This window comes from Bufo bufo, chromosome 9 (genome assembly GCF_905171765.1).
Source record: "Bufo bufo chromosome 9, aBufBuf1.1, whole genome shotgun sequence".
Classification (NCBI taxonomy): Eukaryota; Metazoa; Chordata; class Amphibia; order Anura; family Bufonidae; genus Bufo; species Bufo bufo.
In genome coordinates, this window is record NC_053397.1 from 181,113,763 (window position 1) to 181,380,460 (window position 266,698).

The 266,698-nt window shown below is 44.1% G+C and overlaps 2 protein-coding genes and 1 long non-coding RNA gene across 4 annotated transcripts; 1 reads left to right on the top strand and 2 right to left on the bottom strand.

Moving 5' to 3' along the window:
* Positions 1-132,180: 132,180 nt before the first annotated feature.
* Positions 132,181-224,101, bottom strand: PTPDC1 (protein tyrosine phosphatase domain containing 1). The gene is made up of 10 exons (XM_040407420.1): positions 223,989-224,101; positions 167,461-167,550; positions 162,046-162,217; positions 158,273-158,353; positions 150,070-150,188; positions 148,027-148,164; positions 141,253-142,472; positions 139,426-139,611; positions 137,552-137,662; positions 132,181-133,362 (listed from the first exon to the last, which is right to left on the bottom strand). Exons 2-10 carry the CDS (start codon positions 167,540-167,542, stop codon positions 133,276-133,278), a joined length of 2,196 nt encoding a protein of 731 aa, XP_040263354.1. The 5' UTR covers positions 167,543-167,550; positions 223,989-224,101; the 3' UTR covers positions 132,181-133,275.
* Positions 192,943-224,113, bottom strand: BOD1 (biorientation of chromosomes in cell division 1). 2 transcript variants are annotated; one of them, XM_040407421.1, is made up of 3 exons: positions 223,989-224,113; positions 198,814-198,906; positions 192,943-194,016 (listed from the first exon to the last, which is right to left on the bottom strand). In XM_040407421.1, the coding sequence occupies exon 3, from the start codon at positions 193,979-193,981 to the stop codon at positions 193,475-193,477; it is 507 nt and encodes a 168-aa protein (XP_040263355.1). In that variant the 5' UTR covers positions 193,982-194,016; positions 198,814-198,906; positions 223,989-224,113; the 3' UTR covers positions 192,943-193,474. The 2 variants fall into 2 exon arrangements, with proteins under 2 accessions (XP_040263355.1, XP_040263357.1); XM_040407423.1 differs by lacking the exon at positions 198,814-198,906.
* Positions 220,856-241,426, top strand: LOC120978959. The gene is made up of 4 exons (XR_005774215.1): positions 220,856-220,985; positions 227,754-227,758; positions 237,068-237,072; positions 241,416-241,426. It is a non-coding gene; the product is annotated as an uncharacterized LOC120978959 (long non-coding RNA).
* Positions 241,427-266,698: the final 25,272 nt, after the last annotated feature.

A 266,698-nucleotide genomic window follows, 5' to 3' on the forward strand; every position in this document is an offset into this window, starting at 1 on the left:
ATTCTTTATCAATGGAAACCTCAAGGCCACTGGATATGCGAAATTGCTACATGATGATGTGTTTCCCTCTTTATGCACTGAAGCTGGCACGCTCCCTGAGTTTTTCCAGCAAGATGGTGCACCACCACATTATGGGTGTCAGGTCCGAGCATTCCTAGATGAACAGTTTCCTGGAAAGTGGATTGGTCGTCGTGGGCCAGTTGAATGGCCCCCAAGGTCTCCCGATCTGACCCCCTTAGACTTTTATCTTTGGGGTCATCTGAAGGCAATTGTCTATGCTGTGAAGATACGAGATGTGCAGCACCTGAAACTACGGATACTGGAAGCCTGTGCTAGCATTTCTCCTGCGGTGTTGCTATCAGTGTGTGAAGAGTGGGAGAAGAGGGTTGCATTGACAATCCAACACAATGGGCAGCACATTGAACACATTTTATAAGTGGTCAGAAACTTGTAAATAACTCATGAAAGAATAAAGTTACGTTAAAACCAAGCACACCATTGTTTTTCTTGTGAAATTCCCAATAAGTTTGATGGGTCACATGACCCTCTTCCTATTGAAAAAACAAAAGTTGGATTCAAAATGGCCAGCTTTAAAATGGCCGACATGGTCACCACCTATCTTGAAAAGTTTCCCCCCTCACATATACTAATGTGCCACAAACAGGAAGTTAATATCACCAACCATTCCCATTTTATTAAGGTGTATCCATATAAATGGCCCACCCTGTAGATTCAATGATAGCAAAACACAGTTCCAACTGTATACAGTGCAATTCTTTTCAGATAACGATGTATGGATTTAGGCAAGGATGGGAGTTACAGCCCTCTTCCCTCTCTATCTGTCTTAAGTTTCTTCCTGCAGACTCTATGATGGGTTATCATACTCTTTCAATGGTGGTTATAATGTCCACTGATAGATACAGTTTTTCTTTTAGATACGACTGGCCAGCTTGTGTCCAGGTATAAAGGGTATATTAACAGTGTTCCTCACTGCAGTAAAGTCTTAACATCTTTTGGCAGCAGGTTACCTCACTGGCTATGCAGACTCTAGGTTCTTTAGTTTTCTCCTTTGTCTTACTTTTTCTCTCCTTCTGTAGATCATGCAGAGATCAGTGAGTCTCTGTAGCTTTTTGGGCCTAAGAAGAGGGAGCACAAGTCATAACTTCTTCTCTCTTCCTAACTTTCCCTATCACTAACTAGAGCTAAGGTTGGAGCCAGTCCACACATAACCTCCTACAAGTGCTGAGCCAGGATTGTCAACCCCGACATCCACACGTGGTTATACTGAGTGCAATACATAGTGTGGCATAACATTACATTACATAACATAAAGAAATGAACAATTTGCAGATACCACCTTGCTCTGGGGTACTGCACACTTTGCTCTGCAGAGAGTTCAAGCCCTTTTGACAATTCTTGGGCATTTCCATCATTAGAAGATACAACACTTGCACTAGAGTGCAAATTCTTCAAAGCTTTCTACAAACAGAGGTCCTTTTTAAAAAAAAAAAAAATGAATGGGGATCCCAGCTACACGTTCCGACATGTAATGTAATGTTAAAAAGGTTTTCCTGCTTATTAAAATAAGTTCTTCAGAGCCAGCAATTGTGATAAAATAATAATAGAATGTATACACACCTATTCATCCCCTGCTGCGTCCAGCTCTGCTGCGTTGATACTCCCTGCCAAGTTATGTTTGCCTGCAGCAATGATGTTCCTCAACTCTGCCAATCGCTGGCACTAGAGGTCTTATACCTTAACATGTCAAGGCCAGTGTTTGGCTGCAGTGGTGTCCAGTGTATCGAGCAGGTCATCGCTGCAGCCAAGAAGAAGTCATCATGGCTGCGGTGCTAGAAGAGGCAGGGGATGAAGGGATGGGGTTATTTGGTTAAAAAAAACTGTAATACTGTATTAGGAATTCAGAGTTCATAAAGGAGACCTTCCCGTCAGTGGCATAACGAGAAATGACTGGGTCCAACAGCAAATTTTGACTGGGTCCAACAGCAATTTTGGCCTTCCCCAGCAACGCCTTCGCAACACCCTCCTCCTGTGCAACCATACTCCTGTGACTAGTCAAGATGGCTCTCTCAGACCAGGCCCGGCAGCTGCTCCATACGTTTCCAACACCTATATACTGTATATACTGTGACTGTATATAATGTCAGTGTATAATACTGTTGAGGAGACCCTGACAATAAAATCTTTTAGCTCTCCTCCTGGGTGGGCACTTCTGAGTTCGGGCCTCGTAGGAGCCACATCCCCTGCTTCCACTATAGCTACGCCCATGCCTCCTGTATAAGATCCATAGAATAGGGGGAGGGGGGCTACAAAAAACATTTCTCACTCTGGAGGATCCAGCAAGTCCATACATTACACACACAGCCCACTGATTTCAATGTGCATTGTATGATGTGTTATATCTCCTGTAGTGGTGCTGTAGGGAATTGGACACTGGGTGCCAGGATCTGTGATTTGTCACAGCTGAGTGCTGCTAATCTCAATAGTGGGACAGCTTGAAGACTATTGGACGTGTTTTTTTATTACTGTGTTTTACTTATTTTTGGATAAATCTTTTTTTTTTAACTGGTCTTTATTAAAGGATTTGTCCAGCTTTTTTCTAAATAATGAAATAATGACGTATCCTCAGGCCAGGCCGTCCCTAGCTGAGATGCGGGGGTCTGGCACCGCACCCGAGCAGATCAGCAGGTTGATGTAGCACTGTCGCCATAAGTCAGTGCTGGAGCTACAGAGCAGCATCAACATTGTAATAGACAATCTCATCATGACTTCAATGGGGGCAGCACCAAAGTAACAAGCTCCCTCCACTACAATGTTGACAGTGGACTGAATACTGAGGATAGGCCATCACTTACCAAAGGCCTGACAACACCTTAAAAAAATTGCAATAGTTTGTCTTCTAGATTTTCATTTTTAGTCTATCTGTATATTGCTGTTCTTCTTCTCAGTGAATCCATCAGAGAGCTGCTCTGACAGCTGGATCTATAGCCCTTTTCCTTACTTTCCTAACAGCTCATAAACACTCATTTAAGCTGAATTCTTATCAAACTGATAGGAATATGGCTTAAATGAGTGCTTGTCAGTTGTCAGGGAACTAGAATTAAGAGCTACAGGTCAATCCCGAAAAAGTGTAGAAGATAAATTGTTAAATTTTTTTTTTTATAAAGACCAATTGAAAAATATACAGTACAGACCAAAAGTTTGGACACACCTTCTCATTCAAAGAGTTTTCTTTATTTTCATGACTATGAAAACTGTAGATTCACACTGAAGGCATCGAAACTATGAATTAACACATGTGGAATTATATTCATAACAAACAAGTGTGAAACAACTGAAAATATGTCATATTCTAGGTTCTTCAAAGTAGCCACCTTTTGCTTTGATTACTGCTTTGCACACTCTTGGCATTCTCTTGATGAGCTTCAAGAGGTAGTCCCCATGAAATGGTTTTCACTTCACAGGTGTGCCCTGTCAGGTTTAATAAGTGGGATTTCTTGCCTTATAAATGGGGTTGGGACCATCAGTGGCGTTGAGGAGAAGTCAGGTGGATACACAGCTGATAGTCCTACTGAATAGACTGTTAGAATTTGTATTATGGCAAGAAAAAAGCAGCTAAGTAAAGAAAAACGAGTGGCCATCATTACTTTAAGAAATGAAGGTCAGTCAGTCAGCCGAAAAATTGGGAAAACTTTGAAAGTAAGGGCTATTTGACCATGAAGGAGAGTGATGGGGTGCTGCGTCAGATGACCTGGCCTCCACAGTCACCGGACCTGAACCCAATCAAGATGGTTTGGGGTGAGCTGGACCGCAGAGTGAAGGCGAAAGGGCCAACAAGTGCTAAGCATCTCTGGGAACTCCTTCAAGACTGTTGGAGGACCATTTCAGGGTACTTCCTCTTGAAGCTCATCAAGAGAATGCCAAGAGTGTGCAAAGCAGTAATCAAAGCAAAATGTGGCTACTTTGAAGAACCTAGAATATGACATATTTTCAGTTGTTTCACACTTGTTTGTTATGTATATAATTCCACATGTGTTAATTCATAGTTTTGATGCCTTCATAGTCATGAAAATAAAGAAAACTCTTTGAATGAGAAGGTGTATCCAAACTTTTGGTCTGTACTGTATATTTGGGCCAAAGCAAGTAGAATGCAATAATAGAAAAAGGTCATAGCCTTTAAGGTTGGCGGACAGTTTAAACAAGAAGAGAATATCCAAAGCGGACAACCTCTTTAGGTAGAATATTTTTTAGAAAAATAGACCTTATTTTAATGATTTTTTTTTGCCCTGTATCTGCTCATAATGGCTGCGGGTTCTTGAACTATTACAATAAATACCTGAGTGTAAATGTGCAAAACAAGTTCCTTTAGATGAAATGTTTGAAGAGTTCAATACCTGCAGAGTAACCATACATTTCATCTTCATCGTTTACCTTGACATTACGTTGCAGTCAATTTGATCCCATCATGCAAGACAACAATGCATTGACTTCCTATAAACCTGACCTGGATTTCACTCGCCCCCAGACAGGAAGAGTGAGCAGTCCCTATATAGATTCCTGCAGATAATGCTCTAGACTTTACAAACATGTCAAATGCGGAGGGAGTAGGAACTAACCTGCTCAAGAACGTGTCTCGATGTCTACGTCTTCTAATTTGGTAACGAAAGTCATGTGTTGAGTGAAGAAAATTCATGAAAATTATGTAACATGTTAAAAGGATCGTCCTGGCCATTTAACCACTTAGACACCACAATCTAAGAGGTTCCTTAAGTTATCGCACTGTCAGTCTCTTTTATAAAGGATGCCCAGGGTCTGAGTAATGGTCACACATGACAATTTAGCATTCCTTCCCGGCAAGCGGCTGCTCGTGAGTGGAGGAGATATTTACATGCAACGATCTCCTCCACAGTATGGAGAGGAAAGAGTGCTAATGCCATCGCTCATCCCCACACTGAATCATAGTTTGCCAAATAGCAAAGTGCCTTTTAGACAGCACAACCTGCTGCCGGCAAACGACGATTTTGGTGCCCTCACAAATGATCATATTACATGATGAATGAGCATTTCGCCTGTTCATCAGTTAATCAGCGACACCTTTCCACCGCCAGATAATCGCTAACGAGCGTTCCTATCAGTGCTTTTTAGCGATTATCTGACCGATTCTTGGCCTGTGTAAAGTGGCCTTAAGACAATACCTGCAAGGTAGCACTTAAAGGGAACTTTTCACAGTAAACCTGGTGTCTGAGCTGTAGGCAGCATGTTATAGTGCAGGAGGAGCTGAGTAGATTGATACATAGCAATATGGGAGGATTCTGTAAAACTTGCATTTCATTCATTTAAAGGGGTTCTCCTGGAATTAAGAAAATGAAAACACTTAAATATGATTTTATAATAAATATATTCCCAAATACCTTTCATTATTTATAACTATTTATAACTAGCAGAAGGACCCGGCTTCGCACGGGTATATTTAAACTATTTCATTTAATGTTTGTGTGTGTCGTTAAAAGATATCGACAGTATCCTCCATAACAGTGACCTCTACAGCACCCCTCCCCTTTAACAGTGAACTCCACAGTCACCCACCTCTTAACAATGATCCCCCCCACAGTGCCCCACCACTTTAAAATGGGATCTCCACAGCAGCCCATCCCCTTAACTTTGACCTTCACAGCAGCCCACCCCTTTAACAGTGAGTTTACAGCACCCCACTCCCTTCACAGTGACCTCCTCAGGGGCCGGCCCCCTTAACAGTGACCTCCACAGTACTGCGCTGCCTTAACAGTGACCTCACAGTACCCTGCTGCCTTAACAGTGACCTCCACAGCAGTTGCCCCTTTAATAGTGGCCTCTGCTCCCTTAGCAGTGACCTCCACAGTGTCTGCCCCTTTAACAGTGACCCCCACAGCGGCCTGCCCCCTTAACAGTAACATCCACAGTGAACGCCTCTTTAACAGTGACCTCCACAGTGCCCGCCCCTTTAACAGTGACCTCCACAGCACCCTGCCCCTTAATGCTAGGCCTACACGACGACATGTGTCGCGCATCAATGTCGCGCAACACAAGTAGCAGTGTAGTTGCTGTGTCGTGCGACTTATTGTCGTCGTGTAGCCCTAGCTTAAAGTTGACCTACAGCCGTGAAGAAAAATGGCTGGGTTATTATGGAAACCTAGAATAAAACTGTGTGTATGTGGAGACTAAGAGCCTGCGAGCTTCTATTGGCTAATAAGGCACATGTGACCGTGTGTATGGCAGTTGGGATATGAAGAGAAAGACTTGCAGGCTTGTATTGGCTAATGCAGGTCATTTTTGGGGAATATCTTAGGAACAGTACACCCTAGAGAGCTGATACCCCCACAAGATTTCTTTCCAGGTAGCAAGGGATGTGTACACCAAGTTTCGTTGAAATCGATGGTTGCGTTTTTGAGTGATAGCGGAACATACACACATATACACTCACCTAAAGAATTATTAGGAACACCATACTAATACGGTGTTGGACCCCCTTTTGCCTTCAGAACTGCCTTAATTCTACGTGGCATTGATTCAACAAGGTGCTGATAGCATTCTTAGAAATGTTGGCCATTGATAGGATAGCATCTTACAGTTGATGGAGATTTGAGGGATGCACATCCAGGGCACAAAGCTCCCATTCCACCACATCCCAAAGATGCTCTATTGGGTTGAGATCTGGTGACTGTGGGGGCCATTTTAGTACAGTGAACTCATTGTCATGTTCAAGAAACCAATTTGAAATGATTCGAGCTTTGTGACATGGTGCATTATCCTGCTGGAAGTAGCCATCAGAGGATAGATACATGTTCTCATTCTGTTTACGCCAAATTCGGACTCTACCATTTGAATGTCTCAACAGAAATCGAGACTCATCAGACCAGGCAACATTTTTCCAGTCTTCAACAGTCCAATTTTGGTGAGCTCGTGCAAATTGTAGCCTCTTTTTCCTATTTGTAGTGGAGATGAGTGGTACCCGGTGGGGTCTTCTGCTGTTGTAGCCCATCCGCCTCAAGGTTGTGGGTGTTGTGGCTTCACAAATGATTTGCTGCATACCTCGGTTGTAACGAGTGGTTATTTCAGTCAACGTTGCTCTTCTATCAGCTTGAATCAGTCGGCCCATTCTCCTCTGACCTCTGCCATCCACAAGGCATTTTTCCCCACAGGACTGCCGCATACTGGATGTTTTTCCCTTTTCACACCGTTCTTTGTAAACCCTAGAAATGGTTGTGCGTGAAAATCCCAGTAACTGAGAAGATTGTGAAATACTCAGACCGGCCCGTCTGGCACCAACAACCATGCCACGCTCAAAATTGCTTAAATCACCTTTCTTTCCCATTCTAACATTCAGTTTGGAGCTCAGGAGATTGTCTTGACCAGGACCACCCCCCTAAATGCATTGAAGCAACTGCCATGTGATTGGTTGACTAGATAATTGCATTAATGAGAAATAGAACAGGTGTTCCTAATAATTCTTTAGGTGAGTGTATACACACATATATACGTCCTTTTTTATATATATAGATAGATGGTTTTGTGTGTACTAATAGGACGGCGGCCATTTTATTTCTCCTAATGATTGCTCACTAGGCAAAACAATTCATTATATCTAATTAAAGGTATTCATGAATATGTTTATCATAAAGTAATCGTTAAGTATTTAAATTTTCTTAATTCCCAGGGAACCCCTTTAAGTTTCTTCTCATTCTGGGCTTTGGAGTCAATGAGGCGGTCCTATCAGTGATTGGCAGCCGTTCCTGGATGACTGAGCATTCAGAAATGGCTGTCAGCCACTGAAAGGACCTCCTCCTTCACTCCAAAGCAGTACTTTTTATAAATTCCCTATATTTTAGTTACAGCATGAGCCAAGTGCTAAAGTCCTTCAAGTGCTGTGCACATGCAGTGAAGTCCTTGATATTCATGCTGACTGACAGCCTTCTCCCAGTGTGTTCTTCAGATAGGACAGCTTAAACCCAGTGTCAAGTTCCCTTTAATATGAAATTCTGGGCAAATTTTCATCACTTATAAAATGGAGTTACTATAGTCATGTATCATATTATTCTTTCACTGTGACCCTTCAAATGCAAGCTTCAAATGTGCTCCTTACACTATAGGTTCCTAGTACCACAGGCAATAATAAGTAAAGTTGCAGGTTACTGGGCTGTACAGGAGGAGTTGCCAAAAAGCACCCCCCCCCCCCCTTCTGTGACAATTCCTGCTCTGTCCTCACCCTGCATGCATTCTGCACATTATACTGGTGTGCAAATAAGCTCTCTTTCCAAAAAGACAAGAGTCTGATACCACCAGATGTAAGCTAGCTGTCCTATAAGTCAATGTTTGACCTTTTATACAGGCCTTGATACATAATTTAGGATTACAGCTAAGCCAGTACCTCATCTGCAGACAGCTGTTTCAGGGTGATTGAACCTCATCAGGGTAGAGCTGAGAGAATTTGCTTAACTGGGCGAGAGGCCTAGTTCAGGATTCAGGTAATGCTAAAAGCTGCATGATTCTTTACAGATAATTTCTCCTGGTCCAAATGCAAGAGGAATCAGCTAAAATGGAGCAGAGTTCTCAATGGTACTGTATTGTATTATGCAGAAAAGCTCTCAATATTAACAGTACTATGTGAAGAGTGCAGTTCTGGGGTTAGAAGGGCTGAAGGACCTAGCTGTGACATAATCACAGATCGTTTACCCACTAAGAGTATGGGGAGAACTACAGGTGAGATGCTCTCTTTCCAACTCTAAAGTCACTGTTCCTGTCTTGTCGTGCCAGTCTGTAAGGAGCGAGAAAATTGAAATGGGGACAATTTTGCTGCCACTGGGGGAGGGGTAAGTAGTGGAACAATGTTGCTTCCAGTGGGGGAGGGGTCATTGGGGGGACAATACTGCTGTCATTGAGTAAGGAGTGGTCAGGAAACAATGCTGCTTTAGGGAACGAGGTATTTAGTGCTGTATTGTGTTATTCATTTGTGCTGCTGGGAGGTATTTTATGCTGCACTGGTATTTATTTGGCACTGTTGGGAAGGTATTATGTGCAGCAGTGTGGTACCTGATGCTGCTAAGGACACATTTTGTGCTTTATCATGTTTACATTGGGGAATTACTAAGTAAAAAACATTTTTTGCATTGTGCATTGCACACCACAATTTGTACGAACTATCATATAAGGGGCCTGGTGGGGTTTGTGTGCCAGGACTGCTTGGTAATCCCAGTCCAGCCCTGATAAGGTGTGTGAACAGGTCCTTACTTGGAGTCCAAAATAGCAATAGTGAAGGCAAGCACCCGAAGATAAGACAAGGTGCAGTGATGCAATATCTCGGCAGGAACGGGCTTTGGCTACTTTCACACTAGCGTTTTGGCTTTCCGTTTCTGAGATCCGTTCAGGGCTCTCAAAATCGGTCCAAAACGGATCAGTTATGCCCTAATGCATTCTGAATGGAAAAGGATCAGCTCAGAATGCATCAGTTTTCCTCCATTCAGTCACCATTCTGCTCTGGAGGCGGACACCAAAACGCTCCGTTTTCTCTGACACATCTGATAAAATAGAAAACAGATCTGTCCCCCATTGACTTTCAATGGTGTTCAAGACAGAACCGTCATGGCTATTGAAGACATAATACAACCGGATCCATTTATGACGGATGCATGCAGTTGTATTATGGTAACGGAGCTTTTTGCAGATCCATGACGGATCCGCAAAAAATGCTAATGTGAAAGGAGCCTTTATCAAGCACATAAATTTGGCTATACCAGTCAAAACATTGCATCACCAGACCTTGCATTACATTGGATGTTTCTACAGTATTTTAAATTTTCAGCTAACACTTTGGGGAACTGGACCAAGCCTATTAAACCAAACAAAGGAAATCCAGCAGCAGGTCCATAAAATATTCACATTAAAAGCATAACAAATAGTACATCATGGCCTACGCGTTATGACAGACCTATGCTATCCTTAGTCATGGCATAAAACAAAAACTGACATATACTGGTTTAAAAGGGGGCAAAAGATAAGACCATCTCCATTTTTTGGTTACACCCAACTGGGAGTTAACCCATTCTGGTGGCATAGCCTGTTAGCCATTCAGGTAAAATAGTCTATTAGATTATACTGAAACAAAAACAATCTATGCACATAGAATAATTATTAAGTATCTAATATAACTAACACAAATAACTAATAATTATTTTATATTATTAAAGGGGTTGTCCCACGAAAAATATTCTACAGTTTTCAAACCAGCAGCTGGATCTGAATACTTGTGTAACTGCATGTAATTAAACATTTTGCATAGCCATTGAGTTATTAAATAAAATGTATCTGTATAGTGCCACCTGCTATTTGCTTTTTTTCTTATTTCTTTGTCCTGCTCACTGAGATGGCCGCACATGCTCAGTTTCATCCTTCAACTGCCTCCTGAGTTGTGATAGGCAGAGCATGGACACGCCTCCTGAGCTGTGATAGGGAGAGCATGGACACGCCCCCTTACCTGCAGCAGAAAAGACATTCCCCTTGAACTGTCAGCATAATATTAATCTAGCGGAGCAATGAATGGGGAGATCTCTGGATCCATGTAAAGTACAGGGCTGGTTCTAGCTTTGGTAGAAAGAAATTGTCATGTGCTATATGATGTTCAATTGTCAACTTTTACATTAGTCATGGGATAACTCCTTTAAGTATATAATATAAATAACACATAAATAAAATATTATAATATAATCATTATAAGCATTACTAATGTATATATAATTTCATACTAATAAAAATACAACGTATCAGGGAGCAAATTCAGTTCACTTGGGGAATGTTTTATTGTTTTATGCCATGACCAAGGATAGCATGCGTCTGGATGTTATGCTTTTAATGTGATCTAATAAAGGTGAAGATTTTATGGATGTGCTGCCGGATATTCTATGTTTGGTATGCTGCATCTGTAGCTGAAGTGACCTCCTGTGCACCGTCCCATACGTGTGGTCAGATACATTGAACCTACAGACTCGTTGAGCCGGACTGGCTTCCCTTTTTTAACTTACTTGCTACCAAGACTATTATATTTATTTTATTTTATGCACTTACATATTATTTATGCACTTATATATTATTATACAAGACTTGCATCCATCTTTATTGTCTACTTTGAAGTGCTGTCCATTATTGTGTTGAATTTCTAAGCCTGTTCGAATCCCACCTCTCTACCATGGTTCTCCTTTTCTAAGGCCTATAGAAAACAGAAATAGAATAAAAAGAATAAGCTGTACAATTTAGTTTTCCAAAAATATCCGTCACTATTTCGGCTTGGCGCATAAAAGTTATTTTTGGCGTTTGTGTCTATAAATAACTGGACGAAAATTGCAGACTACAGAGGCAGCAAGAATACAAAAGTACAATCAGCAGAACGTGACTCTATATTTACAAGCAAACCAATCCCTGTAAATGCCGATGTACAAATTGCTTTTGAGGGCACAAAACTGGCTAATTCCAGGAACAAATTCCACATTTTATGAGTTCGAGGGATGGAGTGATTGGTGCCACACTGTATGGGCACCAGGGTAACATACCAAAGACAAGACATAATTCCCATTTTCTGATGACTACAAGGTCGCTCAACATATTTGCTTGCTTGCAATATTCCAATAGGCCTTTTGATGACCTGCTCCGCCTTTTAATTTCAAAGGCATAATTTTAGGTTATCCAGCTGGCAGGCCTCCTAGCTGTTTTAACATAATCTCTAAAGTATATAGCATGGTAGAGGTTAGTGTGAATTTCAATATGTATTTTGCAGCGCTGTGAAATGGCATATGAGAGACATCTATAAAGTACCCTTAAATTAAAATCTGAAGGAACGTAAGGAAAGCCTGACATGGTATGTAACAGAAACGCTAACCTCAAAATCAAAATGATGCATTGATAGTTGCAAACCAACCAACCCTATTTTCACAATTATTATTGCGACCATTACGATTCATGGGTGGATTTTTAACTGTATATTTAGAAAAAGAGTTTTTTTTTCGCGCATTTTTATTTCCCATAAAGATTTTACAGGTTCTTCTAAAAAAATTAGCATATTGTGATAAAGTTCATTATTTTCTGTAATGTACTGCTAAACATTAGACTTTCATATATTTTAGATTCATTACACACAACCGAAGTAGTTCAAGCCTTTTCTTGTTTTAATATTGATGATTTTGGCATACAGCTCATGAAAACCCAAAATGCCTACCTCAAAAAATTAGCATATCATGAAAAGGTTCTCTAAACGAGCTATTAACCTAATCATCTGAATCAACTAATTAACTCTAAACACCTGAAAAAGATTCCTGAGGCTTTTAAAAACTCCCAGCTTGGTTCATTACTCAAAATCGCAATCATGAGTAAGACTGCCGACCTGACTGCTGTCCAGAAGGCCATCATTGACACCCTCAAGCAAGAGGGTAAGACACAGAAAGAAATTTGTATATGGGAAAAATGCCTGAAAAATACACCATACCTAGACCATACTGTATATTGACAAAAACCTACTAATTCAAACCAAAAAATCCCATACAAAAGACACTTTGGGAAGGTTTATTAAAAGTAGTGTGAAGGAAAACTGGCTTAGGCTAGTTCCACCCCTATGGTAAATCTATTCGACAGGCTGTTCCAGTAGAGCAACGGCTTACAGGAGTTAACCGTATTCGGCTTTGCCAGATAGGGCCGTGCACCACCGGAGCCTATTGGTGGGGGTTCGGCTGCTTTCCAATATGAGTGTCGGGTTTCGGGCAGATAAAAACTGGTGAGTAACCGAAACTCGGCGCTCATGCCGGAAGGCGTCTGGATCCCCACTGGATCCCATTGTAGTCAATAGGGTCTGGCCTTAGTTGCCCATAGCAATCAATCAGATTACATTCTACCTTTCATTTTTTAGAGTTCCTTTGGAAAATGAAAGGTGGAATCTTATTGTTTGCAATGGGCAACTGAGCCAGTTTTCCTTTACATCACTTTTGAAAAATCTCCCTCTTTGTCTATGTTACATTTAATAATTTACCATAGACTTCAAGGTAACATGAAAAATGCAGCACAGTAGAAATGTGGAAAAAAAATAAAATAAAGTATGAAACACGTATATTTAGGGACAGATTGTCTACTGGTAATACAATACAATACAATAAATAAAGCAATAATGAGCTAATGTGAATCATTTTTAAGCAAGTCAGACTCATTTTCAATCCAATGTAATCAGTGTCGGACTGGGGTGCCGACGGCCCACCAGTACAAATCATTCTAGGGGCCCACTCTACAGCTACATGCAAAAACTACCTGCCCATATAGCGGCAAGCAGCAATAAGACACTCAAGATGATTGATTAAAGAGGTCCGTGCAGCAACGTCAAGAAGGTGGTTCCCTGGGAAAAGAGAATACTGGCTGGCCTGCCTTTGTATCTAGAAGTCATCCTATGCCACCTGATGCATCTATCATAATAAATTGGGTAGTCTGTTTAATAATCTACCCAGTATTATTATGGATATAGGCTAGCTGGGGTACCAAGGGGCCACCGAGGATTCACATGTTCCAGCCTGAATGTAATATATTTCCATGGTCAGATGATGGACTGAATTATATAAATGGAACACTTGCAAACACATGAAATCATGTTCGTCACCCCCTAACCATGCCCACTACTCCTCTACCTTGCTTTTTAAAAGAGCAAACCAAGCTTCATTGCTCCATTATTATAGATATCACAGTTTGCAGCCAGGAGCAGCGGGAGTAGCATGTCCAATATTCACAACGGTAGGTGTGCTAGATTACATTAGCCACATGTAGTCTCAACTGTAGGTAGGAAGGTGGAAAAACACAAATGCAAGTCTAAATCACAAGTGCAGATCTAAAACTGTCCATACATTTTAGGTACTGTAATTGCCAAATGCTTGTTGAGATTCAATGTGCCTGACCCTTCTTTCCCCTGACATCTATAGTCAGTGTTGAGTAGGGACATGCCATACAAATTAGTTGGTCAGCTAGTCCTGCCAAAATGGGATGCATTCGGCCATCATTTATCTAATCCTTAAGGTGGCATTACAACTTAGACTAATGACGGCCGAAAGCGCCCCATTTCAGCAGGACCGGCTGAACAAATTTTTATGGCATGTCTCTACTTTCCACAGACATTGGCACTGATACTATCTGCCCCACTGGTCCTAGAGAACAAGAAACTTCAAAAGCAAGAGTTTTTACTGGGGCAACTGGGAGAAACCTAGAAACAGTCCGTGATGGGCAGTAAGGAGGGTTGGACTGGCTCACCAGAGCACCAGCTTATACTCTGTGGGACCCAGACTCTTACACAGTAATGATCCCTGAGATCCAGCAAAAGATAACCTTAGGTGGCACAGATGTTGGAACCAATCAGTTGCCATTAGGCTTTATTTTTTATGGGTTCATATATAAATAACTTATTGGATCTATTTGATGATACATGTGCATCTAGAGATAACAACAAAGATTATGATGCTCATCTTCCTTATATATGAAGGGTAGGCCATTACAGTCCTATTTTCTAGTGGGCCCTAGGGATCTCAGTCTGACATTGATAGGGTGGTCCAGGTCTATAATAAAAAATCCAGTGGGAACATGAGAAGAAAGACAGCCATATCACAGAAGCCATTTACGTTAAAGGGGTTCTCTGGGATTTTCATATTATCCTGGGATAGGTCATCAACATCTGATCAGTGTGGGTCCGACTCCTGGCCATGGTGCTCCTAGACCATGTGATGCCACGTTCCATTGGTTATAAGGCCTAGGCACAGCTCAGTCCCATTCAAGTCAATAGGGCTGAGCTGCAATACCAATCACAGCTTTTATTGAATGGATGGTACTGTACTTGGTAAGCTGTGAGAAAGGCCCACCAGAGCTCCGGTGAGCACAGTGGCTTCATCAAGCAGCTAATCGGCGGGGTTGCTGGGAGTCGGACCCCTACTGATCTCATATTGATGACCTATCCCTGGTATAGGAAAATCCTGAAGAGCCCCTTTAACTGTGAGAAAACCATGGCTCACTATCTACTAAAATGTTTGCTTGATTGTGACAATTCTTTACACAGGTCAGTTTTACATCAGCGTAATACAGCCGCAAAACAGAAATATAGGGATCTATGAAGCTGTAATTTTGGGCTGGGCCAGGATTAGCACCCATCTGTGTAACCGGCCTTGAGGTAAGTATTTGTGTTTCATTTTTGTATATGGCCAGATAGACCTCTGAATAAATCTTAACTAGTTGAGAAACACAATAGTGTAGTTCCACACGCAGATGGCCAGCTGCCAGGAATTCTTCACAAGTGGTGGGCATGACAGAGCATTCTTGGCTTTCTCTCTGGTGCCAGCTGTATACACTACAATTGTATCAACCATGTTGGTCAAATGAAATGTATCCAAACCTCTAAAATGAGATTTCTTTTTCCAGCTACTGAATGTTCCAGATAAAAGGGGTAAGAAGTCTTTATGCAAAACCTGTGGGTTGGTAACTTCACAAATCTTAATGAAGCGTGCAATGTTTTCATAACAACTGGTCAAATTATCCCGTGTTCCTGGGTGATTGAAGGCAGAGAAGTTTTGTTTCGGACTTGGCTCTGTTAGAGCTCATCACTCACTGCTCCAGCTTCTTCTAAAGGATGAGATCTCACTCACCGGGCAGTATCCTGTTCAAATATATGCTGTTCTTAACGTGGGGGAGGTACCTCAATCATGGATTGTATTCGCCATGACCGCAGCATGACGCACCACCTTGCCATGCTCTTATTTTAAGTTTATACAGGGGCGTACACAGAAATCATATGACCATAGCAAAACTTAGTATGGGCCCCCTCCAAAAAGTGGATTTTTGAATAAAGAAGTAACACTTTGTAGCACACGGAAAACGTACCCCCAATGACACTGTAGATGCCAAAACTGTCTGCCTGCAGCGACCACTTGGGGGAGCTCAGTGAATAAGACTTTATGAAGCTACCATGGAACCCAATGCAAGCTGGAAAAATCTCAGTGCACTGAGCACCCCCTTGTGGCGACTGCAGGAAAATGTTCTAGCTCTACATTGGGAAAACAGGAGGAGTTCATCGCTGCAAGCTCCATAGCAGTGGCGTGGTCCGCTTCCATGGTGTGCAAATAAAATAATGCTCAGAACCCAATCAACATAAATGTATCCATCAATGCATTAGCTCCTACTAGTAGATTCTGGACCCCAGGAAAACACTTAAAGCCTGTAGATATATTGTATCTCTCTCGCTACTTGCTCAGGATCATTTACAGTTTGCATTGTTACCTTGGAAGGGCAGTTATCAGAGCTAATCCACCCTTCAAGGCTTTTCCTCAGGATAATGATTGTTTCAATGATTCATCTGTGAAGTTCCAGCCCTTCCTTATTCACACAAAATATCCCACTCCCTGCTATATTTCTAGGTCAGACTCGTGCCACACATGTGACTTCCTTCTGGCTTTCGGACAAGATGATGAAGGTCAGGGATCAAGCTTCCATCTCCTGGGCTGGGATTGCTGCTGGTGGGTCACTTCATCCACAAGTTTTGGGATGTTATCAGGAATCTGGTTGCATCTTCTGTCCCTACTGGGTGTGCTCACTATCAGTTCTCAGGCGGTGTCCTTGTTACAAAGTAGCAAAACGTTTTGTGGTCAGTTGGAACCTGTTATCAGTAACACATCCTGTCATGTTATCGGTCACATTAATTACTAAGAAATGCTCCATAAGCATTAATGAACTTGTCGAGGACTGCAACCCCTAAGGAAATGCGAATCACAGATGCTGAAGAAATCCTTGAGGATTTTGGCACGGATTGCACAGGCTGTCTATGGATGAATACAATGCATACTTTCTCTTATGCTTTCGCTTTACATGTGTAAACATGGAATAAAAAATATTTACACATACATTTATATACAGAATCTGTCAACAGTGTGTCGACAGACACGCCCCTGACAGCTTTGCTGAGCTTGTGAAGTTCAGTGGTCATGTGATGGTCTATGCACTGGGAGAGCACTTTTCAAAACATTTTGTACATATGAGATACCTGCACAGGTCCTCATGTAAAGCCTAACCTTACCAAAATATAAGTTAGGCCGGGTTCACATCACCGTTTTTTTTTCCATTCTTCTGATCCGTCAGAAAGGGAAAATATGGATCCTTTGGGGCACATTTATTAAGACGGGTGTTTGAGACGCCGGTCTTAATAAGCCCTTTAGCTGGCGGTGGATAGCCGAAGTTATATAGAGGCGCCGGCCTCTACATAAGTTCGGAGCAACCAGTGCCAATACTAAATGCAAGACAGCTTCCTTGCTGTCTTACATTTAGGCCATTTTCTACACCTAAACCAGGCGTAAAAAATGATGAATGCTGGGGGCTGTGGCTCGTTCATGTTTGGTGGCTTGATGAGAGCTGCCGGCGCCAGACAGTAAGGCGCACTATCATTAGTTATAACTTAGTACGTTAGTTATGGCCTCGTTTTTGTTAGTATTTAATGACCCCTTGAAGCATCCCTACCACTGTGGCCTCATTTGATGCTTTGCATTAGGTATGATTACCAGGCTATACATGTGCAGTCTGAATTAATACACATTCGTACAGTAGGGCTCTTATTGGAACCTGTGGCAGCCTCAACCTCTCTAAGGTCTTTAACTTGTCCTTCTGAGTTAATGTACCTGCAAGTGGGCTTCTGATTGTCATTATAGGTTGTGATAGATCTCGGTTCCCTAGAACTACATATACTTTATATATATATGAAAGAGGTTGAACCATCTCACACATTGGTGGTATATCGCTACGGACCCGCACCTATCCCTAAAACCGAGCCCGCAAAGTGACTTGAAAAAATAATATGAAGAAAACCATCCACCCATATGAAATATTACATTGAATATTCATGTAGGTTGTTATATAGTTAGGGTCCATTCACATGACTGTATCTGTTTTGCGGTTTGCGAATTGCGGTCCATGTGCATCCCGCACTTTTTGCAGGCCCTATTGTAACAATGCCTATTCTTGTCCGCAAAATGAGAAGACAAGAATAGAACTTGTTCTATTTTGTGGGGGCGCAGACTGCACACAGGACTTTTTGATCCAGTCTTTTTGATGGAATCTGCAACAGAGGCACCAAACGGAGCCTCCAACTCACATGAGAACTAGCCTTTAAAGGGGTTGTCCGGATTCAGAGGTGAACCCGGACATAAGAAAGAAAACGGAGAAAATCCAGCTCACCTATCTGGTTTGTGTATAGTCCCGGCTCCAGGGCCCTGGGGGAGTGTTCCCGTAACAGGCAGAGAAAAATGAAGAAAGGATCCCGGAGACAAATAGATTCCTCTTTCAGCTCTTCTTTTTTATTTTGAACAGTAGACAGACATAACCATCGTATACACGGCAGGATGACGCGTTTCGGGTGAGTACCCTTAGTCGTAACAAATTGCTAAATGTGGCCCCTCAATATATAGGAGTAGAAATCACCCCTCCTCAAGTGGGAGGAACTGATTTCAAGCAACATCCGTTGCGCCACACCTAGACACACTTTTTTTTCAATTTGTATCAATCAGTTTGTGATTGTTAGAACACTTGTGCAGACCTTCCTCTAGCATCTCAGGCTCACATTAACCCATGGTTGCATTCAGTACAAGTCGCACAGTGTGAGTACTTCATTATATAGAAAACATAAAATATATATAAAAGATTTTAGTACTAACATTGACATAAAAAAAACAACAAACCAGGTACAGATACAATGGCTTTTGGTATATAACATATTTAGATTTTTTCCTGATAGTGGCATTCACAGAGCAAATTTGTTTGGATGTATAAAAAATACACATATACAAATATATATTATTATGTATATATATTATTACACATCAATGAAATAAGAAATTGTCCACACTCAATATCAGACAGGAAATTCCAGAACAACATTATGATAGATGAAACATGTCACAAAATTGTTTCAATCCTGCACATGATCGCTGGAAAATTAATATTTGAAACAAATCAATAAATGAAAGATGGAAGCGCTGTATTATATCGGTGCTTATAGAGCCGGTGACGTGCAGAGATGTGCAAATCCTCCCATAGATATAAGACATCACATAAACATGCCATAATTATGATGGTATAAATCATATTAATATCCCTAAATCCAGTGAGAAGAACATCAAACGGCATATGTCAGCCTAAACATAAGTATAGCTTATATAAAGTGCCGGGTAGTAACACATGTCATAAAATATTCTGCTATGTACACCCAGCACCTTATTGATATATATAAATGAGTTCTTTCTTGAGGTTGAGACCCCCTGGAACTCTAGTACCCAACCTAAAGATCCAGTAGGCCTCACGTAAAAGGATTTTCTTGCGATAATCCCCACCTCTTTTAGGAGCTAATACTCGTTCAATGGCAAACGCCTGAAAAGATGAAACTTGGCGGCCATGAACATGTATAAAATGTTTGGCCACGTTGGAAATGTTAAGAATATTTGGGTTACTGATGTAGTTGAGATGTTCCAGTACTCTGTTTTTAAATTTACGGACAGTGCTGCCCACATACATAAGGTCGCATTTGGTGCATCGGACAACATAGATGACACCTTCTGTGTTACAATTAATGTACATGTGGATAGGAAAATTATGCATATGGTCAGCACTGTCAAATGTTTTGGTAAGCAGGACATATGCGCAGGTCCTGCAACGAGCACTACCACATTTCGTAAATCCCTTAAACAAAAGCCAACTAGGCTTAGATTGTGGCCCACTGCCGCTGGCAGCGTAAAGAGATGGGGACAGCGAGCTGGACAGGGTAGGAGCTCTTCTAGATACAACTCTGCAACCTGACCTAAGTGCTTCATGAAGAATGGTATCATCAAACAGAATAGGTAAGCACTTCTTAATTGCAGAGCTGATTAAACTGAATTCATTGCTGTATGTTAGAGAGAGAGTGGGAACATTGTCCAGGTCACTGTCTATCCGAGTCTTCACGCCACCATCAGAAGCTGGCACGTTTGATTTATGTTTGGATTTCCCAAAAAGTATTTCTCTTCTTTCTTTTTGAAGAGCTATCTCCCGTCCTCTGTTGATCATCCACATAGGGTAATTTCTATCTCTCAGCCTCTTTGCCACCCTGTCACATTCCTCCTCTAATCTTTCCACTTCACTACAATTCCTGACAGTGCGGATGAACTCTCCCACGGGGATTGCTCTGACGGTATGTATTGGATGGTGACTTTTGGCATTAAGTATAGTATTGCCCGCCACCTCTTTCCTGTAAGTCATGGTATGCACTATTTCTCCAACAACCCCGTGGAGTGTTAGATCTAAGAAATTGATGTGGGATTTATGTGCCAAACAGGTGAAACCTAAGTTGTAGTTGTTATCATTCATGTATGCCTGGAGGTCTGGGACGGCAGACACACCGCCCGCCCATACCATGAGCACGTCATCGATGTATCTGCCGTACCAGACCAAGCCAGGCACAAATGGGTTCTCTAGGTTATAGATGTATCTCTCCTCCCAATATGACATAGTCAGATTGGCTAGGGATGGAGAAAATTTGGCACCCATCGAAACTCCACGGGTTTGGAGATAGTAGACACCATCAAATGAAAAGTAATTGTGAGTCAGCAAAAATGCTGTGATCTCACACACAAAATCAATATAGTTAGTATTTAATCCTGTGTAACGATGTAGATGATATTCCATTGCCATCAGAGCAACCCCGTGGGGAATAGACGGGTAGAGGGAAATCACATCTGCTGTAATCCAGATATAACTGCTTTCCCACCTGAAATCGTACATGGCTCTTAAGACATCACCGGTATCTTTCAGATACCCCGGTGTACGTCTAACGAGAGGCTGGAGAAGATGGTCCAGCCAGCTCCCCAGGCGCTCAGTCAGCGAACCTATGCCAGCCACTATGGGGCGTAGGGGGGGGGGGGGTGGACGCCTTTATGGACTTTGGGCAAAGCATGAATGATGGGTGTGACAGGGGCATCCACGCACAAATACCTATATTCTCCATCCCCAAATATACCCTTGTCCTTACCCTTCATAATCAACGATAGGTAAGCAAGCATATACTCTTTTAGTGGGTCATGTGATAATTTGGTGTACGTGGATGTATCTGCCAACATATCCCGTACCTGTTTGCCATATATGTCCTTGTCCATGATGACCACCGCCCCCCCTTTGTCCGCCATTTTAATGACCAGGGAATCACACTCCTGTAATTCCTGGAGTGCTCGTGCCTGAGAAGCATTAAGATTATTAGAATTCTTGTGTTTTTTACTATCTGTCTCTATGCTTCTAAGCTCCTTCTCCAGAACCTCCTGGAAGACATCCATACCACCTGTACGGGATATGACAGGGTAAAAATTACTATTTTTAGTATGAAATCTTCCAGGGGGTCTGGGAAGTTCCTTGATTCCCTGTTCCTCCTGAAGCCCCACCAAAGAGCATATAGCTACCTGTTCTTTGAATAGCAGATTCTTAAATGAATTTTCTTCATGATCAGGTGTCTCATTTGGTGGGGGATCAGGGGGAGAAGGAATGTCATGGAAATGTCGTCTCACTGTGATGTTACGTACAAATTTATTGATGTCAAGCAGGGTAGAAAACATGTCAAAATGGTTAGTGGGAGCAAAATTTAGCCCAAGGGAAAGTACACATCTCTGCTCGTCACTCAGCTCAACACTAGACAAATTAAGAACACTTAACTGGTTCATTTCTGTTTCGTTTGTTGTCGAGTGGACCTTGGACGCTGCCGACCGGTGTCTCCGTCCACCCCTTGCTCTATGTTTTTTGAGACCGCAACAGTATCTCTTTTATTTCTTTCTATTTTAGTTTTTTTTATAATAGCATATAGTGCTATCAGTCTCATTTTGTGAGCAGGGATGTGCGGAGACCTCAGAACTGGACATATCCCTATATTCTCCCAGACAGCACTCCTGATATGAGCATCGGAACATTTCATGTTCCGATGCTCTCCTTTACCCTGTGCTGAATCGTGCAGGGCAAAGGCTTTTTTTGGAGATCCGGTGATGTACCGGGCTCGCAATAGGTAAGCTAGGCGGAGGCTTACACCCAGCAGTGAGCCCGGTGACATCACCAGCACTAATGGGCGGGCTTTAGCACTGACTTAGCCTGTAAAATGGCTAGGGCAGTGCTAAAGCCCGCCCGTCAGAGCCCGTGACGTCACCGGCAACACTGCTAGGTGGAAGCCTCTGCCTAGCAGTGTGAAGATATAAACAAACAAGCCCTTGCCTTACATGATCAAGCTCAGGGCAAGGGAGAGCACCGGACCCCGGAGGGGTAAAAACTGGGGTATGTGTGGGTTCAGCTCTGAACCCGGACAAGCCCTTAAATTAGGTTGAAACAAGACACGGGTCCATCAATTTCAAATTTTCTAAATAACATGTGATAAACCTTTTTGACGGAAGTGTCACCTCCATTGCCGTTAAAAATGTCATAGTGGTGCATGAACTCAGCTTTGTAGAGTTCATACAGAGGACATTTATCACATCCTACAAGCACATACCTAGCTACTTTGAATTGTATTTTTCTACATAATTTATCAGATCTAGTAAACTGTCACCATTGTGGGAGTGCAGAAGTGGCCTCTTCCTGCAACTCCTGTAAGAAATATGGAAGGCCCTTCATAAGTTGTGTGTCTCTTAATTGCTGCTGGGTGGAGTAGCTGCACAGTTCATTAATTCAACACATTGATGTGTTAGGAATAATGATGTAGGGAGAAAACGGGGGCTTATTCAGGGAGGTGGAACAGTTGAACTGCAAAGCGCCTATGGAGACAAAGGAGGAGACAATGAACTGGAATTGGGGACCCTGCATATGCTGAGCAATGGTTAAGCATGAATTAAAAATGCAAATTTCACAGCACAGGTTCAATAGATGACACCAAGGTCCTCTTCAAATACCAGGCCACAGGCTCGGCACTGTTCAGGCAACTCCTTGAGGTCTTAATGCAGTCCTTGGTAGCATCAAACTGGAATTCAGTGATAAAAAGAATGGTCCCTTTCATGGCAAGCACTTGGCAGGTTTGAGGCTTGTTCTTACTCAAGTCTCGTACACTGACAATATTTGTTTTATAGGGAGAGTGCGGTGCTGAAGGGAAGAGTCACTTGCTTCAAATAAAATCCCTTTTATGTTTGCAGAATCCTGTTAAAACACACTGTTCATTGAAGTACAAAGAAAATAATCTTGGCGAGCCGAGCGAAGCAGCCATCTATACAAGCGCGGTGCCTTTACTTCAGTGACCATGCTTTAAAAAGCTCTCTTATGCGGACGCCGATTGGGTCCTTTCCTTTGGCGTCTTTTATCGTGAAATTGAATAATCAAATATTTCCAAATAATGGGCGGAAAAGCGAATCAACACAAGTGTCTAACTGTAGCTGAGAAATGTGAGAGACTGTATCACCTTGCTTTACACTAATTAAAAATATTTACAGCTCTGTGCAAGTGTGGGGAAAAATGGCGCAACGTAGGAATGCTTTCAAAACTAGAAGTGTTCAAGGCTAGGACAAATAGGGGGCAATTGTTTTATCATTGCATTTTAGTCATTTTGGGCTCTTTATTAAAAATGGTTCAGACGTTTTTGAGATATAAAGGGTTAAAAATCTGCAAAATCTATTTTATATCACTTATAAACACTCATTTTAGCTAAACTCATCAAACTGATAAGAATATGGTTTACATGAGTGTTTATGAGGTCAAGAGGTGAGAGATAAGGGTTATTTGTAATTTTTATTGATGTCATTTCGGCATGTGTATGACTTTTTGATCCCTTATTTTTGGGAGGTGAAGCAATGAAAAAATGGTGAATTGGCTTTTTAGATTTTTTATCCATTGTATGGGATAAATATTTTTATATTTTAATAGTACGGGGGTTTATGGATGCGGAGATGCCTATGATGTTTATTTTTTTATTTCATTTTGGGGAAAGAGGTTAATTAGAATTTTTAGATTTGTTGAAACTTTTTAAATATTTTTAAAAACTTTTTTATTTTATTTTTTTGCTTTTTTAAGTCACCCTATAATTAGATTTAAATTAAATGTCTGCGATCAATGTTATTGCCGATCACAGACATTAGCCCTACTGTATAAAAAAACAGAAACCTGGTGGAACCCGCTTTGCTCGTGAGCAGGCACCATATTTAAAGTGAGAAGCACTGGGTTTGGTCACAATCGCTCCCAGGTCGGCACTTCATCTTGCTGGTGTGCTGATATCAACATCCTGTTGAGGGGTGCACATGACCCCTGCCGGCAATCTCTGCCTCATGACAAATGGTCACGCAAGGGGAGCAGGCCTTGATTGGCTGCAGCAGTCATGTTTCCCCTTTTCACATCAACAGCATGTTAATATTAGCTCACCAGGCAGATGAAGATCCGGCCGGGGAGCGAATGAGACCAGCAGCAGGGACCAGGTAAGTATGATCACCACCACGGGTCGGCCTCTCTGTGATTTCTGATATAAGTTTGCATAACCCCTTTAAAGGAACACAAAACCTAGCACTGAATAAAAAATAAAAAAAAGATATAAAGCAAGAACCTTTTTATGGGTTACATCTGTAATACATGACAATTTTTCCCCTCACATTAAAGGGAATGTGTCATCAGAAAATGACCTATTATTTAAATCACATTTTTATGTTGACCATATTTTTTAATAATTTTTTTATGATGCCAATATGTATATTTAAACAAAAAACATAAATTCCTGCAGTTTTTACACTGGCCACTAGGCTTATCATAGTCGACATAGTAAAGATCACTCTCAGTTACCTGCTTATATGTCATTCTAATCCTGCCTGTAATGATATTACCTCTGTGTATGGATAAGACAGGATCTACAATTCACAATAGAAGGTTGTCACAGCTTATCTAGTCTTTCCTTGTACAATGACCTCTACAGAGGTCACAGAGCATGCCTAGAAAATGCTCCCACAGAAGTCAATGTGGTCCCCTACAGAACATTGTGTCTGTGTAGCTCAGGCAAGATGGCCGCCCCCATAATTCAGAAAATAGAAGAAATAAATCTTTAATCAGACTATAAAAACATTATAAATAAGGATATGTGCCGCTATTTGGTTTTATTGGGCAGATAACATTTTGGTGACATATTTCCTTTAAGGCACAAAATTTTCTTACGAAACAGGAGGCATACAGAGGTATAGTATGGGAACATAGATTTCTTTGAGTGACATGTTATGGCTTTGTTCAACTTGGTGGACATATAATACGCCTATAGATATGGGTTCCATGGCTCTGGAGGATATGATATACAGGGTGGGCCATTTATATGGATACACCTTAATAAAATGGGAATGGTTGGTGATATTAACTTCCTGTTTGTGGCACATTAGTATATGTGAGGGGGGAAACTTTTCAAGATGGGTGGTGACCATGGTGGCCATTTTGAAGTCGGCCATTTTGAATCCAACTTTTGTTTTTTCAATAGGAAGAGGGTCATGTGACACATCAAACTTATTGGGAATTTCACAAGAAAAACAATGGTGTGCTTGGTTTGAACGTAACTTTATTCTTTCATGAGTTATTTACAAGTTTCTGACCACTTATAAAATGTGTTCAATGTGCTGCCCATTGTGTTGGATTGTCAATGCAACCCTCTTCTCCCACTCTTCACACACTGATAGCAACACCGCAGGAGAAATGCTAGCACAGGCTTCCAGTATCCGTAGTTTCAGGTGCTGCACATCTCGTATCTTCACAGCATAGACAATTGCCTTCAGATGATACGAGATGTGCAGCACCTGAAACTACGGATACTGGAAGCCTGTGCTAGCATTTATCCTGCGGTGTTGCTATCAGTGTATGAAGAGTGGGAGAAGAGGGTTGCATTGACAATCCAACACAATGGGCAGCACATTGAACACATTTTGTAAGTGGTCAGAAACTTGTAAATAACTCATGAAAGAATAAAGTTACGTTAAAAACTAAGCACACCATTGTTTTTCTTGTGAAATTCCCAATAAGTTTGATGTGTCACATGACCCTCTTCCTATTAAAAAAACAAAAGTTGCTTGGTGAGCTGAGAGAAGCTCACAGCACTACTGGTGCTTGGTATCACAGCTCAGCTCTATTCACTTCAATGGGGCTATGCGGCTCCTAGGCCATGTGACTGATGAGCGTGACATCACATAGCCTAGGGAAAGCTGAGAGACGGCTGTGGCACTACTGCACGTGCTGGTGTCTTCTCAAACAGCTGATCGGCGGGCATTTCGGGTGTCTGATCACCCCCGATCAGATACTGATAAACTATCCAGTAAAAAGATCTCGGAAAACCCTGTTAAGACTGCAACGTGTCAGACCACATTATAGGTCACTATACAGTTTGCTCGGTTGCTTTATTGGTTGATTTTACACATTGCAGCCTAAGGGTTGCCTATTTATTCAGTACCATGTGTGATTAAAACACAAAAAGCCAGGCAGCATTACACTGCGCAGACAGCTCTGTGTGGTCCACTTTGCTAATCCGGGTAAGGAACAAGTACAGAACTTTCTCATCTGCTTGAGTCTCGGTCTTGTCACGACTTGTTCCATGTGTAGATAGGCTGTCATGAGAGGGATCGTTTTGTTGACCGAGTATTTACTATTTCCAGTGCTCCACTTTACAATGTGCTCAAGCTTAAGATGTGCTCTTTACATGCAGGGAGAAGTTTGACACAGTAGCTAATACCTAAATGGCATGTTACACAACAGGCTTATGAGTTTTTGGGAATGTCATGTCACTCACCTCTTCCAATAATGAATATTACAAAATTTATTATTCAACTGTGTACACTCAGCCATTCACCTGCTTCCCCCGACGCTAATGCCTGTGACCTGAAGTCCTTTTTATTTAAAGCAACCTTTAAATGGTCTTTGGCCAAAGGTAAACTGGAGCATCGAATGCCCTTTGATATTTTTCTTACACTATCCTTTACTTGTGCAAAGGTTTTTTATCTGCAGAAGGATTTACTGTAATACAGTTTAGGCTACTTTCACACTTCCATATATCAAGGGGAGAAACAGAACTGGATCGCACATCCACAATGCTATGCTTAGATCTACTTTCACCCTTGCGGTTTCCCTTTCCGCTATTGAGATCCGTCATTTTGTCCCCATTCATTGTCAATGGGGACAAAACTGAACTGAACGAACTGATCCATTCCCCATTGACTTTCAATGGAGTTCATGACGGATCCGTCTTGGCTATATAAGACATAATACAACCTGATCCGTTCATAATAGGCAGGCAGTTGTATTATCAAAACGGAAGCGTTTTTGCTGATCCATGACGGATCCAGCAAAAACGCTGGTGTGAAAGTATCCTTATCCAGCACTGTGAAATGGTTCCTTAGTTCTACTAAAGACATGGCAGACCTCCTGTCTATCTTCAAGAGGTTGTATGAGAAGAACAGGTCTGCTTTGTTTTGCCAAAATGGCTCCACTCCTGTCTATGGGCAGTTTCCAAGTATTGTATCTTAACCCCAATCAACTGGATGATATTGAGCTGTAATATCAGACGTAGCCTAGGGTGAAGAAGAGAGAAAAAAAAATTACAAAGTTGTAATGCATCTGAAGCAGACTACAATGAGATGCAGAACCTAAAGAATCCCCTGGCCTTTATTGTTAATACACTGAACGTGGGTGTAGACTTTGCAGCAGGAGGATTCTTTGCAGTCCTCCGATCGTTGATGGTGGTGCTCTAGAAACAGAAACATGGTCAGAAGCAGAGCCCAGGAGATTACACCTAAGATGACTACACAGAAGATAACCAGGAACATAGTCAGAAACAGGTCGAGGTCAGCTGAAAGTATCAGTAAAAATAAAGCAAGTGAAGACTATTTTCTTTTCTTTATCCAGTTGCTTTGACTTATTTTTACTGATATACCATGACTTGGATGAATGAGAACCTTCACACATAGAGTATTATTATAGGTACTAGCAATGCAGAAAATAAGCCTAGGTCAGGATCAGAGTTAATAATAAGTGTAATAGCACTAATGAGAAGAGCTAGGGAAAGAATGTACCTTACTCACTGAGCGATGCCCAGAAATAGAGATCCAACCCTGATGTCACCCAGAGGTGATGGCATCTGAGAATACCTGATGTGGAAGACCAAGATCCAGGAAAATTCAATGGAGTGGAGAGCAGGAGTGCCCAACATACAAGCCATGACCACCAGCAGAGACTGCATGTATCCACATATTCACTGATATGATCGGTCAAAGTTCTTACTGAAGCAAAACACATAAGGGTCACTACACACATGAATTTAGCAAAAGCGTTTTTTTTACCCCTAAAAACACAAGAATAACTACTTGCATTTTTTGTTGTCATTTCCAAACAATTCCACACCGGTTATCTGGAGTAAAAAAAAGTTGCAAACCTAGTGTTTATGAACCTTGTGTTTACTATTGTGCCTACATCGAGGTGCAAGTGGTGTTTGTACAACACCCTTCTTTTAGGCTACTTTCACACTAGCGTTCGGGTGTCCGCTCGTGCGCTCCGTTTGAAGGGGCTCACGAGCGGCCCCGAACGCATCCGTCTGGCCCCAATGCATTCTCAGTGGAGGCGGATCCACTGAGAATGCATCCGCCTGCCAGCGTTCAGCCTCCGCTCCGCTCAGTGAGCGGACACCTGAACGCTGCTTGCAGCGTTCGGGTGTCCGCCTGGCCGTGCGGAGGCAAGCGGATCCGTCAAGACTTACAATGTAAGTCAATGGGGACGGATCCGCTTGAAGATGACACAATATGGCTCAATCTTCAAGCGGATCCGTTCCCCATTGATTTTCAATGGAAAGTCTGAACGGATCCGCTCAGACAACTTTCACACTTAGAAAATTTTCTAAGTTTTAATGCAGACGCATCCGTTCTGAACGGATGCGAACGTCTGCATTATCGGAGCGGATCCGTCTGATGAAACATCAGACGGATCTGCTCCGAACGCTAGTGTGAAAGTAGCCTTACTCCAGTTTTCTGGCAAGTGATTTATAAATTAGGCAGTTACACCATTCTCTATTGAATGAAATGAAATTTTGGGAAAGTACAGTGACTCTTTGATGTGATTGAGCTGAGAATGACAAAGTATAAATTGTTGGTGATGCTTGGTTAATGATCATACGACCAAGGTGGTGCACCCTTTGCTTTGGGTTCTGCAGCAGGGTGTAAGTAAAGGCAGGATGACATTAATACTATGTGGAATCTCCTCTTGCTGTGATCCCCTGCGATATCTTCTTGTGGTATCTCATCCCAAGCTCTTTCAACTTGGACCCGTAGTTCAGCCAAGGTGGTTGTTGGCTGTTGTGCATGGGAGATCTGTCCAGTCCCAGACATTCTCGATCATGGAGAGATCTGGGGATTGAGCTGTAGTGTACAGTCGTGGCCAAAAGTTTTGAGAATGACACAAATATTCGTTTTCACAAAGTTTGCTGCTAAACTGCTTTTAGATCTTTGTTTCAGTTGTTTCTGTGATGTAGTGAAATATAATTACACACACTTCATACGTTTCAAAGGCTTTTATCGACAATTACATGACATTTATGCAAAGAGTCAGTATTTGCAGTGTTGGCACTTCTTTTTCAGGACCTCTGCAATTCGACTGGGCATGCTCTCAATCACCTTCTGGGCCAATTCCTGACTGATAGCAACCCATTCTTTCATAATCACTTCTTGGAGTTTGTCAGAATTAGTGGGTTTTTGTTTGTCCACCCGCCTCTTGAGGATTGACCACAAGTTCTCAATGGGATTAAGATCTGGGGAGTTTCCAGGCCATGGACCCAAAATGTCAACGTTTTAGTCCCCGAGCCACTTAGTTATCACTTTTGCCTTATGGCACGGTGCTCCATCGTGCTGGAAAATGCATTGTTCTTCACCAAACTGTTGTTGGATTGTTAGAAGAAGTTGCTGTTAGAGGGTGTTTTGGTACCATTCTTTATTCATGGCTGTGTTTTTGGGCAAAATTGTGAGTGAGCCCACTCCCTTGGATGAGAAGCAACCCCACACATGAATGGTCTCAGGATGCTTTACTGTTGGCATGACACAGGACTAATGGTAGCGCTCACCTTTTCTTCTCCGGACAAGCCTTTTTCCAGATGCCCCAAACAATCGGAAAGAGGCTTCATCTGAGAATATGACTTTGCCCCAGTCCTCAGCAGTCCATTCACCATACTTTCTGCAGAAGATCAATCTGTCCCTGATGTTTTTTTTTGGAGAGAAGTGGCTTCTTTGCTGCCCTTCTTGACACCAGGCCATCTTCCAAAAGTCTTCGCCTCACTGTGCATGCAGATGCGCTAACACCTGCCTGATGCCATTCCTGAGCAAGCTCTGCACTGGTGGCACTCCGATCCCGCAGCTGAATCCTCTTTAGGAGACGATCCTGGCGCTTGCTGGACTTTCTTGGACGCCCTGAAGCCTTCTTAACAAGAATTGAACCTCTTTCCTTGAAGTTCTTCATGATCCTATAAATTGTTGATTGAGGTGCAATCTTAGTAGCCACAATATCCTTGCCTGTGAAGCCATTTTTATGCAACGCAATGATGGCTGCACGCGTTTCTTTGCAGGTCACCATGGTTAACAATGGAAGAACAATGATTTCAAGCATCACCCTCCTTTTAACATGTCAAGTCTGCCATTTTAACCCAATCAGCCTTACATAATGATCTCCAGCCTTGTGCTCATCAACATTCTCACCTGAGTTAACAAGACGATTACTGAAATGATCTCAGCAGGTCCTTTAATGACAGCAATGAAATGCAGTGGAAAGGTTTTTTTGGGATTAAGTTAATTTTCATGGCAAAGAAGGACTATGCAATTCATCCGATCACTCTTCATAACATTCTGGAGTATATGCAAATTGCTATTATAAAAACTTAAGCAGCAACTTTTCCAATTTCCAATATTTATGTAATTCTCAAAACTTTTGGCCACGACTGTATATTGAAAAATCTAAATGGGACAAGCAGGAGATGTCATTTAACTCAATATATATTTTAATATAACACTGAATGTAAGAGCTCATGTATATAGTAATACTGTGTGCAAAGACCCTGTAATGTGGGGGACAGAGTCCATACAGGTCTGTATTATAGACCCATAGGCATTCTGTGTGCAGAGACCCTGTAATGTGGGGTACCGAGTCCATACCGGTCTGTACTATAGACCCATAGGCACTCTGTGTGCCGTTGCAGCACCATATTCTCCCACAGGTTCCGGCGCGCACATGTGAGGACACGAGGAGAAAGAGCTCAGAGACTTCAAGCCAAATACCCGGGGTTTCGGCTGCAAAATGGGGAATATCATCCCCCAGAACATCACCCGTAGGTGTGCGGATACTCAAGGAGAAATTCATAGTGCTCCGCAGCTCCCTGCTACCCGAGTCTCCTCTCCCACAGTGAAAAAGCAGCAACCAACTGAGAGGCAAGATGGCCGACAAGAGGCAGAGGTTCACACGTTCATCGTCTCAACCTCCTCCGCTACCAGTAGACATTGAGTCTCAGAGCACAGAGACGGACGCTCCTTCGCAGCTACAGGGGCTAGCAATCCCGTGCAAAGAACTGGCAATAGCAGTGGCCAACCTTTTAGCGCCAGATATAAAAGCCACTTTGGAGGCAACAGTCTCCTCCTCCAGGAGCTGGAACAAAGAGTTGGTCTCATAAAGATGAACTAAAGAGGGCACAGACGCAGGTCCAGGAGGTGCTCAGGACGAACCAAGCGCTAAGGGACAAAGTGGAAGACATGGAGGTCTGCAAAAAAGAATTATTTTTTAAGAGCTGTTTTGGTTATTCCACGTAATCTCTATGTTTTTTGGTACGCTGAATCCGAAAATGACCTCCATTTTGTCATAAGACATCACGTTTCCTGACAATTTAGGTAACTATGTTAAATAAGGAAATACCTTAAAATAAATGGAAATAGACTTATAAAATTAAAGTTTTATTACAATTTTTTCATGAAAATCCTTTTTTAAACTGAAATGAGCTCACCTACACACACTAAACTCGATTCTTCTTCCCTGTTAAGCTCCTCTTGGTGCATTTATGCTTGTGAGTAGCATCTGGAATGTCTCTCTGAAGCATCCAACAGTAGTCTGCCATCATTGTAATGCTCCATTTTCCCTGGTATCTCCTTTCCATCTCTTTAATGTCTTGGTGGAATCATTCACCTTGTTCCTTACTCACAGCTCCCAAATATTTAGGAAAGTAGTCAAGGTGGGACTGGAGGAAATGCACTTTCAAATTCATTAGGCAACCTAAAGCTTGAAATGCTTTCATCATTCGTCCGACGATCTTTTTGTAGTGAGGATCTTTGTTATTAACTAAAAATTTCTGTACGACTTCTTTAAATGCAATCCACCCTTCTTTTTGAGGATCCGTCATGGTATTGACAAACTCTTGATCAAATATAAGCCTTCTAATGTCTGGTCCGACGAACACACCTTCCTTCAATTTTGCCTCTGACAGGCTTGGAAACTTGGTGACCAAGTATTTGAAGCATTCTCCATCTCTTGGAAGTGATTTTTACGAATTGCTTCATCAATCCCAGGTTTATGTGGAGAGGTGGTAGAAGAACTTGATGGGAAGATACCAAAGTTTCTCGGAGGACATTTTTTTCACGGACTGTTAGCACCCTCAGCTGCCAACTCTTCTTGGTCCAGTGATTTTTTCGGTCTCGACTGTCCCATAGACACAGAAAACAAGGGTATTTGGTATACCCAGCTTGTTGCCCGAGCAGCATGCACAAGACCTTCAAGTCCCCACACACTTGCCAACCATGGTCTTCATATTTAAGTTTATGAAGAACCATCTCCAAGTTCTAGTAGGTTTCCTTCAAGTTTACGGAATGACCTACAGGTATGGAAGCGTAAAAACCACCGTTGTGGAGTAAAACTGCTTTGAGACTTCTTTTTGAATAATCTATAAAAAGACGCCATTGCTCTGAATAATATTGGATTTTAAATTGACCCATCAGACCTTCAACATCGATGCAATAAACCAACTTGTTTTCCTGAGCGAAGTAAGGAACGAACTCCTTTTCATGATGTCTGAACCATGAAGATAACACTCCTGGCAACAATAAATTCCTGCTTTTCAGCCTTGATCCGAGTAACTCAGCGGCATCTTTGGGAACGTTCAAGTCTGTTACCAAATCGTTCATCTCCTCCTGAGAAAACAATTTTGGTCTTGTATCATCTTCAAAGTCAGAACTTGATTCGTCATCTGGTTCAGGTATGACTTCACCTTCATTGGAGCTAGGTATCTCTTCCAAGGTAGCAGGGGGCTTGGGTACTGGTATTTCTGTACCATGGGAGATGAGACGAATTGCTGAGTGAAGATTGGGGTATGAAATGGAATGCTTCCATTTGGAATTAAACCCTTTCACATCGCATGAACAAAAGTAACAGTCGTCACTATGGTTCTTTTGCTCTCGCCATACCATAGGAATCCCATAACGGAAAGATTTTTTTTTACCCATGAACCAGTTTCCGAGGTCCGCAACACACCGTTTGCACACTTTATGAGGCGCCCAAACTTTATCTTGATCTCCAATTTTTAGTCCAAAGTATGCAAAGTATACTTTTTTCACAAAGTCTGTAATATTCTGCTGTTGCTTCAACACTGTATATTCACCACAGATGAAACAGAAACGGTCTGGCGAATTAATACACTTTCGCGGAGCCATAACATAACGGTTGAAGAATGACGAGCTAACACGAACTGTGATGAAAAAGTGTAAACAGCCTAGAACCAAGAACCTGATGATGATTCGTGCACAAGTGTGGACTGCAGGAGAGAGCAGCTCTGTGTCTGTACACGAGACGTCACAGTGCTGGCCACGTTCCCCTGCACTGACCGGAGCTGCTGCTATCTGCCCTGTGTCTCCCTCCCACTGGATTCTTCAAGAAAGATTAACCCCTTCTACCATTAGAAGCACAGACTCAGGGCTGAGGCTTACACATACAGCATGCTGCTGAGAATCCCAGTAGTCAGACATGTCACTCAGAGCAGCACTTGTATTCATCCCCTTTGCAGGGGGGGGGGGGGAGGGGCAGAGATTGTTTACCTGCAAATAACAACAAAGGGCCAAGAAGAGAACTAGGGAAATGAGGAAATAGAATTGTTTTTCCCTAAAACTTGCTTAACTTATTTATATATTGCTGACCATCAGATTTACAGCGCTATATTTTTTTTTACATAACTCGGACAACCCCTTTAACCCCTTAAGGACTTAGGACGTACCGGTACGGCATGGTTCCCGAATCCTTAAGGACCCATGACGTACCGGTACGTCATGGCTTTAATTTGCTATTCCGGCGCCGCGGGGGTTAATCGGAACGGGATTTCGGCTGAAATCATTCAGCCGGCATCCCGTAACAATGCAGGGGGGGGGTCATTTGACCCCCCCATATCGACGATCGCAGAAAACCGCAGGTCAATTCAGACCTGCGGTTTTCTGCGTTTCCGGTCCATTCGGGTGTCCTGTGACCCGATGAACCGGAAAAAGACTGCGATCGGTGGCGTAATTATACACCACCTATCGCAGTCCGAGGATTTGGAGAGGCGGTGCTGGCCCTGGTGCTGAACGCCGCTGTCCAGGGTGCTGATTGGTGCAGGGGAGAGAGGCGCGAGATTCAAACTTCCTGCGCTCCTCTCTCCCCTCCTCTTCCTGTCCAGCACCCTGACCGTGCAGCACCGTCCAGCGTCCAGCTCCTGAGTCCCCCTAATCGTAATCCATCACCCTCCTGCACCCATCACCACCCAGGTAGGTTAGGGTCAGTGAGGGAGAGGCACCGTTAGGAAGGGAAAGAAGGGAAAAGTTAGGAAAAAAATAAACTTTTACTAAACTTTCTTTTCTTTCTTTCTGATCCTTCTATCAGACCCCAGACCCCCCCCTGCCACTTTTTCAGTAACCCACTGGTGAATCTGATGGTGGAGCAGACGAATCTGTATGCCCAACAGTTCGTCGCTCAAAACCCAGGCTCATTTTTGGCTAGACCCGGTGGCTGGACGCCGGTCAGTGCAGCCGAGATGAGGACATTTTGGGGCCTCGTGCTGCATATGGGTCTAGTCCAAAAACCCAGTGTCAGACAATACTGGAGTGGGGACGTCCTATACCAGACCCCACTGTACAGTATGGTTATGACACGTCCCCGGTTTGAGGCCATCCGGAAATGTCTGCATTATTCCGATAATGCAGCATGTCCACCCCGAGGTGATCCTGCCTATGACCGGCTGTATAAGATACGGCCGGTCATCGATCACTTTGGGGCCACATTTCAGCAGGCCTACGTACCTGGAAGGGAGGTCGCGGTTGACGAGTCTCTCGTTGCGTTCAAGGGGAGACTCAGTTTCCGCCAATATATTCCCACAAAGCGGGCGAGGTACAAGCTATACAAAATTTGTGAGAGTACCTCAGGGTACACTTACAAATTTCATGTGTACGAGGGGCGAGATTCCCGGATTCAAGCCCCAGAATGTCCCCCCACTCTGGGTGTTACCGGGAAACTCGTGTGAGACCTTATGTACCCACTGCTGGATAACGGTTACCACTTGTACGTGGACAACTTTTATACCAGCATTCCCTTGTTCAGGTCCCTTGCCGCCAGATCCACGTTCGCTTGTGGGACCGTGCGGAAAAATCAACGCGGCCTCCCTGCCCACCCCCTCCAGGTACCTATCCCCAGGGGTGAGACCCGTGCACTTACCAGTGGAAACCTGTTGCTGGTCAGATATAAGGACAAGAGGGATGTCCTTATGCTGTCCACAATCCACGGTAACAGCACCACCCCAGTCCCTGTGCGAGGTACCGCGGCAACGGTCCTCAAGCCCGATTGTATCGTCGACTACAATCGGTATATGGGAGGAGTTGATCTCTCTGATCAAGTCCTCAAGCCATATAATGCCATGCGCAAAACCCGGGCATGGTACAAAAAAGTTGCGGTCTACTTGGTACAGGTTGCCATGTACAACTCTTTTGTACTATCCCGAAGCGCTGGCAGCACAGGGACATTCCTCCAATTCTATGAGGCAGTCCTCAAAGACCTGATCTTTTCGGACCGGGAAAGAGCAGGCCGGAGTACCTCGGGAATTGGAGGCGCCCGGATCGTCCCTGGCCAACACTTTCCAGGTGTGGTCCCCCATACTGGAAAGAAGGGACGAACCCAAAAAAGATGCAGAGTGTGTCACAAGAGGGGGATACGGAAGGACACCACCACTCAATGTGACACGTGCCCCGATCATCCGGGCCTCTGCATTATCAATTGCTTCAGGGAGTATCACACTTCCATGGAGTACTAAATTTTTATAATCCCCAACAGTCCACTAGAGAACATAAAAAACTATGGCTCTCAGACTTTGGAGACACGGAAACAATTTTTTTTCCCCAAAAAAATATTAGTTTTAGAGCAGGCATCCTCAAACTGCGGCCCTCCAGATGTTGTAAAACTATAACTCCCAGCATGCCCAGACAACCTACAGCCATCAGCAGGGCATGGTGGGAATTGTAGTTTTACAACATCTGGAGGGCCGCAGTTTTTAGGATGCCTGCTTAGTGTCTCCAAAGTCTGAGAGCCATACATATTGGGCATCGTCGCGTGCGTAAAAGTCGTCGCTATAAAAATAACTTTTGACCAAACGCCTCGGATGAACGGTGTTAAAAATATAAAATAAAAACGGTGCCAAAACACCCATTTTTGGGCAAAATTTCCATTTGAATCCTTTTTGCCGGTAATAAAGCAAGGGTTAACAGCCAAACAAAACTCAATATTTATGGCCCTGATTCTGTAGTTTGCAGAAACACCCCATATGTGGTCGTAAATGGCTATATAGCCGCACGGCAGGGCATAGAACGAAGGGAACTCCATACGGTTTCTGGAAGGCAGATTTTGATGGACAGTTTTTTTTTTGACACGATGTCCCATTAGAAGCCCCCCCTGATGTAGCCTAGACTAGAAACTCCAAAAAAGTGACCCCATCTAAGAAACTACACCCCTCAAGGTATTCAAAAGTTACTTTACAAACTATGTTAACCCTTTAGGTGTTCCACAAAACTAAATAGCGAATGTAGAAACAATTTTTAAATTTTTTTTTTTGTTACATTGCCTCAAAAAAGAGTAATGAAGAGCAACCAAAAATCATATTTACCCCTAAAATAGTCCCAAAACAACAACCACCTGATCCCGTAGTTTCCTAGATGGGGTCACTTTTATGGAGTTTCTACTCTAGGGGTGCATCAGGGGGCTTGAAAGGGTACATGATGTAAATAAACCAGTCCAGCAAAATCTGCCTTCCAAAAACCATATGACGTTCCCCTTCTTCTATGTCCTGCCGTTTAGCCAAATAGTAGTTTACGACCACATATGGGGTGTTTCTGCAAACTACAGAATCAGGGCAACCCATTTTAAGTTTTGTTTGGCAGTTAACCCTTGTTTTACTCCTGGAATAAATTGATTATATTTGAAAAATTTCCAAAAAATAGAAATTTCTAAATTGTTTCTCCATCTGTCAATAACTCTTGTGGAGCACCTAAAGGGTTAACAAGGTTTGTAAACCCAGTTTTGAATACCTTGAGGGGTGTACTTTCTTAGATGGAGTCACTTTTTTGAAATTTCTATTCTAGGGGTGCAACAGGGGGCTTCAAATGGGACATGGTATAAACAAAACCAGTCCTGCAAAATCTGCCTTCCAAAACCCATATGGTGTTCCCCTCCTTCTATGTGCTCCCGTTTGGCCAAACAGTAGTTTACGACCACATATGGGGTGTTTTTGCAAACTACAGAATCAGGGCAACCCATTTTGAGTTTTGTTTGGCAGTTAACCCCTGTTTTACTCCTGGAAAAAATTGATTATATTGGAAAATTTTCCAAAAAATTGAAATTTCTAAATTGTTTCTCCATCTGCCAATAACTCTTGTGGAGCACCTAAAGGGTTAACAAAGTTTGTAAACCCAGTTTTGAATACCTTGAGGGGTGTACTTTCTTAGATGGAGTCACTTTTTTGAAATTTCTATTCTAGGGGTGCAACAGGGGGCTTCAAATGGGACATGGTATAAACAAAACCAGTCCTGCAAAATCTGCCTTCCAAAACCCATATGGTGTTCCCCTCCTTCTATGTGCTCCCGTTTGGCCAAACAGTAGTTTACGACCACATATGGGGTGTTTTTGCAAACTACAGAATCAGGGCAACCCATTTTGAGTTTTGTTTGGCAGTTAACCCCTGTTTTACTCCTGGAAAAAATTGATTATATTGGAAAATTTTCCAAAAAATTGAAATTTCTAAATTGTTTCTCCATCTGCCAATAACTCTTGTGGAGCACCTAAAGGGTTAACAAAGTTTGTAAACCCAGTTTTGAATACCTTGAGGGGTGTACTTTCTTAGATGGAGTCACTTTTTTGAAATTTCTATTCTAGGGGTGCAACAGGGGGCTTCAAATGGGACATGGTATAAACAAAACCAGTCCTGCAAAATCTGCCTTCCAAAACCCATATGGTGTTCCCCTCCTTCTATGTGCTCCCGTTTGGCCAAACAGTAGTTTACGACCACATATGGGGTGTTTTTGCAAACTACAGAATCAGGGCAACCCATTTTGAGTTTTGTTTGGCAGTTAACCCCTGTTTTACTCCTGGAAAAAATTGATTATATTGGAAAATTTTCCAAAAAATTGAAATTTCTAAATTGTTTCTCCATCTGCCAATAACTCTTGTGGAGCACCTAAAGGGTTAACAAAGTTTGTAAACCCAGTTTTGAATACCTTGAGGGGTGTACTTTCTTAGATGGAGTCACTTTTTTGAAATTTCTATTCTAGGGGTGCAACAGGGGGCTTCAAATGGGACATGGTATAAACAAAACCAGTCCTGCAAAATCTGCCTTCCAAAACCCATATGGTGTTCCCCTTCTTCTATGTGCTCCAGTTCGGCCAAACAGTAGTTTACGACCACATATGGGGTGTTTCTGCAAACTACAGAATCGGGGCAACCCATTTTGAGTTTTGTTTGGCAGTTAACCCTTGTTTTACTCCTGGAAAAAATTTATTATATTGGAAAATTTTCCAAAAAATTGAAATTTCAAAATTGTTTCTCCATCTGCCATTAACTCTTGTGGAAGACCTAAAGGGTTAATAAAGTTTGAAAAAACAGTTTTGAATACCTTGAGGGGTGTAGTTTCTAGAATGGGGTCATTTTTGGAGGTTTCTATTATCTAAGCCTCACAATATGACTTCAAACCTGAACTGGTCCATAAAAAGTGGGATTTTGAAGATTTCTGAAAATTTCAAAATTTGCTTCTAAACTTCTAAGCCTTGTAACATCCCCAAAAAATAAAATATCATTCCCAAAATGCTGCAAACATGAAGTAGACATATGGGGAATGTAAAGTCATCACAATTTTTGGGGGTATTACTATGTATTACAGAGGTAGAGAAACTGAAACTTTGAAATTTGCTAATTTTTCAAAAATTTTCGGTAAAAATTGTATTTTTTTATGCAAAAAAATTAACTTTTTTGACCCAATTTTAGCAGTGTCATGAAGTACAATATGTGACGAAAAAACAATCTCAGAACGGCCTGGGTAAGTCAAAGCGTTTTAAAGTTATGAGCACTTAAAGTGACACTGGTCAGATTTGCAAAAAATGGCCAAGTCCTTAAGGTGAAATAGGGCCGAGTCCTTAAGGGGTTAAGTTTTTTTGGGCATTTTATATCTTAAATGCACTTATGTGAATTAATTTATAGTAATTTGGACTTTAAATTTGGTTAAAAACCCATAATATAAAAAAAATACTCAAAATTTTTTTCAAAAATTATTAATTTGAAGACAATTTAGCATTTTGGGGCAAATCATGACGTCTAGGCGTTTTTTCTGTATTTTATTTGTTTTCAGCACACCAAAATACATGGAAATTAGATGAAAATATTCAAACAACTTTTTAGTCGCAGACCTGTGAAATCGTTCGAGGAGGAACAGTCTTAGGATTGTGAGTCTCCCAGAATCAATATTACCAAGCCGGCTCACCCATTGTGTGCAGTGGAGCTGCCCCAGGCCCTAGGAATCCAAAGCCCTCTTACGGTTGAAAGAGCACACCGGGTGGGCCCTATAAGGGACTTACATGAGGAGGGGGCCACGCAGAGACCGAGGCCTACGATTGTAAAATACTTCAACTATGCGGAGAAAGAGTCCCTTTTCATCAGATACAGGTGGGCAACCCAACCGCTAAAGGTGAGGGGCCACAAGATCTTACTTTTTGGTGATTATTTAGCGGAGGTGGCCAGGAAAAGATTAGCTTTCTCCTCTATATGCACACAGCTGGTACAGAAAAAGTTAAGTTTGCATTGATATACCCTGCTGTCCTGCGCGTCATAGACACGTACCTATCTCTGGGGGATGCCAGACAGGATCCCCACAGAAGGCCCTCAGGGCTATATACCCTCAAATCCTTTTTGGGCTCTACAGGCCTAACAGATGTCTGGAGGTTCTATAACCCAACTGAAAGGGAATACACACATTATTCCCATGCTCAGCAGTCTTGGTCAAGGCTGGACTATGTCTTGACCTCAACACAACTCATGCGGAGAACAGACTTGGCAGAGATAACGGATTTGGTCATATCAGACCATGCTCCTGTGGTCATATACATAGCCGAGAATACACCTATTGGAACTGATTATATATGGCGTCTTCCAAGTTATTTGGCAACCAACGAGGAGTTCAAGGACAGACTGAAGGGGTAGTGGTGTTAATTTTCTGATAACAATATAGAACATAAAGAAGAACATATATTATTTTGGGAGACAGCAAAGGCAGTATTAAGAGGGAACATAATCTCATACACGCTGGCAAAGAAAAAAAGATACAGGCTCACTATAATCAGGCTACTGACACAGTACGAGCCGCATACACAACCTTCTTAGCGGATCCAACAGACTCAAATAAAACTAAATGGGTGACTGCAAAGCACAATTATGGTTATTATTTGGAACAGAAAACAAGAATGTTTTTGGATCAGAAGTCAGCAGATCTGTTTAAATTCAGCAACAAGGCAGGCAAAATGTTAGCTAATCTAACAAAAGCTCAAAGGTTGTTTTCCCAGAATAATGGCATACTAAATGAGTCGGGGGGGGGAATTAAAAGACCCGAAAAGCATTACAGACTGCTTTGGGCGGTACCATGCTAGGTTGTACCAACAGGATCAGTATGATATTACTAGAGCTGGGAAACTCCTGGCTCAGGTATGTTTGCCGCAGGCCTCGAAGGAAATGTTGAGTCATCTTAATGCCCAAATTACAGTGGAGGAGGTGGAGAAAACCATCAAATCACTACATAATGGGAAGGCGCTGTGACCGGATGGATACCCGGCTTAATTCTTCAAAGCACTATATGGAGAAGTGGCTCCGACCCCAGTGTCCCTATTCAATTCCTGCCTACAAGGTGGGGAAATAATGCCCTCTGGAAATATGGCCCACATAAAGGTCATCCCAAAACCAGGACGTAAATATCCTGTCTAAACTGATGGCGAATAGGCTCGCGGATTTTATGCCAGAGCTTATAGGACCACACCAGGTAGGATTCATGAAGGGGAGAGCAGCAGTGACAAATATAAGGACAGTTCTAGCGGTCCAAGACTATAATGTTCACAACCAAAATAGAGGATGCCACTCAGCTTTCCTGTCAGTAGATGTGGAAAAAGCTTTCGACAATGTAAACTGGGAGTGGCTTGGACGGGCTCTTGATGCATTTGGCGTCCGAGGCCCGTTCAGGTCCTTTCTGAATAGCTTGTATAGAAGACCCCAGGCAAGAGAATGTGCCCCAGGCTTTCTGTCTGAACCTTTTCACCTCCAAAAAGGAACCAGACAGGGTTGTCCACTTTCTCCCCTTCTTTTTAACATTGCTCTGGAACCCCTGGCATGTTTCCTGACCCAATCAGCTATTTTTCAAGGAATCCAAGTAGGACAGAGGGAAGTAAAACTTACCTGTTTTGCAGACAACCTTTTGCTGTTCTTGAACTCCCCAGACAAATGCCTAGGAAAAGTCCTGGAGACCTTCCTTCATTTTGGGGAAGTCATGGGATATAGAATCAATGTAAATAAGAGCCAACTCCTATATCTCCAAGGCCCAGCAACTGGTCCACCACATTCCCACCAGGTAGAGGTGATGTCACACCACCTGACATATATGGGCATCAGGATAGGTAAACAACCCTCCTCCCTGTACACGTTAAACTATCTACCACTAATTAAGAAAATAGAACAGGAGCTAGAGAGATGGTCAAATTTACCACTTTCCTTTTTTGGCAGAGCGCATCTCTTAAAAATGGTCAGCTTTGCCAGGTTGCTTTATCCCATGCAAACAATACCCCTTCTAATAAGACACACAGATATTAATAGATTACAAATGGCCTTTACCTCCTTCCTATGGAAGAAGAAGAGACCTAGAATAGCTTATGAAAAACTTTGCCTACTGAGGTGGGAGGGAGGGATACAGTTACCCAACATTAGGAGATACAACTTAGCAGCACTTATCAGACATGCCAGAGACTGGGTTTGTGGTACATCATATTTCTCGAATACACCTTTGGAGAGAGACTTGCTGGCCCCTTGAGACCTTATGGCTCTTTTACATACAAAAATCAAGGATGCACCACCCGTGGTCAAGAATTATACCGTAGTAAAAGATACAACTGCGACATGGAGGGCGGTTAGGAAACTTTACGGGTTACCCATGTACCTCACGCCATATATACCCCTGTGGTACCTCCCAGCCTTCCCGTCTGGGAGACAATCTAAGATGTTTAGGAGGTGGAGAGAAAAAGGTATCAACACTAGTGATGGACGAACATCTGCTGGGACGGTTCGCGAATGCAATCAAATGTTCGCGAACCGCAAGTTCGCGGCGGGTCCCATTCATTTTAATGGCAGGCGAACCTGAAAAACCTTCAGCTCATATTTGCAGCCAACAAATAATTACTAGAAGTGCACAAATAGTCCCACAACATGGACAGTGACATACCAGATGTATTATTCAAATTTGCGATCTCCATAAAAAAAAAATTCAATGCGAAATATCGGCAATATAATTTTCGCATACACGCATGTGCAAATGCACTATACAGTACCCAAATGCACTATAAAGAAAGTATATTGGTATATAACACCCCACTTCAATCAGTTTTTTTTTTTGGGGGGGGGACTGGTATATCACACCAGTTGAAATTATTTGTTCCAATAACGCTTGTCCCTCTATATACCTGCAGTATCGCAGCAGAACCGCACACAACAAATGCACTATAATATACTTTCTAACATAGAAAGTATATTATAACATTGTACAAGGAAGGCAATCCATTAGAATATACATGAAGATAAAACGTAACCTTTAATAATTTTACTATGAGGATCCAGTCACACGTCCGTAAGTGTTTTGAGAATCCGCAAAACACGGACACCAGCAGTGTGCATTCTGCAATTTGTGGACCGCACATCGCCGGCACTATAATAGAAAATGCCTAATCTTGTCTGCAATTGCGGACAAGAATAGGACATGTTCTATTTTTTTCCGGAAACGGAAGCACACATGCGGAAGTGCGGATCCGCAGATGCGGATGCGGACAGCACATTCCAGCCCCATTGAAAAAGAATTGTGGTAAAATTGCGGAACGGATGCGGACCCATTTTGCGGACGTGTGAATGGAAAAGATATCCCTCAAAATGAAAATAAATTAAATTATTAAAGTTAAGCAAAAAGCATAGATGTGGTCGGTAATAACAAGTGCTCGGCGGCACCAAATCAGAAACCATATGTCCTACCACAATCCGGGGGGTTCCAGTGCACATCCATGAATCCAGGAGGAAAGCAAAAAAAACATCTATACCTGGGCTAGATGATGATGTGGTATTGAAGGACAGGGTGGGCAAAGAACTGTCCCTGATATTGCCCTACAGGGGGGTGCAATTCTGGCCCTGATAGCCTAACCACAGACCACCCGCCCTGATAAGAGCGACCCCATCCGGAACCTTACTCTATATAAAAATGGCCCTAGTAAGCCCCTAGCCCCCTGACTTCCAGGTGATCACTATATAGATCTATGTGTTTTTGACTCATTATAAAAGTATATTATAAGTATATCGCACCCCTCTGTGTATCACACCTATCGATAGCACACCTATACTAGTGCTTAAAATGACTTTTGTGGCCCTATTAGCTAAAACAAAACACTGAATGTAAAATGGCGGCCAGATCAGGTTTATTTATGAGGTAGAGGGTATGTCCATGTGCTGAAATGTCTCAATTGGCTGTCCTGTACCACCTGATGGATGTGTCATGGGTCAAAGTTCTTCACAATGTAAAAGAATATGGCGGGCGCGAATTTCTCCATATGTTCGCATGTTAGGCCATCTCTAATCAACAAGGCCACATTCGACCTTTCATACAGGGATGCCCCAGAACATTACCTTCGGTGGTGCCCAAAGTGTCAACTACCGAAAGTAAACCTGCTACACGGATTATGGGAATGCCCTAAACTTAACTCAATTGTGGAGGGAAGTTATTGAGTATATCAAGAAGGTGTGGGACATAGAGGTGCAACTTACCCCACAGCAATGTATTTTTCATTATATTCCAACAGACCCAAATGGCGACTCCTCAAATGTGACAGGTATAAAGGGCATACATCTTTTATTGTTAACTGTTAAGAAGAATATACTGAGGCATTGGTTATATCCCACCTCTCCAACCTTCAAGGAGGTGATTGGTACCATGAAATATCTCTTATACATGGACAGATTAGACACAGAAAAACATAAGGAAAAGGCGACCAAAAGTTTTTTCCAGAAGTGGAGGAGATTCATGATGTATTCTCTGACAGGGGAAGAATTAAAGGAATTGATGGTACCGTTTCGAGACACCACGTGGTATCTTGAGGAAAAGGCTAGGGGCACCTTGGGAAGACTAATCCCGAGCGGGGAAAGGAGCTAATTATAGAAAGATAGAGAATGTATGGAGGACTGAAGGATCTGGGTTCACCCATAAAGCAGATTATGTTTTGGGTTTGGTTGGGGTAAAAATTGGGAACAGAGGGTAATTGACACTTATATTGAATTATTGCAGATGGTTTTCACCGAATACTGTGATAAGAAAGATGTTGATACCATTGTATTCTCAATGACCATGTCAATTCATTGCTCTTTATTTGTCAACTTGTATACCTCTGCTTTTCCCTTAATAAAATATGTTTAAAAAAAAAAAAAACTATGTAGTACAGCATTCTACAATCTATTTTCCAACAGATCTATGTAGAATATATGAGAAAAAAGGCCCCCATGTGTCTGGAAAATCCGAGATACACATACCGTAGGTACAATATAGGCCCATAGAATGAATAAATTGATGGGTATGAGCCCTAGCAAAAAAATAAAAATCTGTGTAATATGGTAACATCCCACATTAAAAAACAGCTGGCAGCAAGTGTTAACATCTCCATTAGTGATAACATGACAATACATACTGTAAGTGATCGTTACACCTTTACCATTTTTGCCCATAACCAGTCATTAGAGAAGTAATAAGATGACTCCACTGGATTCCTAGTACCTATTTGGTCCAATTTAATTTCTGTAATTTTAAGGACATTTATGTCGTGTTAAGTCCTTTAGCCTGGGTTCACAAATGCAGTTTTTTATTACATTTTTTGAGCCAAACACAGAAGTGGATCCAAAAAGGCAGCATACAGAATGGACTTGACCTTCTCCTCTCTTTTGGATCCGTTCCTGGCATACAGTACCTGATGACAGCCCATATGAATGTGTACATTTTAGGCCAGGTTCACTCCCGTCAAAAATAACTGATCTCTGATGGAAGTAACACAAACTGATCTAAATAACGGATGTGTTTTTTTTTTTATTGGGGTAGGCGGGGGGGGGGGGGGTTCTGTTCTTCTGACGAATTCAGAAGAATGGAAAGCTAAACCTTGATGTGAACCTGAGCTTACCAGTTAGTTTAGTCTGTGATGATATCAGAATACATGTACACAGAGTGACACCTGCAGGCTACACATTTTTTAGGAATGAAAAAAACTAAGCTAATTTTACAATAAATACCATAAAAAAAAATTCTTAATAAGGGTGAAGTTATCAGTTCCCTCTACAACACGGATGAGGCGGCTCACAGCTCGTATATAAAGATGTTGTAAACTCCTTGGAATTCATAAAATGTGTCAAGGCTGATTTGTAAACTACGCGCCGAAAACTACATCATGGGGATAGAAATAGAGACTGTGGTGAATCTATTTAAGAACAAAATGCCGTTTCAGTGAACTGAAGGACGGCGAGTATAATGTGAGGCAAATGTGAGTGGGTGAGCGTGAGGAACTTCATATAACTCTTTTCATTCCCAAGCAGAAGGAACTAAGAGCACATACTGTATGAAGTAAATTAATACGGGACATTTTCTGAACATTCGATGTAATGATGTATTCTCTGTGACCATTCTACGTCGGGGTCATAATAAGCCAAGCAAATCACCATCTTATCTACTGTGTACGGGCACCTCAAAGGGGTTTGTTCCCAAACTTATTACCATTTGATCTGTGGGGTCCAAGCACTGGGAGATATCCAAGGTTACTGGCGCTTTTTTTTCATAATCAGCATGCATGGGCGTCCAAAAACACCAGGAAAAACAGCTGCAGATAACATAAAAAATAAATAACAAAACACCATTAAAAACACTGGAAATGCACCCAGTAGAGCCATTCGTTCTTTATGAGACTACATATAGCAGAGCGCTGTACTCGGATATCTCCAGCAGTCCCATAGAGAACGAATCAAGTGATGAGGCACATGCTCAACCTGCCGCTCCCTCAGGACAGGTGGGTGCTCCATTAGGACAGGTGGGTGCTCCATTCTCGTTATCGACCTGTGGATAGGGAATAACATAATAGTTGGCACAAGCCCTTTAAAAAGGTTGTCCACTCCTTTAGAGGGAGGGTTTCAGGCTCCTAAGCAGAGAGTGATGGCCTATCCTGAAGATAGGTCATAATTAGCAAAGAAGAAGACAACAAAGAGTTCTCTAGTTTTAAGTAAAGTTTAATAACTACATTGCAGACATTTCTAAAACTTTCTCATCTGTGTTTTAGTTCAATACTTTTGGGAACTCTGCTTGCTGTCACTGAAGGGATACATGTTTATTTAGGATTAAGAGGCTCAAAACTTGTACAAATTAAATAGGTGCTCTGGGCTTGCACACTTTGGACAATAACTTTTTGTTTGAAAGGTCTCTTGACCATATAAACTGTTCACTGGGTGTAGACTAGCAAAACCATCAGAAATCAGTTGTAATTTGGGTGACTAAGGCTACTTTCTAACCTGCGCTAACGCTATCTAGGAGGCTGTTTCGGCAGAGGAACAGCCTGCCGGAGTCCACAATATCCAGCCTAGCCGGGTAGGGCCGTGCACCTCCGGAGGCCATAGACAAAAAAGGGATCCAAAGGGCGGCCGGTATAAGCGCCAGCTTTCGGCTGGACAAAAAATGTGTGCCCCGTCAATCCTATAATAGTCAAAGGGGTATGGTGGCGCACAGCCCTATCTGGCTAGGCTGGAGATGGTGAACTCCAGCAGGCTGTTCCTCTGCCAAAACAGCCTGCTGAATAGCTTTAGCGCAGGTGTGAAACTAGCCTAATCTGGAAGCAAGTGTTCAATTCTCAAAAATGTATGGTTTGCTTTTTTGTTTATTCCCACACTTGCAAAACCTCTTCAAGGACCTAGCCATTTTTGTTCTTAAGAATAGGACACTTTTTTTATGGAGGCATTCAAGAACATATTCGTTTTTGTTTTTTTCAACGTCTACACGAGTTTTCTTGTGACAAATAGTATTTTCTATATGTACAATTTTGGGGATGGTATAGGTTAGCTTTTTTTATCTCCGTAAATTAAAAGGGGTTGTCTCACTTCAGTATTTGGCATGTATCATGTAGAGAAGGTTAATACAAGGCACTTACTGATGTATTGTGATTGTCCATATTGCTTCCTTTGCTGGCTGGATTCATTTTTCCATCACATTATACACTGCTTGTTTCCATGGTTACAGACCACCCTGCAATCCAGCAGTGGTGGCCGCGCTTGCACACTATAGGAAAAAGCACCAGCCTATGTGAGGTACCATGGTCCCGGCCACCAGAGAGACTGACGCTTTTTCCTATAGTGTGGAAGCACTATAGTGCTGGATTGCAGGGTGGTCTGTAACCATAGAAGTGTATAATATGTTGGAAAAATGAATCCAGCCAGCAAAGGAAGCAATGTGGACAATAACAATACATTAGTAAGTGGCTTGTATTAACTTTCTCTACATGATAAATGCCCCTTACTGATGTGAGACAACCCCTTTCATTCTGAAACTTTTCCCTGTTTGAAGCTGACGATAGTTCACTATGTTCCCAGGTATATACAGTAATATATTTTTGTCTGATATAGGGGCCTCTGTTTCTTCACATGCAGCAGTCACCTCCACTTTACAGGAACGAGTTTTCATTACTGCAATTGCCCATCCCCATAGAGAATCATTGGGGCACATTTATCAACCATAAAATTAGACCGGCGTATTTCATTCGGCTCTTTCTTTTGCCGAGTATTTATTAAAAGACACACTGCTGTCGATTAATTAAACTAGGGGTATTGTTATTAGTCTGACCTCTAGTGGTTGTTTTTTCAGTAACACAGGTTCATATTCATGTAGACTGGTCTAATTTATTTGCATAAAAAAGTCGCATTTTTGCAGAGAAAAGTCGCATGTCTCCAGGAAAGTGCGACTTCTAATGCAAAAAAAAACCATCACCACTGAAAACAGACTCAGAAAAGTACACCAGCCTTGGAGTGGTGTGGAAATTAGACTGTTTTTGCGTCAAATTCAGATGTAAAAAAAAGGGCAGCTACATAAATAGGTAGGAAAAAAGAAAAATTCAGAATTAAGCCTCATTCACACGTCGGTCGGATGCACGCTCTATTTTGTCCGTGTTCACGGATCCATCATGCCCATTATAGTCTATGGGTCCGTGAAAACCACGGATGCAACATGGATGCCATCTGTGTTTCACGGATCATTAGGAAGAGATGCTCTGAAAATAATTTTTCAGCTGTTAAGTGTCAGTGAAACACGGATGGCACACGGACAGCAAAAAACAGACACATGGATCCATAACAGACATGGACACGGACGTGTGAATGAGGCTTTAGTCTAAAAGAACAAAATAGGTGAACAAGGCTCAAAAGCCTCCAAAACAGGCACAATTTTAGCAGTAAATGTGACAAAAAAAATAAGACTGTCTAAAAAGCATTTTTTAGACTAAATACAGGCACGTACACTTTAGTAAATGTGCTTCATTGTTTCTGCCCAGCAGATCCTTGTTTATACAGCACCATCTGCTGCCCAGAAACAATGCTTTTGGTGACTGCATCGATACAAGCATTCATCAGGTGACTGGCAGAACCGTTTACACAGGGCAATTATGGGAATGCTCCTTTCCGAGAACTGTGTGTGTGTAAAGCACCCCATCCAGCAGTACCTATGAATATGTCTATATTTACTGTACCTCCTTCCTGCTGATTGGTTCCGGCTCCATGGCTCCTGTACTGTCTTCACTGCACTTCTGGTCCCTGCCTCTCAACTTCTGCACAAATGGGATCAAGTGCGCTGCTGCAGCCAATGACTGTGTCCCCAAGCAGCATGGCGGTCATGTGCCACTTTGGGGACATGTCACCACTGAGGCCAGTCATTGGCTGCAGCGGCGCAGGTTAACCCATTCATGCAGGAGTTGACAAGTGGGGACAAGAAGTCCACTGAAGAGAGCCCAGGGGCCGGAATGTAGCAGGGGGGGGGGGGGGGGCAGATAAGTACAGAGCGCTTCACAGGTACACTCGATTGGTGGAGGAATGAAAAAGAATAAAAATCCTGGGCAACCCCTTTAAACGGCATCTGTCAGCAGTTTTGTACCTAGGACACTGGCTGACCTGTAATATGTGCACTTGGTAGCTGAAGGCACCCGTGTTGGTCCCATGTTCATATGTGCCTGCAATGCTGAGAAAAATCATGTTTTAATATATGCAAATGAGCCTCTAGGAGCAACAGGGGCGTTACTCTTAAAGGGAACCTGTCACCTTCCAAAACCATCCCAAGCCGCCAGCAGTACCTGCGTGTAGCCAGCAGTGTGTTTCTGATGATGCTATTCTTCCTGAAGGCAGATGCAGCAAAAGTACTGAAAACGTTGCGCTTCTCCACACATGCTTGAAGTCACGGGGGCAGCGGTTCTCCACACATGCTTGAAGTCACGGGGGCAGCGGTTCTCCACACATGCTTGAAATAATTTTCAAAGCATCTCTTCCTAATGATCCGTGGAACATGGATGGAACACTGATGACATACGTTTTGCATTTTTTCAAGGATCCATATGGGCACGACGGATACGTGAACGTGGACAAAATAGAGCATGCATCCGTGCTATAAACACGGACCGTGCTAAAATACTGATGTGTGAATACACATATTAAAAATAATGGGGACATGTGCTGTCCGTGGAGAACCCGTACGGCTCATGTACATGGAGCACTGATGCGTGAATGAGGCTTTACACAGAAAGGCTCTGCTTTCTCTGCAAATGCCGCACCCTCTCCACTTTGATTGACAGGACCAAGCAGTGTAAATGTGATCCCGCCTGTCCCTGGCAATCAAAGTGGAGAGAACACAGCAGTTGCAGAGAGAGCAGAGCCTCTAGGAGTAACAGCAACGCCCCCGTTGCTCCTTAAGGCTCATTTGCATATATTAAAGCTTCATTTTCATTCTCAGCAATGCGGACACATATGAACATGGGACCAACACACAGCTGCCAAGCGCACATGTAACAGGTCAGCCGGTGTCATAGGTACAAACCTGCTGACAGATGCCCTAGGGAACCTATGACTAGATTTTTTCGGAGCCCCTGAAGTTTCAATAAGAGCAGAACTTTGCATAACAGCTTTGCTTCTTATCTCATGGCTACAGTGGTAGTGCCCACACAAGACCATTATGAGGAATATGAGTTACAGCTCTCAACGTAGGTTGGGAAGGGTTAAAAAATAAAATAAAACAGGGGACCTTCCAGTCTATGACGGGTTCCATTTGATGCACACTATAGAATCCCCTTTACCAGAAACATGAGGGGAATTGAGCCGTACAGGGAGTCACAAAATTTGAAGGTCCCACGAATATCAGGAATGTGTAGCATTCGGTGTTGTCCAGGAAATCCAAACAAGGACGACTGGGCCGCATATCTGAGCGTAATTATGGACGGTTATTGTCATCCATGAACACGTAAATGATTCAGCCTCATTGTTTGTACAAAAAAAAAAGCCAAGTTACAAACCCAACAGCGAGTTCCAATATTCGCCGGAGATGTTCAGAGGGTAATGAGGTAGAAAGTGTTTGTCTAATGGCAGGGAGCATTTCAACACTTCCTAAGCCATAGGCATGTTAGCGGTAACACGATGACTTATAAAGTGTTGAAATACTGAAAAAATGTTACAGTGGAGGTCCCGGCTATAGACACAAGGGAAGCTGTCACCTGCTGTTGGGTTCATGAAAAATGCACAGTATTAAGAGGTACAATCGCTGCTAAAAAGCGTTTGAGTATTAGACAAACACGGTAATGCACCTATCGGAGAATCCTGATTGATGGCATTTCATCACTCCAGAGCTGTCCGCTCCACCCACTTTCATGAAGATAAATGTAGGGATTGTTATCTCTGGCCAGATCTTGTCTATTTATCTTCCATAGTCCCTGTGTAAGCCTATTAACCTAGTAATACTTCCGGGGATAAAAAACGGATTAGAGAGACTCGATATGCTTTCGCACTGGATTTTGATATAACCTAGCAAAGAATGGGGGGATATCACAGAAATATGAGAGGCAGCGTCCTATGGCTAGGATAGGCCATGACTTATAGATTGGTGGGGGGTCCAACCCCTGGGACCTTCCATTCTGCAATGCTTCCCTGCTATACCGCCCCCTGCTGTACACAGAACTCAGCGCCATTCATTAGGCCCTTCGTTTTCAGAGAGATCAGACTGGCATATGCTAGCAATATAACATTATCAGATGAAATAAAAAATGAATCAATGTTAAAGAGGTATTCCAGCTTGACCCTGTTACATAAATAAAATTGGGGTTGGAGAGGGCAAAACTAAGGGTCCATTCACACGTCCGTGAATGTGTGCGCACCCGTTCTGCAGACCCATTCATTCTCTAAGGGGCAGGAATGGATGGGGACAGCACACAGTGTGCTCTCCGCATCCGCATTTCCGGAGCATGGCTCCAATCTTCCGGTCCGCGGCACCGGATAAAAATAGAACATGTCCTATTCTTGTCCGCAATTGCGGACAAGAATAGGCAGTTCTATGGGGGTGTCGGCCGGGTGTATTGCAGATCCGCAACACACTATGGACGTGTGAATGGACCCTAACAGTGAGCAGCTGCAGTCCAGCCCCCACTCCTGTCCATTTCCTCTTCTCAGGCTCAACACACCTGAGACGGCTTGGCTCGCACGCTCAATCGCTAGATATTACAGATGAGCATGTTACATCCGAAGTCACTTTGTTCCAAACTTCGGACTAATACAGTAAGGAAATCCGTCTCCGTACAGTATTTAAATGTATGTGCTCCAATGACTCGAAGACAGTTATTCGCGAAGTTGCGCCTGACTTTCACTGAGTTTTATCTTGTAAATTTTTCAAAGTTAATTTTTTTTTGCGTATATAACATAACTTTATTCTCTGGGTCAGTACAATTACAGCGATACCAAATACATACGTTTTTTTAATGTTTTAACTTTTTCTTTTTAAAAGGTTTTTGCATCCGAAGACCGATAACTTTTTAATTTTTTCTTCTACGGAGTTGTGTGGCGGCTTAAATTTTGCAGGATGACTTGTAGTTTTCATGGGTATCATATTGGGGGACATAACACTTCTTGATCACTTTATGTTCCTTTTTTGTGGCAAATAAGCAAAAAGCAATTCCAGCATATTTTATTTATTTTTTACGGCGTTCACCGTGCGAGATACATTTCATGATAATTGCATAGTATGGGTCGTTACGGACGTGGCGATATGAAATATGTGGCGATTTTTTTTTTTGCAATTTTTCCCATTGAAAATCATTACATTGGGTTTAATGTAAACTGCATAACTCCATGTGTAATGAGCTCCCCCTTGTGGCATACAGAGATAGAGTGAATTTATGTATGTGTTTACTACATTCACACACAAAGGCTGTGTTCTCACTGCAAAAAATATGCTTCGCATTGATTTAAATGGCAAAAAAGCAATCACGTGCGCATGGTCATGTTTTTTTTTAAGGCCTGGGTTACACTGCGACTTTTTCAGCTTGACAGATTGGTTTTAACTATTGAATGACAGCTGCAGTCCACGAGATTGCATTCAACTGAATGCCTTCATTTGGACTGCAGCTGTACATTTAGCAGAACAGAACGGCCGGGCCATAATAGAACAGTCTTATATTTGTCCGCAATGCGAACAATAATAGGACAGGTTTTATTTTTTTGCGGAACAGACAAGCGGACATATGGACACGGAAAGCACAGTCATTTCAGGTTTTTTGTGACCCCATTGAAGTGAATGGTTCCGCATACGGGCCGCAAAAAAAAATGGACATGGACAAAAAATATCCGTATCACGGATGCAGACCTATTCGGATCAACGGGACCACAATCCACAAGATATGGAGCAGTGGCATGGAGCGCTTCTGTGGGACTTTGGTCCATGCCTCCACACTGCGGTGCGGAATGAATGTTGTGGATCCACAAGCGGCGGGCATACGTTTATGTGCATGAGCCCTTAGAAGCAGGTTACTTCTTTCAAGCATATTTTAGCTGCATTCCCTTTGATTCTCATTCACAAAAAAATCCACAGCAGAAATTGACCTGTGGTGCAAATTTCACCATTTGCAATGTAGAGTAAAGGCTGAGTCACATCTGCAGCATGTCTGCAATGAGATATGCAGCAGAAAATGCACCATTTATGTTTTGCTGAAGTGGAGTACTTAGCCTTCCTATGTTGAGAAACATTGCTGTAGGAGGGAAAAGGAAGGGCCAAGGACGAACTACACAGACTGGGAGGTTAGGCTACTTTCATATCTGCAGTTTTGCTGGATCCGTCATGGATCAGAAAAAACGCTTCCGTCATAATAATACAACTGTCATGGTTTGAATCTCTCTGTGACAATGGCCACACCCATCTGCCTCCCAGCCAAGCTCTTGAACTAATCCCTGCTTACCTCATTTGCATAGCCAATCAGAGGGGATTTTACAATTTACCAATTGAAAGAGGTGTTCCAACTGTCAATATACACTGCTCAAAAAAATAAAGGGAACACTTAAACAACACAATGTAACTCCAAGTCAATCACACATCTGTGAAATCAAACTGTCCACTTAGGAAGCAACACTGAGTGACAATCAATTTCACATGCTGTTGTGCAAATGGGATAGACAACAGGTGGAAATTATAGGCAATTAGCAAGACACCCCCAATAAAGGAGTGGTTCTGCAGGTGGTGACCACAGACCACTTCTCCGTTCCTATGCTTCCTGGCTGATGTTTTGGTCACTTTTGAATGCTGACGGTGCTTTCACTCTAGTGGTAGCATGAGACGGAGTCTACAACCCACACAAGTGGCTCAGGTAGTGCAGCTTATCCAGGATGGCACATCAATGCGAGCTGTGGCAAGAAGGTTTGCTGTGTCTGTCAGCGTAGTGTCCAGAGCATGGAGGCGCTACCAGGACACAGGCCAGTACATCAGGAGACGTGGAGGAGGCCGTAGGAGGGCAACAACCCAGCAGCAGGACCGCTACCTTCGCCTTTGTGCAGGGAGGAACAGGAGGAGCACTGCCAGAGCCCTGCAAAATGACCTCCAGCAGGCCACAAATGTGCATGTGTCTGCTCAAACGGTCAGAAACAGACTCCATGAGGGTGATATGAGGGCCCGACGTCCACAGGTGGGGGTTGTGCTTACAGCCCAATACCGTGCAGGATGTTTGGCATTTGCCAGAGAACACCAAGATTGGCAAATTCGCTACTGGCGCCCTGTGCTCTTCACAGATGAAAGCAGGTTCACACTGAGCACATGTGACAGACGTGACAGAGTCTTGAGACGCCGTGGAGAACGTTCTGCTGCCTGCAACATCCTCCAGCATGACCGGTTTGGCATTGGGTCAGTAATGGTGTGGGGTGGCATTTCTTTGGAGGGCCGCACAGCCCTCCATGTGCTCGCCAGAGGTAGCCTGACTGCCATTAGGTACCGAGATGAGATCCTCAGACCCCTTGTGAGACCATATGCTGGTGCGGTTGGCCCTGGGTTCCTCCTAATGCAAGACAATGCTAGACCTCATGTGGCTGGAGTGTGTCAGCAGTTCCTGCAAGACGAAGGCATTGATGCTATGGACTGGCCCACCCGTTCCCCAGACCTGAATCCAATTGAGCACATCTGGGACATCATGTCTCGCTCTATCCACCAACGTCACGTTGCACCACTGACTGTCCAGGAGTTGGCAGATGCTTTAGTCCAGGTCTGGGAGGAGATCCCTCAGGAGACCGTCCGCCACCTCATCAGGAGCATGCACAGGCGTTGTAGGGAGGTCATACAGGCACGTGGAGGCCACACACACTACTGAGCCTCATTTTGACTTGTTTTAAGGACATTGCATCAAAGTTGGATCAGCCTGTAGTGTGTTTTTCCACTTTAATTTTGAGTGTGACTCCAAATCCAGACCTCCATGGGTTGAAAAATTTGATTTCCATTTTTTTATTTTTGTATGATTTTGTTGTCAGCACATTCAACTATGTAAAGAACAAAGTATTTCAGAAGAATATTTAATTAACTCAGATCTAGGATGTGTTATTTTTGTGTTCCCTTTATTTTTTTGAGCAGTGTATATATACACTCACCTAAAGAATTATTAGGAACACCATACTAATATGGTGTTGGACCCCCTTTTGCCTTCAGAACTGCCTTAATTCTACGTGGCATTGATTCCACAAGGTGCTGATAGCATTCTTTAGAAATGTTGGCCCATATTGATAGGATAGCATCTTGCAGTTGATGGAGATTTGAGGGATGCACATCCAGGGCACGAAGCTCCCGTTCCACCATATCCCAAAGATGCTCTATTGGGTTGAGATCTGGTGACTGTGGGGGCCATTTTAGTACAGTGTACTCATTGTCATGTTCAAGAAACCAATTTGAAATGATTCGAGCTTTGTGACATGGTGCATTATCCTGCTGGAAGTAGCCATCAGAGGATGGATACATGTTCTCATTCTGTTTACGCCAAATTCGGACTCTACCATTTGAATGTCTCAACAGAAATCGAGACTCATCAGACCAGGCAACATTTTTCCAGTCTTCAACAGTCCAATTTTGGTGAGCTCATGCAAATTGTAGCCTCTTTTTCCTATTTGTAATGGAGATGAGTGGTACCTGGTGGGGTCTTTTGCTGTTGTAGCCCATCCGCCTCAAGGTTGTGCGTGTTGCGGCTTCACAAATGCGTTGCTGCATACCTCGGTTGTAACGAGTGGTTATTTCAGTCAACGTTGCTCTTCTATCAGCTTGAATCAGTCGACCCATTCTCCTCTGACCTCTAGCATCCACAAGGCATTTTCGCCCACAGGACTGCCGCATACTGGATGTTTTTCCCTTTTCACACCATTCTTTGTAAACCCTAGAAATGGTTGTGCGTGAAAATCCCAGTAACTGAGCAGATTGTGAAATACTCAGACCAGCCCGTCTGGCACCAACAACCATGCCACGCTCAAAATTGCTTAAATCACCTTTCTTTCCCATTCTGACATTCAGTTTGGAGTTCAGGAGATTGTCTTGACCAGGACCACACCCATAAATGCATTGAAGCAACTGCCATGTGATTGGTTGACTAGATAATTGCATTAATGAGAAATAGAACAGGTGTTCCTAATAATTCTTTAGGTGAGTGTATGTGATGCATTCAATAAAGAATTTTGTTAGTTTGAACTCACATACAGCCTGACTGGTGTTAGTTCTGTGAGAATTAAAACGACACGAGCGGTCGTTTGAGAACGGATCATCAACGGCGGAATCAGCAGATATTGTGGTCACATCAGGGAGTGCCGTGAGAGCAAAATAGAGCGAGCAGGGGCTCGTTACAACAACCATCTGCATCCATTGCTTTACAGCAGCCACATGGTCCACGGACACAGTGGTGAGGACAGGACCTCATTGACTTCTATAGGAGAGTTTTCTAGGCATGTTCTGTAAGCTGTGAAGAGGTCAGGAGCAGTGATGGTCAGTTCGCAGTGTTCGCCAGCGAACACATGCGGGCTGCTATCTTGATTCACCCGTCCGTCGATGCACAGGTAAGCCCTTACCTGTGCCGGGAGCCGGTCTGAAATCAAATGCGGTCACCGGGAGCAGGCAGTTCCGAGAACAGCCCAATGAAGGCCCCCGGCGGCTGTTCTCGGAACTGCCTGCTCCCGGTGACCGCATTTGATTTCAGACCGGCTCCCGGCACAGGTAAGGGATTACCTGTGCATCGCCAGACGGGTGAGTCAAGATGGCAGCCCGCATGTGTTCGCTGGCGAACACTGCGAACTGACCATCACTGGTCAGGAGGGACCAGATAAGCTGTGATATCACCAATTGTGAGTGAGGCAGGATTAGAATGACAGATAAGCAGGTAACTGTGGTAAAGTGATCTGTAAAGACCAAGAAGTGGCGCTTATTATTAGGTTTAGTGTTCAGTGCGAAAACTGCAGGATTTTATGATTTTTGCTAATATATCATAACAAAAATTATTAAAAATAACCACCAAAAATTCTTTAGAAATATGGTAAACATAAAAACGTGATTTAACCCCTTAAGGACCCGTGACGTACATGTACTTCATGGTGATCGGACGAATGCAGGAGCTGCGCCCGCCCGATCAGCGGCAGGGGTCCAGCAGTCACTGATAGCCGGACCCCTGCTGCATGCGCCAGCATCGGTGAAATCACCAATGTCGGCACATTAACCCTTGATGTGCTGCTGTGACGGGGACCCGATGGCATGAAAGGCAGCCCAAAGCGTCATGGATTTGGGCCGGATGAGATGCGGGTGCGTTGCAGGAAAATGCATGATTTTTGGCATGTTTGGTACCCAAACCCGAACTTCTTCACAGAAGTTCGGGTTTGGGTTAGGTGTTGTGTAGATTGTATTATTTTCCCTTATAACATGGTTATAAGAGAAAATAATAGCATTCTTAATACAGAATGCTTAGTAAAATAGTGATGGAGGGGTTAAAAAATATATATATATATAAATTTAACTCGCCTTAATCCACTTGTTCGCGCAGCTCGGCTTCTCTTCTTTCTTCAGGACCTGGGTAAAGGACCTTTGATGACATCACTGCGCTCATCACATTGTCCATTACATGATCCATCACCATGGTGATGGATCATGTGACGGACCATGTGATGAGAGCAGTGACGTCACCACAGGTCCTTTTCCTCCTGCACAGCAAAGAAGAAGAAAGAAGAGAAGCCGGGCTGCGCGAACAAGTGGATTAAGGTGAGTTAAATTATTATAATTTTTTTTCAAACCCCTCCAGCCCTATTTTACTAAGCATTCTGTATTAAGAATGCTATTATTTTCCCTTATAACCATGTTATAAGGGAAAATAATAATGATCGGGTCCCCATCCCGATCATCTCCTAGCAACCATGCGTGAGAATCGCAACGCATTCGCACTTGCTTGCGATTTTCACGCAGCCCCATTCACTTCTATGGGGCCTGCGTGCGTGAAAAATGCACTAAATAAAGCATGCTGCGATGTTCATGCAACGCACAAGTGATGCGTGAAAATCACCGCTCATGTGCACAGCCCCATAGAAATGAATGGGTCCGGACTCAGTGCGGGTGCAATGCGTTCACCTGACGCATTGCACCCGCGCGGAAATCTCGCCCGTGTAAAAGAGGCCTTAGGCCTCGGGGCTGCCTTCCTGGGGAGAGCCTGTTGAGATCCAGCCCCCTGGATCTCACAGGCAGGAAGCTGTATGTGTAATACACACTGTATTACACTTACAGCCAATGTATTGTAAAGGGGATCAGACCCCCAAAAGTTGAAGTCCCAAAGTGGGACAAAAAATAAAGTGAAAAAAAAAGTTGAAAAAATAAAGTTTCCCCCAAAAAAATTAAAAGTTTCAAGTAAAAAAAAATAAAAACTTCATTTTCCCCAAATCACATTACCTAACCCCTCAGATGAACACCGTCAAAAAAAAAACCAAAAAAAACTGCTAAATAAACAATTTTTTTGTCACTTTACAAAACTAAAAGTACAACACCAAGCGATCAAAAAAGCGTATACCCGCCAAAATAGTACTAATCTAACCATCACCCCATCCCGCAAAAAATGAGCCCCTACCTAAGACAATCGCCCAAAAAATAAAAAAACTATGGCTCAGAATATGGAGACACTAAAACATTGTTTATTTTGGTCTTAAAAATGCTGTCATTGTGTAAAACTTACATAAATAAAAAAAAAGTAGACATATTAGGTATCACCGAGTCCGTAATAACCTGTTCTATAAAAATATCACATGACCTAACCCCTCAGGTGAATACCGTATTAAAATTAAAAAATTTAAATTTTTTGTCACCTTACATCACAAAAAGTGTAATAGCAAGCAATCAAAGTCATACGCACCCCAAATTAGTGCAAATCAAACCGTCATCTCATCCCACAAAAATCATACCCTACCTAAGATAATCGCCCAAAAACTGAAAAAACTATGGCTCTAAGACTATAGAGACACTAAAACATGTTTTTTTTTTTGTTTCAAAAATGAAATCATTGTGTAAAACTAAAAAAATTACATAAATTTAAAAAAAGTTGACATATTAGGTATCGCCGCGTCCGTAATAAGGCTCTACAAAAATATCACATGACCTAACCCATCAGATGAATACCGTAAAAAAAAAAAAAGGTGTAAAAAAAAATAAGGAATTTTTGGTCACCTTACATCACAAAAAGTGTAATAGCAAGCGATCAAAAAGTCATATGCAAACTATAATAGTACCAATCAAATTGTCATCTCATCCCGAAAAAAATTAGCCCCTACACAAGACAGTCGCCCAAAAAATAAAAACTGCGGCTTTCAGAATGTGGGACACTAAAAAATCTTTTTTTTTAAAAAATGCTTTGTAATGTAAAACTAAAACAAACCACCAAAAAAAGTTGTCATATTTGGCAGTCGCGTCCGTAACAACCTGCTCTATAAAAATATCACATGATCTAACCTGTCAGATGAATGTTGTAAATAACAAAAAAACGGTGCCAAAACAGCTATTTTGTCACGGCGGACAGGATATAAGATACACAGAAAACTAAACAAACAATATTTCTAGGCGAGAAGCTGGGGATAAGGTCACCTCCTAGCAAATCCCTAACCGCTCTCCCTATTCTGCTTTGCCCACATTCAGACCCTGAAGGTGGGAATAATGTGTCCTCGTGCCTGGGCTGAGAATACCCTAGAATCCCTGAGATGGTGAAAGGGGAAAAAGGGGCAGCCTGCTCCCTCAGAACCAGGAGGGGACAGACGACACTCAAACAGCCTAGACAGCAAACCAAAGAAATAAGAAACCAACTTACGGTATCTTATCTGAGCAGGAAAAGCCAATCCTTCACTCCTTGCTTCCACAGCCTGACAGAAGCTATAACCCGCACGGAACACTGGGAGGGGACTAATTTAAACCAACTACCCCACCCAGTGCACCTGAAGGGAGGCGGATCTAGCACGACTCCAAAACAAAACAAATGACTAGACACGTGCTGCTAATCTGGCAGATCTCCGTACATAGTCTGAGCAGGGCATGACATATTTCTTGTTACCTTGCCTCACAAAAAGTGTAATATAGAGCAACCAAAAATCATACGTACCCTAAAATAGTACCAACAAAACTGCCACCTTATCCCGTAGTTTCCAAAATGGGGTCACTTTTTTGGAGTTTCTACTCTAGGGGCTTCAACTCGGACATGGTGTCAAAAAATCAGTCCAGCAAAATCTGAATTCCAAAAACCGTATGGCGTTCCTTTCCTTCTGCGCAATGCCGTGGGCCCGTACAGCAGTTTAAGACCACATATGGGGTGTTTCTGTAAACTACAGAATCAGGGCCATAAATATTGAGTTTTGTTTGTTAACCCTTGCTTTGTAACTGGAAAAAAATGATTCAAATAGAAAATCTGCCAAAAAAGTGAAATTTTATCTCTATTTTCCATAAATTCTTGTGAAACACCTAAAGGATTAACAAAGTTTGTAAAATCTGTTTTGAATACCTTGAGGGGTGTAGTTTGTAAAATGGGGTTATTTTTGGGTGGTTTCTATCATGTAAGCCTCACAAAGTGAATTCAGACCTGAACTGGTCCTTAAAAAGTGGGTTTTAGAAATTTTCTGAAAAATTTCAAGATTTGCTTCTAAACTTCTAAGCCTCCTAACGTCCCCAAAAAATAAAATGGCATTCACAAAATGATCCAAACATGAAGTAGACATATGGGGAATGTAAAGTAATAACTATTTTTGGAGGTATTACTATCTATTATAAAAGTAGAGAAATAAAAATTTGGAAATTTGCTAATTTTTCAAAATTTTGGGTAAATTTTTCCTTTTTTTAAAAATAAATGTTTTTGATTAAATTTTACCACTGTCATGAAGTACAATATGTGACGAGAAAACAATCTCAGAATTGCCTGGATAAGTAAAAGCGTTTTAAAAGTTATCACCACATAAAGCAGGGGTGCACAACCTGCGGCCCGGGGTCCACATGCAGCCCCCAGAGCCAAAATTTGCGGCCCCCGTCCTCCTGGACAGAAACACAGCTGATCGTAAAATCAGCTGTGTTTCTGCTCGCAGCGCCGCGCGATGGATCATTACAGCTCCTGCCCCTGCACTGTAGCAGGAGCAGGACGGGTCGTCGGCTGTCAGTGACAGCGGGGAAGCCGAGGAGAAGGCAGAAGCAGTTATCAGCGCTTCTGCCTTCTCCTCACACAGGTGAGCGCTATGTAGGGTGGACCCGGCTTGGGGGCAGAGGAGCACAGAGCTGCAGGGTTAGGTGACCTAATCAGCTCTGCCTGTGTACAATGCCCCCACCGCAGGCTGGTTTCCCCTGTAACTGGGGCTCCTTTGGACGCCCCAGTTACAGTGGAAATAGTGCAAAAAAAAGTCTGTGTCCCCAAAGGTCTTTCAGTGACCTCTTGGGGACAAATTATGTGGAAAAAAGATATTAAATAAGTAAAAAAATTATTTTAAAAAATATAATAAATCACAAATAAAATAAAAAAATAAAAAAAATATGATGTGGCAAAAAAATAGAAAATTATTAAAAAAAATACAAATAAAAAGGTAAAAAATAAAAGGAAAAGAGTGTTCACTGCCCCCTAACAGTCTTTTTATGATCCCTTGTCATTATGTGGCAAAAATATATAAAAAAAAATTTTTTAAAAATAAATACAAATAAAAAAAAAAAATGCAAAATAGTAGAGTGTTCATTGTCCCCCAATAGTCTTTTTATGACCTCTTGGGGGAGATATTATGTGGCAAAAATATATTTAAATAATAAGTAATAAACCAATTATAAAAAAAAAAAGAATACAATAAAATATTATTAAAATACAAATAAAAGTAATAAATAAAAAGGAAAGTGTCAGTGTCCCCCAAAAGTCTTTTTATGACCTCTTGGGGGATATTATTTGTAGCAGAAATATATTTAAAAAAAAGTTAAAAAAGATAAAAAATAGTAAAATACATAAAAGAAAAAACAACCACACAAACCTAAACCTTTGCCATTATCGCCCCATTCATGTGAAACCGTTCGAACCACCAGGTGCACAAAAAAAGTGTCTTTTCAGGGCTGGTTATTAAAGTGTTAACCAATAAGCGCTTTCCCCACTAGTAAGAGAAAGTGCTTACTGGTTATTGCAGGGCGCCTGTAACTGGCAGGAGGCGGTAATAACCCGGGAGCACGGCCTCTGCAGTGAGGGAAATCCCTATCCCTGATTTATGAACAAGTTCCTGCAGCGTGGCTCCTGAACCAGAAGATGCGTACTTACCTGCTTTATGCCGCCCTGCCCCTGCTGCCTCCATCTTCCGGTTCCTGCTTTTTTACACCTGTCCGTGCATGACCATGGTTACATACACCGCTCCAGTCAATGACTGGCTGCAGCAGTGACACGCTACTTGTGGCCACATCACCGCTGAAGCCAGTGAATGGCTGCAGAGGTACATGTGACCATGGCCATGCACTGACAGGTGTAATCATCGCCGGGAGCAGGTAAGTATAACTCTTCGGTTTCAAGGGCCATGCTGCAAGAACTTGTTAAAAATTCATTTTTACTGGGAAATCCCTTTAACCCCTTAAGGACTTGGCCATTTTTTTGCAAATCGGACCAGTGTCACTTAAAGTGCTGATAACTTGAAAACGCTTTGACTTATCCAGGCCATTCTGAGATTGTTTTTTTTGTCACATATTGTACTTCATGACACTGGTAAAATTAAGTCAAAAAAATTAATTTTTATTTATAAAAAAAATACCAAATTTACCAAAAATTTGTAAAAAATACCAAATTTCCAAGTTTCAATTTCTCTACTTCTATAATAAATAGTAATACCTCAAAAAAATTGTTATTACTTTACATTCCCCATATGTCTACTTCATGTTTGGATCATTTTGGGAATATTTTATTTTTTGTGGATGTTACAAGGATTAGAAGTTTAGAAGCAAATCTTGAAATTTTTCAGAAATTTTCAAAAACCCAATTTTTAGGGACCAGTTCAGGTTTGAAGTCACTTTGCAAGGCTTACATAATAGAAACCACCCAAAAATGATCCCATTCTATAAACTACACCCCTCAAGGTATTCAAAACTGATTTTACAAACTTTGTTAACCCTTTAGGTGTTCCACAAGAATTAATGGGAAATAGAGATACAATTTCAAAATTTCACTTTTTTGGCAGATTTACCATTTTAATAATTATTTTACGGTTACAAAGCAAGGGTTAACAGCCAAACAAAACTCAATATTTATGGCCCTGGTTCTGTAGTTTACAGAAACACCCCATATGTGGTCGTAAACAGCTGTACGGGCACACGGCAGGGTGCAGAAGGAAAGGAATGCCATACGGTTTTTGGAAGGCAGATTTTGCTGGACTGTTTTTTTTGACACCATGTCCCATTTGAAGCCCCCGATGCACCCCTAGAGTAGAAACTCCAAAAAAGTGGCCCCATTTTAGAAACTACGGGATAGGGTGGCAGTATTGGTACTAGTTTAGGGTACATATGATTTTTGGTTGCTCTATATTACACTTTTTGTGAGGCAAGATAACAAGAAATAGCTGTTTTGGCACAGTTTTTATTTTTTGTTATTTACAACATTCATCTGACAGGTTAGATCATGTGATATTTTTATAGACCAGGTTGTCACGGATGCGGCGATACCTAATATGTATACTTTTTTTTTATTTATGTAAGTTTTACACAATGATTTCATTTTTGAAGCAAAAAAAAATCATGTTTTAGTGTTTCCATAGTGTGAGAGACATAATTTTTTCAGTTTTTGGGCGATTACCTTGGGTAGAGTATGATTTTTGCGGGATGAGATGACGGTTTTATTGGCAGTATTTTGGGGTGCGTGTGACTTTTTGATCGCTTGCTATTACACTTTTTGTGATGTAAGGTGACAAAAAATGGTTTATTTAGCAGTTTTTATTTTACATTTTTTACGGTGTTCATCTGAGGGGTTAGGTCATGTGATATTTTTATAGAGCCGGTCGATACGAACGCGGCGATACCAAATATGTATACTTTATTTATTTATGTAAGTTTTACACAATAACAGCTTTTTTCAATCAAAAAAAATGATGTTTTAGTGTGTCCATATTCTGAGCTATAGTTTTTTTATTTTTTGGGAGATTGTCTCAGGTAGGGGCTCATTTTTTGCGGGATGAGGTGACGGTAAGATTGGTACTATTTTGGTGGGCAAACACCTTTTTGATCGCTTGCTGTTGTACTTTTTGTGACAAAAAAAATGGTTTATTTAGCACAGTTTTTATTTTTTACGGTGTTCATCTGAGGAGTTAGGTCATGTGATATGTTTATAGAGCCGGTCGATACGGACGTGGCAATACCCAATATGTATACTTTTTTTTCCCCTATTTTTTTAAACTTTATTTGGGGAAAATGAAGTTTTTGTTTATTTTTACTTGAAACTTAAATTTTTTGGGGTGGAAAACTTAATTTTTAAAACTTTTTTTTTCACTTTATTTTTTGTCCCACTTTGGGACTTGAACTTTGGGGGGGGGGGGGAATATTCCTTTACACTGCATTCCAATACTTCTGTATTGGAATTTATTGGCTGTATGAGTAATACTGTGTGTATTACTCATACAGCTTCCGGGGCCTGTGAGATCCAGGGGGCTGGATCTCACAGGCTCTTCACCGGAAGGCAGCGCGCTGCCTTCCATGCCATCGGGTCCCCCCTACAGCCGCATGGGGACCCGATGGCACCGCCCGATCGCCGCTGCAACCGCAGGTAAAGCTGCAAACCGCAGGTCTGAATTGAGGGGGATCCCTGGGCGCCGCTCTACACGTCTGTATAGTCAGTTTAGGGGTTTTATTCTGGTGAAAGGTCCTCTTTAAGGACTCTGGAAACATGCCGTACCGGTACGCCATGCGTCCCTAAGGGGTTAAAGGATAACTGCCATATTTTTTTTAGCATTGGATTGTGGTGATTAATATCACCTTGGTGGCCCTATTTCAACTTTTCACTGTGTATTCGATTACCCCTTAATTCCACATTTTTGTTCCCTTATCCTTTAAGCCAGGGTGGATTAGCCATGGATCTCACAGGAAAATTTCCCAGGGGGCCGTCTGGGCCCTCCACACAGCCAGCCAGTGAGAGATTTTGGGGATGTATTTTGTGCTCATGGGGGTAGTATTGTGTGATGAACTGTGGGGTGGTATAATGTGCCACAATATGGTATTGCTGGCCCGGACCTCCGTCAATTTGTACCAGACTACAAAACGGGGCCACTGTTAGTTTTTTCCAGGACCAGCAGCGAGATATTAAGGTCAATTACTGGAAACACGTCTTCATAGGGACACTCACTCATGATAACTGGTGGTATAGTCGTGCCGCACATCTCTCTGTGTGATCAGGGATGTGCTACTGATAGTCAATGTAACTAAATGAAGGAGGAATGACTGGGGAGGAATGATCGCTATCACAGTCACTTTACATCGGCCTGTGTACATTGCGGCCCCTTGAAATAGAGCAATGTGACAATGCGGCCCTTAGACCAAAAAAGGTTGTGCACCCCTGACATAAAGTGACACGTCAGATTTGCAAAAAAATGGCCTGGTTCTTAAGGTGAAAAATAGCGGGGTCCTGAAGGGGTAAAATAGGTCATTTTGTAATGACACATATTACCTTTAAAATAATTTAAAAAAAACCACCTTAAAAGTCGCCCTTATCTTTATGGCGCTGTTCCAGTACTCTTTTCCGGGGACATATCTGGATATGGTAGACCGCTGAGGATAGTATTAGGCTGCAGTAATCACATGCCATATCCCAGCACATCACCACTGCTGTTCATAAACAGCATCAAGAATACTGGACTAGCGCCACAGAAAAAGGGATGAATATAAGGGCTTGTTCACACGACCGTTGCCCCTCCCTGCCCGTGCTGTGGACCGCAGATTGCGGTCCACAATGCACGGGCACTGGCCGTGGGGCTGCCACATGCAGATCGCGACCCCATTCACTTGAATGGGGTCCACGATCCATCCATTCCGCAAAAAGATAGAGCAAGTTCTAACTTTTTGCGGTGCGGAGGCACGTAAACGGAACCCATGGAAGCACTCTGTATTGCTTCCGTTCCGCATCTCCGGACCCAGCGAATGGGTCCTCCTCTGTGATGCGGAATGCACGCAGCCGGTGCGCCGTGTATTGCGGACCAGCCGTATACGGGCTGCAATACGGCAACGGTCGTGTGAACAAGCCCTAAGGCTGTGTTCACATCACATTTTTTGTCCCACGTTTAACACCTATACATGAAGTATACCTGTACATTCAAAAGATGCCTCTGACGGATGCCATACAGTGGCCTCAGTCACCATAGGGTTCCAATGATAATTTTTTAAAAATGTGTTTTTTTTGGCTTGGGATGGAAAAGCACAGTGTACTATGCTTCTACATTGTTTTTACCCAAAGTGTATGTTAAACATAGGACATAAACGTGATGTGAAAGGACCCTTACTTATATATGCATATATATATATATATATATATATATTTATTAATTATTTCAGACAACCCCTTTAGAAGTCCAAGGCTTGGCGGCCCCAAGATGAATACTGTTACTACTTCTCTAGGTCTCTAGTTTTATATCACGTCTCCTTTTAGCCTTATAATGCTATAAAAGTGCCTTTTTAGTTCACCTTTTTCCTCTCTTTTGAAATTACTCAAACTGGTTGGACAACATTTTACACTTACCACCTACCTTCTCTTCGGCAGTCCCATAGGGATGAATGGAGCAGTAAAGAGTGTGCTCAATCACCGCTCCGTTCGTCTCCAACAATCAGATTCCCCTCTTCTGCATGTAAGGGATACATTGGGTGCCTTCACATGCTGCAGATTATGCTGCAGAACATTTTCTGTGACTGAAAAATTTGCTGTTCATCTCAACTGAGCTTGCAGCAATTCATACGCTTTCCACCATAACAACCCCATTCAAATGAATGAAACCGATTTTCAGAAAATTTTCTGCAACAAAATCTGCTGCATGTGAAGGCACCCAAAAGGATCTATAAACTATTTTCTTAGCATTGCCTCTATGCAAAGGGAGCAGCAGCACACCCCAAATAGTGTAAGAAAACTCTGTCTTATTGCCCCATGTTGCAATGCTTCAGTAGCTGTGCAAGACTTCAGAAAAACGGTTTTGGTTTGTGCCCAGGTTATAGCCATGCCCGCCTCTCTTGTTGCCGCTATACAATGTTTGATTACAGAACATTTACAACAAAAGTCCTACTAGTGATTAGGCAGCAATGGCGCCCGATAATTACCAAATGTTCTGCATTATTGTAACCCACTGAAAGAAAGACAAAATTTGAGACTATCACCTATTCCGACATTTCCCACTCTGTTTTCTCTGCCAAGCCTTCTGGAATTCCACATTCGATGCAAACCTGTGCTGAAATGTTTCTGGATTATCAGATGCAAAATTAGGTTTCCTGGGACATTTACATTGATGGCCTATCTTCATGACAGGTACTCAATATGAGATTGGCGGGGGTCCGACTCCCAGCACTCCCGCCGATCAGCTGTTTGAAGAGGCCACGGCACTGCTCTTTCTAGGCCAGTGACATCACGTTCATCGGTAATATGGCCTAGGCGCAGCTCCGTCCCATTCAAGCGAATGGGGCTGAGCTGTGATACCAAGCACCCATCATCCAATGGATGGCACTGCGCTCGGTAGGCTGCAGCACTTACTGGACCTCCGCTCACAGCTGGGAGTCAGACCCCAGCCAATCTGATATTGATGACTTATCCTAATAGGCCATCTATATGAAAATCCCAGAAAAACCCTCTAAGAAACTTTCAAAGTGCTTCCAAAAGCTAGATTTTATGAACAACATTAGTCCGATAGGTGAGGGTCGCAGCAGTGGGAGAAAACGGGGAACAGATCCCCGAAAGTTGTGGAAGGCACACTGCGCATGCACAGCCGTCCTGCATTCCTTTCTAAGGGGCCGCCGAAAATAGCCGCGCCAGCTGGCTTGGCTACTTCCGTCAGCCCCATAGAAATAAATGGGAGCGCATGCACGGTGCGCTCCCATTCAGTACTATAGGGAGAGCCCTTGGTGGGAAACCCAGGGTCCTCTAGCCACCACCTTCCCCGCTCCGTCCTCGGTGCAGATCCCACCTATATCCTAACTATGCGCCCCCATTGTCTCAGATGGGAATACCCCTTTAAATGCTGACTTGATTAAAGAGGACCTTGTTAGTGTCGTTTTCACCAGTACAGAGCTCAGAAACCTCCGCTCATCTGCTCAGTCCTCGGTCACGGCTAGAAAGAAACTGGAATTTACCGATTCCATCAAGTTTACCACACAAGGTAAAAGTTTTTATTTTTAATGTGAACTCTGCATAAATCACAGAAAACAGATCTCATTTACATCAGGTTCCTTTTATTCTAGAATATTTACACACGATTTCCTATAGGACACTACAGATATGTTAACGATAGAAAACCAACTCAGAATTGATTACTACATATAGCTAATACCTCATACACCACCGCGTAGATGAAACGCATATCCTGACGCCTTACTAAACCCTAAGAAAGGCAGCGGGTTGTATAGTTGTCTCCTCCTGGGCAAAATCCCTGCCCTAAAACTATGCAACCTACTACCTCTTCCTAGAAGTCCATTGCGCTCCAGGCCAGGATGCTGCTAAAGCTGAAGAATAGACATGGCGAAATCATACATAAAAAGTTACATCAACAGCCCCTAACACTTCAATAAGATAATAAAAGTTGAAGGTGCATTTTAGTAACAGGAGTCCAACGTACTTTTTCTATCGTGCATTAAAAACCATTACCATGACTGTGCAGCAGAGGGCGCAAGATGACAGCAGATTCATAAAACAGAGGCGGCGGCAGCAGCGCACTCTTCCAGCAGCTCCAGCTTCATCTGGATGCAAGACTGCTCCTCAAGGAAGGAAGTAGATTGTATAGTTATCTCCTAAACAAGGTCAAAATCACAACCTCACAACTATACAATCTACTACCTCACCCCGATAGAGCAACGTGTGGGGTGAGAGCGCTGAAAGCCATTAAGCAATTGAATAGCAATGAACAATTTTTTACATAAAGGATGGCGACGTGAGGAAGGTGATCAGCAGCAATGTAGTCGTAGTTCTGCCGCTTTGGGAAAGACAGTAGATTGTATAGTTATCTCCCATTGGTGGGTGTGACCCTAAAACTAAACAACCTACTACCTCATCTCACAGTGCAGGAGTCTTCACAATCATCGCTTCCATAGAACTTCTGCGGCTGCGGAGAGTCCTGCTATTACCTATAGTGACTACTGAATTTAAGATTTAAAGGACAGGTCAGGGTATAAACAGTAAAATCTGCACTAAATGGGTAGGCAAACCCCATAAAATGGTTACAAACAGCTAATAATCATATAAAATAATAAATAAAATAAAAAGAGTAACACTGACCTTACCAATCCCGCGCTGCTCTCGTGTTACACTTGTCTCGTTGCCCACACAATCTCAGTTCACCAAGTGCCAGTCAGGATGTGGCGAGTCGACCCCACTGAAGTCACCAATATGACCAGTGATTGGCACATGTTGAATTGACATGATATTGCCGGCAGGAGGGTCACATGGAGATTGGTATGATGAGCATCGTCCCTTATTTTACAAGATATTTGATAAACACATTAACACAGTTTTTAAGAGGCAGAAGAAAAAAAGACATACGTCCATCCAGCTCAGCCTAACATTCTGCAATGTTGATCCAGAGGAAGGGGAAAAAAAAAAACAAAAAAAAAAAACAAAAAAAAAAAACACACCATTAGGTAGAAGGCAAAGGGGTTTTCAAGTTTGCATCAACATCCTTTGAAATAATAATTTACGAAGGTCACTGTAATTATGTAATGCATTTATTTTACCTTTATTCTTCCCATCTCCCATTCTGGGCTGTGGTCACATGACCATGTCCATGCAGCTCTTACATGCTGTGATGTTATGTCCGTGGGTGGGGCAGTGATAGGGGAGTGTCTATGTAACTAACTGGGTGGGAGGAGCTATAAACCTGCTGGGCATTGTCAGGGGCAGGGCTGGAGCCATGAGAGAAAGAAGTGCATCATGGGTTTGGTTGGGGTCATGCCTTCAGCAGCAGCTATCTGTTAAGTGTAAATTTACTGTAAATTCAAGTTCCTTTAGCTCCAGCTGGTGGCCGTTTGTGCAAATAGTTTCTAGCTAACCAGCATTTATTTCTGTATGTCCCATGTGAGCCACTGTATCTCATTACCCATGACCCTGGTGACCTCATTAACTTGGCTCATAGCAGCCATCTTTTCCAAGAACTAGTGAAGCACAAGCAGCACATCTGTAATCATCCTCACCAGACTTAAAGTGGCATTGCTGGTATGTTTCAGGCACATTTATAGTATATGCCATGCTGTATGTAACCTGCATTTCGTGCACTGTAATGTGTTATAGCATGCTGCCACATGCTCATTCACTAGAAGAAGCACATTTTCTTTCTGTTCTCAGTTTCACCCTCTCCTTGCAATAAAAGTTGAAATGGATGTTTCTCTGGAGACAATGAGTTGCTAGGAGGGAGTTTAGCTCCCCGTCACCTTATACCCCACTCACACATAAGGAAGACGGAACAGCTGGATACATATTTAATACTTAGACATACAAGGCACCGTGACCTCCAAATCGCCAAGCAAGTTGGCTAGCAACTCAGACCATGTGCATTCTGTATTTTGCGGAGCGGAACAGCTGGCCCCTAATAGAACAGTACTATCTTTGTTCGTAATGTGGACAATAATAGGACACGTTCTATTTTTGTGCGAAACGGAAATTCGGACATACGGAAACGTAATGCACACGGAATAACTTCCGTTTTTTTTTTTTGTGGACCCATTGGAATAAATGGTTCTGTCATACAGTCCGCAAAAAAAAAAAATGGAACGGACACAGAAAGAAAATACAATTGTGTATGAGCCCTAAATATGGAGGCGGCCGCAGTTAGCAAAAGACAATCAGACATTTATTGCTTATTGCGTACAGATGGGAATATCCATTTAAATCTTCAGTAGCTTTGTAAATATTTGCTTAAAGGGAACCTGTCACCGGGATTTTGTGTATAGAGCTGAGGACATGGGTTGCTAGATGGCCGCTTGCACATCCGCAATATCCAGTCCCCATAGCTCTGTGTGCTTTTATTGTGTAAACAAAACGATTTGATACATATGCAAATTAACCTGAGATGAGTCCTGTCCCTGACTCCTCTCACGTACAGGACTCATCTCAGGTTAATTTGCATATGTATCAAATCGTCTTTTTTATACACAATAAAAGCACACAGAGCTATGGGGACTGAGTATTGCGGATGTGCTAGCGGCCATCTAGCAACCCATGTCCTCAGCTCTATGCACAAAATCCCGGTGACAGGTTCCCTTTAACTTGTAGCAATTTCCACTTATATTCAACATCTAAAGTTAAAGTGTAAATGTCATTTTTTTTATTTCCTAGTTTATTAGAGCTAGGCATGAATACCTGAATTAGTCTGTCAAAATATCTGTAATTACCTTATAATAACCTGTCCCTTTCCACTGCTCCCTTAAAAGACCGTTACTACGGCTCGTCTGTCTCCAGCTCATTGTAAACAGAAGACAGAGGCTTCAGAGTAAGGCATGTCTCTCAGTAATCCAATATGATTGGCTGACAGGAGATTGCTGGATAAAGCAAGAGTGTATGTGAATGAGGGAAGGGAGTTTTGGCCTCAGAGAACTGGCAAAGGAGCCATCTTGAGAAGATCCTCATATTGTAGGGTTCAAAACAGCCGTAACTAAGGGAAAAGCTCAAGGAAAACAGTGGTATGTGAAGAAACTAAATATCGCTTTATGCATAATGCTGCTGCAGCAGTAACATATGCAAAAAAAAAATATTTAAATTCTGCTGGTTACTGGTCACCAGGGAGCAGAGTATGGTGGGAACTCAATTGTTAGATCACATGTCTGACAGCAGTGGAGCTAAAGTAACATCATATCCTGAAAGCATGATAGTTATTGGTCTAGACTACTGAATATTGGCACCAGGAGAAAAAGTACTTTCAGAAATAAGGCAGCAAAAATTGCAATTTCAGAGTTTAAAACTATGGGGGCAATTTATAATCAATAGGGACGCTCACCAGATCTCATATGTACTATACACTGGAGCACTGCCTAAGCTCTACCATAAAGCTCAAAAACAATGTATCAATACAAAAAGAGTCTGGCTCACAGTATTGGTATATATTTAATAAATGCAATAAAATTATCTAAAAGTTAATACAATATAGACAATCATAAAAAAAAAATCAGAGTATATGGTCACGGTCCTTTAAAACATTTTGCGTGCGGAGCTCACGCACGCAACATTAAATTAATGATCTGTATCTCCTTTTTAGATGTTGTTCCACTCTTGATATATTATTGCCCTTTGTGCCACTATGTGTGCGTGGCCGCCTTTTTAAAATGTTTCAAAGGGACCGTGACCATATACTCATTTTATGATTTTACTATACGAGATTGTCTATATTGTATTAACTTTTAGATCATTTTATTGCATTTATTAAATATATACCAATACTGTGAGCCAGACTCTTTTTTTGTATGGGGGAATTTAACATGAGGGGAATATTTGAAGTCAGTTTTGCTTGAGTCTGTGTTGTAGCTTATACCACATTTATCAAATGTCACATGTTTGATAAATTTGTTCAGTCCTTAAAGAGGCTGTCTTTTTTAATATTGATGACCCGCCGATCAGCTGTTTTGAGAAGGCACTGGCGCACACCAAGCACAGTGCTGTACATTGCATTGCAGATGTGTTTGGTATCACGCTCAGCCCCATTCACTTTCCGTGAAAGCAGTGAAGATGGCTGATCACTGCTATCTCCAGCACTCCCATTAATGAATGAATGGAGCAGCAGGGAAGACGGCCGCTCTATCAGATTTGGGGGGGGAAGGGGGGGGGGAGGCGGTGACCCCGTTCTTGGCGGGCAACTAAGAGATATTACTGCATGGGGGCATCAAGGAGACATTATAATGCATGGGGGCAACAAGAAAACACGAGTACATGTTTTGAGTGTTTTTTTTTCTAAATGGTCATTTATCGCGATAAATTTCTTAATATCGTTATCGTGGGAATATCTTTGATATCGCCAACCCTACCTCTATCCCCTTCACTTCAATTAGAAGGAGCAGAGGGAGTGTAACTTCTTACTCCCTTCGAAGTGAATATCACGGGGGACTCGCCGCTGCGATGTTGACAGTGAGCAGGTAAACAGTGAAGAGTATACACCACTCACATGAGCGCCGCCGCCGCCTCTTCAAACAGCTGATTGGCGGGGGAAATCGAACCCCGCAGATCGGATATTAATAACCTATGCTGAAGATATCAATATAGGAAACCCTTTTAATAACAACAATAATATAAGTAATATCTTAGACAAGGCCCAAAAAAAAAAAAAAGATATTGCTTCAGGATACTGATTCCTCAGGATGGCGCATCAATATCAGATCGGTAGGGGGTCCCAGCATCCCCGCCAACCAGCTCTTTAAGGGGCCCCTAGATCTCATGTGAGCGCAGAGTCCTCTCCAACGTTTGCCTGCACGCCATCTCACTTGTGCAGGGTAATTACAATTCCTGGTCTCATTCTTGAAGTTACCCTGCACCGCTGCTATATTCTAGAGGGCGTGAAGGTAAATATCGAAAAGGACGCAGTACTGCAGCCCTTTCATACAGCTGATCAGAGGGGGTGCCAGAAGTCAGACCCCCGGCGATCTGATATTGATGACCTATCCCAAACTACTAAAATCCTGACAATACACAGTCTGTTTAAAGGGGTCCACTCACTTGAGCAAATGGCATTTATCATGTAGAGAAAGTTATTACAAGGCACTTACTAATGTATTGTGATTGTCCATATTGCTTCCTTTGTTGGCTGGATTCATTTTTCTATCACATTATACACTGCTCATATGCAGGCGTTATGACCACGCCAAAATCCAGCAGTGGTGGCCGTGCTCGCACACTATAGGAAAAGCACCATCCTCTCTGGTGGCCGGGAGCATGCATAGGCACCCTTGTCTAGCGCTTCCTGTCCCAGTCACCTCCTATCTGCACTGCAGCGGTGGCCATAACTATTGTATACCAGAATCCAGCCAGCAATATGGACAATCACAATACATTAGTAGGTGCCTTGTATTAACTTTGTCTACATGATAAATGCCACTTACTGAAGTGAGAACCTCTTTAACACCAAAAAGAAACCAACATACCATATTTTTCGCCCCATAAGACGCACTTTCCCCCCTGCGTCTTATGGGGCGAATGCTGACATTTTAACATCGCAGTCTGAGATGTACGGATTGTACGAGCGAGCAGGGGAGGGACTGGGAGGAGGAGCTGGGGGCCGACAATAGCGGCAGGGCGGTGCAGTCACTGTACTATAGCCCCGCCCCTCCAGTGCTGCACAAATATAAAATGTCTTATTCAATTAAAAGTTATTACACATTCCCCCCAACTCCTAATAGTACCGTACATCATAATAGCTTCTGTACAATGCCGGCAGGCAGGCCGGGCGGGCGGCAGCGTAACTCCCTGATGTCACGTGCCTGCGCCGCCTACTTTATGAATGAAGCAGGCGGTGCAGGCAAGTGACGTCAGAGTGACGCTCCGCCCACCCTGCATTGTACAGAAGGTATTAGGATGTACGGTACGATTAGGAGTGAGGGGGCATGTGTAATAACTTTTAATTGAATAAAGCATTTTATATTTGTATACTGGGGTGGGCGGCGGGAATCTGTGGATAACATCCGTGGATGGCACAGTTAAGGGGTGGGGGTCTGTGGATGGCACTGTTATGGGCTGGGGGGGGGGGGGGGGGTGTCTGTGGATGGCACTGTTATGGGCTGGGGGGGGGGGTCCTGTGGATGGCACTGTTATGGGCTGGGGGGGGGGGGTCTGTGGATGGCACATATATAACACTGCCAGCCACAGATCCCCGTAACAGTGTCCATCATCCACAGATCCCACCGTAACAGTGTCCATCATCCACAGATCCCCCGAAACAGTGTCCGTCATCCACAGATCCCCCCATAACAGTGTCCGTCATCCACAGATCCCCAGTAATAGTGCCATCCACAGACCACCATTAGTTCCAAACCCACCAAAAGGACACCTTTTGGTTAAAAATATTTTTTTTCTTATTTTCCTCCCCAAAAACCTAGGTGCGTCTTATGGGCCGGTGCGTCTTATAGGGCGAAAAATACGGTAACAATTGGTACATGAGAGTCCCAGCATTGTGGAGACACTCCAATAATACTGTAGAGCTAGCTATAAAAGTACATACACTTACTGGCGCTGGGCAACTAACAAAAATACAGACTATTAAGGTAAAATAAAAATATATATATATGAAAAGTAAAACAATACTTGCCACACTGGGTACATGTGTAAGCATCACTGTAATAGAGGTTGATCCTAGAACGAGAGACAAAAAATAAATAAAAAAAATAAATATAATATAATATAATTATATATATATAATATATTATATTAAACTAATAAAACACAATGGCTGCAAATATATTACGAAGAGCGACAAAATAAAGTAACTGCTTACAGCACGATTTCATTGTTGTGCTCTATGTAACGCACTGGAGTTGTCTCCAAACAAAGCCCAAGGATGGCTACATCAGGCACATCCACTGAATGTTAATGCCTGGTAGGCACCCACCCTGTGATGTAAACCATTAGAAAAGAGGAAACCCACATTCAATAATTAAAAAAAACAAAAAAACACACACCGCACAATATCAAATGATGCTAGTGCTGCAATACCTGCCTGCGACTTGGACAGAAATGGTCCACTGACAATACATTAATACAGAATCGGTCATTTCATACTCTGCCAGCGCTTGGCATATATCCCAGACAGCCTTTCACTGGCTTCTATGCCAGTCAAAACCTAATCTAATGCATTATTATTATTTTTTAAGTATTCTAGCACACAGATGGGTACAAGCAGTTGGTCCAAAATGCCAGAAACACAGATAAAACCGAAGGAAAAATATATTCAATATAAAAATGGCACGGCGACAAAAACTGAAGCCGCTTAAAGGCGCTGGCACAAGACCTTCGAAGATCAGCCTCCGGTCGCTGCAAGGAGGCGAAAAAACAAAACAAAATGAAAGCACAATCCGAGAGAGCTTTTGGCTTTTTTTTCTGTCGCAGGCGATACCCAGCAGCCGATTGGTAGGGATCTCTTTGCAAACATAAGGCTTACCCTCCGGAGAGCGCTGGTGGAACCTGCCCGATGATGCTGGATCACTGACGTAATCAACGTCACTGGCTGAGCAAAGCAGAGGAAGCACCACAGGCAGGACAATCTGTCACAGTATAGCTAGGATTTCTTTTACACCGTCTCTTATGTGACACGAGAATGTGTTTTACGCAGCCTGGTAATGAGGGGTCTGTAAAAAGCAGAAAAAAAACAAAACCCACTATCACATTGAGTCGTGTTATTGCATAAGCTGTATACTACACCGCTTATTGTTCACCCAGCAGTGACGTTTTATATTTTCTCTTTAGGATTTTAAAGGGAGTCTGTCATCACAGTTTCACCTTTTTAACCCTTCCCATAGCTTTCTAGCAGCATTACAGTTGATAAAAACGTTACCTTTATAAGCAATCGTGGACTTATAAAACTGTCAAAAATCATCTTAGTAGGATATGCAAATGAGGGCTCGCCAGTGCCCAGGGGCGGCGTCAACCTCGTAGGTGCCCAGGCAGCTCTGCCTTATCGTCGCTTCCCCCGCCCATCCTTTCCCTCTGCCCGCTCATCTTCTTCTCTCGCCGAGATCCCGCGCTGAGTCCGTCGGCCGGCGCATGCACACTGTGATGTCCATTCCTGGTACGGCATCACAGTAATTAATGCACATGGGCACTGCGAGGTTGACGCCGCCCCTGGGCACTTGCGAGCCCTCATTTGCATATCCTACTAAGATGATTTTTGCCAGTTTTATAAGTCCACGATTGCTTATAAAGGTAACGTTTTTATCAACTGTTAGGCCTCTTTCACACGGGCGTTGCGGGAAAATGTGCGGGTGCGTTGCGGGAACACCTGCGATTTTTCCGCACGAGTGCAAAACATTGTAATGCGTTTTGCACTCGCGTGAGAAAAATCGCGCATGTTTGGTACCCAAACCCGAACTTCTTCACAGAAGTTCGGGCTTGGGATCGGTGTTCTGTAGATTGTATTATTTCCCCTTATAACATGGTTATAAGGGAAAATAATAGCATTCTGAATACAGAATGCATAGTAAAACAGCGCTGGAGGGGTTAAAAAATTTTTAAAAATAATTTAACTCACCTTAATCCACTTGTTCGCGATGCCGGCATCTCCTTCTGTCTTCATCTGATCTCTGTGCAGCAACAGGACCTTTGATGACGTCACTCCGGTCATCACATGGTACGTTTACCATGGTGATGGATCATGTGATGACCAGAGTGACGTCACCAAAGGTCCTGTTGCTGCACAGAGATCAGATGAAGCCAAAAGGAGATGCCGGGCTACGCGAACAAGTGGATTAAGGTGAGTTAAATATTTTTTTTGGTTTTTTTTTAACCCCTCCAGCGCTATTTTACTATGCATTCTGTATTCAGAATGCTATTATTTCCCCTTATAACCATGTTATAAGGGAAAATAATAATGATCGGGTCTCCATCCCGATAGTCTCCTAGCAACCGTGCGTGAAAATCGCACCGCATCCGCACTTGCTTGCGGATGCTTGCGATTTTCACGCAACCCCATTCACTTCTATGGGGCCTGCGTTACGTGAAAAACGCACAAAGAGGAGCATGCTGCGATTTTCACGCAACGCAAAAGTGATGCGTGAAAAACACCGCTCGTGTGCACAGCCCCATAGAAATGAATGGGTCGGTATTCAGTGCGGGTGCAATGCGTTCACCTCCCGCATCGCATCCGCGCGGAATACTCGCTCGTGTGAAAGGGGCCTAATGCTGATAGAAAGCTTTGGGAAGGGTTAAAAAGGTGAAACTGTGATGACAGACTCCCTTTAAAAGGTTAAATCTACACAACACAATTCAAGTCAGTCACTGGCACAAAGCAGAAGGGGTGAGCTGTTTGGCCCCTTTCACACGGGCGAGATTTCCGCGCGGGTGCAATGCATCAGGTGAACGCATTGCACCCGCACTGAATCCGGACCCATTCATTTCTATGGGGCTGTGCACATGAGCGGTGATTCTTACGTATCACTTGTGCGTTGCGTGAAAATCGCAGCATGCTCTTCCTTGTGCGTTTTCCACGCAACGCAGGCCCCATAGAAGTGAATGGGGCTGCGTGAAAATCGCAAGCATCCGCAAGCAAGTTTGGATGTGGTGCGATTTTCACGCACGGTTGCTAGGAGACGATCGTGATGGGGACCCGATCTTTATCATTTTCCCTTATAACATGGTTATAAGGGAAAATAATAGCATTCTTAATACAGAATGCATAGTACAATAGGGCTGGAGGGGTTAAAAAAAAGATAATATAACTCGCCTTAATCCACTTGTTCGCGCAGCCCGGCTTCTCTTCTGTCTTCTTCTTTGCTGTGCACAGGAAAAGGACCTGTGATGACGTCACTGCGGTCATCGCATGGTCCATCACATGATCCATCACCATGGTGATGGACCATGTGATGAGCGGGGTGACGTCATCAAAGTTCCTATTCCTCAAAGAAGACAGAAGAGAAGCCGGGCTGCGCGAGCAAGTGGATTAAGGTGAGTTAAAAAAAATTTTTTAACCCCTCCAGCCCTATTGTACTATGCATTCTGTATTAAGAATGCTATTATTTTCCCTTATAACCATGTTATAAGGGGAAATAATACAATCTACACAACACCTAACCCAAACCCGAACTTCTGTGAAGAAGTCCGGGTACCAAACATGGCAATTTTTCTCACGCGCGTGCAAAACGCACTACGATGTTTTGCATTGCTCTGAAAAATCGCACATTTTCCCGCAACGCACCCGCATCTTATCCGGGCCAAAAACATGACGCCTGCGTGAAAGAGGCCTATGACGATTCACTCCACCCCCGATCAGGCCAGTCATATTAGGCCCCTTTCACACGAGCGTGACGGATTGGCTCCGGATGTGTTCAGTGAAACTCGCACCATTTTGCAAGCCAGTTCAGTCAGTTTTGTCTGCGATTGCGTTCAGTTTTTTCCGCGCGTGTGCAATGCGTTTTGATACGTTTTTCACGCTTGTGATAAAAAAAAAAAACGGAAGGTTTACAAACATCTTTTAGCAACCATCCGTGAAAAAAGCATTGCATCTGCACTTGCTTCCGTTTTTCACTGAAGCCCCATTCACTTTTATGGGGCCAGGGCTGCATGAAAAACGCAGGATATAGAACATGCTGCGTTTTTCACGCAACGCAAAACTGATGTGTGAAAAAAAAAAAAAACGCTCATGTACACACACACACATTGAAATGAATGGGTCAGGACTCATTTCACATCACGCATCGCACCTGCGCGGAAAACTCGCTCGTGTGAAAGGGGCCTTACACCCCATCGGGGAATCCTCTTTGCCTGCTACGGGGAAAGGGTGCGATTTGATTTTTATTTTTTTTTTATATTTTACTTTTTTTTTATTTTTATATATTTCTTTTACTTTATTTTTATCTTCTACAGGGGACTTGAACTTGCGATAGTTAGATTGCTTCAACGGCTTACCATTGCAGTCTATGGTAAAATCTCTGTGTTCTCATTAAGCCCTGGGCAGGACTTAATAGCAACTATGGCAGGCCTGAAAGCCTTCGGAAGGCCCCTGGCTGCAATAGTAACCGAATGTCTCTGATGATCTCATCACGGGGTTACAACGTCCGGTCCTCTTAGATGCTGTTGTCACAACTTCCGAGGGGGTTAAGGCCTTATTTACAATACTGTGTGAATTTCATTTGAACATTGTGCACAGCTCGTTTTTGCTACAATATGGTAGTCAGCAGCAGTGTATAACCAGCTAAGATCCTGGCACCTGACAGGACAGATTTGGTGCAAAAAAATTTAAAAAATTGACCTACTGCAAGTAGAGATGTTAAAATCTAAGAGTTTATACAGAAAGTATAAGTGGAAATTGTATAACTTTTCATTTGGCACTTAACATTTATTGGCTCAAACCACAATTTCACTTCAAAAACGACATACGATAACAGCATTGTAATGATGTCAAAGTAAATTGTATAGAAATAGTAATAAAGGGTAATTTACTGCGCAATGACAGCTCTGCAGAGCAATCAGGAAGACAGCACAGAGTTGTGGGACCTTCAATATGGGCACAATTACTTTGAAAAAATTTCTTTTTTTTATCTGCTTCCTAAATGCAAAATGAATCAGTCATAACTATTATTAAAGTCGTAACTCCCATAAGACATGAATGAAAGCTATGCGGTTTCAGTAACTTGTAGCTCCGCTTTTTCCATAACCCCGGCTACCTCATACGACGGATATTCTAATCTCAATCATAAACGGCACTAGAAATTTAACTCCCCAATATAAATTATCAAAAAATATACACTCACCTAAAAGAATTATTAGGAACACCATACTAATACGGTGTTGGACCCCCTTTTGCCTTCAGAACTGCCTTAATTCTACGTGGCATTGATTCAACAAGGTGCTGATAGCATTCTTTAGAAATGTTGGCCCATATTGATAGGATAGCATCTAGCAGTTGATGGAGATTTGAGGGATGCACATCCAGGGCACCAAGCTCCCGTTCCACCACATCCCAAAGATGCTCTATTGGGTTGAGATCTGGTGACTGTGGGGGCCATTTTAGTACAGTGAACTCATTGTCATGTTCAAGAAACCAATTTGAAATAATTCGAGCTTTGTGACATGGTGCATTATCCTGCTGGAAGTAGCCATCAGAGGATGGGTACATGGTGGTCATGAAGGGATGGACATGGTCAGAAACAATGCTCAGGTAGCCCGTGGCATTTAAACGATGCCCAATTGGCACTAAGGGGTCTAAAGTGTGCCTAGAAAACATCCCCCACACCATTACACCACCACCACCCCCAGCCTGCACAGTGGTAACAAGGCATCATGGATACATGTTCTCATTCTGTTTACGCCAAATTCGGACTCTACCATTTGAATGTCTCAACAGAAATCGAGACTCATCAGACCAGGCAACATTTTTCCAGTCTTCAACAGTCCAATTTTGGTGAGCTCGTGCAAATTGTAGCCTCTTTTTCCTATTTGTAGTGGAGATGAGTGGTACCCGGTGGGGTCTTCTGCTGTTGTAGCCCATCCGCCTCAAGGTTGTGCGTGTTGTGGCTTCACAAATGCTTTGCTGCATACCTCGGTTGTAACGAGTGGTTATTTCAGTCAACGTTGCTCTTCTATCAGCTTGAATCAGTCGGCCCATTCTCCTCTGACCTCTGCCATCCACAAGGCATTTTTGCCCACAGGACTGCCGCATACTGGATGTTTTTCCCTTTTCACACCATTCTTTGTAAACCCTAGAAACGGTTGTGCGTGAAAATCCCAGTAACTGAGCAGATTGTGAAATACTCAGACCGGCCCATCTGGCACCAACAACCATGCCACGCTCAAAATTGCTTAAATCACCTTTCTTTCCCATTCTGACATTCAGTTTGGAGTTCAGGAGATTGTCTTGACCAGGACCACACCCCTAAATGCATTGAAGCAACTGCCATGTGATTGGTTGACTAGATAATTGCATTAATGAGAAATAAAACAGGTGTTCCTAATAATTCTTTAGGTGAGTGTATATGACTGCTTTACTCTGCTTGTTTGGTTGCTTCTAGAGATGAGTGAAGCAAGCTTCGGATGTTACATCTGAAGTCGCTTTGTTCATAACTTCGGATTAATACTGTACGGAGATCTGTCTCTGTACAGTATTAGAATGTATGGGCTCCGATGAGCCGAAGTTAGTTATTCATGAAGTCGCGCGTAACTTTGTTGAATAACTTCGGTAAATGATAAACACTTTAAAACTTGGAACCAAACTCTGCTTGGTTCAGACTGGTACCTCGTTTACCTTGTTCTCCACTTTAAAAATAATTTACCGAAGTTATTCAACAACTTCGTGAATAACTGACTTCAGCTCATCGGAGCCCATACATTCTAATACTGTAGGGAGACTGATCCCCGTACAGTATTAATCCGAAGTTTTGAATGAAGCAACTTTGGATGCAGCATGTAAAGCTCGCTTCGCTCATCGCTAGTTGCTTCATTCATTTCTAGGCTGTAGAATCCATTTATTTCAATATGGGATGGGTCTGAGTAGAAGTCCTGAATTACTAAAGACATTTACTTTCTCCCTGCTGATGTCAGCTGCAGGAAAAAAGAAAAGAAAAGAAAAAAAAAAGGACAGATAGAAGTAAAATAATTGAACGTCTAAGCATGTATGTACATAATGAAGTCCTGTGATTACAACAATATCAGCACTTATTCTCTCTCAAAGCTGTGTGTGACCATAGGAGTGCACAAACAAGAAAGAAGGGGAGAGTGAAAGTGTCATGTGAGTTACCAAACTTGTAGAAACAGGGGCTGCAGCTCCACTGTATCTGTAACAGGGCAGATGATCATAATGATTTGTTATTGGTGAAATATGAAGGAGAGGCCCGCAGTACAAACCACCTACAGTATCTTTAAAGGAAATGGCTTCACAAAGGAATTGTACATAAGAATCTACAAGTAGTGCTGAGGTCTCCACCCAAAGTCTCTCCAGGTGTTGCAAACCTAGAACTCCCAACATGACCTTACAGAACATAATTTGTAGTAAAACCTTTGTTGCAAATTTACAGCATAATCTTCAGCAAAATCCAGGTTTTAGATTGCAAATGCCACCCTTTGCACTTAAAATTCTGCAACATGTCAATTTATGGTGTGGATTTTAAAGGCTATGTACACCTCTGGGGGAAATTCTTATTTAATTATTGCATTGTACTGATTTTGAGCTAAAAAATCTTTTTTTTTTTTTTTTATTGGTCTTTATTACAAATATGGAGCCCTTTTTTCCATACAGAGCTGAGATGCTCTAACAGAGGAATCTGAATTTTCTCTTTGCTTGTCAGCTAGCTAATCTGACAGGCTCCTTATCTCTGTTCTCTGACATTATAAACACTCATTACAGGTGTATAGTAAGGGTAGTTTTGAAGTACTGATTAGTTCTGTCCCTCTAATTGTTCCCTTTTATTATAACCATTCTGTGTAACGATGTGTCTTGTAAATGTAGTACCCATCCCCCATTGTGCTGATAACACCACAGCTCCTGCTCCATACGGTATCAGAACGAAGTTTTATGCAAAACGACTTCGGATGTTTCATCCGAAAGTCGATTCGCTCATCCCTAATGGCTATATCTCAGAACAGGTCACTGCCTGCTAGCTGGCTCTCCCGGCAGCTATTAATAATTCAGTCTGCTGAATGATAAATCAGAACAAGAGTCAGCTAGTGGTTTCTGAGATCATCAGACACTTTCCTGTATCACATCAGTGATTGGGTTAAGTCTGGGAGCAGCTTCCAGGCACAGCCTTGCCTAATCAGTTCCATGAGGACAATTGCTTCTCACATAACACTTCCCTCCTATAACAAGAGAACAATACCTGCAGAGCTTCTCTCGCCTTGTAAGGAGGCTGCTTCTAACGACTTTCGCAGGTTCTTCTAAGGAATTCTATTTCTCTGGAGTAGACAACCTTCAAGAAAAAAAAAAAAAAAGCTTATAAAATATTTACTAGTACACATTGCAGAAACACAGTACATTCAATGGTAATATATATTTTTTTTATTGAATTAGAGGTGTAACTGTTATCCCTTTAAAGACTGGCCTATTTTGGGCCTTAAGGGACAGGTTTTTTAGGTCTAACTTTCTGCCTATGTAGCTGTCTTACCTGTTTAAGGACAAATTATTTTTCGACGTTATCGTCGACCGCATAGTCCCCGGTGCCTGCTGTTTAAAACAGTAGACACCCGGAGGCTAGGGCGCCTGCTACAATCGTGAGCAGGCATCATTTTTAAATGCCCAACCGCCAACATAAATTTACGTGGGGCGGTTGGGAAGGGGTTAAAGCATTTTTATTGTGCAAACACAGTAAAACAAAGATATAAATTTGGCATCACCATAATCATGCTGACCAGTTACTGCCAGAAGGGATCTGGCCCTTAGAAGGGGATTACACTTGCCGTCTTGAGGCTGCATACATTGGCGGCCCAGGAACTGGCCACATGAAGCGCCTCTTCTGATAATCCCCCTGACAACAACGTCACAGCTTTTACGAGGTTTCTGGTCGGGGTGATGGAAAGGGATGTCACTTCTGCATCCCAGGACATGGAAATTGCTGTAGTCAGGTCCAGAATGATACCTTTACCTGGCGAATGCGCCAACAGTGTTGGTTCAGGGTTTTGGAGATGAGCCCCTGGCCATGGACCAGACATCAGCGGAAGCAGGATTTTTAGATTTGAAATAGTTTCCAAGCAGGCAATCCATGAAAGGTTCTCCTATAACTGTAAAGTCTTTCTTCCTGTTTAGCAACATCTAAATTAGGCCTCATGCAGACGGCCGTGCTCCGTGGTAACACAACTCCCACAATGCCCTGCTGTAGACTAGGGTTGTTGCGGGTATCGAAATTTCGATACCCAATCGATACTTTTGTCCCGGTATCGATACGATACCGGGATTTCCGTTTTTTCGATACTGGGCTGCGCTTCTGCGCAGTCTAGTATCTCTGAACATGAGCGCGCTGCTATCGGCGCGCTCATGTTCTCTCTCAGCAGCACGGGGAGAAGGAAGCTGTCCTCCCTCCCCCTGTGCTGCTGCCGCTGCCACCAATGAGAAGAGAGGGGCGGAGGAGGGGCGGCAATGAGAAGAGAGGGGCGGAGGAGGGGCGGCAATGAGAAGAGAGGGGGTGGAGGAGGGGCGGCAATGAGAAGAGAGGGGGTGGAGGAGGGGCGGGCGCACTGCGCCACCAATGATAGGATTACTATCGGAGCGATGGGAGGAGACATCAGCTTCACTAGTGGGCGTTCCTTTTCCCTGCGCTGCGATTGGACAGCGCTACAGCCAGGGAGAAGGAACGCCCACTAGTGAAGCTGATGTCTCCTCCCATCGCTCCGATAGTAATCAGCAGCATGTGGAGCAGGAGAGGAGACAGTAATGGGGCACTGCGGGCGAACGGAGCGGCGCCCAGGACTAAATGGTGAGTGCTGAGACATCGCTGGGCGCCGCTCTGTGTGGCCTAATAGTGAAAGTCTGGACTCATATACAGTAGTCAGTCTTTAACACATACAGGAGGCGGGTACCGGCAGCAGAATCGCATTGCCGGCACCCTGCCCCTGACAGGGAGCTGCGATCAGCGGCAGTTAACTGCCGCTGATCTGCTAGTACCCGCCTCCTGTATAAAGGGGTAAAATCATTGGTGGTGCAGTGTGCCCCCCCCCCCCTCAATCCCCCCATCCCATTAAAATCATTGGTGGCACAGTGCGCCGGCCCCTCTCAACCCTCCAGTATTAAAATCATTGGTGGCAGTGGCCACAGGGACCTCTCCACTCCCCCTCATTGGTGGTGCAGTGGCAGCTTCTGATCGGAGCCCCAGCTGTGTAAGCCTGGGGCTCCGATCGGTTACCATGGCAGCCAGGACTGGTTGCCATGGTAACATCCCTGATGCTGTGTGCACAAAGCACAGAGCAGCAGGGACAGTGTGGAGTCCTATTCACCCTGATAGAGATCTATCAGGGTGAATAGGAAAAGGGATGAAAGATCCCAGGTTCTAGCCCCTAAGGGGGGAAATAGTTATTAAATAAAAAGTGAAAAAAAAAAAAACACTAAAATATGAAGTATAAATCACCCCCCTTTTCCCAATTTCACATATAAAATATATAAATAAACATATTACATCGCCACGTCAGAAAAGTCCAAACTATTAAAATATAAAAAAAAAATCTAGGTGGTGAATGCCGGAACAGAAAAAATAAAATAAAAACTGCGCGATTCGCCATTTTTAAAAATGAGGAATGCACGTGGCTTTTTTTGTTTATTTTTTTCGCGTGGTATCGAATGGTATCGAGTATCGCAATACTTTTTCATGGTATCGAAACCGAATCAAAAATTTGGTATCGCAACAACTCTACTGTAGACTAATAGCTGTAGGCTGTTCGGGCATGCTGGGAGTTGTAGTTTTGCAACAGCTGGAGGGCCGCAGTATGAGGATGCCTGGGTTAACTGAAAGAGGCTTTTTAGGTACAGACCAGGAGAAGTCATGCGATTACAGCAGCCATGGTTCTGATCTAAGCAATGTGGCGGTGAGGTGAGTGCAAGGAGAACCAGCAGGTTCATAGAGGCAATGAATATAGTGCAACCCCACAGACAATGTTCACTTCCTGTTAGTGAATTGGGTAGGAGAGGAGGAACGAAGATTTTTGAAAAGGGAGGGCTTAAAGGAACTGCACATGACAATTTAAGAGCTCTGCGAGGTGTTTTATGTTTATACTACAGGTACATTAGTTATTTTTTTTCACAAGTGCTCTGGTTAATCAACTATAATAGAAAAGGTCTTTCCCAAATTCACACCATAATCGCAATTGCAGATGGTATAGACACCGAGCCCTCAACAGATCCAAGCCAGAATGCTCAGCAGAGCTAAAATGTGAACAGGCCCCATGATCGTGCAACAGCAAGAAGGAGAAGTTGTAGAACGATGGAAATCGCAGGATCGATAGACATGTTGGTGATATAAAAAATGATGAAAAAATGGATTTGAAATATTCAAAACATCTCGATTTGTTCAGTATCGAGTAGGAGTGCCACGTGCAGACATACAAGCACGTGCACACAGTGGCAGGTCATCACTGGGGTTATTAATGGTTGTCTGAGGAATGTTCTGCCACTCTCCATGCATTTGAGCAAGCAAATCATCAAGATCTGCTGCTGGCAACTACAGACTAATGACGTTGCAGATGTGCTTGATGGGAGACAAGTTCAGAGACGCTGCAGGCCATGGTGGCACATATAGGCCCCGCAAGCTGCTCATAGTAGCACTGCTGAAAAACGCCTCCTAGGATGTGTTAGAGAAATGGCCGAACTACTGGTTCCACGACCAAATCAACGAAATGCCGAGCTGTTAGTGTACCTGAAATAAAGACTGGAGGGGTCCTGCTACCGTACATTATGCCACCCCACAATCCTGGGAGAAGGATCAGTGTGACATTCCTCTGCAAAGTTCTCTCTGTGGGTTTGTCCACATGCTCTCCAGACCAATATCAGACTACCACTGGGTCCAAGACAAAAGTGTGACTCATCACTAAGGCTGGGTTCACACTTGAGCGTTTTACAGCGCGTTCAAACGCGCTGTAAAACGCTCAACACATGAAAACCAATGCTTCCCTATGGCCCTGGTTCTCACTTGAGCGTTTTACAGCGCGTTTGAACGCGCTGAAAAACGCCCTACGCTCAAACAAGTTCTTGAGCTTCTTTGGGGCGTTTTGATGCGCCTTTGTGGCCATAGGACACTGCAGTCAATCACACAAACGCGCGTCAAACGCGCGTTTACTATTGCAAAAAACGTGCATAAAAACGCGCGTTAAACGCGCATATCAAATACGCTCAGGTCTGAACCCAGCCTAAGAGTATAGATCTGTATGTCCAGACTCCATTGCTGCCTGGTGGTGCACCATGATAGTGGTGGCATGAGGTCAATGTAGCACCTGTAGCTGGACATCTGGCTCTGAGCACAACGTCGCCCTCTAATGGCTGTGTAGACACTGCCCGTCCATTCAAATCCACTTCTGCCTTTGCCAAAAACAATCCTGCTGGCAGATCTGCCTCAAAACCTCGTCCAAAAAACAGTTTGGCCAAACCCTTCTTGTCACACTTCCATGCTGCTAGTTCCCTTGAATCTGGCTCCCAGTGCTGTCTACCAGCTTCCTGCATTCTACCAGTAACACCTCCACACGGCAAGCTTCCTCGGGACACCTGCACACTGCCAGCTTCCTACTGCCCGACTCCTCGGGACACCTGCACACTGCCAGCTTCCTACTGCCCGACTCCTCGGGACACCTGCACACTGCCAGCTTCCTCGTGACACCTGAGTCCACACTGCCAGCTTCCTCATGCCCGACTCCTCGTGACACCTCCACGCTGCTAGCTTCCTCGTGCCCGACTCCTCGTGACATCTCCACACTGCCAGCTTCCTCATGCCCGACTCCTCGTGACACCTCCACGCTGCTAGCTTCCTCGTGCCCGACTCCCGGCAACACCTCCACGCGGCAAGCTTCCTCGGGACACCTGCACACTGCCAGCTTCCTACTGCCCGACTCCTCGGGACACCTGCACACTGCCAGCTTCCTCGTGACACCTGAGTCCACACTGCCAGCTTCCTCATGCCCGACTCCTCGTGACACCTCCACGCTGCTAGCTTCCTCGTGCCCGACTCCTCGTGACACCTCCACACTGCCAGCTTCCTACTGCCCGACTCCTCGTGACATCTCCACACTGCCAGCTTCCTCATGCCCGACTCCTCGTGACACCTCCACGCTGCTAGCTTCCTCGTGCCCGACTCCCGGCAACACCTCCACGCTGCTAGCTTCCTACTGCCCAACTCCTCGTGACACCTCCACACTGCCAGCTTCCTCGTGCCCGACTCCTGGCTACACCTCCACACTGCCAGCTTCCTCGTGCCCGACTCCTGGCTACACCTCCACACTGCCAGCTTCCTCGTGCCCGACTCCTCGTGACACCTGCACACTGCCAGCTTCCTCATGCCCGACTCCTCGTGACACCTCCACACTGCCAGCTTCCTCGTGCCTGACTCCTCGTGACACCTCCACACTGCCAGCTTCCTCGTGCCCGACTCCTCGTGACACCTCCACACTGCCAGCTTCCTCGAGCCCGACTCCTGGCTACACCTCCACACTGCCAGCTTCCTCATGCCCGACTCCTCGTGACACCTCCACACTGCCAGCTTCCTCGTGCCCGACTCCTGGCTACACCTCCACACTGCCAGCTTCCTCGTGCCTGACTCCTCGTGACACCTCCACACTGCCAGCTTCCTCATGCCCGACTCCTCGTGACACCTCCACACTGCCAGCTTCCTCGTGCCCGACTCCTGGCTACACCTCCACACTGCCAGCTTCCTCGTGCCCGACTCCTCGTGACACCTGCACACTGCCAGCTTCCTCGTGCCACCTGCACACTGCCAGCTTCCTCGTGCCCGACTCCTCGGGACACCTCCACACTGCCAGCTTCCTTGTGCCCGACTCCTCGGGACACCTCCACACTGCCAGCTTCCTTGTGCCCGACTCCTCGGGACACCTCCACACTGCCAGCTTCCTCGTGCCCAACTCCTCGTGACATCTCCAGTGCCAGCTTCCTCGTGCCCGACTCCTCGGGACACCTCCACACTGCCAGCTTCCTCGTGCCCGACTCCTCGGGACACCTCCACAGTGCCAGCTTCCTCCACCCTGCATCTCAGTCACACCCTCACACTGCCCCCTTCCTCCAGCTAAGTTGCCAGTCTTACCCACAGTGCCAGTCACACCTCCCCTGCCCAGTCCATGTTACCTGCCACACGTCCTTCTCGATTCCCTCCACAGGTCTGGCTCCCTGTCACACCTCCTTCACCATCCCAGTTCCCTGCACTGTGCTTCCCAGTCACACCTCCTCCGTCACAACCCACAAGGTCTCCCGGTCTGACAAGCTTGCTTAAGCCGGAAGTGACGTCCGGTCATACGTCAGTTTAACATTTTTTTCCCCTGCCAATTAAAGAGCGCGGCGCCTGAGCATTAGCCAATTAGATCGTGACCATGGGGTTTGGGTGCCGTGCAGGAAGTCAAGCTTGGATGCGAGTCCCGCGCTGCGGTCACGTGGTCGTTTCTTTGCATTTTTTTTTTTTTTTTTTTTAAACCCTGTCAGTGCTGGAGCAAAGAGAACTAGATTTCTCCCGCGCGTCCCGCCCAGCCTCAGCCTCCTAGAATGTGCTCTGTGAGAGCTGGCCTGAGGTGTGCCTGGCTGTGCACCTTGTACATGGCCCACAGTGTGCGAAACTCCAAAAGGGAGAGTTAAGAAACACTATGAAAGAAAAAATTGCCTTTGTTTCCCATAGCGACTAATCACAGCACAGGTTTCATTTTGGATTTCAGACTTGGAAAATGAAAGCTGTGTTTTGATTGGTTGCTAGGAGCATGAAACTGTTTTCGGCCACAGACCAGCCAAGAAATGCAACACAGCGTCCGAAAAAAAAGTTCGGGAAATGGGTTTTTACAGTAGAAATTGATTAATGAAGTTATTATGCGAAGTCTCGAGGGACTCATCGGAGCCAATACATTCTAATACTGTACTGAGCGCTCGCTCCGTACAGTATTGATACGAAGTTTTATGCGAATCGACTTCGGATGTTCCATCCGAAGTCGATTCGCTCATCCCTAGTACTGATAGATTCTGGACCAACCACATGTGGTGCAGCTGAGATAAGCGCCCTGACGGGGCCCGACATGAAGTACAGTGACAGCGCCGTTATATGTGAGTGAAGACTAGGACATTACTGGGGGCAGTGAGGGACAATACTGGGACAGTGGAAGGACATTACTGGGGGCAGTGGGGGGACATTACTGGGACAGTGGAAGGACATTACTGGAGGCAGTGGGGGACATTACTGGGACAGTGGAAGGACATTACTGGGGGCAGTGGGGGGACATTACTGGGACAGTGGAAGGACATTACTGGAGGCAGTGGGGGACATTACTGGGACAGTGGAAGGACATTACTGGGGGCAGTGGGGGACATTACTGGGACAGTGGAAGGACATTACTGGGGGCAGTGGGGGACATTACTGGGACAGTGGAAGGACATTACTGGAGGCAGTGGGGGACATTACTGGGACAGTGGAAGGACATTACTGGGGGCAGTGGGGGGACATTACTGGGGGCAGTGGAAGGACATTACTGGGGGCAGTGGGGGACATTCCTGGGACAGTGGAAGGACATTACTGGGGGCAATGGGGGACATTACTGGGACAGTGGAAGGACATTACTGGAGGCAGTGGGGGACATTACTAGGGGGCAGTGGGGGACAGTGGAAGGACATTACTGGGGGCAGTGGGGGACATTACTGAGACAGTGGAAGGACATTACTGGGGGCAGGGGGGACATTACTGGGGGCAGTGGAAGGACATTACTGGGGGCAGTGGGGGGACATTACTGGGGGCAGTGGAAGGACATTACTGGGGGCAGTGGAAGGACATTACTGGGGGCAGTGGAAGTACATTACTGGGGGCAGTGGAAGTACATTACTGGGGGCAGTGGAAGGACATTACTGGGGGCAGTGGGGGACATTACTGGGACAGTGGAAGGACATTACTGGGGGCAGTGGGGGACATTACTGGGACAGTGGAAGGACATTACTGGGGGCAGTGGAGGACATTACTGGGACTGTGGAAGGACATTACTGGAGGCAGTGGGGGACATTACTAGGGGCAGTGGGGGACAGTGGAAGGACATTACTGGGGGCAGTGGGGGACCTTACTGGGACAGTGGAAGGACATTACTGGGGGCAGGGGGGACATTACTGGGGGCAGTGGAAGGACATTACTGGGGGCAGTGGGGGGACATTACTGGGGGCAGTGGAAGGACATTACTGGGGGCAGTGGAAGGACATTACTGGGGGCAGTGGAAGTACATTACTGGGGGCAGTGGGGGACATTACTGGGGGCAGTGGGGGACATTACTGGGACAGTGGAAGGACATTACTGGGGGCAGTGGGGGACATTACTGGGACAGTGGAAGGACATTACTGGGACTGTGGAAGGACATTACTGGGGGCAGTGGGGGACATTACTGGGGGCAGTGGGGGACATTACTGAGACAGTGGAAGGACATTACTGGGGGCAGTGGGGGACATTACTGGGACAGTGGGGGACAGGACACTTCTGGGGGCAGTATAGGGATATTACTAGGATATGATTATTATTATAAAAACCAGGGGTGTAACGATCACCGGGGGGGGGGGGGGGGGGGGGGGGGGGTTTCTACGAAGTTCGTCCTGGGGCCTATAAAATTCATGCTACGCCACTGTCTGCGCGCCATTTAGATTGTAGCAGTGGTGCAGTGTAATTACAGCTGTTCGTTCCATGCACTTCAATGGGAGAGGAAGCTGTAATTACACTGCACATCTGCTACAAGCTAGATGGTGTGCAGGTAAATATTGAAGAGGGTGCAGCACATGCAGGAGGGCCGCAGCCTGGGGATCGGACCCCCACCAATCAGATAACGATGACCTATCCCGAGGATAGGTCATTAATATCCGACACCGCACAACCCCTCTAAAAACACTCAAATGTCATCAAAAACGGTGTGAAACCAACCTGAGGTTTCCTCAACATACCGTATATATTTATTTTGGAATTTTTTGAGTGTTTTTTTTTTTGCATTTTGTGGGGTTTTGCTGCAAGCCATGCAATTGCATTTTTTGAAAATGGAAAGTGTGTACTTCCCTCTGATGCCGCTTCTTCCGTAGAGGTGGATCTCAATAAATTATCATGAAAAAGTATATTTCTTTCAGTAATTCTTTTCAAAAAGTGAAACTCCTATATTATATTATATTCCACACACAGTGATCTATTTCAAGCATCTATTTCTTTTAATGGCTTACAGCTAATAAAAAAAAAAAAAAGTCAGTATCTCAGAAAATTAGAATATTATATAAAACCAATTAAAAAAAGATTTTCAATGCAGAAATGTTGTCCTACTGAAAAGCATGTCCAGTATATGAGCTCAATACTTGGTCGGGGCTCCTTTTGCATGAATTACTGCATCAGTGCAGCGTGGCCTGGAGGAGATCAGCCTGTGACTGCTGAGGTGCTTCGATAACATTCACCTTGTCTGCGTTGTTCGGTCTGATGTCTCTTAACTTCTTCTTGACAATATTCCACAGATTCTCTATGGGGTTCAGGTCAGACGAGTTTGCTGACCAATCAAGCACAGTGATACCGTGGTTATTAGACCAGATATTGGTACTTTTGGAAGTGAGGCCAGCTGCAGTTCTGCTGGAAAATGAAATCAACATCTCCATAAGGCCTTTTTCACACGACCGTATGGCTTTTTAAGTGTTTTGCGGCCCGTTTTTCATGGATCCGTTGTTTCGTTTTTTGTTTCCGTTTCTGTACCGTTTTTCCGTATGGCGTATACAGTAATTACATGGAAAAAATTGGGCTGGGCATAAAATTTTCACTACATGGTTCCGCAAGAAACGGAACGGATACGGATGCATTTTTTTTTTTTGCGGACCCATTGACTTAAATGGAGCCACGGAACGTGATTTGCTGGCAATAATAGCACATGTTCTATCTTTCAACGGAAATACGGAAACGGAATGCATACGAAGTACATTTCTTTTTTTTTTGCGGAACCATTGAAATGAATGGTTCCGTATACGGAACGCCCAAACGGGCCGTAAACTGGAAAAAAAAAAACGTTGTGTGCAGGAGGCCTAAAGCTTAAACGCAGAGGGAAGCATGGTGCTCTAAAATTTCCTGCTTGACGGCTGCACTGACTTTGGACTTGATATAACCCAGTGGACCAACACCAGCAGATGACATGGCTCCCCAAACCATCACCGACTGTGTGCCTCTACACTCCTCCTCCAGACTCTGGGACCTTGATTTTCAAATGAAATGGAAAATTTACTTTCATCTGAGAATAGAACTTTGAACCACTGAGCAACAGTCCAGTCCTTGTTCTCCGTAGTCCAGGTAAGAAGCTTCTGACGTTGTCTCTGGGTCATGAGTGGCTTGACACGAGGAATGTGACATTTGCAGCCCTTGTCCTGGATACATCTGTGTGTGGTGGCTCTTGAAGCACTGACTCCAGCTGCAATCAATTCCTCGAATCTCCCACAAAATTCTTGAATGGCCTTTTCCTGACAATCCTCTCAAGGCTGCAGTTTTGCAGCCCTGTGGCTTGGGCACCTTATTCTACCACACTTTTACGTTCCACATTTTTCATTAATACTCTTGGATACAGCACTCTGTGAACAGCCAGCTTCTTTAGCAATGGCCTTTTGTGGCTTATCCCCCTTGTGGAGGGGGTCATTGACTTCTGGACAACTGTCAAGTCAGCAGTCTTCCCCATGATTATGCAGGATGTCAAGGAGCAGCAATCAAGCATAATAAGCACCAATTAGGCAGATTTAAAAGGACTGTGATACTCAGCTCCTTCTAGACATTTACTGGTGTGTTTACAAACATGGTGAAGTCAAGAGAATGGTCCAGGAAGACAAGAGAAGAGGTGATTTCTCTTCACAGGAAGGGCAATGGCTATAAAAAGATTGCAAAGATGTTAAACATACCAAGAGACACCATAGGAAGCATCATTCGCAAATTCAAGGCAAAGGGCACTGTTGAAACGCTACCTGGTCGTGGCAGAAAGAAGATGCTGACTTCTACTGCTGTGCGCTACCTGAAGCGCAAAGTGGAGAAAAGTCCCTGTGTGACTGCTGAGGAACTAAAAAAAAGATTTGTCAGATGTGGGTACTGAAGTTTCAGCTCAGACAATAAGGCGCACACTGCGTAATGAAGGCCTCCATGCCAGAACTCCCAGGCGCACCCCCTTGCTGTCTCCAAAGAATAAGAAGAGTCGACTGCAGTATGCCAAAAGTCATGTGGACAAACCACAAAAGTTTTGGGATAGTGTTCTGTGGACTGATGAAACAAAATTAGAACTGTTTGGGCCCATGGATCAACGCTATGTTTGGAGGAGGAAGAACAAGGCCTATGAAGAAAAGAACACCTTGCCTACTGTGAAGCATGGCGGGGGGTCAATCATGCTTTGGGGCTGTTTTGCTTCTACAGGTACAGGGAAGCTTCAGCGTGTGCAAGGTACCATGAATTCTCTTCAGTACCAGGAGATATTGGATGAAATGTGATGCAGTCCGTCACAAACCTGAGGCTTGGGAGACGTTGGACCTTTCAACAGGACAATGATCCCAAGCATGCCTCCAAGTCCACTAGAGCATGGTTGCAGATTAAAGGCTGGAACATTTTGAAGTGGCCATCGCAGTCACCAGACTTAAATCCGATTGAGAACCTATGGTGGGACTTAAAGAAAGCAGTTGCAGCGCGCAAGCCTAAGAATGTGACTTAACTGGAGGCTTTTGCCCATGAAGAATGGGCGAAGATACCCGTAGATCGCTGCAAGACACTTGTGTCAAGCTATGCTTCACGTTTAAAAGCTGTTATAACTGGAAAAGGATGTTCTACTAAGTACTAAGATTGAATGTCACTTGGGGGTTGAATAAAACTGATAATGATGTGAGCACAGAAAAGACATTTGTGGTTATTTCATTATAAATGTTATGTTATACTTGTCTGACTTACAAGTGCCTCTTCGATTTCATTGTAAACAAGATGACTGAAATGATCAAAATCAATGTCAAACTGGCCAAAACACTCAATTTCAGTGGGGGTTGAATAATTTTGAACACAACTGTATTATAGTTATACAGGGGCCATAATATATAATCATTATACAAGGGGGCCATTATATATTATAATTATACAGAGGGGCCATAATATATAATCATTATACAAGGGGGCCATTATATATTATACAGGGGTCCATTATATATTATAGTTATACAGAGGGGCCATTATATATAATAATTATACAAGGGGCCATTATATATTATAATTATACAGAGAGGCTATTAATAATGGGCCCTCTGTATAATTCTAATATATAATGCCCCCCCTGTATAATTATTATACACTCACCTAAAGAATTATTAGGAACACCATACTAATACGGTGTTGGACCCCCTTTTGCCTTCAGAACTGCCTTAATTCTACGTGGCATTGATTCAACAAGGTGCTGATAGCATTCTTTAGAAATGTTGGCCCATATTGATAGGATAGCATCTTGCAGTTGATGGAGATTTGAGGGATGCACATCCAGGGCACGAAGCTCCCGTTCCACCACATCCCAAAGATGCTCTATTGGGTTGAGATCTGGTGACTGTGGGGGCCATTTTAGTACAGTGAACTCATTGTCATGTTCAAGAAACCAATTTGAAATTATTCGAGCTTTGTGACATGGTGCATTATCCTGCTGGAAGTAGCCATCAGAGGATGGATACATGTTCTCATTCTGTTTACGCCAAATTCGGACTCTACCATTTGAATGTCTCAACAGAATTCGAGACTCATCAGACCAGGCAACATTTTTCCATTCTTCAACAGTCCAATTTTGGTGAGCTCGTGCAAATTGTAGCCTCTTTTTCCTATTTGTAGTGGAGATGAGTGGTACCCGGTGGGGTCTTCTGCTGTTGTAGCCCATCCGCCTCAAGGTTGTGCGTGTTGTGGCTTCACAAATGCTTTGCTGCATACCTCGGTTGTAACGAGTGGTTATTTCAGTCAACGTTGCTCTTCTATCAGCTTGAATCAGTCGGCCCATTCTCCTCTGACCTCTAGCATCCACAAGGCATTTCTGCCCACAGGACTGCCGCATACTGGATGTTTTTCCCTTTTCACACCATTCTTTGTAAACCCTAGAAATGGTTGTGCGTGAAAATCCCAGTAACTGAGCAGATTGTGAAATACTCAGACCGGCCCGTCTGGCACCAACAACCATGCCACGCTCAAAATTGCTTAAATCACCTTTCTTTCCCATTCTGACATTCAGTTTGGAGTTCAGGAGATTGTCTTGACCAGGACCACCCCCCTAAATGCATTGAAGCAACTGCCATGTGATTGGTTGACTAGATAATTGCATTAATGAGAAATAGAACAGGTGTTTCTAATAATTCTTTAGGTGAGTGTATATTATGGCCCCCCTGTATAATTATTATATATTATGGCCCCACTGTATAACTATAAATTATAGTTATACAGTGGGGCCATAATATATAATAATTATACAGGGGGGCCATTATATATTAGAATTATATAGAGAGCCTATTATTAATAGCCTCTATGTATAATAATATATATTATAATATATAATGGCCCCCTTGTATAATTATTATATATTATGGCCTCACTGTATAACTATAATATATCATGGCCCCTCTGTATATTATAAAACGGTGCCCATTCTTTCTAAATATACTGGCCTCCTTTGTATCTCTTCTGCCCACCTCCATAGTGCCCCCAGTATGGCCCCCAGTACTTACATAAGAAAAAATAATAATAATACTCACCTCTCTTCATCACCTCTTGTAGTCTTTGCTTCTTATCAGGAACACATCACACTGCCCTCCTGCGCCGCGTCATCGCGTCATCTCGCGAGACCCGGCGCAGGAGGTCTCGGTGATATATAATCGCGATCTCCTGGACTTCTGCACCGCTCTTCTGCTTCTTAAAGCTTCAGGCCAGGCGGAACGGAAGGGATGGGAGCCACAGGCTTCCATCACCCTCATTTTACTGCCTTCTGCCTGGCGCCCCCTACAATTTGGCGCCCGGGGCAACGGCCTCCCTGGCCCCCCCTACGCTACGCCCCTGGTTTTCATTAGCTGTAAGCCATAATCATCAACATTACAGAAATAAACACTTGAAGCAGATCACTGTGTGTGTAATGAATCTATATAATATATAAGTTTCACTTTTTGAATAGAATAACTGAAATAAATTAACTTTTCAATGACATTCTAATTTAGGGCTCATGCACACGACCGTATGTATTTTGCGGTCCACAAAAAACGGATCCGCAAAAAATACGGATGACGTCCGTGTGCATTCCGTATTTTGCGGAAAATAAAAGGACATGTTCTATTTTTTTGCGGAACAGAAATACAGACATACGGAAATGGAATGCCCACAGAGTACCTTCCGTTTTTTTTTGAGGAGCCATTGAAATGAATGGCTCCACATACGGTCCGAAAAAAAATCCGAACGGACGCGGAAAGAAAATACATTTGTGTGCATGAGCCCTTTTGAGATGCATCTCAAAAAAAGCCACTATATAAAAAAAAAAAAAAAAAAATGTAATAACATCAAAAAAGGCCACAGCACACTTTGGGGTTCATTTCCGACAGGCGCTATGCCAAAAGCTCTGTTTTGTGACTGTTTAAATGCCAGTGCAACAAAAAATTGTTGCATGGGCGTTTTTGCGCACTTGGGAGTGACGGGGCTTGACACATTTACCATCTTTTACTCCTGGAAACAGCCAGGGGCTGGAGTCGTTTTTTACTCCAGGAGTATGGACTGTCGGCGGTGCACCTAATTTAGGACGAGGCCTGAGCTTTGTCATAAATTGCGCACTTTCTCCGCCACTGAAAAGGGGAAACAAACTATGGCACTTCTAGCTTTGGCTAAAAAACCTGTAGGAAAATCTGCCTCAAAACCTCTTCCAAAAATCTCGGTGTGACCCTAGCCTTGGGATTCGGGCCAGTTTCACACGAGCACACGGTCTGTGTGACAGCCCCACTTGCCGAGATTGACCTCTAATTATCTGACCTGACCACTGCATCATAGTAATTTCTGAGACTGTGAGGGTCCATTCACACGTCCGTAATTTGGGTCCGCATTCGTTCCGCAATCTGCGGACCCATTCACTTTCAATGGGGCTGGAACGGATGTGAATCCGCATTTTCGGGATCCGCAATTCCGTTCCTGAAAAAATAGAACATGTCCTATTCTTGTCCGCAATTGCGGACCAGAAAAGGCATTTTCTATTAGTGTCTGTGATGTGCGGTCCGCACATTGCAGGTGTCCATGTTTTGCGAATCTGCAAAACACTTACGGACGTGTGAATGGACCCTAAGTTTTAGCCCAACCGCAGGTCTAATGCCCCATACTCAGAGCATCATGTGAGTATAGGACAGTAAACCTTTGATTGGACTGGTACTCACAACCTCATAGCTTACTGTGATAGTGTGAGCACATTTGTGCCTTTTTTTTAACCCCTTCACGCATTATTACGTATAGGTACGTCATTGCGTGCCAGGGGATGTATGGAGCGGGCCTCAGCAGTGAGCCCGCTCCATACACGCGATCTGCCGGCATGATACAGCCAGCATCCGGCCGCACTGACAGAAAGCGACGATCGCGCCGCCCCTGCCGTTTAACCCCACAGATGCCGTTTAACCCCACAGGTGCCACGATCAAGGCTGATCGCGGCACCTGTGAAGGGAAACGGCTCCATCTTCCTTCCGATCGGAGCCCCCGCAGTGAAATCGCGGGGCTCCGATCGGTTGCCATGGCAGCCTGGACGCTGCTGAAGCGATCCAGGCCTGCCATGGCTTTCTCCATACTGAGCTATGCCCGAGGCATGGTGCTGAATGGAGTGTGTAAAAATCCTATTCACCGTAATAGATCACTACTACTATAGGAGAGGGGATCAAAAGATTCCATGTACGAGGCCCCTATGGGGGCTAATTGTTGTAAAAAAATAAGTTAAATAAGGTTAAAAAACAAAACAAAAAAAAACACCAATATAATAAAAGTTTGAATCACCCCCTTTCCCAATTTAACATATAAAAATACATAAACAATAAAAAAAATAAACATATTGGGCATCGCCGTGTCCGAAAATGTCTGAACTTATAAAATATTTTTTTATAAACGCAGTAACAGAAAAAAAATGAAAAACACAAGATTTGCCATTTTTTTGTCATTTTGTTCCCCAAAATTTTTTATAACAGTGATCAAAACATTGTATATACTACAAAAATGGCATCAATGAAAACTACAGTTCGTTACGCGAAAAACAAGCCCTTATAAAGCTCTGTACACTGCAATATAAAAAAGGTTATGGCTGTCAGAATATAGCGATGCAAAGAAAATTTTGATTTTTCTAAAGGTTATCATTTTTTTTTAAGTAGTAAAACAAAAAAAAAACTGTTCAAGTTTGGTATCACCGCATTCGTATTGAGCTGCAGAATAAGAACGTCAGGTCATTTTTAGTGCATAGTGAACGCTGTGATGTCAAAACCCCAAAAACCTTGGTGGAATTCATTTTTAGTTTTTCAATTTTGACACACAAATAATTTTTTTCCTTTTTTCTTATACAAGACATGGTGAATTAAATGGTGGCATTAAAAATGCATCTTGTCCTGCAAAAAATAAGCCTTCATATAGCTATGTCAACGGAAAAATAAAAAAGTTATGGCTTTTGGAACATGACGGAGGAAAAATCAAAAATGTAAAAAGGAAAATAGGCCTGGTCTTGAAGGGGTTAATGCGCATACTAGAAATGAATGGGTGCCATGTGGTATCCACAGAAAAATGCAGATTGGACGTGGATGCAAAACACAGTGATGTGCATGAGCGCTTAGGCCAGACACAGACGAGCGAGCTCAATGCGAGAAACTGACTGCGTGTGGCAGTGTGAGTTCCTATTCGGAATTCTACTACTCTGAAAGGATTTATTACAATGATTTATAATGCTGTGTGACTCTGGAAGACCTGGAATAATGCTGTCAGTGTAGCAGATTCCAGGACTCTCAGGGTCACACAGCATTATAAATCATTGTAATGCTGTGTGATCCTGCCAGAGGGCCAGAGTTCGGAACAGCAACTCACACTGCCACACACAGCGAGTTTCTCACATTGAACTCGCTCGTCTGTGTCTGGCCTTAGGCCTAGTTCACACGAACGTATGGCTTTTATAGTTTTTTGCGGTCCGTTTTTCACGGATCAGTTGTTCCGTTTTTTTATTTCCGTTGTGTTTCCGTTTCCTTTCCGTTCCGTTATTTCCGAATGCCACATACAGTATACAGTTGCATACATTACATAGAAAAAATTGGGCTGGCCATAACATTTTCAATAGATGGTTCCGCAAAAACGGAACGGATACGGAAGACATACGGATGCATTTCCGTATGTGTTCCGTTTTTTTTTGCGGACCCATTGACTTGAATGGAGCCACGAAACGTGATTTGCGGGCGATAATAGGACATGTTCTATCTTTCAACGGAACGGAAAAAACGGAAATACGGAAACGGAATGCTTACGGAACACATTCAGTTTTTAATGCGGAACCATTGAAATGAATGGTTCCGTATACGGACCGTATACGGAACACAAAAAAACGGCTTACGGAACACATTCCGCTTTTAATGCGGAACCATTGAAATGAATGGTTCCAAATACGGACTGTATACGGAACACAAAAAAACGGCCCGTACACTCGCAAAAAAAAAAAACGATCGTGGGAACTAGGCCTTAGGCTTCTAACTTCTAGTATGTATCAATCCTTGAGCAGGCCCTATGAGATATAATTGCTGCGTTCAGTCTTGATGGAGTATGTAGACTAGATAATAGTAACATCAATAGGATCTCATCATGCAGCATTTATCCCTCCATAATGTGTGAATGGTCTACAAGTCCTAGACATCAGTGAAATGTTTTTTTTAACTTTATGTGTGATTACAGTCATGGAGCTATTTGGATAGTTTACGATTCATGCCATGTTTATGTAAGTGGTGGATTTTCATCTCTTTTCATTATTTTTTGCCTTTTCACGTTTCAGGACATCAAGAAGCTCTTGAAGATGCCATATAGTAGTGATCCTTTTACATGGGCAGATTTCTGGCCCGTAAGGAGCGGCGATCTACAATACAGCAAGTCAATCAGTGGCTGCTTACACAGGACCTTTTAGACTAGTTTCACATCTGCAGCAGGGAACTCCTGCAGGCTGCTCCAGTAGAAAACAGCCTGCCAGACCCCATTGACTTTAATGGGGGCCAGCAGAGATCTGGCCGCTACCCGGCAAATATGCTGTGAATCGGCTGGACAAAAACCTCTGCTCACAGCTTTTTTCTGTCCGGTCGATTCCCGGCATTGTCAGCCAGACCTGCCTGCCAGAACACCCGACCACAGGTGTGAAAGAAGCCTTACACGGGCAAATAATTACGGGAACGAACAGCTGCATAAATGATCATTCACTACTTACGATCATTCGTTCCCTGTATTGTTGGCAGCACATCTCCTGTCCGGACAAACGATAATTTGTGTGCATAAAAGAGTGTATCAGCCAAGCTGATTGGAAAGGAATGTTCACATTTGCGATCGTTCTCCCAATTATCTGCCAGTGTAAAGGTCCTTTTAGGGCTCATGGACATGGCCGTTGCCCAGCTGTTGCACGCATTGGGGACCGCAATTTGTGGTCCCCAATGCACGGACGCCATCCTTGCGGTTTTTGCAGACAGATCCAGACTCATTCAACTTGAATGGGTCTGTGATCCGTCCGCACTGCAAACAAATAGAACATGTTATATTTTTTTGCAGTGCGGAGGCACGGAGAGAAACCCCACAGAAGCACTCCAAAATGGCAGAGGCCCGTATATAGTAGACCCGCGGTGCATGAGCCCTTACATGTATAGATGATCGGGCAGATTATTGGAAATGATGCTCCCGTTAACTGCTTGATCATCAGTGGAGATGAGAGCTGCATTTACAGCAATCACTAGTCTCCATAGAAATGCATTGTTCCTGGGCAGCAGATCATTGTTTTGACAGCACTGTTCGGCAGTACAACACCATCAAGCTTTTGCTCGTTGCTCATCCCCCAAAAATCTGCCAGATCATCGGTCAGTGTAAAAGAACCTTAAAAGTAGGGCTCTCCACTTCCAGGCACGCTTCATGAAGAGATCTCAGGCAATGGAGGATTGTGATTTGCTCTTCTTTTATACATTTTTTTTTTTTTCTCTTTGCATATTAAATGGATTTTCAATTTGATAAAAATAGTTCTCACTCCTAATGTAATGACGAGTAATTCATCTTTTTACTATACTTTGTGTGTTAATTCCCAGCCTTTCTGAAGGGGAGGTCCAGCAAATGAAAATGATTTTTTAAAAGCAGCTTCAAATGGCTTACTAAAATAAAAATGGCATACTCACTTCACTGATCCTCCACCGCTCCCATTCTGACGCCACCCAGTCCCTTTCTACTTCCTGTTGCAGCGATGATGTCCTTACACGGGTGACATGTGACTGTTGGAGCCAATCACTAAAATTAATTTTTCTTATTTGTGACGGGTCCTTCACCGATCCTTATTTTCAATTTATGGCAGCCCGCAATTAGATATTTTCTCCAGTAGAGGGCACCAATGTACTATTTATATACAACTGAGCCTTAACCCCTTAAGGACCCTGCCTTAAGGACCAGGCCATTTTTAGCAAATCTGAAATGTGTCGCTTTATGTGGTAATAACTTTAAAACGCTTTTACTTTACTTTCCAGGCTATTCTGAGATTGTTTTCTCGTCACATATTGTACTTCATAACAGTGGTAAAATTGAGTCAAATAATTTTTTTTAAAATAAAAAATACCAAATTTACCAAAAATTTTGAAAAATTAGCAAATTTCCAAATTTTTGTTTCTCTACTTTTATAATAGATAGTAATACCTCCAAAAATAGTTATTACTTTACATTCCCCATATGTCTTCTTCATGTTTGGATCATTTTGAAAATTATAAAAAAAAAAAAAAATGGGGACGTTAGAAGGCTTAGGCCTCTTTCACATGGGCGAGATTTCCGCACGGGTGCAATGCATGAGGTGAACGCATTGTACACGCACTGAATCCGGACCCATTCACTTCAATAGGGCTGTGCACATGAGCAGTGATTTTCACGCATCACTTGTGTGTTGCGTGAAAATCGCAGCATGCTCTATATTGTGCGTTTTCCACGCAACGCAGGCCCCATAGAAGTGAATGGGGCTGCGTGAAAATCGCAAGCATCCGCAAGCAAGTGCGGATGCGGTGCGATTGTCACGCACAGTTGCTAGGAGACGACCGGGATGGAAACCCGATCATTATTATTTTCCCTTATAACATGGTTATAAGGGAAAATAATAGCATTCTTAATACAGAATGCATAGTACAATAGGGCTGGAGGGGTCAAAAAAAATAAAATAAAATTTAACTCACCTTAATCCACTTGTTCGCGCAGCCCGGCTTCTGTTCTGTCTTCATCTTTGCTGTGCACAGGAAAAGGACCTGTGGTGACGTCACTGCGCTCATCACATGGTCCGTCACATGATCCATCACCATGGTAAAAGATCATGTGATGGACCATGTGATGAGCGCAGTGACGTCATCAAAGGTCCTATTCCTCAAAGAAGAAGACAGAAGAGAAGGCGGGCTGCGCGAACAAGTGGATTAAAGTGAGTTACTTTTTTTTTTATTATTTTTTAACCCCTCCAGCCCTATTGTACTATGCATTCTGTATTAAGAATGCTATTATTTTCCCTTATAACCATGTTATAAGGGAAAATAATACAATCTACACTACAACTAACCCAAACCTGAACTTCTGTGAAGAAGTTCGGGTTTGGGTACCAAACATGCCGATTTTTCTCACGCACGTGCAAAACGCATTACAATGTTTTGCACTCGCGTGGAAAAATCGCGCATGTTCCCGCGACGCACCCGCATCTTTTTCCGCAACGCCCGTGTGAAACCAGCCTTAGAAGTTTAGAAGCAAATCTTAAAATTTTTAAGAACATTTCCAAACCCCAATTTTTTCAGGACCAGTTCAGTTATGAAGTCACTTTCTGGAGCTTACATATTAGAAACCACCCATAAATTACCCCATTTTAGAAACTACACCCCTCAAGGTATTCAAAGCTGATTTTACAAACTTTGTTAACCCTTTAGGTGCCCCACGAGAATTAAATGAAAATGGGAATGACATTTCAAAATTTCACTTTTTTTAGCAGATTTTAAATTTTAATCTACTTTTTCTGCAACACGTCAAGGGTTAACAGCCAAACAAAACTCAAAATCTATTACCCTGAATCAGGAGTTTACAGAAACACCCCATATGTGCTCAAAAACTAATGTATGGGCGCACAGCAGGCTTCAGAGTGGAAGGAGCACCATATGGCTTTTGGAGAGCAGATTTAACTGGAATGGTAATTGGAAGCTATGTCGCATATGAAAACACCCTGAGGTGGCCCTACAGTGGAAACCCCCAAAAAGTTACCCCATTCCGGAAACTACACCCCTCAAGGAATATTTCAAGGTGTGTAGTGAGCACTTTGACCCATCAGGCGTTTAACACAATTAGGAAACGCTTGGCTGTGAAAATGAAAAATTAAATTTTTTTCCAGAAAAAGTTGCTTTACACCCATATTTTTTCACTTTCACAAGAGGAAACAGGACAAAATGCACCCCACGTTTTGATCCCCATTTCCCTCCGAATACGCCAACACCCCATATGTGCTCAAAAAATTATGTATGGACGCATGGCAGGGCTCTAGAGTCAAACAGCTAAATATAGATTTTGCTGACCTGAATTGGCAGACATGGATTTTAGGTGCTATGTTGCAGTAAATAAAGAAATGAAAAACCCCAAGAAGTGACCCCATTTCGGAAAGAGCACCCCCGTACGAACACTTTAAGTGGTGGAAAGGGTACTTTTCAGCAAACAGGTGTCTCACAGAAGACATACCGTATTTTTCGCCCTATAAGACGCACCGGCCCATAAGACGCACCTAGGTTTTTGGGGAGGAAAATAAGAAAAAAATATTTTTTAACCAAAAGGTGTGCTTTTGGTGGGTTTGGAACTAATGGTGGTCTGTGGATGACGGACACTGTTATGGGGGGATCTGTGGATGACGGACACTGTTATGGGGGGATCTGTGGATGACGGACACTGTTATGGGGGGATCTGTGGATGACGGACACTGTTATGGGGGGATCTGTGGATGACGGACACTTATGGGGGGATCTGTGGATGACGGACACTTATGGGGGGATCTGTGGATGACGGACACTTATGGGGGGATCTGTGGATGACGGACACTTATGGGGGGATCTGTGGATGACGGACACTTATGGGGGGATCTGTGGATGACGGACACTTATGGGGGGATCTGTGGATGACGGACACTGTTACAGGGGGGGGGATCTGTGGCTGGCACTGTTACAGGGGGGGGATCTGTGGATGGCAGTGTTATATATGTGCCATCCACAGACCCCCCCACCCCATAACACTAGGGCCGGGGGCTATCCATAGTATTCAGTATAAGATAGGGCCGGGGGCTATCCATAGTATTCAGTATATTGGGCAGACTAGATGGGCCAAATGGTTCTTATCTGCCGACACATTCTATGTTTCTATGTTTCTATAACAGTGCCATCCACAGACCGCCACCCCTTAACTGTGCCATCCACAGATTCCATGTCCCCCCCCCCGCCGCATACAAATATAAAATGTATTATTGAATTAAAAGTTATTAAACATGCCCCCCTCACTCCTAATAGTACCGTATATCTTCTGTATAATGCCTGCAGGCGGGCCGGGCGGCCGGCGCGTCCCTCAGTGACGTCACTTGTCTGCGCCGCCCTGCTTCATTCATAAAGGAGGCGGCGCAGGCACGTGACATCAGGGAGTTATGCTGCCCCCCGCCCATCCTGCCTGCCGGCATTATACAGAAGAAATTAGGCTATACGGTACTATTAGGAGTGAGGGGGGCATGTTTAATAACTTTTAATTCAATAATACATTTTATATTAGTATACCGGAGCGGTGGGGCGGGGCTATAGTACAGTGACCGCACCGCCCCACCGCTATTGCCGGCCCCCAGCTCCTCCTCCCAGTCCCTCTCCCGGCCCCCGCTCCGTACATCGCATCCAGCGATGTTAAAACTGTCAGCATTTGCCCCATAAGATGCAGGGGCATTTTTCTCCCATTTTTGGGGAGGAAAAAGTGCGTCTTATGGGGCGAAAAATATGGTAAATACTTGTGAAAGCATTTCTAAGCACACATTTGAATAAAAATGAAAAATTACTAGCAGACCCCAATTTTTCACTTTCACAAGGGGTTAAAAGAGAAATTGCATCCCAGTGTGTGTTCGCCATTTTCTCCTCTTTTTGCAAACAGTGCATATGTGCTTGTAGCCTGCTGTATCGGTACACAGCAGGGCTCTAGAAGCAAAGTGCAAAATATGTTTTTTGCAGGCCTGAATAAACAGACATGGATTTTAGCTGCCATGTCACATTAAATAAATTCCTGAGGTCCCCAGAAATTAAAAACCCCAAGAAGTGACCCCATTTCAAAAAGAGCACCCCCGTACGAACATTTTAAGGGGTGGAAAGGGCACTTTTGACCTAACAGGTGTCTCACGGAAAAAAATATGTATTGGTTGTTAGAAAGTGGATATGCAAGCGAGGTGGACTAAATCAGAGATATAAAGTGAAAATATTACAGGGAGCATAAAGGATGAAAATAATATAATACTCCATGGATAAGTGGTAGATTTTGAAGCACTGCTGCATGCACAGGCCAGGTTTTTCAGGGCAGGTTTCACAGTGGTAAATTGTGTCTTTCCTTATCCCCCTTTTGGAAAACACCCTGCATATTTTTTGTCTCCTTCACTTCCTTGCTGTCTGGGGGACTTGACCTGGAAAATGTTGCCCTGGTACAACACGGCCACCATAACTTCCAGAAGGACTGGGACCCTCCCTGGCCTTGCTTTGAAAAATGAAGGCCTTGATAACCACCTCTTGGAACTGAAGGAAAGTTCCTCTGTGGCCTGCAGAATGAAATAGCACATACGCATTGCACATTGCCATCTGTACCATGTGTACGGCCAGCTTTTTGTACTACACTTTAGTTTTTCGTGTGGCACTGTAGGGCTTCATAAGTTGATGTGCAAGATCCACCCCTCCCATGTGCCTGTTGTAGTCCAGAATACAAACCGGTTTGGGGGTAGTGGTTGTGGTACCTCGTACAGGAGCAGGGGAGCTGGCATTAGTGTGAATGTTGGTCAGTACAAGGACGTCCCTCTTGTCCTTGTACTTACCCACCAGCATGTTCTCATTGCAGAGAGCCCTACTTTCACCCATTCTCAGTGGTTGCCCTACCAGGGATCTAGGGAGGCCTCTCTGATTTTTGCGCACTGTGCGGCAAGCCACAGTACCTCTGGCAGTTACGGACGTGAATAGGGGTATGCTGGTATAATAGTTATCCAGATAGAGGTGGTAACCCTTATCCAGCAGTGGGTGCAGTAAGTCCCACACAATCTTCCCACTAAAGCCCCCTGCACACGAACGTGTACTTCCCGTTGCAGTATTGCGGACCGCATTTGCGGATCTGCAATACACAGGTGCCGTTCCGTGGGCATTCCGCATCACGGATGCGGACCCATTCACTTGAATGGGTCCGCAAATCTGGAGATGCGGAATGGTACGGAACGGAAGCACGGAACGGAACCCTACGGAAGCACTACAGAGTGCTTCTGTGGGGTTTCGTCCCGTACTTCCGTTCCGCAAAAAGATAGAACATGTCCTATCTTTTTGCGATCCGCTGCGGCTGCCCCACGGACTGTGCTCGTGCATTGCGGCCCGCATTTTGCGGGCCTAACTGCTAGGACAGGGGGGAATTCTGGGGGTTCTAAACTGGAATCTTTCCCTTCATAAACGTGGAATTTGTGGGTGTACCCGGAGCTACTCTCACAGAGTTTGTATAACTATATGCCATACCTTGCCCGTTTGCTAGGCAGGTACTGGCGGAATCTAATCCTCCCTTTGAACAGTAACAGGGACTCATCTACACAGACATTTTTCTCTGGGTTGTACACCTCAGCAAACTTGGTGCTGAAGTAGTCAATGACAGGCCTAACTTTGAACAGACAGTCAAATGTTGGGTCGTTTTGGGGTGGGCACTGTGAATTGTCATTGTAGTGCAGGAATTTCTTAATTGACTCAAATCGCTTCTGGGTCATGGTCTGACTGTAAATTGGAGTCTGGTAGAAAATGTCCGAACTCCAATATTGCCTAACGTTTTGGTTTTTTTACTACGCCCATATGGAGCTGGCTGCAGAATTACAGGGAGTGCAGAATTATTATGCAAGTTGTATTTTTGAGGATTCATTTTATTATTGAACAACAACCATGTTCTCAATGAACCCAAAAACTCATTAATATCAAAGCTGAATATTTTTGGAAGTAGTTTTTAGTTTGTTTTTAGTTTTAGCTATTTTAGGGGGATATCTGTGTGTTCAGGTGACTATTACTGTGCATAATTATTAGGCAACTTAACAAAAAACAAATATATACCCATTTCAATTATTTATTTTTACCAGTGAAACCAATATAACATCTCAACATTCACAAATATACATTTCTGACATTCAAAAACAAAACAAAAACAAATCAGTGACCAATATAGCCACCTTTCTTTGCAAGGACACTCAAAAGCCTGCCATCCATGGATTCTGTCAGTGTTTTGATCTGTTCACCATCAACATTGCGTGCAGCAGCAACCACAGCCTCCCAGACACTGTTCAGAGAGATGTACTGTTTTCCCTCCTTGTAAATCTCACATTTGATGATGGACCACAGGTTCTCAATGGGGTTCAGATCAGGTGAACAATGAGGCCATGTCATTAGATTTTCTTCTTTTATACCCTTTCTTGCCAGCCACGCTGTGGAGTACTTGGACGCGTGTGATGGAGCATTGTCCTGCATGAAAATCATGTTTTTCTTGAAGGATGCAGACTTCTTCCTGTACCACTGCTTGAAGAAGGTGTCTTCCAGAAACTGGCAGTAGGACTGGGAGTTGAGCTTGACTCCATCCTCAACCCGAAAAGGCCCCACAAGCTCATCTTTGATGATACCAGCCCAAACCAGTACTCCACCTCCACCTTGCTGGCGTCTGAGTCAGACTGGAGCTCTCTGCCCTTTACCAATCCAGCCACGGGCCCATCCATCTGGCCCATCAAGACTCACTCTCATTTCATCAGTCCATAAAACCTTAGAAAAATCAGTCTTGAGATATTTATTGGCCCAGTCTTGACGTTTCAGCTTGTGTGTCTTGTTCAGTGGTGGTCGTCTTTCAGCCTTTCTTACCTTGGCCATGTCTCTGAGTATTGCACACCTTGTGCTTTTGGGCACTCCAGTGATGTTGCAGCTCTGAAATATGGCCAAACTGGTGGCAAGTGGCATCTTGGCAGCTGCACGCTTGACTTTTCTCAGTTCATGGGCAGTTATTTTGCGCCTTGGTTTTTCCACACGCTTCTTGCGACCCTGTTGACTATTTTGAATGAAACGCTTGATTGTTCAATGATCACGCTTCAGAAGCTTTGCAATTTTAAGAGTGCTGCATCCCTCTGCAAGATATCTCACTACTTTTGACTTTTCTGAGCCTGTCAAGTCCTTCTTTTGACCCATTTTGCCAAAGGAAAGGAAGTTGCCTAATAATTATACACACCTGATATAGGGTGTTGATGTCATTAGATCACACCCCTTCTCATTACAGAGATGCACATCACCTAATATGCTTAATTGGTAGTAGGCTTTCGAGCCTATACAGCTTGGAGTAAGACAACATGCATAAAGAGGATAATGTGGTCAAAATACTCATTTGCCTAATAATTCTGCACGCAGTGTATATACAGTGGGGCAAAAAAGTATTTAGTCAGCCACCAATTGTGCAAGTTTTCCCACTTAAAAAGATGAGAGAAGCCTGTAATTTTCATCATAGGTATACCTCAACTATGAGAGACATAATGTTAAAAAAAAAATCCAGAAAATCACATTGTCTGATTTTTAAAGAATTTATTTGCAAATTATGGTGGAAAATAAGTATTTGGTCAATAACAAAAGTTCATCTCAATACTTTGTTATATACCGTATTTTTCGCCCTATAAGACGCACCGGCCCATAAGACGCACCTAGGTTTTTGAGGAGGAAAATAAGAAAAAAAATATTTTGAACCAAAAGGTGTGCTTTTGGTGGGGTTTGAACTAATTGTGGTCTGTAGATGGCACTGTTATGGGGGATCTGTGGGTGACACTTATGGGGGATCTGTGGGTGACACTTATGGGGGATCTGTGGGTGGCTCTTATTGGGCTCTCTGGATGGCACTGTTATGAGGATCTGTGGATGACACAGTTATGGGGGGGATCTGTGGATGACACATATATAGCATCTTATGTTATACAGTCTTGTGAAAAAATTAGGACACCCTTTGAAAGCATGTGGTTTTTTGTAACATTTTTAATAAATGGTTATTTCATCTCCGTTTCAACAATACAGAGAGATTAAAGTAATCCGACTAAACAAAGAAAACTGAAGAAAAGTCTTTTCAAGATCTTCTGTAAATGTCATTCTACAAAAATGCCTATTCTAACTGAGGAAAAAGATAGGACACCCTTGCCCCTAATAGCGAGTGTTACCTCCTTTGGCTGAAATAACTGCAGTGAGACGGTTCTTGTAGCCATCTACCAGTCTTCGACATCGGTCTGAGGAAATTTTACCCCACTCCTCAATGCAGAACTTTTTCAGCTGTGAGATGTTTGAGGGGTTTCTTGCACGTACAGCCCTTTTCAAGTCACCCCACAGCATCTCAATGGGATTCAAATCTGGACTTTGACTTGGCCATTCCAGGACTCTCCATTTCTTCTTTTTCAGCCAATCTTTGGTTGATTTACTAGTATGTTTTGGGTCATTGTCATGTTGCATGGTCCAGTTCCGCTTCAGCTTTAATTTTCTAACTGATGGTCTCACATGTTCTTCAAGCACCTTCTGATACACAGTAGAATTCATCGTGGATTCTATGATGGTGAGCTGACCAGGTCCTGCTGCAGCAAAGCAGCCCCAAACCATGACACTTCCACCTCCATGCTTCACAGTTGGTATGAGGTTCTTTTCTTGGAATGCTGTGTTTGGTTTACGCCAAACATGTCCTCTGCTGTTGTGTCCAAATAATTCAATTTTGGAATCATCTGTCCAAAGAACATTATTCCAGAAGTCCTGGTCTTTGACAACTTTATCGCTGGCAAATGTCAGTCTGGCCTCGATGTTTCTCTTGGAAAGCAAAGGTTTCCTCCTTGCACACCTCCCATGCAAGTTAAACTTGTACAGTCTCTTTCTGATTGTAGAGGCATGTACTTCTACATCAACAGTAGCCAGAGCCTGCTGTAGTTCTCGAGATGACACTTTAGGGTTTTTGGATACCTCTTTTAGCATCTTGCGGTCTGCTCTTGGGGTGAACTTGCTGGGGCGACCAGTCCTGGGCATGTTGGCAGTTGTTTTGAAAGCCCTCCACTTGTAGACTATCTTCCGGACAGTGGAATGGCTGATTTCAAAATCTTTTGAGATCTTTTTAAATCCCTTCCCAGACTCATAGGCTGCTACAATCTTTTTTCTGAAGTCCTCTGACAGCTCTTTTGCTCTCACCATGGTGCTCACTCTCACTTCAACAGTCAGGAGCACACCAAACTAAATGTCTGAGGTTTAAATAGGGCAAGCCTCATTCAACATGCAGAGTAACGATCTACTAATTATGTGCACCTGGTGTGATATACCTGTGTGAGATCTGAGCCAATTTAAGAGGGAATACATGTGAGGGTGTCCTATCTTTTTCCTCAGTTAGAATAGGCATTTTTGTAGAATGACATTTACAGAAGATCTTGAAAAGACTTTTCTTCAGTTTTCTTTGTTTAGTTGGATTACTTTAATCTCTCTGTATTGTTGAAACGGAGATGAAATAACCATTTATTAAAAATGTTACAAAAAACCACATGCTTTCAAAGGGTGTCCTAATTTTTTCACATGACTGTATGTCATCCACAGATCCCCTCCATAAGTGTCCCTGTAGTGAATGACCCTCAATACACGGGCTGGGGGCCGGCATCTGCTTTTATAATGACAGCGGGGCCCGTGCAGTGACTGTATTCTACTACACGGGCCCCGCTCACTGTATATTATTGTATCTCTAATAGTAAATTGTTATGCATATAATCGCATAATGAGCGCTGTGTATTACTTACAACTACAGTACAAGCGCTCGCCGCTCGGTAGGTAGCAGAGAGGAGGGAGGAGGCAGGCCGGGAGGACGGGCGCTGGCAGCGTGAGTCATACGTCACGCGCCTGCTTCATTCATAAAGTAGGCGGTGCAGGCGCGTGACGTATGACTCACGCTGCCAGCGCCCGTCCTCCCGGCCTGCCTCCTCCCTCCTCTCTGCTACCTACCGAGCCGCGAGCGCTTGTACTGTAGTTGTAAGTAATACACAGAGCTCATTATGCGATTATATGCATAACAATTTACTATTAGAGATACAATAATATACAGTGAGCGGGGCCCGTGTAGTAGAATACAGTCACTGCACGGGCCCCGCTGTCATTATAAAAGCAGATGCCGGACCCCAGCCCCTCCTCCCTCACAGCTGATACACCCGCCGCACGGCATCGCGGCGGGTGTATCATTGAAAACTCGGCAAAAATCAGCAGCATTCGCCGTATAAGGCGCACTGCTATTTCCCCCCCACTTTTGGGGGGAAAAAAGTGCGTCTTATACGGCGAAAAATACGGTACCCTTTGTTGGCAATGACAGAGGTCAAACATTTTCTGTAAGTCTTCACAAGGTTTTCACACACTGTTGCTGGTATTTTGGCCCATTCCTCCATGCAGATCTCCTCTAGAGCAGTGATGTTTTGGGGCTGTCGCTGGGCAACACAGACTTTCAACTCCCTCTATGGGGTTGAGATCTGGAGACTGGCTAGGCCAATCCAGGACCTTGAAATGCTTCTTACGAAGCCACTCCTTCGTTGCTCGGGCGGTGTGTTTGGGATCATTGTCATGATGAAAGACCCAGCCACGTTTGATCTTCAATGCCCTTGTTGATGGAAGGAGGTTTTCACGCAAAATCTCACGATACATGCCCCATTCATTCTTTCCTTTACATGGATCAGTCGTCCTGGTCCCTTTGCAGAAAAACAGCTCCAAAGCATGATGTTTCCACCCCCATGCTTCACAGTAGGTATGGTGTTCTTTGGATGCAACTCAGCATTCTTTGTCCTCCAAACACGACAAGTTGAGTTTTTACCAAAAAGTTCTACTTTAGTTTAATCTGACCATATGACATTCTCCCAATCCTCTTCTGGATCATCCAAATGCTCTCCAGCAAACTTTAGACTGGCCCGGATATGTACTGGCTTAACCCCTTCAGGACACAGCCTTATTTCACCTTAAAGACCAGGCCATTTTTTGCAAAATATTGTACTTCATGACACTGGTAAAATTGAGTCAAAAAAATTCATTTTTATTTATAAAAAAATACCAAATTTACCAAAATTTATGAAAAATTAGCAAATTTCTAACTTTCAATTTCTCTACTTCTACAATACATAGTAATAACTCCAAAAATAGTTATTAATTTACATACCCCATATGTCTATTTCATGTTTGGATCATTTGGGGAATGCTATTTTATTTTTTGGGGACGTTACAAGGCTTAGAAGTTTAGAAGCAAATCTTGGAAATTTTAAGAAATTTTCAAAAACCCATTTTTTTTAGGGACCAGTTCAGGGTTGAAGTCACTTTGTGAGGCTTACATAATAGAAACCACCCAAAAACGCCATTTTAGAAACTACACCCCTCAAGGTATTCAAAACTGATTTTACAAACATTGTTAACCCTTTAGGTGCTCCACAAGAGTTATTTGCAAATGGAGATGAAATTTCAGAATTTCATTTTTTTGCCAATTTTTTCATGTTAACTCATTTTTTCCACTAACAAATCAAGGGTTAACAGTTAAACAAGACTGTATCTTTATTGCCCTGACTCTGCCATTTACAGAAACAACCCATATGTGGTCATACACTACTGTACGGCCACACAGCATTTTTTTGGACCGGTTTATTTACACTGTGTCCTATTTCAAGACCCCCTGATGCACCCCTACAGTAGAAACTCCCTAAAAGTGACCCCATATAAGAAACTACACCCCTCAAGGTATTAAAAACTGATATCACAAACTATGTTAACCCTTTAGGTGCTCCACAAGAGTTATTGGCAAATGGGGATGACATTTCTGAATTTAATTTTTTTGCCAATTTTTCCATGTTAACTCATTTTTTCCACTAACAAAGCAAGGGTTAACAGTCAAACAAGACTGTATCGTTATTGCCCTGACTCTGCCGTTTACATAAACACCCCATATGTGGTCGTACACTACTGTACGGCCACACGGCGGGGTGTAGAGAGAAAGAAGCGCCGTGTGGGTTTTGGGGGGCTGATTTTTATGGACCGGTTTATTTACACCGTGTCCTATTTCAAGACCCCCTGATGCACCCCTACAGAAGAAACTCCCAAAAAGTGACCCCATCTAAGAAACTACACCCCTTAAGATATTCAAAGCTGATCTCACAAACTAGGTTAACCCTTTAGGTGCTCCACAAGAGTTATTGGCAAATGGGGATTAAATTTAAGAATTTCATTTTTTTGCCAATTTCTCCATTTTAACCCATTTTTTCCACTAACAAAGCAAGGGTTAACAGTCAAACAAGACTGTATCGTTATTGCCCTGACTCTGCCGATTACAGAAACACCCCATATGTGGTCATACACTACTGTACGGCCACACGGCGGGGTGTAGAGAGAAAGGAGCGCCGTGTGGGTTTTGGGGGGCTGATTTTTATGGACCGGTTTATTTACACCGTGTCCTATTTCAAGACCCCCTGATGCACCCCTACAGTAGAAACTCCCTAAAAGTGACCCCATCTAAGAAACTACACCCCTCAAGGTATTCAAAACTGATCTCACAAACTATGTTAACCCTTTAGGTGCTCCACAAGAGTTATTGGCAAATGGGGATGAAATTTCAGAATTTAATTTTTTTGCCAATTTTTCCATTTTAACCCATTGTTTCTACTAACAAAGCAAGGGTTAACAGTCAAGCAAGACTGTATCTTTATTGCCTTGACTCTGCCGTTTACAGAAACACCCCATATGTGGTCGTACACTACTGTACGGCGACACGGCGGGGTGTAGAGGGAAAGGAGCGCCGTGCGGGTTTTTGGAAGGCTGATTTTTATGGACCGGTTTATTTACACCGTGTCCTATTTCAAGACCCCCTGATGCACCCCTACAGTTTTTTTGGGACTATTTTTAGGGTACATGTGTTTTTTGGTTGCTCTACATTACATTTTTGTGAGGTAAGGTTACCAAAAATTTAAATTCTGAAATTTCATCTCCAATTGCCATAAACTGTTGAGGAACACCTAAAGGGTTAATAAAGTTTGTAAAATCCGTTTTGAATACCTTAAGGGGTGTAGTTTCTTAGATGGGGTCACTTTTAGGGAGTTTCTACTCTAGGGGGGCATCAGGGGGGCTTCTAAAGGGACATGGTGTCAATAAAAAAGGCCATCAAAATCGGCCTTCCAGAAACCATGTTGGTCCTTTCCTTTTGCGCCTCCCTTTTACTGATACAGCAGTTTACAACCACAAATGTGGTGTTTTTGTAAACTGCAGTATCAGGGTAATAAATAATAAGTTTTGTTTGGCTGTTAACCCTTTTTTTTTTTTTTTTGTAGTGGTGTACTTCCGTATCCCCCTCCTGCGACACACTGCATTTTTTGGGGGTTCGTCCCTTCTTTCCAGTATGGGGGACCACACCTGGAAAGTGTTGGCCAGGGACGATCCGGGCGCCTCCAATTCCCAAGATACTCCCACCTGCTCTTTCCCGGTCAGAAAAGATCACGGTCTTGAGGACTGCCTCATAGAACTGGAGGAATGTCTCTGTGTTGCCAGCGCTCTGGAACAGTACAAAAGAGTTGTACATGGCAACCTGCACCAAGTAGACCACAACTTTTTTGTACCATGCCTTGGTTTTGCGCATGGCGTTATATGGCTTGAGGACTTGATCAGAGAGATCAACTCCTCCCATATACCGATTGTAGTCGACGATACAATCGGGCTTGAGGACCGTTGCCGCGGTACCTCGCACAGGGACAGGGATGATGCCGTTACCATGAATTGTGGACAGTACAAGGACATCCCTCTTGTCCTTATATCTGACCAGCAGCAGGTTTCCACTGGTAAGGGCACGGGTCTCACCCCTGGGGATAGGTACCTGGAGGGGGTAGGCAGGGAGGCCGAGCTGATTTTTCCGTACGGTCCCACAAGCGAACGTGGATCTGGCGGCGAGGGACTGGAACAAGGGAATACTAGTATAAAAGTTATCCACGTATAGGTGGTAACCCTTATCTAGCAGTGGGTGCATAAGGTCCCACACAAGTTTCCCGCTAACACCCAGAGTGGGGGGACATTCTGGGGGTTGAATACGGGAATCTCGCCCCTCGTACACACGAAACTTGTAAGTGTACCCTGAAGTACTCTCACAAATTTTGTACAGCTTCACGCCATACCTCGCCCGCTTTGAGGGAACATACTGGCGGAAAATGAGTCTCCCCTTGAACGCAATGAGAGACTCATCAACCGCGACCTCCCTTCCAGGTACATAGGCCTCCACGAATGTGGCCCCAAAGTGATCGATGACCGGCCTGATTTAGTACAGGCGGTCATAGGCAGGATCACCTTGGGGGGGACATGCTGCATGATCTGCATAATGCAGGCATTTCCGGATGGCCTCAAATCGGGAACGTGTCATGGCCATACTGTAGAGTGGGGTCTGGTAGAGGACGTTCCTACTCCAGTACAGCCTGACACTGGGCTTTTTGACTAGGCCCATATGCAGCACGAGGCCCCAAAACGTCCTCATCTCGGCTGCACTGACCGGGGTCCAGCCACCGAGCCTAGCCTAGCCAAAAACTAGCCCGGGTGTTGAGCGACGAACTGTTGGGCGTACAGGTTCGTCTGCTCCACCATCAGATTTACCAGTTCCTCACTGAAAAAAAGACTGAAAAAGTCGTATTCAGTGAAGCCCACTGTGTAAATCTGGATTCCGGATTCACCAACAAAATCAGGATCTGCGGGCTCAAAGTTCTCTGGGTTACACCAGACAAGTCCACCTGCAGTGGGCTCAGGTGGATTGACCTGGTGGGCCGGAAAACTAGTACGAGCCCCAGAGCTGCTCGTACTAGGCTGGGCCACAGGGTCCCTAGCATGGGGGTCCCCTTGATCCGCATGGCGGCGTCTCAGCCGCCTTGCGGGCTCATCATCGGTTGATGATGAGGAGGATGCGGATGACAACAGGAACGTGGGGTCATCCTCATCCTCACTGGGGCTCTCGGACTCGGAGGCAAGGAGGGCGTATGCCTCCTCGGCCGAGAACGTCCGGCGGGCCATAGGGGAGTGTGTGTCTTCATGTGTATGTGCGTGTGTGTAAATCTTTATTAGGTGTGTGTGTGTGTGTGTGTGTGGGGCATGGGTGTTCACGCACTTACCCTAAAGCTATATAAAAAATAAAAAAAAGATCCCTAACTAAAAAAAGTTTAAAAAAAAGTGTAAAAAAGAAAAAAAAAATATGGAAAAATATGGAAAAATGGAATGAGGGAGGAGAGCAGCGGCGGAGATTCAAACTTGCCGTGCTCCGCCCACATGCCGCATGGGGACCAATCGCAGGTGATCCTGAGAGGTGACGTGATCGCCACCTCACAGGATCGCAGGACGGTGATTGGTGGTGTATAATCACACCACCGATCACCGTCCTTTCCGGGTTATCGGGTCATCAAAGACCCGAATAACCTGGAAACGCAGAAAACCGCAGGTCTGAATTGACCTGCGGTTTTCTGCGATCGCCGACATCGGGGGGTCACAAGACCCCCCTGGGCATTGGTACAGAGTTCCTGCCGAATGATTTCTGTAGGCATTTGGTTCCGATCACTGCAGGCGGCGCTGCGGTGATCGAAAATTCACAGGACGTACCGGTACGCCCTGTGTCCTGAAGAGGTTAAGGGCACAAATTGGGTGAATTTTAATGATCATCAGTAAAGGTACTCTGTGATTACATACCCTTGAAATAGTAGAAATACTGCAGGAAATCACTGGGAGATGTTTGTCGACAGTGTATTCATTTGCTGATTACTATACTGTATATGATTGCTGTCGTTGTAATACCTCTTTAATCTGTAATGGATTTAAAGGGGTACCACCAACTTGGACACTGATAGCACAGCCACAGCATATGCCATGCATTTCTGATATTTGGGTGTCCAACCTGCAACTGTGATAAACAACTCACCTAGTGACCCCCCATTCTCCACAAAGGGTATGCCGTAAATGACCAAGTTCAGAATACCTTTTTAATAAGAAAAAAACTGAAATAAACCAACAAGTATACAAAGGAAGCACAGAAATAAACTAAAGCCAGAATTAGAAGGATTAAAAAGCTTTTATTTATGAAACGGTAAAATGGCAAAGATCGATAGAAAGATTAAGAGCGTTAGACAGTCAATGAGCTTTCTCCGCAGTCTCTCCATTGACTCCCCCACTAAAAATGAATTTAAAGGCCAATACAAAAGAAACAAAAATAGTCCTTTGGGGTTGAACTTTTTCTAGATGGCGGCTTCTTCTTTAAATAATGGTATCAATAATATAAATACACTATCTTTTCTAGTACCTAGCAAACCTAGTGTAGATGGCTATCATGCCAACGTAAACAGACATACAAGTGTAAATGACACAATGCAACATAAAATACACATATTTACATAAAACTAACAACATCTATGTATGATTTGGCCCCAAGTATAATGGTAAACTTTTAACAGGTAACATTTTTTCTTATGAGGACTTCTTACCTAAATGATCTGTAGACCGTAACTCCATAGTAAAAGAATATTCCCTACACAACAAGCAATCCAAGTCTAGAGCAACTAAGATGCAGATCACGTGTGTACGATACGAACCATGCAGGGCAATGCAATAGGCTGGAGTGCTCCACTGTGTGAATTGCAAACCAAATCTTCTAGCCAACACTATCCTTGGCAGAACGGGCATAGATGGGGCGCATTTTTTTTGTTGTTGGTTAAAACAACACTAAACACAGAAAATGCACAATATAAGTTTAAAAATAGACCAGCCCCCCCCCCCCCCTCCTTCATCTATTTCATTCCATAGATCCTATTTTGTCGCAGGTGACAATGAATACTGAGAAGAATAAATCTTCTGTGTGTGTCCTAGGAGATCAGTCATGTTCCTCCTCCTGCTCCTCACTGTGGTGTCCTTCGCTGTAAAAAGAGTGGCTGGAGCAGGAGCTTCCTTGCTAAGACAAAAAGATCATTTAGACCTGCCCCTTGCCTAAGCTCCACCAAGAGTTGATTTCTATTCAAAGATGAAACTGATCAGCAGAGAACCCCTATGTTCTCCGCAGAATTTCTATAAGACTGCAGACTGGGAAACAGTGAGGGCAACCATGTTTCTTCTTTACTTTTAGCATATTTTTCGAGGTTTAGCGTTCATTTAAGCCCTTACTTCCATAACTAGAACAGGGATGGCAAGTTTACTTTTTAAAAATGCTTACTTTGTGGATAAAAGCAGATCAGTATCACAAAGATCACAAATATGGTGGTAACGCATTTCAATCCGTGTGCATTATCCCCTGAATACACTGGGGGCAGATTTACTAACCCTATCTGAAATAAAGACAACATAAACTTAGACAAGGCATTCAGAAGATGCGACAAATCTGTCACGGAGAAGCACGCTGTGTGACTTGGTACATCTTGCTAGAAGTTAGACCCCTTTACATTATAACAGTTCAAAACTAGCTTACTTTACACCATTAAATAAATAAATAATTTGATGGATTTTAGAAATCCACTTAGCCATGGCCCCATTTTCTAGACACTTTAGTTTGGTGCAAAATTTGTCTAAAACCCTTAAAGGGGTTGGCTCAGCTAGGACATTGATGGCATATCACTAGGTTATGCCATCAGGGTCAGACAGGTGTGCCTCCTACCTCTGGGACCCATTTCTATTTCCAGAACAAGGCTCCCAAAGCGAACAGAGTGCTGCAGTGCAGGCACAGCTGTCCTCCATTCATCGCTATGGGAGGTCCGAAAATAGCGTAACGGCAGCTCAGCTATTTCCAGCAGTCCCATATCGGTGAATGGAGAGGAGGACGCACTTGCACAATGTGCCCTCCTTCAACTGCTATGGGAGGTCCGAAAAAAGCCAAGCATCAGCTCAGCTACTGTGTATTTCCGTCAGTCCCATATCGGTGAATGGAGAGGTAGCAGTGGGTCCCTGAGGTGGTCCCCGCACCTATCCGACATTGATGGCATATCCTAGCGATATGCCATCAATGTCCCAGATGGACCAACCCCTTTAATAAATGAGGAGCATGGCATATGCACCAGAATACTGGCTCAATTTGCAATCGCAAATCTGACCCACCGTTTCTGGTGGTTCTATGGGGAAACGGTGTCACATACGGCAACAAGGCAATAAAGTACTGCCCCATTATGGTGTGCAATACCGCCCTGTAACATATTCCAGTCAACTGTTAAGTTTTTCTAATATACCTTAAAAAAATAAACCTGAACAAGACCACATTTATTGTGATGCATGAGGTTTACTGAGTAGAGCTGCACTTAAATGGGTCGTTCAGCCATGTTCCAGTACTGTTTTTTTAAACGATTGAGAATGCTTTAAAATAATAAATGAAGTAATACCATACTGAATCACAGCTATAAACCGCCCCAAAAGGGGCAGGAGGCATCCACAAACCTTCCACTTTAGGGTGAATTTGCCCACCTCCTTCCTGTCCTGTTTGCGGTCATCCCTGTCCCCTTCCCACCGGTTTCACAGGACTGTTACAAACTATGGCAATTCTGTGCTGCTCCAAGTCTCTGTACTTCTAGGTCCCTGCTGACAGAGAAATGTGTCCGCTCAGCCCAAAAAATAAGTGGCTGGACAACAACTTTAAAATATGTTGTAAACTAAGACTCTTTTCACACTTCAGCAGTCTGTTTACCGTATGCGCTGCAAAAGGTCCCACAGCATCCGTTAGACCAGGCATGCCCAACCTGCGGCCCTCCAGCTGTTCCGAAACTACAACTCCCAGCATGCCCGAACAGCCTTCAGCTATCAAGCTACAGAAGAGCATTGTGGGAGTTGTAGTTTTACAACAGCTGGAGGGCTGCAGGTTGAGCATGCCTGTGTTAGACGGTCCCATAGGAACCCACAACACTGATGGATGCTAAGAGGGTGCTATTTTGACCTCTATTTGGTGCCATCCGGCTTGGTTTCCGTTTTTTTTTAGCTGAATAGAACAGCGCAGTCGACTACACTATTCCATGCAAAGGCGTCCTGTAAAAAACGTATCCCGTGTGTTTGTAGAGGGTCCAAAGACCAGAAATGTAAAAAGATTAATCATTTAAACAGTATCATCAAATAAATGCTCTATTTCATAATATAAGTGCATTCACAGTACCACAGAGGGACGAAGCAGGGAGATAGGGAAAATTCAGGCATGCTCCTAGAAAACCAGTCAAATGTCCATAATCGCTCAGTTCTTTTCGGAAATCCCATAAAAGTGAATTGAGACCACATACCGCATGTGTGGTGCATTCTCCTTAGCTTTGAGACCCAGTTCTAGAGATAGGTGCAGGTCTCAAAGGTAGAACCTGCAGCTATCCTATTGATATGCCATTAATGTGTGAGATGGGTTAACCGCTTTAAGGCCCCTATACACATTAGTGTATTTTTGGCCAAACCCACCAAGAACAGTGGGTTTGGCCGAGAGTCTTAGGGTACTTACATACAACAGTGAAAAGCAGCTGTCACATGGCCATTTTCAAAACCATTGCAGTCTATGTGGCTATTCACATGGCCGTTTTTTTTGGGTTTTTTACGAGCAGTGAATAGCGGCCGTCGAAAAATCCCTTTAAGACACCTTCTGGAATAAGATTAATTTACATGGTTAGGCATGTAAATGACACTTTACAGGCATTTTTCTTTCCTTTTGGACAATCTTGACACTAAGGGTGAGGGGGGGGGGTATTATTCCCCCCACACCTTCTTTTAGCGTAAAAACTAGTTTGCGACTTTTAAACTCTGCTGCAAGACTTTTTATGCACCGGCCTTGCCACATTCTGAAAAAAGGGGCGGGGAGGGCGCAGGGCCAGCAGGGCCCGCACATTGATCTTCATTCACGCCAGTTTTCTAGGAGACTGCAGTAGATTTCAGTCTGGCGCATGGCCTGCTGAAGGATATGCCAAGTGTATGACGAGGTCTGGGTATTGGCATAAATTTGGCGCAACCTCTGGCTGCGAAGGAGAAATCAAGACTGGAGAAGAAAATGCTGGTCTTGATAAGTGACCCCTAAATTGAGATATTTCTGGACAGGAAATCTTTCAGTTGCACTTTCTATATGGTATTAAGGCAGCCTATGGATTTTCTGTAGGTGAAGTCATGTGCCCGTTAGGTCCTCATCCTACAAAATAACACACTTGTGCAAAAGAGAGATTATTTTTCCTATTCTTGATGGCTTCCCTTTACAAGTCATATCTGTTGTTGCAATTGGATGTTATAACTTATTAAAGGCACAGTACAACCAACTTGTAAGTAAAGTCTGCGATCACAGTGATTGCTGATTCCATGTGATGATTCGGAGGTGGCTGAATGCACTGGCAAATACAACCAAGGGGCTCTATTCATCAAAACTGTCCGACATTGCCCATAGCATCCAATACTTGTCACTGATTGGTTGCTATGAGCAACAAGGCTGTTTTGATAAATTAGTCATTTGGGGGATGGGGGGGGGGGATATCTCAGAATAGTGTAAAGGAAATGTGGACCAGTTGCCATAGTAATCAACTAGATTGTGAGCTGAAACCCAATTACAGATATGTCAATCTAGGAAGCAGAACATGGCAGATAGGAGGGTGGACTTTTTTGCGGGGTTACTTACATAAGAAGACTGTGGATAAATATATTCAGTACCCTCTATAGTAATATCTGACCCCATATTAGACTCTGAAATAAATGTCCGACCCCAGAACAAATTGCCTAAATATAATTATACTCTAGGGAAGAAAAAAAACGTCACAGTTTTGTGGCGTGAAAAAGTCACAAAAACCAGGTGTGCGAGTTGTTAAATGACACTTGCGCCATACTTTTTTATGCACGTCCCGTTTCTACATCTCCCTCTCCACTTCCTATAATGGGAGTAGTGTGGTTGCAGTGCGGGTGAGGATATCGGCCCCGGCAGCTCTTATGGCATAAATGATGACTAATGTAGATTTAAAGGCTATGTACACCTTTGGCGGCATTTTATTTTTTTGTTGTTATTGTATTGTACTCATTTTGAGCTAAAATCCTCTTTTTCAACTGGTCTTTTTTTTAAATGTTGAACCCTTGTTTCTGAGTAGCCTTGAGTTTCTCTACTAGCAGGCTCTGAATTTCCACTTTGTTCCGTCAGGCAGCTCAGCTGACGGCTTCTTATCTCTGCTCTCTGACGTGGCCTAAATAAGTATTTATGACCTTTTTGTAGTTTAGAGCTAAGGGTTAATAGATGACCAGCTAAAAATAAAAGCAAAAGTACAGTTCTCACAGCTAGACAGTTAGCTCTTTGTGACAGAACAGCTGAATATTTTTTAATAAAGATCAATTGAAAAAAAAAAATTCGCCCAAAATGAGTAAAATGCTATTATAAAAAAATTGCCTCCGAAGGTGTACATAACCTTTAATTTTAGGTACACGGCCGGCCAGAGGATGCTCTTAATATATGACAAGGTGTGGGCCTCTTCGGTGGAGCGGGGACGTCAATACCAGCATAGAAATCGTCGGCCTTGATAACTCTCACCCAGAATGCTTTCTAAACGGTGCGACGTGTCAGCTGCACAGCTGCATTTTCAGGCCAAAGCTAATGTGTTACCTGCGGATTTTGTGCGGATATGCCAGGGATGTTACCCATTCATGTAAACTGAAAATCTGCACAATTTCTAGTAAATGGAAGATGTTATATCTTTATTACTGCTGTAGCAAATGTGAAGCTGCTACATATTTGTTGGATGTAAAACTTTAATAAGCTAAAAAATAAAAATAAAAAAAATACACAATTTTTGAGACATTATTTGAAAACCCGCAGCATGCTTTATATTTTTTACCACTATGTGCGGATGGAATTTTGAAAACCCTGTTTAGATATATTGTACTGTCAAATGTTGTGGATTCTGATGCACCAAAAATCTGCGACAAATCTGCCATTTCTGAAGCTGATATCAAATATGCCAGTTTGTCATCTGCTTTCTAACCCCCTTTTTGTGCGGTGCCCTACTCTCGCTCTGCACATTTGTGCTCATGGGCAGGGTCTAATTACACAAGATTTTGGCGTCACAAACATTAAAATTGCATGGAGAGCTGCTTTCCAGGAGAAAGCAGCCCTTCATGCCAAACCAACTCGTCCGCAAGGTCTCCCCTTTTTCAGGGAGCTCCTGGATGATCTGGTAGAGTTGGCAGGTATGATTTAAGTGAAGTCATCAGGTGACATTATCCAGATGCTGAAGAACGCCCTGGTATGTAAAATCCAAGTTAGAATGCACCTTTTTAAAAGAAATGGCTAATATTTTAGGGAAATAATGGTTCCTACAACCAAAGACTTTCTGAATGCGATTTCAAGACTAATTAAATCAAGGTCAAAATGGTTCTGAGCTGAGGGGCTTTGCAACCCCCAACCATACTTTTCCCTCTCTATTTGTGACTAAAAAAACTTTTTGAAAAATGTCTGTAGAATGTCTTTACTATGTACCGTACCTATGATATCAATAAAAGTGACGAAATGGGAGTGATACAGGTTACTGGTGAGAGCCTTTGAAGGAATATCAACCATAGGTTCATGCATACTCCTGCTCTTCTCAATATTCTAATACATCCCCTCCATGATAAAGGAAGATCACCACCCCCCAAAAAACTTCTTTCTATGGCTAGTAATATATGGCGGGAGATAGAAAGGCACTCATAGGGTAAATACGTCAAAATCTGCTCCTCAAAGAGGATGTAGTTTGCTCACCTGTTTGTGTTGTGCTAACCTGGGCAGATTACCAGTATAAGAAGAAAAAAGCTGGTCGGTGCAGCCGAGACTATCTGGAACCCTTGGGGCAGGAGCCAAACCGCCAGTGGGGTACGATATAGCAGTAAAAATTGGCAAGACTAAACTCGTTGAGCTGATTGTTGATAGGAAGAGGCGCAGTACACAACCAGACGAGAGTATAATGATGATCACGATTTTATTTTAGGTTCGAGACAACTCGGTTTGAGGTACGTGGGACCCCTTTATCAAGTCGGTATAACTGGCGTGGACGCCAGAGGATGTATCGCTGAGAAGCGTGGCCCGACTGTCCAGGGCTGTCGGCTGTTGAAAAAGCTACTTTTAATAGCCGACAGCCCCGGATGCTGCACGTGCCTCTGTAGCACAGCCAAGCCGCGCTTCTCAGCGATACATTCTCTGGCGTCCACACCAGCTATACAGACTTGATAACGGGGTCCCACGTACCCCGAAACGCGTTGTCTCAAACCTAAAATAAAATCGTAATCGTCGTTATACCTGACGCCAGGTTGTGTACTGCAACAATTAGCTCGACAACTTCAGTCTTGCCAATTTTCACTTCTATGGCTAGTTTCACATCTGGCAAAGCCAAATGGTGCTGCCTGCCTGCCTGCCAGACCCCATTGACTATAATGGGATCCAGGGGAGATCCGGCCACTGTCCGGTAAATATGCCGGGATTCGGCGAGACAAAAACAACTGCAAAAAATGGTTTTGCCCGGCCAATTGCCGGCATTCTCTGCCGGAACAGTCGCTGGAAAGCTGAAACTGGCCTAAAAAATGTACATCTGAATAAATGTGGCAACTGCTCCGCTTTCCTGTCTTCATAAAAATGAACATGTGGTATTAAGAAAGCTAAACACATGCGGAGAGAATTGGGAACTTCTTGGGTCTATGCTCAATTCATCCTTTGGTCGATTCAATAAGTAGGCCTCACGTCACATTAATTCTTATACTGATGTGAAGGGAATACTGACTGTAAAGTGCAACACTATTCTCCTACTGTGGTATCACTCTAGAAATTAGTATAACACCTAAAATGTACAAACCAAATAATTTTTTGAATTATTTAAGGGAGTCTGTCACCAGGAAATTCACTGATAGACCAGGCACAATGTCTTGTAGGGCTAGCTCAGGTGAATGTAATGATACATTTCACTCATTCATTCAAGAGAAAAATGACATTCCATAATGTATATGCAAATGAGCAGTTAAGTGCACTGAGGGCGGACCCAGGCCACTCTGAGCACCCTTGCTCCTCCTGCTTCCTCTGCTAGCCTCTCCCTCTCCTTTTTGATTGACAGGGCCATGTTACTGCCTAGCCATCTCGCCTGGCCTGGCAATCAAGAGGTAGAACAAGAGTTTGGCAGAAGAAGCAGAATGAGCAAGGGTGCACAAAAATGGCTTGGGCATCCTTCAGTGCACTTAACCTCTCATTTACATACGGCTTAAAAGTAATTTTTTTCCAGAATGAAGCAATAGATTACTAAGTGAAAGGTATCATTGCATTCAGCTGAGCTAGCCCTACAAGGCATTAAGCCTAGTTTAAAAGAGTTGTGTAATCTGATACATTGGGGACATATCACTAGGATATCGCTATCTCTAAAATGGAGGCCGCAAAGAGGAGGACAGTGGGCATGTGCGGCCGCCCTCCATTCATTTCTATCGCAGTGCCGAAAACAGACCCACAGCACACTGGGCTATTTCTGTCAGCCCCATAGACGTGAATGGCGCAGTTGCCTTGCTTGCGCAGTGCAATTCCCATTCATTTCTATGGGACCTCAGAAAATAGCAGCACACACCGCTAGGCTACTTTAGGCACTCCCATAGAAATGAATGGTCCTCTTTTCTTCTCTTTGCAGGCTCCGTTTTAGAGATAGCTACCGGTCCCAGAGGTGGCACCTGCACCTATCAAACATTGGGGGCATATACTAGCGAGAATCCCTTTAAAAGGGTTGTCTCAAAAGGACATTACAAAGAGTGGTCTCCTGATCGGGACACTTCTATATGGGTCAGACTGCTCAAGTGAAGACTGCTCAAAAAAGGGAAATTAATCTGGTGGGCACAACCCCATTACTTTTTCAGCAATTCATTTGAATGGTTGACCTGTAAATACTACATTTCTTGTCCACTGAAATGTACACTTTCCTTAAGGGGTTATCATTAGGGTCGAGCAAAGCGAGATCGAAGTCGCTTTGGTGGACGGAGATCAGTCTCCGTACAGCGTTAAAATGTATGGGCTCCGGTGAAGTGAAATTCATTATCACTGAAGTCTCTCAGGACTTTGGTGAACAACTTTGGACTTTGATTTTTAAACTTGAAAACCAGTTTAAAACTTTTTAGTACCAAGGTACGAACCAGTAACCAAAGCCGACTTTGGATCCAAGTTTTAAAATGTTTTTTAGGTTTAAAAATCGATGACCTAAGTTACTAACTTCGGTGATAACAATTTCACCTCGCTGAAGAGCATACATTTTAATGCTGTACGGAAACAGATCTCCATACTGCATTAAAATAAAGTTTCGAACGAATCAACTTGAGATCTTGGATCCGAAGCTCGATTCGCTCATCACTAGTGATCATCATGAGACAACAACTTCAGGGAATCAATCAAGTTGAAGGTGCAGCCAAATCTGCAGGCTGCATGTTACAGAAAAACAAAAACAGAGCAGACTGATATATAGTTTTATGGAAAAAGATTCTGTATAAGTAACTGATACAAATCTCTGTTCATTCTGGGTTTAGGTGTCCTAATCAGTGATGGATAGACTTCCCTGTATGAGTGCTAATAAGAAAAAAGCTGTCAGTGACTGAGTAGGACAGACCACTGGACTCCTTAGCCCAGAATGAACCAGGATTTACATTAGTTAATTAGTTTCACTAAATATTTTCCCAAAAAAGTAAATATCAATCTGCTCAGCTCCTCCTGCGCTATAACATGCTGTCTGCAGACAAGACAAATGTCACAGGTTCCCTTTAAAGGCTATGAACACCTTTGGGGGACATTTTTTATTTATTATTGCATTGTACTTATTTTGAGCTAAAAATATTTTTTTCAATTGGTCTTTATTAAAAAATATGGAGTCCTTTTTTGTGTACAGAGCTGAGATGCTCTACTAGCTGCTGCCTGTGGATTTTCTGTTATCTGACGGGCTCCTTATCTCTGTTCTCTGAAATTCTAAACACTCATTATAGCTCAGTTCTTACCTTACTGATAAGAATGTGGCTTAAATAAGTGTTTATGACCTCTTAGTAGTTTACAAATAAGGGTTATTAGATGACCGGCACAAAGTGAAAGTGAAAGGACCAGTCACACAGTTAGAAAAACAATTAACCCTTTGTGACAGAATGGCTCAATATTTTTAATAAAGGCCAATTAAAAATATGATTTTTGCCCAAAAATGAGTAAAATGCAAGCATAAACAAAAATGTCCTAAAAAGGTGTACATAGCCTTTAAGCTGTACATATTCTACAACATGGGCATTTTCTGCCTACAGTAAGACTTTGCTTTGTCAGGTTATTTTCATACAGGTAATGTTAAAAATTAGCATTTACTGAGACTTTGAAAATGGACATACCCATCATGAACATACTGAACCAATGAATAATAGAAACATATAAATATTTAAATGGGTTGAAAAATTAAAATGTAATTTAAAATGTCAGAATACCTATATACCCCTCTCCTAATATATGTTTATAGGTGCTGTTCCCATCTTAGATATTTATAACCTATCCATAAAATATGTGTCTGATTAGTGGTTCCCAGAGGCTTGTTGGCCTCCTCCATCACTCCCATAGACCTTAATAGAAAGCTAAGCACATGCACGGTCATCTCTCAAGGTATACTTTGCCTGGATAAGGCCACCTCATGTGCACCCCTTTCACCAAATAGATGCGGGTTCTGCAACCTCTTCTCATCAGACATCAATAAGAGAAGAATCTGGATAAACCATAAATGGCTAAGATAGGACCAGGCATGTAATAGATTCACTGAACTTATGAAAATAAATAGTATATATAGTAGAATAAGTTATAGGAAATAAAATTTTCCAATCTGGAATAAAGTTACAAATATAAGGCCTAAGTGAGTGAAGGGTTTTCCGGGAGTACTGTAATAATGAGCTATCCTCAGGAGAGGTCATCAATATCAGATTAATGAGGGTAGGATGTCTGAATCCTCAGCTGTTTGAAGTGCTGCATACCAAGCACAGCGCCGTACATTGTATAGTGGCTGTGCTTGGTATTGCAGCCCAGGACCCCAAAAGATTAGATATTAGTGACCTGGCCTGAGAATAGGCCGTCAATATTGTACTCCCGGAAAACCCTTGTAATGCTTTCCTTTCATTTTGATATTAAGATACAGTCCCATGCTGAGACATCCTTCAGTCCCATGCTGAGATATCCAAAAGAGCTGCAAGTTAGTAGGGGCTAATCAGGGGCCCAAAAGGATATAGCCATCTGATACAGTGATGACCTATGACCCCTCACAGATCCTGAGAATTAACAGCGTAGATTTAGCGCTGCGTCAGCTTCTAAGTTTCACCTGCAGAGCAGCTCGCTGAATGGGGCTGCGCTGCAGTTTCCTGCACAGCTGGGTGGTCAGACCTCCCCCCAATCTTAAAGTGATGGCCTAGTGAGAGGCCATCACCTTATAAGATGGGAATCATCCTTTAAACCTAACATATGCTGTATACAAAGAGCGCACAGCCTCCCTTTAACGGCTCCATCCCATGTAACAGAATTGCAGCAGTTTTTCCCCCACCCGGAATGGTCGCAGACTTGTTGCGGATTCCCCCTACTGGGTTCAATGGGTATTCAAAATCCACAATAAACCTCAATGATTGTGAAAAAAAAACCTAAAAAAAAATACTTACCTTCCCCTGGCACTTTCGCAGCTCCCTTGCCTGGTCCCCTGTACAACCCGGTCTCCTGTGAGGATGTTGCGTCAAATGTGACGACTGCAGCCTAGAGATAAGGCAAGAAGTCAGGTGTACAGAGGTTGGCGGGTGACCACAGAAGCTTTGCCATGGGAGCATCGGGGGCAAAGGGGAGGCGAAGTAGAATTTTTTTTTTTTTTATTGTAGTTATTCAGATGTTTTCCACAGATGAAATAGAGAAGCAAATCAGCACCAAATGTGAATCTGACATGACGACACTGCAGATTCTTGCTGAACCACAATGGAAATGACTGGATATAGCCATATCCTTCTTGGCCAATCATAAGCTGTCAAAGAACCTTCTAGTTATTTCCCATCCTTTTAGGGTAAGTTCACACTGAGGGGGTCATTTATCAAGCTGAAATACGGCTAAATTAGGCATATTTCAGGCGCAGATTGCGACTATGCAACAATATGCAACTTTCCCCCCTCATGCCAGGTCTAAATAAGTGGACGGGGAAGGGCACGGGTCAGCAGGCCTGTCTCATTTATTATTTTCTACAAATGTTTCAAGTGTAGAAAAAGGTCCCAATGTAAGACAGCTCAGAAGCTGTCTCACACTTAGAAGTGGCGGAGGATCCGCCAAAGCTATGAAGAGGCCTGAGATCCACCGCCAGCTATAGGGCTTTATTAAGACTAGCTTCTAAAACGCCGGTCTTAATAAATGACCTCCTGAGTTTTTTGGAGTCGGTTTTGAGGTAGATTTTCCTGCAGGGTTTTTCAGCCAAAGCCAGAAGGGCATTTGAAAGGAATCAAAAATACAACGGTGGCCCACGAAAAAGTAGCCCGCCTCCAATGTCTCCAAATCAAACTACCTAATAGTCGTCCATATCAACCAATCAGAGCTCAGCTTTCAGTTCCTACGGGGCTCTGATTAAATGAAAGCTGAGCTCTGATTGGTTGCAATGGACAACATAGACAGACAGATTTACTGTTAGGCGGTTTGATTTGGAGATATTGGAGGCCGGCCACTTTTTCGTGGGCCACCCTGTATAAAGGTAGGACTCTCCTACTTCTCCTTCCTGTTGGATTCACTTCCGTCTTTGGATGAAAAATAATTGCAGGGAAATCTGCCTCAAAACCTTCTCCCAAAAATGTTGTGTGAACTTACCCTTAGACTTGAAGAAATCCTATGGATACTTGTGGGAGATGGAGCACTCTATGCATACAGTATGGACTGGATTTTGACACCCTCAATGAATAGCTCAGGGGCTTTTTAGTCTATTTCTATTTGGACATTCCCTTCCAGGATTACAGCCCAAACCTCCATAGATGTATGGCTCTACATGGGCTACAGTAGGTCTATTTTAATATTGTCTGACCTGCTGAGTCCAATCATTCACATAAAATGTTCACAGTGCATTCCCTGGGCACGTTCTGCTAGCAGTATGCCCGATAATAGTAATAAATACAACAGATACATTCCATACAACTAGTTACAAATAGTAAACTGGCCCAGAGACGTATAAAGGTGCTGCAAAACACAGTGAACTGTACTTCGTAGAAACAAATACTAAAAGATAAAATAGCTTCGAGAACATGAAGTCACCTAGATTTCCTACATTCTCTGTAGTCTGAGCCCTTTATGTAGCCAACATGTAAACACAAACCTCACAGGAAACACACATGACACCTAAAAAGTGCACACAAGCTTCCATGTTACAAGGCCAAGCTTGTGTACGGAGAGCTGCCCTGGAGTCCTTATTTTCGGATGTCCGTCAAAGCATGTAGAAAGATTGGTTTCAGGGTATTATAAACCAGAGAACTGTCTTCTGAATGTGGTTCAATCTGCAAAATCAATATATCTCAAGGTTAGACACACCGGTAAATACTGTGCAGTAACGGTTTCTATTAGTAAAACGGCAATAGTCTGTTTTCCTTTTGTCTGTAATCTAGAAAAAGTCCTATAAAACAAAAAAAAAATATTAACTCTGAAGTCAGAGCAGCACCAAATGTTTGGAATTGACTATATGTTCCAGTTATAACAAGGATAGGGGAGAACTAACAGATTGTTGTCACCCGTAACCTATGGAGCTCCCCTAAAATGGATGAAGCGGCTGGTCATAAATGCGTGCTGTACTCTTCTATTTCTGGTGCTGCCATAGAAAGACTATGTACACACCCATACAAACCTCCCTCCCCCCTGTCCCCCACACACACGTCATAAAAACAAATATATATATATATTATATTTAGCAATAGTATAGTGGAATTTGTGTGTGTAAAATATACAAACATACACACTTCTTTATTTTAAAAATCAAGGTATTCGTTTTTAAGCTATATTTTGTATAGCAGGGTTTTTTTCTTCGTAAAATACTCAAGCACCCTTAAAATGTACAAATTTCCCCAAGATGAATACCTTAGGAGAACAACATAAAAAAAGTCACTTTGAAGGGGCATGTAACTTTTGTACAACAGTTTTCTGGTAGTACGGTGCCATAGAACCAGCAACAGAAAAATAGACTGTCAAAATCCAAAATATGCTCCAGTCTTTTGAAGTCTAGCGCCCATTTTCAGGGTACAAGCAAATGGTAATAGTTTTAGATATGTTTTGTCTTGAAACCTTTTGTAATAGTTTTCAATATAATTTTTTCATAATTTTCAGTTTTTTTTCCTTAAACATTTTAAAAAATATATATCCATCATCTAATGACACAAAAGAAAGGTCTAAGGTGTCCCGTGAAAAATAATATCAAATACATGTAGGTTGGCTCAGAAATTAATCAGTTATTTGCAGTTAGATAGGCCCATTGCTACATCTAAAAAAATGGCCTGGTGAGGAAGGGGTTAAAGAGTTATTGTCATTATTTTCTATACATTTACATCGTCCTATTTCTGCAAAAGTGACAAGTGGACGGGACGAGCTGCAGTACCAAGCACATCCGCTCTTACAGACAAGCAGCTATGCCTGTGTAAACAATGAAAGCCGTGGACCCCTGACTGTTCTGATTATGGGGCCCCAGACATTGGACCCCCACCGGTAAATTTTGCCTATCCTAAAGATGGCCAAACACCATAGAAAGCTGTCAGTCATTCTTCCCACCCCTCATACAAATGCACACTGTGGTCTCAATGGGGAATAAGTCAACACTAGACACCTGTGGTGGTGGCTAAAAGGGATTGTCCTAAGGATAGGTCATCCATATAAGACTGAAGAGGGTCCCGGCACCCCTGCCGATCAGCTGTTTGAACAGGCTGTGGTGCTCCTCTGCCTCCTCGCAGCTTACAAGCACAGCACCGTCCACCGAATTTACTCAGCCCGATTTACTGAAATGGGACCGAGCTACGTCTAGGTCATGTGACCAATGAACTTGATTTCACTGGCCTAGGAAGAGGCCTAATTGCTCACCAGAGCACCGTGGTCTCTTCAACAGCTCATAGGCGGGGGTGCCGGGAGCCAGAGCCGACCCCTGCCGATCTAAGGGTAGGCCATCAATATGACAATCTTTTTAACTCTTGTGAGAACAAAGGATAGGGCCTATTGGGGGAGAGAAGAAGCAGATGAATGTAATCTTTTTGCCAAATCCTTCTGAACTCCCAGGAGATAAGCCACCACTAGAGGTGTCTGGCAGCAACTTTCGCCTCCTTCTTCATTGAAAACACATACATTCTCATCTAAACTGAGCATATATGTGTATGGGAGAGACATCCATTGTCTGACGGCTACTGATGGTGTATGGGCACCTTAAGGAGAGGACATCAAAAAGTCCTAAAGAACTATCTGAAGTCCACACTTTCCACCATAATGAACTCCAGTGGCAGCACGTCCATAACTTTTCATTACACAGAATTCCTTTTAGATTTTGAGATGAAACGGGATGAAATTACAGGAAGTCCTGATGCCCGGGGTTCTCCCAATTAGCTGCTTGTAGAGGGGGCGCCCCAGTGCCAGTGTTAGCCTTTGCAGGTAACGCAGGAAACTTTCATAAAAGTAACATAAAATATGACTTTCCTTCAACTTTTCCATGGGAGAAAAAAAAAAAATCCCAATGGACTCATCTCTACTAGATGAGACCTGATTTGGGTGATTCAGCTTCAAAGAATTAGCTGGATTTTGAAATAAAACCTCAATTGAAGATTTAGCTGTTTCCTGCAGTTGCCTTGGACACAACCCTCTTACAAAGTAGGTCATATATGAAGAACTAGTCTTATTTCCATTCCAGCCACATTCCCCCGGGGCAGATCATTTAGCTTTTTTCCAGTGGCTCAGCAGGAAGCTCAAACCCCCAATGCAGAATCTACACCAGCTTCCTCCCAACCATCATCCACAATGACTGCGTAGGACATAGATATGAGAATGAAGTATTCATTTGTATAATTAGATAGCTCTGGCTAATATCACATTACTGTGTAACAGCTATGAAATGCCAACATACCCTTTAAGTCCAGGTGCAACTGTGACCTCTGGACCCTCTAGACCTACACCATTAAGACCTGACCCTAATCGTAACTGAATGTTAACTGTGTAATTGGTTCACTAACTGTGAGCATATGGAAGCATTTAGCTTTAATGTATTTAGTATTTTTCATAGACTTGACTCTTCATTTCCAACACTGATTATTTTCGATGCTGAACCCCTTGGCTTTCTATGTGGCCCCGGGCCAGATATAAGGTACGGGGTCCATCTTCTGTGTGGTCTGTGCTTGGCCTACGCCGTTCAGCACGTCTACCTTAAGATGTAACTTGAATAATTCTAACTAACTTTGTACAAAGTCTGGCCTGAAACCTAGTGTTAAAAATACAGGGCTGCGTGGAAATCCCAGCTCATGGCCTCATGCACACGGACGGTTTTTTTTTGCGGTCCGCAAAAACGGTTTCCGTTGTTCCGTGATCTGTGTCCGTTTTTTCTTCCGTGGGTCCTTGATTTTTGGTGGATCCACGGACATGAAAAATGAAAAAAAAATCTAAGTCAAGTTTGCCTTTGAAATGATAGGAAAAAACAGACACAGATCACGGACACGGATCGCGGATGACAATCTTGTGCGCATCTGTGATTTTTCACGGACCCATTGACTTGAATGGGTCCGTGAACCGTTGTCCGTGAAAAAAATAGGACAGGTCATATTTTTTTTCACGGACTGGAAACACGGATCACGGACGCGGATGCCAAACGGTGCATTTTTCGATTTTTTCCACGGACCCATTGAAAGTCAATGGGTCAGCGGAAAAAAACGGAACCACTGCCGCGGATGCACACAACGGTCGTGTGCATGAGGCCTATATGTGAAAGGCAATGTACAGTATAAAACAAGAAAAGTATTGTATTAGGGCTCATGCACACGACTGTATGTATTTTGTGGTCCGCAAAAAATACATACTACGTCCGTGTGCATTCCATATTTTGCGGAACGGAACAGCTGGCCCCTAATAGAACAGTCCTATCCTTGTCCGTAACGTGGACAATAATAGGACACGTTCTATTTTTTTGTGGAACAGCCATATGGACATAAGGAAACGGAAAGCACATGGAGTAACTTCCGTTTTTTTTTTTTTGAAGAACCATTGAAGTGAATGGTTCCGCATACAGTCCGCAAAAATAAAATAAACGGAACAGACACGGAAAGAAAATATGTTACATGAGCCCATCTGTTGCTTGTATTTGGCATTGCTTAAAGGGGTTATCCATATTATAACAAAACTCCCGCTGTGCCCACAAATGTAATCAAATACCCACGATCACATCACTCACCACTTCAAGGGTCCATGCCATGACTGATGTATAAAATGAAAATCAGAAATAATATAGTGCATGGCATACCTTGTTGCTGCCAGCCTGTGTGCTTTGCAAATGATTTTGGTGGCATACTGTCATACCATAGATCCAAAAATGAATGAAGTGAAGTGATTTACTATGCAAAAGTTGCAAATTCTCAGATATCCCATGTAGGATGTGCCAACAGCTGTGGGTATCTCTTCTCTATAACCTGAGAATTTTATTTTGATAGTGCCCCCCCCCCCCCCCACAGTACCTACCATAGTGAAAGCTGCGATCATTCGTGTCAGTATTGCATCCTCTATCTCGGAGGGGAGAGGCCGCAGGTTACTCACACACTGCAGAATGCACAAGATGGTTTGATGTTGCCCCTACAATTAAAGAGATACCAACCGATTTAGTACATTTCATGTTCAGCATCCGGACAGCCATTTATACACGAGCCTTCAGGGTCTATGTAGTATCACTGACTTTTACCTTTAAGTCGTAACTACAGCTGGTCATACACACGAGGCAACTGTCAGCCCAGCACTAGTTCGGCCAATGGCTATCTCTCCTGATCCTCCCATCAATATGCATGCTCGGCTCAGCCAAACATGCATATGTGGTACATGGAGAGAGGCAGGGGCAGACTGGCCATAGACCCTACAGGGGAATTTCATGGTGGGCCGATGCCCAGGGGGCCGTCAGAGCCCTTCTTTCGGCCGCCAGCCGTGTATATAACAATCTGAGGCTGTCAGCATTAATTAATGCTAGGAGCATCAGGTACTTATACACCTGGCCGCAAGTGCCCTCCTGAATGAAATTATTGCATCCTCAGGATAACGGTGAGGGTGGAAGTATTTTGTGCTGCACTGTGGTATTTGGTTCTGCTGAGGCGGTATTCTGGTTCTGCAGGGGCGGTATCTTGAGCTGCACTACGGTATTGCTGCCCCTCCTACTTCTGTTATCCCTGCCTACTTGTGTTGGTCTTGCCTTCAGTCATTTTGAACCCATCTACACACTTGGGGCCCCTTTTGCTTCCCTCTGGGGCCACTTTAAGTTCCCAGTCTGCCCCTGGAGGGTGGAAAAAAAGCAGCTGCCAGACATGTCTTCTGGCTGCAGCTTTTCTCCCTCAAACTGGGCAATTGAAATCTGACTTGAACGATCCTCATCTCCCCAACATCTGCTGTCAAGGAAGAGTTGGGAGGCCCCAGAGACATTCGATGGTTGGCCAAACACGCTGAAATCACAGAGGGTTTGCCTGACATAGATCTAATGTGGCTGGCACCATCTCGAGAGCTATAGCCACATGTCGCACTTACACCTCCCTGCACCACCTTTGAAGCTCAAATTTGGCTTAGGCGGCAGCTGCTGTGAGTGTGCAGCTCCCGAGAGTCAATTTGCTCATCTCTACTACCAGCATTTTAAGTCTCTGGCTTTAATAAATGATTGCATTCACTGGAAAGCAAGCTAGTAGTTTGTCAGTTTATCAGATTATGGGGGACGCCAGAAAACCGCAGTCTTGAGGCGACTAACTGATTTCTATGGGGTGTTTTGAGGTCAGGCCCTTCACCTATGCAGGGGTCACTTTGCAGGAGGAGGGAAACTGAAACCAACACCCCTTCTCAAAGGCAGATCCTATGTTATCCGCCTTTAGCTTTATAAAAAAAGGTGTTACCTGCCACTGCAATCATGCCTGTGATGATAATGAGATGACTGCTGAGAATTGATCTCTGCAGCCCTGGAAGTCTCACTCTCATTGTGAAAATTGCTAAATTTCCTAGTTATTTTAAGGCTATGTTCACATCTGCGTTCACACTTTCATTTTTCTGTCCTGTCGTATGAACAGCACCCTAAGCAACCCACTGACTATTTGGTCTATTGGGTCTATTGGGTTTCTGTCATGGCAACGCTCATTTTACCAGAAAATATAGGACTGCGCTACTTTCTCCTGCATTTTGGACAGAATTTGTGAAGCCTCCAACGCACATGTGAACAGAGCCTTATATGATCCTCAATACATTCCCGATGCATGAATGTACAGATGTAGCAGAGTAAAGAGTCACAGTCCTAACACGTTAACTACATGTGATAACTCCCCAAGTGTGCTACATCTGTATTTCAAAGGAAAATAAGCATGACTGGCAGTTACCTTTTCCAGCAAGTAGAGGGCGCTGTCTGGGTGGCTGCCATAACTTGCTAATAAATGCACACCCGCCTTGGTGATCACCGGTTCTTTCAGCTGTTCCAGCCATGACCACATTAAATTGGTTAGGACAAAAGGGTTTCTCTCTGCGCAGATCCGATCCCAGGCTGCTTCTCTAGCATTTAGCTCTTTCTAATAGAATGGAAGTGAACAGAGATCATATACACATTGCCATACAAAGATTTAACCAAAAATATGAAAGTTGTGCCTAATTTATCAATCAAGTACCAACAGCTGTCATACTGATTTATTTTTTCTTTTTTTAAAGGGACACGCGGCTTAGGCTACTTTCACACTTGCGTTGTTAATTCCGGTATTGAGATCGGGCAGAGGATCTCAATTGCGGAATTAAACGGATCCTTTTTGATTTTGCACATCAGGATGCGTCGGTTCCGTTAGGATGCGGTTGTGTAAAATCAAAATGGAAAAAAACAGATCTGTCACTAAATACTTAGGAAGTCAATGGGTGAGGAATCCAGTATTTTATCGGTCACCATTGGCTTACATTGTTTTCAGTGACGGATCCGTTTTTTTAGTTTTTATGAGCTTGCAGTGGTTTTGTGTCCGGTCAGAAAACGGAATGCTGTGGGAACGGAAGACATCCTGATGCATCCTGAACTAACCTCTTTCCATTCAGAATGCATGAGGACCAAACGGAAATGTTTTTTTTCCGGTATTGAGATCTCAATATCGCAAAACAACAACGCAAGTGTGAACCTAGCCTTAGGAGTTGTACCAATGTATATAACATACAGTATGTAATCAGATGTAAATATGTAGCATACATACAGTACAGACCAAAAGTTTGGACACACCTTCTCATTCAAAGAGTTTTCTTTATTTTCATGACTATGAAGGCATCAAAACTATGAATTAACACATGTGGAATTATATACATAACAAAAAAGTGTGAAACAACTGAAAACATGTCATATTCTAGGTTCTTCAAAGTAGCCACCTTTTGCTTTGATTACTGCTTTGCACACTCTTGGCATTCTCTTGATGAGCTTCAAGAGGTAGTCCCCTGAAATGGTCTTCCAACAGTCTTGAAGGAGTTCCCAGAGATGCTTAGCACTTGTTGGCCCTTTTGCCTTCACTCTGCGGTCCAGCTCACCCCAAACCATCTCGATTGGGTTCAGGTCCGGTGACTGTGGAGGCCAGGTCATCTGGCACAGCACCCCATCACTCTCCTTCATGGTCAAATAGCCCTTACTTTCAAAGTTTTCCCAATTTTTGGGCTGACTGACTGACCTTCATTTCTTAAAGTAATGATGGCCACTCGTTTTTCTTTACTTAGCTGCTTTTTTCTTGCCATAATACAAATTCTAACAGTCTATTCAGTAGGACTATCAGTTGTGTATCCACCTGACTTCTCCTCAACGCAACTGATGGTCCCAACCCCATTTATAAGGCAAGAAATCCCACTTATTAAACCTGACAGGGCACACCTGTGAAGTGAAAACCATTTCAGGGGTCTACCTCTTGAAGCTCATCAAGAGAATGCCAAGAGTGTGCAAAGCAGTAATCAAAGCAAAAGGTGGCTACTTTGAAGAACCTAGAATATGACATATTTTCAGTTGTTTAACACTTGTTTGTTATGTATATAATTCCACATGTGTTAATTCATAGTTTTGATGCCTTCAGTGTGAATCTACAATTTTCATAGTCATGAAAATAAAGAAAACTCTTTGAATGAGAAGGTGTGTCCAAACTTTTGGTCTGTACTGTATAATCTAATAAAAGTAGTAAAAATCATTTAAAAAAATGCACTACCTGCCACATGGTGACTTTTCCGGATATCTCTTCCACACTATCACACTCCAGATTGGCAAGGGCATTAGCAGTCAGCAATCTTCTGGCCTCCAGGTTTAACTCAGATTGGAGGACAATCTGTGGGATGACTTCTGGTGTCTCGTTACATCCAAGATAAAATGTCACCTTTGGAGAGGTCACCTCACTATTGTCATCAACCAAGGAACTCTCATCGTCCAGGACTTTGCTGATTCCGGAGACACAACTGCAGTCTGGAGTGTCCTGAGGCGTTATGCTTGGCGCTGAGAATTGTGAGTCCGTCAATCCTGTTTGGCCATTTAACGGTGAAGAAAATCCTAAGGAAAAAGTGCGGCTTCTCTGTATTTCCCTGAGAAATCTCGGCCTGTAGAACAGAGGGGAGCAATCGCGAGGAACATCGATGCTACCAACTTTACTTTGACTCCAGAAGGAGAATGCAGTGGGCACATCTTTCTTCAAATTTGGCGTGGGTAAAGGATGAGCATCCTCATTTCCTGACACAATTGATCTCAACTGTTCATTTAACTTGCTTAAGAAAGTTATGTGTGAAGGTTCTGTCCACGGAGTCTCACCTTGTTCAAGAAGGATTTCTGCCTTCTTCAGGTCGGAGTCACTGTAACTCAAACGTTTCTTTAGATGAGACAAAGGCTGGAGACATTCTACGTTCCTCCTTTTCCACAAAGGGTCAAACTCCTGTTCACTGGACAATACTGAGTCATGAACCCCGTAACAAACTGCAGTGGTGACTGAATGAGTCAGGGAATCCACGGCCCCAATGTCACAGCCTAATACTTTATCGAGTTGCTCTGTGGAGAGCTGAGACACTGTCTTCTCGATTTCGGCAGAGAGATCTGGAACATCCAGTATCTGCTCCTCTACCACCAGCCTGTTTTCGACCAAGTCTATCAATACCTTACATATTAAGTGGATAATTTTTGGCACATATTTCAGATGTCGCGCTTCATACCCATGGAGTAAGTGCTGCTGTCGAATTAAGTACTGGGACAAAGTGACAGCGTGGGCTTTGGGGTCACAGCAGGAAAAGACATTATGCAGTGGAATTAAAAACTGGGTGAATTCTCGGACGCATAAGAGCTGGACTCGGGTCTGAATCGCGTTGTGTCGCTTTGCACGTACGAAAAGAATCGCCTGATCTGCCGTCATCCTAGTGGCATATATTAGATAACACGCAATTAACACACCTGGAAGATAGAGAATGACAGGTTAATGGCAGCTTTAGAATTTATACAAAGATATATGTGTGAAAATGGAAATATTCACTTCTCCACCCAAATCTTACTTTAGAAAAATCTGATTACTAATGCAGGTTGAAATGCAGCACGGCATAGAGTGACTCCTGCCAAGTTTCTATTCACGGTTTCTGCTGGCAGCACAGTGCCAACCCAGCTCGCTAATGTCATTCAAGATCAGCAATGTTAAGGGGGTATTCCAGTTTTTTATTTATTTATTTGCTTATATAATAGGAAATAATACAATTTTCTAATATACATGTATTTAAAATTCTGCATACATACCTTATATCAGATGGTTGACCCCTATATGCAGAAGAATGGTATAACCCATGTATCAGTCCCATCAGTCGTGTGACACTCTTTACACCCTGACATTCAGTAAGCAGTGTTACATGACATACATGTGCTGGGTCAGCACACAGGACACATGTATGTGATAAGTAAATAGGACTAGTGGTGGAATCATGACTTTTATTGTGGTTATTACAGTAACGACATCATTATGTGCCTGTCTGTAGTGATTTGTAAAATGGCTGCCTGTCTCTAGGTGATGTTATCGTGTTAATAAAGTTTAGTGTATATAAAAACAAACAAATAGCACACACAGAGATCTGCTTCTACACTGACAGACATGAGATGCTCTACTACTGTATATACTGTACATGTTCTGTTCCCCCAATACACTACTAGTCACCCTTTGAGATACCTGGGTAGTTAACTGAAAGCCAGGTCACATGAGGGTCACAGACGCCATGTTTAGTCCTATCTCATAATCCCATTTTGCAGGACTAAAATGGATTGTACCATTTTCTTCTTAGGGACAGGCAAATACATGAATATAATAAAGGTCTGTCAGCAAAATTTTAAATAGATGTAAATTAGAAAATTGTTCGACATCCTATTGTGTAAATAATCATTAAAACCAGGATACCTTTTTAACAGTTATAGCCTTATCAATGGGGCTGACCGGCAGTGCACCCCTAGTAGCCAGTCCCTCGGCAGTGTACCCCTAGAAAGCCTACATTGGCACCGATCTGTAAAAAGGGATGGTTAGTAGGAACCAAAAGGTGGCCATAAACCTTAGATAGTTGTCAGCTATTACCCCCGACTCATGTGCCTATGGCTTGGCCAAGCTGCAGGTGTTCTCAGTTTGGTGGGGGTAATAAGCCGCTGGCCAAACTCCTCTGGCAGAGGTTTATATCCCTTAAATGCAAAAGGACCAGGCATGCTGAAGTCCAGCATGACCCACCCTTCTTCCACCATCAGAGGAGAGTCGGAAGACTGCCATACACATTAGATGGTCAGTAATGCTGAAAATGGCAGATTTTATGTAAAGCCACCTTAAACGGGTTGTCCAGCCTTTCTTTTTCATTTACGTTGCCCCTCCTTCAACCGTCCCCTGTACCTCGCCGCCGCTCCATTCAGGATCCCTGGCTCTCTTCACCATTTTTCCACTCCTCGTCTGTCAATTTTGCCAGTCACTGGCCCTAACGGTGATGTGTCCCCAAGCGGCACGTGAACCAGAAGTGATGTGACGCTGGAGGACACATCACCACTAAGGCCAGTCATGGGCTGCAGAGGAGCACTCCATGCAGAGGTTGAAAGACGGGAACCAATAGACCAGTGAAGGGAGGCTGGGAGTAGGAGCGGAGTGGCGGGGAGCAAGTACAATTGGCTGGGGTGTAGATTTAAAAAAAAAAGCTAGACACCTCTTTTACTACCAAGAGTTAAAACAAAGGTGAACCCCTCCAATAACACATTGTTCCCTTTTGTCAATGGTCATACACTGGTGGCTAACCTCAGGACAAGATGTCGATGTATGTTCCAGGAATACCACTTTAAGGCCTCATGCACACGACCGTTGTGTGTTTTGCGATCCGAAAAAAAACACGGATGGCGTCCGTGTGCGTTCTGCAATTTGCAAAACGGCACTGACAGCCATTAATATAACTGCCTATTCTTGTCCGCAAGGAGAGGTTATATTTTTTTTGCGGACCACGGAACGGAGCAACGGATGCGGACAGCACATAGAGTGCTGTCCGCATCTTTTCCGGCCCCATTGAAGTGAATGGGTCCGCATCCAAGCCGCAAAAAACTGCGGCTCGGCTGCGGACCAAAACAACGGCCTAAGGTGGATTCTCCAAAAATGGCATTTATTGCCTACAACTTTGACTTCATGGACACCCACCTATTAGTGTCTGTCTCACACACTTCATCTCGGCACGAATTCACAATAAATATAATTTGTGGGAAAACCCCTCCAAGAGCGAGATGATTAAAAATGACAGTCCTATGTAAATGAAAATATATAAAAACACCTGTACATAAAAATTTCACTGTCACCACTTGGCGGTCGCTTACTGCTCACTAGAGTTCGGGGTTTAAGTGAATTACGTAATGGATTCCGTTCCCACGGAATCCATCACGTAATTCAGTGCCGGCATGCCGCATTATACAAGTGTATGGCCAGCTCCGAGGGTTCTGTTCTGCTGGCCATACACTTGTATTATGACGGCATGCAAAACGGAATGCCTCTAAAAGCATTCCGGCATTGAATTACGTTATGGATTCCGTGAGAACGCAATCCATTACGTAACTCACTTAAACCCCGAACCTGAACCTGCCAAAAGGCAGATTCGCTCAACTCTACTGCTCACCCAGAGATGTGGTATAGAAATCCATATGGCACAGGGCATGTTAAAACAGTTATGCCTATGATCCTTTACATCGGCACTAATGTCTTTAATTTCCATAAAATACAATGCTTTATGCAGCCATTACAGAAGGTAATAGGACTTTAAGGTGTTTGATACTGCATTACCGCTTGCAGACAGTAAAGACCTGAAAAATGTCCTTCATGTGCTGCCCTCTGCTGGGAGAAGTAGACAAGTGACCCAGTTCCTGGCACCTATCTGGATCTCTGAGCACCATAACGCCTCTTAATTTAAAGTGGTTGTCCAACCCTTTACAAGTATCGCGATCGATATCGCGATCTTCATGTTACACGACAACCTTAAAATGATCCCCTAAAATAAAATTCTTCTAGTTCCTTATAATTCTATTCAGATATTTATACACTCGTTGACAAAAAATGCACCAAGAAGAAGTTGCTGGAATTGTAGGAAACTTTCTTTGTAGGAATGTAATGAGGATATATGTACGTGATTACAATATTAATACAATTATTGGGGAAAGCTTTACAATTCAAAGGGGGCTCTAGGACCCTGCCTCTAGCCTCACAAGATGAGATACGGTTGGGCAAGGAGACATACAGCTTCTTCATGGTATCCTGAGGCACATTTGACCACAGATGTTACAGCTGGGCTTGTAGACCCCGCACACTCGTAGGTTGCTGAAACTGCATCCCAGCTCATCCCATAAATGCTCGACTGGCGATAAATCTGGTGACCCAGGAGGCCAAGGAAGTGTCGCGTAATTTGGTGGAGACATTCCTGGGAAAACCCTTGCAAAAAAAATGCCAGCTGGAAGCCCTGTCATGAGGGGCAACACGTGGTCACAGGACGTCCTGCACATATAGCAGAGCTGTTAGTGTCCCTCGTATCACTACTAAGGGTGACCGACTGTCTTATGCAATGGCTCCCCGGATCATCACACCGTCAGTAGGGGCAGTGTGTCACTCCACAGCAAAGGCAGGGTTGAAGCGCTCCCCACGCGGCCTCCATACTTAAAACTGACCTCCATGGGATCCCAAAGAGAACCTGGATTCATCACTGAAGATGATACAGTTCCAGTCCATTTGGGCAGACAGGGTTGTGTGTAATGAAGGTGCCACCTGTGTCTGGAGGGTGGACAACGAAACTGTGGTCGCTGCTCGTGTTTATCGGTGAATCAAACAATCCTGTTTTATCGTGGCCTGTCTGGAGCCTGTTCACGGTGTGTGTGCCATAACCACTGAGCATTACCACTGCTTCCAACACCTTCTAACAGCTGGGTCAGAACAGGCGAGAGGGCAGCTACTCGTGGAAACGACCATCCGGCTTCTATCAGTGCAATGATGTGCCCCCTGTTAAAGTCCGTCAACTGGGCTAAATGAGGGACATTTACTAAAGTGTTTACGCCACTACTGTGGCACAAAAAAGTTGAAAATTATGACATATGCTATAATTGCGCAATAATTTGCGACTTTTCACTTGTTTCATCACTTTTTAAAAGTGGTGAGAAAAATGGGCGGGCCTCCATAGCCCACCAGATTTACTGTCATTTACACCAGGAACTGGCGTAAATAATAGTTCCAACCTATGCCACAGCTGGTGTAGACTTGAAAGTCTGGTGCACGGACTACCTGGAAATGCAGACAGACTTTCTACTAAGACTGGAATTTGTAACATCAGTCTTAGACTAGTTTCACACTAGTGTTAAAATGATCCGGAATAGGAACAGCCTGCCAGAGTTCACTGTATCCGACATTGCCGGACACTACCTTTCCCCGCCAGAGCCTGTGGACTATAATGGGGCCTGGCAGGGACCTTGGCTGGTTCCGGCATTAGTTCCGTGATTCAACTGGACAAAAAAATTATGCTTACAGCGGTATTTGCCCGGCCGATTCTCAGCACTAATGCCAGAAACAGGCTGGATCCCTGCCGGGTCCCATTATAGTCCATGGCGCCTGGCAGTGCTCCTGCCCCTTCCGGCTATGTCGGATGCAATGAACTCCTGCAGGGTGTTCCTCTGCCAGAACAGCTTGCCGGATCATTTCAGAGCTAGTGTGAAACTAGCCTTCGTATATTTCCCCAATGTCTTTGAGTGCGTCATAGAGGCATGTCTAGCAGTCAACGATCTCTCACTAAGGGACGGTTTTTGCGTTCCGTATACGGGCTGTATTTGCCGTTCCTTATACGGTCTGTATACGGAACCATGCATTATAATGGGTCTGCAAAAGATGCAGACAGCACTCTGTGTGCTGTCTGCATCCGTTCCGTGGCAAAGCAAAAATTATGAGGCATGTCGTATTCCTGTCCGTTTTGCGGACAATAAAAGGCATTTCTATAATGGGCCTCCTGTTCCGTTCCGCAAATTGTGAGAAGCACACGGGCGGCATTAGTTTTTTTCTGATCCGCAATTTGCAGACCGCAAAAAACGGCACGGTCGTGTGAACGAGCCCTAAGGGGTACACTTCCCAAAAGTAGCCTCTGGCAGCAGGTGAAGCCCTTCTACGCCCTCTTGTGGCAAGATCTAGTGTCTAATCAGACCACACCTATAATCATTTATATATCCGCCCTGAGACATAACGGCATGGAGAGTTTTGCAGCAATCCGACATTTCCACCTGGGTGCGGTATTTTTTTCAAGGAGTGTACTTTATTTCTCTTTCCAGAAATACTAGATATCTCTGCCAAGTTATGCAGCAATAGATTGCCCCTCCGCTACCATACTACAACTAGGCAGGGTCACCATTCTCATGGAAGCTGTATAGGCAGCCGTATTAACGTATAGAATTCGTTACAGGTCACCGGAAGGACTACCACTCCACAGAGCCACCTTACCTGTCCGCCCAAGCCCAGCATGGCAGTGAATAGCTACTTTTCCTTCTTGTAAGGCAAAAGACATAACCTTGACCATGTCGAGAATGGTTGTCAGGGAGGCGACGCCATAATCTTTCCATCCAAAATTATAAAAATAGACTGAAAGAGAAAAAGAGACTTTTTTGGACTCCTGAAGTGTGAGGAGCATTCACACACAACACGTACTGGGGCCTCACATAGAGAACACCTGGTAATTAGTGGTCGGGGAGATAACACATTTATGACAAAGGAGCCACAGAACAGGGAGCCGTCCTGACGGTGAATAGAGCGGAATGTGTGAAATGTGACTACCGGTATAATTCGGAGGTGTAAAAAGGGTCTTATATCCTAATTGCTAGGCCCAGCATTCATCATTATGGCTTTTCAAGCGGCTGGTTGTTTTATTGTGCTGTTCAGAGGAAGGACATGGATTCACTGCACAATCTAACATTTAAAGGGGTCCTCCTCACATACATTTATTGCATATCAATAGGAAGCCCCTTTAATAAGGGTGACAAGCATGACAAGCGTTTTGTCCAGGAGCCTTGTCAACAAGTTAAAGTGAAACTCTGAGCCTATTTCCTAACTAGATACCAGGGCTTTTCCTTCTTTAACTATGATCCCCTAATTGCAAGTTTTGATAGCTTTGTGCATCCCCCATGTAATAACAATTCTGGAGCATCTCTTCTTATGTCTGTATGTTGTGCCATTCCTTTATTACTTCTACTAGAAGTTATGAATACATTGCTAGCAGTCTTCAGTAAGGGTACAGAGGGGAGGTAACCAGTTGGGGGGGTGTACCTGCACGGTCTGAAAATGGCAGCACTGATTGGATAGAGTCAGACTGTGCAGGTACACACCCCCAACTGGTTACCGCCCTCCTGTACCCTTACTGCAGACTGCTGGCAATTCATTCTAGTAGAAATAATACAGGAATGGCACAACATAGAGATATGAGAATAGATGCTCCAGAATTGTTATTACATGGGGGATGTAAGAAGCCATTAAAACAGGTATGTCAGGAGCAGTGAAAGGTCCTCTTTAAAGGGTTTGTGCCATGATAATTCATTTTTAATCTGCCCAAGATGGGGAATAAGCATCTGCACAGTGGGGGTCTCACCGCTAGGACCCTCCTATCAATGACATGAAAAGGGGACCTCTATCCCTCTGTATGAATGAAGCGATAGTCAAGCATGCACACTGACACTCGGCTATCTTCAGCAGTTCTATAGAGAATGAATGGAGTGGTAGCATACATGCTCGAGTGTCGCTCCATTCATTTGGGGAACTCGGGACCCCCATTCTTGTGATTAGTGCTGGTCCCTGCGGTCACACCCCCACCGACCAAATGCTTATCCCTTACCCTGTGTATAGGGGATGAGCTTATATTTTTGTAAAATCCCTTTAACGCCACTGTACAGGCGAAGTTGCCAAAGAGATCCCCCCCCTTTCACTGACACGACTCTGCAGCCATTGGCTGAAGTTGCACCTCTGCCTGGAAGGGGGCGTCAGTTTGGCGGCTTCTCTACAGCCCACTAAAATGCAGCATTATTCCTACCTGTAAAGAGAGAGATTCCAAATATAGCTACAATCGCTTACAATGCAATTCCCTAAAAGTGGCAGACTTTAAAAAGCGAGGAATCAGCTTCAGCTCAATGATCTGTCGAGGGGTTTGTGATCCAATACTAACCATTCAAAATTTTGCTATAGTAACCCTGACGTTTATTATGGGTGACCCAGGACCAGAAGACTATTTTCTGAGCTACACTGTAATAGGAATTCCTTTCTATATAGATTTAATCACAATACATTTAGCACGGCCAATGTAACAGGAAGGAAAGGCGGTATTTAACAAAGCCAGTGTCCAGAACATGTGTGACAACCCAGCGTGGAACTTACTTTCCAATTACTCCGGGCAATGAGCGGCGGACACAAATGTAGGCTCTTACACAACGCTCCTCGCCCAGCAGCTCAAATTGATGCCGTTTCATAATTAATGGGAACAAACAGCAGGATAAGACTTACTTTCAGCTTCCATAAAGACCTCCGGAAGATAAGTGAACCCACTTTCTTGCTCTAAAGGATTCCCACAGCTCGCGTGCTCCCCGGGGCGCTGCAGGTTAATTACTGTTTTTATACCGCAGCTTTGGAAATAGAAGTAAACAAGAATCAGGGGCACATTTAATATTAGCGTGTTTTCTACTTTATGACGTGGATACGAGATTTTAGGTCAAACTTTATATAGGTCAAACACGTAGCTACCTTTGTGATGGAGGGCGACTTTGTTTTTTTAAGGACACGTGGGTGGATTCGTTATTTTCTATATTATGCTCCACGTTCTCGGTGCTCAAGTTTTAGTCTAATGTACTAAGGGGCACAGATAGGACTACTAAAACTACGTCTTTATTTAAACTTGATTAAAATATGAACAGGGGAAAGAATTCTAAGCTAATATATATAAAAAAAAAAAATATGAGTTTCGCCATTTTTAGGCTCGTCAGGAGCAGAAGTGGGGATAGACAAACAACAAAAAAGCTGCCAGCCTCCGTCTAGAGGCAGCGGCAACAGCGCTATGATGGCCATACGCGGCCGCGAAGACGCGCAGCTGATAAGGAGAAAACCCCTCCCCTTAGCCGGATCAAGCCCCTGGGGGCGGCCAATGGAGGAGCGAGGGGCGCGGCAATCACGTGCAGTGATGGTCAGTTCGTAGTGTTCGCCAGCAAACACATGCGGGCTGCCATCTTTAGTAAGGTAGACTCCCCCGTCCGGCGATGCACAGGTAAGCCCTTACCAGTGCCTGTCCCGGGAGCCGGTCTGAAATCAAATGTAGTCACCGGGAGCAGGCAGTTCCGAGAACAGCCGCCGGGGGCCTTCATTGAGCTGTTCTCAGAACTGCCTGCTCCCGGTGACTGCATTTGATTTCAGACCGGCTCCCGGCACAGGCACAGGTAAGGGCTTACCTGTGCATCGCCGGACGGGTGAGTCTACCTAACTAAAGATGGCAGCCCGCATGTGTTTGCTGGCGAACACTACGAACTGACCATCACTGATCACGTGTGAGGTGTCAAAACACTCTTACTTAAAGAACAAGGGACCAAACGGCGGTATGTGTATACAACAAGAAGTACCACAATGACAGGGATTAATTAATGACATGTTGCCAATATATGTAAACCTGACAAACAGATATAACATATTGCTGGCTACCAGATAGGCTATAATAGCCCATGGCAGCAAAAGAAACATAGTACACCATAGATGTTACGAACCGGCGACTATAGTATAAACCACAGCTACCAATAGTATCAGATGAAGATTATACATCTGGTGGCAAGGACCATGTCCCATGCCCAAGACGTTGTGCAAGCTTGCAGAATAGCAAGGTACCCTGGGCAAAATTATTTGCCCACATACATGACATCTGCTGCTAAACATAAATGTTACAGACTGATAGTTACTTGATGAAATAGAACTACAGTTGTTATTGAATGGAAATGACACATCTAGTGGCACAAACTGCGCCCCAGACGTTGTACAGTCAAGCAGCATAGCATGGTATCCTCAGCCAAACTTGTCTGCCCATGTGTGTGACGTATGCTGCGGATCCCGCTGTGTATATACAGAATGACGCGGAACGTATAGATGTCAAAACATGGGGTCAGGGGATCAGGTTAGAGGAAGCAGACAAAATAACTATATTCATTGAGGCCCTGTGGTTGAACTGTCCGCAGTCTGTACATCCACTGCGTCACTTTTTGCAGCAACCTCTTATCAAAGTCTCCTCCTCTGGGAGACCTTCTAACCACTTTAATCCCCTGAAACCTAATCGCATCCGCCCTGCCATTCTGACAGGAAAAAACGTGTCTCGCAAATGGGGTATCCGCACACTTCCGAATATCATTGAGATGTTCCTCAATCCTCCTACGGAATTCCCGAAATGATTTCCCCACATATTGCTTACCACATGTAGATGTAGTCAAGTACACAACCCCCTTCGTTCTGCAATTGATGAAGGATCTGATAGTGAAGGCTTTCTGTGTGACGGTGCAGCTAAATTCATTACCCAATTTGATAGCATCACATGCCACACATCCCCCACAACGAAATGTGCCTTTCAAGTTGGTATTCAATCATGTGGTAGAGGTGGGGGGTTTGAAAAAAAACTATGGACCAAACGATCCCTCAGGTTGCGACCCCGGCGATACGTTATTTGAGGTGAATCCCCAATTAGATGACCTATGTCTGGATCCGATTTTAAGATGCCCCAATAACAAGTAAGGAGCTCTCTTACATTTTCATGCGCCTCGTCATATGTTGCGAGTATACGCATCTGTTCATGATCTGCTGGACCCGATTTTGGTGTTAATAGCGTATCACGATCCAAGGCCATAGAGCGTTGATAGGCCTTGGCTAGCACATGTTGCGGATACCCTCTATTCCTAAACATGTCCTGAACATCATTAGAGGCTACCCTAAAATCGGAAATCCTGGAACAATTCCGCCGCAACCTAAGGTATTGTTCTTTGGGAATTCCTTTCTTCAGGGGTACCGGATGGCAACTGTCCCACCTCAGAGGACTACTGGTCGCCGTCTCTTTCCGAAATAGACAGGCGCCAACATTGCCATCCCGATCCCTGAAGATGGTGAGATCCAAGAACGTGATCTGATGTTCCTGGATCTCTGATGTGAAGAACAAACCTAACGTGTTTTTATTCAGGTCATCAACAAACTGGTTAAAATCTGATTTACTTCCTGACCATAAAATAAAAACATTGTCGATAAAACGTATCCAAATGTTAATATGGTCAGTCCATTTGTTATTATCCTCGGCAAACACGACCTCCCTCTCCCACCAGCCCAGGTAAAGGTTGGCGAAGGTAGGTGCGCAAGGGCTCCCCGTCGCCACCCCCCTGAGCTGGTGGTAGGTACGGTGATCGAAAACAAACACATTGTGCTTCAGGATAAAACTCAAGAGTTCAAAGACAAACTTGTTGTGCTGCCAAAGGTGAGTACCCTGCTGATTTAAAAAGGACGCCACAACTCCACACCCCTTGTCATTGGGTATGGAGCTGTAAAGCGCCTCCACATCAAGACTTGCCAGCATGGTATGGTCATCAATCTGCACCCCCTTCAGTCTTTTTATGACGTCCATCGAATCACGCACGTAGGAAGGCAAAGCCAACACAAATGGTCGTAAAATCCGATCTACGTACATGCTGATGGCGTGTGTAAGGCTGCCTGTCCCCGAAACAACAGGTCGTCCTTTCAACGGGGACAGACCCTTATGCATTTTTGGTAACCCATAAAAACAGGGGACCTGGGGGTGTTTGGGGAACAAAAAAAAACAAACTCTGTCAGATTGACCAATCTGCGCTCCCGTGCTATATCCCGAATATTTTTGAGGTTTTTTTCGAAATAACTCCATTGGATTAGTATCCAATGCACGGTAACGCAGATTGTCTTTCAGAATATTAAGGCACATTGTTTGGTACTGTTCGTAATTCATGACAACAATGTCCCCCCCCCCCCCCCCCTTGTCCGATAGTTTGATGACAATAGAGGGGTCTCGTTCAAGAGAGAGTACGTTGTGGGGGATGTGTGGCATGTGATGCTATCAAATTGGGTAATGAATTTACTTGCACCGTCACACAGAAAGAGGGTTGTGTACTTGACTACATCTACATGTGGTAAGCAATATGTGGGGAAAACATTTCGGGAATTCTGTAGGAGGATTGGGGAACATCTCAATGATATTCGGAAGTGTGCGGATACCTTTTTTCCTGTCAGAATGGCAGGGCGGATGCGATGAGGTTTCAGGGGATTGAAGTGGTTAGAAGGTCTCCCGGAGGAGGAGACTTTGATAAGAGGTTGCTGCAAAAAGAGACACAGTGGATGTACAGACTACGGACAGTTCAACCACAGGGCCTCAATGAATATAATTCTTTTGTCTGCTTCCTCTGACCTGATCCCCTGACCCCATGTTTTGACATCTATACGTTCCGCGTCATTCTGTATATACACAGCGGGATCCGCAGCATACGTCACACACATGGGCAGACAAGTTTGGCTGAGGATACCATGCTATGCTGCTTGACTGTACAATGCCTGGGGCGCAGTTTGTGCCACTAGATGTGTCATTTCCATTCAATAACAACTGTAGTTCTATTTCATCAAGTAACTATCAGTCTGTAACATTTATGTTTAGCAGCATATGTCATGTATGTGGGCAAATAATTTTGCCCAGGGTACCTTGCTATGCTGCAAGCTTGCACAACGCCTGGGGCATGGGACATGGTCCTTGCCACCAGATGTATAATCTTCATCTGATACTATTGGTAGCTGTGGTTTATACTATAGTCGCCGGTTCGTAACATCTATGGTGTACTATGTTTCTTTTGCTGCCATGGGCTATTATAGCCTATCTGGTAGCCAGCAATATGTTATATCTGTTTGTCAGGTTTACATATATTGGCAACATGTCATTAATTAATCCCTGTCTTGTTGTATACACATACCGCCGTTTGGTCCCTTGTTCTTTAAGTAAGAGTGTTTTGACACCTCACACGTAATCGCTCCAAGGAGGGATAGGACAAGATGGGCGGGGTTCAATTGCAGCATTGCCGCGCCCCTCGCTCCTCCATTGGCCGCCCCAGGGGCTTGATCCGGCTAAGGGGAGGGGTTTTCTCCTTATCAGCTGCGCGTTCTCAAAGCCGCGTACGGCCATCATAGCGCTGTTGCCGCTGCCTCTAGACGGAGGCTGGAGCTTTTTTGTTGTTTGTCTATCCCCACTTCTAATCTGCTCCTGACGAGCCTAAAAATGGCGAAACGCATTTTTTTTAAAAATATATATTAGGTTAGAGTTCTTTCCCCTGTTCATATTTTAATCAAGTTTAAATAAAGACGTAGTTTTACTAATTCCTTCACAACGTTCCTTTATCCAGTAATTTATACTTAATAGGGTGGAACTTAAACCACTAATCAGTTGTCAGTGATTTGCACAGATAGGACTCCCTTCCTGTAAGTAACGTAAGCAGAGACAGTACTGCCTCCCCATTTCACAATTGCGTTGTTAATTCCGGTATCGAAATCCGGCAGAGGATCTCAATACCGGAATTAAACGGGTCAGTTTTGATTACACATCAGGATGCATCCGTTCCGTTAGGATACGGTTGTGTGAAATCCAAATGGGAAAGAAAAACAGATCCAGCATTAAATAAACGGATCAGTCACTATTGACTTACATTGTTTTCAGTGCCGGATCTGTTTTTTTCCGTTTTTATGACCGGACACAAAACCGCAGCTTGCAGAAGTTTTTTGTCTGGTCACAAAACGCAATGCTGCTAGAATGGAAGAGATCCTGATGCATCCTGAACGGATCTCTTTCCATTCAGAATGCATGAGGACTAAACGGAAACGTTTTTTTCCGGTACTTAATACTGGTACTCTGCTGGATCTCAATACCGGAAAACAACAACACAAGTGTGAAAGTAGACCAAATTATGTAGGCACCAGCAGTACTGCCTATTTCTCTCTGTAAACGATGCAGGCACAGGTAGCATTGCCTTCCTGTTTCTTCTTATAGCTTATATAGGTACAGTACAGATAGTACTGCCTCGTTATTTCTTCTTGTAAATTATGTAGATACAGATAGTACTGCCTCCCTGTTTTGCCTTCTTAATGATATATGCCTAAATAATACTGCCTTCAAGTTTCTTCCTATAAATGACAGAGGTACAGCTAGTACTGCCTCCTTGTTTCTTCTTGTAAATTATGTAGACATATAGTAATGCCTCCTTGTTTTGCCTTGTAATGATTTATGCACAGATAGCACTGCCTTCCAGTTTCTTCCTATAAATGACAGAGGTGCAGATGATACTGCTTCATTGTTTCTTCTTGCAAATGATATAGACACAGATAGTACTGCCTCCTTGTTTCTGGCCCTGTCTAAACAAAGCTGCCATTTTTAGACTGTGTAGGAGCCCAAAGTATTCACAAGCAAAAAAAAAAGTATAAAATGATGTACATACTGTAGTACACCTGTATCCAGCACAGAACTGCAATACACAGTACAGACCAACAGTTTGGACACACCTTCTCATTCAAAGAGTTTTCTTTATTTTCATGACGGCATCAAAACCATGAAGGCATCAAAACTATGAATTAACACATGTGGAATTATATACATAACAAACAAGTGTGAAACAACTGAAAATATGTCATATTCTAGGTTCTTCAAAGTAGCCGCCTTTTGCTTTGATTACTGCTTTGCACACTCTTGGCATTCTCTTGATGAGCTTCAAGAGGTAGTCCCTGAAATGGTCTTCCAACAGTCTTGAAGGAGTTCCCAGAGATGTTTAGCACTTGTTGGCCCTTTTGCCTTCACTCTGCGGTCCAGCTCACCCCAAACCATCTCGATTGGGTTCAGGTCCGGTGACTGTGGAGGCCAGGTCATCTGGCGCAGCACCCCATCACTCTCCTTCATGGTCAAATAGCCCTTACTTTTAAAGTTTTCCCAATTTTTCGGCTGACTGACTGACCATCATTTCTTAAAGTAATTATGGCCACTCGTTTTTCTTTACTTAGCTGCTTTTTTCTTGCCATAATACATATTCTAACAGTCTTTTCAGTAGGACTATCAGCTGTGTATCCACCTGACTTCTCCTCAACGCCACTGATGGTCCCAACCCCATTTATAAGGCAAGAAATCCCACTTATTAAACCTGACAGGGCACACCTGTGAAGTGAAAACCATTTAAGGGGTCTACCTCTTGAAGCTCATCAAGAGAATGCCAAGAGTGTGCAAAGCAGTAATGAAAGCAAAAGGTGGCTACTTTGAAAAACCTAGAATATGACATATTTTCAGTTGTTTCACACTTGTTTGTTATGTATATAATTCCACATGTGTTAATTTATAGTTTTGATGCCTTCAGTGTGAATCTACAATTTTCATAGTCATAAAAATAAAGAAAACTCTTTGAATGAGAAGGTGTGTCCAAACTTTTGGTCTGTACTGTATGTGGAATTTCACGTGACCAGAAGAACGCAGAGAGGAGGAAATTAAACTAAAGAGGACATTTCTTTAATTAGAAAAGCAGCTTAAGGAAGGTATTGGCTCTCCTTAAAGGGGTTATCCAACCCCTATAATGCTCCTCAAAATGTCCTGGCCCCTCATACTGGTTATACTTAACCCGCTTCCCGGCACCAGCGTCGCTTCAATGTCCGGATGTCCTCCACTGCATCTCCCTGTCGCGCGGATCAAAACATCCGGCGACTGAAATCGGGGGAGGATGCAACCAATAGCAGGCAGTAATGGGGACGAGCCTCCCTAGCATCGCGGCCTGCTATTGGCTGCATCCCACCCCATCGCCGGATGTTTTGATGCATCGGTGGTTGTCCGGGCATCAGAAGTGATGCATGTTTCGGGGAGCGGGGTAAGTATAACGAGTATGAGGGGCCAGGGCATTTTGAGGAGCATTATAGGGGTCGGATAACCCCTTTAAGGAGAGCCACTACCTTCCCTAAGCTGCTTTTCTAATTAAAGAAATGTCCTCTTTAGTTTAATTTCCTCCTCTTATAGTGGTTGGATAACCTATTTAAAGGGGTTGTGTCATCGCATACATTGAGAGCATATCTAAAATGAGAGCAGACTGCGCATGAGAGACCACCCTACATTCATTTGTATGGGCTCGACTATGTCCGTCAGCCATTCATAGAAGTGAATGGAACGTTGGCCACGCTTGCGCAGTGCGCTTCCCACTCATATGGAACTTCTGAAAATAGCCAAGTGTGCTGTTCAGCTATTTTCAGCACTCCCGTTTTAGAGATAGGTGCAGGTCACAGAGGTGGGACCCGCACATATCAGACATTGGGGGCATATCCTAGCTCTATGGCCCCAATGTATGAGATGGCACAACCCCTCTAAGGAGACCAGCTGTGTATGGAGACTTTACTGCAATGCTCAGTGGGAAAATAAAATGCAAAAATAAAATGCCAAGAGGTAACTCTAGGGGCTCCCTATCTTGGAAGGGGCTCCTTTTGAGTCAGTGTTTGCCTTTTTAACAAGCTTTGGAATATGTCAAGGGAGAATAGCCGACCCAAATTTCCATCCACAGACAGCAGCTTCGGGTGCTGGCCCTTCAACGCTTGTTATGGCTGCAATGTTGACAACTGTTTTGCTGTCTGCACTAATGTACAGACACACTGAATGCATATTGTATTATACAATTACCTCTGGAACTGCTTAATGATGTTATACTTTTCTAAGATTTCCGTGGAAGGTCTCGCCATTGCTAGTATATTGTCAGTGATCCTGAAATAAGCATAAAATTAGTCAAGTTGGCAATTATTTTCTGACGTTCGTCTTCTTTCTTCATACAGGACCCAGTTAAACATTTAGGGGCACATTTATTAAGTCCTAAACAAATGGTGGATCCACCAAAGTTATGTAGAGGTGCAGGCCTCTCCAAAACTTTGGCGCATCCAGGATCAGTTCTAAATGTTAAGACCACTTTTGAACTGGTGTAGAAAATGGTAAATGAGATGTGCCAAGTCCTCCAATGCAAGAGACTCTCTTTTTAGCTCCTCTCGCCTCTTTTGAATTAGAGGGTCTTTCTTTGATGGCTTAGCATTCCTTAATATCATATTTGAAAATGAGTTTCCTAAACCAGACAACCTCTTGTCTTGTTCGCATGAGCCAAAATATGTACCAAAAAACAAGAGCTTTTTTAATAGTGAAACATAGATATGGGCGAAGTAATAGAAGTCTTACATCATATATAGGCTAGTTTCACACTGCCGTTACTAGTTCCAGCAAAAAACAGCCTGCCAGAGCTCTCTGGGACCAGCATTGCCGAATGTTACCGGATTGCCCGCGGGCGCCCTTTGACAATAAAGGCGTCCAGCAGAGATCTGGCCGCTACGCAGCAAATATGCTGGGATTCAGACAAACGAAAAGTACCAAAATGCAAAGTGAATGAACAAAAGAGAAATCATATCAGTATCTAATGTAACCACCCTTTGCCTTCAAAACAGCATCAGTTCCTCTAGGTACACTTGCATACAGTTTGTGAACGAACTCGGTAGGGAGGTTGTTCCAAACATCTTGAAGAACAAACCACAGATCTTCTATGGATGTAGGGTTGCTCAAATTCCTTCTGTCTCTTCATGTAATCCCAGACAGACTGGATGATGTTGAGATCAGGGCTCTGTGGGAGCCATATCAACACTTCCAGGACTCCTTGTTCTTCTTTACACTGATAGTGCTTAATGACATTGGCTGTATGTTTGGGGTCCAGTGATGGCCAGTTCGTAGTGTTCGCCGACGAACACATGCGATCTGCCATCTTTATTCCCAAGCCCGGCGATGCAGAGGTAAGTCCTTCCCTGTGCCTGCGCCGCGAGCCGCTCTGAAACACATGCGGTCACCGGGAGTAGGCTGTTCGTCGGCGAACCCTGCGAACTGGCCATCACTGTTGGGGTCATTGTCCTGTTGAAGAATACTTTTGGAGCCAATCAAACGCCTACCTAATGATACTACATAATGGATAAGTATCTGGCTGGATTTCTCAGCGTTGGGGACATCATTAATACTGACCAAATCCCCAGCTCCATTTGCTAAAATGCAGCCCCAAACTTGCAAGGAACTTCCACCATGCTTCACTGTTGCCTGTAGACATTCTTTATTGTACCGCTCTCCAGCCCCTCTGCGAACAATGTCCTTCTGTTACAGCCAAAGATTTCAAATTTTGACTCATTAGTACAGAGCACACGCTGTCATTTTTCTGCATCCCAGTTCCTAGGTTTTTCGTGCATAGCTGATTTGCTTGGCCTTATTTCCACATCATAGGTATGGCTTTTTGGTCACAATTCTTCCATGAAGACCTCTTCTGGCCAGACGTCTGTGAACATTGCATGGGTGTACCTGGATCCAGGAGGCTTGGAGGCAATTCTGAGCTTCTGACACTGCTTAACATTTTCTGATTTCGAACGGAAGTAACAATGATTTGTCTTTCATCCGCTGCACTAAGTTTCCTTGGCCAACCACCGCGTCTATGGTCCTCAGTGTGGTCAGGATTAATGGTGTCCTCAATGCTAAGAAATACAGGCAAATACTTACCATCATGTAATACCATCAGGGAGGCATCTGACGGGTTCCATTCACTTTGCATTTTGTTAATTCATACAAATAAACCATTAACACTTCTATTTTTGAAATCATTCTTACTTTGCAGTATTTTTCCACACCTAAAACTTTTGCACAGTTATATATATATATATATATTCACTGCTCAAAAAAATAAAGGGAACACAAAAATAACACATCCTAGATCTGAATTAAATATTCTTCTGAAATACTTTGTTCTTTACATAGTTGAATGTGCTGACAACAAAATCACACAAAGATTAAAAAATGTAAATCAAATTTTTTAACCCATGGAGGTCTGGATTTGGAGTCACACTCAAAATTAAAGTGGAAAAACACATTACAGGCTGATCCAACTTTGATGTAATGTCCTTAAAACAAGTCAAAATGAGGCTCAGTAGTGTGTGTGGCCTCCACGTGCCTGTATGACCTCCCTACAACGCCTGTGCATGCTCCTGATGAGGTGGCGGACGGTCTCCTGAGGGATCTCCTCCCAGACCTGGACTAAAGCATCTGCCAACTCCTGAACAGTCTGGGGTGCAACGTGACGTTGGTGGATAGAGCGAGACATGATGTCCCAGATGTGCTCAATTGGATTCAGGTCTGGGGAACGGGCGGGCCAGTCCATAGCATCAATGCCTTCATCTTGCAGGAACTGCTGACACACTCCAGCCACATGAGGTCTAGCATTGTCTTGCATTAGGAGGAACGCAGGGCCAACCGCACCAGCATATGGTCTCACAAGGGGTCTGAGGATCTCATCTCGGTACCTAATGGCAGTCAGGCTACCTCTGGCGAGCACATGGAGGGCTGTGCGGCCCTCCAAAGAAATGCCACCCCACACCATTACTGACCCAATGCCAAACCGGTCATGCTGGAGGATGTTGCAGGCAGCAGAACGTTCTCCACGGCGTCCCCAGACTCTGTCACGTCTGTCACATGTGCTCAGTGTGAACCTGCTTTCATCTGTGAAGAGCACAGGTCGCCAGTAGCGAATTTGCCAATCTTAGCGTTCTCTGGCAAATGCCAAACGTCCTGCACGGTGTTGGGCTGTAAGCACAACCCCCACCTGTGGACGTCGGGCCCTCATATCACCCTCATGGAGTCTGTTTCTGACCGTTTGAGCAGACACATGCACATTTGTGGCCTGCTGGAGGTCATTTTGCAGGGCTCTGGCAGTGCTCCTCCTGTTCCTCCTTACACAAAGGCGGAGGTAGCGGTCCTGCTGCTGGGTTGTTGCCCTTCTACGGCCTCCTCCACGTCTCCTGATGTACTGGCCTGTCTCCTGGTAGCGCCTCCATGCTCTGGACACTACGCTAACAGACACAGCAAACCTTCTTGCCACAGCTCGCATTGATGTGCCATCCTGGATAAGCTGCACTACCTGAGCCACTTGTGTGGGTTGTAGACTCCGTCTCATGCTACCACTAGAGTGAAAGCACCGCCAGCATTCAAAAGTGACCAAAACATCAGCCAGGAAGCATAGGAACTGAGAAGTGGTCCTGTGGTCACCACCTGCAGAACCACTCCTTTATTGGGGGTGTCTTGCTAATTGCCTATAATTTCCACCTGTTGTCTATCCCATTTGCACAACAGCATGTGAAATTGATTGTCACTCAGTGTTGCTTCCTAAGTGGACAGTTTGATTTCACAGAAGTGTGATTGACTTGGAGTTACATTGTGTTGTTTAAGTGTTCCCTTTATTTTTTTGAGCAGTGTATATATATAGATCTACAAAATCAACGTGTAAACATAGCGTTGGGATAAGGGAGAAGATTTTGTTACAGTGTTTGCTTTGAATAGACAGAAATCAATACTTCACTTCCGCATGAGTAATGAAGGATCGGTTAAGTGCTTACCAGGAGGAGTACAGTCCCTTAATAGCTTGTTCCTCATCACTCCACCGTGTGGGATTTTCATATTTACATGCACGACCTCCACAAGTCATTGAACACTGCATGTGGCCTGGGATGACATGACGCAGACGTTCTCCAACTTTGGTGTATTTTGAAGTTGGACGTCTTCCGCTTCCTATGTCAGAGAAACATTAAAAAATGTAGCTCACTGTTTAATTACTGGTGTAAAGGAGATGGGTAACTTAAAGGGGCTGTCCAGTTTTCCCATATGTCCATACATGTGCACAACAGGGAATGTACAAGGAAAGTAGACTGCAAACTCCAATGGGATAAGAGCCGTTTGGAGTCTTGGCCTATCAGCAGGTGTTATCCTCATCTCTGTCCAATGTAACACATTTTTGACCTATGTTGAAAAGCTTTGCCCAGATACTAACACTTACTTTTCCTATAACACTAGTGTTTATAGGCTGTTTATACATGACACAGCACTACAAGTTCAAAATCACTTTGGTGTATTTACGGGCTGAATCAATTTTGTGATTATGTTTTTTGTGTGTATAGGCTGTACTTGAGTATTTATAGGCTGTGCTTCATTCGGATAATGTCACAATAGGATATCTGTGCTCATTTTGTGAGGATGCCAAAATACTGGGCATTTCTAAATTGTGCTCTATTGTGATGATGTCATGGGTTAGTCTTTATAGTGATTGAAGAGGTTGTGCCCTGTCTACCGGATGGGGTATAACTTGCTGATCTTTGGGGTCCAACTGCTGGGACTTCCACCGTTCTGATGGAGAGGGCAGATCGTGAATGTGCACTGCTGCTCTATTCATTCTCTATGGGAGCACCGGAGACTGCTTTAAGGCGTTCTCTCACTTCAGCAAATGGCATTTATCATGTAGACAAAGTTAATACAAGACACTTTCTTGTCCATATTTCTTTCCTTTGTAGGCTTGATTCCTTTTTCCATCACAATATACACTTCTCATTTCAATGGTTACGACCACCTTGCAATCCAGCAAGGGTGGCCGTGCTTGCACATTGTAGGAAAAAGCGCCATCCTAAGCGCACTCCTACGGTACCGGCCATCAGAGAGGTCGGCTCTTTTTCCTATAGTGTGCAAGCGCGGCCACCTCTGCTGGACTGCATGGCAACAAGAAGTGTATAATGCAATGGAAAAAATGAATCCAGCCAGCAAAGGAAGCAATATGGACAATCACAATACATTAGTAAGTGCCTTGTATTAACTTTCTCTACATGATAAATGCCATTTTCTTAAGTGAGACAACCCCTTTAAAAACTTGCCACGCCCCTTTAAGCCACAATAGTGAGTATATCTGTAGGATGAATGTTATTGTGGTGCTGTCCCAAAGGTGTCTGTGTTACAATATTAAGTGTATATTGAGAAAATGGTCCCTCTATGGTTCACATCACATTTTATGCCTCTGTTTGACGTATTCGTAACAAAAAAAGGTTACGAAAACGCAGCACACCACGTGTCACAAAAGTATGTAAGCATATACTGTGGTATTGTCACAATATCGCTGGTCCTTACAGTGATGATGTCACAATCAAGTGAATGTGTAAATATTTGTAGACTGCAATCCATGGTGGTGATGTCACAACAAAGTGTGTTTATTAAAGGGGTCCTCTCACTTAAATGGCATTTATCATGCAGAGAAAGTTAATACAAGGCACTTACTAATGTATTGTGATTGCCCATATTGCTTCCTTTGCTGGCTGGCCTAATTTGCCCATCGCATTATACACTGCTCGTATCCATGGGTCCATGATAATGTGCAAGCACGACCACTGCTATTGGATTACAGGGTGGTCGTAAAACACCTGGATATGAGCGGTGTATAATGCGATGGAAAAACGAATCCAGCCAGCAAAGGAAGCAATATGGACAATCACAATACATTAGTAAGTGCCTGGTATTAATTCTGCTTTCATCATAAAGGCCATTTGCTAAAGTGAGACAACCCCTTTAATGGCTGCACCGATTTACGATGATGTCACAAAAGTAAATATTCCCCATCACTTTTCTACAGATCTTTGACTGCTATCTATTAAACGTCATGACCTCATATTTAGCAGACAATTGTTAGTAAAGACTTGACATTTCAAACAGTCCAGCAATAGGACTATAGGACAAAAGAACCGAAATATGGAACAATATTTAGCTTGAGGTGCATTTGTCCTTAAAAATCATAAAAAAAAATATTCTTAATCAAAATAAGTGGAAATATCTCTCAAATTAATGTACAGATATTACCTACACTATTTGCTGAGAGCAACACAGAAAAAGTTATACTCAAGAAAACTTAACTTTTTATCTGGGAGACACTGGCAGCCCCATCTTCTGCGCTGACTGACGACATGGCCACCATGACTCTATGAGTAGAGGTGGACAGCACCTCGATGGCTGACCTGTGCCGGCGCTGGAGGCTGGTGACGGCAGCAGAGGCAGAATGCCTGCGTCCTTGGAGAAAGTTACCGACGATATTCACAGCTGAAAGTCTCCGGGGTGATCTCTGCATGGCGTGCCGCGTCGTATAGACAGCTGTGCACTGACCTATCACTCAACTGCTGGGGACTGTGCGGACGGATTTATAGCATCTTACTGCACTTCACGATAGGCTGAGAGGTTTCTATAGAAACCAACAGCTTGACTCACCGACGGCATTAAACAATACGTCAGCTCAATGAGTCCACGCTCGAAGCAGGACCTGTAGTGAGATGTCTGACATGCACATGCTGCAGAACCCCGGGCGAACCGTCTGAGGCCAACACTTGGATCTCTGCTGCGGATCTGGAGCTTGTGATGCAGTATTTCCACATCGGGCGACCTGGCTGCCCTTTCCTTCTCCAGATTTCAAAAACTGTGCATCAAAAACTCATGGTCATATGATGCGCAACACGACTCTCCATTTTAAACAATGGTATGTGGATCTGCCGTGAATTTCATCTCGGAAAGTGGACCGAAATTAAAACCGTGAGAACATAAGGTTTTCCTCTGGATAGGTCATCAGTATCTGAGCAGAGGGGGTCCGACACCCTGAACCCCCGCTGATCAGCTGCTTGAGAAAGCACCAGCGCTCCTGTCAGTGCCGCGGCCTTCTCTGAGCTCACCCAGGAGCTGTGCTTGGTATCGCAGCTCAGTCCCATTCACTTCTATGGGGCCGAGCTGTAGATAGGCCATGTGACCAATGAACGTTGTTGTCACTCGGTCTGGGGAAATCTGCGAGCGCGGCTGACTTCTCAAACAGCAGATTGACAGGGGTGCTGGGGGTCAGACCCCCGCCGATCAGATAGTGTTTACCGATGCAGAGGATAGGTCATCAGTATAAAAAGTCTCGGAAAATCCCTTTAAAGGAAATCTGTCAGCAATTCTGACCATGCTAAACTGCTGACAGCTCTAGGTAGGGGCTGGGAGAGCAGTACAAACATACCTTTTGTGGAGTTTTTATTTCAGTCTACAATTGGAATTAAATTATACAGGACAGCACCTTTAAGTGCAATGGAGGCGGAGCTTCATTGTGAAGTGCTATACTCGGCCCTGCTTTTAGTGACAGCTGTAGTGGTTTTCTGGTTGGATGCTACAGCTGGCATGCATAGAGAAAAGGCTGTAAAGAAGCTCAGTGCAGAGAGAAAAGTGCACTTGCGTGAAGCCCCGCCTCCAGTGCACTTAAAGTGGCTGCCTTGTAAAATTTAATTCAAACTGTAGGCAGGACAACACCTCTAAAAACTCCCTTCATTCTAGGGCTGCAGTCCCCACTGGACCAGAAGTGAAGGGGACCAGTTCATGGTCGTGAGACCAATGCAGCCAATCGGTAGCCTTAGTAGTTATGTGTGCAAGAGTGGCATATCACTGAGCTTCAGCAGAGATGTGCCTTTCTTGCACACACACCATCCGAGGCCAGTGGAGTCACCAGGAAGTTGTCAAAAGAGCTTATACAGTTGATCAAAATTAGGGATGAGCGAATCGACTTCGGATGAAACATCCAAAGTCGATTCGCATACAACTTCGTACAAGGTACCACATAGAACCGAACCGGAGTTTGGGAAATGGGTTTTTACAGTAGAAATCAATTTATGAAGCTATTACCCGAAGTCTCGAGACTTCGCGAAGTTAAAACTTCGGCTCATAGGAGCCAATACATTCTAATACTGTACGGAGCACTCGCTCCGTACAGTATTCAAACTAAGTTTTATGCAAATCAACTTCGGATGTTTCATCCGAAGTCAATTCTCTTATCCCTAATCAAAATGTATATTAAGAACCCCATGTTCGTGTCAATAAACGTTGCTTAGCAATAGATCAGTGTACATAAAATCCGTCTGATTTTCTACAGCTCTTGCATTAAGACTACATGTGGTTTTACAACTTACTGGCTAAGCGGGAACACTTATTAGTACATGTGGAGCATCTCATTCTAGTTCCTCATACGGTATTTCGAGAAGGTCACTTAGTAGATGTCATACATCTAGGGCTGCAACGATTACTCGAGTAACTTTTCTGCATCGAGGATTCGTTTGTGTCATTTGACCACAGAGCATGAGTGAAGCGCTTGCTATTACTCACGCTCCGTGGTCACCCGCTGGACCGCACTGGACCCTGACACATCATCAGGACGTAGTACACGTCAGCGTGCACTATCATTTGATGCTGTTTGACGTCAGGTCCCAGTGCAGCGTGCAAGAGGCTAGAAGAGTGTCGGCGGCGCTCCTACAGGAAAGGTACGTTTTTCACTAGCGCTGGGGACTGATGGCTAGGACGGTGGCACTGGGGGAGCTGAGGTCACGGAAGACCAATGGCTCAGAGGACTGATGGCATAGGGGGAGCTGAGGTCACAGAAGACCAATGGCACTGGGGGGAGCTGATGGCACTGGGGGAGAGTTGATGGCGCTGAGGACTGATGGCACAGGGGTCTGATGATGGCATGGGGGGGGCTGATGGCACAGGTGGCTGATGGCATGGGGGGAGCTGATGGCACAGAGGACTGATGGCATGGGGGGAGCTGATGGCACAAAGGACTGATGGCACTGGGGGGAGCTGATGGTATAGAGGGGACTGATGGCATAGGGGTGATTTATGGCAGGGGGGTCTGATGATGGCACGGGGGGGGCTGATGAGTTTTTATAAAGGAAACGTTCTTTTAATTAGTTTTTTTCTTAGAGTACTCGCTTAATCGTTGGAATAATTGATAGATCGATAGAATACTTGATTACTAAAATAATTGATAGTTGCAGCCCTACATGCATCCACTTGCTTGTTGGGCCCCTCCTGGAGCTGGTCTGTATATCAGCACACAGTACATCTCAAAAAAATAGATTTTTGTGTGATACGTTTGGTTCACAGTTATTATAACATCTACGTCAAGCAATGACCTCAACACATATGATATTTCGTACCTGAACTCATTGCTGTCTGCCGCATGTTGTTTGCAGAGGTGCAACACAGCAAATCATTCTGAATCAGGATCTCAGACGCCATTGCAGCCACTGAAAAACAATTAAAATATTAAAACTACATTATTTTTAATTAAAAAAACGACACATTAGAACAATCTATATTGTCTACAGCACTAAAGCAAAGTCTGCCTGTATGCCAGGCTAAAACTGAAGACTACAGATGATGTGCCAGACAGCAGGGTCACCCTTGGTGTGACATGATGTACTGGGCTCAGTACACTACTTGTTTTTTCACCTGGTTTTACTGGTCAATGGAAAAGCCAAACGTTTTACATTTTCATTGACCTCTATGGAGTCATGTGGACAACACAACTTTTCATAGTAGATGCTTTACAACAACACGGATTTGCAGATTGTCTGAAAAAGACCTCAGTACAAGGCTGAAACGTGTAGACTGTCTGAAGAAGACCTCAGTACAAGGTTGAAACGTGTAGACTGCCTGAAGAAGACCTTAGTACAAGGTTGAAACGTGTAGACTGTCTGAAGAAGACCTTAGTACAAGGTTGAAACGTGTAGACTGTCTGAAGAAGACCTCAGTACAAGGTTGAAAAGTGTAGACTGTCTGAAGAAGACCTCAGTACAAGGTTGAAACATGTGGCATCATATGAATAAAAAAATTCAGTTTTCGGAACTCCTGTTGCCCGACTCCACATCTCTAAGGTCCATGCCTGAAGGGGTTTAAGGTCATGCTTTATCCTTTTGGTTTTGTTACATATTATTTGAGTATTGGGATACACCTCCAGGTCCTGTCATCTTCAGGACCTTGCAGCCATGGTCTCCTTGAGAGTAATTCTCCACAAGCTGAATACTGAGCTGTGCTGATATACATGTACCAATCAGAAAGCATTGTTCTTATGGTCTGTGTCCTGAGTAATATCATCAGTCCCTTAGATCAGGCATGCTCAACCTGCGGCCCTCCAGCTGTTGCAAAACTACAGCTCCTAGCATTCTCGGACAGCCTACAGCTATCAACCTACAGCAGTGCATTGTGGGAGTTGTAGTTTTACAACAGCTGGAGGGCCGCAGGTTGAGCATATCTGCCTTAGATAGTACCCTAGAGGAAAGCCATGTTCTCCTCTTTTTGTTTTTATTGTGAGCATTTGAAGATTGTTCAATGCTGTATTCCTCTTGAAAGTGACCATAATGAGACAGCTCCTAGGCATTATGAATCAGTGTCTCCACATGATTCTCTTTTATTATTTGGTATAATATGCTATAATTAATATTACAATGGGCATCAGTTAGTCAGTCTGCTATGCAGAAGGAAGGATAACAGGTAGGCTGTGAACATTTCTAGACAAACTATGGGTGAGCGTGGGCAAGGGAGCTGCAAAATCATTGACTACCATGTGGGATTAAAGGGAACCTGTCATCAACTTCATGCTGACCTCACTCAGGGCAGAATAAATTAGTGACAGAAATGCTGATTTCAGAGTTGTGTCACTCATGAGCTAAAAGTAAGTGGTTGCCGAGAACCAGCATCATAATCATTGAGGCACAGGCCTTGAAAAGAGTCAAATCTACTTGAGATAAGTCATAGTTATTCCTAATCTCCTGCTCTCCTCGCCCATCTGCTGATGATTGGCAGTTCTCTTCTAGAGAGAAAGAGAGAAAACTAGGTAGAAGACTGTCAGTCATCAGCAGGTGGGCGGGAGAGCAGGAAGTCATGAATAACCAGGACTCTTCTCAGGTGGCCGTGACACTTTTCCAGGCCCAGTCTGCAATGATTGTGATATTGGTTCTCGGCAACCACTTACTTTTTACTTATAAATGACAGACCGCTGGAATCAACTCACCTGTCTCTACTTTATTCTGCCATTAGTAAGGGATCATGTTAATAAAGAAGATAGCCTTATTATAACTCTCTGTGGCCCCATTACTGAGAAAACTGCATTTTTATTTATGTGCAAATGATCTACCGGTAATTGGAGCTCCAAGGGGCTGGTCAGATCCCTCTGAGCACCAGTTAGTTGCACCCCCTTCGGTTTCAGTCCTTTTCCCCTTCACCTGGATTGATGGGACTAGATATCTCACCACTTGTCCGTGGAATTCAAGTCAAAATACTAACAGTAATGGCAGAATATCTGAGTGACAGCGGCAGGGAGCACACCTATGTGATGGACAGGGCTGATGTGTTTATTATAAGAGACCAGTCAAGGCTGAGAGATACAGCTCATTTACCAGATGATAGGTCTCGATGCTTGCTTAGAAAGCAGCAGGAGCTCCAATGAGCAAGCGCCGAGACTGGAAGACAGGGCTAGACGAGATATCGAGCCCTGTCAATCCAAGCGAGGGGGGCAGGAAATGAAGCTGCAGGAGTATTCCCGAAAACTGCTCCGGGGGTTCTGGTCAGCCAATCGGTGCTCCAGTAAGCTCATTTGCATATGAATAAGAATGCAGTTTTGTCAGCAACGGGCTGTCATAATACGGGTGCCGGTTTTATCAGCATGATCAACCCTACCAGGCTGTACGGCTTGTTTAATAGGGTTGATCATGCTGACGGATGCTCTTTAAAAAATAAAAGAAGAATCACTACATTAAAAAATAAACAGTATTTCTCGTCTATGTCTTTATATCTAAATAATGGATTTAAAATCCCAGACATTTCCTTAAAGTGACCGTCTATATATATATATACACACAGACCCATTGACTTGAATGGACTAGTCCTGCGTGAAAAACAGATGAAGACGTGACCATTTTTCCTCAGCTAACAGAAGATCTGTGAAAAACAATGCTCGTGTGCATATCCTCATTGAAATGGAGGGGTCAAGGTTCAGTTCGGATGCTGGCTGTTCACAAAAATGGAACGCATACACAAAACGCACTTGTGTGGAATTAGCCTAATAATGTGCATGTGCGTGTGGGGGGGTGAATGTGTACATCATATGTAGTGCAGTATTTAGTTGGTTTGGTATGTTGCAATACTGGGCCTTGTTCACAGAAGCATATACACCTTTAAACATACAAAATAGATGGGCCTATAGATTTATTGCTACGCAGCCAAACCTATGAATATCCCAGTATATGTTAGCAACAATGTTTTTAAACTACACTCCTTAATGCTTAAATTGAAACACCAAGAATGACAAGCCATAAGGTTATGCAGATAGAGGAAGTGGCAGGTATCTCCATGATCTGCAAATAATAATTTTTTCAAGCACCTAGCTCCATTCTGCGGCATGTGGAAGGGGCATAAAAGCCAGAATAAAGGCAACTTTTTAGCCAAATGAAACCTCAAAAACGACATCAAGTCATGTGGGATGATTGTGTGATGCCTCCTGTTCATCTATATGCCAGTTATCACAAACGGAGAGGGACAATCCTTGACTGAGAGACCTTGGTTTATCACTCCGGTAGATCACTACGTGCATAGCCCGAGATTTCAGCACTGTTCAACGTTGCATGTCCCGATGGTTAGGAGAACAAAAATAAACTGGAATGACAGCAGGACGACTCTTCACAGACGGATCGTCTCATTAGAACGATGGCACGTAGTGATCCATTCCGTAATGCAAGTGAAATTGGACATCACATCCTAAGGCCCCTTTCACACGAGCAAGTTTTCCGCGCGGGTGCAATGCGTGATGTGAACGCATAGCACCTGCACTGAATCCTGACCCATTCATTTCAATGGGTCTGTGTACATGAGCGTTATTTTTTTTTTTCGCGAATCAGTTCTGCGTTGCGTGAAAAACGCAGCATGTTCTATATTCTGCGTTTTTCACGCAGCCCTGGCCCCATAGAAGTGAATGGGACTTCAATGAAAACGCATTGCATCCGCAAGCAAGTGCAGATGCAATGTGTTTTTCACTGATGGTTGCTAAGAGATGTTTGTAAACCTTCAGTTTTTTATCACGAGCGTGAAAAATGCATCAAAACGCATTGCACCCGCGCGAAAAAAAACTGAACGCAATCGCAGACAAAACTGACTGAACTTGCTTGCAAAATGGTGCGAGTTTCACCGAACGCATCCGGACCTAATCCGTCACGGCATACAATGTCTTCACAACCCATCAGAACTCATTTACACATTGGGTTACGAGCCAGACCTCCAGCTACAGGTGTTTCATTGACCTCACGCCACAGATCCAAAAGGCCATCATGTTGCTCAGCAAGAAAGCAATGGAGGCTGGAATAGAGGTCGACCATCTTTAGCAATGAGTCTGGCTTTTGGTCCAGGATGCAATGACGGGAGGAGATTGGTCTGGAGACCAAGTGGGCAATGCCATGAAAAGGCCTTCACAAAGGAACATCACAACAGCCCTACACCTGGGATTATGGTGTGGAATAATCTACGGTAGCCAGATCCCTCTAGTCTTCACTTCAGGTACACTCACAGCTCGGCGTTACATTGATTTGGTCTTGGAACCAGTGGTGCGGCCATTTTATCATGTGCATATCATTAACATGTCTATCGATCCTGTGATTTCCATAATTCCGCTACTTTTTCTTCCTGAAATTGCAATTTCAATGTTGAGGAGTGTATGTTTAAAAGGTTATTAAAAGATTAGTTGTCTATGCTATATATACAGCAATTCCTCTTCTTTTTTTTTTACAAGAGTGAATGGCTAAAAAAAATCATGCAGATCTGGTCCATATGTTCGGTGGAATAAGGTCGTTTCACATGGACAGATGTTTCAGGCAATTATTGGGAACGATAATTGCTTGATCCTCGGCAGAGAGCTGCATTTACATGCAGCTACCACCTCCATTGTATGAGGACAAGCAACTACTACAGGTGCCAGCTGAAAGACAATCACCAGATGAACAAGCCGAAGGAATGTCTCATGTGAAAGGCCCTTCGATCACCGACAGACAAGCAAACGGTTGTTTGTCGGGTGATCAAACCTTTTATGAACTAGCAAAAATTATCGTTTGTCAACAACACATCCCGAACAATACTGGAAACCACCGACCACGAGAACAATTTCATAAGTTGTGAGCAATCATCTATGCAGCTGTTCACACCCACAATTTCTTTGCGTAAAAGCTGCTTTTATCGAGTGCTGATCAGCTTCTTATATCATTGATCGGCGCACGTTACGAGCTCTTATCTGCCCGGGTAAAAGGATCCATAGACTTTTAGAGCAATTTCATGCCCTAGCCAGTGATCTCATATCAAGTCTCTTTTATGTGTTCCCCAGCCTCCCAAGAAAGAAATGACTTAAAATCTCTCAGTTCTCTGCTCTCAGCAAATTAAAAATTATTCTTACCCCAATGTCTTCTCCTTGTCGAGTATTCAGTAGCTGAAAGTTTATAAGCCATTGTTCTATATCTCTTCTATGTTAGGAGAACAGAAATGCATCTTCAGCTCAGATCTGAGAGAAGTTTTTAGCATCAAGAGCAAACAATCGGCCTTTTGTCCCCGAGCTCTTTTAGCTTAGAAAGGCAGCATTATTCCCTAAGCCGTGACTGAGTACATGCCATGGCATGACGTGTTTTGTGACGTGCCTCCCACACGCCATATTGACAGCCGATGCAAAATCATTATCGCAGTCTTGAATGTTTTTTAACAGATCCCGGCCAGCTGAAACAAATCAATGTCGCCTCATTCTCCGTGGGGGAAATAAAGGCTTCTCGTGCTACTGCAGAACACGTCAGCTTGTTCTGTGTAAGGAATGGAACCTAACGTCAACAGGCCAAAGCAAGTTGTATAGCTGAACAAAAGGCCACATAAAGCTGGGCTTAACTTACACGACAACATACTGCGGCCTCTTAAAAAAGGATCTACCCCTGGGCAGAGGTTCGGGAAGATTCTACTGATTTAGGCCTCACGCACACAACCACATTTTTTGCCTGTGTCCGGTTTGCATTTTTTATGGATCACACACAAACTCATTCATTTTTATGGGTCCACAAAAAAAAGAATGGACCCTTCTGTGTGCCATCTACATCTGTGCGGCCTGGCCTCAAATCATAGAACCTGTCCTATAATTGTGCATTTTGTAGAAGAATAGGTATTTTTACAGTGGGTCCCGCATCCGTATTTTGCAGACTGCAAAATGAATAAGGTCATGTGCAGGAGGCCTTACTAGGAAAAGAATGGTTATGTCCATGTGCATTGGTGGCATACTGGGCAAAACAGCTACCCAATGTGCAAACCATACTATAACTGATTATGGAGCAAGAGCTACCGTAATTCTAAAAGACTAGGGCTACACAGTGACCTGTGGTGGCACTAAAGCAAGCTTTTGTCTTCTTGGATTCACATTCCCTTTTTCCCAGGGACCAGAAGACTACCTAGGCCAAATTGGCGTTGTCCACAAGGAACAAATTAACTCCCCCAGGCTCATGTCAAAGCCATAACACCAGGCCAAACTGGTACCCTGCTCTGCACCAATGAGGGGGGTTGTGGTTATGGCATATATCTTAAGTTATTGTTCCAAGGCCTATTTAAAGGGCCAGATATTGACGTATACGGTAGCCATCCAATAAGTGACACTAGAGAGCCTTATTTTGTCGTCCTGGATAAGAGGTTTTCTACAAAAGTTCGCAATGTCATGTTACTACGTTACAACTAATGATAGTCAATGTGGTTACGTTGCAGACCGCATATTACCATGACACGGCAGTCATCTGAAATCCAAACCTGCTGGGGCCCTGTGCGACCTCACTCATTATCATTAGGTGCTATCATTTGTGATCTTAAAGAGGTTGGCCACCTTCTCGGCAGACCTGCAAAGGGAAGCATACTTGCCTGCTCCCTGGCTCTGGTCCCAGCTCCTTCACTCTACAGCCTCGGGTCCCACACTATAAACATCAGGTTTGACGCCGCTGTAGCCAATCACTGACTGAAGAGGTGACCAGCTTCCCTTGCATAATGTCAACTGGTAATGTGGTACAACGGGGGACCCGAGCGAGGCAGCTCAGGCCGGGGAGCAAAGGAGCCTGGACAAAGCGCAGGGGAGCAGGTAAGGAGGCTTCCTTTTGCAGGTTTCTCCAGAGGTGGCCAACTCCCTTAAAGACGCATGGCATCCTGTGCTAGCCCAGTGCAGTGGAAAATTGTCCAAAAGTCCTCTGTAAAATGAGAGAAGGGCTTGGGCTATTGTATTTGGTTCCCTATTATATATTTCATTTATACCTATTGCAGACGTTACCTTTGGTCGCGGACTATGAGGCGCTATAAGAAAATGTCTGAATGGTCACTTTGTCCCTGCTGATATTACGGAAACAACCCTAGTAAAGCGATGTCTTCTCAATGTATTTGCTACGCATCAAAAACCAGTCCATTCCCAGTCCTAGCAAAGGCCATACAACCACGATCCAGCCCATATAATAGCACTCACCATGTGCAGCGTCCATATAATATTACCAGCCACTGAACCAGTCAAACTGCCACGTATCGTTGTATGGTTAGAGAGTGTCATCACAACCAGTGGGGTCCTGTTGGCCGATTCCACATTCCTTCTAAAAAGTGAGGTTTCAGTCTACTAATTTTTCCAATCAGGGTTTCTGAGCGCTTTAAACCCTTTCTTTATTTAACCAGAGCAATTTTTCTACTTTTAAAACCTTAATTACGAAATCACCCCCCCACCCCCCTCCCGAACCTTTTCACTTTCGGAAAGTAGACACCTGGTGGCACATTGTAAAATCACACCAAGCACTTTACACTCACTTTACACGTAATGTAACATTTTCAAAATTAAAAAAATGCCTACAATTTTTGGCCAAGAGCCTAAGACATACAATACCCCCTAAAAATAAAAGTTTGAAATGTGCAGCATTCATACATACCAGGTATGCACCCATCATAACACTCTCCAGCTCTAAACAGACAGAGAGATCCAGATGGCGGTAAGCAGAGTTGACAAATGTCTTCATTATCTGCAGGAGGCGATTAGATGTGTAAGTGCTCATCTTCTTAGTCTTAAAGGGTTTTTTGGGAGTTTAAAGGGGTTGACTAGTTGATATTATTAGCTACGTATGTGCTGGGAACAGAACACACGCATGCAGCTAGTAATAACCATTATAAGGCTATCGGCGCTAATGTCCGACAGTTTAATAAGAAAACAATAACTGCTCTTACCGATAATTGTTTTACTTGAAACCCATGACGGCACCCATGCGACTAGGACCTTTCATCCAGGACAGGAAACCTGAAGAGATAAAATGGTTCTCACCCCCACCACACCTCAGTGATTCTAATAAGCAGACCTTCGGAGGCGTGCCAACCGCCAAGAACAAGAAGGTTGAAAACAGAAAACACGCAAAGTGGTAAAGAAGAGAACCAATCCGGTAACTCCTAATTCTTTTTAGAAAAGTAACTCTACCAACTACTAGGGCTGCACGATAAATCTAAAAGATAATCGAATTACGATAATCGGCAAATGCGATATGGCTATTTGGCCGACCCAAAAATGCTGCGATTATATATGAAGGGGCCCCGCCACATAACTGGCTTAGTGTGTAAAGTATTTTACTAGTGTGTGAAACAATCTCTCTCCTATTGATAACAGGTCCAGCCTCTGTACTCACTTTCACGATGAATGCACTGCAGCGACGAGCGGGAGCGAGCGGACCGGCCGGCGCGTGACTGACGTCACTTAGTAACGCTCCTGCTTCCTGAAGTGGGAGGAGCGTTACTAAGTGACGTCAGTCACGCGCCGGCCGGTCCGCTCGCTCCCGCTCGTCGCTGCAGTGCATTCATAGTGACAGTGAGTACAGAGGCTGGACCTGTTATCAATAGGAGAGAGATTGTTTCAGACAGTAGTAAAATACTTTACACACAAAGCCAGTTATGTGCGCAGTTTAGGACACATGAGGGGACACATAGGACCATGAGGGGGACCAGCATAAGATGCTATATGTCTTATGCTGTCCCCCCCTCATGGCCCTATGTGTCATAGCACACATCCCCCATAACAGCGTCCTCCACAGATCGCCCACATAACGGCGTCCTCCACAGATCGCCCACATAACGGCGTCCTCCACAGATCCCCCACATAACGGCGTCCTCCACAGATCCCCCACATAACGGCGTCCTCCACAGATCCACCCCATACCGGCGTCCTCCACAGATCCACCCCATAACGGCGTCCTCCACAGATCCACCCCATAACGGCGTCCTCCACAGATCCACCCCATAACGGCGTCCTCCACAGATCCACCCCATAACGGCGTCCTCCACAGATCCACCCCATAACGGCGTCCTCCACAGATCCACCCCATAACGGCGTCCTCCACAGATCCACCCCATAACGGCGTCCTCCACAGATCCACCCCATAACGGCGTCCTCCACAGATCCACCCCATAACGGCGTCCTCCACAGATCCACCCCATAACGGCGTCCTCCACAGATCCACCCCATAACGGCGTCCTCCACAGATCCACCCCATAACGGCGTCCTCCACAGATCCACCCCATAACGGCGTCCTCCACAGATCCACCCCATAAAGGCGTCCTCCACAGATCCACCCCATAACAGCGTCCTCCACAGATCCACCCCATAACAGCGTCCTCCACAGATCCACCCCATAACAGCGTCCTCCACAGATCCACCCCATAACACAGCGTCATCCACAGATCCTCCACAACACAGTGCCATCCACAGATCCCCTCCATAACAGTGCCATCCACAGATCCCCCACAACAGTGCATCATCCACAGATCCCCCATAACAGTGCATCATCCACAGATGCCCCATAACAGTGCCATCCACAGATCCCCCATAACTATGTCATAACCAGCCGCGTCAGCGGCTCATATGGGAAAATCCAAGCAAATAGACCTCTAGCACAATTCCCGTAAAATATCGCATCGCATATCGTTATCGCAATTTTTAGGGCCCTAATCGCAATCGCACAAAATTCCCATATAGTGCAGCCCTACCAACTACTATATATATATAGCTGATGACCCGGCGTTGCTCAGGTATTTATTTATTGTAATTTTATATGAAATAACAGTGACTTTCACAGGGACCTCCCCTTTAACAGAACTTTGACAGTGGCCGCCCCTTTAACGGTGAGACTTAGGCTACTTTCACACTTGCGTTCAGGGCGGGTCCGTCTGGTATCTGCACAGACGGATCCGCTCCTATAATGCCGACGTTTGGATCCGTTCAGAACGGATCCGTTTGCATTACCATGAACAAAAAAATATATAAAATTTTTTTTTTTTTTTGTTCATGATAATGCAAACGGATCCGTTTTGACTTTACATTGAAAGTCAATGGGGGACGGATCCGTTTGAAAATTGAGCCATATTGTGTCAACTTCAAACGGATCCGTCCCCATTGACTTATATTGTAAGTCTGGACGGATCTGTTTGCCTCCGCACGGCCAGGCGGACACCCGAACGCTGCAAGCAGGGTTCGGGTGTCCGCTTGCTGAGCGGAGGCTGAACGCCGCCAGACTGATGCATTCTGAGCGGATCCGCGTCCACTCAGAATGCATTAGGACTGGACGGATCCGTTCGGGGCCGCTTAGGAGAGCCTTCAAACGGAGCTCACAAGCGGACACCCGAACGCTAGTGTGAAAGTAGCCTTACGCCGCCAGGGATAGGTCCCTTTACGGTATTGTAGACCCGGACCTTCCCCAGCCCCCAGAGGTGAGAACCAAGTAAGAAAGAAGCAAGAGCTCCTCAGGTACCTCCTACCCGGAGGACAGGAAACATGAACCGAGGTGTGGTGGGGGTGTGAACTATTTTATCTCTTCAGGTTTTCTGTCCTGGATGGGAGGTCCTAGGGTGCCGTCATGGGTGAGGGGAAAAATTCATGTTTAGGCCGTTGCCAACAGCGGGTCCACTATATAGGGACACCTGACATTTTTGCACCGCATCATGGATGAGGACCCATTCAGTGAATGGGTCCGCAATCTGGAAGGTGCAGTGTGTAACGAAGGCACGGAACCCAACGGAAACACTACCGTATGTAGTGGTTTGTGGGGTTTCTGTCCGTGCCTCCGCACCACAAAAAGTAGCACATACACGGGCTGTCGGATGCGGATCACGGACCCAATTCAAATGAATGGGTCGCGTCTGCAGACGGCAGGCACAGGCCCGGCCAGCATACGTTTGTGTGCATGAGCCCTACATCCAGGTCTCCTGACTGGCGTTCCAGTGCTACGCTCAGCCCATGGCCTCTGATGGGAGTATCCCATCCATCAGCGGCCTCCATTTACTTATACTGGAAAATACAGGGAAACTAGCGCATGCACAGTCCGTCTCTAGTATAAGTGAATGGAGGCCGCTGATGGACGGGATCCTTTATCAGCGGCCATGTTCGCAGTGCCGGCACGCAGGTCAGGAGACCTGCGTGTAAACATGAATTGTTCTCATTAAAGTATCGGACATCAGTGCCGATAGTCTAATAATGATTACTAGGCTAGGGTTACACAGCGCCACTGGTCAGGGCCAGGATCGCATAGCAGCGGTGAGCCCAAAGAAATTAATGGAATCGCAGTGCGAATCACAAAAAAATAAAATAATAAATCAGTTGTCACCTTGTAGCAGTAGCCTTACTAGCTGCACACGTGTGCAGCCAATAATATACACTGACCAACCCCTTTAATACTGATGGCCTGCCAAAGGGTTCATGCACACAACCGTATGTATTTTGCGGTCTGCAAAAAACGGATCCGCAAAACACACGGATGACATCCGTGTGCATTCCGTATTTTGCAGAACGGAACAGTTGGCCCCTAATAGAACAGTACTATCCTTGTCCGTAATGCAGACAATAATAGGACATGTTCTATTTTTTTGCGGAACAGAATTACGGACATACGGAAACGGAATGCACACAGAGTAAGGCCGTGGAACACAGACGTGAGCGGTCCGTGGTATCCCGGCCTGGCATCCTGCTGACAGCAGGAGCGCACGGCGTCATTGGTTGCTATGACGCCGTGTGCTTCATGCCGCCGCTGCACTACAGTAATAAACTCGAGAAAAAAAACGGAACGAACGCGGAAAGAAAACACATTCGTGTATATGAGCCCTAAGCATAAGTCCTCTGATCAGTGGGGGTCCACCTCCCAGAACCCCCACCGATCAGCTCACGGTACTCCAGTGATCGCTGTGGTCTCTTCCTAGGTCACTTGGCCTAGACGCAGCAATACAAAGCACAACCAGTATACAATGTACATCACTATGCTTAGGATGCTCTGATCACCAGCTCATCATTGGTGGTGCTGGGTGTCCGAATCCCACTGATCAGATACTGATGACCCATCCTTAGTATTTTCCTCCCAGAAAGCCCCTTTAAGGATATGCTCATGACGCATAAGCTTCAGATTTTCAGTCACGGGAGTATGCGTAGAAAACCCTCAGTGTATTGCATTCTCAGCAAAGTGGATTTGATTTATGAAATCGCAAGGACAAGCTGCGGGTAATAAACATATGCCACAGAATGCACACCTGCGGCTACTTTCACATCTGCGTTTTTGCTGGATCCGTCATGGTATGGTAATACAACCGTCTGCATCCATTATGAACGGATCCAGTTGTGTTATCTTTAACATAGCAATGATGATCAGTCTCTAAAACCATTTTGTGTCAGAGAAAACGGATCCGTCTCCATTGACTTACATTGTGGGTCACGATGGATCCGCCTTGCTCCGCATTCCAGGACGCACTCAAAAACGCTGCTCGCCGCGCTTTTGTGTGCATCGTGGGGACGCAATGAAATGGAACGAGATGCATTCTGGTGCTCTCCGTTCCCTTCAGTTCCGTTTTCTCCCCATTGACAATGAATGGGGACAAAACTGAAAAGTTTTCCTCCGGTATTGAGATCCTAAGACGGATCTCAATAGTGGAAAGGGAAAACACAGATGTGAAAGTCGCCTAATAGAGCAGAAAGTCAACCCATGCTTTGGATTTCACCCGTTGCAATGCAGAGGGTGAAATCTGTGGCAAACCCACAGTATTAGGGCTCATGCACGCCAACGTTTGCTGTGATGAAGGCACGGACTGAAATCCCATAGAGGTGCTCGGTAGTGCTTCCGTGGGTGTCTGCTCCGCACCGCTCTGTATCTTGCGGATCCATTCAAGTGAATGGGTACGCTTCCGTGATATAGAGCGCACACGGCTGGTGCCGGTATACTGCAGAATGCAATACGGGCACAGGGCACACATGTTCGTGTGCATGAGCCCTAACGCTATTGATGCCACAAGGAAATCAAGACTGTTTGGTGCGGATTTGACACTGTGGAGTTCAGGGGGATAAGACAGACCCCATCCTGTGTGAACAGACCCCAAATATGACAACCAGAGCACATAAAGTCCTTGATTGCCAAGATGAGTGATAGGATATTGAAAAAAAGTTCCCGTTTCCACCAATGGTGTCCCTGGAGTATGTACAGGGGTAGAGATGTCCGTAATCTGCTCCTCTCCCACTGCTCTACTCAGACACAGGACCAAGAAATCCGAAGAAATGCCCCCCAAATATTGCACCTGGTATAAAGCCTGAGGCATATACAGTTACCAAGTCAAATTGAGGCCACAAATGTCCCCAACCAATATGAAAGTACAAACAACCAAGTGCTATTGAACTCAGGCTATCTTCAGTTACAACACCTGTCCACGGGTTGTGTCGGGTACCGCAGCTTAAAGGGGTTGTCCCATCTCACACATTGGTGGAATATCCTAGCGATATGCCACCAATGTCAGATAGGTGCTGGTCCCAGAGGTGGCCGCACTTGCACGTGGCGCTCTCCATGCACTTCTATGGGAGTTCCAGAAACAGCCTGCTCGCCTCTTTTCGGGATTCCCATAGAAGTGAATGGAGAATACGATGTGCATGCGCCATGCGTTCTCCTTCACTTTAGAGACCCAGTTCTAGAGAGCCACCTCTGGGATCCACACCTATCTGACATTGGCATATGTCACCAATGTGTGAATTGGGCAAACCCCTTTAACCCCACAGATGTGCATGTAGCTGAGCAGCAATATGACACACCTATGGACGGGGGCAGCATGCTCTGGAAGAAAGCGGACATGTTTTCCACTCCGACGATTTACAGGTATCAACTATGGTTCTGACCCAAGCTAATCTAGTTGGATTGATATTTGCCCACTTAATATATAAAAACTTTAGTTGTACAAATACACTGCACATATACATGTACTCGCGTCACTGACAGAGTTACTATAAGGAGCAGCCGTACCACAGTTGGGACGTGTATGGCACGACCATGAAGGCCGCAGGAGGATCATAATATCTGATGAGAACTAAACGGTTCAGTATTCGGTATTCATTTTTCATGACAGTTTTGTGGGTTACCCCTGAGCAGTTTAAGGGGTTATCCTAATATAAACTCCTATCCTCTCACTTAAGTGATCGTCAACCGCTAGGGCCGCCACCGATCACCAGAACTGGACCCAGTGTTCTCTGTCTGAATGGAATGGTGATGCGCACAACTCCATTCCCATCTGTGGAAGTGCTGGAGATAGCAAAGTACAAGCACTCACCTATCTCCAGCAGTCGCATAGAGTTGAATGGAGCAGTGGACATGTATGCGCTCCACTCCATTCAAACAGGGAACACTAGGTCCATATGCTGTTGGCAGGGCCGGGGTCCATCCACCTCTGCCCCTGCTTATCAGACACATTCCCTATCCTGTGGATAGAGGCAAAGGGGGTGATTTATCAAGACCTGCGTTTTACAAGCTGTTCGTTCCTCAAGACTCGCATCAAGGCTGTCAAAGAAACTGACCTTCTGTCCACACACAAGACATTGTGTCATTTTGAGAGTCGGTGTGTTGGTCGCATGACAGCTGAGGACCAGAAAAGACCCCTCACAACTACAGTCACCAATACCTCACTACAGTTTACATCACAAACCTTTCTAACCGGCTATAGAAAAAAAAAATGTGGGAGTGCTTCTTTAAGTCCAGTTTATAATTCTATAGCGTTTTTCCAAAAGGAAGGCAAAAAAGTAAAATAAAAATTTATGATCATCAAAATAGAGGCCTCAAAGTCCCAAGTGAGAATCGAGCGGCGGTGTGGACACGTGACCACTGCTCCATTCACTTCTAAGGGACTGCCGAGTACAGCACTCAATGCCACCCCCAGCAGTCCCACAGGAGTGACCATGCATGCACATCATAGCTACATTGAGCAATCCCTTTTCCTCAATCCTGTCAATCTGGAATAAGTATTGTTAGTAGTAAACCGATTTTAATTACTTTGGTTTTCCTCCTTTGCACCCATTCGGTTTACTCTACATCCTCCTTATACATAGGTGCCCAAAACTACACAATATTCCATGTGTGGTCCGACTAGTGATTTGTACAGAGGCAAAACTATGGGGGTCATTTGCTATCAGATATACGACAGTTAGTAAATAAAAAGTAAAAACAAACAAAAAAAACACCAAAATAGTTATAGAAACATAGAATGTGTCAGCAGATAAGAACCATTTGGCCCATTTAGTCTGCCCAATATACTGAATACTATGAATAGCCCCTGGCCCTATCTTATATGAAGGATGGCCTTATGCCTATCCCATGCATGCTTAAACCCCTTCACTGTATTTGCAGCTACCACTTCTGCAGGAAGGCTATTCCATGCATCCACTACTCTCTCAGTAAAGTAATACTTCCTGATATTAGTTTTAAATTAGAGGGGCAAAGGTTTAAAACTATGTCCTCTTGTAGCAGTTTTTCTTTTAAATATTCTCTCCTCTTTTACCTTGTTGATTCCCTTTATGTATTTAAAAGTTTCTATCATATCCCCTCTGTCTCGTCTTTCTTCCAAGCTATACATGTTAAGGTCCTTTAATCTTTCCTGGTCAGTTTTATCCTGCAATCCATGTACCAGTTTAGTAGCTCTTCTCTGAACTCTCTCCAAAGTATCAATATCCTTCTGGAGATATGGTCTCCAGTACTGAGCACAATACTCCAAATGAGGTCTCACTAGTGCTCTGTAGAGCGACATGAGCACCTCCCTCCTTCTACTGGTAATGCCCCTCCCTATACACCCAAGCATTCTGCTAGCATTTCCTGCTGCTCTATGACATTGTCTGCCTACCTTTAAGTCTTCTGAAATAATGACCCCTAAATCCCTTTCCTCAGATACTGAGGTTAGGACTGTATCACTGATTTTATATTCTGCTCTTGGGTTTTTACGCCCCAGGTGCATTATCTTGCACTTATCAAAATAAATTTTAGTTGCCAGATTTTTGACCATTCCTCTAGTTTTCCTAAATCCTTTTCCATTTGGTGTATCCCTCCATGCACATCAACCCTGTTACAAATCTTTGTGTCATCAGCAAAAAGACCTTCTGCAATTTCGCTGATAAAGATATTAAACAATATGGGTCCCAGAACAGATCCCTGAGGTATCCCACTGGTAACAAGACCTTGGTCTGAATATATTCCATTGACTACAACCCTCTGTTGTCTGTCCCTCAGCCACTGCCTAATCCATTCAACAATATGGGAGTCCAAGCACAAAGACTGCAATTTATCGATAAGCCTTCTATGTGGGACAGTATCAAAAGCCTTACTAAAGTCTAGATAAGCGATGTCTACTGCACCTCCGCCATCTATTATTTTAGTCACCCAATCAAAAAAAAATCAATAAGATTAGTTTGACATGATCTCCCTGAAGTAAACCAATGCTGTTTTTCATCTTTGGGATTTTAGATGTTCCACAATCCTCTCCTTAAGTATGGTTTCCATTAATTTCCCCACTATTGATGTCAGGCTTACTGGCCTATAGTTGCCCGATTCCTACCTTTCTTGTGAATGGGCACAACATTTGCTAATTTCCAATCTTTTGGGACAACTCCTGTTACCATTGATTGGTTAAATAAATCAGTCAATGGTTTTGCTAGTTCACCGCTAAGCTCTTTTAATAGCTTTGGGTGTATCCCATCAGGCCCCTGTGACTTATTTGTATTAGTTTTAGACAGCTGACTTAGAACCTCTTCCTCTGTAAAGACACATGCATCAACAGATTCATTAGTCTTCCTTCCTGAGGTCCTTTTCCTTCATTTTCCTTTGTAAAAACTGAACAGAAGTATTCATTGAGGCAGTCAGCTAGTTCATTATCTTCTTCCATTTACCTTCCTTCTTTTGTTTTTAATTTGGTAATTGCTTGTTTTAGTTTCCTTTTTTCATTTATGTATCTGAAGAATGTCTAATTTCTCTTCTGCCTGTGCTTTAGAAGCTCTTATAACTTGCTTGGCCTCTCTCTGCCTAATCTTATAAAAAAAAACTAGGATGACAGGCAAATTTATAATTACTAAATGCTATCTTTGTTTTTAATGATTTTGGCCACTTCTGCTGAGTAACACAGTGGTCTCTTCCTTTTTTTGCTTTTACTGACAAGCCTAATGCAATTATCTGTTGCCTTCAATAGTGCCACTTTTAAGTAGTCCCATTTCTCCTGGACTCCATTGAAACTGTTCCAATCTGATAGGGACTCGTATACCACTAATCTAATTTTAGAAAAGTCAGTTTTTCTAAAACTTTTGTTTTTGTGTGGTGTGACTCAGTCACTGTACTTTTAGTAAACCACACTGACTAGTAATTACTAGATCCCAAGCTTTCCCCTACAGTAATATCAGATACCAAATTCCCATTTGTGAATACTAAATCTAAAATGGCCTCCTTCCAGGTTGGCTCCTCAACTACTTGCTGTAGAGATAATCCCAGTAGGGAATTTAGAATATCTGTACTCCTGGCATTACTAGCTATTTTGGTTTTCCAGTTTACATCAGGAAGATTAAAGTCTCCCATAATGATAACTTCCCCTTTCAATGTCATTTTAGCTATTTCCTCAACTAGTAGATCATCTAATTCTTTGACTTGGCTAGGTGGTCTATATATCACACCTACACAAGTTACCTTATGATTATCAAGCTGCAACGTAACCCAAACTGACTCTAAATTGGTCTCGCTAACTTGTATTAAATTAGATTTTATGCTATCTTTCACATACATGGCCACCCCTCCCCCTTTCTTGCCTTCTCTTTCTTTCCTATATAGAGAGAACCCTGGTATTGTTATATCCCAGTCATTACTCCCATTGAACCAGGTCTCAGTAACAGCCACTAAATCTATATTCTCAGATGTCATTATAGACTCAAGTTCATTGATCTTATTCCCTAAACTGCAAGCATTTGTAGACAAGACTCTGAGCTCGTCATTTCTTAACCTATGTGCTACTGGCGTCTTCTGGCATTGTTCCGGGGGGCAGTCGGACTGCTGGATTTTCACTCTTTTGCCCCCCTTTCCTAGTTTAAATGCTCCTTAGCAAATACTTTGAACTGTTCACTGAGGACATTCGTTCCATTGAGAGAAAGATGCAAACCATCTTTCTTGTACAGTTCTTTTCCATTCCAACAAGAGCTAACATGAGACACAAAGCCAAACCCTTGGTTCAGACACCATTCACCAAGCCATACATTGAATTCCTTAATGCTGTCATGTTCAAGGTTATGCACAGGCAAAACTGCAGAGAATGAAACAGTCGATGCAACCTCCCGTATATCATTACCAAGTGTGTGAAAAGCTTCCTTCACCTTTGAAACCTCATTGCAAGACAGATCATTTGTCCCAAGATGGACAATAGCATCCACCTCACTTTCCTGCTTTGCTTGCGTAACAATATTAAGGATACGTCATCTGTCCCTGCTAGTGGTAGCACCAGGGAAACCTCTCACAAAACAATTTACCTCAAACTTCACACCTCTTATGATAGAATCGCCCAACAACAGCTGCTTACTATCAGTTCTCACGTTATTCTTTTTCTCTTTGGCTGCAGTCTTGCATACTTTAGGCATGGGAGATGATTGTTCCTCCCCCACTGTGCCTGAGCCATTCTCCATGTTGTTCTTGCGCTCTGAAAGTGCTGCAAATGGATTACGGAGAGCCACAGACTGTGGGAAATGTCTTCTATCGACAACTCTAAGGCCTCTTTCACATGAGCGTGTCCAGATAAGGTCCGGATGCGTTGCGGCAAACCCGCGCAAGTAGGTACGCAATTGCAGTCAGTTTTGACTGCGAATGTGTTCCGTTGTTCAGTTCTTATCGCGCGGGTGCAATGCGTTTTGCACGCGCGTGATAAAAAACTGAATGTGGTACCCAGAACTGAACTTCTTCACAGAAGTTCAGGTTTGGGTTTAAGGTTGTGTAGATTGCTATTATTTTCCCTTATAACCATGTTATAAGGGGAAATAATACATTCTGAATACAGAATGCTAAGTAAAATAGGGCTGGAGGGGTTAAAATAAATAAATAATTTAACTCACCTTAATTCACTTGTTCGCGCAGACGGCATCTCTTCATCTGTGAGGAATAGGACCTTTGATGACGTCACTGCGATCATCACATGATCCATCACCATGGTGATGGATCATGTGATGGACCATGTGATGAGCGCAGTGACGTCATCAAAGGTCCTATTCCTCACAGATGAAGACAGAAGAGATGCCGGCTGCACGAACAAGTGGATTAAGGTGAGTTAAATTATTATAATTTTTTTTAACCCCTCCAGCCCTATTTTACTTAGCATTCTGTATTCAAAATGCTATTATTTTCCCTTATAACCATGTTATAAGGAAAAATAATAATGATCGGGTCCCCATCCCGATCGTCTCCTAGCAACCGTGCGAGAAAAAAAAAACCGCACTGTATCCGCACTTGCTTGCGATTTTCACGCAGCCCCATTCACTTCTATGGGGCCTGCGTTGCGTGAAAAACGCACAAAATAGAGCTTGCTGCGATTTTCATGCAACGCACAAGTGATGTGTGAAAATCACCGCTCATGTGAACAGCCCCATAGAAATGAATGGGTCCCGATTCAGTGCGGGTGCAATGCGTTCAACCCGCGCGGAAAACTCGCACGTGTGAAAGGGGCCTAAGTCTACCAGAACCTGCAGTAACCCATCTTCCATTTCTAGGGGGCCTCTGTGGCAGTGGCATTGCAACATTCCCAGCCTGAGTTTAACAGTTAATTTACAAATCTCAGATTTCAAAAATGCAATTTCCTGCTGCACTATGGAGAGCTGTCTACAGATCAGACAGCATCCAAACCTCCGAAGAGTGGAACCTGAAATAAAAGCACAACAATTCCTGCACAGAACTAGGTCTGCCATTGTAAAGAGGGGAAAGATTTTAAACAAACAAATCATACTTTTTTAGATTGTATCCACCTCTAGAAGATTACCTCCTATCTCCTGAATATTTCAGATGCACTTTGAGAATGCTGCAAGCTAATACTATGTTGCTATATATACACAAACCCCCACAAAAGCTCCTCCCCCAACAACAACTTTAACACCTTAATCACCCTCTGCTTATTTGACAGACAATAGCAAAAAACCTGTCTAACAAATTCCTTACCTGTTTTGAAGCAGTGTCTGAGTATCCACACAGCTGAAGTTCTGCTACAGTGGAAAAGCTCTAAGTTAGTCTCCTGAATATCTCAGATGCACTTAGTAATGCTGCAAGCACTAAAAGTTTAAAAATCGCCCTTTCCCAATTTTACATATAAAATTTACAAACAATAAAAAATATACATATTACATATCGCCACGCTCGAAAGTGTGAACTATTAAAAAATATTTCCTATACGGTGAACGCCATAACAAAGAAAAAATAAAATCAAAACTGCGCAATTCGCCATTTTTAGTCACCTTGTCCCCCCAAAAAATAGGATAGGACTGTTCTATTATGGGCAGGACGTTCCATAAAATATGGAATGCACACAGCTTTTTTTGCGTTTTATTTTTTTTGCGTGGTATCGAGTATCACAATACTTTTTTTATGGTATCAAAATTGAATCAAAATTTTGGTATCAAGACAACCCTACTGCAAATAATTGTAGAACTTGTCACCCTGACTGCACAGCCTTATATTTGACATATCTTTGCCCATCCTCCAGTTTCCCCAAGTCCCTCTGTAATACTATTTTATCCTCCTCTGTATCTGAGCTAGGGTTGTTGCGGGTATCGAAATTTCGATACCCAATCGATACTTTTGTCCCGGTATCGATACGATACCGGGATTTCCGTTTTTTCGATACTGGGCTGCGCTTCTGCGCAGTCTAGTATCTCTGAACATGAGCGCGCTGCTATCGGCGCGCTCATGTTCTCTCTCAGCAGCACGGGGAGAAGGAAGCTGTCCTCCCTCCCCCTGTGCTGCTGCCGCTGCCACCAATGAGAAGAGAGGGGCGGAGGAGGGGCGGCAATGAGAAGAGAGGGGCGGAGGAGGGGCGGCAATGAGAAGAGAGGGGGTGGAGGAGGGGCGGCAATGAGAAGAGAGGGGCGGAGGAGGGGCGGGCGCACTGCGCCACCAATGATAGGATTACTATCGGAGCGATGGGAGGAGACATCAGCTTCACTAGTGGGCGTTCCTTTTCCCTGCGCTGCGATTGGACAGCGCTACAGCCAGGGAGAAGGAACGCCCACTAGTGAAGCTGATGTCTCCTCCCATCGCTCCGATAGTAATCAGCAGCATGTGGAGCAGGAGAGGAGACAGTAATGGGGCACTGCGGGCGAACGGAGCGGCGCCCAGGACTAAATGGTGAGTGCTGAGACATCGCTGGGCGCCGCTCTGTGTGGCCTAATAGTGAAAGTCTGGACTTATATACAGTAGTCAGTCTTTAACACATACAGGAGGCGGGTGGCGGCAGCAGAATCGCATTGCCGGCACCCTGCCCCTGACAGGGAGCTGCGATCAGCGGCAGTTAACTGCCGCTGATCTGCTAGTACCCGCCTCCTGTATAAAGGGGTAAAATCATTGGTGGTGCAGTGTGCCCCCCCCCTCAATCCCCCCATCCCATTAAAATCATTGGTGGCACAGTGCGCCGGCCCCTCTCAACCCTCCAGTATTAAAATCATTGGTGGCAGTGGCCACAGGGACCTCTCCACTCCCCCTCATTGGTGGTGCAGTGGCAGCTTCTGATCGGAGCCCCAGCTGTGTAAGCCTGGGGCTCCGATCGGTTACCATGGCAGCCAGGACACTACAGAAGCCCTGGTTGCCATAGTAACATCCCTGATGCTGTGTGCACAAAGCACAGAGCAGCAGGGACAGTGTGGAGTCCTATTCACCCTGATAGAGATCTATCAGGGTGAATAGGAAAAGGGATGAAAGATCCCAGGTTCTAGCCCCTAAGGGGGGAAATAGTTATTAAATAAAAAGTGAAAAAAAAACAAAACACTAAAATATGAAGTATAAATCACCCCCCTTTTCCCAATTTCACATATAAAATATATAAATAAACATATTACATCGCCACGTCAGAAAAGTCCAAACTATTAAAATATAAAAAAAAAATCTAGGTGGTGAATGCCGGAACAGAAAAAATAAAATAAAAACTGCGCGATTCGCCATTTTTAAAAATGAGGAATGCACGTGGCTTTTTTTGTTTATTTTTTTCGCGTGGTATCGAATGGTATCGAGTATCGCAATACTTTTTCATGGTATCGAAACCGAATCAAAAATTTGGTATCGCAACAACTCTAATCTGAGCTGCTCATTACTACTGCACTCCAATAAAAGGAACACTCCAGCTAAAATGTATAAACGGCCTAGTGCATGACCTGAAGATGGAGGAATGCGACACCTAATGAACACCTAAAACTGCTGCCACACTATGGGGGACACTTATTTCGGATCACTTTCATGTCACTTTTAAGTCTGGTATTGCATTGTGTGGTTGTACCAAATTTATGAAATGGTGCACAGTTTTCATGTATTAGATGCACCTGCATTGTGCTGTATGACTAATCTTAAAGGGAATCTGTCACTCCAATTTTGGACTATTTACAGTATACATGAGTCCACTCAAAGCTGCACTGAAATACATGGTCAGGACTGCTGTGCTGATCTAACATAATGGAGAGGACTCCTATGCGTATGCACAGCAGTCCTGACAATATACACTCACCTAAAGAATTATTAGGAACACCATACTAATACGGTGTTGGACCCCCTTTTGCCTTCAGAACTGCCTTAATTCTACGTGGCATTGATTCAACAAGGGGCTGATAGCATTCTTTAGAAATGTTGGCCCATATTGATAGGATAGCATCTTGCAGTTGGAGATTTGAGGGATGCACATCCAGGGCACGAAGCTCCTGTTCCACCACATCCCAGAGATGCTCTATTGGGTTGAGATGTGGTGACTGTGGGGGCCATTTTAGTACAGTGAACTCATTGTCATGTTCAAGAAACCAGTTTGAAATGATTCGAGCTTTGTAACATGGTGCATTATCCTGCTGGAAGTAGTCATCAGAGGATGGATACATGTTCTCATTCTGTTTACGCCAAATTCGGACGCTACCATTTGAATGTCTCAACAGAAATCGAGACTCATCAGACCAGGCAACATTTTTCCAGTCTTCAACAGTCCAATTTTGGTGAGCTCGTGCAAATTGTAGCGGAGATGAGTGGTACCCGGTGGGGTCTTCTGCTGTTGTAGCCCATCCGCCTCAAGGTTGTGCGTGTTGTGGCTTCACAAATGCTTTGCTGCATACCTCGGTTGTAACAAGTGGTTATTTCAGTCAACGTTGCTCTTCTATCAGCTTGAATCAGTCGGCCCATTCTCCTCTGACCTCTAGCATCCACAAGGCATTTTCGCCCACAGGACTGCCGCATACTGGATGTTTTTCCCTTTTCACACCATTCTTTGTAAACCCTAGAAATGGTTGTGCGTGAAAATCCCAGTAACTGAGCAGATTGTGAAATACTCAGACCGGCCCGTCTGGCACCAACAACCATGCCACGCTCAAAATTGCTTAAATCACCTTTCTTTCCCATTCTGACATTCAGTTTGGAGTTCAGGAGATTGTCTTGACCAGGACCACACCCCTAAATGCATTGAAGCAACTGCCATGTGATTGGTTGACTAGATAATTGCATTCATGAGAAATAGAACAGGTGTTCCTAATAATTCTTTAGGTGAGTATTTTAAACACAGCTCTGAGCGCTGACAGCAGAGTAAAGGGGGGGGGGGGGGGAATAAACAAAAATTGCGATCTGGACTCCATTTCTGCAGTACTAATGTATTACCGTAGATAACAGTCCAAAATCGGAGTGACAAGACACCCTTTAAAAAAATATATATATACCAGGGGGCGACTTTTCTGAGACTTTTTCGCGACAATTCCAAGTGTCACAGATAATAAATGTGCCATAATCCAGGTCTAATCTCATTTTTTACCCTTAAACATAGAACACTTTAAAAAGTGGCATGTCTCGTAAATGCTGCAGAAAACCAGACGTATCTGCTTTGATGAATATCCCCCTTTGTCTTGCCTTTTTTTTCTAGCTGGTAAATACACTATGAAATTCAATATTTTTACAAGCATTTTTTGGGGTGGCTTTTTTCTTTACCTATAGGGATGTCTATGGGAAATGGTCTGGGAAAAAGAGCGTTTGTAGGGCGTTTTATATCTGGCCGTCTCTTCTTTGCGACATTTGGTGTTTTCCATTAAAAAATAAAATAAAAATAAAGATTTACTAATCCTGTAGACTGCGTAAGCTTAGACAAGCTGTCTATGGGTTGAACTGCCCATAGACCGTACAGAAAAAGTTCCCGGCAAGCTGATGGCCAAGGGGCCACTCGAGGCCCATAGAAGTGAATGGGAGCGGTGGTCGGTCATGTGCGGTGCGCTCCTATTCACTTCTTTGAGGAGGGAGCTTGGTGGTGGCCGGGGCGGCTCTGTTTGGGAGATCACCGCTGGGCTCGAATCTATCAGACAATGGGAAGGGGGGGGGGGGGGGGAAGATATCCTAGCTATATGCCCCCATTGTCTGAGATGAGGCCCACCCCTTTAAAGTTCCCGTGTCCACCCCTGGCTGTCTAGACCTGCACCAGATTTATCAGGGGGCTCAGGTTGGATGATAAATGTAGTGCAGGGATAGACGCTTTTCTCTGACTCTATACCAACTATTGGCTGGCTTACTTTGATTGAGAGAGCTTTTTACATCAGAATTGTGGAACAACTTTGGTGCATTGTAGGCTCTACCCCTTTCTGCTACCCCCCCCCCCTCCCCCTCCCAGGAGCATGAAGGAAAATAGTGTATAAACCCTAGATGCACTAATTTGCACCACTTTTTAGACACATTTTTGAATATGAGTCATATGGTGAAACCACCCTAAGAAACAATCCCTGTGTGAGGCATTGACACCTCAGTATTTCACTAACCATAACACCTTGTATATGGTTTTCCCAGAAAGTTCCTTCAAAAGGTCCAGGGAAGGTTCTTCTAATCAAACTTTCCATACTGAATCCCACCTCTCCATTTCAACATCATGTGAGAGAAATCATGGTACCAATTGTGCAAGGAGATGCCATATCATTACATCACTGTATAGTTTAGGGCAGGGATGCCAAACCTGTAGCTCTCCAGCTGTTGAGAAACTACAACTCTCAGCATGCCCGGACAGTCTACAGCTGGAGGGCGGACAATATTACAGTACAAATGTGTGAAATAAAATTCCCACGAGAATTGTTTCATTATCAAAAGCCTTTATTTTCAGGCATGAAAATCCATGGTATAAGCCTACATCAACAACAAAAATACTTTATTCAAAATTTCAAAAGCAGCAAAAAGTATCAAAAAAGTAAAATCAGAAAAACAAGCCGAGCACATTTTGGCGATCAGAAACGGTGACACTTGTACATTCAACTGATATGATAGGTAGTCTATTGCACAAAGGCAAACGCAAATCATTTAGAGACAACGCAATGTCTCAATTTTCCATCCGAAAGTAAATAATTGCCACATGCAAAAATGACTAGGCAGCTACAAAGAGTTTATCTGACATCAGAATCAACTGATGTCCACCCTGTCCTACCTAGATCAGAGATTACCCACCAATCCCAGACCATCTACAAAGTTCTCACGTTAGCAGGAAGACCTCCAGTCTCCAACTCATTTTCCAGTTGTGTTTTCTGCACTTAAATGGATGTCATCTACTGAGCTACAGGTAGCTCTACATTGCTTATTGGCTTTGTGGATTCTTGTGTGGATTCTTTCGCACATAGGAATTCCTCTAAGAGGCACTTTGAGAGGGCACAGGGGGGTCTTGTTCCTCTGGTTCAGGAGGTGGCAGAGGTGGAGCTGACACTACTTCTTCTTTATTCTCAGACTCTAAGTAATCGTGTATAGCCTTTTCGATCTGCGGCCGGAATATATGATTCATTTTTGGATCCACCACCTGTGAAATAATTCTATCGACTCCAGCTTCCAGCATCCCGGATTGAATGACACTTTGTCTCAGCCCGTTTCGGAGCTGGTTTTTGTTCATTCCAGCGTTCCACTCCTGCTTGTCTAAGTGGGTGGAGACAAAGTTGTCCACTTTCTGTCGTAGGTTCTGGTACGCTGGCTTTGTGTCAACGTCAGCTAAGCAATCCCTTCGGAAGCCATCAAACAGGCCTCGACTCTTCAGCTGCTCAACAATCAATGCAATTAGCTGTGCATCACCGGGAGGAAGAGAAGAAACATTTGTAACGCCTCCCACTGCTGAAGAGCCACTCGTCCCGCTGCCACTCTCTGCCATGGTCTCCTCCAGCCCGGTCACCTCCGATGTCACACCTGGAAACAAAGAACGCAATGCTTTAAAGTGAGGCGGTAAAAACACAAAGCAAGTTGCGTCTCATTTAAGATATACAAAACAACATAATAAAGTTCAGAAAAGCTAGTAAATTCGGAGTATGGCATATGTAGCACAGGGCCCAACTATTAAAAGGCATCTGTCAGCAGATTTGTACCCAAGACACTGGCTGACCTGTTACATGTTCACTTGGCAGCAGAAGACATCCCATGTTCATATGTGTCCGCATTGCTGAGATAAATGTTTTAATATATGCAAATGAGACTCTAAGAGCAACGGGGGCGTTGCCGTTACACCTAGAGGCTCTGCTCTCTCTGCAACTGCTGCGCCCTCTGCACTTTGACAGGGCCAGGTACTGTAAACGTGATCACACCTGCCTGGCCCTGTCAATCACAGTGTAGAGGGCGTGGCAGTCAGAGAGAATAGAGCCTCTAGAAGCAACGACAACGCCCCCGTTGCTCCTAGAAGCTCATTTGCATATATTATAACTTCATTTTTCTCAGCAATGCGGGCACATATGAACATCGGACCAACACAGATGCCTTCAGCTGCCAAGCGCACATGTAACAGGTCAGCCAGTGTTATAGGTACAAAACTGCTGACAGATGCCCTTTAGTAGAGTTGCACACTTGACGGCTTCCGTCCTCTCAGTTTAAGATCTATTCTACATAGACAGAGTAATTTTCATCAAAAAAAGTACAGATTGATCTTGGTTGAGTTTGGTGGCAAGATCCTGGAGGTAAGATCTACCCACGTAGCCATCAACCAAAACGATTGTTCTTTGAGTGAAACTTAAGGATTGTTTTAGCCGACTGATGACACATGGTCACCGTCTGGAAAGAGGTTGGCCATTATTAAAATTTGTATCCGACTGTTTTTAGACCCTGAGGGTGTATTGTGCAGTTAGCCAATACACGAAAGATGTTGCCCTGAAAGATTGTTGGCGATGAACAGGGCAATGACCAATAGGGATTAAAGTGTGTGTGGCTGTATCGGCATTCTGATCGCTCACCAGTCGACCTTTCCTTCAACCAATAACTACCACCATCTAGTGTGTGTGTAGCCACCTTTAGGTACGTACAGAACAGAATCAAAAGCCCACGTTTATGACTGCCAATTAGGTCAGACACAGCTAAACGCATAGAATATTTCTTAATGGAAAAGCTATATTGAAATTACTATCTATTTATTGACCAAAAAGAACAGGTACAAATAACAACCAATCAACACCAGGCAAAACATAAGAATACTGCCTAATCCTGCAATACTGCACAAAGGCGTAAAATAGAAGCCATTCTGAGATACAGCAAATACGCTGTATTATTCATATGTACTCTCTATTGTTGGCGATGCCATTTCTGCTCTTGTGATTTAGGACATGCATAATAAGAAAGAAAAAAAAAAAATAACTAATGGAAAATGCTCATTATCTTAAATTATAATAGAAAAGAAAAAACGCTAAGGTTTCCAAGGACTGAGTACAGAAGATTATTTTATTGCAGGAGCATTTATTCATCCAGAACAGCCAGGTTTTTGAATGGTGAAAAGAAAAAGGAAAAAAAAATAAAAATAGCAAGGAGTTGTATTGTGTTCGAAGCACGTCACGGTGGAAGGAGCCAAAACAACTTTACAAAAATACTTAGGCCCCGATTCACCATGCTGGTCTTGATGGGGCCTGCGCTGCTGGAGGAACCATGTCATTTAGGACACGGTGCAGGACTCATCATAAATTATGTGGTTCCTCCGGCAGTCCATGTGCCGGAATGAAATCTATGGCGGCTCAGAGCTGCCGTAGATTTCAGTTGCAAGGGCGAAGTACACCAGTTGCGGCTAGATTTAGCAACAATGGTGTTCAAAAAGTCGCAAAACTCTGTTTGGGGACTTTTTAAGTCAAAAAATGCATAACATGGGAATGATGAATTTGCCCCCAAGCATATATCCCCAGGATAGGTCATCAATTTCAGGTCAGTGGGGGTCCGACTCAGCAGCTGAAGGCATCCGTGTTGGTCCCCTGGTCACATGAGCCCGCATTGATGAGAAAAATAGTCGAAAAACCCAACAATTGTCCGTAAACGCCAGAGACGCCATCACGTCAATGAAGACAATCAGACCCATCAACAGTCGAAATAACCAACATCTAAACAGAGAACGCCAACCAAAGCCGTTCTATGAAGATGGGACGGCGTTTTTGGAAGACGGGGGAAAATGCTAAGATTCAAAAAAAAAAAACATTACACCTTACATGTACTATCTCACAAATTTCCCCGTTATATGGCTGCTTTTACCTAGACAGAGTTTTACACAGTTTGAAACCTCAAGGTGACTCCTTGAGAACATTTTTTGTAGAAGATCCTTTAGAGACAGCATTGCACTCACTAATGGTGTTGAGCAAACTTGTGTTTTTAAAGTTTTCGGCGTGCAAGTTTCAGGTTATCTAAAAATTCCGTTATGGATTCCGCTACCACGGACCATAAGTTATTAATTCTTAGATAACCTGAACCTTGTTCGCTGAACTTGAAAACCCAAGTCCAATCATCCCTACTCACTAATTGCGCCAAAGTAGGGAGTTCTAGTTGCCATACACACGAGACCGTTGCCGGCCAACAGCCATTTCTCCCAACTCCACTAAACATACGGGGTCATTTATCAAACAGGTGTAAAGTAGAACTGGCTCAGTTGCCCAGAGCAACCAATCAGATTCCACCTTTCATTTTGGACAGCTCCTTTGGAAATAAAAAGGAGGAATCTGATTGGTTGCTATGGGCAACTAATCCAGTTCTACTTTACACCAGTTTGATAAATGACCCCCAATAGGGGGAGATTTATCAAAACTGGTGTCAAAGAAAACTGGTTTAGTTGCTCCTAGCAACCAGAGTCCACCTTTCATTTTCCAAAATGAAAGGTGTAACAGCAAAGTAAAGGGTAAAATAAAACTGCCTTAGGTTTTCCTTTACACCAGTTTTTATCCATCTCCTCCATAGACACTTGACCGAGGAAGCATGTTTATTTCAGTAGGGAGAGGGAAATAAGCGGCTGAAATGTTCCTTTACCAGCAGGCCCATCATCAAGCTACCAGCACTGTAAGGCCTCAAGCGTCATCCCCACAATTCTTCCCATTTCAAAAGAATCAAGGTAACCAAGGGTTAGCCTGCCTTTATTCCTAATCAGCAAATGAAGGTGGTGAAGGTTTGTTCCAACATGGCCACCACTGGTTCAGCAGCTACAGAACATCTTCAAAACAAATTAATTTTTTATTTTTTAAGGCCTTATGCACACAGCCGTATCCGTTTTGCAGTCCACAAACCGTAAAACCACACTTTCAATTCCGCATGCCCTGTGCCATTGTAGAAATGCCAATTCTTGTCTGCAATACGAACAAGAATAGGACATATGGATGCGGGCAGCATACAGTTTGCGGTCCGCATCTTTTGTGACCCCATATGGGTCAGCATCCGATCCATCACACAAAAAATGGGGATCGTATGTGGACAAAAAAAATACTGCTGTGTGCATGAAGCCTTAAAGGGGGATTCTGGTTGTTTCAAGTTATCCCCTATCCACAGGATAGGTAGCGGTAGGACCCCCACCAATCAGAACGGGCCCTGTATCCCCTGAAATGAGCAGAGCGGCCCGTCACACATGCGAGAGGCCACTCCATTCATTTCTATGGGAGTTCTGGAGATAGGCGAGTGCTGCACTCATCCATCTCTGGAACTCCCGGAGAAATTTATGGAACGGCCGCGGGCATGTGCGACTGACGGCTCCGGTCATTTCAAGAGGGCGCCAGCGGTAGGACCGCGACCGATCCAATAAATTAGGGGATAATGTGAAACAACTGGAATACACCTTTAAGGCTATATACTTGTGGAAATGTATTATTGAATTGCACTTATAATGGGTTAAAAAAGCATTTTCATACTTTTTCTGAAAGGTTTTGGACCCGGACGCAGAACGGCAGTGTATTTTTTAACCCACTCTGCCCCTTTATAAAAGGTTACTCCGCTGGGACACCCCTTTTCCATATGCGCTGCCATTACTGGCCATATGGAGAGATGAGGCAGCTTCCATTAGATGCAGAAAATATGGCTGTGCCTTTACGTATAGGTGGCTATGCATGCACCGACAACCATCTTTAACATGCCCCTGGGGACTTTGGAGAGCTGCACAATTTTTTTCTGCCATAGCGAACCCCCGAGCTTGGATTACGACTCTCCCCTTCCCCAGTGAAACACGGACTTTTGTATGACTTTAGCACGACTAAAAGGACACCGAGAAACTGAAGCTTTAGGGTACATTTACATGGCCGTATGTATTTTACAGTCCGCAAAATATGGATGATGCCTATGTGAGGTCTGTGTTGCATCCGTTTTTCTTTGCAGACCTACTGACTTCAATGAGAAAGCGTGCTTTCTGCATCTGTGTGACGTCTGCGTTGCATCCGTTTCTTTGTGCACCCATTGACTAATAGGTCTGCGAACCGCATTTTGTGGCCAAGTATAGGGCATGTTCTGTCCCTTTGAGGAACGGACATACAGATGCAGAAAGCACACTCTTATTGAGGTTAATGGGTTCGCAAAGAAAAATGGACGCAACACAGACGTCATCCGTATTTTGCGGATCCGCGTTTCGGCTGTTTCACTATCTCCCATTCGCTATAACTGGGTGGCTGTTGATGTGCGACTAGCTGTTTGCTGCAAAAAAGGAAGGGGGGCACCATCATAAAACGATCTACAGCAGTATACACAGAAACGTTACTTGATGTAAGGAGGACTACTCACCTGTACATAAAGCGCGACTTCAGCACCCTGCTCCGAGTGCAAGACGGGCTCAGTGTTCCTATAAACTGAGCACTCCAGGACATAGGCTGAAATCTGGAAGAAAGTGGGGGACACGTGACTGCGAGGAAGCAGCGCCCACAGCTCAGCTGCAGAGAAGTCAATTGCTTGTTTGCCGAGGCCTATTCACATACAATAGGAGCGAAGAAAACGCAGCACATGAGCGGTGGTCAGCAGACGTGCCGATCTGGTGAAGCCAATACACTTGAGACGTATTCGTTCGGTAGACCGATGTTGGTTATTGCATTGTCATTCTAGTTAAGGACATTAGGGGGAGCTCTTTCATTCTGGCTTCAGGAACCACTCCGGTTCCTGATCCGCGTTTCCAGCAGACTCATCTGTGTACATATGAGGCGAAGTGCGTGTGCTTTAGGAACTGGTAGCGTGTAAAGCATGATCCAGCCATTTGGGGTTTCTAAGAGGTTGTCCATGGGGGGGTTTATAAACATCCTGTCCATCACCAAACTTTATGAACCAAAATAGAGAGCTGCTCTGTAAGAGAGACCCTTGGGAAGCCGGACTCGGCCTTGCGTTTGTACGGTGGCCTACGTAATGCTACATTTCTCCGTTGCAGGGGTAATGAGAGACCAGACATCGGCTACCCCAGACGAGAATCGGCCGCTAGGGTTAAAGAAGATAATATTTTGGCGATAGGCTAAACCAAAGCACTCGATTGGCGAACACAATTAATCACCTATCCACATAGCTAAACTCTGCCGTTCAATGGAGCGGTAGTACGCATGTGTAACCGCTGCGCCATTCTAAAGGTGGGCGCGATAAATGCTCTCTGCTGGCGAATCGCTTTAACAGAAATGCAAACCTGTTCATAGAAGTCATATTTACTGTATTATACACACAGTCACCTTTCTGATTTCTGCAGTGGAGTTACATTTTCCTATCACATAGGCATTTAACATGGACAGGATCTGGAGGAGTCAGGGAAGTTTCCAGCTCCGTTGCCCGGCGAGCAGTGAACGAAGCAAGCACAATGTTTACTGAACGTGTTGCCAAGGGACAGAAAAATGACAGCAAGCGCTGCTAGCGACCTCTCCAGCTTGTATCCACCATGCACACATTGGGCACCAATGTGTGATGCCCGTTGCCGTATTGCGGATCCACAATACAGAGGCACCGTTCCGTGGCCATTCCCCATCACGGATGCGGACCCATTCATTTCAATGGGGCTGCAAATCCGGAGATGCGGAACGGAAGAACGGAACACTACGGAGTGCTTTCTGGGGTTCCGTTCCGTGCTTCTGCACCGCAAAAAGATAGAACTTGCTCCATCTTTTTGCAGAACGGAAGGATCACGGACCCATTCAAGTGAATGGGTCTGCGATCCCCATGCGCCTGGCCCCAGTCCACAGCACGGGCTTCACACGTTTGTGTGAACGAGCCCTTAGGATGAGTTCACATCAGCGTTCAGCCTTCCCGTTCTCCTGCTCCGTTTAGGAGCAGAACGGAAAGGACGGATTAGGAACATAGCTGAGCCAAACGGAGCGTATGGACCCCATAGACTATAATGGGGTCTGTTAGGTTTCCGCTCAGAAGAGGATTTTGGAGCGGAGACAAAAGTTGTGCGCGCAGGACTTTGGTCTCAGATTCAAAAATCTTCCTCTGAGCGGAAACCTAACAGACCCCATTATAGGCTATGGGGTCCGTAGACTCGTTCGGCTCAGTTATACTGTATGCCGAATCCGTCCTTTCTGTTCTCCTGCTCCAATAACTGAGCAGGAGAACGGAAAGGCTCATAACGCCGACATGAACTCAGCCTATGTCAGACAATTACCAGTAGATTAGGCCATTTCATAACTAATCAGGAAAGTCACAGATAAACTGTCCTAACTAAAACAGGGTGCGTTATATCTATAGACACAAAACAAAAAAAACAAAAAAACTGAATGGCCAACTTGATCATCGGTCAACCTAGGTCTAAACTGGTCAACCCTAGTCAGTCCCTGACCAGAGACCCAAAACTACACCGAAACACTGATGACAACCAGATGGAGCAAGGCCTGTTTCACACTTGTGGTGTTTTCCAGTATCGAGATCCGGCAGAGGAAACGTTTCCGTTTAGTCCTCATGCATTCTGAATGGAGCGAGATCCGCTCAGAATGTCTTCCGGTTTTGTATCCGGTCATAAAGACTGAAAAAAAAAAAAAACCTGATCTGTCACTTAGGGTACTTTCACACTAGTGTTATTCTTTTCCAGCGCTGAGTTCCGTCCTAGGGGCTCAATGCCGGAAAAGAACTGATCAGTTTTATCCCCATGCATTCTGAATGGAGAGCAATCCGCTCAGGATGCATCAGGATGTCTTCAGTTCAGTCTTTTTGACTTTTCAGGACGGAGATAATACCTCAGCATGCTGCGGTATTATCTCCGTCCAAAATTCCAAAACACTTGCCCATTTCCCATTGACGTGCATTAATGCCGGATCCGGCCCCGAGTGTTCCGGCAAAACGGATCCGGCATTGCGGTCTGCGCATGCTCAGACCGCAAAAAATATGAAAAAAAGATCTGTTTTTCCGGATGACACCAGAGAGACGGATCCGGCATTTCAATGCATTTGTCATTGGGACGGATTAGGATCCCGATCAGTCTGACAAATGCCATCAGTTTGCATGCGTTTTGACGGATCCGGTGACGGAACTGCCTGCTGGAATCCTCTGCCGCAAGTGTGAAAGTACCCTAAAACAATGCAAGTCTATGGTGAAGGATCCGTTTTTTTTTTTCAATTTGATTTCACACAACTGCGTTGTAACTTGTAACAGGAAAGGGATCATCTCATTCCGGTATTAAGATCCTCTGCCGAATCTTAATACCGGAATTAACAACGCAAGTGTGAAAAGAGCCTAAAAGTCCCAAACATACAAATAAACCACCCTATACAATTACATACAGTAAAAATGCATCTCCCTATGGCAGTCATAGTTGATCAGGGACATAATGAATATACATACAGTACAGACCAAAAGTTTGGACACACCTTCTCATTCAAAGAGTTTTCTTTATTTTCATGACTATGAAGGCATCAAAACTATGAATTAACACATGTGGAATTATATACATAACAAACAAGTGTGAAACAACTGAAAATATGTCATATTCTAGGTTCTTCAAAGTAGACACCTTTTGCTTTGATTACTGCTTTGCACACTCTTGGCATTCCCTTGATGAGCTCCAAGAGGTAGTCCCCTGAAATGGTCTTCCAACAGTCTTGAAGGAGTTCCCAGAGATGCTTAGCACTTGTTGGCCCTTTTGCCTTCACTCTGCGGTCCAGCTCACCCCAAACCATCTCGATTGGGTTCAGGTCCGGTGACTGTGGAGGCCAGGTCATCTGGCGCAGCACCCCATCACTCTCCTTCATGGTCAAATAGCCCTTACTTTCAAAGTTTTCCCAATTTTTCGGCTGACTGACTGACCTTCATTTCTTAAAGTAATGATGGCCACTCGTTTTTCTTTATTTAGCTGCTTTTTTCTTGCCATAATACAAATTCTAACAGTCTATTCAGTAGGACTATCAGCTGTGTATCCACCTGACTTCTCCTCAACGCAACTGATGGTCCCAACCCCATTTATGAGGCAAGAAATCCCACTTATTAAACCTGACAGGGCACACCTGTGAAGTGAAAACCATTTCAGGGGACTACCTCTTGAAGCTCATCAAGAGAATGCCAAGAGTGTGCAAAGCAGTAATCAAAGCAAAAGGTGGCTACTTTGAAGAACCTAGAATATGACATATTTTCAGTTGTTTCACACTTGTTTGTTATGTATATAATTCCACATGTGTTAATTCATAGTTTTGATGCCTTCAGTGTGAATCTACAATTTCCATAGTCATGAAAATAAAGAAAACTCTTTGAATGAAGGTGTGTCCAAACTTTTGGTCTGTACTGTATATACTGGTGATAGTACATAGATAATACACAGTCTGAGAAATGTCGGTGCGATTACAGAAATCAAGTGCATGAGTAGACACTGTACACCAGAAAACAAGCCGCACTGTCAGGATGATACTAGACGGCCGTCGTCGCCATGCTTACAACAATCAGACTGGGTGTGGATCATTCACGGGGATCAGGGCGTTGGCACGAGGGCGTGCAACTATAAACTGACCACAGAGTGAGAACCGCGGTGCGGTGTGCGTGTACTTGTTTGGTATAACCGTGCTTCTGTAGTCGGACCTCGGGGACGCTACTATTGTTTGTTACCACACATACATGTCCAGGTAGATCTACATCCTAAGGAGTTCCACAGAGACAAATGCAGCAGACAAGTGCAACTGCTATTCCACTCACGTGAAGGAAGACCGGACCCCTTTTCTTTTGATCAGGAGGGATCCGAGTGGCCGTACCTACACTGATCATATACCCTGTGGACAGAGTCGTGTTCCTGAGAAAACCCCTTTTACCTTACACTCACCACGTACTCCGCTAATGTCACTTTTAATATATGGGTTACCTTTTGGCAGTTATATTACAGGAGGTTTTGTTATGGAAACTGTCAGCAAGTAACATGTACATCTGTAAATAGCGTGACAATCGGTACTCGTGTCAATCCCACGAGAAGGCATGAAAGTGGTCACAAGTCTGTCCCAACAGGTTCTAAGCTGCGGTGATCAGCAACATAGGGGAGGGATACAGGATACCCAGCATAGGAAAAATCCAAAAAGTAAAGTGGATCTGTGCACGAAATAATCTGCTAATGTCGTGTACCAGGCCTCACAGACACGGCTGTATATATTTTTCGGTCGACAAACTGCAGATCCTCAAAATATGGATACTGTCCGTGCCGCATCCTTTTTTTTTGCAGACCCATGGACTTTAATGGGGCCGTGGTCCACATTTTGCAGCCAAGTACAGGACACGTTCTATCCTTTTGCAGAAAGTGCACAAATCATCCGTGTGCTTTCAGCAGCTGTACGTCCGTTCTGCAATGAGATAGAACAGGTTTGCATAATGCAGACCACGGACCCACTGAAGTCAAGGGGTCCACAAAAACAAAACAAAAAAAATAAATAAAAGAATGCAGACACCACACGGACCGCATCTGTATTTTTGGGACAGCAAAAAGTACACAGTCATGTGCATGAAGCCTTACAGGGACAGGTCTCCCACTAGCCAAACTGGCACAGAAAATATTTAGAGGTAAAGGAGCGCTCTCCTCATGAATCCACTGCACCAAAGTTTTTTTTTTTGTACCGCCAATGGCTGGCCAAAGCGAGTGCTGACTGACTAACACGTGGATTTATTTATATATTTTTTTTTTTCTTTTTACACGGTCTAATGCAAACTGTAGGGGGACACATTAGCGTGTTTGGGCCCCATACACTTGGCATACCGTCGGCAGTCGACAGTGGTGGTTTTTAGACCCGCATAAAAAAATCCAATCAGCCGTTTGCTAGCCGATTGCTGCCAAGTTTACCTGGGACAATGATGGGGATGAGCGCGCTGTATTCGAGAGCTCCTATTAGCCGACTGGCACAATATTTTTAGGAGGACGGACCTGTAATGTATTAAGGTGACTGATCTACTTTAACATTTGTATTCCTAGCTCTAGTGGATGACCATATAATTATCGCCTGAAAAGGTGAAAAACTCTCCAAGGAAACGTCTAAAGTACATCTAATTACAGTATTATTGTGAAGTAGCGCGCTCCCCAGAGAAACGCTCGGCTGACATGGTAGGTGGGTGTAATCCGGCAAACAAAACCTCTAAAAATCAGTCAATGGTACAATAACGTTCAGTAACATAAAATGCTGACTATTCATACACCTCCTGAGGACTGCATCTAAAGCAGTGGTCTCCAACCGCTGGATCTGCACCTCTCGCAAAATTACTCCGAGCATGCCCCGACAGGGATAGGAGTTGTTGTTTTGCAAGAGCTGGAGAGTTACCGGTCGGAGAACATCGATTTAAAAGTATTCCTACTACAAACAGCATACAAATAATTAGCGCCAGTTTACAACACCACATGCACATCACTTTTCTCGAAACCGATCGCCTTTCCTGCTTATTCGGCATCTGAGGGTTATCAGGTATACAAGCACCCGGGTAGTGTCGAGCAAACTTGTGTTTTAAGTTCGGCGTCTAAAGTTCGGGTTATCGAAGAATCGCGTTATGGATTCTAAATTCCGTTATGGTCCGTGGTAGCCGAATCCATAACGCGATTCTTCGATAACCCGAACTTTAGACGCTGAACTTAAAACACAAGTTCGCTCAACACTAAAAATGCACTAAATAAAGAAGGTGATCCCAATTAGCAAACATAAATTAAAACCTAACTTTTATGGATAATAATAAAAACCAATCCCACAGTACGATTGCCACTACACAAACACCTATAGCATTAAATCTGTATGTGTTGTGCACCGACCTCGTCAGTCCGACCAAAAACACGAATATGTGAAGTCTCTCGGCGGTACCGATCTAAGCAGGAACCATCCGTCCAGCAGGGAAATAGCGGACACTCTCCCTATTATGCCCTGTCCATAATAAGGAGCGTTTCCTCCTCCTTTCCTGCATGATACTGGCTGGGTTACCACTTATCGGGATGCCGGTATGAAATGTGAAAGACTCTCACTGCAACCATGATCACAAATATGTGAATTCTCTCAGGGCAGTACTGATCCAAAGGAAGAACCATCCATCCTGCAGGGGATACTCCCCCCTATTATGCCCTGTCCATAACGTGGAGCGTTTCCTCCTGCTTCCTTGCATTGGATGGATTACCAGTCATGGGGACACATAATGATGTATAGAAGCTGGTAAGAGTGTCCCCTTTATTCCCCCCCCCCCCCCCCCTTTTATATGTGGCTGACGTATGTTCTCTCTGGGGCTGGTTGATGGATGGTTCCTGCTTTGGACAAGTAGCGCCCTGACTGAATCCACATATTTGTGATTTTGGTGGGACAGACATTTTGCACTTAAGCACCCTGTACGTGCAACTGTTTCTGCATTGTGGAAACTGCACTGTGGGATTGGTTTTAAATTGGTCTTAAGTGGGATCACCGCTTTGATTTAGTGCAATTCAGCATCTACCCAAAATATATTTCTATCTAAGGCCTCATGAACACGGCCGTTGCCATACTGTGGTCTGCAAACCGCGGATCTGCAAAATATGGACACTGGCCGTGTGCATCCCACACTTTCTTCAGTCCCTATTATAGATATGGGACAAGTTCTATCATTTGAGGCTCCGTAGAATATGGGTCTACATGCGATTTGCAAAAAATGCGGATTGGAGGTGGCCTCAAAATATGGTTGTGTGCTTTAGTTCTACATTCGAAAAAACTGCAATGTAAACCAACCTAAAGTGTTGTTTCTAAATCTGCAACATCTCAATTTTTGCTGTGGGGGGGGGGGTTCTTCCTCAGATTTTAGTCTTTGTAATGCATAGTGTGAAATCCACATCAAATTTTGCACCCTGAGGTCTACCATTAAAGTACCCTACAGTCTCAATTAAGAAAAAAAGAAAAAAACAATCCAGGAACTAAATGCAGAATATGTATAAGACCCACACCCTTCATACAAGGTGAACAGTACCTCTAGTGTATAACGAAGGCCGACACCTTACACAACTAACGTAGTCACTCTCGGACAGAGAAAGGTGGAGGAGATTTCTGGTGCTGAATTAAGGGCTTTCATGGACAACTCAACTACTAATGGAAGTGATGTAACAACCTGGAGAACACAACAAGACCATGGTCATCTAAAACCTGCGTGACAATACCCACTGCCCCTGACTTACCACCTTCAGCAGTCATGAAATATCACTTCAAAAGATCACACCAGGAGGCTGAGGCTGTCTGACACTTAGAGCAGCTTGTTACGATATCCAGCTTCTCTCATGATCCTCTTATCTCCAACTTAGGGATCCAACCTAATGAGCAGACCTTGATTCATTTCAAAAAGCTTATACTATACGATTTCTGCAAGGCTCCACGATAATCGGTGTACGTATAATAGTGTATACAAGATCTAATAGGCACATCAAATGAAATTTTATATGAAGGTGATTAGAGTAACACATGATGGTACTTGACGTAACCGAGATTGTACCTGGCTCCAGCTATTCTACATAAAATCAAACCATGTCTACCTCAGTACATGTTGGAGGAATGGGGGGGGGGGGGGGAATATATTTCATATGGGGTGGTTAAGCCCTCAAATCAGTCTACTCTAAAAGAGGGTTTTCAGATATGCCTCCTGCCCCTTACTTCTGGATATCCTTCGTGATCCCACCCTCATCCTTCCTTGTGTAGGATCCTGTTTAGTCCTATTCTAGATGCAGCTGGACTAGTTATTGCTAGACATTTGGAAATCTGCCCAAAATCTAATTATGGGAGAACTCCTTGAGATATTGCATCATAATTTCACCATGGAACATTTGTTTGTCGTAGGGTCCTCAAAACATGTCGGGTCCCTCTCCTCTTCCTCTTGACCCAGGCCACCATATGCTAGCTCATTTGACATTGTACACTACTTTTGTATAATACCATACACTTGTATTGGTTTGTCTGTTGCGGGTTGTATCCCGGCCTGTATGGTCTATTCTTATAAGGGCTCTTTCACACTTGCGTTGTTCTGTCCCGGCATAGAGTTCCGTCGTCGGGGCTCTATGCCGGAAGAATCCTGATCAGTTTTATCCTAATGCATTCTGAATGGAGAGAAATCCGTTCAGGATGCATCAGGATGTCTTCAGTTCAGGACCGGAACGTTTTTTGGCCGGAGAAAATACCGCAGCATGCTGCGCTTTTTGCTCCGGCCAAAAACCCTGAACACTTGCCGCAAGGCCGGATCCGGAATTAATGCCCATTGAAAGGCATTGATCCGGCCTTAAGCTAAACGTCGTTTCGGCGCATTGCCGGATCAGACATTTAACTTTTTCTGAATGGTTACCATGGCTGCCAAGACGCTAAAGTCCTGTTTGCCATGGTAAAGTGTAGTAGGGAGCGGGGGAGCAGTATACTTACCGTCCGTGCAGCTCCCGGGGCGGTTCAGAGTGACGTCAGGGCGCCCCACACGCATGGATGATGTGATCGCATGGATCACGTCATCCATGCGCATTGGAGCGCTCTGACCTCATTCTGGAGCGCCCTGGGAGCCGCACGGACGGTAAGTATACTGCTCCCCCGCTCCCCACTACTACTATGGCAGCCAGGACTTTAATAGCGTCCTGGCTGCCATAGTAACACTGAACGCATTTTGAAGACGGATCCGTCTTCAAATGCTTTCAGTTCACTTGCGGTGTTACGGATCCGGCGGGCACTTCCGGCAAATGGAGTACACGACGGATCCGGACAACGCAAGTGTGAAAGAGCCCTAAGTTATACGGCCTTTTGTGCATATGATATAGAATAACCTACAGTTTTTTTCTTTCTGTTAAAAACCCCCCCAATAAAAACTACTGAAGATCATATAATAACACATAAAGGATACAGAAACAATGCAATCGGGCAACCCCAGTCTACCTACATCATCTTCCACCATCACTTAGTACACAGTCATAACGGGAGGTACACTTTACAATACTTTTGACTATCATTAGTAAGTGCCTTGTATTAACTTGGTCTACATTAGTGTTGAGTGAAGCAAGCTTCGGATGCCACATCTGAAGTCGCTTTGTTCAAAACTTCGGAATAATACTGTACGGAGATTCGTCTCCGTACAGTATTAGAATGTATGGGCTCCGATAAGCCGAAGTTAGTTATGAACGAAGTCGCGCGTGACTTTGTTGAATAACTTCGGTACTTCGGTAAATAAGTGTAAAACCGCTTTAAAACTTGAAACCGAACGCGGCTTCCAGCTGTCATAAGTTATCCCTTGTCCACACAATAGCTACTGGATCAATGGGGAGCCTCCAGGACCACCATCAATCACGAGAACGGGGACTCCTGAACATGAATGACGGTGCAGATGGAAGACTCACTGCAGCTCCATTCATTTCTATGGGACTGCCGGAAATAAGTGAGCGCTGCACTTGGCTATCTTCAGCAGTCCCCTAGAGATGAAAGGAGCAGCAGTGTGCGGTCAACCTGCTGCTTCATTCATTGTACTGGAAAATCCGCAAACTGTGATCCCCTCAGGGTATATTCAGTTATTTGCAGCTGAGGAAGAACAAGTCAGGACCTGATTCTTCCCTCAAAATCTGCTTGTTTTCTGAACCTCACTTTGATGTTGACAACCGTTTTCGTTGCTTCCCGACGATGGAGTAGGATTTTCAGTGGCGATTCTGAATGAAGATTTTTCTCAGCTTGTTTAAATGATTGGCCATTTATAAAGGCGTCGGAGAATGATAAAATTCAGGAGTCGGCGTAAGAACTTTGGCTTACCGACCCCACAGCCCTGTACGGCAGTGTAGTTTATGCAAATTTTACGCGCAGATCTTCGCACCAAAGTCTGCATGTGAGGTTTGACGTGGATTTTGACCCAGATTTGCCGCATATTTTACCCTTTGCAATGCAAAAGGTGGAATCTGCACTGAAAATCCACATAAACAATTAAGGCTACTTTCACTGTTTGAATCCGGCGTTCAATTCCGACACCGGAACTGCCCGCCGGATGCGGAAAAACGTGTGAACACGGATTACATTTGAATCCTGATCAGGATTTTGATCACAATGAAAAAAATGCATTGGAAAAAACGGATCCGCCATTTATGGACTTTAACTTTTTTTTTCACATTTTTCGGGTTTAACATGCAAAAGCCGGATCTGGTTTGACGGAACACACGGCGCCGGATCCGGCGTTAATGCAAGTCAATGGGAAAAAGGCCGGATCCGGCGTTCAGTCAAAGTGTTCAGGATTTTTGGCCGGAGGTAAAAATACAGCATGCTACGGTTTTCTGAAAAGCCTGATCAGTCAAAAAGACTGAACTGAAGACATCCTGATTCATCCTGAACGGATTGCTCTCCATTCAGAGTGCATGGGGATAAAACTGATCAGTTCTTTTCCGGATTTGAGCCCCTAGGACGGAACTCAGCGCCGGAAAAGAAAAACGCTAGTGTGAAAGTACCCTTAGACTACGTTCACACCAGCATTTTTGCTGGATCAGTCATGGATCAGCAAAAACGCTTCCGTTATGATCATACAATTGTCTGCATCCGTTATGAACGGATCCAGCTGTATTATCTCTAAAATAGCCATGACGGATCCGGCGCTAAAACCATTGTAAATCAATGGGGGACAGATCCATTTTTTTTTTTTTGTGTCAAAACGGATCCATCACCATTGACTTACATTGTGAGTCATGACGGATCAGTCTTGCTTCGCATCCCAGGACGCACTCACTCTGCTTGCCGCGCTTTTGTCTGCGTCATGGGAACGCAATGACATGGAACAGAATGCATTCTGGAGCACTCCGTTCCCTTCAGTTCAGTTTTATCCCCATGGACAATGAATGGGGACAAACCAGAAGCGTTTTCCTCCGTTATTGAGATCCTATGATGGAACTCAATAGCGGAAAGTGAAAGCGCAGGTGTGAAAGTCGCCTAACATGCTGTGGGTTTCAAAATCCAGACCGCAGGTCAATTTCCGCACCGTGTACATGAGATTTTCAACATCTCCTTTACCTAACGGGTCCTCCATTAAGCCACAGATTTTCTGCGCATATTGCAGACCCGTGTGCATATACCCTAAGGCCCCGGTCATTTTGGTGGGGAGCATGTCCCATCTTGGTGCTCTGTCTGGACAGATGTCACTGGAAGCCACAGCAGGTGTCCACTAGCAGGTTATCCTCATTCAACGGGGTAAACGGAATGCGGGTTCATGGCAGCCAAAGTGGAAAAACTCGGCAAATCGTGTCAAAATCTGCCATGTGAACGGGCACCTGAACGCAGGTGTGAGCTGTGTAACAGGAATTCAGCAAGAATCCTCATGCGATTTTTATTGCGGATTTGCCGCAAATCTTAACTTTGTATTGCAAAGAGTGAAATCTACCCAAAAACCGCACAAATTTCTAAATCCGCACAACAGGTCAGTTTTTGCACAGATCGAGAAAAAAAAAAAAAAAAAAAAAAAAAGGGAGATTTATCATTTCTCTTACACCTGAAGTAAGGGTAAGGGTACTTTCACACTTGCGTCAGAGGATTCCGGCAGGCATTGAAAAACCGGATGCGTCTCTCCGGTGCTATCCAGAAAAACGGATCCGGCATTTTTTTTTTTTTTTTTCGGTCTGCGCAGCAATGCCGGAACACTCGGGGCCGGAAATGCATGTCAATGGGAATTTGGACGGAGATAAAACCGCAGCATGCCGAGGTATTATCTCCGTCCTGAAAAGGCAAAAAAGACTGAACTGAAGACATCCTGATGCATCCTGAACGGATTGCTCTCCATACAGAATGCACGGGGATAAAACTGATCAGTTCTTTTCCAGTATTGAGCCCTTAGGATGGAACTCTATGCCAGAATAACGAGTGCCCGATGTGACTCCAGATTTTCCAACATCTTCTTGAGACTATGTGACCTTTACTTTCCCCACACAAATAAAGACTTAAACCTGAAATAAACTCCTCTATGTATATTTTGTAGGAGTTTTGCTCCTTTTATAGACCAGTAAACCACAAAAGTACCTTACACAATTGGGTAACTAACCAAGACCGAAAAATACAACAGATTCCCACAATTTGACGATCTCAAGTCATTTTTGACTAAGGCTTCGTTCGGAGATCCGGCACAGAGCCGCCTGCCGGATCCTCTACTTCACCTCCAGATCCCCACTGACTGCAATGAGGTCTAGCAGCGATACCGCCAGCTTCCAGCATAGCTGACCGGTTTCAGCCAGAAAATTGCCATTGCATGCAACTGTTTTTTTGTCTAGCCGACATTGGCGCTGGATCAGGCAGTTGGATCTCAGGAATGGAAATGTGAACGCAGCCTTCGGATACTTTCACACTTGCGGCAGAGGATTCCGGCAGGTAGTTCCGTCGTCCGATCTGGCAATCCGGACGCAAACTGATGGCATTTGTCAGCCGGATCCGTCTGACAAATGCATTGAAATACCGGATCCGGCATCATCCGGAAAAACGGATCCGGCATAAATTCTTTTTTTTTTTTGGATTTTTAAAAGGTCTGCGCATGGACAGACTGGAAAGACGGATCAGTTTTGCCGGAACACTTAATGCCGGATCCGGCACAAATACACTTCAATGTAAATTACCGTAATGCAACATCCGGCATTCTGGCAAGTGATCAGTATTTTTGGCCGAAGAGAAAACTGTAGCATGCTGCGGTATTTTCTCCGTCCCAAAAAAACGTAAGATGGACTGAACTGATGCATCCTGAACGGATTGCTCTCCCTTCAGAATGCATTAGGATAAAACAGATCAGTTTTTTTCCGCTGTTCTGCCAAATCTCTGAACCGGAAGTGACGCGATCGCCAAGGAATCAGATGGAGGAGGGTGTGCGCGGCGCACAACGCACATCCACCGGCTTAGCAAAGAATTATTGCAGCGCCGCGATAGAAGTACTTCGTACACCGCGCGTGCTCACTTAGTGGTATAGAGATTTTGCAGCGCAAAATGTTTCATCAGATCTCCCTACCCCTGAGTGCGCAGGCGCCCACAAATCATCAGTTGCAGTTCATCTTTACCGCAGAGCTGAGTGCTGGATACTGAGCGCTGGATACTGAGCTCACCACATAGTAGAGCTGAACTACAACTGATTATTTGTGGGCGCCTGCGCACTCAGGGGTAGGGAGATCTAATGAAACATTTTGCGCTGCAAAATCTCTATACCCCTAAGTGCGCACGCGCAGTGTACGAAGTACTTCTATCGCGGCGCTGCAATAATTCTTTGCTAAGCCGGTGGATGTGCACACCCTTGCACAGCGCACACCCTCCTCCAGCTGATTTCTTAGCGATCTCGTCACTTCCGGTGCGGCTGAGACTTTTGGGAAGGTAGAGAGATTTGGCAGAACACCGGTATTGAGCCCCTAGGACGGAACTCTATACCGGAAAACAAAAACGCTAGTGTGAAAGTACCCTAAGGGTCCATTGACACGTCCATAACGTGTTTTGCGGATCCGCAAAACACGGACACGGCAATGTGTGTTCCGCATTTTGCCGGCACTAATAGAATATTGCGGACATATTCTATTTTTTTCGGGAACGGAAATGAGGACCCGGAAGTGCGGGTCCGCATTTCCGGAGCCGGGCCGCTCATCGTACGGCCCCATAAAAATGAACGGGTCCGCAATTCCGTTCCGCAAAATGCAGAACGAAATTGCAGATGTGCGAATGGGGACTTAGTGGCTCACTACACAATCTACAGCAGGCATGCTCAACCTGCGGCCCTCCAGCTGTGGCAAAACTACAACTCCCAGCATGCCCGAACAGCCTACAGCTATCGGCCTACAGCAGGGCATTATGGGTGTTGTAGTTTTACAACAGCTGGAGGGCCGCAGGTTGAGCATGCCTGATCTACAGTATACACCACAACAAATTTACACAGGCTTTCTGAAAGCTTAGGCTCCAGAGCAGATAGTCATGTGGTAGGAGACACATACTGTAGGTTTTCACCCTAAGGCAAGCCTTCTCAGCCTGATCGTTTCTATAAAATATTTAGGCCGGGAGAAGGCATATCACGCCCCGAACAGAATATCAGTACCGTCTGACAGAAGATTCCTTACACATGAGAGAAGAGAGTCGGCTCTGCACCTAACACACGTCATATGGACTCCATCCATCTGACCTGGAGTTACACGGCTTTCAAGACATGCACTTAATCCCATCAGCGACCCTTGAGGCAGCTATCAACAATCCTGCCACGTGACTAAAGCTTTCTCAAGAAGCAACCACAGAAGCCCTTTATCTTGTACCTCCGAGGACCGACTCCCATCATGTGCACGGATAATGGCTTACAGTAGAGCGCTAAAAGACAGCGCAGGCACTTGACTTAGGAGAAAGTCATCTCCTGAACCTTCCCTTACAATATGGAAGCCATTTTGATCTTGAGCCATGTTTTCAAATTTATATATTTTATGACTATCCATTGATAGAAAATCTAATAAAAATAAAATAAAAATTCTGCATGGTTTTTCATGTGGATGTTTTTGTTGTGGATTTGATGTGCCACAGATCTCAGCCTTTGCATTGCAAAGGGTAAAATTCCCCCCAAATAAGAAAAGAAATTGCACATACAAGTGACAAGCTGCGGATTTCTAACTCCGCACGGCAGGTCAATCTGCATACGCTTTGCTTGCGCTGTGTTACGCTGCGGTTTTTCTCCCATGAAAATCCACTTCTAATCTACAATGTGATTACTTTCACACTTGCGTTGTTAATTCCGGTATTGAGATCCGACATGTTTCCTCCACCAAACACAGCCTCCCTGCCAATTAAAGGTATTGTGCAGTCAGTATATAATGATGACTAGTGATGAGCGAAGTGAGCTTCGGATGCCACAGCCGAAGTTGCTTTGTTCAAAACTTTGGAGATCCGTCTCCGTACAGTATTAAAACGTATGAGCTCCGATGAGCCGAAGTCGGTTATTTACCAAGTCGCGTGTGACTATGGCCTCATGCACACGACCGTATTTTTTTGCGGTCCGCAAAAACGGGTTCCGTTTTTCCGTGACCGTTTTTTCGTCCGTGGGTCTTCCTTGATTTTTGGAGGATCCACGGACATGAAAAAAGTCGTTTTGGTGTCCGCCTGGCCGTACGGAGCCAAACGGATCCGTCCTGAATTACAATGCAAGTCAATGGGGACGGATCCGTTTGACGTTGACACAATATGGTGCAATTTCAAACGGATCCGTCCCCCATTGACTTTCAATGTAAAGTCAGGAGTTAATATACCATAGGATCAGAATTTTCTCCAATCCGATGGTATATTTTAACTTGAAGCGTCCCCATCACCATGGGAACGCCTCTATGTTAGAATATACCGTCGGATTTGAGTTACATCGTGAAACTCAAATCCGACACTATATTCTAACACAAGATGCCAATCTTGTCGGATCTGAGTTTTCACGAAGTGAAAACTCAGCTCTGAAAAAGCTTTTATGCAGACGGATCTGCGGATCCGTCTGTGTGAAAGTAGCCTACGGCCATGGACCACAGACGCGGATGCCAATCTTGTGTGCATCTGTGTTTTTTCACTGACCCATTGACTTGAATGGGTCCGTGAACCGTTGTCCGTCAAAAAGATATTTTTTTGACAGACAGGAAACACGGATCACGGCCGCGGATGAACAACGGTGCATTTTCCGAGTTTAACGGACCCATTGAAAGTCAATGGGTCCGCAGAAAATCACGGAAAACGGAACAACGGCCACGGATGCACACAATGGTCGTGTGCATGAGGCTTAACTCAGAGCTTTTCCACTGTAGCAGAACTTCAGTGGTGCTTCTGGTGGATACTCAGACACTGTTTCAAAACAGGTAAGGAATTTGTTAGACAGGTTATTACTATTGTCTGATTGCAAATGTGCATAGGCGAGTAGGTGTTAAATTGCTGTTGGGGGGGAGGAGCTTTTGTGGGAGTGTGTGTATATATAGCAACATAGTATTAGCTTGCCTAATTATAGCTTGCTGAATTTTCAAAGTGCTGATTGGAGATACTCAGGGTAATCTGGAGGTGGATACAATCTAAACATCTAAAAATCTGTTGTGCTTTTATTTCAGGTTCCACTCTTCAGAGGTTTGGATACTGTCTGATCTGTAGACGGCTCTCTATAATGCAGCAGGAAATCACCTTTTTGAAATATGAGATTTGTAAATTGACCATTAAACAAACTCAGGCTGAGAACATTGCAATGCCACTGCCACAGAAGCCCCCTAGAAATGGAAGATGGGTTACTGTGGGTTCTGGTAGACAGAGTTGTGGATAGAAGACATGTCCCACAGTCTGTGGCTCTCCATAATTCATTTGCAGCACTTTCAGAGTGCAAGAGCAACATGGAGGATGGCTCATGCACAGTGGGTGAGAAACAATCATCTCCCATGCTTAAAGTATGCCAGACTGCAGCCAAAGACAAAAAGGAGAAGGTGAGGAATGATAGTAAGCAGCTGTTGGTGGGCGATTCCATCATAAGAGGTGTGAAGTTTGAGGAGAATGGTGTTGTGAGATGTCTCCCTGGTGCTACCGCTAGCAGGGATAGACGACGGATCCTTAATATTGTTAGGCAAGCAGAGCAGGAAAGGGAGGTGGATGTTATTGTCCATCTTGGGACAAATGATCTGGCTTGCAATGAGGTTTCAAAGGTGAAAGAAGCTTTTCACACACTTGGAAAGGATATACGGGAGGTTGCATCAACTGTTTCATTCTCTGCAGTTTTGCCTGTGCATAACCTTCAGCATGAAAGGAAGATGTGCATTAAGGAATTCAAAGTATGGCTTGGTGAATGGTGTCTGAACCAAAGGTTTGGCTTGGTGTCATGTTAGCTCTTGTTGGAATGGAAAAGAACTGTACAAGAAAGATGGTTTGCATCTTTCTCTCAATGGAACAAATGTCCTCGGTGAACAGTTCCAAGTATTTGCTAAGGAGCATTTAAACTAGGAAAGGGGGGGCAAAAGAGTGAAAATCCAGCAGTCCAACTGCCCCCCGGAACAATGCCAGAAGATGCCAGTAGCACAAAAGGTTAAGAAATGACAAGCTCAGATTCTTGTCTACAAATGCTCGCAGTTTAGGGAATAAGATCTATGAACTTGATGCTATAATGGCATCTGAGAATATAGATGTAGTGGCTGTTACTGAGACGTGGTTCAATGGGAGTAATGACTGGGATATAACAATACCAGGGTTCTCTCTATACAGGAAAGACAGAGAAGGCAAGAAGGGGGGGGAGGGGTGGCCCTGTATGTGAAAGATAGCATAAAATCTAATTTGATACAAGTTAGCGAGAACAATTTATAGTCAGTTTGAGTTACCTTGCAGCTAGATAATCATAAGGTAACTCGTGTAGGTGTGATATATAGACCACCTAGCCAAGTCAAAGAATTAGATGATCTACTAGTTGAGGAAATAGCTAAAATGACATTGAAGGGGGAAGTTATAATTATGGGAGACTTCAATCTTCCTGATGTAAACTGGAAAACCAAAATAGCTAGTTCTTCCAGGAGTACAGATATTCTAAATTCCCTACTGGGATTATCTCTACAGCAAGTAGTTGAGGAGCCAACCCGGAAGGAGGCCATTTTAGATTTAGTATTCACAAATGGGAATTTGGTATCTGATATTACTGTAGGGGAAAGCTTGGGATCTAGTGATCACCAGTCAGTGTGGTTTACTAGAAGTACAGTGACTGAGTCACACCGCACAAAAACAAAAGTTTTAGATTTTAGAAACACTGACTTTTCTAAAATTAGATTAGTGGTATACGAGTCCCTATCAGATTAGAACAGTTTCCTTGGAGTCCAGGAGAAATGGGACTACTTAAAAGTGGCACTATTGAAGGCAACAGAAAATTGCATTAGGCTTGTCAGTAAAAGCAAAAAAAGGAAGAGACCACTGTGTTACTCAGCAGAAGTGGCCAAAATCATTAAAAACAAAAAGATAGCATTTAGTAATTATATAAAAAAAGAAAAAAAACACACGAGGATGACAGGCAAATTTATAAGATTAGGCAGAGAGAGGCCAAACAAGTTATAAGAACTTCTAAAGCGCAGGCAGAAGAGAAATTAGACATTCTTCAGATACATAAATGAAAAAAGGAAACTAAAACAAGGAATTACTAAATTAAAAACAAAAGAAGGAAGGTAAATGGAAGAAGATAAAGAACTAGCTGACTGCCTCAATGAATACTTCTGTTCAGTTTTTACCAGGGCTTTTTTTCTGGCGGAACGCACCGGAACGGCGTTCCGCCACCTTTTGATATCGCAGCCTGCCATGCTCCAGCATCGCAGGCTGCGATGTATCAGCAGGGAGGGCCTGGGAGGAGGAGCTGGGGGCCGGTACGTTCACTGTGCTCCGGCCCCGCAGCTCCAGTAGAGACTTATAAAATGTGTAATTCAATTAATAATGAATCATGCTGCCCCCTCTGTAGTATAACATTCAATATATCCTCCTCACAGGGCTACTGTTATATCGTAATGCAGGCCGGCCGGGCAGACGAGCGTCAGAGTGACTGACTGACGTCATGTGCCTGCGCAGGCACGTGACGTCAGTCAGTCACTCTGCCTGCATTACGATATAACAGTAGCCCTGTGAGTAGGATATATTGAATGTTATACTACAGAGGGGGCAGCATGATTCATTATTAATTGAATTACACATTTTATAACTGTACTGGAGCGGCAATGGGGGGTCTGTGGATGACACTGTTATGGAGTGTGGGGGGGGGTGGTCTGTGGATGGCACTGTTATAGGATGGGGGGGGGTGGTCTGTGGATGGCACTGTTATAGGATGGGGGGGGGGGGGGTCTGTGGATGGCACTGTCATAGGATGGGGGGGGGGGGGGGTCTGTGGATGGCACTGTTATAGGATGGGGGATCTGTGGATGGCACTGTCATAGGATGGGGGGGGGTCTGTGGATGGCACTGTCATAGGATGGGGGGGGGGTCTGTGGATGGCACTGTTATAGGATGGGGGGGGGGTCTGTGGATGGCACTGTTATAGGATGGGGGGGAAGGGGGGTCTGTGGATGGCACTGTTATAGAATGGGGGATCTGTGGATGCCATCCACAGATCCCCCTTAACAGTGCCATCCCCATCTGGGGGGTTTCTTTGCTGGCCTGGATTTTTATAGCCCCCCCCCCCCCCAAATTTTACTTGCATCCCTGTTCTCTAAAGGGGCGGTGAGTTCCACCACCTTTTCTCTGAGAAAAAAAGCCCTGGTTTTTACAAAGCAAAATGAAGGAAAAGGACCTCAGTTAGGAAATCTTTTGATGCATGTGTCTTTACAGAGGAAGAGGTTGGAATGCTTGGGTGTATAGGGAGAGGAATTACCAGTAGAAGGAGGGAGGTGCTCATGCCGCTCTACAGAGCACTAGTGAGACCTCATTTGGAGTATTGTGCTCAGTACTGGAGACCATATCTCCAGAAGGACATTGATACTTTGGAGAGAGTTCAGAGAAGAGCTACTAAACTGGTACATGGATTGCAGGATAAAACTTACCAGGAAAGATTAAAGGACCTTAACATGTATAGCTTGGAAGAAAGACGAGACAGAGGGGATATGATAGAAACTGCTAAATACATAAAGGGAATCAACAAGGTAAAAGAGGAGAGAAGATTTAAAAGAAGAAAAACTGCTACAAGGAGGACATAGTTTTAAATTAGAGGGGCAAAGGTTTAAAAGTAATATCAGGAAGTATTACTTTACTGAGAGAGTAGTGGATGCATGGAATAGCCTTCCTGCAGAAGTGGCAGCTGCAAATACAGTGAAGGAGTTTAAGCATGCATGGGATAGGCATAAGGCCATCCTTCATATAAGATAGGGCCAGGGGCTATCCATAGTATTCAGTATATTGGGCAGACTAGATGGGCCAAATGGTTCTTATCTGCCGACACATTCTATGTTTCTATGGTGCAGTATTCATCCGAAGTTTTGAACTAAGCAACTTCGGATGTAGCATCTGAAGTCCGCTTTATTCCTTACTAATGATGACCTATCCTCTGCATAAATCATCAGTATCTGATCGGCAGGGGTCTGACACCCCACCGACCAGCTGTTTGAAGAGGAGATGTCGCTCCGTGTGATGCCGCTTGCTCTTCATTACACTACGCGTCGTCTCCTCTGTAGTGGTGGCGTAGTGAAATAACAAGCATTTAAGTGAATGGAGCGAGTACTCGTAATTACACCGCAGAGTAACAAAAAGGAAGTAGCACTCGCATGGAGCGCCGCCTCCTTTTCAAGGGTTTCGGACCACCACCGATCAGATATTGAGGTCCTATCCTTTGGATCGGTCCTGCACAACCCCTTTAATACTTTCACACATTGGAAGTAAATTTTCTACAAATGCATCCTGGCTTTTGCCTCACTCTGTATATCAAATTATGGGACCTGATATTTCGTTGTTGTAGTCCTGATGGCACAAAACTCAGACAGTCTACTGTGAAATAACCAGGGAGAGGAAAAACGTTTCTCATCAGTGGAGATAACCAGCAAAATAGAACTCCAGCACCTGTTGGCTCCCATGGGTGCTGCATTAACAGAAATTTACTATGCAAACAAATTCAAAGGCGCAAGGTATCTAAGTGAGCATAAAAGGCAAATGTGACTACACTCAGCCGACAGACTCCATAGAGAGTAAAGAAATTAGATTACCAGTACTATTACATTATAATATCTGGATGAACTGGGAATTCTGGGGGCAGGGGATAGGATTATATATTAGACACCAACTATCGTTTCATGCACTCTCCCTTTAAACAAAAAAAATAAAATAAATACTATTCAACAAAAACCACATAGAAAAATCATCATGACTCCAGACTTTGTACCATTCTGTTCACATCGCATTTCCTCTGCCGATTCAGCATGTACTTGTGAAACAGCCAGGCGTATCCACCAATTGTAAGGGCCTGATGTATGCCGTACATCGCTACCGACCAGAAGGTTAAGGGTACTTTCACACTAGCGTTATTCTTTTCCGGCATTGAGTTCCGTCCTAGGAAAAAGAACTGATCAGTTTTATCCCCATGCATTCTGAATGGAGAGCAATCCGTTCAGGATGCATCAGGATGTCTTCAGTTCAGTCACTGAACGGCGTTTTGGACGGAGGAAATACCGGTATTATCTCCATCCAAAACTCCGGATCAGTTGCCGGAATGCCGGATCCGACATTAATTCACATTGAAATGTATTAGTGCCGGATCCAGCATTAAAAATACTGCAATGCCGGATCAAAAGGACACGGAAAGAAACAACGTTCGCGTGCATGTAGCCTTATACGGTCGCTGATTGCCCAATTAACGAGCAAACACTTGATCATTGGGCAATCCAAATCTTTTGACATGTACAAAAGTTATCGTTTGCAGACGGCAGATCGTGGTGTCTAATAACCATCTGCCGCGTTTAAACCACGATACAGAATGGGGACGAGCGATGACATAGCGATCGCTCCTCCCCATGCTGCGGAGGAGATCGCTGCATGTAATAGTAGCAGTCTCCTCCACTAGCGAGCAGGTGATTGCCAGGAGGGAGCGCTTCCCTATCGACAATCGTCTGCCACGTAGTACTGTCATATGCCCGGGCCCCTCACACTGATTCTACTTACCTGACTCCCTGAGTCGCTCCTGGTCCCCCCTCCCCGCACGCGGATAAAAACATCTGGTGTTGGGGGGGGGGGGGGGGGGGTGACAGCCAATGGTAGGCGGTGACGGGGACGAGCCTCCCTAGTGTCATCCGTGATGCTAGTCATCGTCCCCCCGGACACTGGATTTTTTCATCCGTGCACGGGGAGAAGCAGCGGTGGTGCGGGGACCAGGAGCGAAGCGGGGGGAGCCAGGCAAGCAGAATCAGTGTGGGCATATAGGGGGCATTTCCAGTCTTGGATAACCCCTTTAAGACTATATAAATGTCTTATAAATCCATACAAGGAGGTGAATTACAATAGCGCAGTGACATGCTGATTGCGTAAGCAGACAAGTGAAGAAAATTTAACACAAAGCATGATTAAACATATAACAAAATGTGATAAAAAAAATAAATAAAAAAAATAAGTTAGGAGTTTCACTTTAGGCCTACATAGTGTACACAAAAAGTAGGCGCAAGCACATTTTCAGTTTTACCCAGATTTAGGGCTCATGCGCATGGCCATAGCAGTTTTTGCAGTCCGCAAAACACGGATACCGACGCCGTGCCTTCCGCATTTTGAGGAATGGAACGTCCGACCCTCTATATAGAACAGCCCTATCCTTGTCCGCACAAAGGGAACCGATCACTACGAAATGCAGGGCGGGTTCATTTATAGTTTTATGGAAATATATTCAGTAAAACTTGTAGTAATTTATTCTTCTAAACCTCTGCTCTTTTTATAAATCAAGAGTCATGTGGGTGGTCCTATGTGGGTGGTCCTATGTGGAAGGCGCGGACCTGAATACACAGCACAGAACAGGGGGGTAGCATGAGAGAGCACCGATTGTTTTATCCTACACGATTAAAAAACAAAAAAAGGATCTGTCAACAGCAACTGGTACCGACAACAAAACAATGACAAGATATGGGAGGACTGCCAAGCTGTACATTTACTGACTTTAAAGCCAAAGTGGGTCAAAGATGGACCAGGAATGGAAAGCAATACCTGCGAGCATGAACTACAGCACTGGAGGATCGGAGTGCGCAGCGGCGGGGCTGCGGCTGTTGCTATGCACCATTGTGTCCTCTGTTCCCAGGATACAAGATAACACACCCATCGCCCTGACAGGTCCGCTGACAGGTAGTCAGGGGTCGCCTGTTCACACCCAACTGTCCTCCCATTGACTCTTATGTCACCTACACACGAGCGCAGGTGATCGCACACAAGAGTCGCACAAATTTCTGTGTGGATTGATGTGCATTTCCGATTGCTGTTTTCGGGGCAGATTAGGCCTCATGCACACTGTATGTTCGGATGGCGGACCACAATACGAGCACGGACTGGCTGCGGTCATGAGGTCCTAGGCCTCCTTTCATACAAACGATGCAGATTGGCTCCGGATGCGTTCAGTGAAACTCACATCATTTCGCGAGCAAGTTCAGTCAGTTTTGTCTGCATTTGCGTTCAATGTTTTGATGCGTTTTTCATGCAGTTAAAAAAAAAAAAACTGAAGGTTTACAAACATCTCCTAGCAACCATCAGTGGAAAACACATTGCACCCGCACTGCATTCAGGTTACATCAGGAGAACGTGCGTTCTTCACTGAAGCCCCATTCACTTCCTTGGGGCCAGGGCTGCCTGAAAAACGCAGAATATAGACCCTGCCGCGATTCTCACGCAACGCAGAACTGATGAGTGAAAAAAAAATAATCATGTGCACAGACCCATTGAAATGAATGGGTCCGGATTCAGTGCGGGTGCTATGCGTTCACATCACGCATCGTACCCGTGCGGAAAACTCATTCGTGGGAAAGGGGCCTTAGAGGCGGTTTTTCTGCAGATCTTACCCGTCACTGGAAAAGGGTGAAATCCACAGCGAAAACCGCAAACATAATTGACGTGCTATTTATTTTTGAAATCCGCACGGCAGGTCAACATGACATTTATGTAATCGCAGAATCTTTGCCGGTACTGTAATATGCTGCGGTTTTTCTACATGAAAAAAAAAATCCTCAACGTGTGCAGGTGTCCTTAGGAGGGGGGGAGGGGGATGGGTCTGACACCTAGGACCTCTGACGATCAGCTGTATGAGAAGGAGCGCCGCGGCGTACATTCTGTAGCGGCCGTGCTTGGTATCGCAGCTCAGCTCCATTCAGTTCTATGGGGCTGAGCTGGTCCTAGGCCATGTGACCGATGAATATGACATCACTGGTCTAGGAAACGCAGCGAGAAGGCGGGTGAACTACTGCGAGCGCCGCTGCCTTCTCGAACAGCTAATCACCGGGGGTCCCAGAAGTCGGACCCCCACTGATCAGATGACTGATGACCCCTTTAATAGAAGAAAATGTAATGTCTTATGTTCCCATCCATCTCTCGGTTTATGATGTAGAAAAAATGCATACGTATTTGTTTATTGGCAGTCCAGAATAGCGCGGCATACTACACTGGGGCGATCGGGGTCAGTGTGCACTTTTCAATTATGTTTTCCCAAATACAATCTATGGGTAACGCTGAGTGTTTCTATACGTTTTTAAATGTATTCAAGAGCATAGGCACGAAAATGAAAAAAAAAACGAGGTGTGAACCGCCGCCAAGACTGGCATGTATGACGTGCGTATTGTGATGCGCAGGGCCAGGGATAAAGCATAACATATACGATCCCCGAGGAGGCAGCATGGGCGTAACTGCTGGGGGACTGAAGACCACTCAAGGTGGACGGGCCCCTGTAAACATTTGGATGTGGATTGTATACAAACTGTGCAAAAAACTTGGTGCAAACCTGATGCAAACCCCCTGTAACAGTTCTCCGCGCGCGCGCTCGCCCCCTCCATTCTACAACTACAATTGATGCCAATGGTACGTAATAAAGTCACCTGAGCATTCTAATACTTCAGCACATGTGCTGCGCAGTATAGAGGAAGAGAAGCTACAACTTACCCGTCAGCAGGGGCAGCGTCCGGCAGTACTGAGCAGCGGCAGGTCAGGAGACATTCCACATACAAGTGGTCACTGGTAGTCACAGCAATGGCTCATCCAACAACAGGTCGGGCAACCACCTCTACCTAATGTCACCGGGGGAAAAAGAGAAGGGACAATGATGAGTAAAAGCCCGAGGGGGCGGCACAGCCCTCACTCATTACAACCTAGGAGACAAACTGTGCATCTAAGGGCAGCCATATTCATTCAACAGCTGTCGCCCAATAGCCGTTTCCCCTGGCTCCCCCATAGATTTATATGTTCGGCTCAGAGGGTGGAGAGGGGATAAAGCCGCTGTCAGACACCTCTGGTATCGGCTCATCTCCAGGGGGAACAGTATTCATTTTGCCCAACCCCTCTCTCCCCCGACATCATTGGCGCAGTGTCAGGAGCTCCCCACGCACATTAGACTGTGGGCAGAGCCCACTGTTCTCTGCAGGTTCCATCAACAATACATTAAGGTGTATGGGGGCCTTCAGACTACGACAGATCAAATGTTCATCCACCAGATAAAGCCGCAGCCATTCTCATACAAAAGTTCTACGGCTGCCAGTTACTGAAAACCAAAAAGGACGTCAACTTGTTACGTTCTAACGTGCTCAGGGGTAGAAGAAGGACTTTCCCCAAAGAGGTGAGGAGTGAGACAATGGACAAAGAATTGGTGCGAAATGTACCTGGGTGAGAAGCTAGGACCCCTCACTGCTCATGTGAACAGGGTTCCTCAAGTCCTGCTGCGTGAATGGGATGTGGGTACACAGGCTAGAAGTGAATGGAGCAGTGATCACACATGTACACCACCTCCATTCACAGAGGAGGACCCCCCCTGTGATTGGCGGGGGTACCAGTGACCATTCATTTATCATTCCTGTTGTTCACGAGTTAACCCCTTTAAACGCACATCCTTTGTCACCTTTGTTAGTCGAAGCAGCAAGACACTGTAGCTCTACCTTCAGAGCTATAAGTCCGTTCATTAAAGAGGTCCTCAAAATCAGATCGGCAGCGGCCCACCTCCCAGCACCCCACCGATCAGCTGCTCTGCAGTAGCTTCGGTACCAGAAGACCATTCGATCCAGTGTGCTGCAGTAACCAGCTCCATCCACTACACACTGGACCGAGAGGTCTTCTGGTACCAGAGCAGCTGACCGGTGGGGTGCTGGGAGTTGGACCGCTGCCGATCTGATTCTGAAGGCCTATCCTTAGGACAGGACATTGATATAAAAATATGGAGAACCCCTCTATAAGCCCTGTTCATATTATGTTTGTGAGGAGTGTTTTACTTTTATAACCCACCGATCAGACAGGTTATAAAAGTAACCTAAGTGAGGGTCCAACCTCTGGGGCCCCCACCACTGAAGAACGAAGGACCCAGATCCCCCATTCTCAAGTGCAGAGCAGAGCGTACAAGTAGTCACTCCCCACAGACATGAGCTGGGGGTCTGCATTCAGACGCCTCTTACAGGCCCTTCCAAAAATTATACTTTTTTGGATGCAAGACATTGGATTACACGTATTTCAGCTGTAAGGGGGATAAGGAAGAAGGTAAAAAGCGAAGGTACGGCTAAAGCTCTGTTCGCGCTTTTGTCGTGGCTTCCGTTTTCACAGGAGCCCTGATGACTCATCCATTTTGTAACGGATCCTACTGACTATGTCTTGTATTCACTATATAGAAGTATCACAGGAGGTTTGTACAATACAGTATGGAAAGTGTTAAACCCTGGAGGGCCGTATACATACATTATTAGGTAAAACTCATTGGGCATAATCCTGGCAGCATACCCGGGCCATGTGTGGTACCATGGGCCAAACGTACAATATAATGTTAGAACTGAGATTCTGCAGCTTTAAACCAGATGCTAATACATGGTGGTCCGAAAGCGCTAGCGCGACAATGCTACGCGTCGCCTTAGTAACTATATTAGTAAATAGCGAATGATCTTATGTGATTGTCTCACAAGACTTGTCCCTGCCCAATCCTCTGCCAGCAGTAGAGGGGCGGGCACCGTGTACCCCGGCGGGGGTGGGCACCGCGTACCTCGGCGGGGGCGGGCACCGCGTACCCCGGCGGGGGCGGGCACCGCGTACCCCGGCGGGGGTGGGCACCATATACAATATATAATAGATGCAGTACATCAGACACCCCTGCTCTCCGCAGCCCCTCACTTCCAGCATTTGGGCTGATCTCCTGCCTTTGCCCTCTCTGCTTCTCTTTGTGATCAGAGGGGGCCTGCAGCACATCGCACCTGAGCACACAGCACAGGAGCCTGCAGCAGGAGCTCAGCCGGGGCCCCCGTCCACCTCACCCTGACCATTAGGCCGCCCCGGCTCCGCAGTCGCCACATTACCTGATGCCCAGCGGCGTCCACTTTCTTCCCTCTTTCTTCCTGCAAGCAGAAGGTGCCATGTGCGGAGGGGCGGGACTTAAACTGGCCCCGCCCTACTACCGAGGCTGCGAGCGGCTCAGCACCAGCTACGCGCCCGGCTATTGGTGCGAGCGCGGTCACGTGGCGTCGGCTCCCAGGGAGACGTCATGTTTGTGGCCGCTCTATAGCAAGGTGCCGGCCGGGATTTTTAACCCCGTGTGTGCTGGGCTGCCTGTGTTTCCCTGGATGCAGATGCAGTGTATGGCTGTGTGCACCTGACCTCTGTGCCGGAAATGGAGGGAAGAGTGATATGTCTGGGGAGCTTTACACTGCGGCAGTACCATTTGTCCTGCTAAATTCAGGGGGTTTTGTTCAGTTTTTTGCTTCCTTTTGTCAGGTTGCCAGTATAGGTCCCATAAGAGTTTCCTAAAATGCTGTGCATGATCCCCCCCTCCGCTGTTACTGCACAGCTTAGGAACATTGGGGGAGATTTATCAAAACTAGTGTAATGTAGAACTGGCTTAGTTGCCCATAGCAACCAATCAGATTCCACCTTTCATTTTTCACAGCTCCTTTGGAAAATGAAAGGTGGAATCCGATTGGTTGCTATGGGCAACTAAGCCAGTTCTACATTACACCAGTTTGATAAATCTCCCCCATTGACTTTTAGGAACCTAGGAAAGCTGGGTGACATCTCAATGTTGAATTAAAAGGGGTATCCCAGTTGTTAAAAGTTATATCCCTATCCACAGGGGATAACGATTGTATCATTGGGGTCCTACCCAGCGTACACGAGAACAGGTGCTGCTCGGAGACCCCGAAATGAATGGAGCGGCAGGTGGGGCATGTAAACTACCATTCCATTCATTTCTATGGGAGATTGGGCAATAGCCGAGCGCTGTACTCAGCCGTCTCTGGAACTCCTGTAGAGATGAATGGAGCGGCAGTGTGCCGTACAGGGTCCCTATCATGATTGGTGGGGGGTCCCAGTGATAGGACCCCTGTTGATGTAATAGCTATCCCCTATCCTATAGATAGAATATAACTTTTAAAGGGGTTTTCCGGGATTTTTTCATTGGTGATCTATCCTCTGGAAAGGTCATCAGTATCTGATCGGTGGGGGTCCTCAGCCAATCAGCTGTATGAGAAGCGGAGCTCGAAGTAGAGCCGCAGCCTTCTCACAGCTTAGCCTAGGCCAGAGGCGGCACTCAGAGCCCTCTCTGTGGGCACCCGCACCCTGGAAAAAGTCTATGGTGCCCAATATGCCTTAGGCTACTTTCACATTAGTGTTTTTTGTGGATCCGTCATGGATCTGCAAAAACACTTCCGTTACCATAATACAACCGCATGCATCCGTCATGAACAGATCCGGTTGTATTATGTCAATGGGGGACGGATCAGTTCTATTGTGTCAGGGAAAACAGATCCGTCCCCATTGACTTACATTGTGTGTCAATGGGGATCCGTCTTGCTCCGCACCACATAGCGGACAGAAAAACGCTGCTTGCAGCGTTATTCTGTCCGCTATAGGAGCGCAACCAAATGGAACGGAATGCATTGTGGTGCATTCCGTTTTATTCAGTTCAGTTTTGTCCCCATTGACAATGAATGGGGACAAAACCGAAGCGTTTTCTTCCGCTATTGAGATCCTATGACGGATCTCAAAATGCTAATATGAAAGTAGCCTTAGACTTTTCCTGCCATTCATCAGTGCAGGGCGCACTGTTAATGGCACAGGCAGTGCAGGGCGCACTATGAACGGCGCAGGGCGCACTATGAACGGCGCAGGGCGTACTATGAACGGCGCAGGGCGCACTATGAACGGCGCACTATGAACGGCACAGGCAGCGCAGGTCGCACTATGAACGGCGCAGGGCGCACTATGAACGGCACAGGAAGCGCAGGGCGCAATATGAATAGCACAGGCAGCGCAGGGCGCACTATGAACAGCGCAGGGCGCACTATGAACAGCGCAGGGCGCACTATGAACGCGCAGGGCGCACTATGAACGGCACAGGCAGCGCAAGGCGCACTATGAACGGCACAGGCAGCGCAGGGCGCACTATGAACGGCACAGGCAGCGCAGGGCGCACTATGAACGGCACAGGCAGCGCAGGGCGCACTGTGAACGGCGCAGGGTGCACTATGAACAGCACAGGGCGCACTATGAACGGCACAGGCTGCGCAGGGCGCACTATGAACGGCACAGGCTGCGCAGGGCGCACTATGAACGGCACAGGCTGCGCAGGGCGCACTATGAACAGCGCAGGGCGCACTATGAACGGCACAGGCAGCGCAGGGCGCACTATGAATGGCACAGGCGGAGCAGGGCGCACTATGAACGGCACAGGCAGTGCAGGGCGCACTATGAACGGCACAGGCGGCGCAGGGCGCAATATGAATGGCACAGGCGGCGCATTGAATGCAGGCAGGATATTATAGCTAAGTGATAAAGTACATGGAAGATATACTATACTGGACTGTAGTATACAGGTTAAATTGCTGTGTTGGCACTTTCCATAAACAAGTGGGTTTTGGGTTGCAGTTTGGGCACTCGGTCTGTAAAAGGTTCGCCATCACTGACCTAGGCCATGTGATGTCACGTTCATCGGTCACACAGCCTAGGCGCAGCTCAGTCCCATAGAAGTGAATGAGGCTGAGCGCAATACAAAGCATAGCCGCTATACAATGTACAGCGCTTGCTCAGCTATTTTTTTCGGAACTCCCATAGTAGGGAAGGGAGAGCATGTGCAGTGCGCTCTCCTTCACTTCGGGGTCCTCGTTTTGGAGATACGATGGGCTCACCAGAGGTGCGACCCGCTCCTATCTGACATTGATGGAATATCCTAGCGATATGTCATCAATGTCTGCGATGAGTATAACCCTTTAAAGGGAGTCTGTCACCACTGGTGGCCGTTTTTAACAATCTGCATCACAGTGTAGCTCTCCTTTTGTGATTTCCAAATATATCTGTATGTCCTGCTCCCTCTTCCTGCTCCTCATTAGCATAATTATAAATTAATTATAATTATGTTTTTAGGGGTTAAAGGGCATCTGTCAGCAGATTTGTACCTAGGACACTGGCTGACCTGTTACATGTGTGCCCGGCAGCTGAAGGCACCTGCGTTGGTCCCATGTTCATATGTGCCCGCATTGCTGAGCAAAATTAAGTTTTAATATATGCAAATGAGCCTCTAGGAGCAACAGGGGCGTTACCATTACACCTAGAGGTTCTGATCTTTCTGCAACTGCTGTGCCCTCTGCACTTTGACAGGGCCAGGCGGTGTAAACGTGATAACGTCTGGCCCTGTCAAAGTGCAGAGGGCACAGCAGTTGCAGAGAGAGCTGAGCCTCCAGGTGTAATGGTAACGCCCCCGTTGCTCCTAGAGGCTCATTTGCATATAATAAAACATCATTTTTCTCAGCAATGCGGGCACATATGGACATGGGACCAACACAGACGCCTTCAGCTGCCGAGCGCACATGTAACAGGTCAGCTGGTGTCATAGGGACAGAACTGCTGACAGATGTCCTTGAATATCATGCTCTATCATTATCCATTTCCTGCCAAAAAATCCACCATTAAAATCCATACACAAACCTGCATTAATAAGAGGTGGAACCCATCAAATTGTGAGGAACTGTAAAAGCAAGAATATAGCAACATATTAGAAGCTCCCTGTAATTATAACAAGGTTAGAAAGTCCCACAAAAGAAGTTTAGTTTGAATCTCCTGTAAATAAATGGGATCCATCACAAACAAAATATGCGTCAAAAACTGTGTGCGCGCCGCGTCTATACGCTACAGACCAGTAAAGGCAAGCAAAATGAGAATATGGCACGTAACGGCTTTCTCATTCCTGGAGAAAAGCCTTATCTATCCTAGCAACCAGTAAATCTTCTGGGAGCGCTTACATAAGGAACCCTAGAGATAAGGATTTAGAGAAATCCTCTTTTTCCTGCTCTGTATCGATGCACTTTTCTGGCAGCGAATATCATATAACAAGAATCATAGGCGTGCACCCTAAAGCACAAACACACACCGCGCGCGTGTGTATGTATGTATGTATATATATATATTATATACACATACACACACACATATATATATATATACACAAATACACTAAGGGGTATCAGGGTACATTATTATATAGGGGTTATATAACTAAGGGGTATCAGGGTAAATTATAGAGGAGTAATATAACTGAGGAGGTCTATAAGGGACATTATACAGGGGTAATATAACTTATATTATATGTTTTATTACCCCTTTATCATGTCCCCTGAGATAGCCCTCCTCAGTTGTATTACCCCTGTATAATTTACCCTGATCCCTCAGTTATATTACCCCTGCATAATGTCCCCGATATAACTGAGGAGGACTATTACCCCCTGTAATTTACCCTGATACCGCTGAGTTATACGGTATCATATAACTGAGGGGTATCAGGGTACATTATACAGGGGTGTAAATGAGGAGGAATAGCAAGTAGCAGGGAACATACTTTATGCGTTAACTTAACGTTATATAACTAACTTATATGGGGGGCGACTCTCAGCCAGGGCAGAGTTCCAGTGGCGTAGAATGGGTTGCCAGCACCCGGGGCATGCCAAGTATTGCTCCCCCCCCCCAACCTCCTGTGGACACGCCCCTTTTTACAAATAATGCAGTACATGTCACCTACAGTCCTATGTAACACCACAGCTAACACAGTGATAACTCTCTGAGTAGAGTACAGATAATGTAGGATATATTACCTGCAGTCCTATGTAACACCACAGATAACAGTGATAACTGAGTACAGATAATGTAGTAGATGTCACCTGCAGTCCTATGTAACACAACAGATAAGGCTAATTTCACACTTGTGCTTGGTGCGGATCCGTCTTGTATCTGCACAGACGGATCCGCACCGATAATGCAAACGCTTTTATCCCTTTATAACGGATCCGTTTGCATTATTCATAAAAAAAAAAGTCTAAGTCAAAACGGATCCGTCTTGACTTACATTGAAAGTCAATGGGGGACGGATCCGTTTTCAATTGCACCATATTGTGTCAGTGAAAAACGGATCCGTCCCTATTGACTTAGCCTGAGTTCACACGGGCGAGATTTCCGCGCGGGTGCAATGCGGTAGGTGAACGCATTGCACCCGCACTGAATCTGGACCCATTCATTTCTATGGGGCTGTTCACATGAGCGGTGATTTTCACGCATCACTTGTGCGTTGCGTGAAAATCGCAGCATGCTCTATATTCTGCGTTTTTCACGCAACGCAGGCCCCATAGAAGTGAATGGGGTTGCGTGAAAATCGCAAGCATCCGCAAGCAAGTGCGGATGCGGTGCGATTTTCACGCACGGTTGCTAGGAGACGATCGGGATGGAGACCCGATCATTATTATTTTCCCTGTGGTGACGTCACTGCGGTCATCACATGATCCATCACATGATCTTTTACCATGGTGATGGATCATGTGATGACCGCAGTGACGTCACCACAGGTCCTGTTCCTGTAATGAATGCTCACCACAGGTCCTGTTCAACAAAGGAGACAGACGAGAAGCCGGGCAGCGCGATCAAGTGGACTAAGGCTACTTTCACACTTGCGTTGTTCTTTTCCGGCATAGAGTTCCGTCACAGGGGCTCTATACCGGAAAAGAACTGATCAGGTATGTCCCCATGCATTCTGAATGGAGAGTAATCCGTTCAGTTTGCATCAGTATGTCTTCAGTTCAGTCGTTTTGACTGATCAGGCAAAAGAGAAAACCGTAGCATGCTACGGTTTTATCTCCGGCTAAAAAAACTGAAGACTTGCCTGAATGCCGGATCAGGCATTTTTTCCCATAGGAATGTATTAGTGCCGGATCCGGCATTCAGAATACCGGATCCGTCCTTCCGGTATGCGCATGCGCAGACTGAAAAAAAGGTGAAAAAATAAATGCCGGATCCGTTTTTGCCGGATGACACCGGAAAGACGGATCCGGCATTTCAATGCATTTTTTCGACTGATCAGGCATTTTTAAGACTGATCAGGATCCTGATCAGTCTTACTAATGCCATCAGTTAGCATACATTTTGCCTGATCCGGCAGGCAGTTCCGGCGACGGAACTGCTTGCCGGATCTCTCTGCCGCAAGTGTGAAAGTAGCCTAAGGTGAGCTAAATTATTATTATTTTTTTTATCCCCTCCAGCGCTATTGTACTATGCATTCTGTATTCAGAATGCTATTATTTTCCCTTATAACCATGTTATAAGGGAAAATAATACAATCTACAGAACACCGATCCCAAGCCCGAACTTCTGTGAAGAAGTTCGGGTTTGGGTACCAAACATGCGCGATTTTTCTCACGCGAGTGCAAAACGCATTACAATGTTTTGCACTCGCGCGGAAAAATCGCGCATGTTCCCGCAATGCACCCGCACATTTTCCCGCAACGCCCGTGTGAACTCAGCCTTACATTGTAAGTCAGGACAGATCCGTTTGGCCCCGCATCGTCAGACGGTCACAAAAAAACGCTGCAAGCTGCGTTTTAGTGTCCGTCTAAAAAACGCAACGGAGACCAAACGCAGCTAAACTGATGCATTCTGAACGGATCCTTATCCATTCAGAAAGCATTGGGGCTGAACATATCCGTTTTGGGCCGCTTTTGAGAGCCCTGAAACGGATCTCACAAGCGGACCCAGAAACGCCAGTGTGAAAGTAGCCTTACAGTGATAACTCACTGAGTACAGATAATGTAGCAGATGTCACCTGCAGTCCTATGTAACACCACAGATGACACAGTGGTAACTCTCTGAGTACAGATAATGTAGCAGATGGATGTGAGGCCCCAGAATTCAGAACACGTACAGTGTGACCTGAAGTCTTGGGCCAGTCTTCGGCAGTGTGGGCCAAATCCTATAGCCTCCCCCCCCCCCCTCCCCAAACAGATATGTGGATGGACATTAAATATAATGGTACACACTATACAGTAGAGTACAGCAGCACATACCTGTTACATCCAGTGACGTCTCCTGTGATGTAGACTTTCCTCAATGTCTTCATTCGGAGATAAGACCGACATGACACCTTCTTTCAGCCGCGTTTCACAGATTTTTTTTTTGGTTTCTCACTTTACAGAGTTTCACAGATTTTTTTTTGGGTTTCTCACTTTACTATCATGCTCAGATAACATACCTCCCCTCCACCCGTAGTGCCCATAAGTATAATGCCCTCTGTATAATTATAATATATACTGGCCCCTCTGTGTTATTATTATTATTAATATTATATTGGCCCCTCTGTATTAGGCTCCATTCACACGTCCGCAGAATGTGTCCGCATCCATTCCGCAATTGTGCATTCTCTATGGGGACGGAATGGATGCGGAAAGCACATAGTGTACTCTTCGCATCCGCATTTCCGGAGCGGACTGCCGAACTTCCGGTCCGCGGCTCTGGAAAAAAATAGAATATGTCCTATTCTTGTCCGCAGCTGTGGACAAGAATAGGCAGTTCTATGGGGGTGCCAGCCGGGTGTATTGCGGATCCGCAAAACACTACGGTCGTGTGAATGGACCCTAATAGTAATAAATATGGCGCCCTTCAGCCCCTCCAGCATACAGTCCCATGTAAAATACATCACTCCCTGCCTTCAGCCCCTCCAACATACAGTCACATGTAAAATACAAAACTCCCCCTGCCTTGAGCCCCTCCAGCATACAGTCCCATGTAAATAATATCACCCTTCCTCTCTTCGCCGCTTGCCTTCAGCCCCTTCAGCATACAGTCCCATGTAAAATACATCACTCCCTGCCTTCAGCCCCTCCAACATACAGTCCCATGTAAAATGCAAAACTCCCCCTGCCTTCAGCACTTCCAGCATACAGTCCCCATGTAAAATAATATCACACCTCCTGCCTTCAGCCCCTCCAGCATACAGTCCCATGTAAATAATATCACTTCACCCCCCTCTCTTCAGACCCCTCTAACATATAGTCTCCAGTACAATAATTATTCCTCCTCCCTTCAGCCCCTGCAAAAAGCCCCCCAAGTACACATAACAGTCAATCTTATCCTCCACATACTGACCTGCAGCTTCTGCTCCTCTCTCTAACAACGTGCTCTGTTGAATCTCCTGCACATCTTGAGGCCCCGCCCCCTGTATGACAAGACTCCACCTCTTCCTCCGACATCATACTTTCCTGGAGCAACTCCATTCTAGCGCTCTACTGTCTCATAAGCTTCAGACCACTAGCCTGAAGCCTATGTGAAGGATCGGATCAGGAGTTGGCAGATGGCAGTGCAGCACGGAGGTGATGATTAGGGTGTGCCCAGGCACACCCCGTGCGCACGCCTATGACAAGAATTTTAGATTTGATTTTCAAAGGTCAAAAATATTGGGCAAAAAAAGTGCATCAATCTGTGGGGGTACTTATGATACCCCATGTGGCAGGTGCAGCACTATGAAGTGCCTTTTGCGCTGTGGCATTAGAAGAATTCTGATATCTCTGACTTTTTAGTCTAACCAGACTGTCTATTAGGGCTCATGCACACGAACGTTTTTTGCGTTCCATATACGGGCCGTATTTTGATTCCGTATACGGTCTGTATACGGAACCATTCATTTCAATGGGTCCGCAAAAAATACGGACAGCACTCTGTGTGCTGTCCGCATTCATTGCTCCGTTCCGTGGCCCCGCAAAAATTATGAGGCATGTCTTATTCTTGTCCGTTTTGCGGACAAGAATAGGCATTTCTACAATGGGCCGCCTGTTCCGTTCCGCAAATTGAGGAAGGCACATGGGCAGCTTCCGTTTTTTGCGGATCCGCAAATTGCGGACCGCAAAAAACGAAACAGTTGATTGCATGAGGCCTTACTCTGTAATTCCTCTAGCGCCGTTCTATGGAAACAGTAGGTTTAAAGAGCACACCAAATGCTTGAAATAACTTCTTTATTAATTTCAACTTTTCTTCATATATAACATTGCCTCCTCCGCAGCAGATAGTCCATGTACATAACACGTGTTGAAAAGATATCACAAAATGGCGGTATGCATAAGATGGTCGTTCAACTGTTCAATCAACATAAAATTATGGATATATTTCTCTCTTGAATATCTGTACTCTCACTTTAAGTACTTTATTATCTCTCCGAGAGTTATATCTGAGGTCTAACTGATAGTTCACTTTTGGTCGTAATTTGCAGTATGCAGTAACTATTTGCAGATTGGTTGAGTATGATCTGGTATGGTTGTATGCAATTTGGATTGTGAACTTTGTAATTTGTGGAACTGTAAGTAAACACACATAACTGGTTCAGTTTACAGTTCTAATCACTATATTAACTAGAGGTGGGACGATAAATCCATCAAATCTTGCTGGATTTGTGGACTCGACTCCCGACCTCATTTACGAGATTCAAATCCAACACCGTCCTGTGCTGCAGCAGGGGAGGGAGAGACGTGTCTGCTGGGATTCAAACCCACGACCTTCTGTATCAGAGGCAAGGCACTTACCCACACAGCTATAAGAGCTGCATAGCTACTGACTAAAAAAATATGAGACTTCTACTGTAGACTCTGTTATAGCTGTTATAGCCAGTGTACATCTATACACATGACAGCTGCCCCAACACACCCATGTTGATGTATCAGAGCTGGGTGTGCTGGGGCAGGTGTTATGTGTATAGATGTAGAAGAGCTGGGTGTGCTGGGGCAGCTTGATACTGGCACATGGGGGGGGTTGGCACTATGATACTGGCACATGGGGGAAAGGAGGGGGAGGGGGTGGCACTATGATACTGGCACATGGGGGGGAGAGGTACTTGATACTGGCACATTGGGGGGAGATGGCACTATGAAACTGGCACATTGGGGGCGAGATGGCACTATGATACTGGCACATGGGGGGTGGGAAGGAGAGAGGCACTTGTTACTGGCACTTTGGGGGAGTGGGCGAGACGGCACTATGATACTGGCACATGATGGGGGGCATCTATGGGGATACTTACTAGCACATTATTGGGGGGCATTATGGGGGTCCATTTTTACTGGCACATTATTGGGGGGCACTATGGAGGCATCTACTGAGGCCACAAAAAAGGGGTATTTGTATTATCAGGGGGTTTATATGTTTCTGCAGTATTGTATTGGGGAGCACAGCGGCACAGTATTGAGGGTGGTAGGAGGATTTGTCCAGAAGATGCGAGGATGATGGAAAAGTAGTAAATTAAGTAGTTTTTTTTTGTCAAACTGCAGAGATGAAAAATGGTCTGATCTGAAGGTCTGAAAGGAGAAGATGAGGAAAGAGAACATCTACGTCAAAGAGACATCACTGGATGTAAGAGGTATGTGTGCTGTACTACCCTGTATTTCCAATTTGTTACCGAATCCGAAGAATATTGAGTTTGGATCACTTTATTTCTTACACCGTTCACACAATTCTTATGTACAGGATTCGTAGGATTTGAGATTCGAAAGATTCGAGAGATTCGAGAACCTTTTCGGATTAGAAAAAAATTGGATTTGTCCCACCTCTAATATTAACAGTAGGAACATTATATAACTGTTTTAAATACCTATTTTGGCCTCTCTGCTTCCATAAAACACAGCTCTTAGTGGAGTGAATGTCTGTTCATCTCCTCTCCTCTGGTGTAATGATTCTAGCAGCTCCTGCTAGAGGAATTTCCCACACAGGCTGTGTGTGAGAGGCTGGTTGTGATTGGTCAAAACTCTTGCTGTGTGTGAGGCTGGCTGTGATTGGTCTAGACTCCTACCCAGCAACAACACTTTAACTCTATGCTTTCTGTTGTTTCTGCTCCTGCTGTGTCATTGAGCTTACCTTAAATTATATAATGAATCTTAAAGGCATATTATCTTTTTCTGCTTCTGTGGACACAAAATATAACTATTACATGACATCCAAAACATGAAGTCACTGTAAATAACTCTGCTTTTGTTTTTAACACACAAACATAGGAACTGTATTAAGGTTATTGGCAGGTCTAGCTGTATAAACACACAAGCTATATTAGCAACCTAGGACAGGTCTTAGCTGGCCAGCTACACCCCAGGCTATGCCCTGATCACAAGTCATCTCCCTTCTTTTTCAGTCTTGCAAACTGGCTCTGTTACGGGGACATGGTAGCAAGCTAGTCCTGTTATGGAGGCACTTTGGTCATAATTGGGGGCAGTAGAAAGACTCTGTGAGCTAGAGATGTGCATGCCAGGAATTTGAAGTCAGAAACAACCCACCTGCTAAAGTACCTCTGAATCAAATTTTCTGGGCCACCAACGGGACCTCTAACACCAATAATAGCCCCTTATGCAGTTACAGCCAGTGGCCCCAAAGAAGGGATAGCTACAAAATCCCTTAAAAGAGGTTGTGCAGCCAGTACATATTGATGACCTTACTAAGGTCTCCCTCATAATCAGATGTTTGAAGAGGAAGCGGTGCACTGTAATTACGAGTGCATGTTTCATTAAAGTGTACGGGACAAGCACTTGTAACCATATTGCGCTGTACACATCTTGAAAAGTAAGTAGCAATTGCACAAGCGCCGCGTCCTCTTTAAACAGCTGATCTGTCGGGAGTCGGACCCTCACTGATCACATATTGATGACCTATCCTGAGGATAGGTCATCAAAATGTTCTGGCTGCACAACCCCTTTAAAATGATATCCTCAAGCCTTTCCATATAGTGGTAGCCACTCTTTGTAGTGACAGCCATAGCTTCCTTATTGTGCCAGCCACATGTACCCCATATACAGTAGTGTCAGCTACATTATATATATCCACCTTTTCAGGATCACCTACCACACCACTTAGGGTAGTTTCACACAGAGTGTTCTGAAATTCATTGTGGATTTGCACATTTCACCCAGTCCATTGCAAGGGGTGAAATCCATGGTCGAAATCTACAACATAAATGGATATGTGCAAATGTAAAATCCGTACTGCAGACCATTTTATCCTGGTACTGTTATACGAGAACATGCAGGGTCAGTGGCGTACATAGAGAAGTAAGGACCCCATAGCAAAGATCAAAACAGCCCCCCCACACAGGACAGAAGGGTTTCTGCCTAAACCCTTTTCAATGACCCTTGGGCCATTTTTCCACTGCCTCATTTGTTAAAAGTTGTTCTTTTAGAAGGAAGAGTCCTGACCAAGTTTTCACCTTCAGTAGAAGAGGAGATAATCCCAGCTAAGACTGGGCCCCCTCTTGCCCTGGGCCACATAGCAGTCGCATGGTCTGCCGCTATGGTAGTTACGCCCCTGTGGAGGACAGCCCCTTAATACAGGACTATAGAACTGAATCTTAAATATTTGGACCCTCCTGGTGGCTCTTCATAATCATGCACCATTTTTTTTCTGCAGTGAGCTGGACTTTAAAAAGAATGCTTTAGGGTAAGGCCTAACAGTCAGGCCATGCAGCTCCCACTGCATAATGCAAAAGACACCCACTGTTTTTTCCCTCGCGTCCATTGGCTGATGGGGGCTGGTTGCCATTTGGCCCTACCATCTGTCATGCTCTAGTGTGGGAGGGAAACCCCCCACACCAAACATAGCAGGGAAAGGGAAAAGGAAATAAGGCCTGAAAACTAGGGAAGGAAGATGGACACCTCCTAATGAAAACCCTAATCAAAGCCCTGACTGACTACCACTATGAACAGACCCCAGAGAGGTAGGTGTGTTCATACACAGGAATGCATAAAGTCCTGTCTAACCCTAAAGGACCCTGGTACTAATGACAGGATTGAGACATCCTGTTCCTCCAAAAGGAAGGATGAACAGGAGTCTCCCTAAGGCCTAATACAAAACAACAAAGAAATGCAACACACAGAAAAGCAAAAATATAAAGGGAAAGGTAACACTTAACTTCCAAGAAGCTATGGCAGCACCAGGAACTCAGCCAAGAATCAAACACCATCTATCCACAGGTCCAACTGAAGCTATAAACCGCACAGCATTGTAGGAGAGACAACTATAAATAAGAAAAGTTAAATGACCACAATAGCAACACCTGGAGGTTAAGGGTGTGGCCACTCACTGTTGCAGGGACGTCCGTATGTCTCGGTACGTCCATGACACCCTCACACACTGTAGCTGAAGTCCACAAGCTTATCGAGGTATCTCTGTTTTATTGACTTCAGTGGAAAATAATTGGGGCTTAGCTGCGATACCTACCAAGCACAGCCAGCATAGAATGTACGGCACAGGGAGAAGGCTGTGAGCGCCGGTGCCTTCTCAAACAGCTGATCAGCAAGGGTTCTGGGTGTCGAACCCCCACCAATCAGATACTGATGACCTATCCAGAGGATAAGTCATCAGTATTTAAGTCTCGGAAATCCCCTTTAAGCAATTCTAGGAAGATAGATCTTCAGTAGTTTCATCTTTTTGCAATCTCTGAATGAACGTACATGCTCAACAGCAAATATACAGGGGGAAACTCAGCTGCCAAGACTGATAGCTCTAAATAAGTAGGCAATTAAATCTAAGCGTCCTGCTCAGGAAAACTTATAGACCACAAAGTTGCCTAGATACGGATTATGTGAAATGCAAACGCTACAATTAAACAAACAGTCACACATACATCTCTAAGGAATATGGGAAACACAGTTAGTCATATTCACATGGTGGAAAGGCATGTTAGAAAAATCCAACAAAGATTTTTCAAGTGGAACCCATTGTAGAAACTACTGCTGTTGTTTTTTCAGGTTGCATTTCTACAGCGTTGGCTACCCAGCGTGGAAACCAGGTGCCAAGGAAGGATACGATCATTCTTTTTCTTTTTCCACTGTAAGACAGATTTCTAATCTAGTCATAAAATGTCCACACCATAGTTCATACGGCACAGATTCTTCCATGACTGCATTCGAAATCTGCATCACCACACAAAAAAAAATAGGATGGACATGTGCCTGCTTGGCACCTGGTTTCCATGCTGGGTAGCTGCATGTTGGTTAGTGATATGCCATTCCTTTGTGAACACCCCAAAAAACGTCTCATATTCCAGATCGTTGTACACGGATTGTCATCATTCACATTAATCACTATCTCCAGGAGTCGAATTTTAGTCATGCACACTCTAGGACTAATTTAAAAGGAAGCCCATTATTAAGAATATTTTTGGAGTGTGGGCGTATAACCAGAAGAAACCAAAGCAGGCATGGAGAAAAAATACAAACTCCATGCCCATGTTGTCCTTGGATCCGTAATGTGAATTGACTGCCTGCTCAGTAGTAAACAATCTAATGAAGATCTGTTCCAGGAGAAGAGGGCTCCACGGAAGCCCAATTTTTGTGATTTTTATATGTATACAATGCAAATAAAATATAGTAAGAAGCCGATGGTGGGTCTGCTTTTATGTTATTTTAAGGACTTCGTCTTAGAATCTGAACCCTTGATCCTTGGAAATAGAAAGTGATTTGAATAACAGTGATTTCACCAGCTTGGCATCTTGCAAAGCAGCCAATTGGACTGGGATATCATGAGGATCCTAAGCATATGGTTGGTTATACAGTGAAACTAATGTAAATAGAGCGGCTCATGTAATTCTGGGAATAAAACCAAGTTTGCAGGAGGAAATCTCCAGGTCGATAAACCTATGCCCATGCTGAGGAAGGATATTTACTAGCTTCCTTTGCCCTATTATTGTCCTTGAAGGTCTATGTGCAGAGCTGCCTACTCTTTCCTTTGATCCTTGTTCTGTCCTGTGTACGTGGCAGGTTCTGCCAGGCTGTGGGCACCACATTTGTCATGTGTTTCCAGCGCCAGAACCTTTCACATTACTATGGGTCTGCGCACAGCAGCTGCTGTTGCTTTTGGATGCCGATTGTGCAGACAAATATTAAACTGCAGAAAAAGAAATCCCTTTCATTTTACTGTTTATTTTATATATGAATGTTATGTTGTTGCTGGAAAGATTTACGCTACAAACGGTAGTTTCGCCTAATTTCTTTCCAAACATACATTAATGCATTATGGGGCGCCTCACGCCAGATGTTGTGTAGCTGGCATCCAGTGCAATCTCTAATATTAAAGGGGATATAAAATGAAATTCCTTGAGAAGAGCATCCAAAATTGCTTTGAAAGGTGGTCTTCAAAGAAGATGACCACTTTGTATAATACATGGTGTAATCTGTTGCAGGAAATGTGGTCTTGGTAAGGCCAGGTTCATATTCTCGTTTAGAGAACAGCTGGTCTGAGTTCACCGGATCACGCCTAGTTGGATTCTGCCGTTCACTGCCGGACTCTTTTGACTATAAAGGGATCCGGGGGGAGTGCTGCATTTCAGCCTACAAAAAAAACTGTGCATATGTAATACCCCAGAGTGGTATTACCATTCCCATACCCTGCTACTGTCTTTGATAACCTACCACTAATGTCATCTATGTATTTATTCCAGGTCCATTAACACTGTGCATGATTAGTTCTGCTATGTAACTGTTATTTGTTCTATTACATGTTATATGCCTGGTTCACCAGCAGGTGTGAGCGTATATGGAAGACAAGTAGAAAGTACCGCGGCACTGATAAAGCCATAGGTGCGAAACCCGGGTCGGGCTGTTTGAGGATGCAGGATATTTGTTACAATGGAAGCAACCTTTTCCTTAGGAATATATATCATTTAAGCTGGTAAAAGGTAAAAAGGAGACTTGAATTCACTTGATGTGCCTGTAACCTGCTTGCGCTTGTGAGTATAATAACGCAATTGTAACAAGATCAAAATAGCGGTATTTCACTATCAGCGCACTTTGATGTTCCACAGGATGTTTTAAAGCAAAGGACGTCTGTGGACCCTGGTTTCTTCTTGGGGAGAGGGAGTACACCTGAGGAGTGAAAGCGCAGGGTCTCATTTATCCATTTACGCTCTATGTGAACTGAACCCACATCACTTTGGAGACTCACTGCACATCCCATCTAACTACGGACTGGAAGTATTGTTATATTATAAGGAATCCAGGCTGGTCTCTCACGGTCCATGTTCTACGGACAGGTGCATGAGGCTTTAGTCTAGTCTAGAGTTGGAAGGAGAGGAGAATCACCCTGACTCCTTACAGATTAACCGAAGGGGTCAACCCCACTCCAAAGGTACTAGAACAGCCCTAAAGTCCAGTGACCAGACTAAAGCCGAGTTTAGCACAGCAGAGAGATAAAGCAGAATATTTAAGTTTGCCTGCCAGTTTATGCCAAAACCTGCTGGAACCAAGAGAAACACCAATTCTTGTACGGATGCAAGTTGATTCAAGTAAAGCTGTTGAACTTCACAAAAGTCTGGACTTGACTATTCCTCCACCTCCACCATTACTCTCCCCCTATTGCTTCGGAGCCTAACCCTGTGAAACGACGGTATCCAGGTAAGAGCACCGTGATACACAAAGACTATTAAGGCCGCATCACACCACTCGGCATTCCTATAGACCTGGGACATGATCGGCCCCGGGGGTTGGCATGTTGCACATGCAGTGGTTTTTGTCTGGCAGAAACCCGGCACTCATGCCAGAAACCGTCCAGTTCCCCCCCAGGTCCCATTATAATCAAATGGGGTCCAGCGGTGAACAGCAATATCCGCCTAGCCCAGATCCGGTAAACTCTGGCAATCGGAGGTGTGAAACTGACCTAAGGAAGGTGAATGTCACCCTTTGCAATGCAAAGTAAAATCCAAGGCAAAATCCACTTGTAGATTTTGCCTTGGATTTATTGCAGTTTTTTCCACTGCAAATTACGTCCTGTCCAGAGGTTTCCTAAAGAAAAACCTGCACACCTTTCCGTCATGTAGATTGTTGCTGTGCGGTGTGATGCAGTCATGTTAAGTAGTGTTGAGCGAATCAAAGCATCCAAAGTGGAATTCGATCTGAAGTTTAGGAAAAATTAAATTCACCACGAATCCAAATTTCCTCACGCTTCATGGCTGATTGTGTTAGAAAGTGAAAGTAAGAAGCCCGGGAACGTGATATGACCCATAATGCCGTGCGGCCAGTCAATCCGCTGTTAGCTATCCCCTGTGATGTCAGTCCTATAAAAGCCTTATCCCATGTTGTCGCCACTAGGGATGAGTGAATTGACTTCGGATGGAACATCCGAAGTCGATTCGCATAAAACTTCATTAGAATACTGTACGGAGTGAGAGCTCCATACAGTATTAGAATGTATTGGCTCCAGGGCACCACTCGGAACCGAAACCGAGTTCGGTAAAAGGTTTTTAAGAGTAGAAATAAATTTCTGAAGTTATTACCTGAAGTATCTCGAGACTTCGCGAAGTAATAACTTCGGCTCATCTGAGCCAATACACTCTGAAACTGTACGGAGCGCTCGCTCCGTACAGTATTCTAACAAAGTTTTATGCAAATCAACTTCGGATGTTTCAGACGAAGTCGATTCGCTCATCCATAGTCGCCACTATTTCACTATGAGCTGAGCTTAAGGCGAGACATGGCAAGTGCTCATGCGCTAGGGACAGTGTTGCTGAAAACTGGTTTAAAATAGAATATTGGAGAGGGAGAGTGCAGATTGAGTGTTTCGCCTTGTGCATGATGTTCGACTGCATCCACATTAACCCTTTCCTTTTTTTTGTTTTAGTTTTTTACTCCCAGCCATCCCAAGGCCATAACTTTTTTATTTATTCATTCACATAGCCGTATGAGGGCTTGTTTTCTTGTGGGGGAAAGGGAGGGGTGAATTGTATTTTTATATTAAAAAATAAATAAAAAATGTTTATTTATAACACTTTTTTATAGTTTCCAAGCATCATGCGTCACCGCGCCGGCCTTCGTGATGATGTCATCACACACTGCGATCTTCAATCAAGATGGCCGCTATTTTTAATATCTTTTATTGCCTTTCATTGCTAAAGAAAACAATGACAAGGTTATAACACTGTTAGCAGCCTTGTCTTGGTAATGCAGGTGTTATATCTCCTCCTAGTGGACAAATATAATCAATACAATTATAATTATACAAAAGCTAGTAGCCAGGGGCATAGCTATAGGGGATGCAGAGGCAGCAGTCGTACCAGGCCCAGGAGCCTGAGGGGACCCTTGTACCGCAAAAGAAGACACTGGTATTGTAGAAAGTGCATGCTGGTCAAGTTACTCCTCTGGCTAGAGGGAAGGGGTTAGGTCAAGAATTTGGCATGGGGGAGGGGGGAGTGTTGCTTCAATTTTTGCCTCAGGCAGCACAAAGGCTATGTGCTTCCCTGCCCCTGGGCACAAAACACTGGGGGGGGGGGGAAACAAGCCGAACTCTTGGACCGGGGCCCATCAGCCTTCAGCTACGCCCCTGTTAGTAGCTATTAGACCAGGTAAATGCAGGATCACCCTTCTTTAAAAGCACAATAGACAAGAACTGGCCTTGCAGTAAATAATTATGACGAATGTGATCGAAGAACAAATACCTAGAAACGCACTTTGTTGCAACTGTGTAGAAATAATATATGTCTACGCTTTGTTCTGTACAAGCCTAAGGCTACAACCACGCGGCGCATTCGTGTCGCGGTTGCAACGTATCAAAGTACCGCTCAGTTGTACAGGTCGCAACTGCCTCTAATTAAACTAATGAGAGTGCACTGTCCAGTGGGTTTGTAATGTTAGTGGCAGTGCGGCATCTGCAATACCACGCAGCCATTAACAATACAGATCCAATGAGCAGTGAGGTCTCATTTGTTTAATCAGGGGCAGCTGTGGCCCCTACGACCACTGGAGTACTCGACCGCAGCTTGGCCGCCTCGCAACCACAAGACAACCGCGCCATGTGGTCGTACCCTATGAGTGTTAGTTTGCATCTACTTGTTAGGCTGGTTTCACACTGTGTTTTGGAATGGCAGATTGCCATATGTGCCAGGACAGCGCCCAGCGGATACATCAAATGTATATATAGGCCCTGTTCACACAACGGCAAACTGAACCTGTAGGGAGTCTAAGAATCCTTCCTGTTCTTCATTCTGAAAGGTCATCATTATTAGGATTGTTCATCAATCTCAGATCGGTGGGGGTCCAACTCCTGGCTCCGCCGCCGATCAACTGTTTGAAAGGGCCGCAGGGCTCGGACAAGCACCGTGTCCTCCTCACAGCTTACCAAGCACAGTGCCATATTGTACAGTGGCTGTGCTTGGTATTGCAGCCAAAGAACTTTCCCTTGAATGGGATTGAGCTGCACATAAGCCATGTCACCAATGATTGTGAAGCCACTTGCCTAGGAAGAGGTTGCAGCGCTCAATGGACCGTTGCAGTTGCATCTTCAAACTGCTGATTGGCGGAGGTGCCAGAGTTGGACCCCACCAATAAGATATTGATGACCTATACTGAGCATAGGTCATCAGTATTATACTCCCAGAAAAGCCCTCTAACCATCCACCCCACAGAGGTAGGGTGTTTGCCAGGTGGAACTCCAGGAATGATTTGACGTTAAGGCTAGTTGCGCAGTGGGTTTCATCTGGCCGATTCTCAACATATTTGCCATGTTGTGGCCGGATCTCCACCGGTCCTCATTATCAGGGGCGGACTGGGAACTTAAAGTGGCCCTGGAAATGATAAACTAAAAGTGGCCCCATTTTGTAGGCAGGTCCAAATTGACAGTAGTTAAGAAACAACCACGGCACTCTAGGTTCTGTTGCATAGATTACTTATTTAATTTTTATTTTCAATTTTTAATCCATCCAGATCAATTGAATAAATAATACTTGATCTGGATGGATTAAAAATGGAAAAAAAATAAAAGTAATCTATGCAACAGAACCTAGAGTGCCATGGTTGTTTCCTAACTACGTGGACTTTGATTTACCACTGAGCACCGGCTTCGACTTAGAGGTGTGCCGTCCAACTCTCTTCTCAAATTGACAGTAGGCGACGGGCCAACACAAGTAGGCAAGGTCAACAATATCATAGTGCAAAATACCATCCCAGCAGAACCAAATACCACAGTGTAGCACAATATACTGCCTCAATAGCTACCATCTTCTGTCCTCCTCCTCCAGTTGTCTATGGAGCAGGGAGGTGAGGTGCGGGCCACAGCAGTTGAATTCCGGAGGGCATGTATGGTCGCTGGCTGGGTACGAGTATCCGACGAGGACTTGGGTAGCCCCCGGGGCAATCGGCCCACCGGGAAATTTCCCTGTAGGGTCTATGGCCAATCCACCCCTTCTCATTATAGTTAATGGGGCCGGGAGGCAATGCTGTAGCTTTCAGCAATGCCGAAATGCCTGCCGGATATAGGAGTGCTAGTGTGAAACTAGCCTTAGTCAAAAGCTGAGGTTGAAAACAGAGAAAATAATAAGGGAGGTACTAAGCCTGAATGCAAAGGGAAAACTCTGTAACTGAAATCAATAGACACAGAGCAAGGCACAACACAAGCAGTCAAGAGTCACTAGGTGAGGTCTGAAGGCCAGTGTCCCTTTAATTATGCTATAGGAGGGCAGTCTGTAACAGGGAGCACAAGTACAATACTGTGCCATGGATAGGTGAGTAATAATATTTCCTGTGCAGTGCACCAGAGGAACACTACAAATGGTTAATTATTGCTAAAGGGGTTAATTTAATGTTACAGGGTTAAATGTTGTGATTTGTTGTTAAAGCATTTATTTCTTTGTGCACTATGTATACCTAATGGCAATGTATGGACAACAAATAGTTAAAGGGGTTGTCCCATGAAAAATATTCTACAGCTTGTAAACCAGCACTTGGATCTGAATACTTCTGTAATTGCATGTAGCCAGTGAGCTATTCACTGAAATCTATCTGTATAGTGCCACCTGCTGTTTGCCCTTTTTCTAAATTCTTTGTCCATCTCAATGAGGTTGACATACATGTTCAGTTCTATTCTTCAACTGCCACCAGCTGCAGCAGAAAGGACATACCCCTCTGAGCTGCCAGCTTGAAATAAATCTAGCTGCAATGAAGGGGCAGGTTCTAAGTTTGTTAGAATGAGACTGGCACTTACTATATGAAATCTGATTTTCATTTTTATATTACTCATGGGATACCCCTTTTAAATAATTGACAGACTTGGTACAGTTACTAGGGTGATGGACCAAGTCCACCCCTTGGTTAGTTACAGAGTGTTAGCTGAGATAAGCTACAGACATGACCTACATGTAGTAGACACTTGTAGAGACACATGTAGAGAAAGTTAATACAAGGCACTTACTAATGTATTTTTATTATCCATATTACCTCCTTAGCTGGCTTGATTTATTATTCCATCACATTATACACTGCCCGTTTCCATGGTTACGACTACCCTGAAATCCATCAGTGGTGGCCGTACTTGCACACTATAGGAAAAAGTCCCAGCCTCTCTGGTGGCCGAGGCCTTGGGAGCACACATAGGCTGGTGCTTTTTCCTTTATAGTATAGTGCTGTCCTTGGAAAGCTGCTGAGAGCCTGCATCACTTTGGTGAGTGCAGCGACTCCCAGAAACAGCTGATCAGCTGGGGTGCCGTAAATCGGACCCCACTGACGTGATAAAGATGACTCTTAGATGCTGCAATCAATAGCAACTGCAACATCTAGATGGTTAGACAAAGGGGCTCCCTCTGTCTCCACAGCAGCCCTCATGATGCAATTGCAGGTGCAGATGGGTTGCCATGAGGGCAAGGGCCTAAGAAAAACCTCTGCGCCTGCCATAGTTGTATGTCTATTACATGTCATGTTCTCACAGAAGTTTAACAGACTGCATACTTTTGCGCAGGGCAAAGGAAGGCAAAGGAGAGCATCGGAGCATGGGGGTGGGGTGAAGATAGGGATATGTCTGGGTTCATTACTGAACTTTGTGTCATCAGAAAATGACCTGTTTAAAGCAAGTTTGTATATAAACTTTTTTTTTTTATGTTTTGTATTTTTTAAGATTTTTTATGTCCCTATCTTTATTTAAAAAATAATCCTAAAATACTGCAGTTTTCGCCACTAGGCCTAAAAGATTTCTAGGCATGCTCTGTGACCTGTGCATAGGTCAGGAGGGAGAAGATAAGCTGTAATATCACGTTCTGTGAATGGTAGATCCTGTGTTATCTATACAGAGGTGATATCTGTCATTATAATCCTGCCTGTGACAGTAATGTGATGGCTAGTGAAAGGTCACCCGAACGGAACAAGAAGTCTCGACATTTTATTAGGCCTAGTGACCAGTGTGAAAACTGCACAATTTTATTTATATATTTATTGTATTTTTATTATATATTTTTTATATATTTTATTATACATTTCAAACTATAGATAGTGACAAGGAAACATAAAACAAAAATCTCTAAAAATTCTAAAAAATTTCAAAAAATCTAACAAGAAAACTTGATTAATAAACAAGTTTAAGGGTACGGCCAAACGGTCAGCTTTCTGCATTCAGTTTTGGAAGCCAAAGTCAGGAGTGTAACATAAAAGGACAAAATCGACCTCTCCTAGATTTTTAATCCACTCCTGGTTTTGACTTCCAAAACTGCATCAAGAAACCTGGCCTTGTAGCCGTCCCCTAAGAAATCAAACTACCGCCCATTTTCTTAGCGCTGTGTGGAGTTTCATGAGCCCCTTTGATATGAGATAGGATGATGAGGTCCATTGTTATCATAACTCTCTGAATGAGTCAATTGAGTTTATTTATACGCATGTGACCTGTGCGAAAGCTGGCGACAGACCAAATACATTACTAAAATAATACTGTCAGTCATGGCCGGGGTTCCTCCCTGATTAGACCGCAAGTAACTAAATCCTGATTGCAGTCCTTGATAGGTTAATGACAAGCGAAATGTGGCACATTCATATCGCTGGAGACTAATCACTGCGGACTGTGAAATTACACCACTAAATTGAGTTATTCAACCTGTTAAGACTGATGATCGTTTTCTGAGAGATCTTAAGGAAATTGAGTTGAACGCAGTCCAGAATACATACCGCACCTCGCAGTGTCTGAGCGTGTCAAGGATGTTACAATTAAACCTTCACGTATCCCTGGTGCAGGCTTTCGAGATCTATACATTTATTTTCTCAAGAAATATACACTTTTGGATCTATGGCTGACGGATGGACGGAGAAGCTATTTCAGAAGACAGAAGCAGATGAGGTGGGAGAGCTTTGTACGGCAGGTTATGTAGACACCGAAATAAGCAAAGCTGGAACAGGTTAAAAGGTGAAGAACATCATCTAAAAGAAACTAATAGTCTTATGAAAGCAAATATCCTGGTGTCCCTCGTGCTTCCCTTTTGATGTACGGACTCCTTTGTTACTTCTTGGAGATGACAAAGCCATATGGTCCAAAGAGGGAGGCAAACCATGTTCAAGGCTGTTCATTAATTGCAAAGGGATGTTTAAACAGATAAAACACAACAAAAAGTCTACTAGATAAAATTCTAAAGCTGCACTTTTAAATAGCTAATGTAAGATCTCACACCTTTTTGATAGGTCCTCATTATTTGTCTTGCTTTTCTTAACTTATATTTGCTGTATATTGCTTATTGCTGATCTGAGATGCTATTGACTGATCTGTTCTCCTAAAGTTGTCCTACTGTGAACGCTCTGAGGGAATCATCGGTTTAATAACACCATAAAGGTTTGTATTTTCACAGGCAACCCTTCAATATGAGGAGTCTAGAAAACAACTGATGTTGCCAGAGAAAGTTGCCGTTGACCAATTGACCATGTTATACATGGACATCTCAGATGCAATCGAGGGAAAACCTCTGCAGTCCCAGCCAACAACTATGTTGCCAAATGCAATTGCCATCGACAGATCATTTAGATGCATATCCTTCCTTGTAATACCTGGACTTCCCATATCTTCCCAAAATCAAGAGTGGATCCTAAAGGGAGAGAAAGTATAAAGGACAGAAACTGCGTCTCTCTTTTCTGGCCTGACTTCCAAAAGTGCATCAAGAAACCTGAATGTTTGACGGTATTGTTGTTGTTCGCCATGACACATGTGCCGTGCATGCTGGTTGCCAGGGGCAACGTGTTGTTGTTGCAGCAGCATGTTTTTACCTTCCTCCTTTCTCCTGGTTGTTTCCCTGTCTGGTTCTGGTGGGGTTAACTACCTGGCTGGGTGTGGCCACTAGGGGTTTATATTGCCTGTGGCTTTCAGGATGGAGTCAGTTGTACTCCAGCCTTTGTTGGTGCTGGAGCTTTGCTCCTTTCCTGGGTGTTCCATCTGCCCAGTCCTTGAGGGCCACCAAGTGGAACATTGATGTCTCTCCGATGTCTTCCCGTTTTCTACTTCCCTTCATTATCCGTTTTTTTGTATGGTGTTGTTTATGTATGGGTGGGTGTTGTGATGTCTTGTTTAGTGTTCCATGTCTGGTCTGTCTATGGTGTATTCTCAGTCCTGCATGGATGCTAAACATCTCCCTGTGTATCTGTGCCTTCGGTGAGAGGGCCCAGGATTCCCCGGAGGGGGAACTACAAATCAGTGAGCAGCTCTGCCTGGTGCCTTCATGCATCCTGTCCGCATGGGGGTCCAGGCAGTTACTGGTGTGCTGGTTTCTATTTTTGGTGTTTGTACTGTGTCCTGTTTGGTGTGTGGGCTCCAGTACATATGCACGGGTTCCAGTCGTGTGGCTGTGGCAGGTAAGTGTATTCCTCTGGTTCTTACCTGCCGATCTAGTAGCTGTTCACGGTCTCCTCTTTTCCTTTCATCTAGGCCGGATGAGACTCCTGTTCTTCCGTATCTTGGAGGAACAGGTTGTCTCACGCCCTTTCATTACCTGTAGGGCTGCTCAGGGATTCCAGGGTCCGAGGTTCCTGGGTATGAGTCGTCCTACCATCTGGGTCCGCTCATACGGTGTGAGGAGTCAGGGCCAGGATTAGGGTGGCTGTAGGAGGTGACCTGCTCCCTTTTCCCTGTGTCCAGGCCTAGTTGCTTCCTCGTTTCCCTCTTGGTGTTCCGTGAGGAGTCCCCCCCCCCCCACTCCCACGTGACAGTTTAGCCATGCACTTAGAGGGATGTCTAGTAGGACATATGGACAGCTGCTATCTGGATGAGACAACCCCTTTAAAGGGCATGGCCAGTATCACACACTGGTGGCATATTCCCATCCACTTTTCTCAAGTGGTAAGACACTCTAAAGGAGTCATTTATTAAACAGAAATACGCGTATGCAAGTATTTTTATTTTTTTCAATTTAAACCCACAAATATCTTTTTTCTTTTTTCCGATAGCAGACATGGTAAATTAAATGGTGCGCTTAAAAAATGCAACTTATCCCCCCAAAAATAAGCCCTCATATGGCAATATGAATGGAAAATTAAAAAAGTTATGGCTATTGGAACGTGAGGAGGAAGAAGCTAAAGTGCAAAACCAAAAATGGGCCTGGTACTTAAGAGGTTAACATAAGCACTTGATTTCAACTATAGGCCATTTTATGATAACATATTCCCTTAAAGCTGACTTACTACCAGTGTAATGTTCCGGGCTCAGGAGAAGTGTTTTTTTAGGCCCCCATGTCTTCCCCCCTGCGGACGCTTCTCCCCAAGCATGGCATGTAGCACTAGCCCTTTAATTCTTAGTTCAGTAGGTTTGTGGGACCTATCACTAAATTGTGTCCCCCCTTACTGACGGGTTCCCTTCTAGCACAGGGCTCTCCACTAAGGATGCCGTACATCACCTTTAATCTGAAAATTGGATAAAACTGTGTATTATGTGTATAAGTGGATTTATTTAACTGGTATAACTGAAGTCACTTTTCATTAGCGCATGGGAGAACAATAAGCTCTGTGTACACTGGCGCTCGCCCATCAAATTTCAATACATGCTAATTAGACTCTTTCATGTGAGTACATCAAATTATAACCGCAAACCCCTCTCATAAATGGTTATTCGGGTTATATCATTATTAAGAACATGATGTCCAGAAATGTCTAACATATTTCATATTGAATAAACTACAAGTAACACTGCGTTATCACTGCCGCTATGTAGGTGTAGAAAGTGTACAGATAATTGGGCAGAACAATATATATATAATCTCTATAAAGTGATATGACCGCTATAAAGAACAGTTATTGTGGGCAGCATCTTGTCCTTTGGCTTTTTGAGAGATGTTTTATGTAGAACACAAATATTTTTCAGATGTTGCCTAGCAACACGCGCAGCAGGAAGTAGGTGACAACTCAGGAGCGACTTTTCTGCAGAAAGTTTGACGATGATGACAAGCCGCCATCCCTTCTGCAACCGGATCCTCTTGGGAAGACGACTGTCAGTGCTCAGGCTTGATGTAGTTGCTCCAGGGTCCCCAACTATACATAGTAGTGTAGTGCGCCTCATGATGTCACAGTGATGTCACTTGACATGAATAATGCCTCATTTACCCATCAGTGTTTTGGTCAGTGATTTCCATCCGTGATTGTGAGCCAAAACCAGGAGTGGAGCCTCCACAAACATAAGGTATAAGGGAAAGATAATGCATTCAATGATATTTTACAAGCATGGGAAATAAACATCATGGGGGAGATTTATCAAACTGGTGGAAAGTAGAAGTGGCTTAGTTGCCCATAGCAACCAATCAGATTCCACCTTTCATTTTTCATGGCTCCTTTGGAAAATGAAAGGTAGAATCTGATTGGTTGCTATGGTCAACTAAGCCAATTCTACTTTACACCAGTTTGATAAATCTCCCCCGATGTTCAAATTAGTATGATGCCACAGTACAGAGAGAGAGATAATAAACACAGTGATGTCACAACACAGGTATAATAAACATAGTGATGTCACAGTGCAGGGATAATAAACCCAGTGATATCACAGCACAGGGATAATAAACACAGTGATGTCACAACACAGGGATAATACACACAGTGATATCACAGGCCAAGAATAATAAACACAGTGATGTCAAAGTGCAGGGATAATAAACCAGTGATGTCACAGCACAGGGATAATAAACACAGTGATGTCACAGGCCAAGAATAATAAACACAGTGATGCCACAGTACAGGGATAATAAATAGAGTCGGGCGCGAATATTCGAATAGCGAATATTAATCGCGAATATCGGCACTTCGAGAATTTGTGAATATTTAGAATATAGTGATATATATTCGTAATTTCGAATATTCTAGATTTTTTTTTCATCACCAACCTCCCTTCTTGCTTGTGGGCCAATGAGAAGGCTGCAATGTCTTTGTATGAGCTTAGCAACATCCCTAGCAACCAATAGGAAAGTTACCTGCCCCCTTACTATATAAGAACCTCCCCTTGTATGCAGTATTTAGCAGATCTGAGAGAGACAGCAGTGTTATTGCTGTGCTCTCTGCTTTCCTGTGTCATTACATTAGATAGTTAGTTAGTTAGTTAATTAGTCAGTTAGCTTATATATATCATACAGATAGTTAGTGGAAGATAGTCAGTGTAGGTTAGATAGTGATATCGTGTAGCTGGTTCTGCTGTCCATACATACATGCTACATACATAGTGCTGTGATGTCACAAGTTCACAATAATACTTAGTGCACCAATCACTAATAAGTAGTCAGAACTGTTAAAATGTGAAGTTGCACGTATTGCGCCAAAATATTCGCATCATCAGTGCCGTGCCAACCATTTTCTCCAGTCTCAGGAAACTTCTAGCAGCTTTAAAAATGTAGCTATAGTGACCCACGCCTGTATTTCACGCTCATTAAGCGAATATTACATTGCCGATTTTCGCGATCAAGAAAATAATCTCGAATTCGCAAATATATGACGAATATTCTACCAAATATTCGCAAAATATTGCAAATTCGAATGTTGCCCCTGCCGCTCATCACTAATAATAAACACAGTGATGTCATACCACAGGGATAATAAACACAGTGATGTCACAGTACAGGGATAATAAACAGTGATGTCACAGCACAGGGATAATAAACACAGTGATGTCACAGTACAGAGAGAGATAATAAACACAGTGATGTCACAACACAGGGATAATAAACACAGTGATGTCACAGTACAGGGATAATAAACACAGTGATGTCACAGCACAGGGATAATAAACACAGTGATGTCACAGCACAGGGATAATATACACAGTGATGCCACAGTACAGGGATAATAAACACAGTGATGTCACAGTACAGGGATAATAAACAGTGATGTCACAGCACAGGGATAATAAACACAGTGATGTCACAGTACAGAGAGAGATAATAAACACAGTGATGTCACAACACAGGGATAATAAACACAGTGATGTCACAGTACAGGGATAATAAACACAGTGATGTCACAGCACAAGGATAATAAACAAAGTGATGTCACAGCACAGGGATAATAAACACAGTGATGTCACAGTACAGGGATAATAAACACAGTGATGTCACAGCACAGGGATAATAAACACAGTGATGTCACAGCACAGGGATAATATACACAGTGATGCCACAGTACAGGGATAATAAACACAGTGATGTCACAGTACAGGGATAATGTACACAGTGATGTCACGGTACAGGGATAATATACACAGTGATGTCACAGCACAGGGATAATAAACACAGTGATGTCACAGCACAGGGATAATAAACACAGTGATGTCACAGCACAGGGATAATATACACAGTGATGCCACAGTACAGGGATAATAAACACAGTGATGTCACAGCACAGAGAGAGATAATAAACACAGTGATGTCGCAGCACAGGGATAATAAACATAGTGATGTTGCAGTCCAGGGATAATAATTTATTTTCTGAATCCAGAGCTCCATCCCTGACATTGACCTAGCAAGATCCTGAAGGAGGTGGTTTGAAAGAAGCCTAAAATTCCTAAGAAAGACATGAACGTAAATTCATCGGTAATAACCATAAGAGATGCTATAGGGCTCAGAGGTTCAGAGGCCCCACTCAGGTGGAGAAACATTGATTTTTGTGAGCTGGTAGTGACATTATGTGGTGCAACTCCACCATGTGGGCTCTCAATAGTCTAGGCATATGTACAGTATGTAGATATACCACGCTATTTTCCATCCTTTGCTTGCTGTCCATGCATGTTCTGCATTACAAATGTATTCCTGATTATCTGAATTACATTTAATTCCATCTGTGAAGATTTACTTATATTTTTATGAAAATATTTTTCCACCATTTACAAACACACACACAAAAAAAAACCTAAACATCCATGGCAGAAATGTAGCAAACTCGTTATCCCTTCAATCCAGGGGACCCTGTAATCTGTAGACCATAATGTTTTACATGCACGTTGTGATGACATTACAACAAATGCTCTTAAGGGGGTTCTCCCACCAAGAACATTGATGGTGGGTACTTGGCTATCTTCTGCAGTTCCATAAAATGAAATGGAGCAGCAGAGGACATGTGCGGCGTCCACTTCACTCTAACAGGGGAAACATGGGCCCTCTGTTCTTGTGATTAAATTGGAAGAAGAAGAGAAAATATGGCCCTGCTCAGTACGGTGGCACCAAAAGATAACAGCAATCGATGTGTTTAATGAAGCAGGAACAATGCGTTTCTGTCACGGTCCTGCCTGTGACAGGGACTAGAAGATCAAGGAGACTGGCTGCACGTGATTGACAGCCTCCTTGGTTTCACTTTTCTGTGTTGTTGCTGGGGATGACCACACCTCTTGTCTCAGGTGTAGCTTAAGTGGTCATTCCTTCTCCTTTATTTAGTCTGGCCTCACCCATCATGCTATGCGGTTGATAGCTCCTTGTTTCTAGAAGTCCTGGTGTTGGTTCTCTCTGAGTTTCTGCTCGTCTGCATACTTCTGGAAGTTAAGTTTATCTTCTTTGTTGTTTTCCCCTATCTGCTGATATTAGGCCTGGGGAGGTCTCCTATTCCTTCATCTGGGAGGAATAGGCCATCCGTGTCCTGACACTATCTGCAGGGCCCTGTTAGGGTGAGATTGGGGTTAGGTTCCTGCGTATGAACATTCCTACCATCAAGGTCTGTTCATAGTGATAGGAGTCAGGGCTCGGCGTAGGGACTCACTAGGTGTGACCATTTCCCTTTCCCTAGGTTCCAGGCCTAATACCTTTTCCCTTCCCTTCTGGGTTCAGTGTGGAGTGTATTTACCATACTGCACCGTGACTGTATTAACCGCCGCAAACTGTCATTTTTTGTCTGTGTCAGTGAGGCTATGGATCCTATCGCTATACTGGCTGGACAATTTCAAGGTCTATCTTTGGAGGTAGCCGACCTCCGCACACAGATCCAAGGATCATAGTCTGCTGGTGTCAGTAGTACTTATCAGGCCTGTCCTGAACCTAAGGTTGCACTTCCGGACAGGTTTTTGGTGGGGAGTGACAACTACATTCGGTTCAGAGAGTCGTGTAAGTTGTACTTTAAGTTACGCCCGCTCTCATCTGGGAATAAGAGTCAAAGAGTTGGTATTATTATTTTGTTGCTTAAAGGGGACGCTCAGTCTTAGGCTTTTTCTCTGCCGACCAGATCACAGTCCCTCCAGTCGGTAGATAAATTTTTCAGAGCTCTTGGTCTTTTCTACGATGACCCGGATTGGATCTCCCTGGCCTAGACCAAGTTACGTGGTTTACGACAGGGAGAGCATTCTGCGGAGATCTATTGCTCTGAATTTAGGAGATGGGCTACGGATACGGAGTGGAATGACCCAGCTCTACATAGTCAATGCTGTCAGGGATTGTCTGAGAGGCTAAAGGATGCCTTGGCCTTTCACAAAAATCCTGAGTCACTGGAGGCGGCTATGTCCCTTGCCGTACGTATGGATAGACGCCTGAGAGAGAGATCAAAGGTCCCTCACTCTAAGGACGTACTATCATATAACATGGCGGCTTCCTCTGACACCTTGGGAGGAGAGACTCCTGAATTTATGCCTGGTGATGAACCAGTACAGTTAGGGGGAGCTACCCCCGGGCCTGCTTGCAAGAGTTCTAGTCATAAGAAGGGAGTATGTTTTTTCTGTGGAAAAAAGGGACATTTTGTTAATGTTTGTCCTTACATTCTGTGTCAAGGTGAAAACAAGAAGAAAACGTTTTCCCATCTCACTCTTGGTGGTGTGGGTGGGGAGTCAGAGAACTTACTTTTGCCATTTACTAGTAGTACCTGATTTCTCCTGTCTGCCAAGGTGGCACTAGAGTCCAAAACTGTGGGAATTGAGGTGTTTATTGACAGTGGGGTAGGGGTTAACCTAGTTGATGGTCAGTTCGTCCTTATGCATGGGTTGACAACAAGTGCATTAGAAAAAAATATTTCGGTGTTCACAATAGATTCCCCACCACTTACTCAGAAATGTTTATCACAGATGGTGCAGGACATCTGTTTAAGAGTGGGTGATTTTAATCAGGAATCCATTTCGTGTTTTGTGCTGGAGGGTCTGCCTGCTCCATTGGTTCTGGGTTTACCATGGTTGAGCAAACAGGTACCATTGACTGGCAAGCGAGACAGATTCTCGATTGGAGTGATTATTGCATGGACAACTGTCTTAATACATCTCTTTCTGTCTTGACCACTAACGCTGTTCCTTTTATTTCAGATTTTTCTGATGTATTTTCTGAGATTGGTTGCCAGGAGTTACCCCCACATCGGGAATATGATTGTCCTATCAATCCAGGTTATATGACCTCTCTGAACCTGAAAGAGCGACCATGCGAGAGTATATGGCCGAGTGTTTGGCTAAGGGACATATTAGACCTTCTAAGTCCCTAGTGGCTGCAAGGTTTTTCATTGTAAAGAAGAAAGACAGAACCCTTAGGCCATGCCTGGACTTCCGTGAGCTCAATCGTATTACGGTCCGTGATCCGTACCCCCTTCTTTTGATTCCTGACTTGTTTAATCAAATTGTGCGAGCCAAAGTGTTCTCCAAGTTGGACCTTAGGGGGGCATATAATCTGGTCAGGATCAAGGAAGGGGATGAATGGAAGACAGTGTTTAATACCCCAGAGGGTCATTTTTAGAGTCTGGTCATGCCGTTTGGATTAACTAATGCTCCTGCGGTTTTTCAGTATTTTGTTAATGATATATTTCATCGTCTGGTGGGGAGGTTTGTTGTTGTGTATCTGGATGACATATTAATTTATTCTCCAGATAAGGAGACTCATCAGGATCATGTGAGACAGGTGTTACAGATCCTAAGAGAGAATAAATTGTTTGCTAAGATGGAGAAGTGTGTATTTGCAGTCCAGGAAGTGCACTTCCTGGGTTACCTACTCTCATCTTCAGGTTTTCGTATGGATCCTGAGAAGGACCGTGCTGTGCTGGACTGGGATCGACCCGAAAATCTGGAAGCGCTTATGTGGTTTTTGGGATTCACCAACTACTGCCATAAATTTATTCTGAACTACTCGACTGTGGTCAAACCTTTGACGGACATGACTAAGAAAGGTTCGGATGTCTCAGTCTGGTCTGATGCACCATTAAAAGCCTTTTCTGCGGTAAAGGAGTGTTTTGCTTCTACTCCTTTACTGGTGCAACCTGATGTATCACAACCATTCATTGAGGAAGTTGACGCATCTGAGGTGGGGGTAGGAGCAGTTTTGTCGCAGGGTCCTGCACCTAGTAAATGGCGCCCATGTGCTTCCTTCTCTAAGTAACTCTCGGCTGCAGAAAGGAATTATGACGTGGGTAATAGAGAGTTGCTCGCCATTAAGTTGGCTTTTGAGGAATGGCGTCATTGATTGGAAGGAGCTATTCATCCTATTACTGTGCTTACTGACCACAAAAATCTGTGATTAAGAAGATCCTGGTCCGATATTGTCTGAAGGGGTAGTCATATCCGCCCTATATCCCGACCTTTAGGCAGAGGTGTTGGAGGCCCAGGGAGATGCATCGGGGAAGTTGTTTGTTCCTTCTGAATTACTTCACAAGGTGTTCGAGGAACATCACTGTACAGTTCTCACAGGACACCCTAAGAGCAGATCCACTGTCAGACACTATTAGGGCCACAACATACCACTCGGCATTCCCAAACACTGGAACCCGACAGACCATGGGGGGCAGCCCGCCGCCGCTGCGTTACCTATTGGAGATATTAGTGAATACAGAAAGAGAAAAAAATTCAAAATGTTCTTTGTCTTGTTCTGGATTAAAAATGTTGGTAAAGATGGATAAAAAATGGTAGCACAAATTAAATCAAATAACACAACACATCAAGTTGGATGAATAAGGCCGTGGTGTTTATAAAAGGTAACTGGTAAAATTAATAATCAATTTAATATCATAAATAATTCATAAAAACCCAAATAAAATAAAATAATAATAATCAACGTAAATTATCATTTTACAGACCAAGAATTAAGCCTCATGCAGATGTCAGTGTTTCACGGACGTGTGCTGTACATGTTCTCCACGGACAGCACACGTCCCTATTCATTTTAATGTGTGTATTCACACATCAGTGTTTCAGCACGGTCCGTGGGTCCATTTTTTTTACCACGGATGCATGCTCTATTTTGTCCGTGTTCACGGATCCATCACACCCATTATAGTCTATGGGTCCGTGAAAACCACGGATGCCAACCGTGTTGCATCTGTGTTTCACGGATCATTAACAAGAGATTCTTTGAAAATTATTTTTTAGCTGTTGAGTGTTAGCGAAACACGGATACAACACGGACAGCAAAAAACGGACCCACGGACCCAACACGGATCTGTCACGGGAGAAAACACGGATTGAACACGGTCCATGTTATCACTGATCCAAAACTGACACGGACGTCTGCATGAGGCATTAAGGGTTAAAATGAATCCACCCAGCATAAGTTGGATGACCAAAATCCCCACTAATAAACACAGATACGATGAAGAGGCTAAAATTAAGGGGGGGGGGGGGCTTTACAACCTTCATCTCTGTGAGACTGCCAGAGATAGACAAGCATTGTACTCGCCTTCTCTTTGGCGGTCCCATAGACTTGAATGGAGCAGCAGCATGTATGTGTGACCGTCACTTCATTCACTTGGAGGACTCAGGGACTACCACTCGTATGATCGGTGAGGATGCCAGAGATCAGTTCCCCACCAATCAGATCAGGGGCATAACTATAATTTATAGGGCTCCATAGCAAAATAAGATTAGGTCCTCAACGCCTAATGTAAGAAAATTAAAACAGAAGTATAAGTAGCAATAATTAAAGGGGTTGTCTCACTTCAGTAAATGGCATTTGTCATGTAGAGAAAGTTAATACAAGGCACTTACTAATGTATTGTGATTGTCCATATTGCCTCCTTTGCTGGCTGGATTCATTTTTACATCACATTACACACTGCTCGTTTCCCACGGTTACAACCATCCTGCAATCCAGCAGCGGCGGTCATGCTTGCACACTATAGGAAAAAGTGCCAGCCTCTCTGGTGGCCGAGACAGTGGGAGTGCACATAGGTCTGAACTTTTTCCTATAGTGTGCAAGCACGGCCACTGCTGATGGATTGCAGGGTGGTCGCAACAATGGAAACGAGCCGTGTATAATGCGATGGAAAAAGGAATCAAGTCAGCAAATGAAGCAATATGGACAATCACAATACATTAGTTACTGCCTTATATTAACTTTCTCTACATGATAAATGCCATCACACCTGTGGACAGGTGTGGTGCTGTTTGGAAAACAGGTTCCTGGAGAACCCTTTTAAAAACCTGTGGATCAGTGATTTAGTTGTTATGGTGAATTACTCCTTTAACCTTTTGGGGACATAAGACGTACCGGTACAGCATGATGTCCCGGTACTTAAGGACACATGACGTACCTCTATAAACATATCACATGACCTAACCCCTGAGATAAACACCGAAAAAAAAAAAAAAAAAAAAACTGTGCTAAATAAACAATTTTTTTGTCACCTTACATCACCAAAAGTACAACAGCAAGCGATCAAAAAGGCGTATGCCCACCAAAATAGTACCAATCTAACCGTCACCTTATCCTGCAAAAAATGAGCCCCTACCTAAGACAATCGCCCAAAAAATACAAAAACTATGGCTCAGAATATGGAGACACTAAAACATCATTTTGTTTGTTTTTAAAAAGCTGTTATTGTGTAAAACTAAAAAGTACATTAAAAAAAGTATTCATATTAGGTATCGCCGCGTCCGTAATAACCTGCTCTATAAAAATATCACATGACCTAACCCCTCAGGTGAACACCTTAAAAAATAAAAACAGTGTAAAAAAAGCCATTTTTTGTCACCTTACATCACAAAAAGTCATATGCACCCCCAAAATAGTGCCTATCAAACTGTCACCTCATCCCGCAAAAATTGAGACCCTACCTAAGATAATCGCCCAAAAACTGAAAAAACTATGGCTCTCAGAATATGGAGACACTAAAACATGACTTTTATTTTTGTTTCAGAAATGATGTTATTGTGTAAAACTTACATAAATAAAAAAAGTATACATATTAATTATTAATATTTATTCATTTTTGGGTGGTTTCTATTATGTAAGCCTCACAAAGTGACTTCAGACCTGAACTGGTCCTTAAAAAGAGGGTTTTTGAAAATTTCAGAAAAATTTAAAGATTTGCTTCTAAACTTCTAAGCCTTGTAGCATCACCAAAAAATTAAATGTAATTCCCAAAATGATCCAAACATGAAGTAGACATATGGGGAATGTAAAGTAATAACTATTTTGGAGGTATTACTATGTATTATAGAAGTAGAGAAATTGAAACTTGGAAATGTGCAAATTTTTAATTTCTTTTTGTAAATTTGGTATTTTTTTTAATAAATAAAAATGATTATTTTTTTTTACTCCGTTTTACCAGTGTCATGAAGTACAATATGTGACGAAAAAAACAATCTCAGAATGGCCTCGATAAGTCAAAGCGTTTTAAAGTTATCACCACATAAAGTGACACTGGTCAGATTTGCAAAAGGTGGCCTGGTCCTTAAGGTGAAAATGAGCCCGTCCCTAAGGAGTTAAAGGAGCTGTCACATAAAAAAAAAAAAAAAATCAACAATTTTCAAACCAGCACCTGGATCTGAATACTATGTCAATTGCATCTAATTAAAAATGTTGTATAGCTACTGAGTTATTTAATAAAATGTATCTGTACAGCGCCACCTGCTGTTTGTTCTTTTCTCTTATTTCTTTGTCCTGCTTGCTGAGATGGCCGCACATGCTCAGTTTTATTCTTTTACTGCCTCCTGAGCTGTGAAAGGGAGAGAGCTGCAGCAGAGTGGACTCGCCCCCCGAGCTGCTGCAGAGTGGACACGCCCCCTGAGCTGCCAGCTTGACATAAATCTAGCAGAACAATGAATGTGGAGATCTCTGGACCCATGTGAGGTACAGGGCTGATTCTAGTTTTGTTCGAAAGAGATTGTCATGTACTGTATGATGTCTGATTTAAATTTTTTACATTAATCATGGGATAACCCCTTTAATTAGCCACCTCAGCCCCTATAGCTTAAACACCCTTAAAGACCAGGCCACTTTTTACACTTCTGACCTACACTACTTTCACCGTTTATTGCTCGGTCATGCAACTTACCACCCAAATGAATTTTACCTCCTTTTCTTCTCACTAATAGAGCTTTCATTTGGTGGTATTTCATTGCTGCTGACATTTTTACTTTTTTTGTTATTAATCGAAATTTAACAATTTTTTTGCAAATAAATGACATTTTTCACTTTCAGTTGTAAAATTTTGCAAAAAAAACGACATCCATATATAAATTTTTCTCTAAATTTATTGTTCTACATGTCTTTGATAAAAAAAAAATGTTTGGGTAAAAAAAAATGGTTTGGGTAAAAGTTATAGCGTTTACAAACTATGGTACAAAAATGTGAATTTCCGCTTTTTGAAGCAGCTCTGACTTTCTGAGCACCTGTCATGTTTCCTGAGGTTCTACAATGCCCAGACAGTACAAACACCCCACAAATGACCCCATTTCTGAAAGTAGACACCCTAAGGTATTCGCTGATGGGCATAGTGAGTTCATAGAACTTTTTATTTTTTTGTCACAAGTTAGTGGAAAATGATGATTTTTTTTTTTTTCTTACAAAGTCTCATATTCCACTAACTTGTGATAAAAAATAAAAACTTCTATGAACTCACTATGCCCATCAGCGAATACCTTGGGGTGTCTTCTTTCCAAAATGGGGTCACTTGTGGGGTAGTTATACTGCCCTTGCATTCTAGCGGCCCAAATGTGTGGTAAGGAGTTTGAAATCAAAATGTGTAAAAAATGACCGGTGAAATCCGAAAGGTGCTCTTTGGAATGTGGGCCCCTTTGCCCACCTAGGCTGCAAAAAAGTGCCACACATGTGGTATCGCCGTACTCAGGAGAAGTTGGGGAATGTGTTTTGGGGTGTCATTTTACATATACCCATGCTGGGTGAGATAAATATCTTGGTCAAATGCCAACTTTGTATAAAAAAATGGGAAAAGTTGTCTTTTGCCAAGATATTTCTCTCACCCAGCATGGGTGTATGTAAAATGACACCCCAAAACACATTCCCCAACTTCTCCTGAATACGTAGATACCACATGTGTGACACTTTTTTGCAGCCTAGGTGGGCAAAGGGGCCCATATTCCAAAGAGCACCTTTCGGATTTCACCGGTCATTTTTTACACATTTTGATTTCAAACTTCTTACCACACATTTGGGCCCCTAGAATGCCAGGGCAGTATAACTACCCCACAAGTGACCCCATTTTGGAAAGAAGACACCCCAAGGTATTTCGTGATGGGCATAGTGAGTTCATGGAAGTTTTTATTTTTTGTCACAAGTTAGTGGAATATGAGACTTTGTAAGAAAAAAAAAATCAAAAAAAAAATCATCATTTTCCGCTAACTTGTGACAAAAAATATAAAATTCTAGGAACTCGCCATGCCCCTCACGGAATACCTTGGGGTGTCTTCTTTCCAAAATGGGTCAAAGAAGAAGACCGGCACTTCGCAGATGTAGATCACAATGTAGATTTATTCAGTCACATATTCAAGTGGCATAGTGACGCGTTTCAGCACAAATGTGCTTTCATCAGACTGCAATGAAACATCTTACACTCCAGCTATTTATACATAAATGAGACACTAAGGAACTGACATCATCAGAGGAGCTCCGCCTCCCTCATTAACTAAAAATTCGCATATCAAATAATCGCAATGAAATATTCGCATTAGAAAATTCGCAAAAAAAATCGCATAAAAAAAATTCGCATAAACATATCCACTCTATACTGGCGAAGATTTTCAGTCCAATAGTCCATTTTGGCAGTGATTAATCACGCTGAAGAAAAAGAGAAATATATTTATCTAATTGCATAAAGCCGAATGCCTTATAGGAAGCAGGACACATTGTACTCACGATTGAGGCCCCTGGGCTCCATTGTCTGAAGACGATGGATCCAGTAAGCCTCTCTTTTCAATAACAATTTATTTCTATCACCCCCTTGACGGGGTAATGATACACCTTCAATAATCTGATACCTCAACTGCGAGATATTATGTTTTTTATCATGAAAATGAAGGGGTATTGGAAGTAATATGCTGCCCTGTCTTCACTAGAATCTTTCCAAAATGGGGTCACTTGTGGGGTAGTTATACTGCCCTGGCATTTTCCAGGGGCCCTAATGTGTGGTAAGTAGGTAAATGACCTGTGAAATCCTAAAGGTGCTCTTTGGAATGTGGCCCCTTTGCCCACCTAGGCTGCAAAAAAGTGTCACACATGTGGTATCGCCGTATTCAGGAGAAGTTGGGCAATGTGTTTTGGGGTGTCTTTTTACATATACTCATGCTGGGTGAGAGAAATATCTCGGCAAAAGACAACTTTTTCCCATTTTTTTATACAAAGTTGGCATTTGAACAAGATATTTATCTCACCCAGCATGGGTATATGTAAAATGACACCCCAATACACATTGCCCAACTTCTCCTGAGTACGGCGATACCAGATGTGTGACACTTTTTTGCAGCCTAGATGCGCAAAGGGGCCCACATTCCTTTTATGAGGGCATCTTTAGACATTTGGATCCCAGACTTCTTCTCACGCTTTAGGGCCCCTAGAATGCCAGGGCAGTATAAATACCCCACATGTGACCCCATTTTGGAAAGAAGACACCCCAAGGTATTCAATGAGGGGCATGGCGAGTTCATAGAATTTTTTTTTTTTTTGCACAAGTTAGCGGAAATTGATTTTATTTATTTTTTTCTCACAAAGTCTCCCTTTCCGCTAACTTGGGACAAAAATTTCAATCTTTCATGGACTCAATATGCCCCTCACGGAATACCTGGGGGTGTCTTCTTTCCGAAATGGGGTCACATGTGGGGTATTTATACTGCCCTGGCAATCTAGGGGCCCTAAAGCGTGAGAAGAAGTCTGGAATATAAATGTCTAAAAATTTTTACGCATTTGGATTCCGTGAGGGGTGTGGTGAGTTCATGTGAGATTTTATTTTTTGACACAAGTTAGTGGAATATGAGACTTTGTAAGAAAAAAATAAATAATTTCCGCTAACTTGGGCCAAAAAAAATGTCTGAATGGAGCCTTACAGAGGGGTGATCAATGACAGGGGGGTGATCAATGACAGGGGGGTGATCAGGGAGTCTATATGGGGTGATCACCCCCCTGTCATTGATCACCCCCCTATAAGGCTCCATTCAGATGTCCGTATGTGTTTTGCGGATCCGATCCATGTATCCGTGGATCCGTAAAAATCATACGGACATCTGAATGCAGCCTGACAGGGGGGGTGATCAATGACAGGGGGGGTGATCAATGACAGGGGGGTGATCAGGGAGTCTATATGGGGTGATCACCCCTCCTGGAAGGCTCCAGGGAGAGGCCTGTATGTGTTTTGCGGATCCGATCCATCTATCAGTGGATCCGTAAAAATCATGCGGACGTCTGAATGGAGCTTTACAGGGGGGTGATCAATGACAGGGGGGTAATCAATGACAGGGGGGTGATGAGGGAGTCTATATGGGGTGATCACCACAGTCATTGATCACGCCCCTGTAAGGCTCCATTCAGACGTCCGTATGCGTTTTGCGGATCCGATCCATCTATCAGTGGATCCGCAAAAATCATGCGGACGTCTGAATGGAGCTTTACAGGGGGGGTGATCAATGACAGGGGGGGTGATCAATGACAGGGGGGTGATCAGGGAGTCTATATGGGGTGATCACCACAGTCATTGATCACGCCCCTGTAAGGCTCCATTCAGACGTCCATATGCGTTTTGCGGATCCGATCCATCTATCAGTGGATCCGTAAAAATCATGCGGACATCTGAATGCAGCCTTACACGGGGGTGATCAATGACAGGGGGGTGATCAGGGAGTCTATATGGGGTGATCAGGGGTGATCAGGGGCTAATAAGGGGTTAATAAGTGACAGGGGGGGGGGAGTGTAGTGTAGTGGTGTTTGGTGCTACTTTACTGAGCTACCTGTGTCCTCTGGTGGTCGATCCAAACAAAGGGGACCACCAGAGGACCAGGTA

Coding starts and splice junctions, on each gene's coding strand:
- PTPDC1 (XM_040407420.1), bottom strand. CDS start 167,542: ATGGCGTCTGAGATCCTGATTCAGAATGATTTGCTGTGTTGCACCTCT. Junction 142,473..148,026: donor TGCTGGGCTTGGGCGGACAG/GTAAGGTGGCTC, acceptor TCTATCTTCCAG/GTGTGTTAATTGCGTGTTAT. Junction 137,663..139,425: donor CCCTCTACTTGCTGGAAAAG/GTAACTGCCAGT, acceptor CTTTAATTGTAG/GGGCAACATCAAACCATCTT.
- BOD1 (XM_040407423.1), bottom strand. CDS start 193,981: ATGGCAGAGAGTGGCAGCGGGACGAGTGGCTCTTCAGCAGTGGGAGGC.